Source organism: Lacerta agilis, chromosome 8 (genome assembly GCF_009819535.1).
Source record: "Lacerta agilis isolate rLacAgi1 chromosome 8, rLacAgi1.pri, whole genome shotgun sequence".
Lineage (NCBI taxonomy): Eukaryota > Metazoa > Chordata > Lepidosauria > Squamata > Lacertidae > Lacerta > Lacerta agilis.
Window position 1 is genome coordinate 63,204,906 of NC_046319.1, and position 286,853 is coordinate 63,491,758.

General features: G+C 47.0%; 6 protein-coding genes, 1 non-coding gene and 1 pseudogene across 9 annotated transcripts; 2 read left to right on the forward strand and 6 right to left on the reverse strand.

The window, feature by feature from the left end:
- Positions 1-18,479: 18,479 nt before the first annotated feature.
- Positions 18,480-23,732, forward strand: LOC117051968 (regulator of G-protein signaling 17-like). Its single transcript, XM_033158695.1, has 4 exons — positions 18,480-18,520; positions 20,411-20,503; positions 22,222-22,591; positions 23,222-23,732. Exons 1-4 carry the CDS (start codon positions 18,480-18,482, stop codon positions 23,552-23,554), a joined length of 837 nt encoding a protein of 278 aa, XP_033014586.1. The 3' UTR covers positions 23,555-23,732.
- On the forward strand, positions 22,903-23,030 carry LOC117052521 (annotated as a pseudogene).
- Positions 23,733-29,642: 5,910 nt separating the features above from the next.
- On the reverse strand, positions 29,643-49,923 carry LOC117051493 (transcription elongation factor A protein 3-like). Of its 2 annotated transcripts, none has more exons than XM_033157909.1 (13): positions 49,755-49,923; positions 43,804-43,866; positions 42,830-42,935; positions 40,880-41,012; positions 37,841-37,900; positions 37,088-37,165; positions 36,433-36,510; positions 34,512-34,672; positions 33,825-33,881; positions 32,849-33,004; positions 32,358-32,504; positions 30,495-30,565; positions 29,643-29,949 (listed from the first exon to the last, which is right to left on the reverse strand). In XM_033157909.1, coding segments are annotated over exons 1-11 (963 nt in total). In that variant the 5' UTR covers positions 49,824-49,923; the 3' UTR covers positions 29,643-29,949; positions 30,495-30,565; positions 32,358-32,502. The 2 variants fall into 2 exon arrangements, with proteins under 2 accessions (XP_033013800.1, XP_033013802.1); XM_033157911.1 differs by lacking the exon at positions 49,755-49,923 and adding an exon at positions 49,196-49,230.
- Positions 49,924-55,068: 5,145 nt separating this feature from the next.
- On the reverse strand, positions 55,069-118,261 carry ASAP3 (ArfGAP with SH3 domain, ankyrin repeat and PH domain 3). Its single transcript, XM_033157912.1, has 27 exons — positions 117,611-118,261; positions 102,309-102,381; positions 99,025-99,170; positions 91,344-91,418; positions 87,588-87,637; positions 86,069-86,195; positions 81,558-81,643; positions 81,280-81,355; positions 80,405-80,491; positions 78,864-78,973; positions 77,367-77,436; positions 75,686-75,773; positions 73,551-73,599; positions 72,398-72,585; positions 70,177-70,310; positions 68,648-68,742; positions 68,291-68,471; positions 66,626-66,711; positions 65,025-65,140; positions 64,217-64,284; positions 63,042-63,149; positions 61,570-61,813; positions 60,267-60,540; positions 59,432-59,603; positions 58,170-58,292; positions 56,459-57,467; positions 55,069-56,306 (listed from the first exon to the last, which is right to left on the reverse strand). The coding sequence occupies exons 1-26, from the start codon at positions 117,734-117,736 to the stop codon at positions 57,393-57,395; spliced, it is 3,027 nt and encodes a 1,008-aa protein (XP_033013803.1). The 5' UTR covers positions 117,737-118,261; the 3' UTR covers positions 55,069-56,306; positions 56,459-57,392.
- A 16,395-nt stretch (positions 118,262-134,656) lies between these two features.
- E2F2 (E2F transcription factor 2) lies at positions 134,657-169,168 on the reverse strand. The gene is made up of 7 exons (XM_033157913.1): positions 167,843-169,168; positions 141,556-141,661; positions 139,980-140,199; positions 138,329-138,487; positions 137,418-137,532; positions 136,204-136,351; positions 134,657-135,109 (listed from the first exon to the last, which is right to left on the reverse strand). The coding sequence occupies exons 1-7, from the start codon at positions 168,125-168,127 to the stop codon at positions 134,862-134,864; spliced, it is 1,281 nt and encodes a 426-aa protein (XP_033013804.1). The 5' UTR covers positions 168,128-169,168; the 3' UTR covers positions 134,657-134,861.
- On the reverse strand, positions 168,960-209,493 carry CATSPER4 (cation channel sperm associated 4). The gene is made up of 13 exons (XM_033158696.1): positions 209,320-209,493; positions 208,187-208,267; positions 204,173-204,316; positions 200,239-200,340; positions 198,921-199,018; positions 197,239-197,359; positions 196,677-196,810; positions 190,522-190,714; positions 189,210-189,424; positions 188,480-188,642; positions 186,709-186,786; positions 179,486-179,563; positions 168,960-169,055 (listed from the first exon to the last, which is right to left on the reverse strand). Exons 1-13 carry the CDS (start codon positions 209,491-209,493, stop codon positions 168,960-168,962), a joined length of 1,677 nt encoding a protein of 558 aa, XP_033014587.1.
- Positions 209,494-232,117: 22,624 nt separating this feature from the next.
- Positions 232,118-232,224, reverse strand: LOC117052528. Its single transcript, XR_004427268.1, has one exon. It is a non-coding gene; the product is annotated as a U6 spliceosomal RNA (small nuclear RNA).
- A 17,914-nt stretch (positions 232,225-250,138) lies between these two features.
- ID3 (inhibitor of DNA binding 3, HLH protein) lies at positions 250,139-253,257 on the reverse strand. 2 transcript variants are annotated; one of them, XM_033157915.1, is made up of 3 exons: positions 252,857-253,257; positions 251,731-251,800; positions 250,139-250,949 (listed from the first exon to the last, which is right to left on the reverse strand). In XM_033157915.1, exons 1-2 carry the CDS (start codon positions 253,181-253,183, stop codon positions 251,744-251,746), a joined length of 384 nt encoding a protein of 127 aa, XP_033013806.1. In that variant the 5' UTR covers positions 253,184-253,257; the 3' UTR covers positions 250,139-250,949; positions 251,731-251,743. The 2 variants fall into 2 exon arrangements, with proteins under 2 accessions (XP_033013806.1, XP_033013805.1); XM_033157914.1 differs by having other exon boundaries at positions 250,139-250,956; positions 252,857-253,255.
- Between the last annotated feature and the right edge of the window lie 33,596 nt (positions 253,258-286,853).

Genomic DNA, 286,853 nt, shown 5'->3' on the forward strand with positions numbered 1-286,853 from the left:
GTCTTTTTAGAGGCCAAGCCTGAGGCAGGAACTGTCTTAGAACTGATCTTTGTCAGCTGCTCTGAAAGCCTTTCTTGACAAAAGGTCTGGGGATCAATGCTGTGAAATCATTTATTTATTTTTAACTCTCTGAGAAGTCTGAAGCTTTTCTTTTTGGAATCCAGATTCAGTCTGGTGGCGTATAATTTATTTGTTCTTTATCATTTGCTCTTTGTCAAGTTCAAAGAGACCAGGGACTGGGCTGTTATAGGACCCCCAAGCAGCAAAGGCTGATGCATCCATTTTTAATACCACTCTCTTCCAAAGGATTTGAATCTGCAGGCAGGCGGTCCCTAAATTATTTCTGAGCCCTTTTGATGAAGAGAATTGTCACACTGAGATGATGCTGTACTTTCTCTCTCTCTCTCTCTCTCTCTCTCTCTCTCTCTCTCTCTCTCTCTCTCTCTCTCTCTCATGTGACAGTGAGCAGAAGAGAAAGGGAGAGAGAGGAGCAGGCATCTCTCCATAGAAACCAGGAGTGGCGAGATTCCCACCCATCCCTTTTATTCTATGACATCTTTTGACAAATCTATTTTTTTTGTTTTTGTTTTTAATGCTGTTTGTTTCCAGGTCCCTTATTCAGAACTTCGATTCCTGCAAAGGGCAGTGGGCTGCTTGTTTTCTATCTGGGCTCACATAATGTTCTCCTAGTCGAACTGGTTGAGCAAGGACATTCGCTGCAAAGATTGGCCACCGCCAACTGATTTATGGCATTCATTTTGTGGAACATGTGGGACACACTCACTTGCCAAGGCACCCCGGGAAGAATCAAATACCAAAGCAAACAATCCGCTCAAATAATAATTGAAACCAGATTCCAGAAACAACGGGCTCTTGTAGACACAGCAATTTGTGGTGTGCTCACTGCTGATTGTAGAAGGTTTCGTTTAGGTGTTGTTGTTTTTTGCAATGTTCACATGATGCTATTCTTACAGAAATGCCTTTTCATATCCAAATGGTTTAACTAGAAACAGGCTTGCAGTGGAAATTGTAAGTAAAGTTCTTGATTCCTTCTGTAAAGTGATTTTGACTGAAATGAAATATTGTGCCTTTTCAAAGTAACCATTAAGCTTCAACCCTCCTTGAGTGTGTGTACAAATAAAATTCCAATTTGGGTTTCACAATGCCACGTCCTTAACTTTCTGGTTGCGGGATGAATGGTCACAGGTTTTCCTTTCACATAATTAAAAGTTATTGCTGTGGGGTATTGGTAAATGCTACCACATGCAGAGAATCACATACCTCTCGAGTGTTGCTGACAGTCTAAGTTTTAAAGCACCCCAAACCTGGTCTTGTTATGTCCCTCTCATCATTATGGAGGGAGTTTGCCACAGGCTTCACATGTTCAAGCAAGCCAGAGCTAGCCCATGGCTTTGCATTATGTGCAAACCACCAGCCCAAAGTGCAATGTGTCCCAAAAATGGCCCAGTTCAAAGCAGAACGAAGCAGAGTCAGCTGCTTTAGCTCCTATCACTATTTCTAAGGCAAAAACAGCAATTCGGGACAATCATATCACTCAAGTGCTCATTCACTCAAAGTTCAAGAGATCACTCTGATTAGCCAGAATAAAGGCAAGAGCTGAGCGCACTCCTCCTGACGCATATTCCACAATTTTCACTTTGGATTCTGAAGTGCCTCTGAAGCTTTCAGAGAGTAGCCAGAGATGGTTCATATGCAAATGCTGAATGAGTCAAGCAGCACTTCTCCAAATGAGAGTTTCCCCCATGCTTATGTTGCGATCAGAGGTAAACAAAGGGAGGAAAGCCTCGTCCCTTATAAATGACAAGGCTTTGTTGCCTGGTTAAAGATGGGCTGACATCCTCAGCCACCAGACAATATGGACATTTGGCCCAGTAATGGGGCATTGTAGGGAGAAGGGCTTTACAGAAAACTAGTGATCAGTTTTCCAAGTAGTAATGTATGGAAGTGAGAGCTGGACCATAAAGAAGGCTGATCGCCGAAGAATTGGTGCTTTTGAATTATGGTGCTGGAGGAGACTCTTGAGAGTCCCATGGACTGCAAAAAGATCAAACTTATCCATCCTTAAAGAAATCAGCCCTGAGTGCTCACTGGAACAGCAGATCCTGAAGTTGAGGCTCCAGTACTTTGGCCACCTCATGAGAAGAGAAGACTCCCTGGAAAAGACCCTGATGTTGGGAAAGATGGAGGGCACAAGGAGAAGGGGACGACAGAGGATGAGATGGTTGGACAGTGTTCTCGAAGCGACTAGCCTGAGTTTGGCCAAACTGCAGGAGGCAGTGGAGGATAGGGGTGCCTGGCATGCTCTGGTCCATGGGGTCACGAAGAGTCGGACACGACTGAACAACTGAACAACAACAACAGTGATCAGTTGCACTATTCCCATCTTTTTCATACAATCCCATGGAGCCCCACAGCTTGTGTGTTGCTGGTTCTAAAAATGGAAGCATCATTATTTAGGTTAGGGATGGGGACTCTGTGGCTCTTCAGCTGTCACACCATCGCTGGCCATGGTCCATCCTGGATGGGGTTGACAGGAGTTGGAATCCAACAGCATCAGGTCAGCCACAGGTTGCCCAACCCTGGTTTAGGGTGACTGCACCCTCCTCTGTGGGTTTTGGACTGTATTGATCAGAAACAGTTATATTTCTCTTCAACTCAGCAGGAGGAGTTTTTTAGGAGGAAGCCATGGTTTGTTGTTGGCTTGCAAATATCAGTTTGCTGTAACTATGGCTCAGCTATCCCACTTCAGACACCCGCCAAGGGACAAAGGAGAGCTGAAAAAACAAAGCAACCTTTGGAGAAACAGGCTATGGTTTGTTTTGCTTCTCTGTGGGACAAACCATAGCTCACTGCTTTGTGCCCAGGGTAATCTTGTAGTGACTCGCTTTTGTAAATAAAGGGACCTCAAAACAATAGAAGCTGGGAGGGAGGAGAAGGAACAGAAAGAGGGGGAACTAAACTTCCCCCATAATCAACTCATGATCTTCTTCACCCATGTCAACTCATAAATTGAATTGAATTCAATTACATTTGCTTTCCAGGTAAAGTGTGTATATGTTTGCAACTGCAGCATGTTGCTGGATTATAAATGCAATGGATTGAATTGAGCTCTTTGTTTCCTGAATCTCAATAACACTCTTCAAGGTCCTACTAGTTTCGTCTGTAAGATCAACATAATTTCCTACATTGTTTCATTTGTTCCCTCGAGCCATTCCAATTAGAACCCCACCAAATTGTTCCAGAGTTTACAGCAGATTTGTATGTACAACATCTCTCTGTTCAGCAGTTGATTTAAAACAAAAGCCATGGCAAATCCATCCCCTTTGGTAGCAGGCCTACCCCAGTGATTGATCACCTCTTTCTCCGAAAAGAAAGAAAGAAAAAATCTCATTCTTAGTCCACTTTTAACTTCTGTTGGTTTGCACTAAACCTTTCTTCCACCAGATGAATTTCTCTTTAATTTTATTGCAAGTCAAAGCAAGGGCTTTTTGGCACATAGTGAATGTGTTCCTTCTTACCCAGAGAAGAAACTGGAGCAGGGCATAGCAAAACCTTAAGTGTGCATTTCAAAGGAGAGCTGTGTCCCAGTTTGTTTAACCGCTGTGGTAGGGAACGTCAGGCCGGGGGGCCACAAATGTCCCTCTTGGCCTCTCTCTCTAGCTCTGGCCCTCACTGACTCTGCTCTGGGTCCTCCTCAGACTTTTGCCTGGCTGTCCTTGATTTGCAATAGTGCCTCTTGCTTGCTTGTGCTGAGAGGCAAGTGGAAAGGCATGGGGTAAGGAAACCTCTGAGTTTGAAGTGGCTGGTATATAGCCTATTGGAGATGGGTAAGCACTTTTGTCTCTGACCCTGCCCACCATTGGCACGCAGGCCCTGAAAAGTTGCACAGCAGTCAATGTCTAGTCCCTGGTGTATTGGTTCAGGAAGTGCAAATGAATTCTTCCTGCATCTCTATTCAGAGGCACCCAGTCCTTATTCATCTGTCGTTGGCATTGTTGGGAGACAATGGAGGAGTGCGCCTTTGGGGGTGAAGTCAAACTGCTAGAGTGTTACAGCGCCTGCTGTGGCTATAGAGACTGATACGCGAGAGACATGTTTTGTTGCAGCTGGGGCAGATGAAGGCATCTAGTTGTGCTGCTGCAGATGCACCACGGCATTTATTCTCTCTGCGCTCCTCCCAGTGGTCATTTCTCCTCTGGTCACTGCTGTGGATACACAACCTGACTGTCTTGTCTCCAGGCACTGTGGTCATCTGCAAGGGATTCCCACACAGTAGGGTTGACATTGCCAGCCTTCATGTCATGTTCACAGACATCTTTGTAATGCAGAGTTGGTCTGCCATCCTGCCCCAGGAAAGCCCGAGAATTAAATCATCAGAAAAGAATCCCAATACAGTGGCAGACTACGACTACTACTACTACTACTACTACTACTAATAATAATAATAATAAAAGGTATGACTGGAAAGTTCAGTGAATGGTCAAAGAAATCAGACAGCAAGAAATATTCGAACATACATACCTTACAGGCCTTCAAAGTAGGCCCCCTCTGACACAATGCACCATTGACAACGTTCATAGAACTGTTGAAAACTTCTGGAGAAGTTCTCTTTCCATACCGCTTTCAGTTCCCTCGTCACAGCAGCTTTGGACGTGTGACATGTTGGAAAATTTGTGGCCTTTCAGTGCAGATTTCAGTTTTGGGAAAAGAAAGAAATCTGGTGGGGCGAGATCAGGAGAATATGGAGGGTGGGACAACTCAGTAACCTCAGTAACGATTTCATGTGGAATATGCAATTCTTCCGCCATCATTTGGACAGACAAACGCCAATCCCGCATCAATAGCTCACAAACTCTTGTCAACATTTGCCGCCGTTCTGCTTGTCGGTGGTCTGCCAGACTGAAGGTCATCTTCGATGGTCTGCCACCCTTCATGGAAACGCTTAAACCACTCATACACTGTCTTTTGAGGTACAGTTTCATCTCAGTACACAGTTGTGAGCATTTCTTGGGTTTCTGATGCCGATTGTATGTTCGAATATTTCTCACTGTCCGATTTCTGTGACCATTCACCGAACTTTCCAGTCACACCTTGTAATTTTATTATTTATACCCCACCCATTTGGCTGGGTTTTGTGATTGTCCTATGGCAAGAAAAAGCGACCAATACATTTAACAAATAATGATTGTAACAGCAACAACAACAGGCAGCTGGTGCAACTCCTTCAGCAGTCGTGGTCCCTTCTAACTCTGCAATCCTATGATTCCACGATTCCATGTCCTCATACTGAGCCACAAATTTAGAAATGGCTCTCAGGGTACCAGTACAAAAATATATAGTAGATCCCACAAGCCTAGAATCTCCCACCCTTCACCCTTAGGCCAGCAATCCAGAGCAGGATCCCTTCCCCTCTTCCCAGAATCTAATTATAAAGCAACAGAAAGCCTTTTGACCCAAGAAAGGGAACACTTCGTAGATCAATACATAATAATGAATACAATAATTTGTCTATTGTGTCAGCCCCCACTCATTATTCTCTAGAGTTTTGATGGGAGGAGGGGAACAGCCCACAGCCAATGATGGCTGGGAAGCCCGCCATTAGGAATGAACAATCATATTTCACACCGGCCTATTTCATCTTCCTTTAATATTTCAAAAGTCACTTTGCCTGAAACTCCATCCCTCCCTAAACCCAGCAGGGGACATTTATTTGATTTAATATTGAACTGGGGGTGAAGATCGGGGGGGGGGGGTAGACAAAAGTGGGGAAGGAGAGGGAGATTAAAGGGAGCGCATCATTTCAAATTCCGCTTCTGTATTCCCCAAAAAACACACCCAGGATTTAATATTTAAACAGCAAAGAGTGCCAAAACCAGGTGAGCTGTCCCCTCCCCACTCTGACATTTTGGAAAACAAACAATGATGGGCTTTTATATTTGTAACATGCCAGCTTCTGCTTAAGAGGATGAGAGTCAGCGTGTTTTAACATGAGTAGAATGTGTCCTTTTATTTAAAATGCATCTCATCTCTGGGTTATTTGTGGGGCCTGCCTGGTGTTTTTACATGAGCAGAATGTGTGCTTTTATTTAAAATGCATCTCTGGCTTATTTGTGGGGCATAGGAATTCGTTCATTATTTTTTTCAAAATATAGTCCAGCCCCCCCCCCCAAGGTCTGAGGGACAGTGGACTGGCCCCCTCCTGAAAAAGGTTGCTGACCCCTGGGGTAGACCTTCGGTGCCATCATTCATTTTTCCAAAGCTTTCCATCTCTGCTCTCATCACTCCAGCAGGCAATGCACGATGGGTAAATCCCACCGTAGGGAGTAGAATATCTTGCTGGGCTTCTTCCTTCTGTTTAGCATTCTGCTTGCTTTCCAGTAGCACCAGGGAAAGAGAGTTTTTGTGCTCCTTCCAAGAGTACAACGCCTTGTGATTCTCCTCTACGGTTTACAGTTTAATATATATATATATATATATATATATATATATATATATATATATATATATATATATATATTACCTGCTTCTTTGAGTCTTTGCTGCATTATATTTACAATCCGTGCTTCTGATCGATTCTTCCCAGTGTGTCCCCAGGCGCCTTATGTTTCTTGCCTTCTCCTGAACAGCTGTTCCTTCTATTACTTCTCAGCTTGCTTCAGAGATAAGCAACGTCTTCTGAGACGTGCAACTGCAGTTTATGCCGAGTCTTTTCTGATCAGCCTCCCCTCGTGCCATATAGAGTCTCTGGCTCATTTTTCTGGCCCTTTCGCCTTCTCTTGGGATGATTTCTGGGCCACACTCCTTACCCAGCCCTCCTTTGCACCCTCCGTGGCTGTTTCCTTTTGCCTAGCCAGAGTGAGTCTCGCTCCAGGAGCTACAGGGAGCCCCAGCTGGCGAAGTGTCTTGGCCTCAGCTGACAAAGCGTCAAGGCGAGTTAGGCAGACGTACAAGTTCTTGTACGGCAGCAGGGCAAGGAAGCCAGGGCTCTGGCTCTCCTTTCCTTGCCCTAAAGAAAACCGAAACTCTCAATAAAGTAACTTAAACTACAAAAACAATTATGCAGGTAGAATGCCAGTAGGGGTGCGGAGGCTTTTCGGTGTTTTTTCACTGTCTGCCACATATACAGCTAACTCCTTATTGGCAATAAGTCCTGAGCGTGTCTGAGGTGCAGTGACCTCCTGTGTCTCCAAGAAGAAACTGGTGTTGTTGTTGTTGTTAAATTTATAGCCTGCCCTTCTTCCTAAAGGAGACCAGAAAACACACAAACAATAAAACCTTTGGAAACAGTTCCACTGCAGATGCAGACTAGTAAAGATCTTTACTTAAAAGGCTTGTTGGAGTGAGGGAGGCCTGAAGGGCTCTTTTGGCTCCCAGGCTTGAGGCTCCACACACTCCTTTGTCTAAATGGCGTCAGGGCAGGTTACTTGACAGATCCCTCTGTGTATGTGTGTGTGTGTGTGTGTGTGTGTGTGTCTATCTTACACACACACTTGCCTGGTCCTTGGGATCTTCTTCAGAGGCCCTTCTCCTGGTTCCCCTACCTGACACAGAACCAGTTTGGTGCAGTGGCAGAGTGCTGGATTGGGGCCCCAAGGGACTGAGGGACTGAGCTTTAAATATCCACTAACTAAGCCCAGGGTCGGCAACCTAAGGCCCATGGGCCACAAGCAGCCCACGGGGGTCGTTTAACTGGCCCACAAGCCACCCCTGAACCAAGCTGCCCTCTCAGTGAGTCCCTGCCCGCTGTGCTAAACCAGCACAGCGCAGGGACTCGCTTCCACCGCACTGAAAATTGCGTCTGCGCAGACACAGGTGCTGGAAATCACGGGCGTGCGCAATCCGGCCCATGGAGGAATCTCCACTGGAGTGAACCAGCCCAGGTGAGGTAAACCCTGCCGACCCCTGAACTATGCCATGATGCTTACTGGGTGGCCTTAGGTCAGCTACAGTCCATCAGCTCAACCTGCCTGTACCTCACAGGGATGTTGTGGAGATAAAATGGGAAAGAGGCAAGGCACGTACGCCACCTTGAGGAAAATTAGGATACAAATGTAACAATAAATAAAGTGAAAAGTTAGGCGCCAGGTGAAGCCCATTTCGTTCACCTGGGGCCTTTTCCATTATGATAGGTATACTCCCACCACATATGAAAGTATGTGCCCGTAGAGGTGCATCCTCTCCAGCATCTTGGTGAGGTTCCTGGGCGTATTTGTGCTAATTTTCTTGGTGTTAGATACCACCTGTAGGTTAGTTTTAGGGTGAGTTCCCTTCTTAATTAACCAGCAACCTAAAACTAGCACGGGGACAAACAGAAGAAGACACCTTCACCCCCGTATGGTCCCCCTTCATCGCACACGCAGCCCAAAGAGACAATGACAAAAATCTACCGACAGCATACAAATCAATATGGCTAACCTGATCCAAAACACCCACCCACCCCACTCACACAGGAAACCAAAGACCACCACAGCCAACCACAAATGAACAATCAAACCCTACGCCAATCGTGACCTCTCACCGCCAAAGAAACACAAGCAAACAACAGAGAACCAACACAAGCGACGCTGATACCAAATCCTACATATATTAAGGAAAATAGAAACATCATCTCCCCACCCCATTATAATAGGTATACTTATCTAGTGACTTTAAATCCTTGCACTAAGTTATTCACCACCACCACTTTGCTTGGGTTTATGCTTTTTTAAAATGGGTTTTATACAGCTGTGTCTAGGCTGACTTTTAGACAGTTCCTCTGTTTTATATTGGCTATAATTTGGGTTTATTGATTAAACGTTGGGCTGTATTTTGTACTTTTAATAGGCCTGTCAACCATCCACTTGGATATGTGGGCACTGCAGTTTATAGAAGTAACAAATAAATGGAACGGTTTCAAAAAGAAAAGAAAGACATTGTTCTCAACAAAAAACTAACAAAAGATGGAAAATCTTTTCAAAATACATCTCCATGGTACTTCACACCGCATCTGTTGGGATAACTGGGTCCGATTGCCTATTGAAACCCTATTGGTATGCAGAGTGAGTTGCATTAAAGCCAGTAAATCTCGGTTAGAGAGTAGACTTTACTTGCTGTAGTTACACACAAGATAAATGCTTGTAGTTAAGAAAATAATAAAGTTGTTTCCTGTAGGAAGTACATAACCTGGATGGAATAATTGCTTGTTCTAGTCTATCTAACTAGTCTAGAGAAGAACAAGACAGCTGTGCTTGCTCCTTTGTTATCTCAGAGGACAAAGGTGACCTCTCATCTTGAGATCTGAGAGAGAAGTGGAGGGAAGAGGAGGTTGTAAATGCCATAAAAAGGTAAAGGTAAAGGACCCCTGACAGTTAAGTCCAGTCACGAACAATTCTGGGGTTGTGGCGCTCATCTCGCTTTACTGGCCGAGGGAGCTGGCGTACAGCTTCTGGGTAATGTGGCCAGCATGACTAAGCTGCTTCTGACGAAACCAGAGCAGCGCACGGAAACGCCATTTACCTTCCCACCGGAGTGGTACCTATTTATCTACTTGCACTTTTGATGTGCTTTCGAACTGCTAGGTTGGCAGGAGCTGGGACAGAGCAACAGGGAGCTCACCCCCATCGCGGGGATTCGAACTGCCGACCTTCCAATTGGCAAGCCCTAAGGCTCAGTGGTTTAGACCACAGCCAGCGCCACCCGCAGTCCCGTTTTGTAAATGTAAATGCCATGCATCTGTCTAAATACCAATGATATGGAGAAGTAAGTTGATTAAGGTCAAAGTTACAGGAACAGTCTGGGAAAGTGGATGTCCCCCACTCTGTCTGTCTTAATCCTTTGCAAACTCATCTTCTGCGAGCAGAGCTGCACCCAAACTTCCAAGATATCATAAGAACATAAGAGTCCTCATAAAGGATCTGTGCCTGGAGGAAGAACTGTGAGGAGGAAAGACTTCATCAGGCAAGGCCTTATTCCACCTGCTTTGCCCCACCCTCCAGCCTCTGCTTCTCAATTTGTATTGTATTATTTTATGCATTATGGCTTGCCGTTGTTTTATTGATTGTAGTTTAGAAATTATTTATTGTAATTGTTAAGGTGAGAAGAGAAGACTCCCTGGAAAAGACCCTGATGTTGGGAAAGATGGAGGGCACAAGGAGAAGGGGACGACAGAGGATGAGGTGGTTGGACAGTGTTCTTGAAGCGACTAGCATGAGTTTGGCCAAACTGCGGGAGGCAGTGAAGGATAGGCGTGCTGGCGTGCTCTGGTCCATGGGGTCACGAAGAGTCGGACATGACTGAACGACTGAACAACAATTGTTAAGAGTGGATTTTTGTTTAATTATTATATGCTGATATTATTATTCTATACTATCCTAATGATTGTTGAATGTTACTTTATTTGATGCAGGCTGCTTATTTTAAAGCTACCCGGGTATGTTTTATTAACCACACTTTTGTATTGCATTCGATTGTTATAAGGTGTGCATTCTTTGTTTCTTCAGCCTGTAAACCGCCCTGAATATTGTAAGATAGAAAGACTGCATACATTTTTTTAAATTTTTTTTAAATTTAGTGATGGTGGTGGACCACGCCGGCATCCTGTTCTCACAGTGGCCAACAAGATGCCTCTGTGGGAAGCCACAGTAAACAGGACCTGAGCAAGCAGCAGGGGCTCTGCCCACCTGAGATCCCAAGCAATGGGCATTCAGAGTGTGGGCAGCCTCGGACAGACAGTCTTCGGGTTAGTAACCCTTGAGAGCCTTCTCCTCCATGAACTTGTCTAATCCTCTTTGGAAGTCATCAAAGCTGGTGCCCGTTTCTGCCTCCTATGGGAGCAAATCCCACTGTGCTGTGTGAGGAAGGCTTTTATTTTGCCTGTCCTCAATCCCCCCCCCCCCCAACATTCAGCTTCCTTGAATGTCCACCAGTTCCAATGTTATGAGAGAGGGAGAAGGACTTTCTCTATCCATCTCTAGCGATCCTTTTAATTTACGACAGGGGTAGGCAACCTAAGGCCCGGGGGCCGGATGCTGCCCAATCACCTTCTCAATCCGGCACACAGACGGTCGGGGAATCAGCGTGTTTTTACATGAGTGGAATGTGTGTTTTTTATTTAAAATGCATCTCTGGGTTATTTGTGGGGCATAGGAATTCGTTCATTTCCTCCAAAAAACATAGTCTGGCCCACAACATGGTCTGAGGGTGGTAGAACCGGCCCATGGCTGAAAAAGGTTGCTTACACCTGATTTAAGACGACACCCGAGATCGCTGTGGGCACTTTATGGGGATTTCCTGACTATATTTTGGAAAGATGATGGGAACAACAACATTCTAGATGGTTGTTTTGTCACCCAAGGAGGAAATCACTGCATTGAGAATGTTTGCAAATCCCTTGGGTGTGTGATTGAACTATTTATATCAACTGGTTGAAGGCAATGACCTAGAAATGGTAATTAATCTGCTGAATGCTGTAAAGGCAGCCATTATCAGAGAGGAAATGTTGAGGATTCTTCAACAACCTGGCTTCCTACAGCTGTTCTGGGCAATGTACAAATCCTGTCAGTTTCAACCAGGCAGAGGGCCTTTTCGGTAGTGGCACCCACCCTGTGGAATGCTCTCCCATCAGATGTCAAGGAAATAAACAACTATCTGACTTTTAGAAGACATCTGAAGGCAGCCCTGTTTAGGGAAGTTTTTAATGTTTGATGTTTATTGTGCTTTTAATTCTGTTGGGAGCTAGTAGGGAGCCGCCCTGAGTGACTGGGTGGGGTATAAATAAATTATCATCACCATCATCATTATCATCGTGGGCTGATGGGAGTTGTAGTCCCAAACAACTGAAGGGCACCAGGTTGATGATGTCTGAATTTGCTTACTGCATTAAATCTGTCTCAAATCTCACCTCTGCCATGAAAGGCTTCCCTTGGAGGTGTAGAGCAGGCGAAGGCAAACTCGGCCCTCCAGATGTTTTGGGACTACAACTCCATCATCCCTGACCACTGGTCCTGTTAGCTAGGGATGGTGGGAGTTGTAGTCCCAAAACATCTGGAGGGCCGAGTTTGCCTATGCCTGGTGTAGAGGGTCTCAGGTTCAATCTCTGTCTTATCCAAGTACAGCTTGCAGAGCTCCCTGTTTGAAACCCTGGAAAGCAGCTGTGTGACAAGTGAAGACTATACTGAGCTAGTAGAGGAATATTCCTATGTTCCTGTGAACTTATTAGGTAGCAACAGCTACTCTCTTTCAGCCTCAGCTCTGTCCACACACACCACCCCCAATCTGCAATATGAGAGATATTTTATTATTCATTCAATTTTATTTCTATCTCGTCTTCCTCCCAGTACAGTGGCTTATAGCATCCATTAAATAGATGCAACTAGAAACATGCAAGAAATATAAATCTTATAAAGCAATTAAACAAGTAGCCCTATTAAAACAGCGCTGGGAAAAATAATAAACCCATTTAAAAGCACAAAGGAGAAAGAAAGAAAGAAAGAAAAGAAAGAAAGAAGAAAGAAAGAAAGAAAGGCAACACCCACCCTCAGAAGATCCTGCTGCTACAACCAGTTAGTGGCCAAAGGACTGTTGGTAGAAAAACAATTGCCTGCTGGCCATAGGACAGCAGAAGTGGGCAGCCCATAATCGGGGAGAACCCAACCAGAGTCCATCTGCATCAAAAGCATGAACTCTTACCATTAAGTGGGCAGAGGAGGCAAAACTGGCCTGCATGTTCCCCTTTTCACCCTTATCACATGAGGGGACATGAAATCCAAAGAGGACTAGTTCCTTTCTGACCATATTACATGGCAATATTGAACGGGCTGTTTAACTTGTTCTTGTGGGAGCGTTTATATAGATTAGCAGAGTTTAAACGATCCCCTGTTGAGTATACGCAGCGACAAGCGGATTGCTAACTCATTTCTGAGTACTATTGATAATTATACTGTCCTGGTTGATAATCCCTTTCTGTCCCTCTTAAAGAAAACACACATGAACCTGAATCATATTAACATAAACTACATTACTTTCAGATTCAATCAGGTTTACAGGGTTGTTCCTGAAGGCAGGCTTAGGTTACATAACAGATAAACTATATACTAGATAGTAGTGAGTCATGAGAAGACTGCATCCGAGTTAAGACTCCTAAGCAGCAACAACAGCCCAACCGACAAAGTGGCAAAACTGCCTGCCACATAGAGGCAATTAGTCCTCAAGGAATGTTGGACTTGACTGACAGCTTTATATCCCACAGTTTCTTTATATATATTTAAGGTATCCAACTCCTAGATGATGGGGGGAGGATGGAGGCAGGGAAGAGAAAAAGAAGAAAAACTCACACACAATGTTTTTCTCCACCTCCCCTAGAAATCAGATGTGTTGCAGATTTCCCACTTGCAGTCTTAAACTGCACTTCCCTGAATGAATGGATATTTCATTTCTCCTCAACTTTGCATTTTCTGAATGGTTAAATATTTATTGTATTATGCAAGGCTCTTTTTTTCTAAGGCTTTGATTTATTTTTAGCGGGCTGCATTAATGTCACAGCATTCCAGTGGCCTCTTCATCATGCAGAGCTTCTTTCAGAATGTACTAGGAACCTAAGGAGTTGCCTTATTGGTAAGCTCAGTACTGTTCACACTGATGGGCAGCAGCTCTCCGCGGTTGTTTTTTTTTTTTTACCAGCCCTAACTGAAGGTGCTGGGGGTTGAACCTGCAACCTTCTGCGTGCAAGGCAGATGCTCTACCACCAAGCTGTGGCCCCTTCCCCATTCCAGCAGCAACACTGCCCCCCCCTCCTTCCAAATGAACCAGTTTTGTCCTGGCTGTGATTGACACATTCCAATGCATCTCTAGAATGAAAGCATCTAAGTAGCTCATTAAACCAGACATGTACTGTCAGGGACAGGCAGCCTTAAACTAAGTGTCCTCCTCCATTTGTTCAATTTCTGCATATCTTATTTTTACATTTTTGTACAGTATTTGTCACAAATGAGAGCAAAGGGCCATGACTCAGTGAGAAAGCATCTGTTTTGCACTCAGAAGTTCCAGGTTCAGTCCCCAGCATCTCCAGGCAGTGTTGGGAGAGCAGCTGCCAGTCAGTGTAGAAAAAACTGAGCTAGATGGCCAATGCTCATTCATTCATTTGATTTGTATGCCACACACACACACACACACACACACACACACACACACACACCATCCTCAAAGTGGCTGACAACAAAGAAACAATGCATTTCAAACCAACATTACAAAACAGTTTTATAGCAAAACAATAGCATAGTAACACTTTCTTAATAACACAGCAAAACGAAAAGATAACAACATACAAAATGAACACATTTTGATACAGGAGAGGGACTGTGACAGAAGTTGAAATTCAACCACATTTGGAAGGCATAAGATTCTCTGCCCTGCTGTAAGGTAAGTTGAAGTATTATTCCCCATATTGCAGGTGGAAGGACTGAGGCTGAGGGAGAGAAAGAAAGGTGTGGCCAATGCCGCCTAGTGAGTTCATGGCAGAGATGAGATTCGAACGAGAGACTTCATGATTCATAGCTACTCTGCTACACCAGCTCACACAATCTGATCGGATCACAATCACTCACATGTCCCCTGCTCGTGATCCCCACAAATACTCATAAGGAATAAACGTGTATTTATTTGTTTCATAAAATTTACACGCCGCTTGCTTGTAAAACAAACAAACCCTCAAAGCGGTTATCTGAATGTCAATGCAACGCCAGCTGCACAGATAAGTGTTTCTAGGTTAACTTCACATGAGAAGTCATACACTATTTGTTTCAGCTGTTGAAGGGGCAGTTGAATAGATGGCTTGTGGAATAGTTGAATAGATGGGTGTTCCTGAAGCCCCAAACTTGAATGTATGGGATGCCTGTCCTTAAAATCACACTTGCCTGTGTTGTTGTTGTGTTTTAAAAAATAATTGCTTATCGGCATGTAGCTCAGTGGCAGAGCATCTGCTTTGCATTCTGGATATGCTGGTTCAATCCAAAGAAAGCATCTCCACATAGGCCTGAGAACACCCTGCATCTGAAACCCTGGACACCCTGTTCCGGTCCATGTAGACAACACTGAACTCAAATGGACCAATGGTCTGAAACAGCACAAGGCAGTCTCCTAGGTACACGGCATCTACAGAGATCAGTCATTTTCAGTTTACCAAACAGAACACCGGCGGCTGTAAGGACGCATTACATTATAGTTGGGATAACTTGCTAACAATAAGGCTGTAAAGAATGACAGAAGCAGACAGGGAAGGGAAGACACTTCCCACCAAAACACTTTATTAGGGCCATAAACAACTCAGCTTCATTTTTTTGTACAAGCAAGAAGGAAACGAGCCAACACGTGCTAATACCCCCATTGCTTGCAAAATTCAGAAAACCACCCCAGATGGCTGTAAATTCAGACAGGAAGGATTACCCAGATGGCTGTAAATTCAGACAGGAAGGATTAGTGTGCTGTGCTGTGTCAGGGGTGGCTTCTGTGTGACTTGGGTTCAAGTCCTACCCCTTAACCATCCTTCATTCATGGTCACACCATTGCTTAGGGGGTCCAAATAAGGCCAAGCCTCTCTACTAGGATGATTGCTAGCAGTCGCCATATAGCAATCAAGAGGACTGCCTTCTAGGAATTAAGACTAGGCTGCAGGCTAAGAACTGTGTCAAGGGGATGGGGACATTTGGAGAGGCACACTGGTTTCCCAGTGCACAGTATCTCATGTAAATGCTTAACCTGTTAAAGCAATTGCAAATTACCACATTTTATGATGTTAAAGACCAATCTCAGAGCTGGGTGGGGGGCTGCTACCCCCTGATTTTGAACACCAGGAGACAGCAACCATCCAGACTCCTGGATAGTCATCGTGTGTTTTGGCTGGAGCATAAGGATCATAGGGAGCTGCCTGTATTGCATTGGAGTGTCAGTCCATCTAGCTTAGTACTGTCTACACCAACTGGCAGCAGCTCTCCAGGATTAGAGACAGCATCCATTGCCCATCCTACATGGAGATGCTGGAGGAGACTCTCGAGAGTCCCATGGACTGCAAGAATACCAAACCTATCCATTCTGAAGGAAATCAGGCCTGAGTGCTCACTGGAAGGACAGATCCTGAAGGGGAGGCTCCAATACTTTGGCCACCTCATGAGAAGAGAAGACTTCCTGGAAAAGACCCTGGTGTTGGGAAAGATGGAGGACACAAGGAGAAGGGGATGACAGAGGACGAGATGGTTGGACAGTGTTCTTGAAGCTACCAACATGAGTCTGACCAAACTGTGGGAGGCAGTGGAATACAGGAGTGCCTGGTGCTGCTTGGTCCATGGGGTCACCCAAAGAGTCGGACATGACTAAAAGACTAAACAACAACAACATGGAGATGGTGGGGATTGAACATGCACCTTCTGCACGCAAAGCAGATGCTTTACCATTTAGCTGCAGCCCTGCCATTTGCCGCTGTGATGCAACCACAAGGACAGGGAACCCTCCAGGCACTTTTGGACTCCAACTTTCATTAGCCCCAGCCAGCAGGATCAAATGGTCAGGGATGCTGGGAGTCTGAGTCCAACAATATCTGAAGGAGCACAGGCTACCCATCCCTACTCTGCCAGGAATGGCTAATTTGTGGCTCTCCACATGGTGGAATACAACTCCCATCATCCATCATCCATGCTGGTGGAGGCAGGTGGGAGCTGGAGTCCAGTAACATCTGATCTCTGAGCAGGGTTTCCCAAACTTGGGTCTCCGGCTGTTTTGGACTACAAGTCCCATCATCCCTAGCTAGCAGGACCAGTGGTCAGGGATGATGGGAGTTGCAGTCCAAAAACAGCTGGAGACCCAAGTTTGGGAAACTTTGCTGTAAACTTGTCTTGGGTAGTTCTGTTTGACCACAAACAGGCATCTTAAAACTTAATACATCTACTATGCAGTGCCCCTTTGTAGGCTAGAACTTACTTCCAGTTCCATCAGATGATATCCTCCTCCTCCTGCACATGTAACACATTCACCTGGGAGAAAGCTCCGTTGAACTTAGTTGAGCTTACTTCCGAGTAGCTGCAACAGCTGACTAACAGCCCGGCAAAACACAGCTATAAAAGGTCCAGGTCAAATGGCACCACGTGAAGCCGCCTGGAAAAGAGGAGATCGTGGAGGTCCAGCACCAATTTCCTAGGACTAGCTTATGGGAGGGAGGGAGGCTCGGATCGCTGATGGTTTTGGGCGGCGGGGTGGACCGCCGAGCTTTACCTGTGGGGCAATCCGGCCCGCCTTGCATTGCACGGAGCAACAGCTCGGGTCCGCGGCGGCCGTCTGCTTCCCCCTGGTGGCCGGAGAGAGCAAAGCGCCTGAGCCGCGCAGGAAGCGCTGCGCTCTCCGAGTGGGGACGACAAGCGAAGCTTCGGGCGAGGTGGCCGACAGGCTGCGGCGCCACCGGGGTGGGACCAGGTAGGTGCGGATGGCGGGGCGCGGTGGGTGGGTGCTCCCCCAGCATCTTGGCTTTGCAGGACTAGGGCAAGGCTGAGCTCCCGCCCGGGGTCCTTGATCGAGAAAGACCTGGGGGCAGAGAGGCGCCCATAGCCCTCGGAGGGGGGCAAGGAAGGTGTCCCCTCTGTACCAGACAGCCGGCTGGAGGCAGCTGGCTCGCATCGTACCGCTTCGTGAGCAGCAATTCGGCGCCCGCTGTGTGGACAGGGCAGGATGCCCCCTAGCGACCCTTCGGAGCACTGCAGAGCTTCCGCCCCGCCCCAGGGCTGCTGCTGGCTTTCTCTAGCGAGGAAGAAAGGCACTCTGCACATGCTCGGTTCAAAAAGCTTGGCGGGGTTGTGGGAGACGACTGTGGAAAGCTTCCAGGTTGAAAGGAAATCCTCGGTCTCTCAGCTCTGTAACTTGCGATTGTAATCAAGTGCCTCTGATTATAGTTGGCAGAGTTGGAGACTCTTAATCTCAGGGTCGTGGGTTCGAGCCCCATGTTGGGCAAAATATTCATGCATTGCAGGGGACCTCGTGGTCCCTTCTAACTCAGAGCATCTCTCACTTTCCTGAGTGAGAATAGCCAAGGCTGAAAGGCATTGATGGATGGGAGCTGTGAGCCCTTGAATTAAAAATTGTAGCCAAAATGGCATTTGGGAATTGGGAAAGGATCGGAGCAAAGTGTTACCCACCTTAAGCCTCAAAGGTAGGGCAGGGCATTGGCTCTCTTAATGTAGTCTAAATATTCCTTAAAACCATCTGGCCGCTACACAGCATACAAAAAGTCCCAGATGCAATCCCTGCCATCTCCAGGTAGGTCTGGGGGGAAACCCCTCTCTGAAATCCTGGAGAGCTGCTGCCAGTCACTATAAGCCAGCCTCCCCCATCCTGATGAGTTGCTTGGGACTCCAACTCCCACGAGCCCCAGCGAACCTTGATTGGAGCTGATGGGTTGCAGACAAAAACATCTGGAGGGCACCAGGCTGAGGGAGGTGGCCAACATGCATCCCTCAAAGCAGCGCTGGCTCACCTATGAGGCAAGGTGAGGCAACCACCTCAGGTGGCAGGATCCACAGGGGCAGCAGATCTGGTCTCCAAGGAATGCATTCCCCGCTGCCGCCACCATTGCAGCTGTGGTGCACTCCTTGGAGGCCAAATTGGCCACCTCCCTGGTACTCCTGATGAAGATATTCTCTCACCCTGTTCCCTGGCTGGAAGAGCATCATTTTGTGGTTCTTCTCAGGGCCAGCCTTGCCTCGATAAGTTGTCAGGTGGGCAATTCTCATTTTCCCTGACCCAATGGCCAGGCTGGCTGGGGCTGATGGGAGTTGGGAGTCCAACAACATCTGGATTGCCACATCTGGATTGGGCAACACCTGGTACAGACAATACTGAACTAGATAGACCAACTGGTTTGGTTCTCCGTGTCTTTCCTTTGGAATCAGTTCAGAATTCTTCTCTTAAAGCCCTCTTTTTCTACCATCAAGTCAACTCGCTTTTAAAGTCCGTGAATTTGCTCCCTGTTCCACAGCCAAAGCTGAGTGTATTCTGTGCTTTACAAAATAAAAATCTGCAGCAAGACAAGCATAATTCTGCAAACAGTATTCAAGCGCAGATTTATAAAATATGCATCCAGTTGTCTGCTTTGTATTTTGCCTGATCCTGTACATGTTTATTGAGATGTAAAGCCCTACTGTCATCCATGGGACTTCTTCTCAGGTGAGCAGGTATTCGACAGCAGCCCTGATGCATTCTGTTTTCTGAATGTACCGGTAGCTTAGCTTTTGCAGTCTTGAAGGACAGAAACTTATTTTCTGAGGAAACACTGGGTGTATTTACTCAGGGTGATGAACTGGTAACTGCATGCAGTGAAACTGCAGAATTACAGGGTACACGCAGATCTGTACACATGCAAAAATCTGTCTGAAGCTTTTGAGGATGTGAAAATCCACTGATGTAGTGGTTAGAGTTTTGGACTCGGAGCTGAGAAACCAGATCCCCACTTGGCCATGAAATTCACTGGGTAACATGGGCCAATCACTGCCAATCAGCCTAACCTACCTCTCTCGGGGTTGCTGTGGGGATTAAATATGAACCATGCACACCACCTTAAGTTCCTTGGAGGCAAATGCAGTAAATAAAAAAATACATCTGGTCTCTTCTCTCCATTCCCTCCCAAGGTAATGGAATCCAGCTCCCCGGCGAAAGGCCGTCAGCTTTCAGAGACTACGAGGAGAGGCCTGTGTCGCTGCTGCCGGCGGAGACATTGCTGCTTCTGCTGGTGCTGCTGCAGCTGCTGCACATGGTAAGTGCCTCAGCAGGGCTTTGAGTGGGAGCCCACCTTATCTGCGTGTTGTTATTCCAGGCAGAACCTGAATCCTGCTCAGTCCATCCTCACCCCAGTGCTATGCAGCCTCTCTCCACCCTTTTCAATAGCCCTTTCTCAAAACCTACCTTTGACCACCGGAGGCTGGTGCATTAGGGCAAATGAGGCTCTGCCCCACCAACCTCAGTCTGCCTTCAGCCAGCCCCACCTGCCTGTCTTCTTATTCACAACCAGCCCAGGGGGTGCCGCCGCCTGCCACCTTCCTCTTGCTTAGTCTCAGTGTTGTCCCTGTAGAGCTCAGCAGGAAGGAAGAGGGGGCAAAAGTAGAGTTGGTTTGTGCCCTGTCATTAACTCTGGCGCCACCTACTGTTGGGTTCCCTGCCTTCTGTCCTATCAGATCCAATGCGCACCAGCAACCATGCCTTGATGCACAGCTGCTTAGTCCCAATTACACGCCAAGTCTGCCAAGTCCCATTTCTTATAAAGTCCAAATACCTCCCACTAACCAGTCCTGAGTAGAGATGATATTTACCAGCGGGGATCTTTGCCTTGCCTTGTTCCCCATTGGCTAAGAGAAAAATGCTCTCCTTGCGTTGTCTGTTGCAGGAACCGATTGGCAAGGAAGAGATGGCGAGACGGTGTGGGATGTAAAGTGTCCAGCATCTCCAACCTGGAAAGCCCTTTAAACCTGGAGGAGAGGTGGGCCAAAGTAACTGAACTTACTATTGCCAATTCCTGATCCAAGAAGGCGGCTATGATACCTTTTGAGAATCGTGCACCTCCCTGCATGTGTTGTTCAGTGGCTTTAAAAGGATCCAGACACATTTGTGGAGGATAAGGTTATTACAGGGACTGGGGACTGGATCCAGTAGAGGACTGGATCCAGTGACAAGCTGGATCCTTACTCCCATGCCTTTGAGATCCACCTTTGACAGCCATGCTGAATGACTGATTCCTTGCAAGTGCCAAACAGTCATGATGGCTGTGTCCACTCTGTACATTTAAAGCACATTCCTGTTGGATGTAATCTATTAGTACAGTCAAATGCAACATTCCTTATTTTCCTAGACTGGGCACAAGCAGGGGGACATCCAGTCGTGTGACTTCCTGTTCCTGGTCTGGAGCTTCCTCCCCCTGGATGTGACCTGGGAGATGGGCGTGGCTCCGGCTGACTCCATAAAGGTGCCAAGTCTTGCACTCGTTTCCTCAGTTGTCTTTTGTTCTCTCTCTTGTCTTGCCTAATCTTTTACTGTCATGCTGCTCTCCTGCAGCCATTTTGTTATCTCAATGTTTTTCCATGTATAAACTAGGTTTTTCCCTTTAAAATAATGTCAAAATTAGGGGGGGGGGGGCGTCTTATACACGGATATATCTCCCCCCCCCCTTTTTCTTAAATCTGAGTCCCCCAAAATAGGAAGTGTCTTACACATGGGGGCGTCTTATAGATGGAAAAATACGGTAATTTTGCACATGAATTCAGTCTCCATATGAAATGAACTCACAGTTTGTTTGTGTAATTACCAAGTAGAGCCTGCTTTTCAGGGATCATATCGTGAACTGAAATGTGAGTAAACCTTTTGTTACTTTCTCAGAAAGACTTCTGTGTCTTTACTCTTTTAAGAGGAACAAAAGGGGACACCGGGAATAATCTTAATTAAGAGATTCAAACGAACTGCAAACTAGCTTACAGCTATATTGAGGAGAATCTGCTCTGCTACATCACTTACTAGTGTGAGTGAAGGAAAGATAATACTTATTCAATATATCCTTTCCTACTATCCTTAAGGTAAAGGTAAAGGGACCCCTGACCATCAGGTCCAGTCGTGTCCGACTCTGGGGTTGCGGCACTCATCTCGCTCTATAGGCCGAGGGAGCCAGCGTTTGTCCGCAGACAGCTTCTGGGTCATGTGGCCAGCATGACAAAGCCACTTCTGGCGAACCAGAGCAGCGCACGGAAACGCCGTTTACCTTCCCACTGGAGCGGTCCCTATTTATCTACTTGCACTATGACGTGCTTTCGAACTGCTAGGTGGGCAGGAGCTGGGACCGAGCAACGGGAGCTCACCCCGTGGCAGGGATTCGAACTGCCGACCTTCTGATCAGCAAGCCCTAGGCTCTGTGGTTTAACCCACAGCGCCACCTGGGTCCCCACTATCCTTAACGTTCCCACAATTCCCTCCCCCTAAGAAACCTGGGAACTTGTAGTTTACCCCTAACAGTGCTACAGTTCCCAGCACTCTTAACAAACTACAGTTCCCATAATTCTTTGCGGGGTAAAATGTGCATTAAATTTATGGCATGTATGCAGCAGCTGTGTCCTGAACAGTATACGGAGTTGTACCTTCTCCCCCAAGAGTAGGAGGAAGAAAGAGCATCTTCTATAGCAGACCCTCCCATTCCCATCTCTTGCTTTTCAGGCTCACAGCGGAAGAAGCTGCCTCTTGGCAATGGTCCTTCGACTCCATATTGACCAGTCCAGCCGGCCGGCGCATCTTCATGGAGTTCCTGCAGACTGAGCACAGCGAAGAGAACATGTCCTTCTGGCTCGCCTGCGAGGACCTCAAATTGGAACAGTGCCCAGAGCAGATCTCGGAGAAAGCAAAGAAGATCTACCTCGATTACATCTCCATCCTCTCTCCAAAAGAGGTAGGCTGGGCACAGCATTGGGGTGTGGGGGCAGAGCTATGGAAAGGGACGCAGTGGACCAAGAAGCAGCTGTCCAAAGCTGAGCATTGCTTTGCAGCAGCCACTCTCCTTCCTTTTTTAAATTTGCTGGATTCATGGCATTTCTAGGGGAATGAACAGATCACTGCTATTCCCAACAGTTATTCAGGCAGTCTGTGGTTGGCTGAAAAGGAACCCACAAATTAAAATAAATAAATGCAAACTGCAGGTGATGAGGACCTAAGACTGGCACGAGTAGCAAGCGTCCCTTCTGATGTTGTTGGACTACAAATCCCATCAGCCCTAGCTGTGAACTTATGCAACTTACATAATTAATTGCATAAACCCTGTTGCCATTACATGATTCCATTCCGTTCCTTTCAGTGCAAAGGAAACACATTGCAAATGTCAGGTGGGTGTGACATAATCTATTTGTACCATTTGCCTAAGACACCTTGATCATGACGGAGGTTTTCCCAGGGTGAGGCCCATCCATTGCACTGCAGGTGTGTGGACCTGTGCAATTTCCACAAATGCAGGAAACTTGGTTGCATAATTTGACAACACAGGTGAGTGCTGATTTCCATGCCAGACATGAGTCAAATAAGTGAGCATCAGTAATTTCCACTTCTTTCCATTTCTGTTGGAATCGTCCGACATCCTTACTCCAGGATACTCCAGGAAATGCAGAGAGGAGTTGCCTGCACACCACCTCTTTTCCAGAGCTGATTCTGCCAAAATGAGTTGAGACAGCACCGTGTGTGTGTTTGCTTCTTCCTGCAGGTCAGCATTGATGCTGCAGTGCGTGAGACCATCAACAACTCCCTGCCGTCACCCGGCGCTCACATGTTTGATGAGGCACAAGCGCAAGTTTATGCTCTCATGCACCGGGATTCCTACCCCAGGTTTCTGAAGTCCCCTCTCTACAAATCGCTGGAGCAGAGACTATGCCAGTTGCTGATACCTAACCCAAACACAGGGACCCCGGGTTCAGTTCTCAAGATGCCAAGTCTTCAGACTGCCTACTGCTTGGTGACAAGAGGTCTTTGGAGGGTTGAGGTGTACAGAACAATCTGTGCGATATGAGCCTCCTCCGCCATCTGCTGAGTTGTCCCGTACAGTTGTGTACCATTCCATCACTGGCATTTACGTACAGCAAATTCAAGGACATATTCTAGATGAAGGGATGAGATCACTGCTTTTCAAGGTGTGGAGCCCAACCAGGATGTTCTAGAGCGCAGGTTTACTAGGAGCTGTTTGGTTCTACAGAGCTTTGTGGGATCTAGACAACACCACCTCTTCGTGCTGGAGGATTGATAGGAATTGTCTCCTACGGGTATGCAGGATTCAAGAATGTAGAACCAGCCTCTGATGGAGGAGGGATTTGTGGAATTGGGCTTTCTAGCATTCCCATCATGTGGTGGTTTTGAGAGGGAAGAGGTCTGAGCTCTAGGACGATGCCAAATGAAAACGAAAACCTTCTTCACAGACATTTCTGAGCCAAAGTGGCCCTGTTCTCTCCTTACCACTAGACGTTCTCATTGGTCAACACTTTGGCTAGCAGAAATGGCATTGCCATTCTCAGTCGCAACTGCATGTCGGAACTAGACAAGTTAAAGATAAGCATAGAGGCCCTAATAAGAGTTACAGTACATGCAAAAGGCTACTGGGGGTGGGGGGGGCAGGAGACGCCTTTCCCTGCTTCAAATAACCTACCCAGCCCCCAATTACAGTCCCCCCTTTTTGGAAAGTCCAAATGTTTTGAATGATAAAAGTAGGCCATATTATACCAAAAAAAAAAAACCACTCTTGCATTTTCCACATTGTGATAAACATTATAACTTATTTTCAGTTCTGTGATCAGAAAACAGCATGATTGCACAAGGGCCAGAGCCCTGCAGGGGGACACCACAGCTGCCACTGGAGGGCCAAAGGTTTTTTTTTCGGAAGACCAAAATGCTAATTGAATCACCCCTATCTTCCCGAGACTCTCAAAGACGCCCAAGAGGTGATGGGACAGCACTTTTCTCTGCAGAAGCCATGCTGACTCTTCAGCTGCCAGGCTTGTTCTTCTATAATGCTTAGTAATTCTAGCTTGAATCGTTCTCTTCACCAAGTTATGCGAGATGGAAGGTAGGTTTATAGGTTGGTAATTTCACGACTCACCTGTAAACTGGTGTTACACAGACTGCTTTTCAATATTCTGTAAATAGGCCATTTTTAGTAAAAAGGTTTTATTTTTCTTTAAAAATCCAAAAGTTATACTTGAGGTTTTTTAACTCTTGGGACTATGCCATCCTAGCACAATGACTTGACCATAGGATGGTAAAGTTGGAAAGGATCCTGAGGATCATTTATTCCAATGCAGGAATATGCAGCTGTCCCATACGGGAATCAAACCTGCAACCTTGGCATTATCAGCACCACGCTCCAACCAACTGAGCTATCCGTAGCAATTAGTTAGAGAGCTTTGGGCTATCTTAATGTCCTTAGCCATTTTTATTGACATAATTCTTTTGTAACTGGATGGTTACCCTCAAAACCACAGCTTTGCAACCTCCTGGAAGGAAAAAAGTAACTTGCAGAGGCCATGTGGGTCATAGCAGCAGTAGGTTAAGGACAGACCCCCACACCTCCAAAATGCCCTATCCCAAAGCAACTTTTTGGGGGGGTCTAGTTTATGTTGCACACCATTATTAGCCAAGTCTGGGTTCCAGCTGCTTACTCTCCTTTTCCATCCCACTCCACCTGTATTTTGTCTACCTTCACTTTCTCCTAATTTTAAACGAAGTCCTTAGCTGTGACGATATAACGCACCAGTTAGGGGTGGAGGTAGAGGCTCTTGCCACTGCCTGCAGATGGTGCTGCTGGTGCAGCTGCTTAGAATCTTTTGTGGGTAGACTGCCCCCAGACATGGGCTTCACTTTAAGCGATCGAAAAGGGAAAGCTACGAAGGATTGGCATCACTGCTCTGTACGAAAGCACAGATGCGCAACGAAGCTGTCAATTATCTACCTCAGCACGGCAAAATAAGGCCTAGCATTCAGGGCCTACAGGTTGTATGTCGGACCCAAGCTGTAATCTTGATCGCTTTGTAAGGATAAATGAAGAGAGCTATGTGCGCCTCTGAATGCAAGTGGCGGTGTCCCTCCAGATTTGTTTTTGGTGTAGTTTCTCATTTCAGCTGCAGACTTTTAGGCAGATGGGCTTTTCCTGTGCAATGGAGCTTTCTTTTCTTTTCCTGCCTTTCATCCCCAGATCTCGGGACAGTTCACAATATAAATCCATCCACCCAACAGAGGATCAGAAAAGTTTGGATTTTTATTTACTGTTTCTCAAGGGTACAATATTTGCTTTAAAGTTGTGGTTGTGTATGTGGCCTGAGAGACCCAAAACTGACAGATCCTTCCATCCCTGGGAATTAACTGGATAGACCCAATATTACATGGACACAGGCCACAAAAGAAGTCACGCACACGTAAAAACATGCACATCTGCTATGGGTTTATGTGGCAAAAACATACAGCTTGTGGAGCGGAAGAGTCAGAGAGAAGGCATCCATTTGCCCCCAAGCCTCTGCCACCTACCACCACAGTTGGCTTACTCGGTAGTCTCAGAGCTGAGTGGAGAAAACAGTTTTTGCCACAAGAGATGGAATGTGTCAATGTGGGTCCATCTGTCACTGAGAAATGCCTATGTGTACCTGAGAGAGGCTGTGTACACACCACCCATTTAATGCACATTTAAAGCATTTTGACTTCCCCCAAAGAACCCGGAAAATGTAGTTAGCTATGGGTGCTGGAAATTGTAGCGCCTGGGGATGATGACAAACTAGAGTTCCCAGGATGCCCTGAGGGACATAATGTGCTTTAAATGGATGCACCCATGTCATCAGAAGGTTCCTGAGAGATCTAGGGTGGGGGGGGGGGAGGCAAAGAAGAATCATAAAGGGGGCAGAGATATGAATTGAGGATTGCAAGAACAACCATAGCTCAGTGACAGAGCATCTGCTTTGCTTGCAGAAGGTCCCAGGCTTTACACCCCCGACATCTCTAGGCAGGGCTGGGGACCCAAGTCAGTGTAACCAATACTCAGCTAGATGGACCATGGTCTGACTTGAAAATAAGGTGGCTTGTGGTTTATGATCCTCACATAGTCTTAAGACACCTGGGCCGCAACCTTGCTGAAGGCTAAGCAGTCTAGAGCTGGTTGTGCCTGGAGGGATGCAGCATGACAGCCCCACATACACTGCCTTTGTGCTGCATCATGGGAGGAAAGTGGGCTGCAAATGAAAATCGTATAATAACCATCATATCATGATTACTATTATTATAAGCACACCTGCTCTACAAGAAGGTGGGAGATGGAAAACATAGCATGGGACAAACCTCTTAGAATATTCTCCGTCAGAATAAAAATTGCAGCCAATGGACCTGGACTGCCTCCTTGTGGCTCAGGCACAACATATCACCCAGTTCAGGCATGAGAGAAAGATCAGAAGAGCCCCATATAGCCCCTATAGAAGACTTGAGACTCTAGCAAACACCAGTTTGGCATCAACCTGTGACATTTAAGTTGAGGGCTAGTTTACACACCACACACACAACACACACACCTCCCTCCAAGACAAGCAAGAGACATTGTCGGAGTTCAAGGAGACATCCCAGCAGACAAAAGGCATTCTGGGTATGAGCAAAGACAGGGAAAGGTGTGGTCCTGTGGAGAGGCCCAAGGGGCCCGAATGAGGGATCTAGAGGGCCGCATTCAGGCCTCAGATTCCCTGCCCCTGCTGTAAACCCAACAATTTTGGTATGACTCTGCTAGAGAAACACCATATTCTGTTTCTATCCCAGAATGGACACACAGGCAAATGGGGAGCTTCAAGAGTTTACTAATGTACAAGGGGTCATCAACGATCATTACACATTTGGTTTGTATAAGCTCAGTACCTGCTCCCACTCCAAAAGCATTAAGGACACATCAAACGTTCTTAAAAAGAGGAAATAGAGTTACCCTGAATTCCCCTCCCATGTTTGTTGCAGTTTTCATTTTCTCTGGCATCAAAACCAGAAGCACTCCAAGTGCAGTCCACTCACCTGTCCTAGGCTTATCTGGTGGGATTGACTGTGGTGCCACTTGCCATTTTGAGTTCCCCTCAGTGCCCCAGGGCACGTGTTACAAGCTTGTCTGGGACATTTGGGAAATCAGATGGGCTGCTCCCAGTTGCTGCTCCCAGATAAGCTCAGGACTAGGGATGCAAGAAGGCAGTGTTTCCGTTCCAACCCACCTTTGTCGCAAACACTGCTGTTTCCTTTCTGCTGCAGTTCATTTTCTGCCCAATTCTATGTTATTTGTCTTGCTGTCTGCTAGTTAATGTAATTTACACAATCTTTACATCATGAATTTAATATAATTAACTATGTAATTACTTTCCACATGATTTCAATGTACAGGAAATGTCAAAACAAAATATTTTTTAAAAAGTGATTAATTACTTGTCACTTGTGGGCTTTAAAAACAAACAAACCCACAACTGAATGAAAACCACCTGTAGTCACTGGATTTATTTCTGCTCTAAACATGCCAAGAAAAATGTGAATAGTGGAAATTCCCACATCCGTTTCCAACTGAATTCTCCAGCATCCCTTCTCCTGACTGGGTGAGTGAATGAGTGGGCCCCTGACACAGGGCGCTTTGCTGAAAGATATTTCTAAATTTTAGAGCCAATGCCATCGGGTGTGTGGTAATGACTGACCCCATCCACAAGGCTACCTCTCCTAGAGCACACGTCACCAACCTTTTGGGGCCAGTATATTACAAATCTTGAGACAGTGTCATGGCTGCCATGGGGGCCCGTCGCGTCACAAAATGGCTGCCACCACGGTATGGCAAAATGGCCTCAACGTCTAAAAGAGCTTCCACCACCCCATTCAGAACAGATAGGAAATCAGGAGTTCAATGGCATGTGAGCATATTTAATGCAGTGAGTTAGTAGAAGAGAGGCCGAGCCTGTACAAACAGGAAGGGAGCAGGAAGAGGAAACAATCACTAGTGTATTGTGGGGATTATTATTTTTGCAGGATATGTACAAAGACCTTTTGTGGGCACTATAGGAGGCAATGGCTGGCACATCAGCACCCTTGGGTGCCACACTTTGGAACCTCTGCCCTAGAGCTAGAGCCTGGAGCCTGGAACCCTTCTGAAAAAGCATTATGTGTCCACCTTCCTGCTTCCATAGTGACCAGACGCAAGGGGAGACCGCCACTCAGCAGCAGAGCAAACCTTTGCATGCAGAGTCCCGCCATCACCATTAAAGGGACCCAGGAAAGCAGCCCTGGGCAGATGGGCCAATGGTCTGGCTCAGCTTGAGGCAGCTTCATAGGAGAGGGAATGAGGGGATGTTGGCAGATGACAGCTTGTCATATAGGGGAGGGAGAAACTACGTCTGCTGAAATTCCCTCTTCTGCTAGGAGGAGTAAAGAAGGCTCATATTCCTGGGCATGCTGGTCACTTTTTTCTCTTTTAAAGAAAATCCCTAAGCAAAAGGGGGCAGGACTGGAGCATGCACTTTAGGCGATGCACTTTAGGTTATGATGGGACCCCCGTTCCCAACCTACAAGTTGTAGACGGATATCCTAAAAGCAAAGGGAGAGGAAGGCTGCATGCAAAAGTGTACAGAGCAGCATAGGGGACTCTTGCTTTGTACAGGAAGCCACCCAAAGGCCAGAGGTCCCCCAGCCCTCTATCTTGTTAAACAAGAGGGCATTAACAGTCCAGACACACTCCAGTTAGGGCAAAAGCGTTCAAGGAGGCACAATGAGGGGGAGTCCTAAGGGCCACATGGAGAGGCCCAGAGGGCCACATCTGGCATTTGATCCTCTGAAAGAGGTCATCCCCCAACAGCACACGATAAGCTAATGGGCTGCAGTCAGAACGGCATCCTACACTGATAAAAAATGATCTAAATTCTGTATCGTGAAAAGCTAGGTTCTGAGATCTGAAGGAAGTGTTGCGAGTTGGGGCAGAGGAAGGAAGACCTTTTGCAGGCTACTGATGTGGCCCATATCTTGAAGACAAAGAAGCTTCATCCACTCCAGGGCTTCAGAGATTTTCATTATATATTGCCCACGCATGCAATTTCAAAGCTTATTGGGTATAAACTTTAAAAAAAACAAAAAACGAAAATGTGGAGTCTCAGAGGTGGAATTCCACACTCAAGCAAAATTCTGCACTGGCCCAGTATGTTTCGCAGAACACAGCCTTCCTAATAGTGGCATCATTCCATCACTTGAATTAACAACAGACCATCACCATTCCTTTTAAGTATTTCATCCCTAGGATCCAGCATTCCACCTTTGAGGGGCACCCCTCCACTTTCCTGCTGTTATTTCTTCAATGGACAGTTTCTGAAGTTTCTCCTGAACGACTGCGACAGGACATAATCTTCCCATCACTGGCTGGCTCAAGGAACATCAGCAGAACTGCAAGGGAAAGGGACACTCTCTGAACATTGCTGGATCTTCTGGGACACTGCATGCAGGAAAGCCCCACTTGGCCTCACCTTCAACAGCCCAGGTGTCCACAGAAAGACAATTCACCACACACCAACATGGTCATTCCCCAGATTTGGTTGAGGAATTGGCCACAAGATTTTGACCTCCAAACACTGGGATTTAACTTGTGGGACCTGGGTCATATCTAAATGGGATGTCCTCGCAATGGAGGGACAACAGAGGTAAAGCTGGTATGCTAGGAAGGAAAGAGAAGGCACACACATCCCTTCCCTTTGTGGCATGGTAGGGATGCTCAGGATTTTTGTTCTGCCTGCATTTTAAGTAAACTTCATTCAAACTTCCCAAACCGATACATGATCACAATTGAAAGTTTCCTTCCATTTTAGCCTTTCTCTAGATTTTGAGAGAATTCCAAAATGTAAAATGAATGCATATTTAAGGTATGATGTGTACACACAAAAATGTGCAAAGATAAAAACTTATTTTTTGCGGTGGGGGGGTGGGAATACTACCTTCCAGCGGTTCCCGCACTCGTTACCAGCACAAAGGTCGTCATTGGCTCTGCAGCACTCCGTGTTTGCACCTGGAAGGAGAAAGCCAGCTGTGAGCAGGGTGTTTGCCTTTCTGAGCAAACGGAGCACACAATTCCAGTAGCAAAGGGTCCCGCAGGATCCTGCCCAGCTTCCAAAATTTATCCTCACACTAAATTCCAGCATTTTCATTGCCACTATCAATTTGGGCACATCAAGCTTTAAGCCACAATCTTGCGCTAAGGAGCGGGATTCTGCAACTTGCATAAATTACATAAATTAAGCACAGTTGCTTGCTTTGCGTTTTGCCCCTTCTGCTAGTCCAAAGACAGAGCAAAGAGCCTGGCAGGGCACACACACACACACACACACACACACACAACACACAATGCCTATAGCTATATATCAATCTATATTATATTGCATCCGTTTACACAGACATTCCCTTGATCTCTCAACCCAAAGCTCATGTTCTAATTGCTAAGTGGCTTTAAAAGGAATGATGGATTTTTATATGTTTGTGTAACTGGTCTTTATAATCTGCAAGCAACTTGCAAGCCCGTTTTTTTGCATTAAATGGTATATAAAGACTATATACTCAAGAGAGAGCACCACCTGCACACGTACAATATAATCCGAGTGCAAAAAAGGGGGGGGTCATATCCAGTACATGGGTAAAACTACACCCATCTACACACGTTTTAGAAACCACAAATTTGCAATCTTGACCTAAACAGGGGAGCAATAATTTCAGTTCTGAGAACCGCAGCCTATCAGTCTTATCAGTAATAGCTGCAGAGATGCCGACAAATCCAACCATGTTAGCAAGAGGGAGACCTTCTGGTGTACACACCGGGCACCTTATCACCGCGGGGCCTCAGCCTGGAGGACAGTACCAGCACTGCTTGGCTCTGATGAATGACGGCATACAGAGTGTGACATCCCCGAGCTCTATAACTGCCACGTTGGATACAGCATCAATATCATTGCTATCAGAGCAGCAGATGAAGGCACTAGCCGAAATGTTTCACACGTAATTAAAAAGCACTGTGTTTTATTAAACATAATACAGTGCTTCCCCCCGCCCCCACACACCAAAAATGTTTAGGGGTACTCTCATTTTGACACAAGGGAAAAAAATCACCATTTTATAGTTCAAATCAGGAAAAATAAATACAATAAATGCCCAAAAGTACAAAGATTCACAAAAAGAGCGTACCCCCAGGAAAAAGCACACTGAACATATATATTGATGTATTGGGTAGAGATCTTGCTCAGATTCTTCTGTGGTTCCTGAATTGACTATATCTACAGCACAATGAGGGACCCAGGATGGCGCTGTGGGTTAAACACCACAGAGTCTAGGCTTTGCTGATCAGAAGGTCAGCGGTTCGAATCCCTGCCATGGGGTGAGCTCCCGTTGCTCGGTCCCAGCTCCTGCCCACCTAGCAGTTCGAAAGCACATCAAAGTGCAAGTAGATAAATAGGGACCGCATCCAGCCGGAAGGTAAACGGCGTTTCCGTGCGCTGCTCTGGTTCGCCAGAATCGGCTTTGTCATGCTGGCCACATGACCCGGAGCTGTCTGCGGACAAACGCCGGCTCCCTTGGCCTATAGAGCGAGATGAGCACTTGCAACCCCAGAGGTCGGACACGACTTGACCTGATGGTCAGGGGTCCCTTTACCTTACAGCACAATGTGTAAATTAACATCGTTTGCATTCTTTTTCTCGCTCACTGCAAGATCTCTTGTGAAGCACAGAGAGATTTGTTGTTGTTATTTTTACCATGTGAACCTGCCCGTGCTTGATAGGTCTTGCCCAACAGCCCAGCCCACCTCGCCTCACCTGGTTATAGGTGCAGTTCTTCTTTTTGCATTTGCCGCACTGGAAGAGGTCAGTTGTGGTGCCTCCGTCCTTCGCCATCTGATGCTCTCGGATGGCTTCTTGGGTCATGGCGTTCCTTAGCTCCTTCAGTTCATCGCTGGCCATTTCCTGCAATTAATTACTTAGTTAGAGCAGACTTTCTGTCCTACCAGTCCTAAACTGGCCACAGCACTTTGCAAAGCCCAAACTGTCAGCTGGTTGTTAGGGCCAGCAAAGACCAACGCACAGGAGGCTGCAGAGGCCGTCAGATCAATTCACATCCCTGCAAACCCCCTTTTCTGCCCAGTCGCATCTTTTACCTGCTCACAACCTGACATCCCATACATGCCAGGTGTGCAGAAGGAAGGTGAGGCTTGGCCAAAATGGCCTCATTGCCTCTATTGAGGACAGAGATTCCCCGCCACGGATGTAAAAAGTATAGGTCCAGCCTGTTCCTTCTCCTCCCTACTTACATCTTGCCGTCATCCTGGCAATGAGGCTGGGCGGAATGGCTCCGGACAACACGTTTCGGCGCAAGCCAGGATTCTTGGGGTCCTTCAGGTTGCTAATGCGACTCCTCACACGGTTGCGATACTTCATATCGGTGCCCTTCAGCTCCTGGTAGATATGTGGAGGCGTCAAGGAAGAAAAGGCAAAAAGGATAATACACAGAATGAAATGGGTCACACAGCTCAGTTGGCAGGGCGCATACTCTGTGTGGGAAGACCCCGGGTTCAATCCCCAACATCGCTAGCGAAAAGGATTTCAGGTAGGAGGCAAAGCAACAGATCTCTGCCCCAAACCCCGATTGCCATGCATCATAGACAGCGGGCCAGACTCATGGTTTTAACCTTTAAAGCCCTATACGGCCTAGGACCCACGTGCCTACGGGACCACCTCTCCTGGTGGTCTTCAAAGAAAAACATCTTGGAGATCCCGGCCACAGGGAGGTTAGGCTGGCCTCGACCAGAGCCAGGGCTTTTTTCGGCCGTGGCCCCGATCTGGTGGAATACTCTGTCACAAGAGACTAGGGCCCTGCAGGACTTGACGTCTTTCCACAGGGCCTGCAAGATGGAGCTGTTCCGCCAGGTCTTTGGTCAAGGCACCGTCTAACCTCTCTCCTTCTGTAATCCTTATAGAACTCTAACCCATGGTTGCCATTATTTGATTCTGAATCAATTTTAGAATGTATTTTAATTAATTGTGTGATTTTATTTACACTGTCCTATTTTTACTTGTTGTTAGCGGCTCTGAGCCCAGCTTTGGCTGGGGAGGGCGGGATACAAATAATAATAATAATAATAATAATAATGTCTCATCTGTTTGGAGCCTAGAAGTAATACTGTTATGCATAGAGCCCGTTACAAAGGTAAGACTAAAAGACAGCCTGGAGTGAGTGATAGCAAAACACTGTTCTGGCCCACAGTACCCATCCTATCCAAAGGATATGATCTTCAATTTCAGCTGCCATCTTGTCGCAATTGACTCCAAACTCCTTGTAATCATCTGAGGAGAAAGGAAGCGCAACAGAAGAGATCATTCTGTGTGCAACTTAGGAGTTAATTCTTGTTAGCATTAAAGCCAACAGGTCGAGAGGGGGAAAGGGTGAGGTGGTTGCTTAGCAACCAGCCCGAGTGGCAGGACTTTGGCTGAGGCAGCTCATGCCCTGGTAGTTCTGAAGGAGTTTCTCCTCTGTGTATGTGTTAATGTCTCCTTCCTCTGTACAAGGTCTGTACTAAGAAAGACAAAACCTCTCTTGAGGCTTTGTTTTTCTACTTGAATTACACACTATTTTTTGTTCAGTTTGTTCAATGAAGCGTTATCCATATTTTCCTCTCTGGATTCCATCTGCATTTCCCCATTGCTTCCCTAACCTAGGGTTGCCATATTTTAAAAAGTGAAAACCAGGACACCAAAAGCCATTGAGCATTTTTTTTTGGCCGCATTGTAACACTGGAGTGAGAGCAGCCACCACCGAGAGCTGCCTCAGCTACCTCTCCTCACACTACTTTTCTTTTCTTTTTTCTCCCCCCCCCCAAACGCCGCCCCCAGCCTACACACCATCTGAAGGCCCTCTGCTTCCCCATCCCAGCTGGAAAGCTTCTTGAGCCACACAGGCATATTTTGGCCTCTCACCATCCATTTTCAGAGCTGCGGAGACCATCTCAATGCATTTGTCCCGGACGGAGTCTCCTGTCAGGTAGCACGATGCCAAGAAGCAGGTAGAAGATGAAAATGTCGGAGTGATGGGGCTGGTTGGGGTCTTGGGCACATCTGGCCTAGCTTTGCTATGGGATCTGAAGAGAGCAGAAAACAACAGGACTTTGCAAAAGCAGAAGATGGCAAATATTACCATGAAGAACGTCCCCCCTACCTAAGGTAGGCTCTCCTTTTAAGCCTAATTCTTACTGAGGTATTCTGTGGTCTAGGCCTGGACCGCTCCAGACCAGAGGTAGGGGGCTTACATAACATTCATTTCATTGGTTAAATTTCTATACTGCTCTTCATCCAAGGATCACAGGGAGGATTACAATATAAAAACACAAAAATGAATAACTAAATGCTCCTCTCTATATTATTATTATTATTATTATTATTTTAAAAAATCTCCTTCTGGTTCTAGCCTATTCTCTCCGAAATTCAGCTTGCAAGGCAATTGCACACTAGCAATAACGGAGTCCCCCCACCAATGCTAGAACAGGGGAGCCACCCAGTGAAACTAACTGGGAGATTCAGAAAGGACAAGAAGCACTTCTTTTTAAAAAGTACATCGTTAACTTATGGAACTCGTTGCCACAAGGTATGTCAACAGATGGACACTAACTTGAGTGGTTTAAAAGGGGAGTGGACGAATTCATGGAGGACGAAGCTACCAACGCCTATTAGTCCTGATGGATATAGGCATCCTTCAGGTTTATTTATTTTACTTATTTATACAAATATCATATTTATATATATATATATATATATATATATATATATATATATATATATATAACCTATAATAAGTGTCTCTGCGTCCAGTCCCTGTGTCCGTGGGATTGCGCTACTGCGCATGCGCCCCACGGACAGCCGTTGGGACTTGGAGCGCAGCCGTTGGGACTTGGAGCGATGTTGCTAGGGCAACAGGGACGCTATGCGCAGAGCTGGCTACGTCATGCGGCTCTCGCGTTGTTAGGGGGGGGAAATGAGATAAGCGAGAGCCGCTCAGTCAGCTCTGCGCATGTCCCCGACGTTGCTAGGGCAACAGTTTGACCACATATGTTCTAGCGCCCATTAATTTAACGGGGTTAATGTACTAGTATACACACACACACACACCACTATATTGTAAAAAATATCAAAGCAGTATACAATAATATCTATATATAATAAAAACACATTAAAATACAGTGATACCTCTGGTTACGAACTTAAATTTGTTCCGGAGGTCTGTTCTTAACCTGAAACCGTTCTTAACCTGAAGTACCACATTAGCTAATGGGGCCTCCCACTGTCGCCGTGCCGCCAGCGTGCAATTTCTGTTCTCGCCCTGATGTAAAGTTCTTAACCCAAGGTACTACTTCTGCGTTAGCGGCATCTGTAACCCGAAGAGTTTGTAACCCAAGGTACCACTGTACTTTAAAATCAGAGACCATCAAGTAAATACTATGGAGAGAGATATTCTTCATTGCCGATGTAAGCCTGGCAGAATAGAAACATTTACAACAGCTGTTTAAAGGTGGAAACAGAAGATCTCTATGGGCAGAATATTCCACAAAAATGCCATTTGCGGAGAAGCAATAACTTGCATCCTAGGGGCATCTGATTAACAGCTGTTGGGAAAATGATAATGGACCAGATGGACCATTGGTGTGATCCAGCCAGCCTCTCCTTAATGTTTTTTTGTGACTCAAATTCATGGCAGTGTGGTGTTGTGGTTAGAACGTGGGACTAGAATCTGGGAGGCCAGGGTTGAAATCCCTACTCAGCCATGAAGCTCACTGGGGGATCTTTATATCCAGTTTCATCTTCCCCCTCCCCACTTGGGGGAAGACACACAAATACCCAGCCATACCTCTCCTCTTTGCTATCGGTAGAATTTTTCCGAGACCCGGGAGGAGATGCAGCTGGGTTGGAGCCAGTGGAGGCCCTCCTGTAAGGAAGACAAAGAGGTGCAACAAATAAGATGCCCAAACACACTCACTGCAACGGGAGTGGGGAGCGGGGGTTCCCCACGTATAGTTAAATTTTATTAACATTAACCCCAGGCCGCTATCCTCAGTATATAATGTGTAGTTCTTTTAATGGCCCCATCTGCACTAAGCAGCACCGCGCCACATTAAACTTCCGCCAAGGAATTCTGGGACCTGCAGTTTGCTAAAGGTGCTTGTAACTGAGGTTCTGTGAGGTATGAACTACAGCTCCCAGGATGCTTTGAGGAAGCCGTGACTGTTAAAGCGGTATACACGTGCTTCTTCAAATGTATGCTGTGGATGTGACCCTGTTCATTAGAGCAGCTTTTGGCTCAGCGTTTCAAGGAAGATGAAGGGTAACCTATGAAATAAAGAACCAGGAAGGACTAGACTAGGAAACCGCCCATCCTCTCAAGGGACCAGTCAAACAATTTCTCTGAGCACTATGGACTAGAACAGGGATAAAAGCCCTCCTGGTCTTGCGAAGCTAGCAATGGCATATTATGCAGCATCAGCAAGGCAGACAATGTAGCTTACCTGTCCGTTGACAGCCTCTTGGGAGAAGAGGAGGAAGCAGCAGTGGAGGTAGAAGATCTCGAGTCTTCGGAGTCTCTTCTTTTTCGGGGGAGAAAGGGCACAAAGTGCAAAAAAAGAGCTATGAATTACCAGACTGTTAGCTTGGAACACATAGCCTCAGACCAGATTGGACTATGTTGTCCATCTAGCCTGGTGTTGTCCACTCTGACCGGCAGGGTCTCAGGCGGATTATTCCCCATCATCTCCTACCCGATTGTTAAACTGGAGGTGCATTACTAGGGATTGAACCTGGGCCTTCCTGCAGGTAAAGCACGTGTCCTATCACCGAGCTATGCAATCTCCACCCCCTAACATTAACCTGGGAAATGGATGCCTGGACTTCGTGGCCAAGGGTCTTCCATGGCGGGAGCCCATTGGAACTGGTGGGGTGGGATGTAGGGAGTCCAGAAGGCAGGTGGAGCCAGAGCCTAGGATAGGCAGAGCCAACCAAGTCTAGTTTTGTCCCCATCCTCCTCCCTGCCGAGTACTGCAAGGGTAACAATGGGACCAAGGAGGAGGAGGAGGAAGCCAATAGGCAGTGCTACCTCCTGGACTGGTCACAGGTAAGAATGCAGGCAGGTGGGGCTGCCTGATGGCAGACTGGAGGTGGGGCAGTGAGCCCCTTGCCCTAAAGGATCAGTCTCCACTGCCAAGATTGTTTCCCAGGAAATTGAAATATTATGAGATCCACTGATGAAAGATAAGGACACGTACCTCTCTTTTTTAGGTTCCAAGTGGGATTTTTTCGATGTAGCTGAAGCACTTCTTGGATCTCTGCGTATAGAGAGACATAGCATGATGTTAGATTGCCTGAATTTGGCATTCTTCAGTTTGCCATCTCCAGCATCATGCTTCTCAATGTCTGTGCTGGCAGTAGATGTGGCTTCTCCGGTTGGCAGAATTTACCTCCTGAACTTATCATAGAATATAAGGGGAGCTAACTCTGAGCCCTGCCAAAGGCTTTCTTAGTCCAGCAGGCAACATAAGGTGGTGTTAAGGTTTATGTTCAGCTTCATGAGGAATTTTAATTGCTTTATTCTTTGTATGATTATCTTCTGCTTACAGTGTGTTCAGTACATAAATGCCTTTTAAAAAAAGAGAAATAATTGAAAGAGAATTGAACTGATATTAACTGGGGCTAAATGAACAGAAGAGGAACAGATTTGGTGTGATCCAGAATGGGGTGCAAAATATTTAAAGTATTTATCTGGGTTGATTTGGATGGGGAAATTAGCTGGCTTGCTTCCCGCAACATATAAATTCTAAATTTGCACCTACTTTATATCAGTAATGTGCATTAAATGTACATTGGCACAGTAGTTTTCAACTGGTGCATACCCCAGACCCACCTCTGACTCCCAAGCTGTGGCATGGGGCACACATGCGTATTTTCCCCTTTGATTTATATTTAATAATGCTAATGATGCACATTATTCCGTCCTAACATGGAAATCCCCAGAGCAATATAATGTTGCCTTGGCATTACCAATAAATGAAAACCAGTCTTGCAATGTGGCAGGAGGAAGGCACAAGCATGTGGCTAGCCAGAAATCTTCATTTTATTTTTTAAAAAGGAGGGGCTTGTGCCTTTCTCCTGTCACATTGCAGCACCTGTGGAAATTGATAAAATGAGCATCTCATAAGAAGACTGCACCCTAGTCTTCATGTGTGTCTGGTCAGCCAAAGCTGGAATCCCAACATGGCAGCAACAGCCCTGCAAATAAAGCTCTATGGCAGGGGTCCCCAAACTAAGGCCCGGGGGCCGGGTGCAGCCCAGTCACCTTCTAAATGCGGCCCACGGACGGTCCGAGAATCAGCGTGTTTTTACATGAGTAGAATGTGACCTTTTATTTAAAATGCATCTCATCTATGCGTTATTTGTGGGGCCTGCCTGGTGTTTTTACACAAGTAGAATGTGTGCTTTTATTTAAAATGCATCTCTTTATTATTTGTGGGGCATAGGAATTCGTTCATATATTTTTTTCCAAAATATAGTCCGGCCCCCCACAAGGTCTGAGGGACAGTGGACCGGCCCCCTGCTGAAAAAGTTCGCTGACCCCTGCTCTATGGATCCATGCCCTGAATCTTTTCTATGCCACCTGGTTGCCAGCCATAAGACAATTGTAAAACGAAGCTTTACCTTTCTGATGCTCAGCACCTGCAGCAAACTGGGTAGCAGCAAGAACACTGGAAGCTCTCTCTGTTTAACGGAGCTCAGAGCATTCCCCAAAGCTATCAGCGCAGAGCAGCTCTGCCATCTGTCAAACAGTGGTTAACAAGGTCCAGGGACAATCCTAGCTCACTCCACCATTTTGCAAATGACACAGAACAAGCGATATAGTTGCTGTTACAAGCGCTGAAGTGGAAAGTGAAACTAAACAGGGCCTGGCAACCAAGATGGGCATTTTTCCAAGCACAAGCAGAGAACACCATGGCGAAGTGAGTGCCTGCTTAACAAGATGCCGTCTCTTAGGTTAAAACAAGAAACACCCTAGAAATTGGGCAGGAGCTTTTTTGCATATGCCTAGGCCCAGTTAAATGCCCCTACGGTTGCCCTTCAAGGAAATCCCGTTTAAAAATAGTTAGGGGTGACATCTAAGTGAGTTCATTCTGGTTAAGCCTCTCACTCTGGAGACTCATCTAAAACTTAAATTTCTTGTTCTTGGTATGAGCTTTCGTGTGCATGCACACTTCTCTCATACCAAGAACAAACTTAGTTGGTCTCCAAGGTGCTACTATTTTTTATTTTGTTTTGAATATGGCAGACCAACACGACTACCTGCCTGTAACTTAAATTTCTTGAGTAGGGATGGGGGAAACCTCTCCATTTCCGTTTCTCATTTTCCAATCTTAATCTCAGTTCTCCACATTTCCACACCAGCCTATGGCATCCCGAAATTTCATCAACAGATTCATCCAAATACAGTTGTACCTTGGAAGTCGAACAGAATCCATTCCGGAAGTCCGTTAGACTTCCAAAACGTTCAGAAACCAAAGCGAGCCTTCCGATTGGCTGCAGGAAGCTCCTGCAGCCAATTGGAAGCCGCGGAAGCCCCGTTAGACGTTCGGCTTCCAAAAATAGTTCGCACACCGGAACAGTCACTTTGCAGCGTTCAGGAGCCAAAATGTTCAAGGACTAAGCTGTTTGAAAACCAAGGTGCGACTGTATACACATTTTTGCAGAGCAATTTTCCCTAATACAAACCAGCTACAGATGCAAAAAGTCACTTAGGCATAATAATATTGTGCTATTGCTGCTGCTGCTGCTGCTCATCATCAACATATATGGTTCTAGACTGCCCTCCATCTCAAAGGAATCTAAGGGTAGCGTACAGCAAATTATATCATCATATATATGTTAACATTTGGCTAAATTCTAGTAGCAAAGGAGAAGGCTACAGAGGTATATCTTTGCAGGTAAGTTAGAAATGGTGGTAAGAAGTGTTGCTCCTGGTGAAAACATTTCTTAATTCTGTAACGCATTGCGAATTATGTAACATTTCTGGTACTTTGAGAACTTGTTCTTTCTGTTGCTTTTCCTGCATCCATTGCTTTCATCTCCCTTTCCTTTGGTTTACTGCTAACCGGGGGGTGGGGGGATAGCAATTTTACCACTAACAATATTTGTCGACTCAGAAAATGTGATATCTGCAACAGAATCGCTTTTTCGAGGGAAGACAACAGGACCTGATTCAAATCAACAATTGCACCTCCTTGCACTAGAAGCTGTGAATGACCCTAACATGTGAATACCGGTCTTTTTGCTTTCCACCAGAACTTTTGCAGAGATTCACAGGGTGGGAAATGGTGTCTTCGGTTTTCCAGCCAGGGCTATCAATCCCTTTGTCTCTCTCTTTCTCCTTTTTACTCTTCTCCGTCCCCGACTCTAAAAGAGAGAAAATGGGACATCCAGGTACAATCAAATATTGTAAAGTCTTATATATTTGCTAGTTTCATTACTAATTTCATATGCCCTGCGATATTTTGCTAGCACCCTCACACTTCTGCTTGCTTTGTGAGCATCTCGTTTTAATTTTTAAAAAGTTTCTTTTTTAATTTTTATGATTTTCAGTAATATACATTTCAATAGTTTTACAATCATTCTAACATTTCAAAACTCGACTTCCTTCCTCCTCTTTCTGTGGTTCCTTAAATTTATTTCTTACATTTCCTGCATATTCCAAATTAACTTAACTTATTCTTTTATTCATCTACTTTAAATATATACTCTCATGAAACTTCAGGTTATTACAATAATCCTGCCAATGTTCTTATGTGTTTACAGTTTGTTTGTAAATATTCAATAAACCATTTTCAATCTTTTATATAAAGTTTGTTATCTTGGTTTGTTTATTTTTCTGGTAAGTTTCGCCATTTCTGCATATTCCATAAGTTTTTGTATCCATTCTTCTTTTGTTGGGACTACTAATTCTTTCCATTTTTGGGCAAATAACATTCTTGCCGCTGTAGTTGCATACATGAATAAATTTCTATACTGTTTAGGTAGTTTGACCCCTATAGTTAAAGCTATGGTTTTCCCAGTCGTAATGTATGGAAGTGAGAGCTGGACCATAAAGAAGGCTGATCGCTGAAGAATTGATGCTTTTGAATTATGGTGCTGGAGGAGACTCTTGAGAGTCCCATGGACTGCAAGAAGATCAAACCTATCCATTCTCAAAGAAATCAGCCCTGAGTGCTCACTAGAAGGACAGATCCTGAAGCTGAGGCTCCAGTACTTTGGCCACCTCATGAGAAGAGAAGACTCCCTGGAAAAGACCCTGATGTTGGGAAAGATGGAGGGCACAAGGAGAAGGGGACGACAGAGGATGAGATGGTTGGACAGTGTCTTCGAAGCGACTGGCATGAGTTTGGCCAAACTGCGGAAGGCAGTGGAGGATAGGGGTGCCTGGCATGCTCTGGTCCATGGGGTCACAAAGAGTCGGACACGACTGAACGACTGAACAACAACAACAACAACAACATGATAGGGAACAACACCCCTATAATTCCCAAAAGGAAAGCTTCTGGGTGTTGTTTTTTTACAAATGTTATTTTAAACATCTTTTTCAATTTGTTACATATCATTTCCCAGTTAGCTTTAACCTTACTACAAGACCACAAAAAAACCTTACTGGTTATGAGAGAAGCTCTTAGTTCCAATTTTGCTTCCCGGGAAGAAACATACATGGTAAACCACAGCCCCACTAGTGCTGTTCGGTTGTCTATTTGAGGGCGGCTGCATATGCACAGACGGCGTTGGAGAGTGGCAACAGGCACACTTACTTGCCTGGGCCTCACTCTCACACCATCATCTGTATGGTGTGCAACACCCACACGGTATCAACTGATATTCACCCCCAGCTACATAGGCTCTGCATCCTACTAGTCCCCAGTGTCTCAATATGGAAACGCTGGGGCTCTCATTTTCTATTCTCTTACCCAAAATCATCCCATTATCCAAAGCTAGCATGGCCAAGAGTCAAGGGTGATGGGAGTTGTAGTTCAGCTACATCTGGAAGGCCACACATCCCCTGTCATTGCTCTACAGGTCCCTCTCCCTTGGGGCACTAGGCCTCACAAATCTCAACACCCTCAGCTAATGCTGTTTTCTTGAAGTCTAAGCAGCTTTCTAATGGTGATACTCAAGAGAACCTGCTGGCATTTTTTTTGCCACCCACAACAAAGCCCTTGCCCCTCTCTTACCCAACAACCTCTTCCAGTTCTTGATGAGGATTTTCGCCAGAGTGACCACCTCCTCGTCAGCGCAGTGCTTGCGGATTGTGTTGACAGCCACGCCGATTCTTGTAGTCTGAGAGGCAGAGAGAAGAGGGATCACCAGACATTTTATGCAAGAGCTCTCAGCGACAGAGCAAACACTTTGCATGCAGAAGGTCCCTGGTTTAATCCTTCACATCCCCGACTTAAAAGGGACCAGGGAACAGCTGGAGGACTCAGGGGCCCATGTCAGGCAGAGTTGACCTTGCAAAGCCAAAGCGGTGACCTCCAGATGTTGTTGGACTACAATTCCCATCAGCAGCAGCCAGCGTGACAGGGATGATGGGAGTTGTGCTCCAGCAAACATAAGGAAAGCCTGTTGGGTCAGGCCAATGATCCATCTAGTCCAGTATCCTGTTCTCACAGCAGCCAACCCACTCTCTCCCACTGTGGTTTCCAACAGCTGGTATTCAGAAGCATTACTGCCTCTGACCATGGAGACAGAGCGTAAGGCATCATGGCTAGTCGCCTCATCCTCCATGAACTTGTCCAATCCTCTTTCAAAGCCATCCAATTTTGTGGCCTCTTCTGGGCGTGATACCCACAGCTTAACTATGCACCGCATGAAGAAATACTTTCTTGTATCTGTCCCAAATCCTCTAACATTCAACTTCATTGGATGTCAATGCAAGTTATGAGAGGAGGAAAAAACATTCCCCTATCCACTTTCTCGAGGCCATGAATTATGTTAGAAACATCTATCATGCCGCCTTTCCCCTCACCTTTTCTCTAAACTAGAGAGTTCCAAATGCTGGACCCTTTCCCTGTAGCGGGCTGCTCCACCCCCCTGATCATCTTGGTTGTCCTTTTCTGAACTTCTCCCAACACCCTTTTTAGGATGAGGCAAATGTCTAGAGAGCACCTCGATGGCTCAGAGTATTTATGCCCCAGAATTCAAATACCTGCAGCAGCTGGATGGTCATTGTGCAACTGTTCAGTTTCTTCAGTAGGTCGAGAGCTCCTTCCTAAGAAGCGGAGAAACAAACAATACTGGCGTGCCTTAAAATAGGTTCTCCTTGTCTCCTGCAATATGCCTAATGTAGGAATTGTCAGTGGCAATCTCTGAGGCATGGGTGGGGAACCTCAGACCCAGGGGCCAGATGCAGCCCTCCAAGACCATTGTATCTGGCCCTTGGGAGTTTCCTGGCTAGGGCACATCCTTGAACTCCGATCGTGCTTTTGGCTTGCCTGGATGGAGGACAGAGAAGTATCTGAAGAAGTGTGCATGCACACGAAAGCTCATACCAAGAACAAACTTAGTTGGTCTCTAAGGTGCTACTGGAAGGAATTTTTTATTTTTTATTTTTTATTTTTTGACTATGGCAGACCAACACGGCTACCTACCTGTAAAGAGAAGGGCATGTCAGCCAACGAGCGTTTGTTTCATTCCATCCACTTTTACCCCTGCTCACTGGTGATTGCTGGTGTCAGAAAGGCGGCCCAGAAAGGGAGGCGGTGCTCTAGAATTGAAAAGGGCCCCCCCATACCTGCTTCAAGGGATAACCTTCAGGCAGGATGCCCTCAGTGGTCACTAAGGGTGGAGCCAGGAGTCAGCAGGCACACTCTAAGGTTCACGGCTCAAGCAGGAGGCCCACAATGAACCACCAGAGCCTCTTGCTGTTCTTGCCACTGGGAGAAAATGAATGTTTTTGCCTAAAGAGACAGTATGTAACGAAGGCGAACCGGGTGAACTTCCCTGGGGAGAGCATTCTTCAATTGGGGAGCCACCACAGAAAAGGCCCGTTCTCATGCTGTCACATTCCAGACATGAAGATGGGCCTCAGATATTGCTGGCTCACTCCTGACACTGCTTGAGACCATACTAATTCAGTGTCCAACTGCGGTTGTAAAAAGGGAGCCGCAGACCGGCAACCAGCCAGTGCTTGCGATGGAGCCAGACTGCAATGACTCCCGGCATGCATCACGACAGTCCTGCCCACCTTTCAACTTATGCATATTTTGGCATGCCACTACAAATCAGCTCTAGGTGGCAGGTTTCCAGTGGCACAGCCCAGGCTTGAATTTGGCACATTGCAATGAATGAACCCCAGCCAGATGGACGGGGTAGAAATAATAAATTATTATTATTATTATTATTATTAGGAAAACAACATGGACTGGAGGTTTCTGTGGCCAACACGTACCATTCGCAAGAACATGGGACAACATGTCCCGTCCTGTCCTCCTCACCAGCAGGCAGACCCTTATCTAGAAATTTGTTTCAGGGGGAAAGTGTTGACACCACTATGGATCTTTGCGGAAACCTGACATTGCAAAAGTCAGATGTTATTTCCTTGTCAACGGAACGTCTGTCTGCGTCGCAAATAACTTCTGCAATTTGCCACAGCAGCCCAAGCAGGCAGCACATATGACTTCCAGTGGGCTCTCTCGCCTTTGGGAGAACAAAAACTCTCTCACAAGGTGATGGGTGGGTGAGGGAATCACCAATTCATTTCCACTGCTCTCCAAGATGATGTCACAAACATGCACATTGCAAACATTTTACACCGCAGAGCTTCTGATTTCCGCATCCGTCTATTAGGCAAGTTTTTAATGTTTGATGTTTTATTGTATTTTTGATATTCTGTTGGGATCCGCCCAGAGTGGCTGGGGAAACCCAACCAGATGGGCGGGGTAAATAATAAATGTTGTTGTTGTTGTTGTTGTTGTTGACAAAGAGGAGCCTCACTCTTCTGTTAATACTTCTATACAGGGAGGGGAAGACATAAACTCCTCGATCCCTGCATAGTTAGAATAGGGTGAGTGCACCCTTAATACTTTGGGGGGGGGTTGAGCTTTCTTTCATATTTCCCATTGTGTGCTCAGGTTTCTAGTCCCTAAGGCAAGGGTAGGGAATCTCAGGCCCGAGGGCCAAATGTGGCCCACCTAGCTTCTCAAACTGGCCCTCGGGTCTCTCCCTAAGCCACAAACCCCTCTCTCCAGATGTCAAGGCTCCAGATGGAGAGCTGCTGCCAGTCAGTGTAGACAACACTGAGCTAGATGGACCAATGGGTCTGACACAGTATAGGGCAGATTCCTGTGTTTCTTCATGCTTCCTTCCCAGGTCAGAGTCTCCCTAAAGCAGGAAAGCCTCTCCCCCCCCCCCATGCCAGCATTATCTGCAAAATTACAGTGGTTGCAGCAGAACCTTCAAATACTGGCCTTAAGTCTGTGGAGGGGTGGGTGTTGAAGGAGGTCTGGTAGAGGAGGGTAGGGAGGAGTTATTTACAGTCATCGCATACTAGAGCAAAGTTTGCAAGGGAAGTCAAACATTAACTTCAACTCAAGGTGCAAATCTTGCTCCATGTTTCACCTTCGGGGAGCCGAAGGACAAAATCCTCAGACCGCTCAAGTGAAATAAGAATGGCAAAACATTCACTGACCTACACCAACTCTATTGTGGTGTAGTGGTTTGAGTGCCGGACTAGGACCTGGGAGACCAGGGTTCAAATCCCCACTCAGTCATAAAGCTCACTGGGCGGGTGGCCTGGAACCTCAGCCTAACCTACCTCACAGGGCTCTTGTGGAGAATAATGGAAGGAGGGGAGAATAACTTATGTCACCTTGAGCTCCTTGGGGGGGGGGGGAAGGTGGGATATAAATACATTTAAAAAAAAAGAATGTGTCCATACTCGAGTAAATGCAACAGAACCCGTCCACAGGTAGATAATGCAAGGGCAGCTGTGCACTTAGAGAATTTTGCACTGTGTGGACTTGTGTCCTCTCCACTCTGGGCATATATGGTGTTATAGGGGTGAGCCCAAGGGCTGCATTGCCTCATGGGCAACCTTCCAAAGGGACATGCCAAGGGTGGGCGGGGCCAGTGGCAAAAGTGGGTGGAGTAACAAATGCAAATTTTGCCTTTATACAAGGGGGCTAGCTTCCTTTGAACACACACTCTTCTCTGTCCTCCGTGCAGACAAGCAAGAGGCTTGATCGGAGTTCAACGACACATCTCACAGGGCAAACACATTCTGCTGTGCAGAAGAACGGGCAAGGGGGGTGGGCCTGGGGTCCAAATTCCAAGGGCCGGGCCGAGAGGCCATTTTATCCTCCATCCAGGCAAGGAGTAGGCATTATCAGCATCCCAGCCAGCCAAAAATGCTCAAGGAGAGTGTGAAAGCAAGGCTGATGAGGGGTGAGGTCTGGGGAGAGAGGACATGACCCCTGCGGAGAGCCAGCCAAGGGCCAGGCAGAGAGGGACACGTCTGGCCCCCAGCTCTGAGGCTCCCCACCCACAGTGGTAAGCCAGCCCTGCCACTTTCAGGGACCCTCCTGCTCATTTTGCTGGGAGGGGTCCTAAAGTCCTCAGCAAGAACATGTCCTCTAGTTGTCCCTAACCCACCAAGCACATTCCCCGTTTTCTAGCCTCTCTCCCCCCCATTTAGATCCCTATTTTACCCATTAGGGGTGCTTTTTAAAACAAAGTTAGCACTCAGTTCGATTCCCTTCTCACATGTGAGTGACCTAATCATTAAAAAGGAAAATGTTACAATCAGGTTTACTAACACACCCAGCTCCAGAAGCCAATGTGCGATTGCCACACATGGCAGAGTAAACAAGCACTGACGACGAGGTTGTCTAGCTTTTGTTGTCAGACACTTTTCAACTCCACAGCTGTGCCTTGAAGAGCCAGGTGAAATGGGAAAGTTCGCATCTCCCACCAATCAGAACAAGTCCTTCCTTGGAGGTTTTTAAGCAGAGGTTGGATGGCCATCTGTCATGGATGCTTTAGCTGAGATTCCTGCATTGCAGGGGGTTGGACTAGATGACTCTCGGGGTCCCTTCCAACTCTTAAGATTCTAGGTTTCTTAGTACATAGCATTCACATTAGCAGTTTCTCTCCCCACCCAGGTGTGTGTGTGTGTCTTCACCCAATGCACAAGACCTCCTTGCTTTCCCCACCCCTGAAACATGGAACTTCTATTCATGATGCTATCATATGCGCATGCGTACTCATTTTTGTATGTGCTTTCATCTGCGCATGGGCAACAGAGCCATCTTAACTGTACACGCCATTCTTAAGAATAAAGGGAATTCAACATAGGTTTTCTAGTCGCACTGAAGCTGATTTGGGCAAGGGGTGTGTGTTTACAAATCAAGCAACGTTTGTCAAGAAGCAACAGGGTCAATATGGATTGTAGCTATGAATGCGGCTTCAGAAACTAGCAGCGAGACAGCAGCCGGGTTATGTGAACGGATCCAGAATGTCTCAAAATGACTTACAAAACACAGATAACCTAATCAAATATTACTATTAAAGACATAACCCTATGCCCATCACAGGTGAAGCATCTGCCCGATGCAGTACAACATAGCACATAACCCCCCCCCCCAATTGCTTTTGCAATTGTACTAATAAATTGTTATGAGTTTGATGATGCCCGGAATCCCTTCCAATCCTTGGGATTCTGTGTCTGTGTGATGTCCAAGAGCAAGCTTGCCAAAGCAGCCCCTTCGGCTTGGCAATGGCTTTGGCTGACGAGTTAAGCACCACAATTAGCATAAGCAAAGAAGTTGCTCTGTGCCATAGAACAAACCATTGGGCCTTCCCCCACCACCCCCACCGCAACCCCCAGTGTAGTTTGAGTGAGCTGGAAGCAAGCTGGAGACACAGAAAGATGTTTAGGCTGTCCTGGATTCAAAGCTGTGACTAATGGAGAAGCAAAATCTGTCGGGGTGCTAATGCTGTGAGCCCCTCTATGTTATGCTCAGGTTGCATATATAATAAAACCGTATGTCCCAAAGGCACCACTATCTCTACTGACCTTCGTTCCAAGGATAGCTTAGCTGGTTAGTGTGGGGGGCTGATAACACCAAGGTCACAGGTTTGATATCCACCCCATAAAAAACAGCTGTATATTTATCCACCCCATAAAAAACATTGTATTATTATTATTATTATTATTATTATTATTAGAATTTATATACCGCCATATATCCGGAGGTCTCAGAGCAGTTCACATAAAAAGATCACAGTATATAAAATAAAAGTTGGTTCCTTCCAACTCTATGATTCTAAGGAAACCAAACCCTGCAACTCCTGGAGTCTCTCACTGCTTGCAGATTGGAGTGGCATGTAACTTTTATTTCACACACACACATATTCCCATGTAGCTGGATGGAGGAAGGCAACGCTGAGGGGCGGGGGGGGGGGCGGTCCTCTTTTCTCTCCCCTGTCCCCGCACAGCATACATTATTTTTACTTCTCTGCTGCCATCCCTGCAGCAAGACACCAGGCAAAGATTAGATTTACATTGCCAGACTCCTGCCAAACACCTGTTGTCTACATACCTTCTCTCCAAATCCTCTTAGGGACTGGCCACTTGGAGATCTGCAGAAGCAAGTTGGGGGGGGGGGGGGAAGACACTGTCCCTGAAAGAAAACTGAAGCTCTCACAAATATGATTGAGGTGGGGGTGGGGAAGAGAGAGAGAACAAAACTACTTCCCAGATTTTTGGGGGTGTGGGGTGGGAACCTGGCTTTTAAGCAAAGCCGACACATGAAATAATATATTTTTGCTTGTCTCAGGTCACCTAAAGAGCACAACGATTCTCAGCTATAACGCAAACCCTGCAAAAGGTTTTTTTTTGTTTTTTGTTTTTTAAAAAAACCTGATTCCCCGCCCCGCAACTGTTGAGAGCTGCAGCTGCACCTCCTTCGATTCTGAAGGTTTTGCAAGAAGTTTGCTGATCAGTGAGAAAACCACAGGAAACCACATTAAAAACAACTGTTTCTTGAAACCCGAAAGGGACCTTTCCAGTGCCAGCGACAGGCTCCTGCGAATTCAAGCAGTTAAAACACAAAAGCACACAAGCAAAGCGAAAACACACGCGCGCACCGTTTCTCTTACCATGTTCTTCCTGGACACCATCTTATCCAGCTTTTTGCCTATTCGGATCAGCTCCTCCGCTTGCCCCATGGCTTCTCCTCTCCAAAAAAAACAAACACAAACAAACCTATGCCACGCTTCACTAAGGCGAGCTTCTGAAAATATTTAACGGGGAGTCGCGGGGTGGGGGTGGGGTTGGGGGCAAGAAATGGACCCAGCTGGATCCGGATCTGGTTTTATGTCAGTTGTAGTTGTTGGTTTTTGGTGATTTTTGGTGGTGGTGTTTTTTAAGAGGCGGGAACGTACTTGCGGAATAAAGGGAAAGTTTTCGCACTCACTGGAGAAGTTTGACGCGGAAGGAAGGAGGGCGAAATAACGCAGGCGTGCTGGGGAGGGGAGGGGCCACTCGGTCACTTATAAAGGACTGCCATGGAGTCAAAATAGCACTAGGGGGATGGGCTAAATATAGGAGCCGAGGATTAAGGGGTGGAAAGATTTCAGGCGGGTGGGTGCGGGGTGGGCTGGATCCGGAGGCCATCTGCAGGTGGCTGGAAGGGCCCGGGGAGCGAGAGGCTTTCTCGGGTCCCTTGCAGGGCAGCGCCCTTTCCCTCGGGCGTCCCCGGAGATGGGCGCCGCTTTCCGTCTCCTCTGCACCTGCAAAAGTTTGTTGGCGGAGGTACTGACTTCGCCCGCAAAGAGGTGCGTAAAACTGGCCGCCGAAACGCCTGTCTCTTTTTTTCCCCAAGGCGCAAAGGTTCCAGGGTGCTGCAGAAGGAAATAGGAAGGCGCCCCCCCCCATGCAGCATTGTCGCATTTTTTTTTCTTTAATCATCGAAGTTATTGCAATCTTTTTTCTTTTTTTATAACAATTTGATTTTCAAAAATAGCAAAAAATAAAAAAACAAAACAAAACAAATTGGGAGTCTAGTCCCTTCCTCCGATCCATTATTTTTCAATATACTACAAGTCCATTGTTCAAAGTTATTGCAATCTAAAAGAGGGATTGGGCACACACACACACACGCGACCATTAAGTCCAAGGCTGTCTTCGGGAAAAGTAGGGCAAGCTGCCCCCCCCGCGCCCCCCCCAAAAAAGCCTTCTTCCCCACAGAACCTTTTGGGTGTTCATATCAGCAGAGGGAGCTCTCTTGGTCGTTTCATTGCCCCCAGAAGTTGGTGCGTGAAAGACAGCCTGGGAGAGGGTCTTCTCTGTGGCAGCCCCTAAATTGTGCACCTCCTCCTCTGCATCTGGGACCTTCATTGCGTTCTTCCTACTGAGTTCTGAAGAAGTTTTCATCAGAGGCTTTGACACCTAAGATATTGGCCCGGAGTCAACTAAACACTTGCACTAGCAGAAGCCAGTGCAATGAGACTTTTACCCCCAGTGCTGGATTATGTATAAGCTAAACAAGCTATAGTTTAGGGCCTCACTCTCTTGGGCCCCCCAAAAAAATGTAAAGGGAAAAACAACTGGATGTACATTTCCAAAATATAAGACAAAAAAACAAAGTAAAAACTACATACAGCAACAATGTTTTGTGTTGTGTAGGCTCCTATGATGTAAATAATGGGCTCCGTCTGCTAGCCTTTTGTTATGTGCAAATGGCTTTAAATACCTATTAGGTCCATAAATTACCATATAGCATATATTCAACACAAAAAACCAGCAACAATTTGTTGTTGACAAAGGACAGCTGGACATATAAAGGGCCCCATTACCTTCAGTAGCTTAGGGCCTCATCAAACCTAAATCTGACCCTGCTTTATTAAAAAATGCATACAATATTAATTGCACTCATCCATAACAATTTCAGTTATGTATAAGGGTTCTTGCACTCATCCATAACAATTTCAGTATTTGTATAAGGGTTCTTCCAAGTGGGGCAGATTGTTCCATCTGGCAAGCTAAGATACTTTGTGCTGAGGGAGCAATCAGTGTGAAACTGAATTCCTCCCATTTGTCTGTGTCTTCCCTATTCCTGTGACTGTCATTTGTTTTAAACCATCTTTAATGCTATATTTTTGAATTACTAGGAGCTGCTTTGGGACCTTATGGTGACGAGAGTAGTAAATCAAATGAACCCCAACCCCATCTGGGGAAACATGCACTGCCAAGAAAAACTTTCTACATTGTCCTTTTGACACCAGGTGAATATCTTTTTTATTGTCCTACATCAGATGTGGGATATGTTGCTGCACTGCAATTCCCATCAGCTCCAGCAAGCATGCCCAATGAATGGCCAGGGATGATGGGAGTTGTAGTACAGCAACATCTGGAGGGCCAAAAGTTCTCCACTTTCCAGGAACTTTTAACCTTAAGCAGCTTGGAGGCTTACTGCCAGGTACTCATCCAACCCACTCCCTCTCCCCCTCTCTTACCTACTGTTTCTTTGCTCCTGCCCATGAGGACTAGGAGGATGGCTGTGGTTTGTTTGTATTTCACTCTAGATTTCTGCATAGCTGGGCTGCTAAAGATCCTTGAGTAATGAGTTGATATGCAAATATTTGAAATAAATAAAGCTATGGTGGGGGGGGGGGGAAGCCAACTAGGGCATGAATCACACCAAAGTACTACTAGTAAAAATATATATACATCATCAATCAGAACTTTTATTAGAAACAAAACAAAAAAAGATAGGGACAAAAAACCAGTACATTTTCAGATGGCATATTCAACTTATCTCCCAACAACTTTTTGTCTTTTTTACATATATAAAAATGCAGTATTTCAGAGAGCAGCAGACTTGTGGTATCAGCCCCATACAAGACGAGGGTTACGTTGGTCCAAGAAAACAATCACAGATCCAAATACCTGTGTGGTACTTTTAAACTCAGTGCAAACAAATTTTGGAAGGGGTAACCGGGCTGAAAATTTCTGCAACAAAACCAAGATAGGTGCCTGGGAAGACACTCTGAGGGAAGCAATCTAGTTTAGAGGTATATGACAGGCCTGTGGCACACACTCGGGAGGAATGGCTGGAGAGGGCTGCCTCCAGTGTCTGTTGCCAGAAGCCATCACCCCACTCTGCCCAACGATGGGACTGGCCCTGCTTTCATTAGCTGGGGAAATTGGGGGGAAATGAAGCACAGTCCTCCCCCCCCCCGCTGAACTCAATTTGAGATAGCTTCAAAGTATTAGCTAACATGTAAACTTCTACACCAGGAGCCTCTAACATGACACCTATAGGTGTCAGTGTACCCAGTACCTTCCATGGCACCCACAAAAGGGTGCCACATTGCCTCAAAAAATCAACAATGTGAGAGATACTGTTTGCTCTTCCCGTTTCCACTGGCTCAGCCTCTCCCTAGTACAGCAAAGTTATTAGGCCATGCCCCAACACAGCAGCCATTTTGTGACCCAAGGCACTTCTTTAAAAAGTTCTAAATGTGGCCTACTGACCCAAAAAGGTTGGCAACCTCTGTACTACACAATAATTACATATTTACAGAGTGATCTTAAAGGGCTGCTGGGCAGCAAGGAATGACTTGGGACAGAGTACAAGGATTGCTATGCCAGTGGCTGGAATCATGAACAAGCACTTTGTACTGCAACATTTTGTTGTAGCCCCTCTTAATATCACCCTCTCTTTTTTGTCTTTGAGACAATTAGAATCCTATATTTTAAAGAAGTAGAGGAAGATCTGAGATAATTAGGTAGGCATACTTTGTGCCAGAAGCCAGATTCTGTGCACAGAATACACACATAAATCCAGGTTTGAGCATGAAAATGGGAGTTTCCTGTTTGTCCCATCCAATCACCTCAATGGTTATTCCATTCAGTGTGGTGTAGTGGTTAAGAGTGGTAGACTCGTAATCTGGTGAACCGGGTTCGCATCTTCACTCCTCCACATGCAGCTGCTGGGTGACCTTGGGCTAGTCACACTTCTCTGAAGTCTATCAGCCCCACTCACCTCACAGAGTGTTTGTTGTGGGGGGGAAAGGGAAAGGAGATTGTTAGCTGCTTTGAGACTCTTTTGGGTAGTGATAAAGCGGGATATCAAATCCAAACTCCTCTTCCTCCTCCTCTTCTTCTTCTTCATGTATTTGGTCAGGAACTCCACAAACTGAAACAGGCCTTAATTGACCAATTAGTCCTTACCATATTCTGTGTCAGTGAGTTCCACAGGACTGTCGGGCACAAGACAACGAAGCAGAAAGGCATGAACACAGCAAACTGCATAATGCCCTTTGTCCCCACATCCCTTCTTCCTGGAGAATGTATGCTGGGGTTGGCTGAGAGAACAATACTTACTACACTAGTAGACTTTCTGCCCAATGTACTAGGCTTTACTTAAAAGGAACAAAAAAGCCTGCCTTACACTGGGCCAGATAAAAACCAAGCTAGATGGATCGTTTATTCTCTGGTAGCAGCTCTCCAGGGTTTAAGGTAGGGAATCTTTCCTATCTGTACCTGGAGATGCCAGGGAGTGAGACCACCTTCTGCATGCAAAGCTGATGCTCTCCCCACTAAGCTACTCATCTACAGCTGGTAGCTGAGCAAAAATAATAAATTTTAGCTCTGGTTGTTCTTGGTGCTGAAAAAGCAGCTTAAAACAGCTTTGCCTGTTTAAGTCGTCTTACATCTGGGACCTTGTTTGATTCCGTTTTGGAACCTTTGCTGGCTGATGCATCCAATTCATTCATCCTTTGCAAAGAAATCTGCAGGGTGCTCACTGTGGAAAAGAACCAACTGTTTAAAGATTGCCCTGAACTTTTCACACCCTGGGGAAAGGGACAGAGCATGTATGGTGATATTGCTTCTCTTTAAAACTGGTCAAACCAGACTGGAGCATTTGAAGGCAAGGACAGCCGTGGTATTTAAAAGGGCAGTCACAGTGAGTTCTTCACCCATGACAGCCAGATTGGATTTGCTACTTCCACAGCAGATATACCTACCAGCAAGAAAACCCCATGGGTTCAGACATCTACTCATCTTTCTGATGGGCTAAAACGTAAAGGTAAAGGTACCCCTGACCATTAAGTCCGGTCATAGACGACTCTGGGGTTGCGACGCTCATCTCGCTTTACTGGCCGAGGGAGCCGGCATTTGTCTGCAGACAGCTTCCGGGTCATGTGGCCAGCATGACTAAGTCGTTTCTGGCGAACCAGAGCAGCGCATGGAAACGCCGTTTACCTTCCCACCGAAGCGGTACCTATTTATCTACCTGCACTTTGATGTGCTTTCGAAATGCTAGGTTGGCAGGAGCAGGGACCAAACAATGGGAGCTCACCCTGTCACGGGGATTCGAACTGCCGACCTTCTGATCGGCAAGCCCTAGGCTATCCACCTATTAAAACGTTTGAAGTGGTGCATTCACATTTATTCATTTTTTTAAAGTAACATTTTAAAAACAGTTGCAAACCTAATTGTGGGATTTGGGGAGGGATTTCATTGTCGGGGAGAATTGCCAATTTGGCAACTCCCACAGCTGCTTTCCTTTTTGTTCAAAATTTAACCAGGCTGGAGACTTGCAGACTTGATTTTCTCACAGCTTGGCAGGAGAGGATAAAAAAGGGGACAGGGGCACTTTCTAAACTGGCTGAGCTGCTCTAAAAATATTGGGCTGGATCTTATGACGCACTGCCCTACCAACCTCAATCTGCTCTCAGCCAGCCCACACTGGCCTGTCTACTTAATGACAACCAGTCCTGGCTCCCAGCCTCCTCCATAGCCCCTGTACAACTCAGCAGGGAACAGGACAGGGAGAAAACTAGAATTACTTATCTGCATCTGTCCTTGGCTCTGGGTCTGCCCACTGTTGGCCTCCCTGCCTTCCCAGTGGTGGCTGGTGCCCAAATCCAAACAACAACAAGTTTGGATTCAGCCTGAAAAGCTTCCGAAGTACGAGTAGCAGTGGTTTCAAAACATTACTCTACAGAACTCACAGATTCCACAGGAAGTTATCAGGAGCTCCATAATGTAGAAAATCAATTTGTTCTCTGTTACTCCAAGAGTAGAGCCAAAGAGTGGAAGTCACAAGGAAACAGATTTTGGCTAATAGGAGGCATGTTCTAATTGCTAGAACTGTTCGACAGAGGCACAAATGGCCTCATGAGGTGGTGGTCTTTCCTTTGCTGAAGGTATTTAAGCAGAGGTGCAACCAGCTTTTGCCAGGGATGCTGCAGTTGCAAGATTCCTGCAGTGTGCAGGAGGTTGGACTTCTAAGGTACCTTCTGACTTAAAACATTCTATGATTCTGTAATTCTGTGAGTGATAATGGCAGATAGGCTGGTCAATAGAGGCCCCAAGACATTTTGCAGCCTGAAGAAGAGCTACAAATGGCCTCACTTCCCACTAGCGCCCAACGCTTTGAAAAGCTTTGCTTTATCAGACATGAGTTCTGCCCTTCATCAATCTTCTTCATTTGGAAGGCAGTGACTTCCATGGGACATGGAAAAGCTGTGGCTGTCCTGGCAGAATGCAGCCCCTGAAAGGTGCCCAAATTCTGTCGCCCAAAGCATCTTTGCTCAACTTTGCTGAACAGCGGAGGCAAGCCCTGGAGTTTGCACACCATTATCCAACTTCTCCAGCAGTGCACACCTGGTGCCTAACAGATATGGCCACATAGGAACCTGCTTTATGCAAAGTCGTGGGGAAGGGTGACGTGAATCCTCATGGGGCTGGGGCGGGGTGTGCAGCAGCTTTGCCCTGTATGAAGCCCTGCCCAAGGCATGGCTTGGTTTTTCCAAGTCTCCAGCATATATGCATTTGGCCACATAGGAACCTGCTTTATGCAAAGTCAGACCATTGGCCCATCTTGCTCAGCACTGTTGACACTGATTGGCAGCAGCGCTCCAGGGCTTTGGGCAGGGGCTGCCTTCATCCCCTCCTGGAGATGCCGTCGGGAATTGAACCTGGGACTTTACGCATGAAAAGCAGATGCTCTACCACTGAGCTGCAGCCCTTCCCCTAAAGGGCACTCTCAACTGACTAGGCCAGTTGGGACCAACCAAGGCTCCCAGAACCCTCTGCACACAGCAGATGTGAAGATACTCTGCACTGGATGAAGAGATGCAGAAATGGATCCATGAGGGTAGGGTATTTGACCTCCACTGGGGGAAGGGTGACGTGAATCCTCATGGGGCTGGGGCGGGGTGTGCAGCAGCTTTGCCCTGTATGAAGCCCTGCCCAAGGCATGGCTTGGTTTTTCCAAGTCTCCAGCATATATGCATTTGCTGCATGTTTTCAGATTTCTCTTGGAAGCAGGGCTCATCCCTCGTGACTGTCGTAACAGAAGCCGAGATTGCTACAAAACCAAACACTGCACTAGGAGTCTGAATCCCACTCAAGTGTACATTTGGTCTCGAGCGAGAAAATCAAACGGAGGCAGAGATGACTTGGAGATGGAGCCTCCACAGCCAACGAGAAGATACATCAGTTGCATGAGGCCGCAAAAAGAAGCCAGAAAAAGTCAACCAAGCAACATCGGCAGAGCTCCCGTCCTTTCTTCTGGTCCTGCTTAACAACAGCAATGAAAACAGTAGCCGAGCCGAAGCTAGTGGCTTCTTCCCAAGGATATGATCAAGGAAGTGATTACGCAGATGACATCCTATGGAGAAGAGCAGGCTCAAAGGAGATGGGGCGAGTCCGCCTTAGGTCTGCAAAGCAGCTCAAGGCAGACTCATCTCTGCAGCTCGAGCGTGAACAAAATGGTCCCATCAGTCTTGCAATGGGTGGACAAAGCTGGAGGGGAAAACTCCTGTTCTTGTGCCATCGCCTTCAATGAAACCGATCTGTGGGGGAAAAGAAACAAGGAGACAAGATCAAAAGGGGTGGGGGAAGGCAGGCGAAAGAGAGGCTCTTGCAAATGTACCTTTCATAGCACCTGCTTATTATTTCCCCCCCCCCCCCCCGAACCTTCCGCATGACCGCAATCATTTCATTGTTTTCAAAAGTGTGACTGTGGTCTTTTCCTTCTTTATAATTGATGGGATATGCCTGCAACAAGGCTCGCTCTTTCGATTGGCAGAAATCACAGTGGTGACCACGACAGCCTCCTAATCTCTGCTTAACCAACATGTCTGTAGCAACTACCAGTACTTCCCAGACAAAATCTGAGTGGAGCGACCAGAGTATCCACCGCTGCGTATGATGAGCACAAGAAGTTTCTGGTGTCTGCTGTGGGAAAATGTCAGGAACAGCATTTCTGGAATACCGGGTACACTTATAAAGATGGATTTCACTAGTGGGAGGGGAAAGGGAAGGGGAGAGGTATGACGTAAGGAGCCTCAATACATCACTCGTAAAGAAGGGAAAGAGCGCAATTGTACAAGGAAATGATTATAGTGATGCAGAAGGTACATTGCAAATACACACCCGTGTTGGAAAAAACATGCCTTTGATAGCACCTTCCTCCTGCCTTCCTTCCTTCCCTCCCAAGCTAGAAGGAAAAGTGTTCCCCCGCTTTGTCCCATGGAGGAAGCAGCAACACTCACCCAACTTTGATCATCCTCTTCCCGCGTCACCACAATCACTTCACCCTTGGAGAAAGTCAGCTCCCGAGCCTTGTCCCCCTTGCAGTCAACCAAGGCCATGACTCTCTTCGGCCGTCCCTTAGCCTGCAAAAGTGAAAAACGGCAGTTGTCAGTTCTATAAAACCCTCTTTCCCTTCTATCACTGAGCCACAGCCCTTCTGTGGTTCTGTGAAGCCTAAACAGAATTGCAAACAGGCACCTCTTTGATGAAAGGGTGCAGAGTCACCCACCCCTAGCCACAGGTTACCCAACCCTGCCCAAAGCCTTGTCCCCCATTCTGCAAGCCAGCAGTGGAGAACCTGTGACACCCCACCCCCCTGATGTTGCAAGACTACATCCCTGGTATGCATATTTATTGTGGGGGTTTTTTGCCGGGGGGGGGGGGGCTGGTTAAGCTGTTTGAATCTTCATACTTGGCCTTAGGATTCTTAGCAATCTCTGCTGGCCACCCTTCTACCGTATTTACTCGAATCTAATGCTCACCTTTTTTGGCCAAATTAAACTGCAAAAATCAAGGTGCGCATTAGATTCAATGGTACATTTACATTCACCAGGAAATACTTTTATTGGTATCAAGGTTCTGAAAATTAAGGTGCGCATTAGATTCAATAGCGCATTAGACTTGAGTAAATACGGTATTTAGGAAAGGAAAGCCTCCTGGAGAGGTTTTCAATATCTGTAATATCAGAGTTCTTGTCCTAAAGGCTTGCAATTAAGACACAACTCAAAAGGAAAAAGGGTTGGGAGGGAAGAGGGGGAAAGCAAACTCAGGTCTTAGTCCTTAGTTACAGATTTCTTCTAAGAAGCAGCTGGAATGGAAACAGCTCAAGGAGGAAGAGAAGCCAAAAGTTTCTGGGCTCTCAGCTGATGCAGTCCTGCCTCTCCCCATGCTACAGCCTGTACATATCACCATAGGAAAGTTCTACACCTCATCCTGCCTTTGAAGCTCACAAGAGGTCCATCATTCTTTCCTACCAGCCATATATGTTCTTCTCCTGAAGCCTCCAGGGGCAACCACAACCTCTTTCCACAACAGCCTTTATCATCTGAACTTACTTCTCAATGACTCGATTACTGAAATGGATGCACACTGACTATTGGCCCGAGATACCGAATGCTGACAAAGGGTACCATCGTGCTCACCGATGTTGTGTTCAAGAGGAAATCCCAAACCACGTGGAAAACTTGTTTGAAACACAGCATCACCATCTCACAGAACTCACCGGAGCAAACCTTCTTGGCATCGGCACGGGGGGAGGCGTCTGAGCCAGCATCGGAGACTTGCAGGAAGGCAGTTCTTCTGGGCAACCAGAGCTCTGAGGGGAAAGTGGGGTGCCAGGCAACTTGCCCACCGAGCCACTACTGATCCGCCGATAGGATCGGGTGCTCTCAGAGCTGTAGAGGGAAGAGAAAGCGCATGTAAACGAAGGGTAGCCAAGGAACCTGCCAGGGGGTGCATGCCAGGAAAGGTCAGCGCCACAGGCAAAAGTGGGTGGAGCCACAGATGTGACTCTAACCCTTGTACACTCCAGCCAGAAACGCATCTCCCCACCAGGCAAGCAAGAGGCTTCAAGGGCACATTCCAGCCAGGCAAAAACACTCGAGGGAGGTGCAGATTAAGGCTGGTAAGGGCTGTGGCCCAGTGCGAGTCCTGAACCCCAGGCCCGAGGTTTTCCAGCCTAGTTGTAGATCAAGGCTAGCAATAAATGCATCATCATACCACTTTGAACAGAATGCTGGGAAGCCAGAGTGCTTTAACAATTGATCCCTCTCCCTGCAGAACTCTGGGAAATGCAGCTCTGGGAGGGGAACAGGGGGTCTCCTAACAACTCTCAGCAACCTTAACAAACTACATTTCCCAGGATTCTTTGGGGGGAAGCCATGACTGCTTAAAATGCTATGATCCCGTTTTAAAAGTATAGCGCAGATGGTGCCAAAATCAGTTTCCCCCAGGCCATTTACGGTAACCATACCTTAGACTAGGCCCTTGAAGTCGCTGCTAACCTACAAGGTGCTTGGCTTTCAGGCCTTTTCACAACTGACACCTCCTGGTCTCACCTGAACTTGACTGGGTTGGCCTGTCCTTGTTCTGGAGAGGTCCCAGGAGAAGGCTGTAGCACTGTCGCCTGACTGGGGTCCGATCTTCTGCGCAGGGGTCCACTTTCCATTTCGGAGCAGGTTTCCCAGTAGGCTGTGCCTTTGACTTCCGCAGAATTGCGGAAGCTCGACGGCTGCCGGGAAGTGCCACCATCTGGCACTCCAGGAACGCTGGAAGTGGACAAGTGTCTCCCCTCAGGGACATCTGGCGACTGAGGCAAGGACTCTGAGGTGTCTAGAAAGAAATGGGAAACGGATCACTTACTGAAGGAGAAACCGAGATCTCAGAATTACACTGGCTAAGTAAACAGAACGATGGAGGCTTGTAGTCAATGTTAGCCATACTCAGAGTCATCTATATCCACAGAACTGTAATACCTAGCACCCGTAACTGCAGTTCTCAAGATCCTTCGGGGAAAGCCATGTGTTTTAAATGTATAGTATGGATGTAGCTAATGTTAATGGACATGACTAACTTAGGCCCTTTAGTTTTAATAGGTCTATTTGGAGTAAAACCTAGTTGGGTATATCCTGGACACTTTTTTCATACCTGGAAGGAGTGAGCAGTAAATCAGGCAATGATTTTAGTGCTTAATGGAGATATTGGATACAAGCTCCCAATGGATGCTAAGATAAGGTTATCAGATTTTTTTTCAATGAATCTGAGGACACTTTTCAACTTCAATGGATTTTGTATGGGGACTGATTTGTAAATCCAGAGACTGTCCCCAGGAAACGGAGACATCTGGGTACCTTATGCTAAGATCTTTCTACTTGGTGCACATAGGCAGCTGCTTAGGAGTTTGGCGATTACAGGGAGGACTTTACTGACTGCAAAACTGAAGGCAAGAACATCTGCTGGATATGCAAATATCAAAATGTAAGAATCTGAAAGTATGTCTGTACACATAAACTTAACATAATAAATATTTTTGTGAGGGGAAATGATTTAATCACAAGATGGGTTCCATTTTATTCAACATTCAAACTCTCTAGCCAGTGTGCCCCAAGAAAATGTCCACGTAGAAGTCTTGGCTATAATCTAAGATATAATGCATAGACACACTCAGACATGTATAATATAAATATAATACATGGGTTTTACCCACATTGTGAATTTAGATATTGTATAATATGTGTCTCTCTGTGTGTATACACACTTCATTTTCCAACTGCAACAGACCTCTTCTTTTCTACTGGGGCTCTGGTGCACACATTTGTGCAAAGCATGTGGTCAGCCTTGTCATTGCTTGGCTCTACTTACCCAAAACACTCTGCCCTGGTTTTGTCTTGGAACTCCCTCTGGTGGGATTTTTGACTGGCAGTGGTGGAGGGGTCTCCTCGCTCTTTGAGCTTCGCAGGCCAGGCCGTGAGGGGACCAGGATGGTCTCGTAGGTCTTGTTGCTGATGTCTATACCTGTGCAACTCCACCTGTTTGGAGGGAAGAGGGCAGGCTGGCCTGTGGTCGGAGACGATGAAGACCCAAAAGACCGCTGCAGTGGGCTCACCTATCGGAGAAAGCAGCAAAGCTCTGTTTCAACATCCCTATACCTCTTAGCTCACTGTTCCCCAGCCTAGTGCCTCCCAGACTTCGTTGGATTACAACTTCCTTCATCTCTCACCACTAAGCCATGCTAGTTGTTGTCTCAAAATATCTGGAGCACATGACATCAGAAGAAGACTGTACTAGATGCTCATTACCTTCTTTCACTGCACTTAGGACCAGTTCCTGAAACTAACCCTTACTCTGAGTCTTAAGGACTCTCCATGGGTCAAGCACATTCCAATTTGAGACAGCAAATGGTGTCGAAATTGGTGCACATCTGAAGAGATTTGTGAGACACAAGCAAGAGCGAAGACCATAGGAGTGAACCAGAAGAGCCCTGGCTAAAGACCCATCTACTTCCAACACTCCACTTTTCACCGTGGCCAACATGATGCCTCTTGAAAACCTACAAGGAGGATACGAAGGCAACAGAGCTCTCCCATTGATGCTTCCCAGCTGGTACTCAGAGACAGACTACCTCAAACCTCGAGGTTGCATGGCTGGAGGGAAAACAATGGGGCGAGAGAAATGGGCAAGTCTAGACAGGTGGAGGACCTTGCAATAAAGTTACATTCAAGCTGTGACTGTGGGTGCAATGTTTATGAACCTGTTGAAGGCTTCTGCAAGCTCCTTCTTTGTATAACCCCAGGCTGGCCATGTAGGTCCAGCCCTAAGAACTCAAGAACAGTCCTCCTGGATCAGACCAGAGGTCCATCAGGTCCAGCATCCTGTTCTCACAGTGGACAACCAGATGTCTATGGGAAGCCCAAAAGTAGGACATGAGTGCAACAGCGACACTCCACACTTGTGATTCCCAACAACTGGTATTCAGAAACATTCCATCTCAGACAATGGAGGTAGAACATAGCCTGCCCACCATGAATGCCTGACCATCTTTTAAAGCCCTCACTGCATCTTGTGGGAACAAATTCCATAACCATGTGCCCTCTGCTTTCCCAACCACAGGACATCATTTACCAGGGCAACCAGAGGGCAAGACATCCTTACAGCAGCTTCAATTCTTTGGTCTGCAGAGAAATACCTTCCGAGGATTTACACTGCATAGGACAGACTACAAGTTCCATGATCCCTAACCACTGGCCATGTTGATTGGGGCTGATGGGAGCTGGGCACAGGTTCCCCACTTCTGAATTAGGACAAACACACTCAGAGTCCCTAACACACAGCACCTTCTCATCCAGCTCATCTTCACTGTCGTAAGAAAACTCCTGAGGGGTTTCCCAGTCGTAGTCCAAGTGTATCTGGGGAGCCAATTTCCCCGCCTGCGCTTGCTCAAGCTGTGAACAAAGAGCACACAGAGACTCTGTCATCAGTTTACCAATGAGAAAGACCCTTCTGGTTCCTGCAAGTGCTGCAAAACCTAACACATTTGGGGACACAATGGGGCTTACCCCCCAAGGAATCATGCACTGGATTGTACGATAGCAACCCTTCCAAATGCTACAGGAGGCAACGATGGGTCTGCTACTAACAGTGCAAACCATATCTACTCAGAAGTAAGCCCCACAAAGCTCAATGAATTCAACAACCAAGGAAATGTGGAGGCCAGAAAACATCTTGGCTGTGAGTCTCAGAAGACATGCTCCCTGCAGACCTTTTCCATCTGGCCTGGGAAGATGGAACCTTGACTGACTCCAGCTACAAAAGCTGAGGTTGCTGAATGGACTCTTGGGCAGGGGTATTATTGGGGGTGGGGGGCGTTGTTGCTGTTACTGATATTTTTTATATCTTAATTTTATATCTTATGATATACGTGGAAATTGCTCAATTTGGTTGCATATTTTTTGATGTTTTATTTATTATGACCATTCTTGTTACATTGTGATTATGTATCCCGCCCCCCCATGTTGCACGCCAACTTGAGCATCGTTTGAACTAGGGAAAGGTGGCATACAGATTAAATTAAGTATGCATGCATGTAAATGTTCTTAGGACTGTAGCCATAGCCAGTCAATTCCAGCTCACTAACAAGCACTGTTTATAGGGCCCTCTCTGCCTGGACCTCAAGGACCCTCCACAAGCCACACCCCTCACCAGTCCCGAGCCACACCCTCCTCAAATGCCATTGCCTGTCTGGAATGTGGCCGTGAACAGTGATAACGCCCACCTTCCCTTCAAGGAGCTCAAGATGACATACCAGATTCTCTCCTTCCTATTTAACCCCCACAGCAACCCCACGGGGTAGGTTAGGGCAGCAAATAGTGCCTGCTGCAAAAACCACCTAGCTAGTTTCATGGCTGAACGAGAATTTGAGCTCTGGTGTCTCAGGTCCATCACTCTAACCATCACACCATGTTGGCCCTCAATGCTTCACAGGTGACCCCTAGCTTCACCCCCAACCTACCAAGTCTTCACACTCGGCATGCTTGTACCTCCTCGCCACATCCAGAGGTGTTTCGCCAGCTGCATTTACTGAACACAGAGAGAAAAACAAAGCAAGGCTGTAGGAGGTGTAGAGAGGGGGGGAAGGGGCATTTCAATATATTACCCCCACTTGAAACAGGGCATAGAGCTGTTGATGTATGTGGGTTTCCCTTGCACTTGAGTCAGAAGCTGCAGTTAGTGCAGAATGCTTCAGCATATAACACCTTACTCACAGATCTGCACCGGCTGCCAATCTGCTACGGGGCCAAGCTCAAGGTGTTGCTGCTATCAGTATATAAAGCCCGTAGTAACTTTGCCTCCGAGATCTCCTTACCCCATATATATCCACTTCAATCTGCAGAACTGCTCCTGTTAAACGTGCCACGTAATAACTTTCAGTGTGGCGGCACCTAAACTTTGGAACTCCCTGCCTATTGACATCAGCCAGGCACCTTCACTTATCAAGTACTCTTTTCGGCGCCTGCTAAAAACATTTTTGTTTAGGCGAGCTTACCCAGAATGTGTTTTAACCTGCTTTTTGTTTATCGTCAATTTAATTTTTCTCCTGAACACTTTAAATTGTTGTTTTTAACTGCTTTTATGGTATGGTCTAATTCTTTTTTTTTTTCAAACTGCTTTGAGGTTTTTTTTTTTTTTTAAATCAAGCGGTGTATAAGTTTTATGAAATAACCAAGCCAATGCTCATTTTGTGCCTGCCTGAAGAGAAGCATGCTTAATCTTATGTATTCGCATATCTCAGAGAAAGTCACCTGGGGGCCATATCCTACCTGCGTTTGTAGATGCTTTCCCCTTCAGCAGGAGCTTGATGCAGTTGGGCTGATTATACTGGGCCCCATAATGCAGGGCTGTGCTCCCATCTGGAGTGGGCCGGTCCAGATTTCCCCTAAACACAGACAAGACAACGAAGGGCAAAAACCAGCTTTTTTTAAAAAAAGAAACTAAAAACACAAAGCCTAGTTTGTCAGTTCTCATGGCTGCAGGGGAGATCTCCTAAATATTCCTCATGCCCAATAGGCTTTTCAGTCGCCCCCCCCCCCTGTCCTTACTTTAGAAAAAAGTCTGAATTGGCCAGAAATTCAGAACCTTGGTATTGGGGTTGTGTGCGACGCAGCACTAAGCAGATAATTCCGTCAGCACCAGGCATTCTCCTTGTGTAACAGAACAGCCTCTCCCTAAATCTGTTCTAGGGGTTCCCTCAACCATCCAGAGCAGATTTTGGGGTGGCATAGTGCGTGCACGGGATGGGGGGGTGGGGAGGAGAGGAGGGAAAATCCCCTTGCACTAACGCAAAATTTTAGTTGAATTCCACCTTTGCGTTTTGCAGATGGGACCTGCATCAACAATAATACACTAAACTTAATGAGAGTAGAGCAACCATAGCTCAGAGGCTGCATGCAGAAGGACAGGGGTTTAGTCTGCCTCATCTCCATGTAAAACTGGGAAAGACCTTAGCCTTAAACACTGAAGAACCACTGCCAGTCAGTGTGGACAATACTGAGCTAGAAGAACTAATGATTTGACTCGGGTAAGGCCGCTTTCTATGTTCCTCTGATTTCAGGGTTCTTGCCAGCTATTCCTCCCAAACAGGACAATCCATTTCTCTATCCCCACACCTCTAAATTTTTTATTTCTTTCTAACAATCCTCACATTCTGTGCCTACTGAGCATGCTCAGTTCTTATCAGGCTATTTGGGAGGGCGGGGCTCTCCTTACGTTTTTGTGTCTAAAGATTTCTTTTTGTACCTTTGCAAAACTCAAGATTCCCTTAAGCAAGCTTGATAACTCCTCCTTGGTCACGTCTGCACCATACACTAAATCAGGGGTCAGCAACCTTTTTCAGCCATGGGCCAGTCCACTGTCCCTCAGACCATGTGGTGGGCTGGACTATATTTTTTTTTGGGGGGGGGGAATGAATGAATTCCTATGCCTCACAAATAACCCAGAGATGCATTTTAAATAAAAGGACACATTCTACTCATGTAAAAACACGCTGATTCCAGGACCAAGCGGGCTGGATTTAGAAGGCGATTGGGCCGGATCCAGCCCCTGGGCCTTAGGTTGCCTACCCCTGCATTAAATGCACATGGCTCCTGGGAACTGCAGTTCCTTAGCACAATGGTACAATTCCAGGCAGCCTTTATGAACTACACTTCCCAGGATTCTTTGGGGGAAGCCATGTGCTTTAAAAGTGACCCTGATTTCTCAGTGGCCCCATTTCTATCAGCACCCACCAGCTGTGCCCACTATTAGGCAGAGTGATATCACATCCAACTGAACCTGATTGCACAACTCTATATGTGCAGAATTCTGCCTTCCTGCAAACTTCCTTGTCTATAGGTAGCGGAGAATTCTCCACGCTGAGCCTTACCCGTTCTGAATAATGAAGTCAACCAGCGGGAGCGAGGTCTTGTTGGCATAGCGCACAGCCAGATGCAAAGCCCGCTCACCTGGTTCCTATGAGAAGGGTAAAGAGGCAATACTTTGCAAACCTTTCTGTGCTAGAGCTCTGCTCTGATAGATCAAGTCAGATGGGGTGGAAGGGAGGACAAAAACAAACTAGCCACAAGTCAAAGGAAATCCTGTGTAAGCTGCCTGGGTGTGATTTTGAAAAGGGACTTACTATTACTTGCTTGGAAAGTTAGTTTACAACTCATATTACAATATGGCAATTCCCAAGATGATGAGAGGAACAACGCAAAAGCACAATCCAAAATACCCATAAAACCGTCAAGAGGGAAAGACTAAAGAGGATTCCTGAAAAGAGGACTGAGCTTCTAAATCTGATGCACATCTCTTGAAAATGATTCCATTGTGCGCATGCAGCACACTGCCACCAACTTCATGATGTCCCACAATCTGAAAGAACATGATCGGGGAACCCTTCTCAGCCTGAGGGCCACATTCTCTTATATGGCTATGCTTCTGGGGGCCACATTCCAACCCACACAAAGAGTGGGTGGGGCTGGCCCTCCACCCGTGCAGCAATTATGCTTTGAAAAAACATTGCAGTCAATGAACTACATTTTTCTAATGTGTCCCCGCCCCCTTTTCTGGTCTTATACAAATTGGTTTTAACTGTTGTGCTTACATTGGTTTTAGATTCATATGTTTTTTTGTTGTTGCGATCTTTATCTAGCTGGTGTTTAGAGTGCTTGGTATAGATTGGTATCTATATATTTTAATCTCTCTGCGAACCGGCCAGAGAACTTGGCACTTTAAACCAGAAAGTGGGAGAAAGGATGCAACCTGGGAGGGGACATCTGCCTGGGAGTGGCAGGGGGGGCTGCAGAGTGGTGAGAGCTGTGGGCAAGAGTCTCTCGCCGCCCATCCAGAAGCAGAGTGAGCTTAACCACTGCAAAATGAATTCTTCATTATAACAATAAACAGGGCAGGATTATTATTATATTTTGCATCCCACTGCTACAGCAGCTACCCTGAAGAAAGACAGGCCCAACAAAAGCGGTTCCATTGGGGGCAAATGGGGCACTGCCCCACCAACTTCAGTCTTCCCTCAACTACAGCATATTCCAGCCAGGATCCCTGCAAGACATACCAGAGTATGTGTGCCTATAGTGATGGGGTTGCAAGACAGGAGGAGGCTGCTCCGCTGGGGCAAATGGGGCACTGCCTCCCAACCTCAGTCTGCCCTCACCTGCCTGCCTCTTGACTTGCAACCATTATACAGGGTGGCACCCCTCTTAGTCTCCATGCTGCCCTTGAAGAACTCAGCCGGGAAGAGGATGGGGAGAAAACCAAAATGAGTTGGCTCTGGATCGACACCTACTGTTTGGGCTCCCTGCTTCTACCAACCACTCCTATATCGGGAAGTTTTTAATGTTTGATGTTTCACTATGTTTTATATATGCTGTAAGCCGGCCAGAGTGGCTGGGGAAACCAGCCACCACAATGTGGCAGGCCATTATTTATGGGGTCTCGTGATGCCGAACTGCTTCCAGCTAGCTAAGCGATGGCTCACACCTCGTTCCAGTGTTTCCCCCGCGCACACACACACACCCAGTTTTATTCTGCTCACCTGGCCTTCGGGGCTGGCTAGAGGTTTGGACAGGTCGTGGCCCTCTGCAAAGGCCTGAAGCAGAGCCAGGAGATCCCTGCTCCGGATTGCTTCCCAGAGGCGGCAAGGCTCATCCCTGGCCGCTTTGTGAACGTACTTGCGCTCCATGTACTTGGCCATGATGAATTCCTTCCGGGCATTCCTGTGTGGAGGGAAGACGGAGACGTCTCAAACACGGAACCTGTCGCCCAACCCACTGCAATACAGGAAGCCCTGCCCACAGTTGTCCCAGGGTGGGCTTGAAGCGCCAACCTTCTGGTTAACAACCAATGCGCTCCTCCCCCCACCCCACCCCCGGCTGTTTCAGTTTCTACTCACATATCGCTGCTTGAGGAGGGTTTCGGGCTAACGGGGACTGGCAAAGTGGCCTCCATGACTTCATTAAACTTGGCATTGCCAATGCTGACTGCTAGCTTTAAGAACAAGGAAAGGAACCGGTGTTACTGGAGGGGAGACGTATTTCCATGAAGCATAGAGGACACCCAGGCTTTGGGTGGGTGGGTGGAGGTCCTGGGCAAAATCTCTCCCTGCCGGGCCCCCTCTTCTGTTTTAAGAGGCCTTCCCAGGCTTGCCTGGCAATGGTTTGGGAGGATCAGTGGTGCTCTGAGCAGCGATGCGAGCCCACCATTAAAAACACTCCCCACATTGCCCTGTTTCTCCCCACAATGCCCCAGGGAAACAGGGCATTGTGGGAAATGGCAACCTAGGCTAGACCCAAATGCCTTGCCAGGGGGGTAGAAAATGAAAAGGAGGCCCAGGGCAGGCAACAGCAGTGGGTGTTTCCTAAGGGTGCCATGTTACAATAACAATACTGTAAGTAGAAGAGCTTCCCATAGGTGTCCATTTGACTAGCTGGCAAGGCAATCCAAGGCAAAAGGCCTCCCCTCCGGCTTCTCCACTCTGGACAGCAAGTGAAATCAATTTTGTTTAGGGAGCCATTAGAGGAGGACAGGGATAAGAGGATTTAGGAAACTCTTTGCTGCTTAACTTTCTGTATTTGTTGCCTCAGACATTTGGGCAGCACCAGTGATGAGATTATTTGCTCTGGCTACATTTCTATAATATGTTGGTGCATTTTGATTACTTTCTCTTATCCTTGAAAATCTAAACTACGCTAAAAGAGAATGACGGCATTTTAACCCAATTTATATTTAAAGTCCCCACAACCACCCTGAAGGTATGAAAAGGCATAGAGTACAAAAAGGAAAAGCGGTCCCTGATTAATTCTCCACAAGGAACATTTCCTTCTTTATTTTAGGGCCAGGGTGGGGAACGTACGTTGGACTACAATTTCCATCACCCCTGAGTATTGACTATTCTGGCTGGGGCTGATGGGAGCTGGAGTCCAGCAGCTTTAGGAGGGCCACAGGTTGCCTATTCCTATTTTGGGCTATCAAGCTTCTGCCTTTCCCGGCGGCGTCACTTTACAATGTGTCGCTCTTAAGGACACAGCAGCTACTGTCGTGCAAGAAGAGATCTAAAGCAGCAGGACTGGGGAAACTATGGCCCTCCAGATGTTGACCACTGGGCCATGCTGGCTGGGGATGATGGGATTTGGGAGTCCAGCAACACCTGGAGGGCCAGAGATCCCCCACCCCTCGTCTAAACCAACCCCAAGGACACTTAGCCGGCTCCTGCTAGATTTAAAATCTGTTTGTAGACACAGAAATACCTGGTTTTACACCAGATTTAGCTTCCCACTGCTGAGTTCAGGATGCCAAAGAACGTGATGCCACCATGGAGAAAGCAACTTTGGCAGTGTCGCTATAAAAGAGAGGAGTAAGGAGGGCAAAACTGAAGTGGGGAAAGGCCCACTCTTGTTTCCAACGCACAGCCTTTGTGCTTACCAGCAGTTCAGAAGTGCTGAGCACATCCAGGGTCAAAGACTGGATTCGGGAGTAGTGCACCCCCAACTCACGGTGGATCCCTGAACACTCGATGCATGTCAGAATGCCAAGGTTAGTGGAGAGCCACGTGGGATCTGAGAGAGAAGCCAAGTACAGAGATGCTACATGAAAAAGGCATTTTTCTACCCGCCAAGACTCATTCCTTTCCCATCTTGACATGTAAGCAGGTTACAAAAGGACAGTGGGTACAAGCTGTTGGAAGCCCCATGGAAGTGAAGGCAATGGCTAAGAGACTCCCTGGCATAGCCCTCATCCATTTCAATTGGGCTGACATGGAAATATTCCCATTGGATCAAAAGGCTTATTGAGACTTGTGCCTTGGATTTCATAAGGTAAAGGGACCCCTGACGGTTAGGTCCAGTCGCGAACGACTCTGGGGTTGTGGCGCTCATCTCTCTTTATTGGCCGAGGGAGCCAGTGTACAGCTTCCGGGTCATGTGGCCAGCATGACTAAGCCGCTTCTGGTGAACCGGAGCAGCGCACGGAAACACCGTTTACCTTCCTGCCAGAGCAGTACCTATTTATCTACTTGCACTTGACATGCTTTCAAACTGCTAGGTGGCATCAAATCAAATCCTTTATTAAGGCAACCAAATACAGTTGTAGCCAAACAACTTAAGAATTGAACTTCTTAACAAAAATAAAAGCTTGACCCACACAGTAAATAAAAACAATACAAGTGGCAACCATTTTGTATAGGGGGTCCATTCCTGGCCCCTGCGTGTGTTGGTGGAACGCCTATTAGCCCACTACCACCCTCTTCTGGGTCCAGAAGGACCCACATGTCAATTGGACATGCGCAAAATAGTCAACCCCTGTACATAAAAAACAAAATCTTAGGTTCGAGCAAGGCAGCATGTCCTTGTCTAAAGCTAAGGAGCCTTCACTGCAAATTTAGTGGCATTAAACATTACAGATCTGTCCGTACCAGACACCAGATATGTAATATCCTGCTAAAGATTTCTCTAAATATTTTTGCCTAGGTATTTCACGGTTTACAGTATACCATGTAGCGTGCATGACATCCTCTAGCCAGGGGCTACCACATACACAAAAGCAGCGATCTCTGGAGATTTTCTAAAATCTTCCTTCCAGAAAATTATGACTTTATGGTCTGAAAATGCAGGGCTGCTGAGTGCTTTGCAGAGCAAAGGTGGATTTTGCTCAGATAAGCATTCCTCTTCTCCCTGCTGCTATTTTAAAGCAGGGAAAGTACTGGAAAAATCTGGACAAGGCAATGGCATCCACATCCTGTCATCATCATAATCATCATCATGATTTATTATTTATACCCCACCCATGTGGCTGGGTCTCCCCAGCCACTCTGGGCAGCTTCCAACAGAATGTTAAAATACAATAATCTATTAAACATTAAAAGCTTCCCTAAACAGGGCTGCTTTCAGATGTCTTCTAAAAGTCTGGTAGTTGTTTTTCTCTTTGACATCTGGTGGGAGGGTGTTCCACAGGGTGGGTGCCACTACTGAGAAGGCCCTCTGCCTGGTTCCCTGTAACTTGACTTCTCACAGCGAGGGAACCGCCAGAAGGCCCTTGGCACTGGACCTCAGTGTCTGGGTAGAACGATGGGGGTGGAGACGCTCCTTCAGGTATACTGGACTGAGGCCATTTAGGGCTTTAAAGGTCAGCACAAACACTTTGAATTGTGCTCGGAAACGTACTGGGAGCCAATGTAGGTCTTTCAAGACCAGTGTTATGTGGTCTCGGCGGCTGCTCCCAGTCACCAGTCTAGCTGCCGCATTCTGGATTAACTGTAGTTTCCGGGTCACCTTCAAAGGTAGCCCCACATAGAGTGCATTGCAGTAATCCAAGCGAGAGATAACTAGAGCATGCACCACTCTGGTGAGACAGTCTGCGGGCAGGTAGGGTCTCAGATGGAGCTAGTAGACAGCTGCCCTGGACACAGAATTAACCTGCGCCTCCATGGACAGCTGTGAGTCCAAAATGACTCCCAGGCTGCGCACCTGGTCCTCCAGGGGCACAGTTACCCCATTCAGGACCAGGGAGTCCTCTACACCTGCCTGCCTCCTGTCCCCCAAGAACAGTACTTCTGTCTTGTCAGGATTCAATCTCAATCTGTTAGCTGCCAGCCATCCTCCAACCCATCCTCATGTTGTGTTGCAGCACCCACCCCTCCTGAACCTACCTGGGGCTCCACAGTCACAGCATTGCTTGTTGCCTGGCATGTTCTTCACCTCGCCAATGATGAGTTTGGTGAGCTCCTGCAGCCCCCCATCTGCCATGCTGCCAGCCGAAGACACGCACCCCCCTGGGTCCCCCTTGAAAGCGTTGCTGAGTGCTTCGTCCTTGCTGTTCTGGAGCACCGACACCCACCTGGTTCATGGGAAAGAACACCCACCAGGAACCCATTTAATTTGCAGGCCAGGACAAATGCCTTTCGTGACTGCAGTCACTAAGGAAAGGCTTTTTTACATTTAAAGAAATATTTCAATTTCATTCAAGAATTTAAAAAACCAATACAGGTGAATACGAATTTAACACAGACACACAAAACATAACATTTAGGTTGTTTCATTCATGGAAAAAATAATTGTCGGTGTTGGGAGGTGGTAACGTTTTAAAACAGATTTGCTTTATTTATAAATATCAGGATATTGCACTCCAGATCTTATGATACTATTACCTAAAGATGAAAAGTTACTAGGCATTCGAAACAGCAGACCACTGGGGTCACCTAGCTCAATATTGTCCGCACTGACATCCCACCCACACTATACATTTAAAGCAGTGATCCTGCCACTTTCACAGCCTTCCCAAAATGATTCCCAAGAACTGTAGCATGTTAAGGGTGCTGAGAGCTGTTAGGAGACCACTGTTCCCATCAGAGAGCTACAATTCCCAGTGTTTCTTGGATAGAGGGACAGACTGTTAAACCACTCTGGAAACTGTAGCTCCGTGCGGGGAACAGGGGTCTCCTAACAGCTCCCAGCACCTTCAACGAACTATCATTCCCAGGATACTTTGGGGGAAACTGGCAGGCAGTGGCTCTCCAGGGTTTCAGACCAGGATCTGGAAATGCCAGGGGTTGAACCTGGTATCGTTTTGCATGCAAGGCAGATTCTCTACCACTGAGCAATGGGCCCTTTGGGAGAAAAAAGCAAAACAAAACAAACCAGGGATGTAACAGCAGGAACAGAAGTAAGAACATATTTCTTTACCCCTTAAGCAAATGCATAACACAGCAGCTGCTTGTTCCCCTCGCTAATGCTACAAGCAGTTTTCCCCAATCAGAGGGGCAGGAGGCCTAAGGCAGAGAGAACAAGCAGCAAGGGACTTACACAATACATTCATGCTCATCCTCTGCTTGGAAGTGGTAAGTCCTGTTATCTGTAAGGAGAGGAAACGTGGGTGGGTGAAAGAGTAAAGAAGCATGAAACTTCTCTCAACTTGTAGCATAACAACAACAACAACTAGCATTCACAGTATTTTAAAATGGGAAGGGAGCTCAGTGGCCATCCAGCTGCTCAGTCCAGGAACCTTGCAATCTCAGCTGCAAAGAACTGTCCCCCCAATGCATGTTCCCAAATGGTAGGTAGCGTTAGACCCTTTGGCAGCTGCCTGAATATCAGGGCCAGTTCATACTGCGGCTTAATGCAGACTGCAAACCCTCCTCCAACTACTGCAGCCCCTAATTTCGCCTCCCTAAATATGGAGATTCCCTACACTTTGACAATCCAAATAGGAGATCTACATCAATTGCATAAGGAATCTCTGGATCTATGGAGGAGAAGTTGTGGGACAATAGTAGCTGGAGGACAATGCCACTTGGACCAGGGGGAATTAAAGGGGTTTGTCATCTGCATTAAGCCAAATCCTGGACAGTCCCTCAATCTAGGGCTGGGACAACCCCTGCCCCAGCCTCTAAGCATAAAGAGCAAAGAGCAGAAATATTAAGCATATATACCGGTATACAAAAAAAGAAAAAGACTTATAAAGAATAGGGCACCTGTGAGTGCTGTCTCAGCCCAGGAATTTGTATTAGGTAGCAGAATTGTGCTCACAGTCCTTTCACACAAAAATACAGTCCTGGTTTCTTCCACCCAAGTTTTGTTCATTTCAAAATTACATTTTTCGTTTTCTTTTTGTTTATGGGTATGAAGTTGTTGCTGTTGTTAGACAATTGGAAGTGACGTGTCCTTGGTGATCTACTGCAAATCACCCAAAGACCAACCAATAGTTAAGAACAAACCCTTAACATGTGACTAATACATACCAAGTCAGGCATATATATTTGTAGCTTTCACATCAGTTCACAGTTCACAGTGACAGGTTAAAAAGATATTACAACAATTCCAGGAAGGCAAATTCTGAAGGATTCGTGAAGAAATGATATTGTTTGTGATGTTTTGAAACAACAGATTTCCAAGATACAGTTCAAGTGTTTGCATTTTCTTATTTATTATGCATCGTTGTATATTGTGGAGTGGGAAATGATATTTATATGAATTATAAGAACGGAAAATGTTTGTGGGTTTAGTATAAACTGTATATATATATTTTAAAAATTACAACCCCCAAAGTCACTGTTTAGAAAATGAAGAAATTTAAATGTTCTTTTTTCAGAGATTCAGATGAAACTGATTTGCAGCTGACCTCTGGTCTCAACCTGCAGATCAGCAAGTGTTTTGCTTCAGAAAAACTGCTTGATGTTATCAATACGCTTGATAACGTTTAGGAAAATATTGGGTTTTTTTATTAAAAAAAACAACAACCCATAGGTAAATGAGTTGTAAGAGTTAGGTAAATGCCAATAAACTGATGTTAACCATGCTACCACGCCCTCTTTCCATGCATGCAACAACATAGTTGAATCCCACCTGTTGCTGTTGGTTTGGGGCATCCGTCCGCCTCGAGAGACAATGGAGTGCGCCTCCATGGGTGAATTCAAACCACTGTGTTAGCAGCACCAGTGACCTCCCTAGGGCACAAACCTGGGCAGTGTGTATGGAGTTCCTGGGCTGCCCAGATGACAAGACCCCCCTCTCAGCCTCGCTCATATGGCCCAAAGGAAAGTAGAGCAATAAGTTTGGTACCAGCTTGGCTGCAGGAGCTGCTGGAAGGAGGCATACAAGGTGCCATCCAACCGTCCTAGGGACTCCACTCCAGATTTGTGTAGCATTTACTCCTTAGCCTTTTGCAAGTTGGTCTGTGACCATAAAAATAAATTCATTCATTCATTCCTTAGTCTGTTCTTCTCCCAAAGATATCCTGCAAGCCAGTGGAGGTTTAGGATCAGAGCTTCCCTTCCCTTAGGTGAGCTATCTTCCAATGTTGACAACCCCCCCTTTGCCCCTCGCTTTCCTCTACAGCATTGTGCAGAAACTGCCTCCTTGACCGTCGGATCCGCCACTGGTCTCGCCCGCTCAATCCCGCCTGCAGGGTGCATGAAGTACGACGGTTTAAATTCACTTACGTGTCACAAGGTCAAAGGACTTTTTATCCTCTGGATGAGGCCTCACTTGGCAAGTCAACAGATTTAACTTGACGGGAGGCCGATTTATCTGCAAAAAAAAAGCAAGAGGAAATGGTAGCGGGGTAGCGAGCGGACTCTTCCCTATGGCCTCTATTCACCCCGAGCTCCCTGAGCTTCAGACTGGAAAACTATGGAAGTGGAATGGGCAAGATTCCTCCATGCCTACAATGTACCACGTAGGAGTAGAATGGAGGCTATAGGACGGGGTAGGCAACCTAAGTCCCGGGGGCCAGATGCGGCCCAATCGCCTTCTCAATCCGGAATGAGCGTGTTTTTAAATGAGTAGAATGTGGCCTTTTATTTAAAATGCATCTCTGGGTTATTTGTGGGGCATAGGAATTCGTTCCAAAATATAGTCTGGCCCACCACATGGTCTGAGGGACGGTGGACCGGCCCACGGCTAAAAAAAAAGGTTGCTGACCCCTGCAATAGGATTTTCTCTGGCACAGGAAATACCAGCTCTATCCACAAGAGGGCACATTCAAACCACATATTAGACACATATGAAACCTGGTCAAATCACCTTGTGGGTTTAGGGTTTTCTGTTTTTATTTTACCACATCAAAGTGCAATTTACAAAACCAGACCTGACACAAGCAGCAATCCATAACCACTAGGGGGGAAAGTGGTTATGACCACCACAGGAAGGTCTGAGGACCACACAGGCAACAAAAAGAAAACAGTACGAGTTAGGATGCGGAAAGGAAAGAAACACGTTGCTGTTGGCTTCCCATCTGTCTTGAGAGACAATGGAGTGCACCTGTGGGGGTGAAGTCAAGCTGCTGGATTAGCAGCACCGAAGTGATGTCCCTGAGGAACAAGCCTAGGCCGTGTATATGGATATCCTGGGCTGCCCAGACAGCAAGAACCCCCTCTCGGCCTTGCTGATGTGGTCCAAAGGAAAGGAAGGAAAGCAGTGTGTTTGGAAACAAATACTACAAGACAACTGGATGAAAGAGAATGGAGAAAGGGGAGCTGGCCAAGGAACACGGAAAATGAATTCTGAGAGGTGAAGCAAAGACAGGAAAGGGACGTGGGGCCCCAGACTCCCTGCTAACCACAGGCCCCATCAGAAACCACATTCCACAGAGTGGCAAGCTATTAGCAGGGCAAGCCGAGAGAGGCAAAATGATTTTATTTCATTTTTTTATTATTACACTTACTTCCCTCCATTTCTCCAAAGAGCTAGAGGCGGCGTAGACACTTTCCCGCCCTCTCCCTTTCAGCCTTCTGAGGGAGGAGAGACTGAGAGATAGGGGCGGACCCAAAGACATCCAGTGGGTTTCATATGACTGAGTGGATTTGAACCCAGGCTCTCCAGGATTCTAGGGTTACCACTCTGACCACCCAGTGGCTCTTGTGTGGGGATAGCTATTAGAAGAGAGTTAGGGAACCTCCAGCCACAGGTCAAGTCTATCCTGCAAGCCTCCACATTTGGGCCGCTCGGTGGTTTTCCCCAACCACGCACACCTGCCCCACACTGGACATCGCACATTCGCTAAAGCCTCAAAGAAATTCCTTTTAAAAAAACCTTAATGCACATCAGTATGGACACACCTGTAGCTTGCAGGCAGCTCTTTGGGCAAGAAATTCCACACCCACTCCCATAAGCCCTACGTACCGTGCTGTGCGAAATAGTGAGGCATCCGTACTTCACGCCACACTTCCTCTTCTGCCACACTTTCCGAATCCTGGGACACCAATAAAGAAAAGCAGTGCAAACGCAGTTTTATATCCCAGATTATCTCCCCTGGAAGTCACAAATGGCAAAAGGCTGGACTTCCTGTCTTTAGAGGCTTGGCATGCATTTTCTTTGGGCAAAGGATCCCACCAAGTTAACGGTTGTGTGGGGGGAAGCACTTTTGCACCCTAAACGCCAAATAATTTTATTGCAGTGGGATCATTGCAGGCGAACGCTTTTAAAAGCCAATCTTCAACAGGTCAGCTGGATGAAACACGCGTGTGTGCCTATCCATGCACATGCAGACACAGAGAGTGATTTACTTCCATTTATTCATTCACTTTACATATTTCTAGACTATTTTTTCGGGGAAAGCCCTTGCCAGAGAGCCTATTATAGAAAAATAAACAGAAGCACAAGACAGCAAAAACTCCATTCAAATAAACATACAGTTACTTAAAATAATCCATAGGCTAGTAGCATGCTCATATAAAATAAATTTAATGATTAAACCAGGGTACTTAAACGCAGCAACACTGTAAGTCGTTCAGCTCAGCATGTCAGCTAAAAGCTATGAAAAGAAATGGTATTTTAAATGCTCATTTACAAGCCTGTACTGATGGAGCCAGATGCGTCTCCCACAGGAGGGAGCCCCTAAAAATATGGGGCCATCACTGAAAAGATCCCATCTGCTATGCCCTCCAATGATGGAGTCAAGAGCAGAGGCTCTGAAGCCAGTCTCAAGGTCTTGGCTTATTTATATGTATGCAGGTGATCCTTCAAATACAATTAGGGCTTGAGAGGTCATTTAACAGCACTCTATCTGCAACAGGCATATAACGGACAGACATGATCAACCATGCTTAGCAGGGGAAATTGAATGCTTGAGCTCATTAAAACACTTGTCCATAACTTGATCTAAGGTGGGTTGCAACAAAACTAACCACCATGCAAATATACAGAATGGATCCCCAAATGCACATTTGGGTTAAAAGGAGGACCTGCAGATCTGAGTGTCACCAGTGCCACTTAGAAAGGGAGAAGCAAGAAGCCAGCATGGCATTGTGGTTAGAGTGTTAGAACTAGGACTGACAATATCAGGGATCAGATCCCCACTCAGCCAGGAAGCTTCCTGGCTTCGCACCAGCTCAATCCTGACCCTAATATGGTTCAGACAAACCATCCCATACAGCAGGTGGTGTTGACCTTTTGTGGTCCATGGCTCCCATGGGCTAACTGGAGAAACTGTTGTGGTCACCAAACACACAGCCTAATTCCAAGGGGTGGTGGGGAGAGACCACTCCAAGTGCATGCAGTACCTGCAGGAGCCATGCTGGAGCTAAAGTTAGATGCAAGAACCCTCCCAAGGAGCCATTTGTATCACTTTTGGCCGCCACCTTCTGGAGATCCAGTACAAAGACAATTGCGCATTCTCACCCATCACTTTTCTTGTGCAGAAAGCCCGATTTCTCGGTCCCATATTGCTTGTTCCCTTGGTGCTGGTGGATGCTGTAGCCACTGCCGGAGTTCTTCCTGCTGAGGTTTTCCTGAGAGTTGCAAGGACGTGTGAAACATATATAGCGATTCTACACATGGGATGCGCCATTGTTAACCCCCTCCTTCCACACAGATACACAGCCGCTGTTCAAAATCCCTTTGGGAGGCAATCTATTCTCACAAGCAAGGCTAGCTCAAGGACCTGGGTGGAGGGGGGGGGCAGTATAGACACTGCCAATTCTACTAAAGGTGAAAGGTATGTATAAGCAAGATCAGCAGCATGACCAAAGCGTGATGCAAAAAGCCCGTTTCAATACAAAACATCTAGCCAGATATAAATGAATCAAAACATAAATAATCAACTATGATTTCATGAATCAAGTGATATAAGAGCGTAAGCAGAGTGCTTGCTGGATCAGACCTGTGGCCCATCTAGTCCAGCATCCTGTTCTCACAGCAGCCTGTAAGAAGCAGCTCCTGAAAGCGGGATTCGAGTGCAATGGCACCCTTCCCATTGTGGATTCCAGGCAACTGGTATCCAGAGGCAAGCAGCCTCCAATGGTGGAGGTGGAATATACCATATTTTTCGCTCCATAAGACACACTTTTTTCCTCCTAAAAAGTAAGGGGAAATATATGTGTGTCTTATGGAGCGAATGGTGGTCCCTGGAGCTGAATTTCCCAGGGGCCAAAAGAGGATCATGCTTTTTTTCTTACAAAGAGAAAAGGGGGTGTTGAAAGGACCCCGCTCAGCAACTGATCAGCAGGAGATCGGGAAAGAGATAAGAGTCCCCGGCTCCCTTTCAGCCCCGCCCCCTTGCCCAGGCCTCCATTGTTGAATATGCTGCAGAAGGAGGTTGTTTGTTTCCCCAGCAACATGTGATTGGCTGATTAGATTATCTGTCTGGAAACTGTAGAAAAGGCTCCCTTTCCTTTAGAAGCTGCAGAAATGTGAGTTGAACCTCATAAAATGGGGCTTTTCCTCCTTTGCAAAAGGAGCTTTGCTTTTCCCCCTTTGCAAAAAAAGCTGCAAAAGTTTTAGCTGATCCTCAAAAAAACAGGGCTTTTAGAGGAGGAAAACCAGAAAAAAAATTTTTGTCTTGTTTCCTCCTCTAAAAACGAGGTGCACCCTATGGTCCGGTGCACCCTATGGATCGAAAAATACGGACTAGGACACAGGAAACCAGGGTTCAAATCCCCACTTTGCGAGGTGACCTCAGGACAGCCACAACTTCTCAGCTAGATCTTGATAAAATTGGTGGAGGAGGAGAATTATGTTTGCCACCCTTGAGGTCTTTTTTGGAGGAAAGGTGGGAAATAAATGTAATGATCAACAATAGTAACTACTGATAGCCTTAACCTCCACGAATGTCTCATCTTCTTTTAAAGCCATCCAACCTCAAATTAAAATAGAATGGGATCCCGAAGGTCTGCCCAGCCTCTTTCACATACACACACAAAAAGTGCTCACAGGAAACTCACCCCTTTGTTCTCTAGCTGCAGGATGCCTCGGAGGGAGTCACGGATGCGAGTGAGCTGCTTGACCTCTTCTTCCTTCACCTGATGAAGCTAGAAAGGGAGGAAGATGCTGAGAGGCAGGTCAGATGCAGGCTGCACAAACCCGGTCCAGCCCACCACTAACACTGCAGCAGCCACGACATTCTTAGGCATTGTTTTGTTGTTGTTCTGCTGTTGAGACTTGTTCTATTAATCCCAGGGAGTTAAGGGGAAATCAAGAGGGAAGTCTCCCACAGAACAAACCTATCTCACTGTAGGGTTCTACAAACTTTGAGGGGTTAGTGCAAAACATTTCTATTTGACAGAACATTCTCCAAAAAGGAGGACAGGCAGTTTTACCCCTTCTATCACAATGGACTCCCTCAAAACCACATGCTACAAATCTGGGTTTCATTTTTTAAAGAATTCAGCTCAACCCTAACTATTTGTGGAGCTTCACAGGCGAAAAACCAGACGGATCTCTTCACAATGGGAAGAACAACAGAAGAGAGGAGGAATATGGGTCAGTACAGTTACACATACTTAAATTTTTCCTTATACACACACTCACACAAGCCCCTCTTTAATCTCCACCCAGGCCAACAAGAGGCGTTGTCAGAGTTCAAGGACACTTTCCAGTCAGGCAAAACACCCAAGGAGGGTGCAAACTAGGGCCAGTGAGGGGTGTGTCCTGGGTAGAGTCTTGGGGGGCCAGATAGAGCGGCTTGGGGGGCCAAATTTGGTCCCTGGGCCTGAGATTCTCCAGCCTGCAGTAAGCCAATGGTTTAGTCCAGGGCTGCAGGTGCAATTAAGAGTCCCTTGCAAATGCTTTAGATGAGAAAGATCCCTTAATGACTTACTGCATGTAAAGACGTTGCTAGCTTCTCAATGAATGGGTACAGGTTCTGAGATGCCTTCCAGCCATCTTGGAAGAAACTGGAAATGTTTCGGTGTTGTTGTTTTTAATCAGCAAAAGAAATGTTTCAAAAAGGGAGGGCGAGAGAGAACATTGTGAAGTTAAGTTTGCATTGTCAGAGAGCCACAACAAAACATGAGTCATCAGCTGTCACTTAAGAAACCACTTCACAGGAAGTGATGCGGGCAACTGGCCAGAAGCTGGACTTCCTGGGGCGCTTACTTGTGCTGTGCATGATAGAACTTGATAAGGCTCTGCAGAAAATCTGGTCCTTGCTTCATTTGGCTTTCATTGGCTTTCAGAAGATACTAGGATGACAGGGGAAGAAAAAAGGGAAATGCCCGGTCAGGATCTAATGATAACAGATTTTTCAAAATGGTGGTGTTGGTAAAGTTGTCACTGCGTGAATACTTTGCTCTCTCCCTTTAGTTGCGATTCCTGCATCGCAGAGGGTTGGACTAGATGACCCTCAAGGTCCCTTCCAACGCTACAGTTCTGTAATTCAATATTAATTGATGCACCTTAATACTTTATGTTAGAATTTAAAATTTCATAAAACTTACAGTACATTATTAAAATGAATCTATTTGGACTGGCATACTGTGTTTTGAAACGATCTAGTGTCTGAATGCTCAGTTGCCGGTTTGCATTCTTGTTGTGTCATCAGCCACTTTGGGGGAAAGCAGCATACAAGTTGCATAAGTAAAAAAAGTAAAACAGGCGCCTGCTTCTCTAGATATACTAGACACGCCTCGTATCTTTCCCCTCCTGCTATTGCTCCTCTGGCACAGAGCTGCAAGCGAAGAAGGAGTGCTTCCATGTGCTGTTATTTATTTAACAGTGAAGCTATTCAAAGGGATGACTCACTCGCTGGCAGAGCCCCAACGCTTCCACCCAAATCAAGGAAGAAATAAAGGGAAAAAACCACACAAAGGAAGAGGGAAGCTGCCACCCGCCCAACACTGGGGAGCTCTTTTAACCCTTCTGGAAAACCCAACCCTTTGCAGCTCACAAGGAGCCATCATTCAGCCTCCTCTTCCGATTTCTTGCACAGCTGAAAATCACACATATCAAGATGGCTGAATGCCCCTCGGGAACCAAAACTCACATGAACCTGTTTCACCGACCTGCCAAGACTGTTGCCTTAAGCAGCTGGGGGTGAGGAGGGTATTTCTTTCCCCCAATAGCTTTACATAACATTACACCAAGGGGCCCCATAGACAGAGTGGCTGGAAACTACTGCAAGAACGTAAGAACCCTGCAGCCCCATCCTGGTTCTTAGGACAGCCAACCAGATGTCATTAAAGGAAGCCACCAAGCAGGACCTGAGCGCAACAGGAAGGCAAGTCTTGCACTCACAAGCAGGAGTCCACAATTCTGCGGCGCTCGGCATCCTCACCATGGCAAGTGTCTATTGCTCTCTGGCGAGAGTAACAAGAGGAACCTGGTGTGAGGAAGGGGCAGCGGTCATCCATCGCCACAGTTGCACTGAGCTTTGGAAAACTAAGAGGGCAGGAGTGGAACCTTTTTCAGATGGATGGCTACATGTTTCCATGGGCAACCTCACATGCCAGTGATCGGCAGGTCCAGAAGCAACCGGCGCTAGCCAGAGACTGTTAGAGGCTGGTTCACCAGGGCGATTGGGGCACTGCTCCACCAACCTCAGTCTGCTCTCAATCAGCCACCACCTGCCTATTTTCTTAGATCACACCCACATCATGTGTTTAAAGTATATGGCTTCCCCCAAAGAATCCTGGGAACTATAGTTTTCCTACCGCAGAGCTACAATTTCCAGCACCCTTAAACTACAGTTCCTCTGATTTGGGGGGGGGGAGAGAGACTATGTTCTTTAAATGGATGGTGTGGTTGTGAGCCTACAGTCCAGAGGGTTGCATTAGCTGTCAGCTTCCCATGGTGCTGCCCTTGTAGAATTCAGCAGGCAGGATGGGAACGTCACTAGAATTAGTTGGCCCGGCTCGTCATTGGCTCCGTTTCCACTTCCTGTTGGCCGCCCTACCACCTGCCCCACGAAACTCAGTGGCCACTTGCCACCATGGACCAGAAGGGAACAGTGGGCAAAGCAACAGATCGGACTCTCACCTTTGTACAGTAGGCCGTGCAAATGCCAGGGCTTTACACTCACAAACACAAACACACACACACTTAACTCAGCCTCCGTCTAAGCAAGGAAGCAAGCAAGAGGCCTCACCAAGGATACATATTCAGCAAAAGCACTCAGTGAGAGTACAAAGCGCAGCTGGGGGAGTCCCAGCCACATGTGGGCCCAGAGCCAGGGGTGCCACATCATGGCTTAGAACAAGTGACAGGGAATTATCCCCAATTCCAAGCAGAAAGTTGGGGGTGGGTTGGCAGTCGGAGCCCTTGATTTCTCCTCCAGCTCTGAAAAGCTGGAGAGGGCTGTTTCAGCAGTAAGGGAAATTGTCCCTTGCAATTTGGCTACCCAGCAGAGCAAATGTGTTCTTATCTCCTGCTGCAGTAGAGAGGAGGGGGTTGTGCCTGGTCTCTCATGGTGTCAGGGACTAAGGCTGCAGCGCATAGTTATGGAACTTGCTCCTGCAGGATTCAATGGAACAAGCCATCAACCAAGATGGCTTTAAAAGAGGGTTACACAAATGCATGGAGGAGAGCGCTGCTGATGGCTACTAGTCACAAAGGCTATGGTCTGCCTCCACATCTACCTGGTTGTATCCATTCTCCCCCACTGATTTCAGTGGGTCTGCTAGAAGCACAACTAAGTCCGGATCCCCCTATGAACGCACCTTTTCACGATATCCGCACATATTACTCTGACAAATGCAAGTCACACACGACAGCTGTTGGTAACAGACACAAACAAGTCTTGACGCATCCACAGCTGCAGGCCTTGCAAACAACCAGGAAATGTACAGAACTAACCAGCACCGTATTGCTAGGCAAGGCTCCCTTGCGCATTGCAACATGCAAGAAAGACAAGCTCCTTTTGCCAAGTCAAAGTCATTCTTTGGCAGGTCCAGGGCTCAGGTGGCCGGCTTCAAGCATATGCAACAAGTTCCACAGAGCCAGAGAGAATCTCTCAGAATGCAATGGAAAAAATGTTCTCCGGAGACAGCCGAGCAATGCTGCGGAGAGGCTGCCAGAGGTATGTGGTTTCCATAAATTTGTGGATTCCACCGTCCAATCACAAAGTGTTTAATACACCTTTGGGACAATCCAGTGCTGTATGACTGGTTGGGAGAACAGCAGGGCTGAAACAGGCAGGGGGGTGGGGAGGGGAGATGTGTAGCAATTAGAAAACATTTCCAGCTGCTTGGATTCCTTCCTACATGGCAGGGGTTGTTATCATTAGCTTTATTGTGTCTCCCCCAGTCCTACGCTGGCCTTTGGTAGAAGTCAGGCCTCTTCCAGGCATCCTTTCCAAAAAAATGCAACAGGGAAAGGTTTGGGCCTCCAGCCAAGGAGACATTCTAAGCCCTGATGCCTCCTGAAGTTGCCCCATTTTTCTATCCCAGGGGTAGCCAATGTGGCTCTCTCCAAATGTTGTTGGACTCCAACTCCCAACATCCTCAGCCAACAGGGATGGGGGAATATGCTCTTCAACAACATCTGGAGGGCATCACGTTGAGTATTCCTGTTCTATCCTATCAGAGTTCCTTCCATCCTGTTAATTTCCTCCTTATTTGTCCTGCCTTTTCAAAGCAGGGGCAGAGAGTGTCCTGCCTGTGGACCAATCCTGGCCCACCAGGGCACCCATCTTGGCCCATGAGGCCATTTTCTCCAAACCACAGCTTGCATCACTGGGTCACGTCAGCTGAAGGGAAGGGGCACTGGTTTCAATTGTGCTTGGTGCTAGTATGCCAGCATGTCCCCCACCCTCCAGGGAATGTGCTGGCAAAGCAGACCATGCCCCCCCCGCCCACTCTGTGTGTCAATTTTGAGAAGTGGGAGGGACCACCCACCTATCACTCACCTGACACCATCATGATGTCTGAGATGGCCATGCCCACCTCTCAGAGTTGGCCCTGTAGAAGGGGATGGGAGATAAGGATGTGTCCCACCAGGCCAAAAGGATTCCCCACCAGTTTTAACATCTCTCTCTCTCCCCCCACCCCAATTTAATAACTTTCTTTCCTTTTTCCTGGTTGCATGATTTGAGGGAAAATAAGGTATTTCCTCAGGCTCCCAGGAACAAACTTGTAGGCATGTGTACGCGTGTGTTTAGGAGGCACACAAAAGTCAGAAAGGAGTTGCTCTCATTTGCTTTTCCAAAACAGTAGCTATATTGGTCTCTCTGCACATTCTGTATACTCAAGGACTACCTCTCCCCATTTGAACCAACACAAGAACAGGCCTTCTCAGTGGTGGCTCCCTGCTTATGGAACACTCTCCCCCTGGAAGGCATACCTGGTGCCATCACTATCTATTTTTAGGATATAAATATAATAATAACAATACACCAATAGCATCTAGCCCCCAACAGATTACCTCCGAGAGAAGGTGTCCGGGGGGGGGGGGAGTTTTCTACTCCTGGATCAAATGAACAGCCCAGAAAGTATCAAATAAGTCTCCCAGAGTTTTTAGGTTTGAGCCAAAGGGCCTAAGTAGCTGCTGAGGACCAGTTAACTCCAAGCACCTGTGCAGCTATGCCCACACAGGGCCCAGCCAAGGCTTTGCTGTCAGGGTCAAGCATCCAGTCCTAGGAGGAACAAACAGCATCATTTTCAGGGAGCTCCTACCTCACACATCTGAAGCTGGAAAGTGCGGCGCTCCTTCTGCAGGTCCTCGGCGATTTCTGCAGCCGATGGTTCGGTCTGAATGACTCCAGATATCTTGGCTCGCTCCTTCTCCTTTTCCATCTTTGCTCTAGGGGAAGGCGGAATGCCAAAGATAATGCAACAGCTACAACTCCCATCAGCCTTGATCACTGGCTGTGCTGACTGGGGTGCTGATGGGAGCTGGAGTCCAACAACATCTGGAGGGACACAGGTTCCCCATCCCCAACCACACCCATGGTTTAGAGATGATGGCGACTGCCTAGATGCATTTAAAAGGGTTTCAGACAAATTCATGGAAGATAAGGCTCCTAGGCTCCATGGCTATGTTCCACCTGTACTATGAGCCAGTATGCCTCCGAATGTTGGATGCTGGGGAGAATACAACTGGGGAGAGCACTGTTGCACCCAATGCCCTGCTTGTGGGTTTCCCATTGGCACATCCAGTTTGGCCACTGTGAGAGCAAGATGCTGAACTAGATGGGTCTTTGGCCTGATCCAGCAGGCCTCTTCTTATGTTCTTACACAACTCACAGCCTTTCCTGTTATGGCAAGCTGCACTATATATTATATGTCTAATTACATAATAGTAATTATTTCTAAATTGGCACCCATGCATATAAATTAAGAGCATGCAATTCTATGCAGGCATGTGTCTTCTTCCATCTTGTTTACCTTGGTGGTGCATAAGTGGTGATCCTACCGCAGTTGTACTCATACAGGCTGCAAGCAAGCAGCCACATGGCAGAAAAAATTGTCACGTGTTAAGTAGGGGTGTTTTTTAAAAAAATTCGCCCATGGTATGCAACTGCTGTGGCCCATTTCGTTACCTCTGGGACCACTGCAACAACTAAACACTTTTCTGTTTATTTTATGGGGGGGGGGGGAGATCCCGCAGAAATATAATGGAGATCAGAGCTAGGAAACATAACAGTCAGACTACCGGTCTATTTAGCTCAGTATTACCTATTCAAAGATGGAGAAACCGGCTTTCCAGATGTTGCTAGACTACAACTCCCATCAGCCCCTTGCAGATCTCCTCCTCCTCTCTAAGTCGGATCTTCAGAAGACCTAGAACTGTCTTGCCCAACCTGGTGTCCCCAAACTGTCCCACCAGCCCTAGCCAGTAAGGACAATGGTCAATGGGGACGGGTGTTATGGTTCAATAGCATGTGAAGGGTCCACTGGTCCACCTCTGATCTATACTGACAAATAGCAGCTATTCAATGTATCAGAAAAGAGCATTTTCCAGCCCCTCCTGGAGAACACCACAAATTGAACCTGGGGACCTTCTGCTGGCAAGCTACAGGTTCTAGCACAGCCACCAGAATGATACTGGACAGCACAGCAGCACAAATTAATAAATAGCCGTCTCATTGGCTGACGCCAGCTCCGCCACCTCCCATGCCGCTGAACCCACAACAAAACACCTTTGTTTGAGAGGAGATGGGGAAACGAGCCAGAGGCAGCAGGGGTTACTTACACTTTGGTCTCATAATCCTTCCAGGCCTTTTCAATCTGCTTCTTGGAATCCTGCCAAGCAAGAGAGGGGCAGAGTTAGCAGGGGAGTCCCCACGGCGGAGTGGGGGGGGGGAGAGAGAGATGGGACGAGGGGGCAGCCACCCCCTACCGAGCGAACAAAACCTTTCCTCCTGCCAATGCCAGGAAAGCAGAACATATTGATTACAGCAAGGAGAAGTTGTTAGCTGTTAAACCGTCTCAACAGAAGCATTCCCCAGGCCAGAGGCTGAAAAATCCGAGTCTTTGCTTCTCTGCACTTCAATTGATTTCTGGACCGTAGGGCCATTTGGCCATGGGACAGAAAGGGCATCTGTTCAGCAGGCCCGGAGCCAGAATTCTGCTATGGGGAGTGGATGTGGGGAGAGTGCTAAGGGATTCTTGGAAGAGCCTAGTAAAACAAAAGTCTGGGTTTGTTTATTTTTTTTAATGCCCCAAGCGCCTAAGCATCATTCCCTAACACCAGTGCCTTTTGCATTCATTGGTCAGAACCAAGCTGGTTTCATACTTGGCAACTGTGCAGAAAACAGCCTGGGTGTTTGTGTGCAAGTTTGAGGCTGGACCATTAGGGCAAGTGGAGAACCGCCCACCACCCTCAGTCAGCACCCCACTTCCTGCTTTCTTACTCACAACCAATCCAGAGGGTCGCTCCAGTTCCCAGAGTTCCCTGAGAAGAGGGATTGGTTGTTAAACCACTCTGGGAATTGCAACCCTATAAGGAGGAAAGGGGTTTTCCCTAACAACTCCCGGCACCCTTGAGAAACTACAGCTCCCAGAATTCTTTGGGGGCAAGCCATGACTGTTTATAAAGTGGTATCAAAGAGCTTCAAGCGTACGGTGTGAAAGAGGTCTAGGTGTGTGGAGCAGCTAGCCTACCTCAATAGGGAAGGACAAGAGGGGAAAGCTCAAAGGCTCCCTGTGCAGGAGAAGGGAAAAGGCAGGAGTCAAGGAGATTTACGGTGTATCTGCAGTTGCAGCCTCTGGCTTGCTATTTCGACAAACACCCCACGCCTTCAGGGTTGCACCACAGACCAGGACCTGATGACATCACTCTGCTCTGAGCCCAGGTGTCAAAGGAAAAGGCTGCTGAACTGGATCCCAGGGTGTGATGCGAAGGGAAAAGGAGCTCAAGGTGGCATACATGGTTCTTCCCCTCGTATAATCTTCATAGCAACCCTACAAGGTAGGTTAGACTTAGAGGCAGTGACTGGCTACCCAGTGAGCTTTATGGCTGAGTGGAGATTTGCACCCAGCTCTTTCATGTCAGATTCTAACACACCACCACAATGGTACAGATTTGGGGCATTGGGTAGGGAGAGGAAAGGAAAACTAGATTCTGATGGGAGGAGCTTCCCCTTGCATGCATGAGTAAATTGTATTTCAGAGGGGGGCAGGATCTCACACCTGACATGCACAGAGCATCACTACCATCCTATGAGCTGCATTGGTAGGCAGACTCACAGAAGTGCCACTATGCTACAAGCATTAGTGCCACAGCAACCAAGTGCGCTGAGCTGTTAAGAGGGAGGGATTGTAAAAACCAAATGCACCATTTCTCCCCCAATAAAAAATGTGGCACAGTCTACTACACAGAAATGTGTAGCAGAAAGCTGACTTTCCAGTCTTGCCAGTTTCCCCTGGACCAGGTATCTGGGGAGAATACACCAGGAAACAAGGCTTAGTTAGCTGCTTTGAGACTCCTTTGGGTAGTGATAAAGCAGCATATCAAATCCAAACTCTTCTTCTTCTTCTCATGAGAAGAGAAGACTCCCTGGAAAAGACCCTGATGTTGGGAAAGATTGAGGGCACAAGGGGAAGGGGACGACAGAGGAGGAGATGGTTGGACAGTGTTCTCGAAGCGACTGGCATGAGTTTGGCCAAACTGCGGGAGGCAGTGAAAGATAGGGGTGCCTGGTGTGCTGTGGTCCATGGGGTCACGAAGAGTCGGATACAACTAAATGACTAAACAACTAAATAACAAGGCAGTTTCCTGTGTTCCATGGCCCAAGCCACAGAGAACCATGGTTCTATGACCTAGGCAAGGGTGCCTTGCAAGGGTGCAATCAGCAAACTGCTAAAATGAGCTTTCATCAAAAGAAAACCAAAAGCAGCAAGTTTCTAGTGCTTATGGGTCTATGCCCAAAGGCTGGTAAAATCCCAGAATGGGGTTGAGGAAAGGAAGAGAGGGAGACTGAGCCACCCCTCCTCTGCCTGCCTGCTCACTTCCTTGCAATTACTGATGTCCACATTTTTTGAGTGGGTGCTGTGGGTATCACTGAGACATTTCACCACCCGTCCCTACCGAGAGACAGAAAGCGAGAAAGTGACACTTTCTTGACACTGATCCAGATTACAAAATATTGTGTTAATATCGTGAGAAATATATTGTATAAGTTTGGGGCAATGTAAATGGAATTTAAATATGAATCCAGGAAGATTAAAAAAGGGGGGGGGAGATTTAAAAAAATGAATTCAGGAGATCTAGGCTCTCCACAGCTACTGTGGACACTGGCAGCTGGCTCCTCTCCACGGTAACGCAGAAGCAAGTCCCGTCCAGCTCAGTTGGCGAATGTTCCCAATAAAATATGCATACGTGTGCGATTCCACTGTACCCTAATGATATACTATTATGAGGTTTAGCTGAATATGCTAAATTTATTACCACTCTTTCGTTACATCATAGAAACATTTTCTGATACAGTCTTCTCCTAAAAATAAAAATTAAAAAGCAGCATGGCTTGGGTTTTCTGCATAACATAATTTCTACTTGCTAGCAGGGGTGGGCTAAGTTGTCGGATTCAAGGTAGGGCTACTGCAATGCACCCTACGTTGGGCTTCCCTTGTACTTGGTCCAGAAACTGCAGCTAGTGCAAAATGCTACAGCATGATTGCTGGCACAAGTGAGAGTCAGCATATAGCACGCCTGTGCTCAAAAATCTGCACTGGCTGCCAATTTGCGACTGGGCTGAGTTCAAGGTGCTACTGTTGGTATAAAGCACTTAACGGCTTGGGACCAGATTACTTGAGATATCGCCTTACCCCATACGTGCTTGACTCAATTCCTCCAGTTTGCACTTCTTGCAATCTTGCACTTCTGCAAGTGCCATGCCATGTTCATTCTGTGTTTGAAAGGAGCCGTTCCTTTAGCGTGGCAACAATCTATACTTTGGAACTCCCCGCCTGCTAATATTGGGCAAGCACAATCACTGTACAGTTTTAGACACCTGCTGAAAACTTTGGTTACATCTGTTCTTAAATTTGTTTTAGATGTTTGTGGTTTCTTGGTTTTAGATCTTTTTAAACAGTTTTTAAAATGTTCTAAATAAGTCTATTTCATTTTTGTATTTTTTCTTTTTTAATCACAGAAGTGTTAGCCACCCTAGGATCTTTTGTAAATAAGAGAGGGGTATAAATGCAATATAATAAATCAGTAAATTGCCTCCCAGTTTGTTTAATTACACAGGCACTACATCAAAGGTCTGTTTTGAGCATTTCCTTTTTCTTAAGAATGCAAGGAAAGTCCACATTTAAACTGCACACATTTTGCAGTTGATTTTTAATTTTAGATTTCCATTCTTCAGTGCATTTGTCAAGACACTGGCACAACAGAACAAGCGATGTGTTTGGGACATGGGCCCCAGGTACCTCTATTTGGACACATCTTCCCCAACTAGACCCTTGAACACACACCATGCATACACGCTTTTTAAAAGACACCTACCAGCCGGCTATCTTTAAGCTGCCCTTTCAGCAAGCTGTCCAGAGGGAAGGAGACGATATTGTTCAGATTCTGCACCTGGAAGAGCCACAAATAAAAACATATGCAGCCATTAGTGTTCAGCTAGGCAGGCCTTTTTGCCCAGGTTGGCATTCATTTGCGGTGCATTTTTATTTCAGCTTCTAACACAGACGTAGGAACCAAATCTCGGTCAAAAGCTGAAGCAAAAGTTTAATGAAGCTCGTGCTGTTATTTTTAAATACACACCACACACACACATGGTCTATTTTTGCTATATATGGGTTTTTAGATCAGTTTTGGTAAGAATACCCCCCAGCTTCCCCCAAGGAATTCCGAGAACTGTATTCGGAAGAAAAACCCAGACTCCTGTGTTGGATTATTAAGCTGCGCTCAGTGAATGAACATTCCCAGTTTAAGTTCATGAAGTCCTTCATGTCTTAAAAGGAATGGGGGAGGGGTGGGTGGGTGTCATGCTGTATAGCCCCGTCTCTGCACACTGGCCTCACCCACCCACAGCTGGCAGTCATGCGCAGGGGCCCTGTGCACTTCAAGGTGCATGTGTGTCAAATGGCTCCATGCCACTCTCTTCATGTGCAGAAGTTCTACAAGCGTACATCAGTATGTGCAGGAGGCCCCTTCATGCCAACACCAAACATTGCTGGGAGAGCTAAACAGCTCCCCCCCCCACCCCGATACAGTCTCTCAATGAATGCCCTATATGCAGAGCTACACACATGCAGGCATATCATCTGATGTGGAACGTATGCGCCCTTTATTGATTTGTTACACTTATATACCACCTTGAGGAGCTCAAGGTGGTGTACATAACTCTTCTCCCCACAACAACCCTGTGAGGGAGGTTAGGCTGAGGGATAGTGACCGGCCCAAGGTCACCCAGAGAGCCTCATGGCTGAGCGGGGATTCAAACCCTGGCCCCCCAGGTCCTAGTCCAACACTGTAACTGGTATGCCACACTGGCTCTGAAGTTCCAACTGGCGTACAGCAGGGCTGGAGAACCTGCAGCCCTCCAGGTGTCATTGGGACTCCAGTCCCCATCAGCCCAATGGCAAAGCATCATGGGAGTCCAACAATATCCAGATGGCCACAGCTCCCCATCTCTGTCCAACATGCAAATCTAGGCATCCCTTTTAGCCCTCACAGCTAGCAGGAGTTGGGACCTGTAGGACACAGTGACATCAGAGAAGATGCAGTGTCCCACTATTCTCTCCAAAGCATGCAGCAAATGTGCTGGGGGTGGGAACATTTTACAGCCTGTGGGTCACATGACCTTCTGGGCAGTCTTCCCAGAGGCCACATGATAGTGGTGGCCAGGGCCAGAAACAAAAGCAGGCAGAGCAACAAATCTAAAAAAATTACTTTTGTACACTAGGCTAGTTCCTTCACACTGTTGCACACCTCTCTGTCCTCCATCCAGGCAAGCAAAAAAGGCCAGATTTGGGGTGGCATGCAGAAATGGAAACAGTGGCAAAGGGGCGACGGGGGGAGAGAGACTGGAGATGCTAAACCTCCTGCATTTGTCTCATGGCAAGAGAAGCCTCTTCCTGTGCAGGAGACTCCAGGGCAGCCTCAGATGGCTGCAAGGCACAAAAATGTCTGGTCTGCCCACAAGCCACATCTACCGTACTCCTCCACTGCCACAAAACCCACAGGCAAGTCAGCCCTTTCTCCCTGCCATGCAAAAGCCACAACCCACAGCTGGAAAGCGGAAGGGGTCAGGTGAGAGAATCACATGGCCAAAACCGTAACATGACCAGAGGCATAAGAAACAAGCCTGGTTCAGTTGGTGACCTGACAGCCTACAGGACTACCTCCCAGGCATCCAAGAAGTCAGTCTGTGAGTATTTAGAAAAGGATGCTATGATTACTAAGACCCAGCATGGGTTTCTCAAAAATAAGTCATGCCAGAGCAATCTGATTTCCTTTCTTTGATGGAAGTATAAACTTAGTGGATTAGGAAAATGCTGTGGACATAATGTATCTTGATTTCAGTAAGGCTTTTGACAAAGCCCCCCATGATATTCTTGCAAGGAAGCTGGTAAAATGTGGGTTGAACGACGTAACTGTTAGGTGGATTTGTAGCCAGTTGACTGACTGAACCCAAAGAGTACTTATTAATGGTTCCTCCTCATCCTGGAAAAATGTGACAAGTGGGGTGCCGCAGGGTTCTGTCCGGGACCTGCTGTCGTTCAACGTCTTTATGAAGGATGAAGGAACTGAGGGGATGCTCATCAAATTTGCAGATGACACCAAACTGGGGAGGGTAGCTAATGCCGCGGCAGACAGAATTCAAAATTACCTTAACAGATTGGAGAACTGGGCGCAAGCTAACAAAATGAATTTCAATAGGGACAGACGTAAGGTTCTGCACTTAGGCTGGAAGAACCAGATGCACAAATATAGGATGGGGGACACCTGGCTTACTAGCAGTACATGTGAAAAGGATCTAGGGGTCTTGGTTAATATGAGTCAAAAGTGTGATGCAGCAGCAGCAGCAGCAAAAAAAAAAAAAAAAAGCTAATGCTATTCTAGGCTGCATCAACAGAAGTATAGTGTCCAGATCAAGGGAAGTAATAGTACCATTCTATTCTGCCCTAATCAGACCAAATTTGGAATACAGTGGTACCTCTGGTTGCACACGGGATCCGTTCTGGAGCTGCAGTCGGATCCCAAGGAATTAGCAACTGGAGGTGCCTGTTCTGTGCATGCGCACGGCCCAGTAGAGTGCTTCTGCGCATGCGCACGCGGTGAAACCAGAAAAAATACTTCCGGGTTTGCCACATGTGTAACCCGAAGGATATGCAAACAGAGGTGTGTGTATCCAGAGGTACCACTGTACTATGTCCAATTCTGGGCACCACAATTTAAGCAGAATATTGATAAGCTGGAATGTGTGCAGAGGTGGTTAACCAAGATGATCAAGGGTCTGGAAACTAAGCCTTATGAGGAGCGCATGAAGGAGCTGGGTATGTTTTGCCCCTGGAAAAGAGGAGACTGAGAGGAGATATGATAGCCATCTTCAGATATCTTAAGGGCTGTCACATGGAGGAGGGAGCATGCTTGTTTTCACTTGCTCTGGAGAATAGGACTTGAACCAATGGCTTCAAGTTGCAAGAAAGGCGATTCCGACTAAATATTCGGAAAACATTTCTGACAGTAAGAGCTGTTCAGCAGTGGAACAGACTCCCATGAGAGGTGGTGGACTCTCCTTCCTTGGAGGTTTTTCAGCAGAGGTTGGATGGCCATCTGTCATGGATGCTTTAGCTGAGGTTCCTGCATTGCAGGGAGTTGGAATAGATGACCCTTGGGGTCCCTTTCCAACTCTAAGTTTCTATGATTCTAAGTCTCGGACCAACCTCTCTTGGGAGGGAAAAGGGGGAGAGAAGAAAATAAAGAAAACCCACCCTGAGAGTTTTATGTGGCTGTGCTGAAGAACCTAAACAAAGTCAGTGCCACCCACTGACATGCTGACTCAGAATAAGCAAAATGGAACCACAGCTGTAGATTGTGATCAAGTACAGATGTGCTACAGGCACAGCTGAAGAAACCACAGCGCAGCTCTGAAGAACATAGGAATCCGCCTTATACTGCATGCAAATACAGATGCTACGGCCCTTCCTGGGCCATCGGGTGCTCAGCTTGTTTCAGTGAACCTTGCAGAACAGTATTCCTGGTGAGGCATCCTCCTCCACTGCACCCAAGGGTGGGCAGCTAGGTTAGGGAGTGCAGGGCAGGCTCTGTAACCTCCAGGACCTTGCTGCCACTCCCTGACAACCAGCATTTCTGGCTGCCTCAATTCTGCCTCATGGTAGGACCAGTCCTGTTCACAGAACTTTACAGAAGGCAACAGCCACTCCTGTGACATCACCGTTTTGCATCAGCATGCTGGGTCTGCCTGAGGCAGGAGTAGTCATAGGATGGACACTTATGCAACAACAAAATTTGAGTATGAATATGGATGAGAAGTTGCCTTATACCTCAACAGCCTATTGGGTCCTTCTATCAGTGTTTCTCAAACTTGGGTCCCAGCTGTTGTTGGGCTACAACTCCCATCTTCCCTGACCACTGTTCCTGCTATCTAGGGATGATGGCAGTTGTAATAATAATAATAATAATAATAATATTTATTATTTGTACCCCGCCCATCTGGCTGGATTTCCCCAGCCACTCTGGGCGGCTTCCAACAGAAACCAAATACAACAATATCAAACATTAAAAACTTCCCTAAAAAGGGCTGCCTTCAGGTTTTTTCTGAATGTCAGGTAGTTGTTTATTTCCCTGACCTGTGATGGGAGGGCGTTCCACAGGGCGGGCGCCACTACCGAGAAGGCCCTCTGCCTGGTTCCCTGTAGTTTTGCTTCTCGCAGTGAGGGAACAGACAGAAGGCCCTCGGCGCTGGATCTCAGTGTCCGGGCTGAATGATGGGGGTGGAGACGCTCCTTCAGGTATGTAGTCCAACAACAGTTGGGGACCCAAGTTTGAGAAACACTGTCTCAATACAAAGCCTACAGTGGATGGTAGCACCTCTTCATGGTTTCAGACAGGGGACATTCCTAGTCCTACCACCACGGTCACAGGCAGAAACGCTTCTGAATACCACTGCAGGAAACTGCAAGAGTGGAGAGGTTCTGTTGCACTCAGGTCCTGCTTGCGTTTTTCCTATAGATATCTGGTTGGCCATGGTGATAACAGGACACCAGACCAGATGTCCTGAGCTGGAGAGGCCAGGGATTGAACCTGGGACATTCTGCATGTAAAAGAGATGCTCTGTCATTGAGCTACAGGCCTAGGTGTGCCAATTTAGAAATAACTACTATAATCTAAATAGAAATACAGTCCATCACACCATAGCAGGGAAGACTTTGAGCATATGACCCGTATGCTGTCCAGCACAGCAGCTCAAGTCTGCTGTCCAGGATCTAACTGCAGAAGGGTGACTTCAGGGCCCCTCCTGCTCTCCTTTTCTTAGAGCTCTTGATATTCAAACCAAGATGTCAGGGACTGGCTGGACACTGAGGAGTGCTGGCTGGCTATTGAGGAGTGGGCATTGGGAGAAGCGGAGGTTGGAAGAAGGGAACTGGGGGAAGCTGTAACAGCTGGGAGACAAGAGTCAGAAGTGCAGGATTGGAGAATGAAGAACAAGAGCAGGAGGAGGAAGAGATCAGGGCTTCCACACCTCCTCCTCCTCCTGACCCCACCTCTCCTGCTCCACTGTTTCCCAGGACCAGAAGACAAAAACAGGAGGAGCAAAAGGTCACATGCAAGTGGAGTGTTCACCTGCTTGCATGCAGCTTGGGTGGGGGAGATACATAAGCCGAGGTCAGTGGGTGGGCCTCTCTGTTGCGGCAACTGCATCATCAGGTGCACACCTAGGGGTAGCTGAGAGGCGTAGGATTGATGGACGTGCCTTTTCCTAACTTGTAAGTGTCCTTTTGACAATGAAGAGTTAATTCTTGACATTCCATGCCTGTCAGCACTGTGACACAAGCTTGGGAATGGAAAGTTCTTCAAACCTACAGGGCTGTCCTCTCTAAAGCAGGACACAGGTTCACCCCTAGGTAGACAACATGGTGCCCTTTAAGCATTGCTGGAGTCTCATCAACTCTGGCCAGCATAGTGAAAAACAACAACACATCCTAAGAGCCTGCTGGATCAAGCCACTTGCTCTCAAAGCGGTCAACCAGATTGCCTATGGGAAGGCTGCAAGCAGGACTTGAGCACCACAGCGCTCTCCCCCTCCTGCGGTTTCCAGCAACTGGCATTCAGAAGCATTCACAGCCATCAGGGTTAGTAGCTGGAAGGTCAGGGAGCTGATTTCCAGCAACATCTGGAGGGCATCATATTAGCTACCCCAGTCTAAAGTGGCACATACCCAAGCACTGTTTTCATGTGCTCTTCCGCTAGGGCCATATCAAACAGGGTTCCCCCCCCCTTTCTTTCCTTCTACATTTTTCCTTCCAAATCTTTATTTTTTCTTTCTTTCCTTCCACTTTTGCAAGAGGGTTGTAATATGAGACACGGGGCTTCTGTTTAAACCAAACATACCCAGCCAGAGCCTGCTCTAGCACACAGAACCCACTGCACGGTTCCTTCAGTTCCCAGCCATAAACAACATAGCCGCTGTCCAGAGGTTTCCGATTTATGTTAAAAGGGGAAGCTGAGGGAGGGGCCAGGAAAAGACCACCATTAGTGGTAACAAGCAGCAAAATCACACAGATGCAGCCCATGTTCCATCTCGCTCTGCCCAACCAGTACAAATGCAAACACTAATGGTCCTTTTTAGGGACAGGTGAGAAAAGAGTTTAGTTTGCATCCGAAGGCAAACCTTTAGAACAATTTGCATACCGAAACACAGCCACCCTCCAAAGGTCGTACTACTTAGAGTATCACCAACCCGGTGATATGTACAAAAACGCATATACTAGGGTAAGCACACATATAAATGCCTACGTTAGTGAAAATAATGGAATAAAATGCTTTCCTTAGGGGAAATAGCTGTGCAAAACTGTGTATGTTGGGCAAAACTGCATATAAAAATGTGTATTTTGTACCATGAATTCTAAGGTGCTGATGAATATTCATGAGGACACACACACATATGCATATATATGCAAATTGATGTGGAAATGGAGAACTGAACTGAAGATTGTAAAAATAAACAACTGAAACAGAAATTGACAGATTCACCTACTCCTAGTTCTTTCAAGAGTTCCCACCATATTCATAAAAATCTTTCCCTCAAACAGACCACCTTGTAGCAGCAGCCCGCTTTGTGATAATGAGCCCCAGCATCAACAGAGGACTCATAGCTAGAAACACAGCAGTAAGGAAAACATGCCTTATGGAAATGCAGTGGTTGAAATATGGGAACCTATTGCCCCAAACAAGACCGGCACATTCACAATTGCATCGCCTTCCAGAGAGGGAGTTATCTCTGTTGCTTCGGCTGAAACAGATTTCCTTAAAGTCTTGAAGAACGTAATTGCATTAATTACGGCGTAAGCTGAAGACTCCCTAGAAAAGACCCTGATGTCGGGAAAGATGGAGAGCACAAGGAGAAGGGGACGACAGAGGATGAGATGGTTGGACAGTGTTCTCGAAGCGACTAGCATGGGTTTGGCCAAACTGCGGTGAAAGACAGGAGTGCCTGGCGTGCTCTGGTCCATGGGGTCACGAAGAGTCAGACACGACTGAACGACTGAACAACAGCAGGCCTGAATCCACCTCATCAGATGCGCATGAAAAAGAGGACTGTGAGCCTCCAACACTGATGTCAGAATAATAAAGATCTTTTTAAAGGGGCTGCATAAAAGGCTCTAGCCACATCCACACTGTACATTTAAAGCAGTGTGGTACCACTTTAAAAAGTCATGGTTTCCTCCCACCATGGTGCTTTAAATGTATGCTGCAAATGTGGCCCTAGTGAGCAACCGTAACCACTGGACTGGGGCTTATGGGAGTTGTAGAGGTTGAGGAAGGTTGGCATATTCATTTCTTTTAAAGAAGCGGGTCCCATATTAAAAGTGCCAAGTCTGGTTGAATATCCCCTCCCTCTAAATAGGTGGTGTACACATTTGAATTGAAAAGAAGAGTGCAGTGGAGATCTTTGACGGAAAAGAAAAGCAGACCTAATGCCGCCCCTTACCAGGTTTTTGAAAAGTGCTGTCACTTCCCTGGTGAAGACAGCCAGATTCAAGAATCCCGTAGAAAGCTCATGATTGTTCTGTGAAAGGTGGTTGTTGCCAAAGTTCTCCAGAGTTTCGCTGTACTGCTCCTCGTTCTCCACATGCGCTACGGAAGAAGACACAAAAATCAGGAGAAAGGAAGGTTTCTGCCGGATTCAGATACCCACAGAAGTCAGGGAAGAAGCAAAGCAGTGTGTGGGATTTGAACATGAAGATAGCCCTGCAGGATCAGATAAGAGCTTTATACTGAACCACATTCACAGCGCTATGATACCACTTTAAGCAGTCGTGGCTTCTGCTGTTGTTTGTTAAGGGCACTGAGAGCTGCCATCACAGAGCTACTAGCCCCGGAGTAGTTTAACCATCAATCTCTTTTGCTAGGCAACTCTGGGAAATGTAATTCAGTTAGGAAAGTAAGTCTCAGTGCCCTTAAACAAACCACAGTTCCCAGAATTCACTGGGGGGGAGGAAGCAACGACTATTTAAAGTGCTGCCAGTGTGTTTTAAATGTATGAATTTGTCCTAGCTCATCGTCTTGTTTCTCACCGTGGCAAGGCAGACACCTCTGGGAAGCCAACAAGCAGGGCATGAGGGCAAGAGAGCTCATGTTTCCCAACAACGAATAGTTGGAGGCACGCTGCCTCTGATCCTGGAAGTAATATGTCTCCATCATGACCAGCACCCATTAATAGCCCAGCAGGAACACCAACTGTCAGGCATTATGTAGGCATGTGCTGAATTGTGCAAAGCAATCTGTGGCAGTGGCGCTGGGTGTGCACCAGCAGCTGTGAGGAGAGGGCTTGAGCCTCTTCCACTGCATCTCCAGCAACATCCGACACCCCCCACTGCAGATTTTTATTCACTTACTTCCTTTCATTGCATTTACACCACCCCTTTCCTCGAAGCAGCTCAAGGTGGCATACTCCTCCCCATTTTACCTTCACAACAAATCAGGATGAGAGACTGTGGTCCGTGAGCTCCTGGGTCCTAGAATATTAGCAGCAAGAGAAACCTAAATTGCCTCCAACACCATCCTTTAGGCCTCTTGAATGAACCTGAGCTGCATGTGTGGCATATATAGGGATTGGGGGCTACCTTTGAAGGTGACTCAGAAACTACAACTAATCCAGAATGCGGCAGCTAGACTGATGACTGGGAGTGGCCGCCTGGACCATATAACACTGGTCTTGAAAGACCTACATTGGCTCCCAGTACATTTCCAAGCACAATTCAAAGTGTTGGTACTGATCTTGAAAGCCCTAAATAGCTTCGGGCCAGTATTCCTGAAGGAGCTTCTCCACCCACATCCTTCTGCCTGGACACTGAGGTCCAGCGCTGAGGGTCTTCTGGCGGTTCCCTCACTGCAAGAAGTGAAGCTACAGGTAACCAGGCCTTCTCAGTAGTAACGCCCGCCTTGTGGAATGCCTTCCCATCAGATGTCAAGGAAATAAACAACTATCGGACATTTTGAAGAAGAAGAAGAAGAAGAAGAAGAAGAGGAGGAGGAGGAGGAGGAGGAGGAGGAGTTTGGATTTGATATCCCACTTTATCACTACCCGAAGGAGTCTCAAAGCGGCTAACATTCTCCTTTCCCTTCCTCCCCCACAACAAACACTCTGTGAGGTGAGTGGGGCTGATAGACTTCAGAGAAGTGTGACTAGCCCAAGGTCACCCAGCAGCTACATGTGGAAGAGCGGAGACACAAACCCGGTTCCCCAGATTACGAGTCTACCACTCTTAACCACTACACCACACTGGCTCTCTAGAAGACATCTGAAGGCAGCCTTGTACATGGAGGTTTTAATGTTTGAGGTTTTGGTGTGTTTTAAACATTTTGTTGGGAGCCTCTCAGAGTGGCCGGGGCAACCCAGTCAGATGGGCAGCATATAAATAAAAAAAATCATCACAGGCTAGGGGCACCCTTTACCAACCTGCTGCCCTCCAGATGTTGCTGAACAACAACTCCCATCAGCCTCAGCCAGTTTGGAGAGGATGGGAGTTGTAGTCTAGCAACATCTGGAGAGAAGCAGGTTCCAAATCCTTCACTTGTGCTGTTCTAGGGCAAGAATGCTCAGTGCAGATTTTGTTATGCCTTTGCTTCAAAGAGATCCTAATCCAGAAGACTTGTGTTGCAATTTATGTATTTTGAAAGTGGATTGCACAAGGCTGACATCAGCTAAACCTTGCACAAAGGCAAATTGCGCTCCTGCTGCCAGTGCAACCCCATAAAATCTCCAAATATGTTTAGCCGCGAAGGAGGCTGTCACAGAATGTTTACAAACAGCACAGCTTCTGTGGGGAAAGCAAAAGGTCAGTCTGGTGGTGGGGCAGCTGGGAGAGGGCAAATCTGGATCCCAATTCATATATCCCACCAAAGAGAGTCATCTTGTAGGGTCGCCAGACTTTGCGGGTAATGGACTGTGAACTAGACCAGGGTGAGATGCTAAGAAAGAGGTTAAAGGGGGTTTCTCCAAAATCCAGGAGAAGAGAAGGGCTGCAACAACTTGGTTGTTGTGGTTGTTCAGTCGTTCAGTCGTATCCGACTCTTCGTGACCCCATGGACCAGAGCACGCCAGGCACCCCTATCCTCCACGCAACAACTTGGTGGCAGAGCTTAGATCAGAAAACCAAGAAGCTGGAGAAGCAGGGTCTGGGAAATAGTCCAACATTAAAACTCTGTAGAAAGCCACTGTCTATTAGCATGAACAATACCAAGCTAGATGGACCAATGGTCTAACTGTGTAAGCAGCTTCCCAAGTTCCCCGATTGACAGCAGGGATCATTCGTTTAGTAGCCTAAGGGTTCATTCTAATGACAGTTAAGACAGCCAATCAAGAGGGGGTTGGTAGTGGAAGTGTTTGCCTAGCACCCAACCAGAATGGCATGATCCTTGCGCTCTGATTGGCTGTGGGAGTTCTGAGGGAGCCTTTCCTCAGTATGCTCTGCTGAGTATCTTTCTGCTTTGAAGGAGGCCTGTTCTAAAAGACAAAAAGCAACAACCCTAATTATTTCTCCTCAAGTTATGCACAAGTTATGCACTGCTTTTGTTCAGTTTGCCCAATAAAGTTCATTTTCTTTCTTGACTCTGTGTTATTCAAATAACACTGCTAACACTGTACGGGGGGGGGGGGTCAGACTGCACTTTGCACACACCTGGCAGCACCTACCCGTTCCCCCCAAGGTGTCCCCCCACTCTTCCCCACCCCTTGGCAGCCACACCAGCACGCAGAGAGCATTAACTTACTGAGCCCAGAAACATGAATAGCTTTCACATATTTCCTGATCCGCTGGAGAATGGCTTGGTCTCCATCCAGGCTCTGCGAGGCAAAAAAGAGAGAGAAAAAGACACAGGTTTGTTAGAGTTGCTGGGCAGTGCCAAGCTGGGAGGCGGGAAGAGGGAATTGCCAGGCCACACAAAGTCTCTTTGAAGCTCCGGCCTGTGGCAGATGTGCAAGGCAGCTGCCAGGCTACCCAAATCTGGAGTGGAGAGATCCCAAGCATGGGGAGGGGGTGGGGGTGGGCTGTGCAGAGATTGAGAGTGAAAAAGAGAAAATGCATTGACTGAACAGCGCAGAAAAGGAGGTGCGGCTTCCAGCCAGTTCCACCCTGGCTGCAACAAGGGCAGAGAACACGTTTTGCATGCAGAAGATCATAGGCGCTACTAGTTTGAAAGGATCAAAGGTATCAAATGATGGGGAGGACCTCAGCACAAGACATCCAGGCAGCCCCTGGCGCAACCTGAAACCTGCTTAAGCACCTAGCAGGGCCTCATTTGAATGTCTGCTGCCTTCTCTTGCATTCTGTCTTGAGACTGGAATGTGGCCTGTCAAGGAGCTCAGCTCAACGGTAGAGCAACTGTTTTGCTTGCAAAAGGCCCCAGGTTCAGTCCCCGGCATCTCCAGGTAGGGTCTGAAACTCTAGAGAGACACTGCCAGCCATTATAGAGAGAACCAGTCAGTGTCTACACTGCAGACAAGCTAGATGGGCCAATGGTCTGGCTTGGTATACAGGAGCTTCTGATGTGTCTGTGGGACGGGTTATTGATGGCTAGGAGAGGACATACTAAATACAATTTATCTCTCCAGTCTCCTACACGTGTGAGTTAGGCAGAGTATTAAAACCCCATCCTTGGCAACGAAAATTGAAGCTTTGGAACGAGGTTGCGAAGCCTTTCCTTTTTTGAGCAATTTCACCCAATGAAGGTTAAGCTGGCTTCCTCATGGTTTCCCTCTTAATGAAAGAACCAGGCAACAACCCATTAAGTATAGCACCCACTTATTTAACAGTCTGGCACTGGATCACAGCAAAGGCAGCAGCAAAACTATGCAAGCAAGGGTGCCAACTTGAACAAAACTTGGGGGGAGGGGCAGGAAAGCACCATCCTGCGTAACTGATCACAAGATGTGGCACACACTCACCATTTGAAGGGCAATGCCCATCAAGTTTGGAGAGACCCAGCCCCCTCAAATATTTTGTTGGGGGTGTGAAGGGATCTCAGCCCCTAGGAGTTGGCTCTGATGTATGCAAGTCAAAATACTACTATGTTTCAAAAGGCATAGCCCATTACAAAAATGGAGCCTGCGCTCAGGGAGAGCGCAGACAGACATCCGTTTGAATCCAAGACATGGTGAGGAAGGGTGGTGCCCATCACTGCTTCCCCTCCCATGAGAGCAAGTTCCATCGTTTAACTACAGTATGCACTATGTGAAGAAGTGCCTTCTTTCATCTGCCCCGAATCTTCCAGCATTCAGCTTCATTGCATGTTCCCAGGGTCTCTAGAGGGAGAACAACTTTTCTCTCCACTTTCTCTAATTTTAGAAACTTCCATCATGTCACCTCTTGCTCACTTTTTCTCTCAGCTAAAAAGTTCAAAGCCCTGCACTCCACCCCCTTGGTCATATTAGCTGCCCTATCAGAATATCTACAATACAGTATCCTTTTTGCCTAGCAGGAGGCAGGAGAATCATAGCGCTCTCTGGAATTCACAGGCATGCTGCCTGTCTCTAATCCTGGCTGCCAGCAAGTAGCCATCAAGACTAGGAACCTTTAACAGCAGGAAGGGATTTCCTTTCTGGAGGCCAAATGCTCCCCCTTCAGTCATTTGTCCATGGTTAAAGTATCCCTGAAGGTGCCTCTCCATCCAGGGGTATAATTTCAGTTATCAGGGAGTGAGGGGGAGAAATGGTTCGCAGTTAAGTTTAAAAGGCCTGTTTGAGGAGATATTCAAGACTTAAATTGCAACACCAGAGAAACTACAGTGGGATTTAAGAGCATCCATTCCAGTGACATTTTATACTGCCCAATAAAATGATAGCCAAGGTCATCCAAAGAAGGTCAGTCAATTGTATTTTTTAAAAGAAAGCAAAGCGTTTTGTTCTTGTGTCGTGCATGCTATTGCTTCCTGGTGCATAAGTATTTCACTGTTTAGAAACCAACCGTCAGTGGTGTAATTCAGATGTCACAATCTTACCTGGTTTGGAGAAAATGGGAAACTGTGGTTAACTGAAGACTGCTTAGACTTTCAGTGCAAATTGGTGGACAGGGATTAACGTTAAGACTAACAGTTTTATTACTTGCTTTAGGAGAGAGAGTTTGGTGGTTACTATTTCTGTCAGTGCTAATTGCCAGATTTTCATGGCAAATTGAATTTATTTCTCCCGCATCCCAAGTTGCAGGGGTCTTTGTTTACCTGCTCATCTAAGAGAGCAGCACTGCCACAAACCATCAAACAGGTTGCAGAGAAGGATGGAGCAGCAAAGAGTTAACCTTAAGCTTGGCCGAGGTTCAGTCATGATAACAGTGCTGGAAAAATACTTGGAGGGTGTAATCATCTGGATGGGGAGAAAGCAATTGTTTAGGGTCAAGCAAGGGATAACATTTGTTAAAATGGGATGAAGTCAGAGGAAAACCGTGGAGGGGAAGGGAGCGTGGCTGGGGGAAAGGGGTCTTCTTAAGGGAAGGAACATCATCAGCAACCCTCAGCATGCATGGAAGGCACCCGTAGCTCTTTCTTTACAACCTGATGTTAACAGCTGGGATAGCTCAGTCAGCAGAGCTCTTAATGTCAGGGTGGTTTCCTTTTACCCAGTCAGTACCTACTGATATCTATTTCTGTTTTTATGGATCTTTTCGTTGATTCTATCTTTAGATGTTGTACTCCACCTTGCTATGTTTTTTTTGTGAAAGTGTGGGTTATACCTTTGCAAATAAAACAAATTTGAACCTGCAACCATCAGAGATGCTTGGATTTGCCCCCCGAGTCAGCCTCTGATTGCTCCCTGAAAACAGCATGAACCTCACAGTCAGGAATCCACCTAGGCAAGGAAGCAGGGCTCCACCAGCATCCACAGTGTCCTTGGCAGGCCTGAGCCTGTCTCAGGAGCTGCAGAAGGGACAAACACCTACTTTGTTCCTGGAAGACCAGACGCAGGTGAGAGGCAGACTGCTTGTTGCTAATTATACTCAGTAGCATGAGATTCTCAATTGCAGCAAACAGATTTGTTTTTCGTAAAGCTAAGAATGAGGCCACACCCTTGCATTTTGTTGCCATCTCAGAAGAAACATCCCCTTCCTTCACTTTCCTACTTTCAGAGATCTGGAAGTTCTTGTAAGCATTCTAGCATTGTTCAGATGAAACATTTGTAAACATGCCTATTCTCAAGCCAAGACCTATGCCCCTCTCCTCCAGTCAACAACGGAAGCTCACCTGTCTGCTGTACAGTGTACAGGTAACTTGCAACTTGTGCATATTCACATTTACAAACTCAGATATATAAGCTAGGCGCCATATGGCTCCTTAAACCAGTCCCCAAAATGGAAGGCCTAGTTGTTATTGTTGGGCCCGACAGCTTGAAAGTCATATTTTTCAATACGACTTCTTGGTTCCTGAAATTCATTCTGATTGTGCAGATAAAATATAACAGATAGAATTCTGCAGGTTGTGTTGCTAGTGTGTGAAAACGGTCAAGATCCAGTGATCCCCAGGCATGCACCTCCAACTGGTGGAGATGTCAGGTGCCATCCTGGTGCCCAGGCATCTTCAGGTGCAAAATGTGCCTGGCTGCTGCCAAGTTTTGAGCACTGTCTGGGACATAACCCAAGCATAAGTTGAGAGTCGCCTGTATTCCATTCTCTTGTTCTACAGCAGGAGTTGCAATGTGGTGCTCTCCATATTTTGTTGGACAACCCCCATCAGCCACAGCCAGCATGTCCAATGGTCAGGGGATGATGGGAGCTGCAGTCTAACAACATCTAGAGTACTGCTGCTCTCTAGCAACTTCTCCTGTACCTTTGTTTTTTAAGGCAAGGAAGTTAGATTAGAGTGTGGGGAAACCTTCTGCGGATCCCCAGCTATTGTTGGACTGCAAATACCTAGCTAGCAGGACCAATGGTCAGGAGTAATGAGAGTTGTAGTCCAACAACAGCTAGGGACCCAGGTTTGAGAAACAGTGCAGTAGACCATGGGTAGGCAAACTAAGACCCGGGGGCCAGATCCGGCCCAATCACCTTCTAAATCCGGCCCACAGACGGTCCGGGAATCAGCGTGTTTTTACATGAGTAGAATGTAAAATACAGTCCAGCCCCCCACAAGGTCTGAGGGACAGTGGACTAGCCCCCTGCTGAAAAAGTTTGCTGACCCCTGCACTAGACTATAATTCCCATTACTGTTGGTTATTTGGCATATAGGCTGGGACTGAGGGGAGTCCAACAACATCCGGAGGGTCCTAGATTCCCCACCTATGGGTTGACTAAGTGCTAGGAAGACATCACCGTTCCACAACTCACTGTTGACAATCCAACCGCAGCTCAGTAACCAAGCATCTGCTTTGCAGATGGTCTCAGGTTCAATCCTCAGCATCTCCAAGATGGACTAGGAATGTCCCCCTCTGAAGCCGTGGAGGATCGCCATCCATCAGTGTTGACAGTACTGAACTAGATGTGCCAGGGGTCTGACTCCATCCAATGTAACTTACCTATGTCCTTAGGTCTATCAACAGTTCAAAAAGAGACTTCCTGGTGTGCAAAATAGCATCTTCCACATGTTACATGTTCCACAATCGCCCAAAGACACTGCTTTTTATTTTACTTTCTAAGATCCCCAAGCTCATGCCAGCAGAAGCCAAGTCAGGCAGCTGTGCATGCCCCACTGGACTTATGCAGCTGCAGTCCAAAATCTCTCAGAGATATACACCCCTCCTTGAGGATAATCAGCTCAGCCACAGATGCAGAGATGCAAGGGAAAAATGTTTCCAGAATGAGAGAGAGGAGACAGCTCTGCACCTGTAGCTGGTGGTGACCTCACACAGCCTCCATCTGTGACTGCATTAGACCCCATCACTGACCCCACGGAGCCTCTCTGTGCAATTGTCTAATTTACACTCTGCATTCTAGAATCAGCCTTGAATTCCTTCCAAATGTGCCCGGCTAGCCAGATAGAATCTTTTGCTGGCTGTCAGAAAGAGAGTGCCTCTTTGGAAATCTCCCTTTCTTTTGCACGCTGGTTGTTAAGTAAGATCAATGAGAGCCATTCTCCACTTTGCAGAGCTGCTCAATGAAGTGGGAACTGGTTGGTACGGCAATAAAACACAGCCAACTGTTAAGGAAGCCCAGCCTGAAAAGGGCAGCGATGAAATCTAAGATTAGGAGCAGCAGAGTATAAAAAAGATATTCAGAGTCAGGGGTGCCAAGAAGATTTTCTGAGGCCACTATCTGTGGACTCAGGCCTCTGCCCTACCTGCAAAAGAGGGCATGCATTTGCATAAATAGTGCATGTACTTTGCATCATGCAAATTTGCATATTCCCTGCAGGTGGGGTGGAAGGCTCAGAATTAAATAAGGGGTCACATGTCAAGTACTAAGATGCTTGGCAGGCAGAGTGTCAACAGGCAAGGTTTTCCCCGCAATTTTATTTCCATACCAGAAAAGGCTTAATCAGTTGGATTTCTGCCCAATTCAAGGCACAAGAGCCCCACTTTTCCTAATTGCTGACCTTAAACTGTGAAAATAACTCTAGTTTCATGAGTCGTAAAGTGTTGATGCTGGGTAGCCAACATGGTCGCTCATGGCTATCCTGGCTACAGCTAATGAGAATTGTAGTCAAATCCTGCTGGAGGGCACTACGTCGGCTACCCCTGCTGTAGATCTTTCATCATTTCCTCTTAAGCTGGCAATACTGTACTACATTCAGTGAAAGACCAGGCACAGTTATTTCAGATGGCAGGTAGGGGGTCAAAAGATTTTCAGATTTACAATGACTAAGGTTCAGATCCCTATGCTTGGACTGATTCCAGATTAAAAGTGAGCAGTGTATTCTAAGGACTGCGGCCATTAGTTATCCATCAAAACAAGTACAGCAATGTTATCAGCAGGTAAGAACAGTCACCCACCTCTCTCTCAATAACAAGGATTTCAATCCTTTGCATAAAATATACACATTTAAAAGTTCATACTAGCAGGAACAACCCACCCTGAAGTGGGTGGGAAAGGAATTAATCACCCCCTCCCCAGTTACTGCTGCAATCTACTTAACAGCCTAAAACTATCTTTCACTCCCTACCTTTGCTTTAGGATGGGCTCACTACTGCCCAGGATAGTTACAGTAAAATCCTGTAAAAAAAATTCTCAATTATTTTCATAGACTGGAGGCCAAGGTTGACACACACACACACACACACACACACACACACGTTTGTTTGTTTTTGCAAGCGTTTTGAAGAATTTTGTCACAAGGCTCAATTAGCTCTCCACTTCAGTGTCTGAAATTTGCCCAGACATGCCTGTACAGTGTCCCTCCTCCACTTTGCCTCTTCCTCCATGATGACTTTTTCTCTCTCCTGAAAACAACATTTCAATCCAGCCTATGCAGACCCAGACTGGGGTGGATGGAGGTGAAGGGGGGGGGGGTTCTGGCCTTGGCCCAGGAAGGAAACCAACTTTTGAAATTCATTCTTGTAGCATGTGGCAATATCAACTAGCTTATTTTTCCTTTGTCTTTTTTTTTAACTGTTAGCCAATACTGAGGAAATGTCACTCCAAGGCAATTTCTCTAGAAGTAGAACACCCAAAATGTTGTTGGACTACAATACCCATAGTCCTCAACCATTGGCCTTGCTGTCTGGGGCTGATGGGAGTTGTAGTCCAACAACATCTGAAGGACACCATGTTGGCAACTGCTCTGAGGTATGCTGTTTTATCCTTTGTTCAGTGAAGGTTTCCCTTGTTTTACTCATAAGAGGAGCCCTCCCAGATCAGAGGTCAAAGACCATCTAGCACAGCATCCTGTTCTCGCAGTGACCAACCAGATGCCCATGAGAACCCCGCAAGCAGAATCTGAGCACCACAGCAACTCCAGCCAGCTACTGGTATTCAGAGGCATGCTGCCTCCAACAGGGAAGGGAGAGCATAGCCATCCTGGCTGGTAGCTCCTGATATTCTTCCCCTCCATTAAAGCCATCCAAGTTGGTGGCCCCGACTACCTCTTGATGCCATATCGTCCCTTGTTCTTTGAAATCTGCATCAGTACATATGGAAACATTTGGGGGGGGTGTTCCAATAGCAGTAACATGAACTGAAAGACACCCTGAGCAAGTGCATATATAGGGAATGCTACAGGGAATCTGGAGAACAGAGGCCACAGCCCTTTTTTGAGATCCACTGTAACAAGAGTAGTGCCGGGTCACGTGAGGTTTGTTTCTTGCACATTTCAGTTTGTAAAGGTTGCTGCGGCAAGTATTGCATATTCCCAAAGGAGAACAACCCCTTAGGAAGTGGGGAGCTGAACCAGAGAGTGGGAGAGAGAAACCATCTTGTCAGAGCCCTGGCCATCAGCTCGAAATTGCATCAGACCCTCAACCTTTGCTGTGCTCCCTGGTTTGCCATTCTGACAGAATTGCCAACTTCCCCTCCTGCCTCTGGTGTTCTGAAATGTTGCCTAAGCATCTTTAGAATGAGCTTGATGCGGATTCTGTTCTTTTAAACACCTACAAGTCCAGTTTTGAACCAGGGTTGTTTTCGCTGCTGCATTTCTTTTGTTATACGGCAATTATAAATGCTTGGTTGTTTTTATTATTATTCGCTCCAGCTTGATTCTACTGTTGTAATTTGATGAGAACCTAGGCTGAAAGGCAGCCTGGTGTCTATTTGGGGGTGGGGGTGGGATGAGCAGGGCAGATATAATTTACTATAAATAAGAATCATAAGACAAGCATCATAGTAGGCTGGGACGAAGAGAGAAACTCTGATCAGGTGCATTTGCAGTTCTTCTCTTTGACTGGCTTGCTGCAGCCCATGAGCTCAACCTTCACTGAATTCAGTCCCAGCATCCCCAACCACTTCACTCACTTCCGGTGCAGGGTGGGGAACCTTTTTAGACCAACGGGCCAGATCCCCATCCCTGTGGGCCAACTCTGACAAGTGAGTGTCGTTATGACTTCAGATGATTGAAATATATTTTCATACCTCTGCAAACCTTGCATAATGATATATCCTCTCTTGTTCCTCAGTGTCCCAAATGTGGCTACAATCCAATTGGCACTCAGTGCCTGAGTTTGCTATACCGAGGAAATGACGTCTCCCAAACACACGCATGTAGGCCAATGGCACTTTGCTCAACTACAGGAAATAACTGCAAGCTGTGGCTTCTGGGATTCTTGTCTAACCGGTTAAAATGGAGATTTAGAGCAATCTATAGGTCATGTATAGCTCTGGACATAACTATGCAGAAGCAGAGCTCATTTGCTTAATAAGGGGCACATGCACACAAACCAACCACAAGCCAAAAGAGCCAAGAAAGCAGTGATATAAAAGCAAGCACAATTCAGTATATACGGTGCTTTCAGGGGCAAAACAATTCCCCCAAGTCAAATGGATTTTCCCAGATGGGGTGCCAAGGTAGCATCACTAGGCTCCCAGCAAATCTAAACTTAAAAAGTACAGCACTGTACAACAAATGGAAGGTGGAGTTCTTTTGTTTCCAGCCTCTGACCTGGAAACTATATGAGGTCATGAGGCCAAGACAGAATTCCAAGCATGATCTAGAAGTAGGTCAGCATGAGCTCATGGGAAGAGTGGATCTGGAAGAAGAGCAAAGCTTTGACTGGGGATGAAATCGCAGGATGGCTGTGACTTCTTAACCTGTTTCTTGCTCTGTACAAATGACGAAGACCCAGCTTACTCTAGAGTGGACTGTTGTGAAGTGTGGAGAAAGTGAAAAAGGTTTCTCTCTCCCCACCCCCCATAATACTAGAACTAGGAGCCATCCTATGAAGCTGAATGTTGGAAAATTCAGGACAGAAAAGAAAGCTTTTTCTTTCTTTTTTTTGCATAATTAATCTACGGTACTCACTCCCACAGGAGGCAGCAAAAGCCACTAACTTGGATGGCTTTAAATGAGGATTAGGCAAATTCTCGGAGAATGAAGCTATCAATGGCTACCAGCCCCAGTGGCTAGGACCTTATGTCCACCGTTGGAGGCAGTATGCCTCTGAATGATGGTTGCTGGGAAACCCAACCAGGAAGTTTGCTGTTGTGTCCAGGTCTTCCTTGGAGGCTTCCCATAGGCATCTAGTTGACCACAGTTAGAACAGGATGCTGGACCAGATGAGGCTGATCCAGCAGGGCTTTTCTTCAGCTCTCATGAGGTCAGGCAGTTTAATTACAAAGCATTTCTGGTGAACCACAGGTGCAATGCAATAGCCTCTCCAAATGTGTGCCAACACCATACCGAAGAGAAGCACTGTACTCTAATAGTGTTAGAACCGCCTTGGGGAGGCTGCCACCACAATGTGCATCTTGCAGAGTTCTTGGGGCCCACAACGTGTCTGTTGGGCAATTAAGCTCCTCATCTTCCGCAATTTGCCTATTCAGGAACATCCTATTGCTTCATTTCCTGAATAGTGCCAGATCACAGTAGCAAGCTGCTGTTGTTGTTGTTGTTGTTGTTGTTGTTGTTGTTGTTGTTTTAAAGGCAACGGCCCACTCGAAGAAAAAGGCTGCAACAAAATATCAAGGGCTCTATATTACGGATGGCCATTTGGACATGGCTTCTATTTTTGCAGACGATGCTAATGTTGGAAGGAGTTCAACTGATACTTCAGCTGCATTAGCAAAAGCGTCACAGGAACGAACAGCAATACAACAAACAGCAGCCTCTTGCCATTCTGCACAAGTGACGTGACAGACAGCAGTGTAACATAGCAAGTTTCCATCTATTTGACAGAAAAGGTTGTGCCCAGTGGCATCCTAGTCACAAGGCGGCAGACAGGGGAGGGGTGGGTTCAAATCCCCACCCAGCCACTATGAAGTTGACCAGGCTCAATTGGTTAGAGCATGGTGCTAATAATGCCAAGGTTGCAGGTTCAATCACCGTATGGGACAGCTGCATATTCCTGCATTGCAGGGGGTTAGACCAGATGACCTTCAGAATTGTAGAATTGGAAGAAACACTATGATTCTATGACCTTGAATAATCACCCTCCTACCTCACGGGCACAGCCTAACTTGGAAGGTTCCTGCAAGGATAAAATGAGGAAGAGGATCGGCCCCATGTGTTATTCGGAATACCTCAACAGGCAAAATAAAAATGTAACAAAGAGAGAAGCACTTCTAAAGTTTCACATCCAGATTTTTCTGAACCTCACCGAGTTCAGGCCACAAATGTATTTGAAGGGTTTATTGATCACGTTGGTCTGCCCCACAAAGCCCCTTCTCTTTGAAACAAGTATAAAAGTAAAGATAAAGGACCCCTGACAGTTAAGTCCAGTCGCAAACGACTCTGGGGTTGCGGCACTCATCTCGCTTTATTGGCTGAGGGAGCCGGCGTTTGTCCGCAGACAGTTTTTCCGGGTCATGTGGCCAGCATGCCTAAGCCGCTTATGGTGCAATGGAAGACCATAAGCGGAAGACCAGAGCAGCACATGGAAACACCGTTTACCTTCCCACCGGAGTGGTACCTATTTAACTACTTGTTCATTTTGAAGAATGCTTCGAGAGCCTTATAGGCGCATACACACACACACACACACACACACTTAAAGGTTTGTGGACCTTTCTTCCATTCATACAATAAATAAAAAAGCCACATATCTAAATGAGTCTGACAGTTATTGGAGTGTGAAAACATACACATAAGCCAGGACAACATGCAGATGCCCTTTGACCACCAGCTGTGTAGCTTGGCATTTGGTAAGAGGCAACAAAGAAGCAGATCACGGGTGAGGTGTAGGGATCCAATGTGCATGAATCAGATATGCCAGGTAGCAAATGATCCTCAAAGGCACACAACCCAACAGCTTGATGATGATGATTTTGCATTGCTAACATTGTTTATATTACTAATATCCTTTATATTCTGCTTCCCAGCGACCCCAAAAATTAGCCCATGAAGCTATTTCCAATCATAAAGCAACAACTATTTCAAACTGGAGTAGGATCCAAGATCCATTTCAAGCAAACTCCTTGAACATAAGAAGAGCCTGTTGGATCAGGCTATTGACCCATCTAGTCCAGCATCCTGTTCTCAAAGTGGCCAAGCAGGTGTCTGTGCAAAGAGCCTGCAGGCAAGACCCAAACACAAGACCCCTGCAGTGGTTTGCAGCAACTGGAATTCAGAAGCATTACTGCCTCTGACTTAGCAACAAGACAGGATCTACATTTATAAAATTATATACAGGGTGGGTAATGTGAGACCTTCCCTAGATGTGGCTGGACTACAGCTCCCATCACTGACCATTGCCAATGCTGGCTGGGGCTGATGAGAGTTGGAGTTCAACAACATCTGGAAGACCACGGCTTCCCAACCCCCAAATTTAGATGATTCCTGAGAACTGCCCCTATGGTTAGGGGTGGAGAGTCATCACATACAGCTTGACTCCATCTCCGGGGGACACTCAGGGTGAACAAGCAGTTTTGAAATTAAGAACATAGCCAAAGAGACCAAGAAAGTCTAAGCAATTTTTTTTTTTTTTGGACCAAAGTGTATGCATGCAAGCTTTCCCATTTCCCAGAACTCATCAGATACTTTTTGTGGTGCTGCACTAGAGAAGGCACTGTATAGCACAGCAGCATAATGGAAGAGGCTTTTGGAACAGAAGAGGTCTCCAGCCCTAGGTCAGCACTGCAATGTCTCCATTATGTAGGGTTCTCAGAGCTGCCTCAGGGATTGTAAAGAATTCAGAAAGTGAGCAGGTATCTGTAATGTCAGAATGAGGAATTGCAATGGAATTCTCATTACCCAAGACTGCAATTCTCAGGGTTTGGAAATCAAAGCACTTTTACAAGACAAATAAACAAATCTGCCTTTTAATCCAGAGTGCATTACTCAGTGTGGAAGGCAGCAATTTTGACAAAAAGATACTTCTCATTATCATCCAAGATTACACTCCTTATGGTTTTTGGGAAGGGGTGTGGGGACAGAAATCAAAGCATTCTTTAACAAGCGAGATTAAGAAATATCATTTTTAATAAAGAGTGCATTACACAGTGTGGAAGGCATCAATTCTGGCTGAAGGATGTTTCACTTCCAACATTGTAAGAAAAGCATCGTTTGTGGAAACGGCCTCTAACCATGTTCTTTAGAAAGACTTCTCTCTGTGTGTGTGTGTGTTTAAAAAAAAAAAAAAGACTAAAGCATACAGTACTGGGTTGTATCCAGATAAGTCAAATTCAGAGGAACTTTCATCTCTGCAAACAACCTAGAATAAGCATGGATCAGAGGAACTTTTTACTGGCATGTGTCAAACACTCAAGAGTTTGAGGGCTGCAGAAATAACCTTAGGCTACCATCAGAAAAAGACAGGAGTGCCTGGCGTGCTCTGGTCCATGGGGTCATGAAGAGTCGGACACGATTAAATGACTAAACAACAACAACCATCAGAAATCCACTTCTCTCACACTGATAACAGGGCATTTCTATAGCTATCAGACAATAGCCACAATGGCTATGTTTGACCACCATCAAAGATGGTATGCCTCTGGATACCATTTGCTGGAAAATCTAGGGCAGGCATGTCCAACAGGTAGATCGTGATCTACTGGTAGATCACTAGACATCTGTGGTAGATCACTGGTAGATCACTGGCTCCCCCCCCAAAGAAACTCAGCAACTTTGGCTCCCCTAAAAAGAAGCTCTACATCTTTGCCCTGAAGCCCCCAAAACAGGGATTTCCTTCCTAAACAGAGCTCAACTTTGACCCAAACCCCCCAAAACATGGATGGCTTTCCTTCCAAAAAAAAGCTCAACAACCTTGACCTGAACCCCCCAAAAGGGGGTAGATCACCGTCAGCGTTTAACTCTGTGAGTAGATCGCAGTCTCTTGGAAGTTGGCCACCCCTGATCTAGGGCATGGGTAGGCAAACTAAGGCCCAGGGGCTGGATCCGGCCTATTCACCTTCTAAATCTAGCCCGCGGACGGTTTGGGAATCAGCGTGTTTTTACATGTTATTTAAAATGCATCTCTGGGTTATTTGTGGGGCATAGGAATTCGTTCATTTCCCCCCCCTTCAAAATACAGTCCAGCCCCCCACATGGTGTGAGGGACAGTGGACCCACCCCCTGCTGAAAAAGTTTGCTGACCCCTAATCTAGGGAGTCTGGTTGGCCATTGTGAGGATGCTGAACTAGATGTTTCACCAGCCTGATCCAGCAGCCAGGCTCCTCTTGCGCTCCTATGTTTTAGCTAGACTTGTGCTTGACAGCCCTTCCAACGGAGGGTGCCTCCAAACAAAAAACTGTCTTCTATAAAACAGGATACATAGTTGCCTTCATGATAAGCCTTCAGAAAATGGTACTCCCCATTCCCAGGAATTCTCTCCTGGTTCATAATATTTAAACAGGTGAAGTAACCATTCCAAATGCATGCATCTTAGCATCCTGGTAAAGAGTCACTTGGAAATCTCACAGTCCCCCTCCCAGAACAAACACACAGAGAGACATCTGGATGGAGAACAACTAGGATATCATGTGAAATGCAGATGGAGTATTGATCCAAGTGGAGAAGAGGCTCAACAAGCAAAAGTTTGTTTAGTGGGGTCACAGCAAACAAGAAAAAGTACACGGCTAAGTAGCCTGAGCACCTACAAAGCAGGTTGGCTTGGGAAGAGTGGCCTCCTGAATGCTGACCATGCATTCACAGAATCTTGTCCTACATTCTGAACAGAAGAAGAACTTGCATGGCTGGGAGTGATAATTACAAGGAGGACAAATATAGATTCTGAATCTGTCAAGTACAAAGTAAGGCAAGTGGGCCTGATTTAGACAAAGCCCAATCAAAGCCAAACCTACTTGTGAAGATCTCAGCTTGGGCCAAATCAAGACAGCCTTGGCCAGACTGAATCATCCAGAGTGAACTGGGACTGTCAGGGGGCAGGGCATGAGGTGAGAAGGCTGAAAAGGTGTCTGCTTCCCTGAGTGCTCTCCACAGGGATTCAGAATTTAATCCTCCTCCACTCACCAGCTTGGTGAGTGGCAGATTCAATCCTGCAGGCTGCAGGGTGCTCTTCTGCAAGTGCTTTAAAAAGGGACCACAAGGCTCATCTAGCCCAACCCCCTGCAATGCAGGAATCTTTTGCCCAACATGGAGCTCAAACCTTGAGATTAAGAGTCTCATGCTCTATCAACAGGAAAGGCGCTTGCGAAGAAGCAGCCTGCAGGGTTGACCTCCTGTTCCTGGACGGAGGGGTTTGGCACAACATCTGCTCCTGCACCAGTCCTAAATATATGCTTATTTGGGGTTTTTAAAACACCTAATGGAACGTTAGCCTTGCACCCACATTTATTTGGGGCTGTATTTGGGCTGCATCAGGTGTCCCTCGGGTTGGCGCAGATCAGGGGCAATCTTGGCTCTACAGATGTTCCCTGTGCCACACTTGGTGAGCGTCTGCCTCAGAACTCAAGAACTTTCAGGCAGAAAATTTACGGTACTATCGATTTCAGGACTGGCACCCTACCATAAGACAAAGGAGGGTGGTGGTTGCCTCAGATGACAGTTGCTGAGGGGCAGGCAGCAGCAGTCCCCATGGCCACCCCCCTTTCTCTTGGAGGACAGAGCTGAGCAGACCTTGGAGCCACTTAGCTCCATGTGGTCTACAATGCCAGCCAGGTAGCAGCACTCTGACCAAGAGCATTTCTGATCCGACCTGGAGCCTGATGGACCCTGGGACCCTCTGCGCACAAAGACTGAAGCTCCGACGTCGAGTTTGGGCCCTTCCCCAACTGAAGGAAGCCGTAAACTTTAGAGAAAGTGCTGAGAGCTAGGAACGCGGAACTAAACCTGCTGCTGCCTTCTGCATCATCACCTGCAAACAAGCCCCACTGAGCACTAGGGCGGCTTGCTTCTTAGTAATATACGTTAAAGCTCAGGTGCGCGCAGCGTCCAGGAGACAACTGCGCCCACTTTTACGCGCAAGGCTCGACTTTTTTTTTTTTTTTTAGATGGCGGGGTGTAGGGAAACCATCTCGGTTCTCCAGCCTTTTCCCTCAACGAAAGAGCCTTTCCTCGTCCTCTCCCCCCCCACCCCATATAAGCCCCACTTCCTCCGCCGCCCTTCTCACCTCTTCCAGCGCCACCACGGCCCCCCGGCACTTCTGCAATTTGGAGGCGAAGCTCGAAGCCGCCGGCGAGCTGAGATCCTCCGAAGTCACAGCCACGAACTCGGAGACGCTGATCTGCTCCGGCATGTTGCTGCGAGAGGCGTTACCTTGGAGATCGGGGCGCAGTTGCAGCCGGGGAGAAGAAGGGAGGGAGATGGGGTTGTGTGGGGGAGAAAGTCATCCAAAAGTAAGGAAGAGGCGGCGAGGGAAAGGGAGCATTCGAAGGAAGGAGGAAGAAGTAGTTAAGAGTGACAGGAGAGCGAAGCAAAACCGCGGAGAAGTGGAGAGAAAAGAGGGAAGGGCAGAAGCGTGGCCAAATCCGTCTTTTCCAGCCCTTTCTGGCCAATTTCGTATCACATCCCCGAGGTTTGGCTTCTCTCTCTAGTGCGTAAATGACGAGCGGCGCCTCTTCTCCGACCTCTTGTAAGTTTCTTTTCCTCCCTCGGTGCCTGGCTGGTTGGAACAGAGGCTTTCATGGCAGTCACGTGGGGATATTGTTACGCCGCCGCTGCCTGCGAGCCTGCAAGCGCGGATTTTTGGCCCGGAGCCTGTTAAAGACAAAGTGCACCCAGTAGCCCTTGTTTCCTTTCTCCCCAAGCCGCGGAGATCCTCCTCTCTGGAAAAACGAGTAGCCTATCAACGCAGAGCTAAGGCGGTGCGCCTGATCCAGCACGTGTTTTACGCGCACGTAAGTCCCCTTCGAGTTTAATGGGGCTTACTCCTGAGTCAGTTTGCAAAGGCGCAGCAGTTGCAGCCCTAGCGATCAGGGGCAGGGCTTTACTCTCCAAGACAGCTCAGGGCTGGAGCGGTTTTGCTGTTGTTTTGGTGGTTTTCCAGTTTTGTTTTGTTTTTTAATTGCCGGTTTTACATAGGCCTATGCTCTCAGAGCTGCTCAGCGTTTCAAAGAGCCAGAAGGAACGTGTTGAAGATTTGCCGCGCGATTCTGCTCAGGAGAAGGCGCCCCATTTTATGCACAGTTTACCCCTCGCAGAGTTCCAATTCCCCCCAACCCTTAACAAACTACAGTGACCGGAATTCTTTGAAGGCACGGGATGTGCTTTGAATGTGCTTTAAAAGGGATAGTGCACACACAGGTATGTAAAGCCAGGGCTCCCGCACAGAATATTTACAGCTTTTGAAATCTGGATGCCCTGCTGCTCATTTAAGAACTTCAAAGGGCAGGATAAACACACTTACTTAAGAGGTGTGGCTTATTCCAGCACTGCAAAGCTCTTGTCTTCTCTTAAACTTTCACCTGTAGTTATCTCACTACCCGTTGCTGAATTATCTAGGCCAGACTTTGGCAACCTGGTGCCCTCCAGCTGCTTTGGACTACAACTCCCATCAGCCTCAGCCAGCATGTGCTGATGGGAGTTGTAGTCCAAAGCAGTTGGAGGGCACCAATTTGGCAAGTGCTGCTTTAGGCAGTGTCTGTACTCCACACACCTGTCGTCTTCTTCACAAACAATGTAAAAGAGAAATATTAATATCGCCTCCCAATTTCCTTCCAGCCTGCTGATACCACCAAATGCTGTGTGAATCAGTTTGCTATGTATATAATGTACAAAATATATATACCGGTAGGTGCAGGCCATAGCAACCCTGTACATGCTTAACTGGGAAGAAGCTCAACTGAGTGCGGGCACATTTGTATTGGAGAAAACATACATAGTTGTCAACCTTCATGGATAAATGTACCTGTAGGTTAAGAGCCTGAACAAACATGAGAGTAAAGCCCTCCCCTCTCAGTTCAAAGGGACCCTGTTTCAGGACAGTGAACATAGCATTGCAGCCTCCATTACCACAGTAGCAAATACAAAAGAACAAGTTGAAACAAAATAAAAAATTATTTCCAGTAGCACCTTAGAGACCAACTGAGTTTGTTCTTGGTATGAGCTTTCTTGTGCATGCACACTTCTTCAGATACACTGAAACAGAAGCTCATACCAAGAACAAACTCAGTTGGTCTCTAAGGTGCTACTGGAAATAATTTTTTATTTTGTTTCAACTATGGCAGACCAACACAGCTACCCACCTGTAAAAAGAACAAGTCCATTAATTCTGTTATTATTTTTACTAATTAATTAATTAATTAAGTGCCCACACTAATGTCCTAGAGCAGGTTACAGCAGCTAAAACACTATGCTGAAAACAGTTGAAAACAACTTACAATCATGGGTGGGTCCTAAAGAATATACATCTCAAGTGCTGGAAGAGCCTTTGCCCAAAGCTGTATAATGAAGTTCCCTAACACACCTCAGTGGGGAGGGAGTTCCACAACTCTGAGGCTGCCACTGAGAAGGCCCTCTCCCAGGCCAACACTACTACCACAAGCTTCTGAGAGTGGTAGAACAAACAATAGGTCCTCCTCTGCCAATCTTAACTCCTGAGAGGGTCTGTAGAGAAGGAGGCAATCTTTCAGGTGTTGGGAGCCTGAGAAGTTTGTGGCTTTCAACTAATGTGAGCTCCTTGACTTGAGCCCAGAAACAGACTGGAACTCGTGCAGTCCATTTAGAACACTGCCTTTCAGTGTCAAAAACATTCCCAGGTCAGCTTACAGCTGCCACCATTTGCACACTGGCTGTCCTGGAATCTTTTAGTGAAGGATAATTCAGAAATGTTGTTGTTTAGTTGTTTAGTCGTGTGCAACTCTTCGTGACCCCATGGATTCAGAAGTACCTCAGATAAATGAAAACCTATAGCAAAACAGTAACAATACAAACTGCAGCAATTAAAAACAATGCCATCACATATTTGTAGCCCAGAATCCCTCAGCTTGGTGCCTTCCAGATGTTTTGAACTACAACTCCCATCAGCCCCAGTTATCATGGCCAATGCTCAGGGATGATGGGACCTGTAGTCTAGCAAATCTCCCATCCTATGCTCCAGACAATAAAGTTCCAGGGCACTTACTTTTGAGTAAACATGCATAAGAGGATTTAGATGTATAACAGGATTCTTTCTACCAGGTGCAGATACTCTGAGGACAACACTGTAGTGAAGTTGATTTGGTGCCCCCACCCCACCCCACATATTGCATCCGTAGACTCGGTATCAGCCAGCCTCTGCTTCTGGCTACGTCTAAAAGGACCACAGGATGCCAACTAGGAACATGATGCTGCCAGGCTTGTACCAGTGCCAGTGCTGATGGCATGCCACTCACAGTCGATTCCTGCAAGCCTCCAGATTATCTGGGACTGTTTTGTCTCCTTGAACCAAAGGGAGTGTAATCACTCTGTACAGGACATTGTTTCCTGTGGGCAAAACAAGCCTGGGCGTGGTCTCTCAGTCATTAACCTGGCTTTGTTGTCCTCCCTCCTTTAAAGGGCTCTTCTAAAGTGGAAAAGGCAGTTTGGCCTCTTTAGCCATTGCAAATTGTGTGAGAGAGCAAAAGGTCAGGAGGCTGCGACCAGGATCTCTTTCTCCCCTGTTCCTTTCTCATACTAACCCAGGAGGGCCTTCTCTCCCCACATTTGCCTCTTGCACCCAAGAGCTTTCTCTACAAGGGCGAATCCCCAGACATGCCCTGGGTTTTTGTTTTGTTTTTGCCAAAAGTACTATGTGGATGACAGAGTGCCTTCTCAAGGTCTCCCTGCCCAGCCAATCAATAAGACAGGATGACTCTGGCATGGACCCAAATAAATGACTCTCAAGGAGAGACAGAAATATAGCACCGTAAGTCTGCCAGTGATTCACTGCCGCTGCTCTTTATGCCTCTGACAACTGGGTAAGAGGCAGAAGTTCACCAGGGAAAACTCTCCCAACCATGGCATCTTCCACCAGGAAAATCTCCAGCTGTTCAGTTTCTGCCTGTTATGCAGCTGTTAATAGACTGAGATATTACCAGAAAATGAGGTGTTACTATTGATATATAAAGCCCTCAACAGCTTGAGGCTGATTTACTTGAAGAAACATGTTGCCCCATTCATATTTGCCCACTCTACAATCTATCTCTCTCTCTCTCTCTCTCTCTCTCTCACACACACACACACACACACACACACGGGGGGGGGGATGATGGAAGTACAGCAGCAGAGGTCATTCAGCATGCAACTTAAGGGTTAATCATGTTAGCGTTAAAGTCAACTAGGAAGAGGGGAGCAGGTTAGGTTTGCTTAGCAACCAGGTAGAGTGGCACGATCTTCACTTAGATGACATGTGTTATGATTGGCTGCAGTTCTGAGGGAACTTTTTTCTGTATGTTTGGTTGTGTGTCACCCTGCTATGTTCAAGGCCTGAACTAAGAAAGACAAAACCTCTCTATTTATTTCTTCTCAAGTTATACATTGCTTTTGTTCTGTTTGCTTAGTAAAGTGTTTTAAAGACTTTTCTCACTGGGCTTGTGTCTGTGTGATTTTGCTAATGGGGTGCAACAGAAAAAGAGTTTTAGTCTGTTCCTCATCATTTTAGTTATTTATTTCTTCCTTTGTATGCCACATGCTTGGACTGACAACGTTCCTCACAGTGGGTAATAACATTTCCTCAGAAGCCGTTCCCCTTGGATTACTTCCAAATGAGTCTTGCTTTGGAATGTGGCCTTATATATTATTCCAGAAGGATTAAGGGCACGCGCTTAACAATCCTATTGGATTCAATCAGCTTTAAGAGGGCTGAACAATCCAATATAGGAATGTTGAAGGCTGCCTTATACCAGGTCAAACTAATTATCCATCTCTCTAACCTGGTACTTGCCAGCCTTACTGCAATGGCACTTTCAGCCTTGTCCAATCTGCTGCCCTCCAGATGTTTGGGGTCAAAACTCCCATCTTTAGCTGAGCTGCTGGGAGTTGTAGTCCAAAACATCTGGCTCCTGCTCTTTTCTGTGTTCCTCCTGCTCATTCTGCTGAGTGGAGCCCTCAACCTCTGCTCCAGAGTCCTATCCTGTTGCCACCACTATGCAAGTGAGCCTATCATGCAGATTTTAAAGATTAAACATAACATAACATGAGCAAGGATGGCTGGGCTTTTCTCCTGCAGCAGCTCCAAGGAGTTCTGGGCTCACTGCCACTGCCAGAGTGGCTTTCACTATCGTATGAGGTTCAGGCCAGGAAGGGAAGGTGATCCCACTGTATGTGAGCTGAGATCCCTGTGCCTAGATCACCTCTCCCCCCTCCCCTCTCCCACAGGCCTTTCGGGGAAATGATTGCAGGATGGAGAGTTGTGCAACAATGCAGGAGTATGACGCTCCACAGTAACTGAGGGAAGATAGACTTTGTGGAAGCACAAATGCAGAGTGGAGCCTACATTCCTCTCTCTGTGTGTTTCTGCATGGGCCTCACTTCCAGCTCCCAGAAATGCTTTGCAGGCTGAAGCCAGCATGGGAAGGAGGAAATGTTAATGTTTATACAGAAGGATTAATAGCCATGACTTGTGGTTTCTGTTTTGAAAGATAACTTTCTATCTCTCTCCTCTTACGTTCCCTCTTAAACCGAGATTTCCTGCCAACTTTCCTATCACTCTTTCCCCCTGTTCTTTCTTGTGCTCTCCTGGTTTTGCAATGTGTGACGCCACGCTGTTACAACAGTATCAGGAAGCCAAGGCTGGATGAGGTGGCTAAGCTTGAACAGGTGAAACAGCAACTTATGGCTTTTCTTTTTAACCCTACGTCCCTACCCCTCACTTTTCCTTTATCCTCAAGTTTTAGACTGTAGGCTCCTCAGGGCAGGGACCTTGTTCCTCTATACCCTACATTCAGGCGTACTTGGGGAACTTCCTGATAGTCACTGTTTTCGGGTGGGATTCAATCACATCCTGGCAAATCTAGGCTGCACAATTAAAGCTGAGTTGGGAGCTCTCACTGAACAATCCCGCTTCCCCAGAAGACTGGACATTTTGCGACAAGGAAAGCACGAGAAAAATGCAATGGAAAGCATGAAATAAAGCAACGTCATCTAACATCCTTCCCATCAACAAATCAGGGTGAATGCTTGTTAAATAGCAAAGGTCATCTGATCTCTCTGCAAACAAATCAGACTGAATGCTCATTGAACAGGTCATGTGGAAGAAACCTTTTGAGGACAGTTGATGAGGGTGCATTTAAGTATACTTAGAGGTCAGTTGACAAGGTGGCATTCAAGCACCACAGGGGTAGGTTGATGAGGTGGCAACCCTAGCTGTCGGGGCTCATTCCATCACTGTGATGCCCTGGCTTAGGTAGCTGGATTGTGTATACAGCACTGTCCCATTTTATGGTCAGTTTGCTAAAATTATGCAAAGGAGGCCGGTGGATCCTAACATTTGCTTTTGCATCCATCTGAGGATCACCAGGGCATGGTTGAGAGGAGAGGTCTAGACTTGAAGGAGATGTTAGGATTTTCCATAGCTCAACAATTGGGGGCATTATGGAGGAAAGAGGCAATTTTCTACTCAGTGCAGTTGCTCCCAGATGCTGGGAATGCTGCTTGCAAGTTCCTCCCCTTGGTTAATGCTGCTGCTTTCCAGCAAAAGTCCTTGGTCTAAAAACCCTCCGCTGCTAATTTATTACAGATGGAAATTCCTGTTTGGAGAGATGAGGAAGGGAAACCTGAGTTCTGGGAAGGCGACGGGGCAGCCAGTCTGGATTTACAGAAAATGCTGCACAAAACCCTGGATTCATCACATTCTTCTGGCAAGAGGGAAAAACGAGACTACCTGGGTGGGTGGATGAGGGAACCCCAACAACCTCCAAATGAAAAAAGGGAGCTGGAGAAAGAACAGAGAGACCTCCCAGCCTGCCTCTGTCATTTGCATCTCTCTGGTTAGGGAGACTTTAAACTCCTCAGCCTATTACAGGAATGGGGAATCCCAGATGTTGTTGGACTTTGACTCCCATTAGGGATGGGCGAAGCGGTCAGTTTCAAGTTCTTTCGGTTTCTCTTCAGTAATCCACATTTCCACATCAGTTTGTGATTATTGTTATTGTTTAGTCGTGTCCGACTCTTCGTGACCCCAAGGACCAGAGCACGCCAGGCACTCCTGTCTTCCACTGCCTCCCGCAGTTTGGTCAGACTCATGTTAGTCGCTTCGAGAACACTGTCCAACCATCTCATCCTCTGTCGTCCCCTTCTCCTTGTGCCCTCAATCTTGCCCAACATCAGGGTCTTTTCCAGGGAGTCTTCTCTTTTCATGAGGTGGCCAAAGTATTGGAGCCTCAGCTTCAGGATCTGTCCTTCCAGTGAGCACTCAGGGCTGATTTCCTTAAGAATGGATAGGTTTGATCGTCTTGCAGTCCATGGGACTCTCAAGAGTCTCCTCCAGCACCATAATTCAAAAGCATCAATTCTACGGCGATCAGCCTTCTTTATGGTCCAGTGATGATGATGATGATGATGATGATGATAAAATATCCTCATGAAAATCTGGTGTCATTTTAGTGCATATTCCTAATATACACATATTTGCAAGCAATACATTTTTGTATGCTGTTTTTACTAATGTATGCATTTTAATGCATACTTTACTCTTGTATATTCATATTTGTACACATTCCTTGGTTGGAGAACTACACTACAAAATTAGGAGAACTCTGAATTTCAAAGGATGGTTGTCTTTCAGGTCACTTATTATGGTGCAAATTAGGCAGCATGCAAACTGAATCAATTTTCTCCACCATCCCTGCCTCCCACAGTCCCCTACTATTGAGTATGCTGGATACAGATGATGGGAGTTGGAGTTCAACAACATCTTCTGGAGTGGTCTCCTTTTCCCACAGGAAGCAGGTATGATGCTTGGGAAGTAAATTATTTCTGCAATCGAAAGCCTTACTGTGAAAGCTGTCCAGAATAGCTGGGGCAACCCAGTCAGATGGGCAGGGTCAAATAAAATTATTATTCTTCTTAACAAAGATGTGGGGGCTATGTGCCACAAACACATAAAGACATAAGAACCTACTGGATCAGGCCAATGGCTCATCTAGTCCAATGCTATTATGGTGCTAGCACACATTTCATAGCACCTCTGGTTCACTGGTATTGCTGTATGATCAAACTATCTGACCTCAAAAGAACATAAGACAAAGCCTGCTGGCAGGCCCTCCAAGTGTCCCTATTTTCCAGGGACAGTCCCGGTTTCTGATTTGATCCTGGAATGTCCCACTTCCCCTTAGGATGTCCCTATTTTCATTGGAGAAATGTTGAGGGGTATGGAGTTATCCACACACATACCGAACCACCTGAAGGCAGCCCTGCACAGTATAGGTAAGTATGGGTTTTGTGTGTGTGTGTGTGTGTGTGTGTGTGTGTGTGTGTGTGTGTGTATGCCTCCAGAGTGGCTAGGGCAACCCAGTTAGATGGGTGGGGAACAACAACAAACAACAACAATAACAACAACAACTGCAGCAACAGCAACAATGATGATGATGATGATGATATTATGGAATAGGATGTCCCTGTTTTCGTCGGTTATGTGCAGCATCCTCACCAGATGCCAATGGAAAGCCAAAAAGCATGACCTGAGTGCAACAGCATTCTCCCCACCTGTAATTCCCAGCAACTGGCACTCAGAGGGGTGCTGCCTTTGGCAGTGCCAATGACAAAACATTTTGGCTAGCAACTATAGATAGCCTTACCGGTCATGTCTTTTAAAGGCATCCAAGCAGGTGGCCATCACTGCCTCTTGTGAACTCAAGTTCCATGTGAAGAAGTGCTTTATTTCATCTGTCCTGAATCTTCCAACATTCAGCTTCATTGGGTGGCCCTGAGTTCTAGTATTGCAAGAGTGGGAGAAAAGCCTATCACCATCTACTTTCTCCACAGCAGATTACGTGATTATGACTAAGTTTGTGGCTCTACTTAGTTCACTCTTGAATCCTTAAACTGATAGTACAGCAAGCCAGGACTGCCTGAATGCAGCACGTACACTGATGCTATCTAAGCATTGTAAACTCAAAAGTGCTAGCACGAAGTATTCCCTCAGAAGCGCTGCTGCTGAAAAATGCCATAACACTTAACAGGCATGGACCCTGCCTTATCTGTGGGGTTTCTTGGGGAATTTCCCCTGCTTATGGCACTTGGCCCAGACTCTGTAGCAAAGGGCAGCTCCTGCCCTTGAGAAAGCCTCTTAATGCAGCCGCTCAAAAGGAACTCTGCTAATATATCTTCAGGCACGATTAGAGGATTCCTAGCAAGTTGCAGATATAAATCTCTTCAAAACTGCAAGAATATAAGCATAGCAGAGTTGGAGGGAGCCCTGTAGATGAGGGATTTTCAACCTGTTTTAAGTCCAGTGGGCACATAAGGTATTTTGGAATAGTGCCAAGGGTAAAAGTCACAAAATGGCTGCTGTGGGTGTGACATAACGAAAGATGGATAAAAGAGCAGAAAAAGAGACAGGACCACAAAATCCTGCAGGTATGCCCCTCCTTTCAATCAACCGCCCACATTAATTGGGGGGGGGGGCGAGGCACGTTCATTAACTAATACCACATTCCAAGAGTGACGCTGTTTATACCTCCCAAATAAACAAACAAACAAACAAATAAATAAATAAATAAATAAATGTGGGAGGGATTAAGAGTGTGTGTGTGTGTGTGTAATGCAGGAGAGGCCAAACCACTCCAATTAGGAGCTGATAAGGAAAAGCAAGATGTCTTCCAGGTATTGTGGGTTTTTGAGAAGGTATTTACTGAGGTGTTTCATGGGCACCTTAGGAGGTACTGTTGGGCACACTGGCCCCCATGGGCACCACAGTGACCCCTGCTGATGACCATCCAGTCCAACCTTTTGTTCAATGCAAGAAACCCAAACTGAGAGCAACCCTGACGCATGGCTGTCCAGCCAATGCTTGAAGACCTACGGTGAGGGAGAGGCCACTGGCAAGTCCAGCATTCTCATCATTGCCCCACAGAAAGAGAAAGAACGACAATGAGAGAGATTAGCAGGTCTGCATTAGTGATGGGGAATCTGTGGGCCTCCAAATGATCCTGGACTACAAACTTCCATCATTCCTGACTGTTGGCCAGGTTGACGGGACTTGGGAGTCCTATATTTAGCCAACCACAGTGTCCCGTCCCCCCCGATCTACATGATAATCTATAGATGAAGCAGCGGCAGCCTGGCTAATCACTTACTGCCCAAAGGTCTCCAAGCGACTTACAGCACGTTTGAAAAACATAAACGTTAATACAATATATCATTTTTTTAAAAAATCCATACAAAACACCTACCAATAATATAGCAAGTGGCAGCAAGAAATCCCCCCACTCCAGGAATAATTTAAAAAGCAGATTCCTTGGAGTGGCTGTAAATCCAGCCATTTCTTTCCTTAAAGTACAGTATTTTCTGTTATTCCTTGTTCAGCAGACAGCCACATGGGGGCAGCCTATGTCAATACATCCCAAATACCGGTACTTCTCCAAAAAGCCTCAGTAATTTGGGGGGATTTGTTTGTCTTGTTCAGGCTTCTGTGGATTTGAAAGTGGCTTTGACTGCCAGCTTCATCTCAGGCTGCATTCAGACAGCACTTTATTCCACTTTCCTGATTTACCTGATAAATTTTCACGTTTTCTCTTGTGACATTTCACACAACGTAAAAAAGTCGCTTCTGGGAACCCAGCAGAATCCAGCATGAAAGTTCCCCACTTGTTTGTGATAATTGCTTCCGGTGGGGGAGAAAATTGTGGAACTAAATTCAGAGACGGATTCTGGCCTACAGCTCTTTTCCTGGCATTTCCATGAGTGAATTATGAGGGAACGAAAACGCACATGTGGGTGGCAACATGGTGGTGTATTGATCCAAAAGCCATAGTCCCATAATGCAGCAGGTAGTGCAGTCTAAAAGGATCGTTAATTCTTGTGTTTCTAATCAGGAAAGCTAATGGAACAATCCCTGTGTCTGAACGCACTGTCAGTGTTACCCTGTAGGAAAATCAGCAGAGGGGATGAATTGGCTGTCCCGGTCATTGCCTCCGTTTACTGTCTACTGTTTGGGTTCCCTGCCTTCTGCCCCAATGGGAACCAGCTACTACTAGTGCCAGCCAAATAGGAAGCTGGTTAAACTTTTCCTGACCAGGAGGACCTAATGGCTACTGTAGGTGGGCAGGCGCCTGGAAATGGCACTTGAAAACAGTTGGCTAACCAGGAAACAGCAGTCCTGGCGGCTTGCCGTGTGGGCAAGGGACACACACACTAAGGATTTCTGTTCTCGGCCCAGCAGCTCCTGCAAAAGCAACGAGTCAGCGCTATGGGTGGCAATCACAAAATGGCTGCCACAGGGGGCATCCCAGATCACAACATGGCTGCCTGTGGTGTGTGTATGTGGCGTAATGGTTGCCACATCTAAGAGCAGAACAAGAGGCAGGACTGCAAAATGGTGCCAGCATGCTGCCCCCCTGCCCCACCCCAAATAAATGGGGGGAGGGAAAGGCACCTACATCAATTACTGTCACATCCGTTCATGGAAAGAAGTTGTTTGCACCTATCCTCTGTTTGCAATGGGAGGGTGGTCATCCAATGTCAGTGGCCCACATCGTGTGGGCATGTTTAATGGGGTTGGTTGAGTATAAGAGGCTGAGCCACTGCAACCAGGAACTGAACAGGAGGAGCCAAGTCTTTCATGTATTGTGGATTTTTTTTAGCGTTTACAGACACCTACAGGAGTTACACAGGTGCCTGAAGGCATCCTCAAAGACCTGCATTGGCTCCTAGTACATTTCTGAGCACAATTCAAAGTGACATTTAAAGCCCTAAACGGCCTCGGCCCAGTATACCTGAAGGAGAGTCTCCACCCCCATCGTTCTGCCCAGACACTTAGGTCCAGCGCTGAGGGCCTTCTGGCGGTTCCCTCACTGCAAGAAGCAAAGCTACAGGGAACCAGGCAGAGGGCCTTCTCGGTAGTGGCGCCCGCCCTGTGGAACGCCCCCCCCCAACAGATGTCAAAGAGATAAACAACTACCTGACATTTAGAAGACATCTGAAGGCAGCCCTGTTTAGGGAAGCTTTTAATGTGTGACATTTTAATGTATTAAGAGAGCCAGTGTGGTGTAGTGGTTAAGAGCGGTAGACTCATAATCTGGGGAACCGGGTTCGTGTCTCCGCTCCTCCACATGCAGCTGCTGGGTGACCTTGGGCTAGTCACACTTCTCTGAAGTTTCTCAGCCCCACTCACCTCACAGAGTGTTTGTTGTGGGGGAGAAAGGGAAAGGAGAATGTTAGCCGCTTTGAGACTCCTTCGGGTAGTGATAAAGCGGGATATAAAATCCAAACTCCTCTTCTTTGTTGGAAGCCGCCCAGAGTGGCTGGGGAAACCCAGCCAGATGGGCGGCGTACTAATAATAATAATAATAATAATAATAATAATAATAATAATAATAATAATAATAATAATAATGATAATATGTTAGTGAATCCAGAGTTAAAAGTTTGGGACGTACTAATGTATTTCTTTATTTATTGCATTTATCTCCCACCTTTATCTCCATGGAGCTCAAGGTGGCCCACATTTTTCTCTCCCTCCTCATTTAATCTCCACAGCAACCCTGTGAGGTGGGTTAGGCTGAGAGGCTGTGACTGGCCTAAAGTCGCCCAACGAGTTTCATGGCTGAGTGGGGATTTGAACCCTGGTCTCCCAGGTCCTAGTCCGGCATGCTTAGAAATATCCACCCTCTCCCCCACAACAAAATACAAAAAAAACCAAACCAATGACCATGGAAATGGAACTCAAAATAGGTCCCTACTTGGTTCAAACATTTTATTTCCATTTCTGCTCTTTTTCACAAAACACACATCACCAAGTGCCTCAAGTTTAGAACAAAACAAAACAAAACAAAACCCTCACATACATCTCCACCCACCAGGCCAAAAGTTACAGAAAACCTAGAAGTCTTTAAATACTCAGTCCCAAACAAAAGCCACACAGCAGAACAGTGTCAAAGAGGGATTCCATTATAAATACAGTGCAATGATTATATACAACTTTTTACAATATTTAAGACAGGACCAGGGACACTGAGCCCGAATAACATTTTAAAGGCCTTGTATACAGGGGGAAGCACTGAAGAATCAAAACAGGCCTCCCTCTTCTCTGAACATATGGTGAATTAAGACTAAAGTTGAGCTGCAATTTCATTGTTGGCGGATCCTCAACCCATATTACAATCTAGAGTCAGAAACTAGTTAAAAAACCCAACAGCCTTCCCCAGCCTGGTGCACTCCAGATGTTTTGGACAACAACTGTGCTGGTAGTTCAGAACACCTGGAAGGTGCCAGGTCTACACCAAACCACGTTTCGAAACAATTGCAGACAACTGAATGCTGCAGAAATTTGGTATCCCAGAAGGGTTGATGAAGCCCCAAACTCACAACTCATTTTGCTATGTACAAAGTAAAGAACCTCATCTATGCAAATAAATCAATTAAGACAATTCAGTTCCGAAAGCTTATTTTCAAACAGGTATATAACACATAGCCCTTAAGTGTCCTTCTGTCGCAGAAAAGGAATGACTACACCCTCCCCTCCTCCCCAAATAGCACTGTGGCATTTCTTACCCAAGACTTTCATGCCCATTCCCCTCCCCCTCCCCCCAGCTTTCCAGACAAGCCTCAAAATAATCTACACCAAATTAATGAGCTACCAGAGTTTAAAGTGAGGTTGGAAACTGGCAACCCAGTGGTTGAATCCAGGATGAATTCATGCTCTGTATCCTGTTAAATTGGGAGGGTACTAAGAACTGAATGGTGTTCCACGCAACTGGTGTATTTCGTCACATGATGGTGTGATTTCAAAATGCAAAGTAAGCCCCGATTGGCTGGGCCACCTTAGGATGAAGCCCACCTTCCTTCCTTCCTTCCTTCCTTCCTTCCTTCCTTCCCTCCCTCCTTTATTTCTTTACAGTAGCTGCAGGGAACAAACAACTCACTGAAAAAGATAAATAATGTACATGAAATCTTCTCCTTAAAGCACAATTTTCACCCTTTTATGTTTCCCTAATGAATTAGGGAATGGAGCACTTTCCAGATTTTTAAATGTGCTGTATCAGGAAAAGATGTTTTGCTGCATTCACTCAACACACTTGTTGTCATGCAGGGACTGTGTCAAGCTGATCCCTGCTAGTGGAAACAGCAGATATCAGCAGCAGGCCACACAGTCCAAGGCAGCAACTAGTCAGTCTCTTTCTTGGAATCCACACCTTCACGCTATTGCTTGATTATTTAGTGCTACAACAAAATCCTAGTCCTTACTGAGGTATTGCACTTCCATCCACCTAGATTTCAACATGGCAAACTGCTGGTGGGGACTGACATGACCTAATGCTCCAACAACAAAAACAAGTCTTTGCAAGCAGAAAACTAGCATGCCAGGAGAAAAGAACATGCCCACACCTTTAACATCCCGTTTTCCACATGCAGGGACTTTTAAAATTAAACACAGGAGAGCATTACACATTATGCAAGTTCCTCCTGCAGCCTGCAGATTTGCTGCCCCAGTAAAAACTAAGCCTAATTCAGCCATGGAAGAAGTGATCATTGGGAGGGAAACCCATGGCTCAAATCCTATGATGATTTAAAGACCAGCTTAACTTATTCGTGGAATTTGGTGTCATGCACCATGAGGACAAGGAGTATGTGAGATTGAGGATCTGTTCAAATTGGGAGGCAATTTGTGCTTTGAAGATCAGGCAGGCACCAGACATGTTGACGGATGGCTGTGTACCCTCTACTCTAAGTTCTACTGCCCAGTTCTCCCTGAACAGCTCTCCAGAATGAATGGCACTCATGGTGACAGACCTCCAATCAAAGTACTACACCTGCAATCGTGGATTCAAATGAGGCTGCAAGGAGTGTTTCCAAATCTCCAAGGTCAGGCACTGTCACTTCCATAAATACCCAAGCAAAACGTTTGGTTCCAAGACTCTTGATTCATTCCACAAAGGAGTAAGTGCTGTGTGTGTGTGTGTGTGTGTGTGTGTGTGTGTGTGTTATAGACAGAGACAGAGAGAGACACAAGGAACAGTTCTGAGCAGCAGCACCTGCATAGGCAGCATGTTATTTTGTCAGGAGCATCAGAACAAATGAAACCATCGTTCCCTGAGAAAGTATGCATCCTCTATAGCAGAGATGGGGAACCTGTGGCCATTCCAGATGTTTTGGGACCACCACTCTCACCAGACTGACAGCAAGGTCAGTCATCAAGAATGATGCATCTAAACTGCACCCCAACTTTCTCTCATAGATCATCAAGAGAAGCTGGATGCTTGGGCTTGATGGTTATCATGCTGCTATTTTACACTCGCAGCTGACAATGCATGGAGCGAAGGTGGGAAAGCTCCCCACATAATGTGATGTTCAGAGAGCTTTGCTAAACATTTCTGGGGAAAATAGAAAGATGCTCTTTTCAGGGACTGGCCGTTGTCTTGTCTAGCTGGCAGGACATCAACTTTTAGAGGGCAATGAACACAGCAAGAAGAACCAGCAAGCTTTTGTGCTTGCCAGACAAATTCTATGCAACTCCAAAGCTTCCGAGGCTCCTACAGCAGTGGGTCCAGTCAAAAGAGCTTCCCCGTTTTATATTTCTTGGTCATGGGTGGGACAAGCTTAGGAAAAGGCCTTGCTCGCTCACTTACTAAGCCAAAATAAGGAACTGGACAGCCACCTTAGATATCCAAAGATAACAAGCCCCAATACAAAGAAATAAGGCTATGTCAGGCAGGAGGATTTGGCGACAATGGTGAGGTTGAAGATTAAAATCAAACTGAACCAATAAGGCAAAGTTGGAGAATCTGCATTCCTCTCCAGATGTTGGGAGTCCAACAACATCTGGAGGGCCAAAGGCACCCCAATCCCTGCTTTAAGAGTTCCAATCTTTCCAGGCGAGTTCCTCCAACACCTTAAAGAAGGTGAGCTACTACATCTGGCGATTATGAATGACGAGAGATTACATCCTCTGGTGTACCTAAACTTGGGACGGGGCTACAGTGCAGGGATGTGGAACCCTCTAGCCTTCTGGATGTTGCTGGGACTCCAACTCCCATCACCCCTCATCAATAACACTGCTGATCGGGGCTGGTGGGAGTTGGAGTCCGACAACATCTGGAGGGGTCAGAAAACTCTAGCGGGAGAAAGAATGCTTTGCCCAAGGCAGAACAGTCCAAAGCAAGGAGCAGGGTTCCGCCAACCAGAAATGGCTCCCTTTCTAAGGATGAGGCTATCCTTGGAAATGAAGAGGGCAGATCAGATCACTTTGCAGGGCTGAAGTCCAAAAAGTGCAGCTTAGCCTCTCCATACACATCTTAGCAAGGGATGTGCACGGCTTGCTTAGAACTCAGCCTGCAAAAAATAAGCCAACCTCACCTTGTTCTAGCTACCGTAGGAGACAAAGGAAACCTTCCCCTACCCTCCTGATACAGTAGAGAACCTGTGGTCCTCCCAGTGCTCAACAACAAGTCCCATCAGCCCCAACCAGCCTGGAATGATGGGAGCTGCAGTCCAACAGGTTCCCCAGCCATGCATTTCAGATTTAGAATGTCACGTGGTGCATTCGCAGGAGGAAGCGTGTGACCCTGCAGCTTCATACCAGGGCGCACTGGAAAGGAAGTTTCAAGTTTAAACGGCTTCACCAGGATGGGCTTTTAGCTCAGTCACATCTTGCCACAGGACTGATACTTGGAGAGGAATCGCAGCAGTAGCAGGAGAGTGCCCTGTGCCGAGCAGTTGTTAAAAGTATTACTTCTCCCAGCAGATTGGCCCATAATTTCAGGGTGCCAAAGCCAAGGAGAAGGGCTCACTTGCAAATCTCCTGCTGCTGGGATTGGCACAGTTGCTTTGCCAGCCATCATCACACCTGGTGCTACCAATACTACCCTAAATTGACCATTTCTGCCTCGGCGAGAAATTGGAGCAAAACAAGGACGCATCATGGGGTTAAGGTTTCAAGGGTCCCTAGAAAAGTCACAGACATGGGCTATTATAGCTGCTGGCACCATGAGTGGAGTGGAGGGATAATCATCCAGCTTGCAACCTCTGCAGAAGGAAAAAGGGTGGGAGGGGGTCCCCCCGGCAGCTGTTGGCACTTCTCATTGCATCAGGGGATGGGGGGGGGGGGAAGTGTCCCACACAATGTCCACGACGGTTTCAGAAAAGCCTGAGATGAATAAGGATCTCTTGGAGAGCTGCTTGTGGGGGTCTTGGCAGCCAGGTTCCGCTGGGCCCAAATGCAAGCAGGTGCCTCAAGGCAGAAAAGCCCCAAGGCTCTGGAGTGGAGGGAATTAGCACCATGAGAAGGGCCTGGGGATCCCGGGGGCTCAGTTCTTTAGCAGGTCGCCCAAGTCGTAGGCCTCAAATAAGTCGCTGATGCCCTCGCCCTCCTCCAGTCCCCACAGGTAGTCCTCTTGGTCGAGGGGAGGGGAGAAGGTGACAAAGGGGCCTGCGTCACCATAGGAAGCGGAAGGGAGTTGGTCCTCGGTCTGTTGCAGGAGGTGGTGGGGCAGCTCGAGGAAGCCGTCTTCCCCCTCCATCAGGCAGCTGGGCAGCTCAGTCTTCACGGACTCGACTGGGGAAAGAAAGAGAAGGGAGCAGTGGTGGCTGGTGCCCGCTGGGAGAAGCAGAAGGCAGGGAGCCCCAACAGTTTCAAGGGGTTGGAACAATGCCCCTATGAGGAAGGGTCGCAGCACTGGGGGCTTTTTTAGGCAAGCGGTGACATGAGAAAAGTTTGTACAATTGTGCATTGCATGGAGAAAATGGAGAGCGAAAAGGCTTTCTCTCTCTCTCAAGACACTTGTGGACATCCAGTGAAGGTGAAGACTCAGGACAGATAAAAGAAAGTCCTTCTTTCTGCAGCACATAAACTATGGAACTCCCTCCCACAGGAGGCAAGGATGGCCACCAACTTGGGTGCCTTTAAAAGAGGATCAGACTAACACACAGGAGGACAAGCTCATGGCTACTGACTATGATGGCTATGTTCTGTCTCCACGATCGGAGGCAGTGATTGTCATGGGCCCGTAGTCAGCCTTGCCTGCTGAACAGAAGGCAGAGTGACTCCACCAGCAGCTGATCAGCCTTCAAGGACTCAGAGAAGGCACTGATGAGAACCAGCTGGCTTCAGCCTTTTGAAGCAGAACTTCCAGCAGCAGTCAGATGCTAGAAACAATGCCTGTAGTTCCCGGCCCTACCTTGCTGCTTCCTGCTCTCCATCTGGACCCTTGGGCTCTGTGACCATCTGGATTCCCTGATCTCTAGACTGTCTGACTTTGTATGTGGATTCTGCTATCAGGCTAGAGTTCCTCGGAGACTCCTAACCCATTTGCTTGCCTTGCCTTGCCTTGTTTAGCATCACAGCAGATTCGGGAGCTGCTGTCTAAATTCCTCACAAGGCTCCGGGGTGGTGCAGGGCATTGTAGGAAATGAAAAAGGTGGCCACAAGACCCAGCTGCTGGGTACTGCTGCCGGGTTAAGCAGAAAGGGACCCAAGGAAGGATGCTTTGGCCCAGGGCGCTCTCCCCTGAGACAAGCAAACAAACCAGTTTGGGGAGCATTGCTAGAAAGGTGGGGGGTGGTCTGCAGAGACACCTTGCATAAACGAAAACACAATCCATTGATGCAAAAGTGCCAAGGCATTGGTTATCCAGACCCTCAAGATTTTACCTTTCACCGTCGGGGGGTTGCTGCTCTCCTGGGGTGCTGGAGCAGGAAAGCTGCCCTCCTTGGCTGGGCTCTCCTCCAGGATTTCCTCAGGACAGAGGTACACCTCGATGGGGCCGTTGTTGCTTTTCAGATGCAGCTGGACGTTCTCCTGGCCAGAAAAGAGGAAAGCAGTGTGAGACTAGAGACTAGACCTGTCACCTACCAAGCCAAACACAACTCACTGAGATCTGGGGCAGGGGCTAGGAAGGTAAGCTATCACCCCCCTCCCCTCCCCCAGGAGGCCACATTGCATGGGGAAGGCTTAAATACCCAGGAAGAAGCTGCTAGTCAGAGTGGACAGTATTAGGGTAGCTGGACAAATAGGCAGTTCAAGGCAGTTTCCTATGTTCTACCAGGCTACATTTTACTTAGGAAACAGGGCCCTACCAAGCTGTCAATAACATGGTAATAGGGTTCATGCCACAATGTAGGCAAGCATTATTATTCTGATATTGCATTTATGGAGGGGAGGAGAAACTGAGGCTGAAATAAAAGTAGCATGCCTATGGGTCACCTTGTAACTTCATGACAGATGTGGGATTTGAACCCAGGACTCCCCGATGCACAGAGGAGTCTCTTAGCCTCTAATGCAATGCCAGCTCTCATCTTGTGAAGCCACTCTTTGAGTTACAAGGAGATTCCAACTAAACCTCAGGAAGAACTTTCTGACAGTAAGAGCTGTTTGACAGTGGAATGGACTTCCTTGGGAGGTGGTGGACTCTTCCCTCATTGGAGGTTTCCGAGCAGAGGTTGGATGGCCACCTGTCACAAATGCTTTAGTTGAGATTCCTGCATTGCAGGGGGTTGGACTAGATGACCCACAGGGTCCCTTCCAACTCTACAATTCTAGTGTTCTAATGCTACCAAGAGGCAGGAGACAGTGGTGGCCATCAACTTGGATGGCTTGAAAATAGGGCTTAACAAATTCATAAAGGATAAGGCAATTGATGGCTACTGGCCCTGATGGCTAGCTCTGGCCCCACAGCAGAAGGCAGGATGCTTCTGAATTATCAGTTGCTGGAAACTGCTCAGGTCCTACCTGAGGGCTTTCCCATAGGCATCTGGTGGGGCCACTGAAAATAAGATGCAGGACTAGATGGGACATTGGCCTGATCCAGCAGGTTCTTCTTACATTATTTATACTCTTGCCCCTCAACCCAATCTTGCAATCTCACCTCGCAAACATCTGGCACCTCCAGCCGGGTTTCTGGTGGGGCCCTGACCACAATCACCGTCTGCTCATTGAAGTTGCTGATGGCACGGATATCCTGATACGTGACATATGCTAGCGTAGGGCAGGGCGGAAGTTAAAGAAAACACCAGGCACCTGTATCCAGAATCAGCTCAGGCAGAGGTAAGCCAACATGGTGTTCTCTAGATGCAGCATGACTCCAACTCCCATCATGCCTGGCAATGTGTCAGAGACTACTAGCAGGATGCTGATGAGTGTGCCCTGGAGGAAAGAGGGCTGGTGTCTGACTCAGGAGAGTGACACAGTGATTAGTGGGCACCTGTACCAGCCAGGAGGCAAGAATCAAGAGGCAGGGGAAACTTCAGTGCTGGAGGGTGGAACACAAGATGGGTTGGAAGACGAGGAAGAGGCAGATCAGGCAAGTGAAGGGCCGGGTGCTTCCCCACCCTCTCCTGCACCACTGTCCCCTAGAACCAGGAGGGAACTGAAAAGGGAGGAGCAGAGGATGTTGCCACACAGGCACAGTCTCTGGCTGCATGCATGCAGCCCATCGGGGGAAGATATATAAACTGGTGGAGGGGAGTGGACCCATGTTGATGCTACAGCTCTACAGAGTGAGGACCCGGGAATAACTGGATTGGGGTGCATAGGTACCCAGAGCTGTAGAAGTGACTGTAAGTATTTATCTTTGACAATAAGGGATTAACCATCTGCCATGAGTATTCCTTTGGCTGGGAAGCACCCTTAACGCCATGCTATCTGGGGCTGATGGAAGCTGGAATCCAACAATTCTGATGAGATCCACATTGAGCTACATTGTTCACTGGGGACAGAAGCCAGCTCTCCAGACTCCCACCCAACTTCTCCAGAACCTTCCGGCCCGCTAAAGGATATCTCTGATTTGTTTCTTCATCGGTCAGGTGCTTCAACTGAAGTGTGCACTCGTGGATGAGCTTGTCCAGCATCCTCTCGGTCTTGGAGAGCTCCGTCAGCTCCTGCCGCAATGCCTGCTGCTTCGTTGCCACAGAGGAGTCCTCAAAAATCCCTGTCCCCCTGGGTAGCAAATCAAAAGATACACTGAATGAGTGCAGAACTGCATTTTGCTGCTGTCAGGTCTGCGTTGGGTTGCTCACGAGTAAGCAGGCATGAGTCCGAACTGTCTTTTAACAGTTTTATTGTGCAAACTATATACAGTGCAGAGTGTTGAAAAAAATGACCATATCAGTCGCTAGCAGAATCCGGGAGTGGCCCCTTCCGGCTGGGACCCCAACATAAGAGTTTCAGTATCCGAAATCTCCGCCTCCCCTCCTTGCGTTTCACCCCTCTGCGCACTTGGGGCGACAGAAATGGCGTGTCTCCCTCCTTGCCTGCTGAGCGAGGGGGGGTGCAAGGTCTCTCCAACATCCCCAGAGCCTTTGCTCTCAAGCCCCTGAGCTGCCTGCCCCTCCCCACTAGAGACATTGCTGCTTCCTCCGCTGGAGGAGGAGGTGCTGCTGGTCAGGTGGGGCCGGGGCTCTCTGTAGCGTCTCAAGAGCCCTTCCACCACCCTGCACTGAGCTGGGGACAGTTTTCTGACAGCTGTATTCAAACAAGAACCAACTTTATCATTATTTTAATTTCTTCAACAGGATTTAATATATACCACTTAATCATCAAAAGCTCTAAGCGGTTTACATAGAATGTACGTTAGAACCAGTACAGTCGTACCTTGGTTTTTGAACAGCTTAGTTCTCGAATGTTTTGGCTCCCGAACGCCGTAAATCCAGAAGTGACTGTGCCGGTTTGCAAACTATTTATGGAAGCTGAATGTCCGACGGGGTTTCTGCAGCTTCCGATTGGCTGCAGGAGCTTTCTGCAGCCAATCAGAAGCTGCACTTTGGTTTTTGAACGTTTTGGAAGTTGAACAGATTTCCGGAACAGATTCCATTAGACTTCCAAGGTATGATTGTAATTTAAAAGAAGTTAAAACTTGGATCTTTTGCAGTTTTCACTAAAGAGACAAATGGTATGGACAGTGCCGTTGGTAGAGAAATTGACCAAGCGCATTAAAGTCCAGAATGGGACTCGGGACTTCTCTCCCTCTCTTGGGAAGTGTCCATTCTGCTTTATGCCAATGGCCTAGTTGTGTGCTCTCTTTGAACAAAACTGGACTTAGAAGGATGTTGGATAAATCTGGTCAACTGTGTAAAAAAAAAGAACACCTAAAAGTAAATTATGTCCAAACCAAGGTTTGGATTATTTGGATTATTTGGATTATTGGGTGAGACTTAGATGACTATTGAAATATGGCATCCATTGATAACTTTCTCAAATAACAACACCACCACAAACACACAAAACAATTATGGTGTAATGTATTCCCCTAATGATGTTTCTAGCCCTTTTGGGGGAGAAAGGGGAGGGTTATTATTCTTGTCCCTATTGTATCCTGCCAACCTCACTGGGCAAGGCTGCAATTCCCTTAGCTGTCGTTTTTCACCAGGGGTCCCAGGAGCTAAGGCACTGGGCAGCGTAGGTCTGCTCCCAGTTCCCCAATGCAACTTACATCCATTGAATGTTGTTTTTGGATTTCTTCCGAATGAGCTGGATCCCCTCCAGGACATTGGTGATATCGTAGATGCGCCGCTTCTGGACATCCAGCACCTCAGCGGCCCGGTTCAGGTCCAACACACCATCCTCCGACTCGCTGAGCAAGTGGATGAACTTCTTGGTTAGCAGGCCGAGCGACGTGTCGTAGCGGGTCTTCTCCCCAGGTGACTTAGGGGCTGAAAATGCAAAAGAGAAGATTTGCCATAGCCTGCACACGGGGCCCTGGTAGCTTCCCATTGAGACGTGGCGGGAGAAAATATAAACCCTTTCCTTTTAAAATGGGACATGCTCTGCTGCTGCTTCAAGTTACAATGAGCCTCTCGCTCGACCCTTCTGAGTCCTAGAAAATGCCCCAATGGGAATGATAGTTGTATGTGGAGGGGGAAAGGCAGCTGCCCCTCAGTCGCTGCCCAGTAGCCAGACTCTGCGAAAAGCAACTTCCTAAGATCTGTGATACAATAAATTAATGCAAGACTTCCCTGACTCAACACTGGCAGATGACATTTCCTACTAGCTGGCCGCAGGATTGCGGCCACCTTTTCCCTCGCTTTTGTTGGAAAGTGCCCTCTATCTAGTTGGCCAGGGAAGGAGTGGCATGCAGTGACTCCATTTCAGTGCTTGCTTTCCCCGTTGGCTTGCTCCTTTGCCATCACTGCCTCCTCTTCTTTCTGCTACGGGTGAGAAGGGAAGTGCCTTTCAACCGAGAGACACCGAGGCAGGAGCGCTGCAATTTCCCTGCCAGGTGCAAACATCACAGCAGAGGCAGGGCTAGGTGGGAAATGGTAGCTTGTAGCGAGGAGCCAAACATCTACTTGCTGCCATACACTGAAGTGACCTGCACCTGCAGGCATAAATCTGCACCTGAGTTACTACAGACCAGAGATTCTAACAGCCTAATTTAGACAAGGGGGGGGGGGGAACCAGCTTTCTGCTGTCCCTATTATTAAACACCCACAAACCACTCACCGATCCACCTGTAGGTTTCGATCTCTCTTCTTCCCCACCCTGCGGTGACATATACCGTGTTTCTCCTAAAATAAGACACCGTCTTATATATTTTTTTGCTCAAAAAAAACACAGTATGGCTTATTTTCAGGGGATGTCTTATTTTAACCGTGTCGCATCGGTACACTGCATAGCCACGCCTCCCCAGGCTGTTTTAATGGGAGGTACCACGTCACTATGGCTTATTTTCGGGGTATGGCTTATTTTTGGGGAACGGCTTATATTTCGCAAATGCATAGAAATCCTGCTATGGCTTATTTTATGGTGATGTCTTATTTTAGGAGAAACAGGGTACTAGCGTTCTTAATCTCAGGGTCCCTTCCAACTCTACAGTTCTATGATTTGCAATAGAGTACAGCCACATGCGAGTTAAAAAGGCACTTTGTACATTGAGTTACCTTTTTCTATTTCATCGGTACACTTTAGCTTCTCAGGGCTAGAAACTTGATTTTTAGATTTTAAAAAACAGCAACTAAAAATAAAAGAACGCAGCCTTTTCTCCATCCAAGACTTCTGCTTCCACTTACTTTTGGGACTGGGGATGTGCGGGAGTGTCCTTCCTTTGCCCTTTGGGGTTCGGAACTCTGGGATGCACTGCTGGCCTGTTCCTTCCAGATCCAGCTTCCTTTTGGCCTAAAAAGGAGGGAGAGAAAGATTGCCATGGTTAAGTTACCAACAGGAGCTCAAAGAACATGTAAAAGGCAAAAGGTAAAAGACCCGTGGACAGTTAAGTCCAATCAAAGCTGACTATGGGGTGCGGCACTCATCTTGCTTCAGGCCGAAGGAGCCAGCGTTTGCCACAGACAGCATTCTGGGTCATGCAGCCAGCATGACTAAGCCGCTTCTGGTCCAACAGGACACCGAGACAGAAACCAGAGCGCATGGAAATGCCGTTTACCTTCCCGCCACAGTGGAGCAACGGGAGCTCACCACCGCCGTGCGGATTTGAACCGCCGACCTTCCGATCTGCAAGCCCAAGAGGCTCAGTGACTTGGAGCACCAGCGTCCCTTGGGGTCAAAGAACAGAATAGGGCACAAGCAAACAGGTGGCCACTAACATACATAGGTGACAAAAAATCAGCTTGGCGTTGCTGAGTTAAAGAAAACCATACCATATGGGAAACCATACCATTGTCTCTATTTGGACCCAAATGAGTAGAGCTGAACTTCTTGATGATTTGAGCCTTGGGGAAGTGCACTCTCTGTAGCTCAATGGCAGAGAAACTATGAAGCCTGCAAATGGTCCCAGGTTCAATCCCTGGCATCTCCAGGTAGAGCTGGGAGTCTCCCCTGCCTGGAGAGCCACTGCCCATCAGTGTGAACTATATTGACCGAGACAATACTGGCCAAGTGGTCTGACCTGGTGTAAGGCAGATTCCTAATTTAAGAGTAGCCCATGGGAGCCTCTCTCTGGTTTTCCTCTGTTCAAGTATGATCACCTTTCAGACTGTTAGCTGCTGTGAAAATAGTTCATAGAAAAGTGGGGCAGAAATACAGTGAGATAATAGAATAATTCAACAAAAGACATCTGCATCATAAGAACATGAGCCAGGCCTGCTTGTGCAGGCCAGCTTCCTGTCCTCACAGTGGCCAACTGGATGCCAGTGGGAAATCTGCAAGCTGGGCATGAGCGGAACATCAATCTGCCCACCTGCAATTTCCAGCAATGTATGCCTCTGACTAGTGGAGGAAGACCATAGCCCTAATGGCCAGTAGCCACCAAAAGCCTTTTCCTCCATGTATTTGTCTAATATTGTCTAAAGCCATCCAAGTTGGTGGCCATCGCTGCCTCCTGTGGAAGTGAGTTCCACAGTTAACTGCACTGCAAGAAAAAGTACTTTAAAAAAAAATCTGCCCTGGCTCTTCTAACTTCCAGCCTCATTGGATGTCTACAAGTTCCAGTGAGAGAGGGCGTGGGGGGGGGGGATTCTATCCACTTTCTTTATGCCATGCATAACTGTAAACTTATATCATGGTTTAAAGCTGGAATGCAAATCCTCACATGTTTTGAAGCCGTTAACCATAGTTTCCTGGTTTGGATGCAACTCCAAACTATGGTTAAGAGCAACTGCTTGGCTCATTTCCTCGCTTGTGTAGAACAAGGCCGCTGCTTGCAGGTACATGTTGTTATGCATATTCTAGTTTATTAAGCCATGATTCATGGTTTAGAACTTTAGACCACAACAGGGTTTCCTCTGCTCATCTCAGTGCATGGATGGGCCTAGTTAATTTTGTTAATCAGGCCAAGGACAGAAAAGGGGAAGAAGAAGAAATTAACTCCTGCTGCTGTTCTCACTCAGTGTTAGATATTAGCCAGGCGCCAGGCGCTTTTTGTGACTGGCGCGTGACTATGTGGAGATTTCTGGCAGGCTTGGCAACCAGTTTGGCAACCAGTTTTAAAACCTCTGCTTTAATACCATTTCCACTGTGCGTGTTTCTCCTTCTTGCATACTGGGACAAGTGAATTATTGTAACAGCAAGCGGCTAGCAATGTACACGAGAACACAGAACTGTAGCATTGGAAGGGACCAAGAGGGTCTTGCTGTAGCAACCGTAACCTAGGTTTAAACTTTAAGGTGCCATTTAGCACCTAGCTTATATACTTGAGTTTCAACCACTGGCTCCGCTGCTTGTCGACAACCCGTTGGAAAAGTTGCCTTGAGACATTCATGCCATTATCAAAGAACACAAGTGGTTCGAGAATACAGTGTTTCTCTTAAGGAGAGATGTTTGCTACCAACCTGGCTAGCAGCCAAAGCAAAAGGAAAAGGCCTGATCTTATCAGGGCAGGCTTCAGGACTGACTGCTTGATGGATTGCTACATGTTTCTATATGAATTTCAGCCCAACTCTGCAGAGAAATATGTCTGCTGAAGCAGCAGGTTTTGAAGGGTGGGTGGAGAAGGGGAGGTCAGAGCAGCTTTGATGCAAGTTTCTGCCAGTGAACACAGGTAAAGGGTCTCCGTGATAACAAGGTGGTGGTCAAGCAGTTCAAGGCTGACAGATGACACCTATGGAAGTATGGCAAAAGACAACCAAGTCAGCCCAGCTGAAGTTGCTAGCAGCAGACCTTAAGTGCTAAAGCAGGTTGCTACTGGGTAGTAGCGAGTTTTAAGTTCAAAGAGAATACAACACACCTTGTTGAGCAAAAGGAAGGGAGACGTTTCCTTTAGTGTTCCTACAAAGAAAGAGAAGCACTAATTCCCAGCTTGCAGCAACTAGCTGATTCTACTGGTCTGAGGCAACCTAATTATTATACCAAATTGGAGAGGGACCAATTTAAATAGAAAGCAAACAGACGCCAGGCTGCTGCTATTAGTATCAGGGCGAGGGTGGGGTTTGGTTTTCCAGTGGGGGGATCCCAATGGGGGAATTGCAAAAGAAGGAGAAGGAGAAGGAGAAGGAGAAGGAGAAGGAGAAGGAGAAGGAGAAGAAGAAGAAGAAGAAGAAGAAGAAGAAGAAGAAGAAGAAGAAGAAAGAGGAGGGGAAGGGCAGAGGAGAGGAAATGCAACAAGGAAGAATGTGTGCAATGAGTACATGATACTCAGAAGGTGCAGAGAGCACACAAATATGACTTTCTGCTATTTTGGCAAAGGAGGTTACCATGGGCAGAGGGGCAGCTCCAACAGCCAACACGTCGCAAAACACACCTGGCACCAGGCTAATTTCTAACACTGGTTAAAAGACCTTTGTGACGCTAACACGGCAGGTCCAGGTCTACCAACAAAGACCATGTGAGACAGCCAGTGTGGTTGCAGTGGTTAGAGGGTCGGCCTGGGAGAACAGGGTTCAAATCCCCACTCAGCCATGAAGCTCACTGCATGAGCTTGAGCCACTCATCGCCTCTCGGCCTAATCTACCTCACAGGACTTTTGTGGGGGGTTAAAGGAGATGGGGGAGAACCATGTTTGCCACCTTGAGCTCTGTAGATATGGAGATGTAACTGAAACAAGCAAACAAAGTGTTTTGTCTGGTACCAGAGAGACACTGAATGAAGACATAGAATTTACAGCCGTTATAAAGGCAGGTTCTGAAAGCCCGCTAAGGGCTAGCCACTGAAAAGATGAGGAAAGGGTCCGCAGGCATGAGCGCCAACTTACGGGAGGACACCTGTCCTTAACCCCATTCAAAATGCAAGCAGAAGCAATAAGCAAAGACGTCCGACAGGAAAAATAAGGGCAGGCAGCAGCAGCCCAAGTCAGCAAACTCCCCTATCGCTTCCTGCCCACTTCCTGCCCAGCGGCCAGACTGCTCCCATGCTGCCTGCCCTTCTCCTCAAGTGCTTCCTCCCTGCTACTGGATCACTTGGCCCAATGGGAGCCGTGGGAGCAGAGAACAGAGCAAGCCAGTCCCCAAGGGAGGCAGATGGAGCAAAGTGGCTACTGAGCGCCTTGTTCTCTATGGCTTACAGACTCTTCTAAAGCCATTCAAAGGAGCAGCCACCCCCACATCTTTGAGCAGAGGTCGGCAAACTAAGGCCCGCGGGCCAGATACGGCCCACCAGGCTCATTAATACAGCCCGCGAACCTTGCAGACCCTGCCGCCCACTCGGTCAGTCCTCGCGCTAAACAGGCGCCAGTGTGGAGGCCTCGCCGCACTGAGACTGACTTCCGCAATGTGGCATGCCTTCTGATTGGCTGCAGGAAGCTCCTGCAGCCAATCAAAAGCTGCAGATGCCTCTGGGCAGGTGGCGACGCTGACGCGGCTTCTGATTGGCTGCAGGAAGGTGCTGCAGCCAATCAGAAGCCATGGGTGCATCTGGGCGCTGCCCCTTCCTTCCCACTGAGGCGGCCGGTGCGGAGGCTGCCTCTGCCACCCAGGCCAGTGGCATGGGCTCTGCGCCCCGCCAAGACAGAGGACGCCTATGCTGCTGAAGACGAGGCGGCGACGGCTGTGGTGTGAGTGGCATCAGCCGGGGGGGGGGGGCTTTCAGGAGTGGGGGTGCTTTCAGGAGGGGGTGGGTCCGGCCTCCCACAAGGTCTGAGGAACAGTGGACCGGCCCCCTCCTGAAAAAGTTTGCTGACCCCTGTCTTTGAGGCAGTGAGTTCTATAGTTGAACTATGCGCTGTGTGAAAAAGATACCCCCTTTTCTCTGTCCTGAATCTTCCAGTGTTCAGGTTCACTGTTGTAAACCACTGCGATATATATATATTTATGACACAGCGGTATTTAATTTTTTCATATACATGCAAATAAATTGATATAACTAACCCTGTGATACAGGTTAGGCTGAGAGATGGTGATTGATCCAAGATCACCCAGTGAATTTTGTGGCCAAGTTGAGATTTGAACCCTTGTCTCCCAGGTCAAAGCCCAATACTCTAACCACTAAACAACACCAGATTTGCTTTTCTCAATCCAGTACAACTAGTGCCAGTGGCTAAAGTTCCCTCTTCTGTAGAAGCCTTTAAAAGACACGGGAATTCTGACTTGGCTCTGCAATGTGTTCGGCTTATTGTGTGCACTGGCTCCCCAGCGTTCTTGGGACCCACGTTTGCCACTGTTTTGCCGCCCAGTTTCAGAGACAAATTAGCTATAGTGCGGCATTTGATTCCTGCCAAAGATCGGTTTCCTTTTCTTTTAAAAAAGGACCAAGACACTAGCATGGTTGTAATGAAGCATGCACACACACAAAAGTGCCCGGTGTCTACAGGTCAGGCTTGTGTGTTCTGCATGGATACATGGTGCAGCTTTCAGTTAACATTGTCTTTGATGTACACACAAAGAGGGGTAGACAAAAAGCACACAAACCTAAATCTTGTATAATTCCTCCTGCCGCCAGGATGGATATTTGGCTCTTTTCTCTTACGTTTTGAAAAGAAATCCTAATATTTAAAATAAAGCATGCCCAGAGGTTTCCGCACAAGCGGGCTTGCAGATTTGTTTATACCACTTTGGTTTGAACACAGTGAGCCGAGATGCGGATATCCTCCTCTTTTTCATTCAGCAAGTCTCTGTGGGCACCCATATGGTTAAACCCAGCTGTACGGGAAACACCTGCCAAAGCAAACAGCATCACCCCAAGCAGCAGAATCCACTGTACCACCTTCTCCTGCCTTGCCTTTAAAAAAAAAAAAAAAAAAAACAGGCTCAGCAGATCAGAGGCAAGGAGGGTTCTCTTGGGTCTCAACGCTTTCTGCTCCCTTTGCTCCCCATGCGGTACATCTGTCAGCCACAAACTTGCAGGCCACAGAGCAACAGGTGGCTTTGACAGGGCAGACAATCCAGGGAGGGGTCCAGTAGCCCGCCAAGTCAAGATGCCAACCCTCCTCCCACAGTGCAAGGCGAGACAAATGGGCTCTGTGCTTCTCTTGTTCTCTCTCACACTCAGAGAGAGATAGAAAGATGCTTTTGCAAAGTTATTCTGCTCCCCTCCCTGCCTCCTGCTACTCTGTGATAGCCAGATGAGAGAAATGTATATTATCTGCGAACAAGTGAGGCCCTGCTGCAAACGGCTGCATTTTAAAAACCAATCAGTTAATCAATAAAAGTACTGATATACCCTCCCTCTCACAAAACATCAAGGCTTCGTAAAGCAATGTAAAAAACTTTAAAAGCAAATGAAGACCATCAAAATGACCAGTTACCCAAAAACAAAATTTGACAACTGCATTGGCCGGTCAGCTTTTCTTTTTCTTTTTTAAGTCTTCAAGACACCTGAAAGTCAAAAGTGAGGATGGCTGCTTGAATCTCAGCTGCAGGAACATCAAGGGCTGCTCTAGTGGGCTCCCAGCTTCTATATCTGAGTTTCTAGCACTGTTTCCAATTCTGCAGTTTGGTGACCCCACGGCAGCCTCCTCTGGACTCTAGGATGCTCCTGCTGGTGTGATTTTTACAGAAGTTGAAAAAGAGGGAAGGTGGCGAGACTGTGGCTAAACATTACACACACCAGAAAGAACTAGCCATATGTAAGTCAGGCTGTTGTGACTTCTAAAGGGTCCCCCACACAGTCATAGGCAAAGAAATCCAAAGGAGACCACAGAACTATCACTTGTCTTCCTTAAACTATCTATGCTGGTCTTTTTTTCAGTAGGATCGGAGCCTGCTCCCCCCGTGCCAATGGGCACAAGCCACCACTTCTTAAGTAGCTAAAGAGTTAGCTGCCCAAAGGACAGATAACATAAGCCAGGGGTCAGCAAACTTTTTCAGCAGGAGGCCGGTCCACTGTCCCTCAGACCTTGTGGGGGGCCGGACTATATTTTGGAAAAAAAATAGGAACGAATTCCTATGCCCCACAAATAACCCAGAGGTGCATTTTAAATAAAAGGACACATTCTACTCATGTAAAAACACGATTATTCCCAGATCGTCCGCTGCCGGATTTAGAAGGCGATGGACCCAGATCCAGCTCCCAGGCCTTAGTTTGGGGACCCCTGACATAAGCAGAGAGAAATGATATGACCCCTTTCGGCTTCCTCTGCTCGTCTCCTTCAGAATCTGCAACAGTCAGTTACTGCTTGTTTACACATGGCAACCCTTCATGCGATGAATATAACAGGCATCTAAGATCGTAGTAAACATTGCAAAACACTCACCAGCGGACTACCAGCTGCAACGGCAGCAACGGCTCCCAGGTGAGCAGTTGAGAGGCAAAGAGCATTTGCCGTGAAGCCATTTGCCTGCTACCATAGTGCTGCCCTACATTTAATTTGCTTGGAGAGGAGCTGCATGCCACACCAGCTGTGATCAAAGTTCTGCACACCCCAGCAGTAAAACGGTAACAGTCAAGAGCAGAAGGCTCAGATGCAACAACAAGAAAGGCGGGGGGGGGGGCGCACTTTCGTTTCCTGTCGTAAGGTCATGAGAAATGGAAGAGATCATCAGCTTAGCATGGCCCTTGACCTGGCCCCAAACGCAACAACCATCAAAGGCAGATCCAGAAAGACAAAAACCCTGCAGCCGACACTGTATTGCTTGGCACTCAGAGCTACACTGGGAGACCATCATCTAGCCCTATGAAGGAATTCAAGGCCAAGCACATTATGGGGAAAGTGAGAATGTGCGAGGCAAGCTCCACCCGCTCAACAGCAAAGCATGATGGGCACACCCCTAGCCAACATGCGATCAGGATTAATCTGAAATAGTGTTTCTACTCAGAAATCGAGTTTCCAACACAGAGAATGGAACCTTGGTCAATCAGGATTCCTGTCCCCATGTTGGAAACCCTCCATTTAGCCATTCCCCCCCAATTAAGACGTCTTGAGCGATGCAACTGCCACATGATAAATGTATGATGGCATTTTCCCATAGATGGAACCAGTAGCTTAGTTGCTTAAAAAGCTGAATGCGTGGCATCCAAAACTGTGAGGTGGTGGCTGTTACTGTATGTAGTTTCAGCCATTTAGCTGAAACTCTGCATCTCTACCTGTGGTTTATTATGGATGCTGAGAGCTGTTAGGAGACCCCGACCCCTGACAGTGCTGCAATTCCCAGAATGATTCAACAGTCAATCCTTCTTCCCAGAGAACTTTGGGAATTATAGCTCTCTGAAGCAGATAGGCATCTTCTTCGACTCTCAGCACCCTTACCAAACTGCATCTCCTAGGTTTCTTTGGGGGAAGCCACAACTATTAAAATAGTATAATAGTGCTTTAAATGTCTGGTGTGGGTACAGCATACTTTTAAAGCCCTAATGCAGTGTTTCTCAAACTTGGGTCCCCAGCTTTTGCTGGACTACAACTCCCATCATCCATAGCTAGCAGGACCAGTGGTTCAGAGATGATGGGAGTTCCAGAAAATAAACACAAGAGGAAGAGAGGGTCGGGGCGATTTTTGCACACAAATTTGAAGAGAATAAGTATAAGCTAGAGCATTTTCAACTGCTGGTGGCAAGAGAAGGCTTCTGTGTGTCTTTCCTCACCGTTCCAACAAGAGCAAATGAGAGCTTGGGAAGGGGTTCTGCATTCTGCCTGGGCACTCTTTTCACCGGGCAGGTTTCTTTGGGGAAGGCATGGTTGTTGAAGCGGCACGATAGTGCTTTCAAAGAATGGTGCAGATGTGGTCCAAGTGGAGAGCTGAAAGGCCCTCATAGGAAGTCGCCTTATAAAGAGTCAGACCATTGGCGAACCTCGTTTTGTAATTCTCTATGCCGTGTGGCAGCTGCTCTCTGATGTCTCAGGTTGGGGACATTCCCAACACGACGAGGGATTGAACCTTGGACCTTCTGCATGGAAAGCAGCAGCTCCACTATTGAGCTACGGCCTGTCCCCACAACAGCCTTATGGAAAGAATGGGAGACAGGAAAATAGGGTTGCCATATTTCAAGAAGTAGGACCCCCCCAACCCCCAACAATTTCTTGGTTTACTTGCTGAAAATCCAAGACAACCCGGCTCCTTCTGGAAATCCCCCCCCCCCCGACGTATGGAAGCCCTGCAGGAAAAGTTCCCCACGTCTGCAAGGGGTGGAGGGGTCAAGACTACACAAGCCGTCCACACACCGTGTATGCAAGGCAAGAGTCACCAGCGCCCGCCTGTCCGCTCCCCTCCGCCGCCTCCGAAACAGGGAGAAGGATGCATTCACAAGTCCCCATGGAGGGGAGGAGGGCGTTTGGTGGGGAAAGGACAAAAGGAAGTAGCAGAGCAGGCCAGGGAGCAGCTGCTTTGCCTGGCCCAACCTAGCGCGATCCTGTCATTCCCCCACCACCAGCAGGATTAGCCGCACGACAGCTGGCCGCCCAAGCTGCCACGTTGATAATGGAACAGAAGAGCCCTCCTCCTTTCCCCATCTCCTCAGCTTTGACAGGCCCATAGCCAAAAGGAATTGGGGGTGTCGGGGGGGGGGGCTAGAGGGAGAGAGAGGCAGAGAAGCAAGCAGAATTGGGGGGAGAGAGAAATGCCCTGCCTCTAAGCAAAGGAAGTTGCTGGTGGGTCGGAGTGGGAAGCAAGGAGGCCTCAATGCCCTGCCCTGTTTGTACAAGGCATAGTTCTTATTAAACATTTGCATTCATTTATTGATTTATAAGTATGTAAGAAGATGAACATTCCCTTTTCAGGGACTCTTTTTTTTTTAATGAAGAGGTGGAGAACAGGATCCTGCACCCCTCCTTTTCATTCCCGGCAAATGGCATTATCAACAAACGTTTTATTTGACTACTAGGCCTCAACCTAGCCAGGCATTCCTTGGCAAATTTCCCACAATCCCTTGGGGCAAGGGACGGGAGGGATGGCAAGACGAGCGGGAGCCTCAAACAGGTGAAACGACCCTGGTCGGAAGGCAAGCATTCCCTTCATTAACAGCCAAAAACAAAGGCCAAACCCAGCCCCGAGGGGGCCTACATTTCTTTAAAAAGAGGAGAAGAGAGGATTCTGGTGGCAAAACTGTGAACAGAGCCCCACCACGCTCTAGCCTTGCCCAGGCAGATATGTCATGCCCTGAACTCAACCCCCCCTCCTTTCCCCAAAACATGCACACACCCTCTTCTAGGGCGTGGGAACCCTTCTTCTACATTATCACAGAATACCACAGCGTTTATGGTACACACCCACTCTCTCCTTCTCTCTCTTTCATGCACAGACAGAACAGGATTTCCACCATGAAAAAAACAAGAACAGCACCTCCCAAGGCAATCCAGCCCTCTACAGAAATCTTTATACCCTCTCTGAAAACTATGCATGGGGCCCATTCACACATTGCAGCAGCGGTGATTAACCTGTGGAACCTCCAGATGTTGAACTACAACTCCAGGTATTCCTGGCCATTGGCAATGCTGGCCGGCCTGATGGGCGCTGCACCGAATAACTCAGCAGGGAGGAGGATTTGCAGCAGGAGACGGGGCTAGAATAGGCTCCATCTATTGCTCATCTGCCTGCCTTCCACCCTAGCAGTCCCAATGGGCCCCAGCTACTACTTGCCCTACACAACTTGGGCACCAGTGTGTCAAAAGGAACTGCTTTTAATTACCATATTAAAAGTTCCACAGGGCGGGCGCCACTACCGAGAAGGCCCTCTGCCTGGTTCCCTGTAGCTTTGCTTCTCGCAGTGAGGGAACCGCCAGAAGGGCGCCACTACCGAGAAGGCCCTCTGCCTGGTTCCCTGTAGCTTTGCTTCTCGCAGTGAGGGAACCGCCAGAAGGCCCTCGGCGCTTCGTTGTATACCACCCTTGTGTTCTGCAAGGGCAGTATATAAATGCTTATAAAAATTAATAAAGTAAATAAACTTCGTTCAAACCAACATTGGCTCTACCAAGGTTGTTGGACTCCAACTCCCATCAAACCCAATAGTCAGGGAATTGGGATTTGTAAACCTACTGTATCTGAAGGGCCACAGGTTCTCCATCGCTGGTTTAAAACTATGTCAAGTTCAAAAAAGAAGCAGGAAGGATCAAACTATGGCTTACAATTCTAGCTTGCTCACTAACCATAAATTAAACTAGCCAGTTCCCAGAGTTTGGATGCAGTTGGGAACTATGGGTAGTTTAGAAGTGGAAATAGATGCTGCCAATCTCCTGCTTGTGGACATGGTAGAGAGGACTTTGCCCAAGTCCATAGTTTAGTGTTTCCTTTGAACAGGCCCTTTGATTTCTACAAGAGAGTAAGGCTAGGATGTAACTCCATCCCTCTGAAGTGGGGCTTAAAACTACTTACGGTACATTTGATCGCAACTTACCCTAAATGAGCAGTCTGCTTCACAGTTATAAATATTTGTAATTTGCACATTGCACAGGCATAGTCATATTCCTTCTGCCCCTCTTTTCCAACTATTCTTTCTAGGGCTGACACCTAATTAAAGAGATCTCGCAGCACAATCCCAACTTCAAGTTATACAGGCTAGATAAAAAAAGAGAGGATTGCTCCTAAATCCCTCATGACAGCAGCATAACTTTATGCCAATGTGAAGTTCTATGGTACCCTGGCTAAGTTGTCAGAAAGGGCAGCTTAGCACAGATCCAATCCTCCACTGGCTAAAATCCTGCCTCCACCACCAGCATAACATTAAAACAGCAAAAGAGCTGTTGCAGCCACTGACTCAATGGGGAGACCAAGATGGCTGCTTCCCACTCAGCCACAACTGAGCACAGGATGCCAACTAACTTTGCAGCCAATTAAAACATACCAACAATGGGAGTCACAACACTCTGATAGGATACATAGCAGAAGCCAGTTATCACTCTGGCCCCCATGTCAAGTAAGTTTCACGTGTGCAAGGAGGAACTTTGGTAATGGGAAAGCATTTGGTGCAGATAGGGAATACAAGCAGCTTGGCCCGAGAAAGAAACTCAAACAAAGAAACAAAGAAACATAGGAAGAGCATATTGCACTAATAACCAGCTTTTCCATCTCAGGACTCCACTCAAATGCCCAGCAAATGAGGGTGTGCCCACATATTACATAGTGCACTTGGACTTTCTAAAAGTTTTTGAGAAGGCATCTCCACAAAAACTAAGAGGAGAGGTCCTCTTAGAAACCAATCTAGAGGGTAAGAATTAATGGGCAGTTCTCCAAATGGAAGGATGTAAAAAGCGGAGTCCCCTAAGGATCAGTATTGGGATCTAAGCTATTTAACATGTTCATAAATAATCTTAAATTAGGGCGGCCAGTGAGGTAGCCAAGATTGCTAATGATGCTAAATTGTTCAGGATCATTAACACAAAAAGCCATGGCAAAAAGTTCCAAAAGGAACCTCTCCAAAATGAATGAACGAGTCGTAAAATGGCAAATGCAATTCATTGTAAGAAAGTGTAAAGTAACCCATGCCAGGGCAAGAAAAGACCCTCAGCTTCACATACAAGTCCACAGAGTCTGAAAGCACAGTAACTGACCAGGAATAAAACCTTGGGGTCATAGTGCATAGCTTGTTTAAGACGTCAATCCACTGTGCAGCAGATGTGAAAAAGGCAAATCCCATGCTAGGGATCAGCAAGAAGGGAATTGGAGATAAAACTGCAGACAGCATAATGCCATTATACAAATCTATGGTGCAACCACATCTGGAAAGCAGCTCTGGTCGCCTCACCTCAAAAAAGATATTGTCAAGTTGGAAAATGTTCAGAAAAGAGAAACCCAATGATCAAGGGGATGGAGCAAATATTGGAAGATTCGGGAGAGATAAAAGTACTTCAGTGCTTAATTAAAAGTACACAGCAATTCATTAAACCAGGGGTCGGCAAACTTACCCGGCCTGGGGCCGGTTCCTCCAGCGCCGATCGCGCAATGGGCTGGAGGGTGGGGGAGCGCGCGCCCATATGCGTGCACACACGCGCTTTTTCCGGCACACTTCCGGGTCGGTGGAGCACCGGAAACAGCTTGTGCGCATGGGCGTCCTCTGACCCGGAGGTTCGCCGGAAATTACGCTTGCACATGCACACAAGCTATTTCCGGTGCTCCACCGACATGGAAGTGGGCAGCTGCGCCGCGCCACTAAGAGCGGGTGGCGGGGGTCGCTTAGGGCCGGATAATTGAGTTGCTCAGGCCGTACCCGGCCCGCGGGCCTTAGTTTGGGGACCCCTGAATTAAACTATGAAACTTGCTCCCACAAGAGGCAGTGGGAGCCACCAACCTGAATGGCTTTAAAAGAGAATTAGACATTAATGCTAAGGCAATCAGTGGCTACTAGCCATGATAGCAATGCTCTGCCTCCGCAGCTGGAGGTAGTAATGCTCCTTAATGCCAGTTGCTTGGACACCACAGAAGAGGAGAGTGCTCTTCTTGTGCTCCTTGTAGGTTTCCCACAGGCATTTGGTTGGCCACCATGAGAACACAATGCTAGACTAGATGGGCAATTGGCCTGATCCAGCAGGCTTTTCTTATGTTCTACCATACCCTCAAAATTTACGGTAATTGCTGCAGATGTCTCCTATATCCTGCACCTGTCTGCAATATTAATAACTGTGAATTAGACCTTTTGGCCAAGTGGGTAGCAGAACACACATAAAAAGTGTACATTGTGCAGAATGGAAGAATCCTTGTGACCAAGAAACAGCCAGACATTGGCGAGCTCCCATCATGCACTGGCAGGGGCATGAGGGAGCACAGTTCTCTCTAGCAGTGAAAACTTGGCATTCCACTGCAGCCATAGCTGTGACTCCGAGCCAAATGATCCTTGCAGGATCACCATCTGGCAACATGGAGCAGAACAAATAGACACTACAAACACCACGCCATAAAAATTCCCTTCATTGCTTGGGTAGCCTGGTGATCCCCCTATCCCCGCTAGTTTAACCAGATGTGTTTGACAGGTCATGGATATAGTTTATTTTTTTAAAAGAAAAACAGTAAGGCTTATAAAATGTTAGTTTACATTTTTTTAAAAACAACAACAACAACAACCCAAAATATCATCTAATTTTTTCTAAAAACTTGATTTTTTAAAAAATCCAAGGTGACAGGCTTTTTTGAGCTTCCCCCACATTTCTGCTGCCAGCAACTTCTGCAGGGTTTGAACATTCACACTATCTCTGATCTTCATTCTTCCACTGACCTAGCATAGGGTTGCCATACATCCAGAATTTCCAAGAAACCTCCAAGAGTGCCAGGATTTCAAAGGCAGAATTGACGTCCAGGGGAGGGGGGGGATTTCTTAAAGGTGGCACTTTGTCCTGGATCTTCGGCAAGTCAAGCTCGACAATTTTGGTGGTTTCCTAAATAAATAAAAAAAGCTAAACAACTTTGGGGGTGTCCTGGTTTTTACTTTTTGAAATATGGCATGCTGCTTTCTATAGAACAGCCAGCTGTAGGTGCCAGAAGAACTGGTGATGGCAGAGGGACCTTCTCTCCATTGTTGAGTTTTACTTGCAAAGACCTGGGAGTCTGTTTCTTCCCTTTACTTGGGAAAGATGCTCTGTGATGAAATTGCAGAGGAAACCCACTAGAAAACCCACAAAAGCTACATGCTGTAAACCAAGCTCAATGGCCACGTTGCCCCTGGTCTTAACAGGAACCATAAGGCAGTATCAAAACTAGCGACTGGCCACAGCGCAGACATCCTGCAAAGATGGGGAAACATGCAGCTTCGAATGTCCTTAGATGGCTTTTCCTCACACTTTATCAGACTCTCTTTTGGGAGTTGCCTGCCCAGCCCTCAGTTTCCTCTCCTGCTACAGATAGGAAAATTTGCAGAGTCACATTGGTCAGGGCCTCTCGGTGAAAGCCAGGCCCCACTATGCAGCGCACACATCGGCAACCTAAAGAAAAGGCAGGAAGTGTTTTTCACGTTCTGAAGCCCATCTGCATGGCAGCCCTCAAATCAAAGCCTGCCTGCCCCGAACAATGTGGCTTGCATTCCGATGCAGTCCATGGCCTCTTAAGTGACATAGGAAACTGCATTAAACCAGCTCAGGCCCCTAGTTCCATCTAGTTTAATAATACAGTGACTGGCAGCAGCTCCACAGGGTTTCAGGAGATCTCTTCCAACCAGTGTTAGAAACTCAGAAATATAAGCCAATTGCCAAATTAAGCCTATGGGACACGGGTGGCGCTGTGGGTTAAACCACAGAGCCTAGGGCTTGCCAATCAGAAGGTCGGCGGTTCGAATCCCTGTGACGGGGTGATCTCCCGTTGCTCTGCCCCTGCTCCTGCCAACCTAGCAGTTTGAAAGCACGTCAAAGTGCAAGTAGATAAATAGGTACCACTCCAGTGGAAAGGTAAACGGCTTTTCCGTGCGCTGCTCTGGTTCACCAGAAGCGGCTTGGTCATGCTGGCCACATGACCAGCTGTACGCCGGCTCCCTCGGCCAGTAAAGCGAGATGAGCGCCACAACCCCAGTCGTTCGTGACTGGACCTAATGGTCAGGGGTCCCTTTACCTTTACCTTAAGCTTAGGTTACAGTCGCCATAATGAAATGTCTAGGTGTCCCCCATTTTTTTGCAATGACATTTATTGTTATCATTACTCTTCATTATTGTTATCATTACTCTTCAATGAATCAGGTGATGATTCATTACATCACCTTGCCAACAAAGGTCCGTATAGTTAAAGCTATGGTTTTCCCAGTAGTAATGTACGGAAGTGAGAGCTGGACCATCAAGAAGGCTGATCGCCGAAGAATTGATGCTTTTGAATTATGGTGCTGGAGGAGACTCTTGAGAGTCCCATGGACTGCAAGAAGATCAAACCTATCCATTCTCAAGGAAATCGGCCCTGAGTGCTCACTAGAAGGACAGATCCTGAAGTTGAGGCTCCAGTACTTTGGCCACCTCATGAGAAGAGAAGACTCCCTGGAGAAGACCCTGATGTTGGGAAAGATGGAGGGCACAAGGAGAAGGGGACGACAAAGGATGAGATGGTTGGACAGTATTCTCGAAGCTACTAACATGAGTTTGGCCAAACTGCGGGAGGCAGTGAAGGATAGGCGTGCCTGGCGTGCTCTGGTCCATGGGGTCACGAAGAGTCGGACACGACTGAACGACTGAACAACAACAACAACAACAACAACAACTCTTCATTTCATTCCTATGCCACTTTATATTCTAAAGAAAAAAATCTCAAGGCGATTTACAACACATTAAAACATCCAATCAAACAATCCAGAATAAAACAAAGGAAAATATTTCAGATCCTTTGCTAAGTGACATTTTGCTTTCCCCATGTTTATTTATCTGCTTAATTTATATAGCTGCCCTACAGCAGAAGTAATCTAGGAAGCCAGTGTGGCATAGTGGTTAGAGTGTTGGAACAGAACCTGGGAGATCAGGGTTCAATTCCACACTCGGCCATGAAACTTACTGATTGATCTGGGGCTAGTCACAGTCTCTTAACCTACCTCACAAGGTCATTGTAGGGATTAACTGAGGAGGGTGAACCATGTACTCCTTGGGAGAAAAAGGTGGGATATAAATGCAATAAATAAGTTATTCTGCTTAAGAAAGCTGGAGGGGACAGCTAGATGGAGATGTCAGTCCCCAACTTGGCATCAAGAGATCTCCATGTGGTCACACTTGGACCTGTGCCAGTCACAGTGTGCTTGGCGCCTGGCTGATTTCTAACACTGCTTCCACCCCTATGTGGGAATGCCAGGATTTAATCTGGGACCTTCTGCACACAGAGCATGTGTTCTACCACTGAGCTATGGTATAGGTAAAGGTAAAGGGACCCCTGACCATTAGGTCCAGTCGCGGATGACTCTGGGGTTGCAGTGCTCATCTCACTTTACTGGCCGAGGGAGCCGGCGTACAGCTTCCAGGTCATGTGGCCAGCATGACTAAGCCGCTTCTGACAAACCAGAGCAGCGCACGGAAACGCCGTTTACCTTCCCACCGGAGCGGTACCTATTTATCTACTTGCACTTTGACGTGCTTTTGAACTGCTAGGTGGGCAGGAGCTGCGTCCGAGCAACGGGAGCTCACCCCATCGCGGGGATTCGAACCGCCAACCTTCTGCTCGGCAAGCCCTAGGCTCTGTGGTTTAACCCACAGCGCCACCCGTGTCCCTTGAGCTATGATATAGTACACCCTAAAAAGTAACAGAGCAGAGCATCACACCCAACTGCATCTGACTGCCAATCCAAATGGACCAAATATTCATTGCCAACAGCGCATGGGGAAAAGGCAACAGCCCACAAGGAGTGGAACAAGGATCAGGACATTATGTTCCAGCCTTCTACAGCAGAACTATTATACTCCTATTATACTCATTTTCAAAAGGGGAGGGGGAAATGGAACAGAGTCTCCTAGCACAGGGCATGCCTGGCTGGAACCCTGAATTGAAACAGTCTGCACTACAGGACCAGTTTTTGTAATAATACTAATAATGGGTACCAACATTTCCGGAACTGGGACGTTTAAAGGGCTCTGCACGAATTTAGGCTCCCAGTATCAATGAGTTAATGCAGACGCAGTGCATTTATACCTCTTCAGGTTATTAAATAAAACTTAGATTTTGGGAAAGAGCAGAAAGAATAAAGGCTATGATGACTGAAGTGTGTGAACACCAACTTTGCAGCTCTAGACCACCAAATATTGACTTTTGAAAGGCAGAGTTAGCATTCTGACCCTCTCTCTACGCCAAGGCTGTCGGGGATGCCAATGTTCCATGCCGTCCACTAGAGTTGTGCATAGCCCGCCCTTTCCACAGATGTGCGGAAATATGGCCCCAGGGAAGAGACTGCAGCCACCTTCAAGAAGAAGCCCATAAGGCTGAACTTGCTGTCCCCCAAACCACATCCATCCTGGCAGCAGCATTTTGTGCAATTAAAGCGAAGTGACTTGCACTTCAAATGCTGACCAAACAGTTTCCTGTAAGAACTCTTGTGTTGCTAGTCCTCTGAATCATCATATCAAAGGGCAGCCCAGAACAAAAGTGAAATGGGGGTGGGGAGGGGAGAGCCCAGGCAATAAGATTAAAGGTCTCTGCTACCTGGCTCTAACCTGTCAAGGGTCACTGAAATCATGCCTGGGTACATGCATGCAAACAGAGAGAATGAGATTAAGGCCTATGAATCATAGAGTTGAAAATGTTCTCTCCCCGCCCTCCCAACCAACCACCCCGCACAGACAATACAGGGAAATCTAGCCTAGGGCATCATTGATAGGTGGCTTATCTGCTTCAACAAAGAAAAGTCCACCAACTTCCCAAGCAGTCTGTTCCACTGTCAAAAAATTCATCCCATCAGGATGTTCTTTGCAAAGTTTAGATGAAAACTAGTTTCTTATAATTTGAGGCTGTTGGTTTAGGTCTTACCCTCTGGGGCAGGCATAGGCAAACTCGGCCCACCAGATGTTTTGGGACTACAACTCCCATAATCCCTAGCTAACAGGACCAGTGGTCAGGGATGATGGGAATTGTAGTCCCAAAAACATCTGGAGGCCCGAGTTTGCCTATGCCTGCTCCGGGGCAACAAGAGAGTGAATCTGCTCTGTGATCTATGCAACAGCCATTCAAATGTTGAGTGTGGGTGTGCCTCACTTGATTTTTTTTTAATAACTTTTTTCCAAAATTCAGCACAATCCTTGATTTGCCTAAGAAATAACCCCCCCAAAAAAATGTGTGGGCAATACCTGCTGACCCTCAGAAACTAGAGAGGTAGATTTATAAGATGTCCAGATGTTGTGAAGGAGCCACGTTCATAGAATTTCAGAGTTGGAAGGAACCACGAGGGTCATCTAGTCCAACCAGCTGCAATGCAGATTTTTTTTGTGCCCCACATGGAGCTCAAACCCACAATCGTGTATGATTAAGCACATATACCTTTAAAATGCTTGGAAGCTGCAGCTCAGTGTTCTCCCTGCCCTCCAAAGCTAAGCTCCTCAAATCTACTAGCCAGGATGCTGGTGGCAAGCATCCCTTCCACGTGTTCTCTGTGAGCTGGGAAAGGGGCTTGAGGTGGGACTAGATCTCACTTCATTTTGCACTGAAATTTTGTAAGATGTGTCTCGGAGGTAGGGCTGTCTGACTAGTAAGCAGAGCCAAAACATGCAATAATACTAATAATTTATTATTTATATGCTGGCAACCCGAGTGGGTCACCCAAGCCACTCTAGGCGGCTCCCAACAAAATATTTAAAACGCAATAAAACATAAAACATTTTTTAAAAAACTGTCAGATGTCTTCTAAAAGTCAAATAGTTATTTATTTCCTTGACATCTGATGGGAGGGTGTTCCACTGCTCCACTTACTAAGCAGGCCCTCTGAACTGGGTCTCAGTGTCCAGGCTGGAAGATGGGGGTGGAGATGCTCCTTCGGGTATACAGGGCTGAGGCCATTTAGGGCTTTACTAGGTCAGCACCAAGTCTTTGAATTGTACCTGGAAACCTATTGGGAGCTCTGCATCACAGCTATGGTTTTAAAAAGAAGAGCATGGCTTACAGTACTACACCAGGCTCTTCAACAGCCTCATGCTTGTCACTGGAAGAAAGCTGGGCCCTGCCACCACCTTTTGGGCACCTGATGTGCCGTAAGTAACCTGCATTAGGCATCTGCGTCGATTGCATCATCAAGCAATGCAGTAAAAGTTTGAGTGGGCTTTCAGTCGGAGCGAATTTCAAACTTGTGGGGAGCCGGACCCCCCTCCGAAAAGCACCCCCTCTCCCAAAAGGGCCTCCCCTCTCCGCTGACACTCACGCCGCTGCCGCGTCTTCGGCAGCGTCGGTTATCCTCTGTCTTGGCAGGGTGCAGAGCCCAGGCCACTGGCCTGGGCAGCAGAGGCAGCCTCCACGCTGCCGCTGCTTCCTCCCGCTCGCCCGCTTCCTCCCACTTGGTGGCCTCTGGGTGCCGCCCCTTCCTTCCTGCTGAGGCGGCTGAGCGGGAGGAAGCAGCGGCAGTGTGGAGGCTGCGCCAGCGTCGCCACCCACCGAGGTGTCAGCAGCTTCTAATTGGCTGCAGGATCTTCCTGCAGCCAATCAGAAGCCGCGTCGCGGAAGTCAGTCCCCACACGGCGGGACTGCCGCGCCGGTTTAGCGTGGGGACTGACCAAGAGGGTGGCAGGGTCTGCGGGCCGGATTAACAAGCCCGGCGGGCCGCATCCAGCCCGCGGACCTTAGTTTGCCGACCCCTGCACAAGCATATCTGACTAGACTGGTGCAGTGCCCCTGTTTCGTGAGCTCAGGTACGTGGGTGCAGCTTACGAAGCAGCCTTAACTGGTCTTAGCAAAAGAAATGGAGTAGCTTATTTAGAAGTTGAATCATAGCCACAGTCTGCTTGTGAAGGCCGGAAGAAAACTGGTGTGCCATAATCAACCGAGCGGCCGAGACAACATTGACCTAAATTGCAAGTTTATCCTAACCTGCACTTTAAAAATTACGCACCAGCTTACATTAGAAGAGGCTTCCCGAAACAAGTTTTTCAGATGCAACTACCAAGCATATTTACAGTGCAATCCGATACATGTCTACGTACAGACTTAATGGGGCATACGCCCAGGCTAAGACCAAGAGTTAGAAATTAACATTAGCATGATGGGGGCTGTAGTTCAGCAACATCTGGAGGGCCAGAGGTTGTCCACTAGCCACTTAGAGCAGGCATCCCCCAAACTCGGCCCTCCAGCTGTTTTGGGACTACAATTCCCATCATCCCTGACCACTGGTCCTGTTAGCTAGGGATGCTGGGAGTTGTAGTCCCAATACAGCTGGAGAGCCAAGTTGGGGGGATGCCTGACTTGGAAGGCTTGGCGGGGAGAAGGCCTTTTATCAAGTGGGCTAGTAGAAAAGGGATAGGATGATCCATTCTTCCTCACCAACCCACTACATATCTGTGCTGTGCTGGTCATGGTGATTTTTCATCTTTTACAGCAGGGGTAGGCAACCTAAGGCCAGTGGGCCGGATGCGGCCCAATTGCGTTCTAATTCCGGCCCACAGGTGGTCCAGGAATCAGCGTGTTTTTACATGAGTAGAATGTGTCCTTTTATTTAAAATGCATCTCTGGGTTATTTGTGGGGCATAGGAATTCGTTCCTTCCCCCCCCCCCAAATATAGTCTGGCCCACCACAAGGTCTGAGGGACCATGGACTGGTCCATGGCTGAAAAAGGTTGCTGACCCCTGTTCTACAGCTAACCTAGAAACCAAGGAGCCTGGCAGAGGAGGGATGGCACAATGTGTCCATTATCCACCATCCCACATTCACTCACCTACATGGAATTCCTATGGTCGCCTGTCAGTACCAGGCAAGCTGAAAAATACAAGGCTATATTGGTGCAGCAACATGCCTATGCAAGTCAGGATAGAATCATACAGGACTTAAGTTTGGAAAGATCTTGTTCCTCGAATGCAAGAGGCGCTATGAGGTCTATTTCACCAGGGCTCCTGTTCTGCGCAGATAACATGGGAGACATGGTGCCCCTGACAAGACATGCCTTCAGAAGGAGTCTGAGCAACAAAAGAGGGGAGGGGTTTAGATAGTGCCTTCCCTCTTTTGGGGGTGGGGAGGGAAAGCATCTCCGAGAGCAATGCAAGGCACAGATGCACAGCGGGAAAGAGAAAGCAGGTGATATTATTACAGCATAAGGCGGAGGCTGTTTAGAGAAACTGGCATTCGGCCCCTGTTAAGCACAAAGGTCCTAGTTGCTCAGCCAGATTAGGAATTCCAAGAACTAGAAAGTATGGAGGGGAGAGGGAGAGCTACAGACCCACAAGGGGATGTTCATCCCAAAGCCCACACCTGTCAGGAGGCGTCAAACACCCAGCAGGAGAGATAGAGAAATCTGAGATTCGATTCAGCCCTTGGGAGGACAGAGGGTTACAGCAGAAGCTGGAATGGTTCCCAGGACTTGGGGAAAGGGGGGATGATGACTCCAGGCTTCTCTGCCAATTAGGAGCATTGGTCAAAGCTTTCAGCAAGCATGCCATGGAGGCCTAGCATCCACAGTTGCAAAACAGGGGAGCAGGATTGTATTGTATTCTTGAACCCAGAAGGTCCGTCAATCTGCCACACTCTGCACTGTCTACACAACAGCCACACTCACACATTATGCTAAGATGAACCATGGTTTAGCGTGAACATGCTGGGTCCCAAAGGAGGAGATTTCACACACTTTGCTCATTCCCAGATCCTTTCATCTCAGCATGGCAACTAAACCAAGGTTTGGCTCATTGTGTCATCTGAATGGGGGATTAACCACAACCTATAGCCAAGGTTTGTTCTTGGTTACGAGTCATGGCTAAGGAGGAGGAGGAGGCTTAACCACAACTCCATGTTCAGACGACATGCCGAGCCAAACATTGGCTTAAGTGCCACATGTTGAGCTAAAGGTACTGGAGAGGAGCAAAGCACCTGTGATCTCCACTCCGCATGTTAGCAGGGTCCCGGTAAGCCATAGTTTGGCTTAGCATGATGTGCATACCCAGCCAATAACTGACAGAAGCTCTCCAAAGTTTCAGATGCGACTCATTCCCAGCCTTACTTGGACATGCCTGGAACTGAACCTGGGACCTTCTGAAGGCAAGTCATGTGCTCTACCAATGAGCTATGGCCCTCCTGTCCTCCCCATGGCACTATAGAGAAGGAGTGCAATTTGCAAATTCCCTGGAAGCAGAAATGGCCCCAAGGAGAAACATCAACATCACCTCTACCCCAGAGGCAGACAACTACCAGACAAGCCCAGTTGAGTTTTCTGGTCTTTCCAGAAACAGCAGCACAAAGGGTATCAGAGCAGGGACAAGAGCCACAGCTCTGTAGAAGGAATGAGAGAAGGCATAGCTCAGTGTTAGAGCAATGCCTTGGATGCAGAAGGCCACAGGTTCACTCCGAGGCATCTTCAGTTCTAATGAACAGGCAGCAGGTGATGGGGAAAACTTGGTTAAATCCAAGGAAGAACCCTGAGAAGTTTCTGTTGGACAATACTGATGGGTCAGCGATCTGACCTAATATGAAGCAGCTTCCTATGTTCCAGGGATAAGCATCACAGCAATGCAATGAGGAAAGCTGCTGTGCCTGACAAAATGCCCTCTTCCATGCAATGCTTGGAGGGATGGAAGCCCTTAAGGTGCCTCTGCCGTGCTGCCCACCTCGGTTGCAACTCAGCTTCCCTTTGGGCCAGAGGCTATAGCTTTGTGGTAGAACTCATGCCCTGCAGTGCACACAAAATATTTCCAGATCAGTCCTAGAGACCCCGGAGAGCCACTTCCACTCGGTGTGCATTATTGAGTAGAGGCCAGCACAGTAACACTCTCCCATTTGTGCTCCCAAGCAACAGGTGTTCAGAGGCATATGATTTATAGCATGAGAATCTTACCAGACAACCAAGTCCAACCTGGGACCAAGAGGTTCCTAGAAAGACAGGTTTTCAATAGCTGGCTGCAAGCTCACTATGGGACTGGATGATCAAGTGCCACACATGCCACTAAGGTAAATCTATTTTTGGACTTCCCATAGGGATCTGGTTGGTCACTGCAAAAGCAGGATGCTGGACTAGATGGGCCTTTGGTCTGAACCAGCAAGGTCCTTCATATATTCTCAAAACACACACAAATTATTGGTGGTGTTACAAGATAATATGCTTTAGAGCAGCAGCCTGAGACTCAGAGGGCATTGGAATGCACTCCTAAAACACACTTACTAGGGAATATGTCTCCTCGGACACAGCAGGATGTACTTCTGAGTAAACATGCGTAAAGTTGTAGATTGGCAGGTACAGAAAGGTGTGTGGAAGCGCAACCAATGGAGACGTCCAGTTCGCTTCTAGTATATGACCCAGCCAAGTACCACTAATGGTACAGGAGTAGTTTTGGTGCTCCCTTCCGCCCCCAAGTCCCTAGCAGGAAAGCAGGGGGTTATAGTTCTACCTGATAACACAGGTAATACAATTACTAACCACAGCACTGGTTAAATCAGAACGTCGAGTATTTCTACACCTTTGCCTTATCAACCATCATGTAGGGCATCACTCCACGCTATGCCCCACCCTGTGGCTCATCCATCCCACATAATGTACAGGCCCAGACAGCACTGCCATGCAGGGATTAATAACAATATTTAATCAAGGCATAAGAACTTGACATGCACCACCTGGTTGTAAATCCTTACGCAGGTGTGGGGAACCTATGGCCCTCCAGATGTTACTGAACTACAATTCCCATCATCCCCAGCAAGCATGGCCAGGGATGACGGGAGCCGTAGTTCAGCAACATCTGGAGGGGCACAGTGCCTCCACTGCTGCTTTTAAGCAAGCTGCTACTATTATCTCCCATATTCCAAATGGGAATAATACTGGCTAGAACTTGGGCTCATCCAATGAAGCTCGACGGTGGGAAGTACTTCTTTGGAGGTTATGCAATGCAATTTGCTATCACAAGAAGTGTGATGGATTCCCATTTAGAAAAGAAAGCCAGACAATTTCATGAAGGATGAGGCCATCAGTGGATACTAGTCCCAATGTTGCCTCAAGAATAGGAAGAAGGTTGCTTCTGAATACCAGTTGGAGAACAACAGTGGGACTCACGCCCTCATGCCTTGCCTGTAGGCTCCTCATAGGCATCTGGTTGGCTGCCGTGAGGAACAAGATGGCGGCCTGAATGGGCCTTTGGTTTAAGCCGGCAGAGCTAGTCTTATTTTTTCCGTTGTATGTTGTGGGAAATGGCTAGTGATGAACTGAAGGAGTTAAGGAACACCATGACCCATGAAGCCATCTCTTAGTCCAGCCTTCACCAACCTGGTGTCCTCCAGGCTTTTTCTATTGCAATTCCCACCAGTCCCACAGCCAATGGTCAGAGCTGATGGCAGTTGTAGTCCAAAACATCTGGAGGGCACCAGGCTGGCCAAAGCTGCTCTTAAGGCAGGAGTTGCCAATGCAGTGCTCGTGCGTGCAATGGCCCCCTTGAGTTTTTTCCATGGCGCCCATAAACTCTCTGAGGCCCTCCTCACCCCACTGCCCTCTCAGTCATCGGGCAGAGGCTGCTTACCTTTTTCTCTCTTGACCAGAAAGTAGAGCTGAAGGAGGAAGTTGGAAGTGCAACACTTTCCCCCCACTTCCTCTTTCAGCCATATGAGCTTCTCAAGGTTCAGATTAATTCTGCTAGACCCAACTCCCACATCCCTTGGAAAAGCAAAGACAAGGGAAACAGCCCGGCTTAAGCACCCGTGGGTCCTCAGGATCCATCTGGCAATGCTGGGTGCTGCTGCCCAGTCCTATCTTGGGACCAGAGTGCTTGATTTCAATTCACACCCACACAAAAGCAGCGCACAGCAAAAGTGCGGAAAAAAAACTTGGTCAGAGGGCACAATCCCCAGCTAACAAAAATGCACTGATTTTTTCTTAAAGAACATCCTCATCGTTCACTGCGCCAAGCGCAAGACTCCTTCACTGTTGAACATCCCCTATTTAAATGGTGACAATGGTTGTGCACTACCTCCAAAGCCAGAGGTATCACACCTCTTAATACCAGCTGCTGAGAATCAGAAGTGAAGAAAGTAGAGATGCGGCGCTCAGTTCCTGCTTGTGTGCTTCCCAAAGACACCTGGTTGATCTCTGTGAAAAGAAGATGCTGGACTAGGTGGGCCTTTGGGCTTTTCCTAATTCCTTATAACTGTTTTCCCCCTTTGGGGAGCAGCTTGGTGGAGAGCATCTGCCTTGTATGGAGAAGGTCCCACATTCAATCCCTGGCATACAGTATCTAGGTAGGGCTGGGAGATGCACCTGCCAATCGATCCTAAGCTAGATGGGACAATGGTCCAGCTTACTATGATTCCTTTGCCAGAGGAGGCATCAAACTTAGGCATGGTTCTTTGGATTCATGCACAGAATCCAAAGTTCTTTGGATTCATGCACAGAATCAGGTAAAAGCTCTGTCAAAATCAGAACTCTTCCGGAGAGTGAGTGGCAGAAGAGACAAGACATTGATCAAAGGAAAAGGGGGGAAAAGATTAAGGCTCCTGGAACTGATTCACTGAGGCCTGGCTCAACTCAGCTGAAATAGTGATGAAATGTATCAAACTGCCATGTCAATGCAGGAGAAGAATTTTGCAACAAGAAATTCTTCTCCTTAGCATCTTGTTTTTAAAGATGCTTCCCCTATCCTTTTAATGTCACAGATGGCATTTCACATGACGTAGCAGCGTTAGGATTTCTGCAATAACAAAAAGGAGAAGTGTTGTAGGGCAAAGTACAGGGAAGTTAAGAAATGGCATGAGCCACAATGTATTGAGATTCACATATCTTTGGGCATTAGCCCAAAGAACACCTCCATCTGCACGCCCCCATACAGCATAATCCCACAAAGCCCACCCAGCAATCAAGGTTTTCATAAGTTAGCTTGGCTTTGGAGCTATTGGCAGAAGTACACCTTGTTCCTTGGGTTTGCACAGCCAGATGCAACCTAGTGCCAACCGCCCGCCCCCCCAACCCTACCCATATTGTTGCATCCATATAAAGGTGCAACAGTGGTGTCAGAAGCCAATGCGCTGGCAAAGAAATGGAAAGAAAAAGTAAGAGAAAAAGGAAAGCGGTATTACCGGCAGTTTTCCAGTGGAAGCAGATCGCATGGTTTTGATTTCGGGTCCATGGGGGGTGGCATAAAGGCAGCTGCCCCTAGGCAATGGGGCAACCACAGCAGTCTGAGGGTACACCTGAGTGAAGTAGGTAGCTGGGAGAGCTCGCATCTGGGGGCTGCCGAGGTTGGAGACCACCAGTTCTGCAGAGGTGATCACAGGCATGACTTTCTTTTGCTGCTGGGGGGGCCCAAGAGCAGAGGGGGCCCGTCCAGGGGCAGGAGGCCCAACCTTCGGGATTCTCAACATGGCTGAGCCTTCTCCAAAAGGCCACAAAGGAACAAGCAGAGCTTCAAAAACAAGTGATAGTGGCAATAACTGTTCTTATTTTGAGAGATCCTGAGAGGTAGCTTGGAAAATGTACACTTAGCCATTTAAAAAACTGCCATTGGCTTGCTCCCCAGGGGTCAAGCCCCAATGCAACATTAAAAAAAAATCACAAGTTCATCCTTCAAAGAAAAAGAAACCTGGAAGAAACGGCTTGCAATATTGACTTTTGGTATTGGAGGAATGGCTCATGCAGACCCCGATTTCTCTCTTTTCATCAAAGTCTGTTTCCAGAGCCTTTCTTTGCTAGGGGAGCGAGCCATAGGGCAGCCAAGCAGCCTCCCCCCCCCCCACTTCCTCCTCCTCCAAACCGATGAATGACCCCGGCTCTCGGCTTCAAAAATAAATAAATAAATGATGCACGCTTAGCGCGGAGAATAATAATAAAAAGACACACCAACTTTCCACTAGCCCTCTTTCCAAAAACATAAAATAAAGGATTTTTGGAGAGACTTTGCAAGGTTACAGATCAGCTTTGCACATCCCCTCCCCCAGCAAAGAAAGCAGCTTTTGTGGCTGGGGGGGAAAAATCGCAGCCGGAGAATCGGGGGGAACAAAAGCTCGGGTGTTTTTTCTTTCTGCTCTTTCTTTCTTTCTGCAAAACACCACCCGGAAGATTTCTCTCCCCGGCTGCCCCCCGCTCCGGCTCCCAGTGCCTAGATCCCAGGGCGGGCGGAGGGGCTCGGCAGAAGCATCCCGGCAGGGCTCAAGCAGCCAGTCCGGGCCCTGGATCCTTTCGCGGCCCCGGCGCCTCTCATGGAGCTGCCGCCGACTTGCAATGCTGACCCCCTCGGCTCCTTGGGGCTCCCGGCTGGGCAGCTGCCAGGTTCCGGGCCGCTGCCAGGGCCGCCTGGGGCAAGGATGGATCCGGATTGGGGAAAGAGCGCACCCGATGGCTGCCCAGCCCTTTCTCTTTCCGTTCCTCCTTCTCTTGCTTTTTTTTTTTTAAGCGCCAAACTACGTGCCGCGAAATTCGGATCTCCCGCGGAAAAACCCGCGCTCCCATTGGCCCGTGCAGCGCCAGCCCGTCCCCGCCCACCGGATTTGATACATTTTGCCAGGCGAGGGGCGAGACCGGAGGTTCTGCTCTTAAAGGGGAAGCGCGTGGCGCCGGCGCTCCCCGCGAGCCTCCAGCCAGCCGCCGCCTCCGGCTCCCCCCCGCCCTTCACGGCGCGTGGGCGTGGCTATGCAAATATTGACCCTGGGATGGTCTCCCTTTGCACGCCTTGCTTGCTCTCGCTTAAAGCGGTCGGCGGAAGCTTTGGCAGTGGCGATCCCCTGGGAGGCAGGCGCATGTTACCTGTTGCGAATTTCAGGGGCAGGCCTTCCGTCTACCCGCTTCCCCCGCGAAACCGGGTGACCGGGGAAGAGAGGCGCGCTGGACCGCCTGGTGGACCCTGAACAAAGAAAGAAGAGGCCGATGGCGAGGTGGTGCACGCTCATAAACGGGCTTGGAAAGTGGGGCTATCGATGTTCCTCCCATAGCTCATCTGCTTTGCGTGCAGAAGGTGCCAGGATCAATCTCCAGCAGGGACCCCCTGTCTGAAATACCGGAGAGCTGCTGCCAGCCCGTGTATAAACTACTAAGCCAGGGCCCAGTGGTCTGTCTCATTATCAGGCAGCTGCCTATGTTGCTCCCCAATCCCACTTCTTATATGAGCCCCCTGCACCTCTTGAAGCTCATCTAGGGGCTCCATCTTCCCATTTGTCAATATGGGGAAGTGGGGTTTGACTTTGTGGTTGATCTATCTATCCTGAGACATTTACACCACAATACGTCTCATTTTGAGGAAAGTTGGGTGGGTGGGCTCCCAAAGCAGGGTGGGGAACTTGCAGCCCTCCAGATGTTGGTGGACTCCAACTCCCATCGGTGCCAGCCTGTGTGGCCATCAGTCAGGGTCCAGGGATGATGGGAGTTGGAGTCCATCAACATCTGGAGGGCCACAGGTTATCCATCTCTGCAGCTGCACTCCTGAATGCCAAGTGGTGGTGGCGGCTGGCTGATAGGAAGACCACCATAGCTGGGTGCAGAGCCCCTGATGGGCAGAGCCAACAAGGTCCAGTTTTGTCCCCATCCTCCTCCCTGCAAAGATATACCAGGACAACACTTCCATTGTCTCCAAACAACCAAACACTCTGGAGACTGAGGATGCTGACAGGCACTGCCACCCCCTGGACTGCTTGTAAGCAAGACTCAAATGGCATCACTGCCCTCTGCTGGTTGCAACAATCATGTTCCCTATTCTTTGCGCTGCTCTGAATAAGGACTTTCCACAAGGGACGCTGAGGGCCATACTAGACAGGAGGTGAATATCTCTTTTTGCATGTAATGTGCAAGGTCTTTTTTCTTTTCTTTCAAAAATGCAAATAGCAGCTGTTGGAAAGGGGAGGTGCTGAGCAATATCGGCTTCACAGCAGGCAGAGAGAGGGAACTTAATTTCCCCCCCCCACCGCTCCTCCTGCCAAAAAGCCCTCAAAGCTGCTCTTTGCACTGTGGACTTCAAAGGTGCCGTTTTCCTCTTTTCATGTCTATGCATGTCTTTAAAACTGTAGCTCTTTAATTGCCCTGCAGACCAGCAAGCAATAAATTAACCTTTGCTCTCATTCGAGTTTCTGCTTATTTTTGCTACTGTAATGTTGGCTGGCTAGTTCCTTTTACAGTAAGTAGGGGGAAAAAATGTTCTGCCATGAATGCTCAATAAATAGGTCTTCTGGAGGAGCCAGAAGGGCCGAAGTTTGGCAAACTCTGTTTTAATTAGTAGTAGTAGTACAGTGGTACCCCGCTAGACGAATGCCTCGCTAGACGAAAAACTCGCTAGACGAAAGGCATTCGCTAGCGGAAGGCTGTCTCGCAAGACGAATTTTTCAATGGGCTTGCCTCGCAAGACGAAAAAATTTCCGATTTTTTTTTTTTCTTTTTTTCGTCAAACCGCTATTCTCTCGTTGGTGCTTCGCAAGACGAAAAATTCGCTATACGACAGCACTCGCAGAACGAATTATTTTCGTCTAGCGAGGCACCACTGTAGAATAAAATCGTACAGTGGTACCCCGCTAGACGAATGCCTCGCTAGACGAAAAACTCGCTAGACGAAAGGCATTCGCTAGCGGAAGGCTGTCTCGCAAGACGAATTTTTCAATGGGCTTGCCTCGCAAGACGAAAAAATTTCCGATTTTTTTTTTTTTCCGTCAAACCGCTATTCTCTCGTTGGTGCTTCGCAAGACGAAAAATTCGCTATACGACAGCACTCGCAGAACGAATTATTTTCGTCTAGCGAGGCACCACTGTATTCGAGGTATTTGTATACCACTCTGCATAACATGTTATCCCATGATAGTTTACTGTACAATTAAAAAACTTACTATAATACCTCCATTTGAAATATACAGGCCAGGATCCAGTCACACAGGTTGGTGCATAAGCAGCAATTTTTCATAAACACAAAGGCTTTAATACACAATTCAGTATTTTATTGTTCTACTGCGACTCTGAAGCCAGCACAATTCTGAAAGTTGATTAACATAACTGCATCTATTCCCCCCCCCCATCTATTTTGTGACGTTCACAAAGTCCTTCGGGGCAAAGTTCATTTTAAAGGGCAACTGAACTAGGCGGCACCCCCAAATCCAGAGAACGCAAAGCAGCAAGTGAGCTTTCCTTATTCCTCTGCGTGTGACGCAATCCATTGGAAAAGACAGGGCTGAGAGCATAACAAACATCTTGAGGCTTTGGAAGAGAAGAGCTTGAAATCAAGGGTCTTACTGAAAAGACCCACTAGCATCTCTGTACGTAGCAGGAAATATGACCCAGAACCTGGGTAAGGAACGTGTCCTGGGTTCTTCCTGGATGGGCCAGAGCTAAGCTGTGTATGTTGTTCTTGGACTTGTCCGCAGTTCAAGCAACCCAATGCTATACCATGCTTTGGGCCGCTGCCAGGGACTTGTCCTCCAAACTGGCACTACTTGGGCATAATTCCTACTCAATGCCAACATGGAAGGCGCCGGAAATTCGAAGCAAAGTGTGAAAACGCTGAGGAACTGTGAGGGTCATATATATACAGAGAGAGGTTCCTTTGTGGCCCACATCCAAGGAATGGTGCTCTAGCAGTAGGGATATCACTGGAGGTTGGTACATATGCTGGTATCGCCTTCTCCGGGTGATGAGTGCTGAAGCTGTTCTTCCCTTTCCCTTCTGATGCTTCTTCGGATGCAGCCTCCGCTCAGAAGACTATCCTAACCGTATCCGTCCTTCTCACAAATCTGCCCCTTCCTCCACTCGACTCCTGCTTTTTGCATTCTCTGCTTGGGTGCTGTTTTCCCATGATATGCAAGTCTCTGAAGTCCTGATTGCGCATTTGTCTCTCCTCACTCTCCTGGTTTTGCAGGGGACTTCTGGTATTAAAATAAAAATGTGTGGTTAGTTTGGGAACTTTTAACAACCTGGGGTGGGTGCCCAGGCTAATAGATCTCTTTGGCTAAAAATGGATACTGTAAAGGATGCAGAAAAAGGCAACCAAAATGATCAAGAGGCTTCAGAAAGTCCCCTGATGGAAAAAAAGTAAGAAGAGCCTGCTGGATCAGGCCATTGGCCCATTTATTCCAGCGTCCTCATTTCCTAGCAGTTGCCCAGATGCCCATGGGAAACCCACAAGCAGGAGTCGAGCACAAGGCCACTATCTCCAGCAACTGGTATTCAGAAGCATAGCCAACATGGCTTGTAGCCATCGACATCCTTCATGAATTTGCCTATCCCTCTTTTGAAGCTGCCCAGGCTGGTTGCCATCATTGCCCCTTGCAGAAGCACGTTCCATAATTGAACTACGCACTGCATCAAAGTGCTGAATCTTCCTACATTCAGCCTCCCTGGATGTCAGTGAGCTCTAGTGTCATGAGAGAGGGAGAACAACTTTTCTCTATCCACTTTCTCCATGCCATGCCTAATTTTAAAAAAATTCTATCATGTCGCCTCTTTTAAGGTGCGGTGTTTTGTTGTGCTTTTGTTATATTCTGTTGGAAAGCCACGCAGAGTGGCTGGGGAAACCCAGTCAGATGTGGGTAGGGTACAAAAAGTATATTATTATTATTATTATTATTATTATTATTAGCCTTTTCTCTAAAGCAAAAAGTCTCAAACATGGCGACCTTTCTCCATAGGGGAGTTGCTCCTTGATCCTTTGAGCTTCCTTTTTCTGAAGCTTTTCCATCTCTGTAACTCTATAATATCCTTTTTGAGGTAAGCCGACCGGAACTGTACACAGTATTCCAAATATGGTTGCGCCACAGATTTGTACAACAGCATTATGATGCCAGCCGTTCTGTTCTCAGTTCCTCTGCTAAAAATCCCTAGCATAGAATTTGCCTTTTTCACAGCAGGGTTACAGATGGGGCCAGCCCGACTGTTAGGCAAAGTGACTGAGGCAACCACTACAGGATGCAGAAGCTGGGGACAGCAGCAGTAGCTGCTTCCCCAGCTATTGGAGATCAGATCTGCGAGTCATATCCAGTGAAGTTCCATACAAAATAGACCTACCTACCTGCCTGTCTGCCTATCTATCTATCTATCGAACCAAAGTTAGCTGTGTTCTTTCATGTGCTCTGTGTTAGTAGTGGCTCTACTCTGAGTAGGACTAACATTGGACACAACCCCATGTATGCTACATGCCTGGCATGCCCCACCCCAAACTATCACCTTGCCCCCAGGTGCACCAGAAAGCCTATCCTGTTGTCATTACTCCCAGCTGGGGATGGTGGAGGTGAAGAAATGAAGAAGACAAAATATGACTAAGAATAAAACTGTTGCCGTTCACCTACAGAGCTATTTCAAAGGGCAGACACCAGCATGAAGTGGAATTGCAAATACAGTTTGATTATATTCATCTGGGCATCAATATAGACCATGGTTTCCACTCCCAGTACTGTTTTTATTGTCCTACCAATGCTAGGATAGCTGTGTATCAACAGTTGATCACAGTGCTTATTTTACAGATGATTGAGCTTTCAGTTGTCGCAATCTGTACTTTCCACCTTCTACTGCCATTTGAATCCACTGTTAACCTTTTTCTTTCTCTATACCCCACCCTCCCAACATATATATATATGTGTTATGTGTTATGTGTTATGTGTGTGTGTGTGTGTGTGTGTGTGTGTGTGTGTGTGTGTGTTGCTGCCAGCAGAGAACATCTGATGAAGTGGACTTTAGTCCATGAAAGCTTATGCCTAATTCATTAATCTTTAAACAGGACTCTCTGTTTTTCTTTGTTTGTTTGTTTCATTCTTTCTTTAGCACAGCAACCCTGTGGGGAGTTGGTTTATTTATAAAATAATTTATATACTGCCAAGTAATACAGTATAACATCATGGTGTGCAGCAATATAAATAATATAAAAATAATTCTGTAAATATAAAAATATACATCTGAAATACATATGTCCATCAAGTCTTACTAGGCTTTCCCGACGCTTGCGAGTCCTCTGCCCTGACTTGATAGCCTACGGTGTGGAGAAGTAAAGAAGAAAAGGTTAAATGAAGGGGAGGGGAGGCAGAATTTGTGAAACCCTTTCTTTTTGGGAGGTGGTGTTCATGGAAATTAAAAACAAACAATAATTGATACCAATCCCATTGTTAGCATTACTGGGGATATAGGATGAGCCAAATGAACACAGTTTGGATAAAGCATTGGTTTTATATTCATTATTAACACTGTCAGGATAGTTATGGTAAGAAAACAGAAACGTTTTAAAGGGATAAATAAGGATTTGTGTAGCTTTGTCAATTCCGGTCTGTAGCTATTGCTGAAAAATCAACTGAAATTAAGGGATACTAAAAGACAAACAGCAAGAGGTTCATTTTCAATTGCACTGCAAAAAATTATAATAATACAATCTCCCCACTTTTGCAGGGGTTATGTTCTCAGGTATATGTGAAGCTGTGTATAGTCAAAACTCCACTGGGTTCAACGGCAGGTGGGATTGAAAAAACAAATTTCCTGGATGCCCATCCCTGTTCTGCCCCCCTTCCCCCCCCCCCAGGTGCACAAAGCTGAATGTGCACAAGTTAAACATATCTAAGTTGGGAATGCCTGTATATAAATGGTGTTAAGAATGTTCAAATGCCTGCTGTGAGATGCTCTACTATTTGCAATTCTCAGTAACTTTTCAGTTTTGAGTAAGAATATCGTAAGAGCTTGACAGCGGCTTCCTGATATCTATAACCAAAGCAAATCTTTATTTTCCGAAGGACACCTTACTACCCTCCAACATTATTTAGTATTATTATTATTTATTAAATTTGTATGCCACCCTTCATCCATAGATCCCAGGGCCATTCACAACACAACAATATCCAATATCAACACTTAATATCTTTCCCAGGAATAGTGAATGCAACAACCCAAACTTGTGTCTTTGTGTGTGCATGTGTTTTCATGTAATTGCATCGCTTTTCTCTTTAGCTTTATTTCAGTGAGTTGTTGAGCTATATGAATGAATGAAACCCTTTCTGTCTCTTCATGCTCAGCTGAAGCTACAGAGGCTTCTTGTGTTCTGTCAAATATATCAATTGGTATTTGTGTCCTTGTTTTATCCAGGGACATCCCCCCTCCCCCGCACAGCTCTTGTTAGATCCTAGAACCTGCCTTCCCCATAAAGTATGAGAAACAGCTTCTTCTGGTTGTAATCCTCTGCTGCAGGGACAGGAAAGTGTGGCCTTCCAGATGTTGATGGACAACAGCGCCTATCATCCTTGATCATTGGATGTTATAGCTGAGGTTGATGGGAACTGGAGTCCAAGAGCATCTGGGGGATAACAGAGGAAGGGTCGTGACTCTGCGGTAGAGCATCTGCCTTGCATGCAGAAAGTCCCGGGTTCAGTCCTCAGCATCTCGAGGTAGACTTGGGACAGTTCCCCATGTGAAACCCTGAAGAGCCACTGCCAGTCAGCGTCAGCTATAATGAGCTAGCTAGATGAACCAATGGCCTGACAGTATAAGCAGTTACCACTTCTTCCTGTTACAGGTGGGTAGCCGTGTTGGTCTGCCATAGTCAAAACAAAATCAAAAATTCTTTCCAGTAGCACCTTAGAGACCAACTGAGTTTGTTCCTGGTATGAGCTTTCGTGTGCATGCACACTTCTTCAGATACACTGAAAAAGAAGTCACCAGATCCTTAAATATAGTGAGGGAGTGGGGAGGGGTATTGCTCAGAAGGGTGGTGGGAATGGGTGATCAGCAGAAACAGTGGAAAACCTGTTGACGACTCTTAACGGCTGTAATTAGTCTTGCAGGGAAAGGCCTTTCCCTGCAAGACTAATTACAGCCGTCAACAGGTTTTCCACCCTAACCCTAACCCTAACCTGAAGAAGTGTGCATGCACACGAAAGCTCATACCAGGAACAAACTCAGTTGGTCTCTAAGGTGCTACTGGAAAGAATTTTTGATTTTGTTTTCACTTCTTCCTGTTTTCCAATGGAAAGCCACAGGTTTCCAACCCCACGGAACTCAATAGGACTGATTTCTGAGTAGATATGCCTAGGGTAGCTTTATCAGGAACCCACTGCCCTGCCTCCAGTCTACACCTCCATACTTAAGCCGGGGATGTGACCATCCAGATGCTGAACTATAACTCCCATCATGCCTCACCACTGCCCATGCTTGCTGGGGCTGATGGGAGTTGGAGTCCACAACATCTGGAGAAGCACAGGTCCCCCAGTCCTGCTTTAAGCCAGTGAATGCCTCTCCAAAAGCAAGGAGGCACCCTTTGGACTTCCCTATATGACTGGAAAAGTGTCCATGGGTCAAAGCATTTATCTCACATATTCCTGCTCCCCTCTGCTTTTAATGGGTCCTGATGTCAGGTGGATTTAGGCAGCCTTTTCTCATTCTGGCCACAAGACTAGGGATGGAACATCAGAGCTAGCCGTAGGGCTGCTTAGAAAGGTAAAGGGACCCCTGACTGTAAGGTCCAGTCGCAGATGACTCTGGGGTTGCGGCGCTCATCTCGCTTTACTGGCTGAGGGAGCCGGCGTACAGCTTCCGGGTCATGTGGCTAGCATGACTAAGCCACTTCTGGCGAACCAGAGAAACCCACGGAAACACCGTTTACCTTCCCGCCGGAGAGGTACCTATTTATCTACTTGCACTTTGACGTGCTTTCAAACTGCTAGGTTGGAAGGAGCTGGGACCGAGCAACGGGAGCTCACCCCATCGCGGGGATTCGAACCACTGACCCTCTGATCAGCAAGCCCTAGGCTCTGCGGTTTAACCCACAGCGCCACCCGCATCCTGAGTTGGGGCTTAGTTGGCTGCTTAGTTGGGGGTCTAACCACTGCTGATGCAGCATCTTATCTTGCTGTGCTGGACAGCTCCATTCCTATCTGAAACCTATTGATCACTGGACAGCTCCCTGACCTTGCCAGTTAAGTGGACAGCTTAACACTAGTCACAAACAATGTAGAATTGTAGATGTTCCTCCTCCCCACCAGCCGGACCCCAGGCCATGTGGTGGTGGGGCTTTCATTTTAAAAATTGATCTATTCTTTACATTCATTAGTCACATACTAACTTAGTCCTCTTAATCTGAGAGAGGCTGGTTCGGGCCCCTCATTGAGCAAAAGATTCCTGCATTGCAGGGGGTTGGACTAGATGACCCTCATTATCCCTTCCAACTTTAGAATTCTATGATTCTATGTCCAATTCAGTTAAAAAAATAATATAGAGCACAAAATTTAAAAAATACAGTATCGGCATGAAAAACAAACACCTACAAATGGCAACAATAAATTATAAAAACAGAATTCTGAGATGCTGCCAGTATAAAGACTAAAATTATATTTCTGGACATTTTTAACCCTTTGCATCTGCTGTGGTCCCGTTCTGGATTGGGGACGATTGGCATGGGTTGATTGATTATAATTATATTTATTTATGTATTAAATTTGTTACGTTGATATCCCACTTTTCACCCAAGGAGCTAAAGGTGGTGTCCATGGCTCTCCGAATTTTCATGTTATCCCCACAAGACCCCTGTGAGGCAGCTTAGGCTGAGATACAGCAATGGGCTGGAAGTCACCTGGTGAGCTTCATGGCTTCTCTAGATATGAAACAGAGACTGAACAGGTAAAAATGGTTGTTTCTGGTAGCTTGGACTTCATAACATTTGTATAGGAAGGCACTTTCTCATGCAGAGAGATGCTGGAATTTCACCTCTGAAAAAGCCTCATCAAGGCATATGATGTGGGCATGTCAAGTGATCTATTGTTTTTGGTCTGAAGCTATTGTCCATATAAATCTTATGCTGGCCAAACCTTTGACATTTGGAGGATAACCATGTTCTTTTTAACTATATTCCTGCTGTGTGAGGATAAACATAGCGAAAAAACAGAAAGACAGTCACGGGATATAATAAGCAAGGAAAAAAGTATAAAATACTCAGCCGTGACAATCCCTAAAACGAGGTAAAGGTGTAGTAAAGATATAACCCAAACTTAACTAAATGCAACTCCAAAAAATGGGGTGAGGGCCCCCAAACAACTAAGTGGAATTAGACAAAAATATATACAACTCAAATGAAAACCCTCATAACTAAAACCCTAACGAGATGCCGGCTTTTGTAGCTTTCTGGAGTTTCTATAATTAATTTCCCTCTGAGGAAACAGACTCTTATCCAGTGAAACGAGGAAGAGTTGTATATATTTTCGTCTAATTCCACTTAGTTGTTTAGGGGCCCTCGCCCCATTTTTTGGAGTTGCGTTTAGTTAAGTTTGGGTTATATCTTTACTACACCTTTACCTCATTTTAGGGATTGTTACGGCTGAGTATTTTATACTTTTTTCCTTGGTTGTGTGAGGATAAACAGCAAGACAGCAAAAGTGAATGTCGTGAGGTCTTGTAGTTGCTGGGAGACTTAAATTTTGAGCCTGGAAGGATAAATGCCCACCATCCATTAGGGAATGGTCTGATGACCTCACCGCTCTTGCTACATTTGAATATATTTTTGTAAACACCAATTCCACGTGGGTACCTCTCTGGACATCTGGCGGGCTTATAACAATTTTTATGTCCAATTTTAGCTGGAAGTACTGGTCGCTACTGCATTCTCAACGCGAGCTGACAGTTGGTGTTGTTGTTACACTTTTCCCTGTACTATATATTGTTTTTTAATGGTCTATCTCCTATCTTTCTCCTTTGTTAAATTTGACAACAGAGATGTGCATCCACTGTGAAAGGCTGCATAGGGGATTGCTGACAAATGTTGTTTCATCTTGCAGTGTTTGACTTAACATTCTTACCAAGCTATCCTGTGGCTTGCTGCTGCTGTCCTCAGAGCTTGGTGGCGGCTTGCGGGTGCTGTCCTCAGAGCTTGGTGGCTGGGGGACAGAGAAGCAAGGAAGAAAATGCAAAACACCAGTAAGAATGTGTACAGGCAGCAATAACTCTTTGCATCGCAGGGGGTTGGATGACCCTTGGGATCTCTTCCAACTATGGTTCTTCCTGGCTCCTATTGTGCAGCACTGAGGGTTGGGCTGGAATGGGGCTGAAGCTCCAGAGGCTCCCTGGATTCTGTTAAATACACCTGATTGCATTTGCACTCCTCTCTGCACTTTCTTACCCCCGACACCCAATAAAATCTAGTTCCTGTGGCCACCAGAGGCCATCAAAGATGCAGGGCTGTCAAAGATCAGAGGCTTCCAAATACTCTTTTCATGCAGAGACCATTCCTTGCACTACAACTCACATTGTTGCAATATTGGCAGTTCCAGACAGGGTGGTAGGTAGGGCCAGAGCCAATGACGGGCAGATCCAACTGATTGTAGTCCCTGCCCCCCCCCACCCTCCTCCATGCTGATTTCTCCAAGGGTGACACTTAGGCTGGGGAGGAAGCTAACAGGCAGTGCTGCCACCCCACCCTGGGCTGGTTGTAAATAAGAAGGCAGACAGAAGGGGGCATATTGAAGTTGGAGCACTGCTCCATTGACCCAAAGGAACCAGCCTCCATTGTGTTCCCGGAGCTAGGGGAAAAACATGTTTCGAAAGATCTCTTAAAGCAGCTGTTTCCCATCTAATACTTGTTTGATCTTACAATAGTCTAGGCAAGGCCAAGCCATGCTTGCAGGGGCTGATGGGAATTGTAGTTCAGCAACATCTGGAGGGCCAAGGTTCCCCACACTTGTCCCAGGCCAGCACCTGAACCACTATGCCATACTGATTCTTGTTGGACTTCCACTCCCATCAGCCCCTGCTGGTGTGCCCAGTGGTTAGAGGTGGTATGCAATTTGCAGTCCTGGTTGCTTCCCCATCTCTCAGTATGCCTTTGAAAAAAAAACAAGACATGGGGAGCATTGTGCCTCCATGCAAGTAAAGAACAAGCATAGCAGGGAGAGAAAGTGCAGCCAAGCTGCTCCCAATGAAGCAGTTTTCTACTCGCAGGGTGGTGTGTTTCCCCCCCCCCCCTGTTTGCTACATTGTGGGATATGTGGCTGCCCGCCTGTGTCTGAAGCGAGACAGTTCATTCTACCCCCTCATCCCAGTGCCTGTGGCATAGAACAGAATTCACGCTGACGAAGGGAGCAATCCTACACAAAAGCTGGCATAAGCCAGGCTGGCGAAGCTTAATCCGGTGTAATGTTACACCAGATCCAAACCCTGTTCCCTAAAGCCTGGCAAAGGGAAAGCTAAGCCTTTAAAATGGTGGTCTAGGCCAGGTTGCTAGATCATGTGCCTGAGCGGAACAGGCTTAGGATCCAGTCCCCTCACCTCTCTGGTCCCACCCCTGCCACACACCCCAGAATGAAAGTGGAGGGCAGCAGTCGTTGGAGGAGAATGCCACACGGCAGAGAGGGAACTAAAGGAGGTGCAAGGGGTTCACAATCCACATTAAGATGGGGGTATGGGTGGGCCCTTAGTGCAGGTGTCAGGAAGCTTTAGCTCCCTAGATGCTGCTGAACTCCAACTCCCACCAGCCCTAGCAAGCATGGACAACAGCTAGAGGTGCTGGGAGTGGTAGTTCACCAATGTCTAGAGCAGGCATAGGCAACCTTCGGCTCTCCAGATGTTTCGGACTACAATTCCCATCATCCCTGACCACTGGTCCTGTTAGCTAGGGATCATGGGAGTTGTAGGCCAAAACATCTGGAGAGCCGAAGGTTGCCTATGCCTGGTCTAGAGCGCCAAAGCTTTCCCACACCCGACATCGTGTTATCTAAATGGTGAGAATTTGAAATTCATGTGAGGGGATGCAAATGTGGCAAATAGGGGGTGCCTTTGTTTTTTGCTGAAGGCTTTTATTTATTTTACCTAGGGCAGTATACAAAATTGTGATTCCCCACCTCCCTTCCTCATCTGCAGTCTGAGGTGACAAACGACATTTCAAGCAGGACATTGCGCCCTGTGTTTAATCCACAAGGCCAAACAGTTTTAAACTCCTCTGCATCAACTCATCCGCATGCACTAAAAGGCTGTCAAGGGGGTAAATAATGAAAGTGGTATCTTCTGCAATATATGTTTCTACAGTCTTACCAAATTCATCTGAGTACTTGGAATTCTTGGTACAGATGGTCCCGGCTTTGGGGGGGGGGGGTGGAGAAAAAGAAGAAGAGAAAAATGCAAAACCTAAATAAGGAAAAGCGTGCAGGCAAAGGAAGCTCATTTTGGCTTCTCATGTGCAACAGCCGCCTTTTCAAGACATAAACACACACACACCTCTTTTTTTATTATGGCTTTAAGTTATATGCCATTTGATATAACAACACCATTAAATTGCAATAGGAAAACCACAAGCAAAACGTAAATGCACGATATAAAAATGTAGTAAAAAAAAAAGAATCCAATAAAAGGTTTTGCAAAACATTTCACGCCCTTGTCTTAGCACACCATCTCTGATATGACGGTACATGCATGGGGGATTATAATGCCCAAAGTTAGTTGTTGACATTCATATGTGACAACTGTCTGATATGACAATCCAACATGTCATGAATATCCAAAAACATGGGGACACAGGATGCTGCTGTATGCAGAATCAGACCCTCCGCATCTTGCTCAGCATTGTCTGCACAACACAATTCTGCTCTCCCCAACCTATCCGTTTATTGCTCCGTTTCCCAGTCAGTACTGGCTGGTGCCCATTGGGACTGGTAGGGCAGAAGGCGGGGAAACCAGTGGTCAGTGGAGCCAATCACAGGCAGAGCTACCCTCTGACTGGCTGTAAGTAAGAAGGCAAGCAGCTTGGTGGGGCAGTGCCCCTCTTTCCCTAATGGAGCAGCCTCCACTTTCCCCAGATCTTCATCATCTGTAAAATGGGGGAGTCACATTCGAAAGCTGAGGAAAGGCTCCTAGTCTGCACCTCTTGGGCAAGGCTTGCCCAAGATGGACTGGTGGCAGGCCAGAGGTTCTCCACCCCTAATATTGAGGGAAATCATATAGTAAGGGTGCAATCCAACACCCTCAATTCACCGCTCTGATTGAGGTGGAGGTTTCCCTTCACCCAGTCCAGAAGACCTCCACTAGCCTCCGCAGCCCCATGGACTGGTGTTGGTGTTTTCCCACCGGTGTGGAGTTCCTGGTTCCGCCTGCTGAAAGGGAGCAGAAGTGCTGGGTGGAAGTACTGCCAGGGCAAGGGGTGTGTGTGAAGTACTGCTGGGAGACTTCGCCCCATAGCTGGACACTCCAGGAATAGGGAGCGACTATCCACTGGAGCTCAAGCTGACCAAAATGTCACCACTTGATGGCGCCGAGCTCGACTTTGTCCCCTCCAGGCCCTAAGCCAAACAGCTTAATATCCCCGCTCTGCCATTCACTGGCATGCACCAAAAAGGTGTCAACTGTACATCCTCTGATACGTTTCTACAGCCTTACCAAACTCAACCGATGGACCGGTTTCACTGGAGCCTCCGACCCCTACGGTATAGTGGAGCAAAGAAGAGAAACACAAGGCATAAGGGATAATGTGCCATCAAAGAAAACTTGTGTTGGCTTTGCCACAACCACCTTTTAAAACCACCCCCAACCCCAACCCATTACAATCAAGGAGTGTGTGGAGGGGAAAGCCTGGACCACACCAGCTGGCTCCACCCCGGCACACCCCCCATCTGAAAAGTGCTGGGGGTGACCTACAAAGCCCTACATGGCTTGGGTCAAAGCTACCTGAAGGACTATATCTCCCTATAGGAGCCCACCTGGGTTTTGAGACCTTGCAGGGAGGCTTTTCTCTCAGCCCCGCCACCTTTACAGGAAAGTTTGGCAACAATGCAAGGGCCTTCTTGGTGGTGGCTCCCAGATTGTGGAGCTCCCTTCCATGGTAAGCTAGGCCTCTCTGCTTTCCTTTCACTGGAAGGTCTTTGACCACCAACTGGCTGTTGTAGCAGTGTCTTGTGCAGATGGATGGTGTTCTTAATTTTATGTTTGGAGAAGGTTTTTCTGTTTAGTTTTTAATAGGGTTACACTCTCTCTCTCTCTCTCTCTCTCTCTCTCTCTCTATATATATATATATATATATATATATATATATATATACATAATCTCATTTTTTGTATCTAGTTATCTGTTTTGATTTATGCTGTGAGCCACCTTGGATCCTGCACTAGGAGAAAGGTGGGATATTGAATGAATGAATGACTAAAAGAGGAGCATATGCATTTATAGCTGAACATGCTCCCCTTTAGACATTGTGTAGACATTTGCCCTTTGTTTATGAGGCTGGCATGAATGTCCCAATTTCCCAGTCACACATTTTCCAGACACGTAGACTGGGAACACCCTCCAAGAGGGTTATTGTACATGGGAAGTAAGAACCAAGGCCAGGGATGTGGTTGAAGGAGCTGGGGTTTTCTGTTCTATTTCATTTATCTTGACATTTGCATGCCTTGGTCTGGTTCCTGTGCTCCGAGTTCATTGGAGGGTTCATTGGAGGGTGTCTTTTAAACAGGGACTGTCTTACTCTCTTTTCCTAAGAGCATGTTGGAGTGCAAGCCCTCTTCGGTCCTCAAAGCTCCATGTAAACGTAACCTCCAAGGGGGGACTAGGTTGCAACCTCCAGCTTCTGTCACCGTTCTGATCATTCTGCACAATTTGTGAATCTTGCCAGAATCCACGGCGAAGGACGGGCAGCTGCTCTCCCATCGTGGGAGACTTGCAATGTGTGATCACTTATCATAACCATGGTGCCCCTCCAGGTGGCAATAAAGGAGTATCATCAGAAGCATTTAAGATAAAGTGGAATGATGCACCGATGATGCCATATACAGGTGAAACTCAAAAACATTAGAATATCGTGGAAAAGTCCATTTATGTAAGCAATTGTTTTCATTAGTTACTGGAGTTTAATATATGAGATAGACTCATGACATGCAAAGTGAGATATGTCACCCCAAAGTTGAAATTGTTAATTTGGGGTTCTCATCAGCTGTACGCCATAATCATCACAATTATAACAAAGAAAGGCTTGACATATCTCGCTTTGCATGTCATGTGTGCATCATATTAGTTTCACCTTTTAAGTTGAATTACTGAAAGAAATGAACCTTTCCACGATATTCTAATTTTTCGAGTTTCACCTGTAAATGCGCCGCTAATGCAGTATTATTGCAGCAAGGACATGTTGCAGAAGACACCCTCACTCCAGTCTAGAGGGGCCTTCAGCAGCTTAAAAACCCTCTTTGTCACCCATAGGAACACATGGAAAAGCTGTGTGTTGATATGAATAATGAATGTTATAGCATCCACAGTATAGGTTTATGCAGTCTTACCAAATTCAACCGTTGAGCTTCAGGCTTTGAAGGTTTTGTTGCCTGGGGGCAGGGGGGTTGGAGAAACAAGAAAAATACAAAACATGAGTAGGGAAAAGAGTGCAGTTAATGGAATATTATTTAAGCTTTATGCACCCTGACTAGCTTATTTGTAGGTGAGGGTGGGGGGAGAGTTTTAACTGGTATCTGGAGATGACCAATTAATCCCAACTTGGTTCTCTCTTCTTCCAGGGTCACTGTTTGTGCCTTGCCAGAAAAGAAGAAATGCGTTTTGAACAAGAAGATTCATCTGCATACATTTTCCATCTGCTGTGTGTACACCACTCAGTTGTAAAAAATGAACAAACAACCCAAACCCCTCAAAGTGTTTTACAAAAAACAAAACAGTAAAATCAAGAAAAAATTACAACTCTCCTTTAAAACATACCAAAGTTAAAATACTAAAGCAGATTAAAATGGCTTAAGCTTTCTAAGCATCTGGGTAGGCTTGTCAAAACAGGAATGTTGTTAGCAAGCATCAAAAAGAGCTGCACTAACTGCAGCTTCTGGATCAAGTGGAAGGGAAGCCCCACACAGAGTGCATTGCCGTAATCCAGTCTTGAAGTAACCACCGCATGAACTAGGTAGTCTTATCTTATAATGCATATCTTTAAATCTACTGATTTTATTTATATTTGGGGGGGAGGGAAAGGTCAACTTGTTCTTAACATCTGATTATAAAAGGTGAAGGAAAGGGAAAAGGAAAAGACCGCTGGATGGTTAAGTCCAGTCAAATTCAACTATGGGGTGTGGTGCTCATCTCGCTTTTCAGGCCAAGGGTCATGTGGGCAGCATGAATAAATTGCTACTGGCGCACGGAGGACCATGACAGAAGCCAGAGCGCATGGAAATGTCATTTACCTTCCCACCGCAGTGGTACCTATTTATCTACTTACACTGTTATGCTTTCAAGCTGCTAGGTTGGCAGGAACTGGGACAGAGCAACACATCTGATTATATCAGTATTTCAAAAATTAAGTGGTATATACTGTAAATAATAATGATGTATATATGTTGTGATTTTACAGTATGTAAACCACTTAGAACATAACACGAAAAGGGAAATTAAGATGAGCCTGCTGGATCAGGCCAATGGGCTATCTAACTCAAGATTCTGTCCTCACAGTGACCAACCAGAGTGGGTGGTATATCAGTAAATTGTCTGAAACTGATTTGAAGTTCAGATTGCGATGACTGTTTCAGAATGACAATATATCACCAGACAGAGCTTTAAAACAGAGCATTCATGCCCAGCCACTGCAAGAGGCAATTGCTGGGATTGCTGGGTACGCCGGGGCAGTCAGCCCAACTGGAAGATTGCTCTTCCTCCTCCCTCCACAGCCCCAGACCTTGACGTCATGTTATATTGGTATAGCACAATGGTTAGCTTGTGATATATCATGATGTTGATATATCACATCATGTAAAACCTGCAAGCAGGACCTGAGCTCAAGTGCCCTCTCCCCTGCTATGGTGTCCAGCGACTGGCATTCAGAATATTACTGGCTCTGACAGAGGAAGCAGAGTATAGCCATCAAAGTTGGTCTCCATTGATAGCCTGGAACTCTCAAATCCTCTTTTAACGCCATGTAATCTGGTGGCCGCCATGGCCTCTTGTGAGGAGGGGGTGGGGATTCCATAGCCTAACTTTGCACTGTGTGCAGAAGTTCCCCTTGGACCTGTTTCTCCTGCGGTACGTAAGAAGGACCACAAGCTGCTGATCTACCTACCAGAGTCGCAGACTGCCGCCGTACTCTCATGGCGGCTGATTTCACCCCTCCCTTTTGGAATTCCACGTCCGGGCTCATCTGGCAGAGAAAGAAGGCAACGAATGAGGGCAATCTTGAGAGAGAAGTTTGTGTGTGTGTGTGTGTGTGTGTGTGTGTGTGTGTGTGTGTGTGTTGCTTGGGCCACAGAGGTACAGAGTGGCCATGTCTAGACTGGGGACCGAGCACATGTACCTGTGTCCATTTTGATGTGTAAAAGAGATGGAGGTGTTTGGTGAGTCAGAGCAGGAGCAAATGAGAGGTGTGTGCATAGGAGCCAACTCCTGGGGGATCTTTGGCTCCCCAAAATAAAATCTAGTCCAACCCCCTGCAATGCAGGAATCTTTTTTGCCCAACGTGGGGCTCGCACCCCTGACCCTGAGATTTGGATTCTCATGCAGTTGGCTTCATACCACTTTAAACACCCATGGCTTCCCCCAATGAATCCCCACAGAATTAAAATTCCCAGGGTTCCCTGGAAAGAGGGACTAGTTGTTAAATTGCTCAGTGGACTGTAATTCCATGAGAGGAATAAGTGTCTCTGAGCAGCTTTCCGCATCTGTGATAATCTATAGCTCCCAGCATTATTTGGGGGACGCCATGGCTCTTTAAAGCAGTATGGTATTGCTCTAGATGCATAGTGCGAATGGGTTCAAAGAGTGTGGCATGTGGTTGGGCAGGCTGTCTGAAGCCCACTGGGTTTGAGGACAGGATTTCTAACGCAGGGGAGGGGGACCTTCAGCCCGTGGGCCAAATTAGGCCTGAAAGGCTGGCCAAAACAACAGGACGCCAAATTTAAACAGCCGCAAACACAAACCTTGGTGCAAAGCGACAATTGGGAATGTGTTCTAAGCCAGGGGTAGGCAACCTAAGGCCCGTGGGCCAGATGTGGCCCAATCGCCTTCTCAATCCGGCCCACGGACAGTCTGGGAATCAGTGTTTTTTTTACATGAGTAGAATGTGTCCTTTTATTTTAAATGCATCTCGGGTTATTTGTGTGGCATAGGAATTAGTTCATTTATTTATTTTTCAAAATATAGTCCGGCCCACCACAAGGTCTGAGGGACGGTGGACCAGCCCACGGCTGAAAAAGGTTGCTGACCCCTGTTCTAAGCCATGCACTCCTGATAGCTCCTTGGCAGCAGCTCTTGCCTTCCACACTGTTTCTGTTCAGAGCACATTCAAGTCCTACTGCTTTCTGATAGGCTCAAACCTACCTGTGCTGTGTGATGCCAGGAGATGGGCCTGTTGGCAGCATGGCTCACCAGACAAAAGTGTTTCCCAGCCCCTTTCCAACAGTGCAGGACATACAACCTGTTCCTTTCTGCTCCTCTAGGACTTCAGGCTTGCAAGCTCTGTTTTTTTATCAGTCTCCTGAGACCCACTGCAGAGCCCAGGGCTGGCCCAAGACATTTTGGCACCTGAGGTGAACCACAAAACGGTGTCCTCTCCCCGCCAGGGAAGAAGGGGTGAGGAACAATGGGGGGGCATGAGTATCTACACTGAGATCTGCTGCTCCTGTGGATCCTGACACCTGAGGCAGTCACCTCACCTTGCCTTATGGGTGGGCTGGCCCTGACAGGGCCTGATGGGAGTTGGAGCCCAATGACAAATGGAAGGCAGCACCTTAGCTGCCCCTGGGCGAGGAGAATGACTTGTGATAGCAGTAATGTCAATTGATGTGGAATGACCTGCTCCCTGCATTGCCTTCAAAGGTGTGAAAAAGCAACCATACCTTCTCCAGACTGAACATTGTACTGAGAACATCGCCACCCTTTGGTTGCTTGGGATCCACATTAAGCATAGTCTCCGAGATGGTAGATCCACGGATGTTTCGCAGAACAACCTCTTGCTCCTGATCTACATTGAATTTGATGGACCTCACTTCATCGACTATTCTGTGGAGATCAACCACATAAGAAAGAATGCTGGAGACTTGCTTCATCCATCGCAGAGGTGCACCTGGCACCTTCACTATAGTTTCAATTCTATGCTGAAGACTTATCTCCTTAGCTTGGCCTTTGACACCTGAGATATATGTGACTAATAGCAGCTTCCGGGGGGTGGGGAGGGGAGGCCAAGGAAGCAGTTAGGGAGGACTTTACAATCCTCCCTCCCTCTGCTGCACTCCCGGTCCAGTTTGATCCACCCACTTTAGCTGCATTAAAGAAAAAGAAAAAAGTAACAGGATCACAGATTTCCCCGGGACGGGCCATAGCTCAAGAGGAAGGGCCAATGGGGAGTCTTCCAGATGCTGCTGAACTACAACTCCAGTCATCCTGGACCACTGACCCTGCTTGCTTGGTTTGCTAGGAGTTGGGAGTCCAACAAACACCTGGAGGCCACCAGGTTGCCTTACTCTGGCTTTTTGGGATGGGGTCAAGTCAGCTCTTCCATTTAGGAAGTGACATTTGAGGTGCTTCTCAACCTTCAGGAGAACAAGCAAGAAGGGTGGCTGGACTTACTGGTCAATCTCATCCCGGATCACCCGGTACGCCTTCAGGTTCTCGTGGATTGCTTCCAGGACAACGCAGAGTTCTTCGCAGGTGGCTTCGTTCAGGTTGCCCAAGTTTCCAAGGCTAAGCAAATTCTGGTGGTGCACCATGGGTGTAGCACGCATGACCTCTCTTACATGCAGAGGTTCATGGTGACTTGGTTCAAGATCATCATCACTGCCTTCCTGCTCAAGGAGGAATATAGTTAAGTCCCTGTATTTGTTCAGTGTCATAAAATGACAGGGCCACCCCAATCCACTGAGGTTTTTCCCCTGGTGTCTCCCTGGATTGAAATAAAAAAAATTAAAACTCCATTCAACATTCCACCTTTCCTCCAAGGAGCTCAAAGTGGCATACGTGGTTCTCTGTTTCCCCATTTTTACCTTCACAACAACCCTATCAGGTAGAGTCAGACTAAGATGCATTGGATGTCCCAAGGTCACTCAGGGAGTTTCATGGCTGAGTGAGGCTGTGAACCCTGATCTCCCAGGTCCTAATCTGACACTTTAACCTCTATACCACATTTGCTGGCAGCCATGAGAATCACACACCAGAAACTTGGAACCCCGAGGAAGGAACAACCATACAGCTCAGTGGTAAAGTCTTCCATCAAAGGGTTTCCATCGAAGAATTCCACAGGACTGATTGCAAATATTTTTTAAATGGTTCAGACAATATAACTGTGTCCGTTTTATTGATGTTGAAGGGCAAACTGAATAAAGCTGAGAGTAGGGATAGGGCTGAAATTCAGTTCACGTGAAAGTTGAAACTAAGTAGTTTGCACTTTCCAAAATAATATGCAAACCAAAACATAGCCAACTCTTCAAAACTCACACTCCTCTGAATTTTGCAATGTACTTTTCTGGCCGAGTAATGTGTACAAAAATGCATCTTCGAGGGAAATGTGTACCTACAAATGCAAATATTAGTAAAAATAACATGTTTTACATTGGGGGAAGTGGCTAGGCAAAACTCTGTATATTGGGCAAAATTGCATACCAAAAAAAAGTCTATAGTAGGCAGACAAAAAAAGTCTATGTTAAACAAAATTGCATACCAAAATTTGTATATTGCAAAAAAGCAAAATGTGTATACATGCAAAAAAAAGCATACAAAAAAAATCTATATTAAACAAAATTCCATGCCAAAATGTGTATACTGTATTAGTAAAATGCTGGTGAATTTTCATGAGGCCTTTTTTCTTTTTTAGGCTCCTAAATGGAATCTTTCTGTGCCAATTTCCCACCTGGCTTCCCTCTCCAGCCCTTGAATTAATACTCACGTCCATTCCAACCTCGTTCATCGTGAGAGGGAGATGAGCTTCCGACTGCCTCTTCTCTTTGTATTCACTTACAGACCGTTCTAGGTTCGTCGTCACCACGGCCACAAGCAGATTTGCAAAGATGAAGGCCCCAAAAGTGATGAAGATGAAGAAATAGAGAGCCCCGCCTATCTCCAAGGCAAGACCTTCATCTCTGTAAAGGAAAGAAGGAATGCCATCACCAAAGCGGGTGGGTGGGAACCCGTTGCCACTACTCTGAAGATGGGGCCATGCCTCCCATATCCTTTTCTCTCTAGGCCAGGGATAGGGACCTTGCAGGCCCTCCAGATATTGTTAGACTATCATCCCATGACTACTGGCCATGCTGACTGGGGCAGATGAGATTTGGAGTCCAGTAGCATCTGGGGGGCACCAGACTCCTTATTCCTGATCTAGGGCTCTGGTGTCAGTCTGAGGGCTCATCCAGACTAATTTTCCTCTGTGATTCCTAGGCGCAGGTCTGTACTTTTCCGAACTGCGTCCAAGCGCTTCACCCACCTCCCCTACTTCCCAGTGAAGACCAGCTCTTTAACATTCTTGGCCATCCATGGGGAACCCCCAACTGCTGTTTGTTCTGATTCAGCATTAAAGATCAGTTTTTCCCTGGGGAAAGCAGTGAGGCAAAAGAAGAGAAGAGCACTTCGGCATGGACCAGGAAAGCACAAACTTGTGCCTAGAAAGCATGGGACAAAAGGTCTGTGTGGATGAGCCTGGGACCAGCCCTCTACTATTTATCAAATCAATTTTATACTGCTTTTGCCAACACTAAAAAAGGAAACTCCCTCCCCCCCAAAAATCAATTTACATAAAAGAACAAAATCAAGCCAAATGGCCATCAAGTAACAAAAGCAAAAAGTCTTAAAAACTTTAAAATCGGGGGACTTCCGGTTGAGCGCGGAGCAGCCATCAGTCGCAGGTTTTGCTCAGCTGAGCAAACCTGAGTGCGGCAGGGGCGGGGGTGTCTTCTACAGCGCAGAAGACCCCCAAGGAACCCCAAATCAAGAGTTTTGGGGGCATGGTCGTCCGGCGGGTGCCAGAAGGGTGCTCCTCCCTCCCTGGTAAGGCTCTGTTTTGAGCCCCCAAGAGCGAGGGAGTGGAGCCCCGGCACATCGGACATACCGCTTTCCCTGCCTGCGTGAAGCTGCGGTACTGAGGGGATACAGCGTTTCAATTCTTCCAAGTAAAATAAAAAATGGACAAATGGACAAATCTGAAGATAAAACTGTGAGTAATTTGACTTGATTTGGCTTCGGAGGGGATTCTAAAAATGGAAGTCAATCCCTCTCCGCTGAGATTAAGAGACAGTGCGACTTTGTATCTGAAGCTATTTTCAATGTGATTGAAACAAAGAAACTTTCTGTATGTGTGTTTTTAGTTTTAAAAGTGGATTGGATGTATTTTCCTGCTTCCTGGAGGTCCAGATGGAGCGGATATTATAAATCATATGGAAAAAAATGGCGTAATAATGCAGTAGGACCTACGCAGGAGTTTATTATACAGTGGAAAGGAGCAACCAAGCATACTAAGACTCAAATTCTAGACTTTAAGAAAGCCGACTTCAGAAAACTTAGGGAAATGCTGGGTGAAATCCCATGGACAGAAATACTAAAAGGGAAGGGAGTTCATGATGGTTGGGAGCTTGTTAAAAAGGAGATATTAAAAGCACAACTTCAGGCAATACCAGTGAGATGGAAACATGGAAGGTGCCTAAAGAAGCCAGGGTGGCTATCTAAAGAACTTTTAATTGAGTTAAGATTTAAAAGGGATATGTACAAAAAATGGAAAAAGGGGGAAACCACCAGAGAGGAATTCAAACAAATAGCCAGTACGTGTAGAGACAAAGTCAGAAAAGCTAAAGCACAGAATGAACTCAGGCTTGCTAGAGAGGTTAAAAGCAACAAAAAGGGCTTTTATGGGTACGTCTGTAGCAAAAGGAAGAACAAGGAAACAGTGGGGTCACTTAGAGGAGAAGATGGTGAAATGCGAACAGGGGACAGAGAAAGGGCAGAACTCCTCAATGCCTTCTTTGCCTCAGTCTTCTCCAAGAAAGAAAACAATGCCCGACATGAAGAATATGGAACAGATGATTCAGCAGGGGAAACACAGCCCAGAATAAGTAAGGAGGTAGTACAGGAATACTTGGTTAATTTAGATGTATTCAAGTCTCCAGGGCCAGATGAACTACATCCAAGAGTATTAAAAGAACTGGCAGAGGTGATTTCAGAACCACTGGCAGTAATCTTTGAGAATTCCTGGAGAACAGGCGAAGTGCCAGCAGACTGGAGGAGGGCAAATGTTGTCCCTATTTTCAAAAAGGGGAAAGAGAGGACCCAAACAATTACCGCCCAGTCAGCCTGACATCAATACCAGGAAAGATTCTAGAGCAGATCATTAAGCAAACGGTTTGTGAGCACCTAGAAAGGAACGCTGTGATAACTAAAAGTCAGCACGGGTTTCTGAAAAATAAGTCATGTCAGACTAACCTGATCTCATTTTTTGACAGAATTACAAGCCTGGTAGATGAAGGGAATGCTGTGGATATAGCCTATCTTGATTTCAGCAAGGCCTTTGACAAGGTGCCCCATGATATTCTTGTAAAGAAGCTGGTAAAATGTGGGCTAGACAATGCTACCATTCAGTGGATTTGTAACTGGCTGACTGACCGAACCCAAAGGGTGCTCATCAATGGCTCCTCTTCATCCTGGAGAGATGTGACTAGTGGGGTGCCACAAGGTTCTGTCTTGGGCCCAGTCTTATTCAACATCTTCATCAATGACTTGGATGATGGGCTTGAGGGCATCCTGACCAAGTTTGCAGATGACACCAAATTAGGAGGGGTGGCTAATACCCCAGAGGACAGGATCACACTTCAAAATGACCTTAACAGATTAGAGAACTGGGCCAGAGCAAACAAGATGAATTTTAACAGGGAGAAATGCAAAGTACTACACTTGGGCAAAAAAAATGAAAGGCACAAATACAGAATGGGTGACACCTGGCTTGAGAGCAGTACATGTGAAAAGGATCTAGGAATCTTGGTAGACCACAAACTTGACATGAGTCAACAGTGTGATGCAGCAGCTAAAAAAGCCAATGCAATTCTGGGCTGCATCAATAGGAGTATAGCGGCTAGATCAAGGGAGGTAATAGTACCACTATATTCTGCTCTGGTCAGACCTCACCTGGAATACTGTTTCCAGTTCTGGGCACCACAGTTCAAGAAGGATACTGACCAGCTGGAACGTGTCCAGAAGAGGGCAACGAAAATGGTCAAAGGCCTGGAAACAATGCCTTATGAGGAACGGCTTAGGGAGCTGGGTATGTTTAGCCTGGAGAAGAGAAGGTTAAGGGCTGATATGATAGCCATGTTCAAATATATAAAAGGATGTCATATAGAGGAGGGTGAAAGGTTGTTTTCTGCTGCTCCAGAGAAGCGGACACGGGGCAATGGATTCAAACTACAAGAAAGAAGATTCCACCTAAACATTAGGAAGAAATTCCTGACAGTGAGAGCTGTTCGGCAGTGGAATTTGCTACCAAGGAGTGTGGTGGAGTCTCCTTCTTTGGAGGTCTTTAAGCAGAGGCTTGACAGCCATCTGTCAGGAATGCTTTGATGGTGTTTCCTGCTTGGCAGGGGGTTGGACTGGATAGTCCTTGTGGTCTCTTCCAACTCTATGATTCTATGATTCTATGAAATAAATTGTTGTGACTAGCAAGCTGAAACTCGACCTTGAGATGACAAAGGGAAAACGGTCCTCACAGTTTGTAAAACAAGCTTTGGAACTTTTGCAGCAAGTAGCCGTGGGAATCAACAGCATTGGGCAATTGGCAGAAGGACTGAAGTCAACTTCACATAAAGAATTGGAGATTGAGACTCCAGAGGATTTTATACCAGAACAGAAGGAAAAGGAAGAGGGGAGTACTGACAATGCTGAAAAAGAGGAATTGGAACAGGACACACCAAATGGAGTTCTTATACAAGAAGATTGTGACAATGTTAAAGACTGGTTCCAGCTGCCATTAGATTGCGAAAAGACTACAGGTCTGCGACTAGATGGACAGTTACAGGACTCTGTTATTTTTGACTCATGGGGCGGGTTTTTCGAAAGGGAGGGTATAGGGTAAAATATTTGAATTTAAAATGAAATTGTATCTTATTATGGTTATGACAATTGGATATGGACACTGCGATAACGGACAATGCTTTGAAAGACAAATTCTGGGACCACAAGGGAGGGAGGAGTATGAGTAATATGGAAATTTTTGGTTAAGATAATGAGAAAATATAGAAGTATTCTGAGGCGGTGGTAGAGAAATGTTAAATAGAAAAAATGATGAGATGGATTCTAAATTAGAGTTAAAGTTAAAAAAAGCTGGAATTATGTGATAATTTGGAAATCAGTAAGGGGGGGGGAATGAGGAAGTCATTGTAAGAAGTAATGATTGGAATTTAATTAACTGGCCTAGGAAGAGGGTCAGCTCCACACTCTGATTTGGAAAATATGTGGTTAAATGTAAAATGATTTTTGCTACCTCTGTGAGAGGGGTTTTTTGTATTTGTTGCTCCCCTCGGTGGGAGAGGGCGGAGTCTGGAGTGTTTAACCATGTATTGTATTGTATTGGTTCTAATTGATTTTTTAATTGGAAAATCCTATAAATTCTTAATAAAAATAAAAAATAAAAACTTTAAAATTGAAAGAAGCAGAGTTAAGGCCTTCAGTCATCTCTTAATGAACATCAAAGTCACACAGGAGGAGAATGTTTTCACTGCCAGCCTAAATGCCATCTGGGATGCATTTAGAATGGCCTGGTGAAAAGAAGACAGGGCTCCTGTACCTTTAAATTGTTTAGAAGAGAGAATTTCAGCAGATATAGCTTGCTATTAAATGTGCAGAAGCCCTGTCCCTCTTTTGTAACAAGCCACCATCAATGGGGGTCAGGGGCACCAACTTGAATAAAATATGGGGGGAGGCAGGTAAGCTCCGCCCCACATAATTGATCACATGACACAGTGCACACACACCATTTGAACAGCAATGCTCATCAACTTGGGGGAGGGTGGTCCCCTCAAATATTTTATTGTATTATAATATATTAGAATACAATAATATATGTGAAGGGACCACTTCAAATATAATATACCTTGGATCCCGAACGCCTTGCAACTCAAACGTTTTGGCACCCGAATGCCGCAAACCCAGAAGTGAGTGTCCCGGTTTGCAAACGTTTTTTGGAACCCGAACGTCCGACGCGGCTTCCACTGCTTCCAATTGGCTGCAGGAAGCTCCTGCAGCCAATTGGAAGCCGCGCCTTGGTTGTCAAATGTTTTTGGAAGTCAAACGGACTTCCAGAACGGATTCCATTGGAGAACAAAGGTATGACTGTATTTATATATTACATAATATTATTATATAATGTATTATAATATTTTATCATAAGACCCCCCTCGGCCCCTAGGAATTGACTCCTATGATGGGGGCAAAAACCTGGCTTCTTTGGCAGAAATGTCAGAATCCATGATCACCATTATTTGCCATGTGAGGCCACTGCCCCACTCATATCTAATGATAGGGCCAGTCCTGGTTGGACTAACCTAGTCTGGGTCCCACCTGCTGGCTTCTTCTAGGATTTCTTCTGATTTTAGTGGACCATAGGGGACAGTAAACTTGAGGAAGGGCTTGGTAGAAGGGCACCTGCTTTGTACACAGAAGGCCCAGGGTTCAATACCTGACATCACCAGGTAAAGCTGTAAGTGTCCCCTGCCTGAATCCCTGAAGAGTTGCTACCAGTCAGCATAGACAGTGCTGAGCCTAACATGGCTGCAACTCAGAACATCATTTATTGGCATGATGCCCTTCCTCTCGTTTGGAATGAAGAACCAGTTGTTGGCATCTGTCTGTCTCTGGGGACAGTAGAAGTGTGCACCATCAGAAGTAGAGTCAAACTGTTGGAGATTTACAGCACCTGATGTGGCTGTAGAGACCAAAATGGGAGATGCATGTTTCACTGCAGCTGGGGCAGTTGCAGGCATCTGGTTTCACTGCTTCCTCTTGTTTGGAATGAAGAACCAGTGACCCTTGTTCATTGTGGCTGAGCATGGTGTGCAAGCTACTCACGCAAAGTCATCATATATGTTGATCCACCCATCCTGTGTTATGCAGATGAAAAGGGAGTACAAAGCAGTCCCCATATTCCCAAAATGATTTGGGACCATGCTTCCAAAGAGGGTAACGCCAAACACAGAGAAGACCTGCAAAAGGACAAAGCAATAGTGATGTAAAAATAAGGGAGGTTCCCGGGTTTTATTTGCACTAACATATGCATTTCTAGGCATACTTTACCCTAGCACTGGCGTTTTTGTACACATTCCTCTGCTGGTGAGCTGCACTGAAAAACTCAGAAAAATGCAACTTTTTTTTGCTCTTGTTTCAGTTTGCGTATTGTTTTGCAAAGTGTGAATTGGTTCGGGTCAACTTCAAAGCGAACAGAACTGGTTTTATCACCCATTCCTACATCATACATATGCCTGGATTGCCAAGATGGAAAAGAAAAGACAGCGGTGAAAGAACAGAATAAAGGAGCACTGAGTGGGTGCAGGAAGATGTAGGAGACGGAAGGGATCTCAGTTCATTCCCATGCACCGGAACCTGACTTCAGAGGAATTTGACAGCATCTCACCAGCATGATGGCAAAAAGCAGGATCATGATGTTAGCCATGTCAGGAATGGACTGCAGGATCACCTGGATCATCCGTGCCAGACCAGTCACCATGGTGCAAACATGCATCAGTCTCATGACTCTGGAAAGCAGAGGAATAATAATAATGATGTGCTTGCATTTAAAGCTCAGGGGCAGAGCATACAGATTGCATGCAGGAAAGAAGAAGAAGAAGAAGAAGAAGAAGAAGAAGAAGAAGAAGAAGGAGGAGGAGGAGGAGGAGGAGGAGGAGGAGGAGGAGGAGGAGGAGGAGGAGGAGGAGGAGGAGGAGGAGAAGAAGAAGAAGAAGAAGAAGAAGAAGAAGAAGAAGAAGAAGAAGAAGAAGAATTTAATATTTATACCCCATCCATCTAGCTGGGTTTCCTCAGCCACTCTGGGCGGCTCCCAACAGAATAGTAAAAACACAAATAAAACATCAAATATTAAAAACTTCCCTAAACAGGGCTGCCTTCAGATGTCTTATAAAAGTCAGTTAGTTGTTTATTTCCTTGACATCTGATGGGAGGGCGTTCCACAGGGCGGGCGCCACCACCAAGAAGGCCCTCTGCCTTGTTCCCTGTAACCTCACTTCTCGCAGTGAGAGAACCACCAGAAGGCCCTCGGAGCTGGATCTCAGTGTCTGGGCTGATTGATGGGGGTGGAGACACTCCTTCAGTTATACTGGGCCGAGACCGTTCAGGGCTTTAAAGGTCAGCACCAACACTTTGAATTGTGCTCGGAAACGTACATCTCACTACTCACTTGCTCAGAAGTGATGTAAGAACAGAAGCAGAGCCTGCTGGATCAGGCCAATGACCCATTGAGTCCAGCACCCCCTTCTCACTATGGGCAACCCCTAGATGAAGAGCTAAATTAAGTGTTAGGCCAAATCATCTGACCAACCTGGATCCTCTCTCTACCATGTGCAGAGTGCAGACCTCATGAGAGAGGATGAATGGAGGATGCAGCCCACATTTTCTCAGTGGCAGTGGCCCGTTTGTGGAATGTCCTCCCTGGTAAGGCGCATCCGTCTCCCTCATGATTAACATTCAGTAGAAATTGAAAAGCTCCCCTGTTCACCCAGGCACTTGACGGCTGAGCAAAAAACTATTCCCTGTAACCTTGGGAATAGGTTACCCAAGGTTGAAGAACTCTGCCCAAAATGGAAACAGGAGCAGAAATTGCTTATTCATCCCATTGTCCAGAACAGAACTCAATTTGGTGAATGCATTTCACCAAATTTTGGCATTTGCTGCCGTGGCTTTCAATCCGCAAAGCAATGCATCATGGATTACATTGCCCTCCCTGCCACTTCTGCTGCATTTACAGAAGCTCAGCACAGTGGGCAGCAAGATGCATAACGTCGTTTTTAGCGCAATATGAACTGCAGCAGAAAAGAAACAGAGCTGTATGCAATGACAACAGGGCAGAACAGAAAACGATTATTCCTTCTTACAACTCAAGCTACAAGGATGTATGATTGATTTCAAACATGTTTAGATGTTTATTTTTATTTCTAATAATATTGCTCCCCCCTTTTTTGTTGCTCTGGGCTCCTTTGGGCGGTATATCATCATCATCAACAACAACAACAACAACAACAACAACAACAACAACAACACTTCCTAAGAATTTTGGGAACAAAGACAGCCCTCCATTCTTACCTGAGCATGTGGACAATTGTTCTGTCATTCAGTGCGGTAAAGATCAGGCCAAGGAACAGAAGTAGCATAATAAAAAAATTTATGATGTTCCAGCCATCCTGAGTTAAGAAACAGGGAACAATGAATTGTCATATGGAAGATCTCAAAGGAATGTATTTATTTTAATCCCCACATTTATATCCCAGCTGTCATGGACTGGTTGGATGCAGAGGAATGGTGGAAGGAACCAGCTGGGGAACCCCTTATAGGGAAGAAGGTTCAGAGCCCAGGAAGTGGTGGCGGGACAACAATGAGTGGTCAGAAGGAGAAGAGGGAGAAGATTGGGAAGAAGAGGTGTTGGAAGCTGGAGAGGTGACAGGGCTTAGTGAGCTGGGAGAGTCTGTGACAGAGAGCAGTCAAGAAACAGAGGCAGAAGCTGAAGCAGGAGAGTAGGGTGTGGGAGGCCAAAGGCAGAGATGAGTCAGGCTGGCAAAGAGTCAGGGGTGTCTCCCTCTCCTACTAAGGCGAAAACCCCTCCCCCCATTTCTCCCAGAACCGGAAGGGTGGAGGAGAGGTTGGCTGCATGTAGCTGCTGTCTCTGATTGCTTGGGGAAAGTCTTGGCGACTGATTTTCATGGAGGAAGACCACAGGGAATGAGCTGCTCTGCTCATTAGGCCTGACACTCAATCAAATCTGTTAATAAAGAATTTACTCTATCTTTGAACTGTGTTATTACTGACCGGCACACTCCTGTGACACCAGTCTTCCTCAAAGAACCTCAGGATGATGTTGGGCATAGGGGTGGGATAATAGATCAATTTATATCAAATTGTCATTTCCCCCATCTTATGTTCAGCTCTCCACATTTCTGCATCAGTTTGTGATTATTATTTTTTAAGTCAGTGTGAAATTCACCAGCATTTTAGTGCAAATTTCTCTTAATATTATAATGCATTTAAATGCATTTTTCTCTAATATACATTATGCATTTTTCTGCACGCCTTGCCATAGTGTGGTGTAGTGGTTAGAGTGTTGGACCATTCTTTGTAGGGGAGTCCCCTTGATCATTTTGGTTGCCCTTTCCTGAAACTTTTTCCCAAACTCACAATATCCTTTTTCAGGTGAGGCAACCAGAACAGTACTCCAAACATGGTTGCACCATAGATCTGTATAATGGCATTATGGTGTCAGCCATTTTGTTTTCCTTTCCTAAGGATCCCTAGCATGGAATTTACGGTACCTTTTCCTGCAGCCACCACATCATATTTTCTCTTGAGAGCAACTAAGCACCCGCAGACAAAGCTGATCTATGCACTGGGGCAGGTGCCCTGTTCTCACCTTCCAGTACAAGGAGAAGCCATAGTACCAGTTGAGGAGTACTTCACAGACAAGGAGAGACATGACAATCATATCTATGGCTGAGAAGAACCCAAAGTATTTCTACAGTAGAGGAAGGAAAGAACAAAGTTGGCAGTCTCCCTAGATTAATAATAATAATAATAATAATAATAATAATAATAATAATAATATCATGCCCATCTGGCTCTGGGTGGCTTGCAACATATAAAACACAACAAAACATCAATCATTAAACAACAAGATATCCTATACAAGCAACAAACAAATCAATAAAAACCAACAACAACAACAGTTTACAGTTACAGTCGTACCTTGGTTTTTGAATTTAATCCGTTCCAGGAGTCCATTCGACTTCCAGAACAGTTCAAAAACCAAGGTGTGGCTTCTGATTGGCTGCAGGAGCGTCCTGCAGCCAATTGGAAGCCGCACTGGACGTTTGGCTTCCGAAAATTGTTCAAAAACTGGAACAATCACTTCCGGGTTTTGATCGTTTGGTAACCAAAACGTTTGAGTTCAAAATGGCTTCCGAAGTTCCACTGTATATCCAAACTAAAGTAACCGCCAACCCCAACTAAACATTTAACCAACACCAACCTGACAGAAATGGAACAGAGGAACCAAAATTATAACCATTTAAAACATTTTAAAACATTTTAGCCACTTGCCCCAACCCAAGGTTTGTTCCAGCAATGTCCCAGTGGCCTCCCAGTGAGTCTGGGCCCCTAGGCCAGGTGAAAATGGGCCTTGCAGCAGGGAGCAGGTCTTTCTTCCAGCATTAAGGCAACAGCAGATATGCATTTTCCATGACATGTTTCTGATTCTCATTGTGAGGTGTATGGTGCAGGACACTTTACTGTATGGTGCAGCCCTCCGAGCTTCACAGTCTGGCCCTCTGACTCAGCCCAGGCCACAACTCAGCCACAACCCCTCTCTCCAGATGACACCCCTTGTCAGCCCTCCTTCACACCCTCCTTGGGTGTTTTCTCCTGGCTGGAATGTGTCCTTGAACCCTGAGCTTTCTTGCCTGTCTAGATCAAGGGTAGGCAACCTAAGGCCCGGGGGCCGGATGCAGCCCAATCACCTTCTCAATCTGGCCCACGGACAGTCTGGGAATCAGCGTGTTTTTACATGTCCTTTTATTTAAAATGCATCTTTGGTTTATTTGTGAGGCATAGGAATTCATTCACCCCCCCCCCAAATATAGTCCGGCCCGCCACATGGTCTGAGGGACGGTGTACCGGCCCATGGCTGAAAAAGGTTGCTGACCCCTGGTCTAGATGGAGGGGGTGTGACCTTGTGTAGAAGATTTGCATTTGTTGCTCCACCTACTTTTGACTCTGGCCCCACCTACCACTGCCGTGGAAGATTGCCCAAATGGGAACATGGCCTCCAAATTGAACAGGGTTCCCCACCCATGCCCTAAAGACTCAGATACAATGTGGAAACAGAAGGTTTAGCTCAGGGGTGGTGAACTTCAGGCCTTGGACTTGTGGCCCTCCAGACCTCTCTATCAGGCCCTTGACATCTCAGTTCCCTGGGAAGAGGGTGTGACTGTTAAAGAACTCAAGGAATTGTAGCTCTGGGAAGGGAATAGGCACCTCCTGACAACTCTCAGAAGCACCCATGACAATCTACTTTTCCCAGGATGCTTTGGGGGAAGCCATACATGTTTAAAGTGCCATGAGATTGCTTTAAACATAGAGTGCCAATAGGGGGCTCTGTTAATTGCAATGGGTCTACTCTGAGGAAGACATAGTTGGCTGCAACTCATACTGAAGGGAGAGAGTTTTTATTCTCTAGTTTATAAGTTTATAAGTCTTTTTGTGAACCAAGCTTTCTTAAGCTTTCTACAGTGGTGCCCCGCTAGACAAATGCCTCGCTAGACAAAAACTCGCTAGATGAACGGCATTCGTCTAGCGGAAGCTGCCCCGCAAGACGAAAAAGTCTATGGGGCTGCTTCGCAAGACGAAAAATCTTCGTCTTTTTTTTTTTCGTTTAGCGGAGCGCGGCTGTCATTGCCGCTTCGCTAGACGAAAAAACCGCTAGACGAAAAAATTCGTAGAACAAATTATTTTCGTCTAGCGGGGCACCACTGTATATTGTGTGTGTCTCTCGGTCTCTGTAACAGCATTCCTCATTCCTTAATGAAGCGGGCAGCTAAGGGGGGGCTTCCTCCCCCTTCTCCTCCTCTTATCTATTTTCTCCTGGCACTGCATGGCAGTGGAGGATTCTTTTTGGCTAGAGCTTCCAACTTTCTCTGAACTGAAAGTCAGTTTTTTTATAGTGGCTCAGAGCTGAGCACTCAACAGTCTCTGAGCCTCTCTGAAGAGAGAGAGGGTTTTTCAACCCCTCTGGATTATTCTGAGCTGGATTTTCTGGGCTGAAAATCTTCCTTTTTTGGAAAGGAAAGCCTCCCCTGAATACAAGTAAGTTCTTTTTCTGAAAGACAGTCTTTTAACTAACATTTAGTTCTCAGTTTTCTGAGCTGAAAGTATTTCAACTGATATTCATATGGCTGGCTCTTCTGAGAGCTGTTCGGCAGTGGAATTTGCTACCAAGGAGAGACTCCTTCTTTGGAGGTCTTTAAGCAGAGGCTTGACAGCCATCTGTCAGGAATGCTTTGATGGTGTTTTCTGCTTGGCAGGAGGTTGGACTGGATGGCCCTTGTGGTCTCTTCCAACTCTATGATTCTATGATTCTATTCTATGATTTTATATTGGAAGCCTCCTGGATAGCTTGATGTAAGTTCCCCTTTTACCTTCTTCTCTAAGTCTTTTTAACTGACTTTCCTTCTCTATGTAAGTAATTGACTTTCCTTCTTAAGTCCTTTTCTCTCTAATGTTTTTTTAAGTTCTCTGTATTGATGTGTAGCATTCTGGTATTTAGATATTATTTTCTGGCCTTTATATTTTTATGTTATTGGTATAATATTTAGCTTTCTCTGTAAGCTCTTTTTGTGAAACATGTTCTGAGTGCATACCTTTGTTCGCTGGCATATCATTAATCAATGAAAAGCTGTAGGTCAGAGTGCCCCCATATCCAATGGTACAAGAATTGCTGGCAAGAGATGTGAAGGAGATTCATTGCTGGATGGTCTTGCCAATTAGAGGGAAAGGCAAAGAGGCACCAAGAGCCAACCAAAGGGCAGGCTGACCCATATCTTAAAATAAGAGTGAAAAGCTTTAACTTTCACCCAATAATGAACTCAGAACTGTCTTAGCCAGAGACAAGATGAGTCATTGATAGATGGCCTGGCTGAAGAATGACAGGCAGGCACCAGGAATGAACTCAAGGCTAAAGTGACCTTTTGCTTTGATAATAAGATTGTAAGAACAGGGATTTTCAAGGATGTTACTAATGTTGTGACGTGCACGAACTCATGAGGCTGAATTCCTGGGAAGGGGAGAGGGACTCTGAAAGAGGATAAAAGCTGTATGTATCTTTTCGCCAGTTGCATTTTCGCTGTGAGTTATCAAGCGGGTGCCTTCCTGCCATTCTAAATGACAGGAATAATAAACTCTTTCTCTATTTCATATCTTCAGTGTCGTTATTGACTCCTTCCTCCCTCACCTAACGGGTGCAACAAAGAACCCCAAGGTTAACGGAAAAGGTCTGCAAAAAGGCTACAATACAGTCCACTGGTACCCAGTCAACAAAGGAGGGTTCAGGAACCTGTGGCCCTGCAGACATTATTTGATTCCCACTCCCATCAGTCGCAACCAGCTTAGCCCATGGTGAGGGATGATGGGAGTTGTAGTCCAGCAGTATCTGGAGGGCAACAGGTTCCCTACCACTGAAATAGAGAGGAGAAGGGATAACAGAGAGGAAATAAGGCTGAGTCAACAGTGTGCTGTGCCCATTTAACACTCGGTGGTCCTTTGGCCCTGCCCTGGATCGGTGTGTCAAAACTCACCTCTTCTAACGTTGGCTCTGTTCGCACAGCAATAATGATGGCATTGAGGATGATGAAGCTGGCCAGTAGCAGCCTGAAGGCTGGGTGATGGAGGAATGTCCCCATGCATGTTTTCGAGACAAACTCTTCCACGTCCCAGTCATCCTGTTGGAGGAAAGAGCAGAATTGGGGGGGGGGTCAGTCAGGCTGGGCATAGGAACTCAAAACATAGGAACTGCACCTTCCCGTCTCTCTCTGCCTGATTCTGTCTTTCTCTGTAGCAAGGTCCCTTCTGAATTTATCACTACACTACCGATGGAGAGTCTGTAGATGGGCCTCAGATCAGAGGTGATCATGCAGGGAGACCTTCCTGCGGATACAAAGGTGGCTATTTTGGAGGCAGCGGGTGAAGCTGTGGCTATTCCTGGGATGGTGGAAACAGAAGGTCGGCGATACCACATCACAGGAGGAGGCTACAGCGGTTCCTAGGGAGGCAAGACCTTAGGAGACTCTTCAAGAGCTGATTATGACAACTGAGCTCGCACCAAGTAGAACTTCTCCCTGAAACAAGATTTGTCCTAATGGCCACATTTACAAACAAAACAAAATGGAAACCCTGGGGCTTCAGTGAATCTTGTTTAGTTACCTACATGGATCTTCTTCCCCCATGCAGCCTTTGTCGCTTGTAGCCTGAAAGCTTCCTCTGCAGAGCCAGTGTGGTGTAAAGGTTAGAGTGCTGGGCTCTGACCTGGAAGACCAGGGTTCAAATCCCTACTCTTGCCATGACGCTCACTGGGTTGACCTTCGGCCAGCCACTGCCTCTCAGCCTAACTTACTTCACAGGGTTTCTGTGAGTATAAAATGGGAAAGGAGAACCATGGATGCCACCTTGAGCTCCTTGGAGGAAAAGGAGGTTTATAAGTGTAATAAATAAAAAAACTAGAAAGGTGTTCTGCTTAGATTTTGCTCAAAAGTTGGTTTACTCAAAAGTGGTTTTTAAAGCATTTTTGAAAACAGTTTTATTTGCCTCACCTCTCAGCCCAAGGTTTGCTTGTTTTTAACTTGACGTATTGGGCCCCAACAACTTTAAATAGTTAGAAGCTGAGCAAACCTTTTTTAAAAAATAAAATAAAAGAGTGCAATGCACTTAAGAGCTGATCTCTTCTTTATTGTATTTATTTTTATTTTAGAGAGTTCCACAAATCTTATGTACATAAATGAGCATATTTCAAGCCTAATATTTCTCAGATTTGTGTTACGATAATTTACAAAGTATGACCACCAATCAACCAAGTTTGCATTACAGTGGTACCTTGGTTCTTGAACAGCTTAGTTGTTGAACAAATTGGCTCCCGAACACCGCAAACCTGGAAGTAAGTGTTCTGGTTTGTGAGTGTTTTTTGGAAGCCGAATGTCCGGCGTGGCTTCTGCTTGAGTGCAGGAAGCTCCTGCAGCCAATAGGAAGCTGCGCCTTGGTTTTCGAACGGTTTCGGGAGTCGACCGGACTCCTGGAACAGAATAAGTTCAAGAACAAAGTTACCACTGTATGGGTGGTGCCATTCCTCTGATGGACTGACTCAGTCTCTCCATTTCTGTTGATTCGAGGTTATTCAGGAGCCATTCCCATATAGATATATGAGGGCATTTCCATTTTCTCACCCCTACTACTCTGGCTTCAATAAACAAGATTTATTTATTTTTTTAAAAGATATCTGTCCTGCAGACACATTGTCCTCAATCCAATTAAATATCATCAGCGTTGGGAAAAGTCTATTATTTGCTCCTATCATCAATGTAATCTGCTGCATAATATGTCTCCCAGAATAATAGGCATGTTGACAAGAGTTTAGCTCTTAACATGGCAAGGGAAGGCAACAAAACCACCTTGGTATTAGCAAAAAAGTTAAATGATTCCAGCTGGTCTAGTAAAAAAAGAGATTTTACTGTAAAGCAAACTCAGAGATCAAACCAAGTGGTCCTTGAAAAGGTTTGTTTATATTCTTTATATTCTTTTTTTTTACACTGGAGGAAACATGCATGACTCAACCAACATTGCACTTGAAGATGATCAGGGGGCTCCTGCGCTGAGTTTCTGGTTTTACAAAGACCATTAAAATCCCACAATGGCTGTGCAATACCTCCAGTATCTGAGTCAGCATGTCTATGAATGCCTGTTGCTGGGGAACACCAGCTCATGTCCCGCTTGTAAGCTTCCCATGGACATCTGCTTGGCCCACGGCCAGCCCTGCAATGAGGCAGAGTGAGGCAACAGCCTCAGGTGGCAGATTCTGATGTCTGTGCAGTGTCCAGAGCTATAGTGCCATGTACCCCCTAGGCTAGACTGCTGCCCTCAACTGCAGTAGAAGGCATTGCCCTTCCCCACTATTGGAGTAATAGTCAGCTACCAACCCAGTTGAGGGACATGGGTGGCACTGTGGGTTAAATCACTGTGCCGCTTGGGCTTGCCAATCAAAAGGTCGGCGGTTCGAATCCCTGCAACAGGGTGAGCCCCCGTTGTTCAGTCCCAGTTCCTGCCAACCTAGCAGTTCGAAAGCACGCCAGTGCAAGTAGATAAATAGGTATCGCTCTGGCAGGAAGGTAAACAGCGTTTCCGTGCACTGCTTTGGTTTCGCCAGAAGAGGCTTAGTCATGCTGGCCACATGACCCGGAAAAATTGTCTGCGGAAGCGGACAAACGCTGGCTCCCTCGGCCTGTAAAGTGGGATGAGCGCTGCAACCCCAGAGTCGTGCACGACTGGACTTAATTGTCAGGGGTCCCTTTACCTTTTACCAACCCAGTTGGCTTCTGTCTGTGCCTTGGGGAAGGGAACCACCTTTTATTTCGCCGCAAGCAGCAAAATGTCTTGAGCCGACTCTGGCTTGGCCACTGTTAGTATTTGTACTGTATTCATTAGAAAACGTATTTTACAAAGAATAAATTGTACTGGGGGGAAAGAAAACCAATACAATGCAATGCAACAGCTGCAAAATCTTGTGACTTCAACTAAGGTCACAACTGAATCATTGCCTTGTCAGTTTGTTAACTCCCTTTAAAAATGAGCATGTGTGTGTCTTAGGTAGGCATGGGAATTGGAGGAAGGCTGGTTGTTCCCCCGTTTCACCATTGTTTTGCTGAGTGTGGAGTGGTTGTGTCTGGAGGAGTTGGTGAGGACAGATGAGCTATAATTTATAATAATAATAATAAAATCTTTATTACGGTCCAGAGACCCAACAATTCATTATAATTTATAGTTTGGACTGCTTCACAGGAGTTTAAGTATATCCGAAGGAGCGTCTCCACCCCCATCGATCTACCCGGAGACTGAGGTCCAGCGCCGAGGGCCTTCTGGCGGTTCCCTCATTACGAGAAGCCAAGCTACAGGGAACCAGACAGAGGGCCTTCTCGGTAGTAGCACCGGCCCTGTGGAATGCCCTCCCACCAGATGTCAAAGAGAACAACAACTACCAGACTTTTAGAAGACATCTTAAGGCAGCCCTGTTTAGGGAAGCTTTTAATATCTGATGAATTATTGTATTTTAATATTGTGTTGGAAGCCGCCCAGAGTGGCTGGGGAGGCCCAGCCAGATGGGTGGGGTATAAATAATAAATTATTATTATTATTAGTAGTAGTAGTAGTAGTAGCAAGAAGACACTCTCTTGGGCTCAAGAGAGCAAAAGGCATTGCATTAAACTTAGTATATATGTATGATACTGCTTGTAAATAGCCGCCAGCCTGTAAGTAAAGAGTCGTCTCCAAAGTCTTGTGTGTGGAGTCTACTACATCCCAGATGGAGCAGGGCTCTTATGAAAGTTCAGGGAGCTCTGGAATAAAGTCAAACAGCAATGTGCATGCACACGAAAGCTCATACCAAGAACAAACTTAGTTGGTCCCTAAGGTGCTACTGGAAGGATTTTTTTTATTTTTTATTTTGTTTTGACTATGGCAGACCAACACGGCTACCTACCTGTAACAGCAAGCAAAGAGATTGAGACGTGGAGAGGAGAGGCAGGGGAGGGGGGGGGGAAGGAGAATACCTGACTACGAGTGACATATCTGCAGTTGATCTCGGGGAGTTCTGTTTCAGTACTGAGTCCCCGACCGCCTAGATCAGCCACCTGGGAGACAGGAAAACACAGAGACTCTCGTGGGAAGAGGCTACACATATTGAATGTGCATACTGTAAGGGGATAACCTTTTTTCATATCAAGGGTCACATTCCTGATGGGGGGGTGCATACCAGTAGAGGGCAGGGCCAGAGGCAAAAGTGTGTGGGAGCAATAAATGCCATTTCTACCTTTGTATAGTGGCCTAGTTTTACACACACTGACACACGTCCTCCTTCCAGGCACGTGAGTGGCATGACAGCTGGGCAAAAACGTTCCAGTAGGGTCCGTGAGGGCCATGGCCTGGAGAGAAGAGGTGTGGCTGAAGAGGCTGGGGACAGTCCCCAGAGCCAGACAGAGAGGCCTGGAAGGCTGCGTTTCCTGGGGTTCCCCACCCTTGGCATACAGTATATCCCATCATCGGAGGGTGCTTTATCTACTCTGGCCACTAGGAGCGCTGCTACACTGCCTGTCGCCCCTGATGCTATACTGTACTTGCGTATTTTGGAAATGGCAAAGCTGCCACAAGACCCCAGTGATCTCTCCTCCAACAGGAAGGCAATTGACAGCATACAGTAGGGGCAGGGGCAGAGAACACTCCTTTGCACCTGAGGGCCGCGTTCCATTCTGGGTGACCTTCCAGGGGCCACATGCCAGGGGTGGGTGGGGCCTGGAGCAAAACTGGGCAGGGGAAGGAATGTGAGTTTTACACACACACACACACACACACACACACCTCTACCCTCCATCCCGGCAAGCAAGAGGCACTGCCAGAGTTCAAGGTTGCAATCCATCCAGGCGAAAACACTCAAGGAGGCTGCAAAGCAGGACCAGTGAGGTGAGTGTCTTGCAGGGAGGCAGAGAAGAGTCCCAAGGGCCAGACAGAGAGGCCCTGAGGGCCACATTCTGGGCCTGAGGGCCCCCCTCCCTACTAGGAGAATGACAACCTTCTGATCAATCTACTAAGACTTTGATTTTCTGACCTACCTCTAACGCAAAGCACAGAGGTGGTTTTTTATGTCAGTGGAGAACAGGCAAGTTTAGGGTCAATATATGCAACTTACAACAGACAGGACCTGGTTTTTTGTGATGTGTAATATGCTGGGGATTGAGGAAGTGATCCTTGGTATGACGAGAACTGGGATGTTACAAGGGTGTGCCCCTGTTTCCATCCATTGGAGGATATGCTTGAACTTCACATCCATCTCTCCAAATTGCTCCAGCTCCACAAAAACCATTTGGCTTCAGGGGGAGCATCAAAAATATGGAAGGACTGGAAGGTGAGTGAGAGACAAGGATTTCAGCTATACCAAATGTGTATCGTGCTGGGATGGGAGCCGGGAACTGGTGTCATGGAGGGGAAATGTGTTGGAACTGCAGTTCTAGGACTTGTTTTCAGAGCAAGAGTGAGGGCATCATCCACAGGATCTCCAGGCCAACCGCCTGGCCCTCCTTTATCTAGCAAATGGATAAGGTGATAATGAGGCCTTCAAGTTCTGTGATGGCTTGTGACAGATTAGCACAGAGAAAGGTCTCTTCCAGATCACCTCATTTTTAAGCATTGATCCTAATTTGTTTGCCCCAAGTTCACAGGGAGGTTATCTTATACTGGGTGTTTACTGAGCATCCTGTTCTGATGTTTTTGCAGAGAGGCTATGCTGCATCAGTGGTTTCCCTCAAACTTTCCATTGCACTTCCTTGCCACTTTCCTTACTGCAAAAAGATCTGGTTTTTATTTTATTTTTAGGGAAGTGAATTGGTTGCACAAGACCTGCAAATTCACCTTAACTGTGGAACCTGAATGTGCTGGCATGCCATTGAATCCCACCTGCAAATTTACTGCAGTCTGAAAGTACTCAAAGTCACAGAATAAGCAAGCAATCCAATGGAAGCCGGATACTGCTTTCCTTTTATTCAGGGGTAGGCAACCTAAGGCCTGTGGGTCAGATGAGGCCCATTTGCCTTCTCAATCCGGCCCACGGACGGTCCGGGAATCAGTGTGTTTTTACATGAGTAGAATATGTCCTTTTATTTAAAATGCATCTCTGGGTTATTTGTGGGGCATAGGAATTTGTTCATCCCCCCCCCCAAAAAAAAATATAGTTCAGCCCACCACATGGTCTGAGGGACAGTGGATTGGCCCATGGCTGAAAAAGGTTGCTGACCCCTGCTTTTATTTGATGGGGTTCCTGCTTCATGCTAGCAGTGTAAGTGGTGAAACCTCCTTGCAACAGGGTTTTGAGTTGTTGTTTTTTTAGCATTTCTAACAGAAAGCCTGGCCTGTTTTCTCCCTGGTAACTAAGCATAGGATTGCAGTCATGCCACAACCATTAGAAAACTTTTAATTTCAACTTTAGTCTAGCTTCGAACCCAAGGGAACACGCAAGCCTTGCAGCCATAGCAGCTTTTGAGATGAGGTCCTGCAAGTCAAAATTTGCCACTACTTCTCTGGGGAGAAGAAAGGTCAGTGGGCAGAAAGGTTTCTGCTGCTCCCCAAAGAGAAGGAGGACAAACCCCGCCGGCTTCCTGAAGTTGCAAGAAATCAACCCCCAGGATCTCACCAGAGAGCTCCTACGACGATCAACCATTGTGCTTGCAGTGTCAAGTCCACCACCTACGAAACCATTCCTCCCGCTTGCATTGTGACCTCAGCTTTCTAATATCATGAAATCCTGGCTGTAAGCATGACATCACAAAAGCATCCATTCTCTCCTGGTATGTGGAACAAACAGGAAATTATAGGGGGAGGGGGAAGGAGAGAGCGGGGGATAAGAGAGAAAATGGCAGGTGAGAGGAACATCAATACTGGCTGGTGCCCATTGATAGGACAGAAGACAGGGAGCCGAACTGTAGGGGGCGCCAGAGCCAATAGCGGGCAGAGCTAGTTCATTCCAGTTTTGTGTCTATCCCCTTTCTCCCTGCTGAGGTCCACAAGGGGCAACGCTGAGACTTAGGAGGAGGAAGATTGCAACCAGCCCCACCCCAGCCCCTTGGACTGGAGGTAAGTAGGAAGTCAGGCAGGTGGGTGCTGGCAGAAGGACAACTGAGGTTAGTGGGGTAGTGCCCCATTTACTCAAACAGAGCAGCCACCACTATGGGGCTGGTAGGACAGAAAGGGAGGAGGCCAATGACAGGCAGAGGCAACTAATTCTAGTTTTGACCCCATCCTCTTCCCCAATGACTTCCACAAAGGCAACGGCATGGTGAAGGAGGTGGACCAGCTCTGGGCCATTTGTTAAGGGTTCCCAGGAGTTGTAACTCGGTGAACGGGTAAACTTCCCTTGCCCAGAATTCTTTGAGGGAATGATGATGCTTCAGATGTGCTTTAAAATAACACGTCTGCAGCCTAACATTTCGTCATCATGCATGCCTTCTCCCTGATTTGATGGCTCTGCACTTGCACCTTTTGACCACAAAGGGGAGGCAAGAGACCAAGAAATAATATGGAAGCAGCTTTTCAAAGGCTGTCTGAGCCTTGTTAGGCAAATCGGTCTGATCGTATGAAGAGTGAATTAAATATTTCATTGACCTCGCCCTTCCCACTTTCAGAGGGCAAGGGCCTCCGCAGTGCCACAGCCTTCCCAGGGCCTCTTCCCTTGCCTGCGCGACACCCTGGGGCTGCCTGTACCACAGCCTTTTGGCAGAACTAATGCCAGCACCAACAGCCCCTTTCGTCGTGCTGAGTAAGGGTAGCCAGAAGATAGAGGAGTTTGTGGACAAGGAGGAGAGCAAGGTCTCCCTGCTCCGAGGGGGGAAAGCCAGAGGAGGGGGTTAAAGGTAATCTGAAAAAGAGACAAAGATTTGTTGCTGCTCCTGAGGATGGTGGTGGTGATGATGAGCAAGTGAAGAAGCTGTAAACAGAAAGGAAGGGGATGAGATAAAAAGAAAGTAGTGAATAGAAAAGACTAGGAAGGATGGAAGAAACAGGTAAATGGCTGGGGGAGTGCATGTACGGATATTTTTGATTTTATTATTGATTGAATTTGTATACTGCCCTTCATCTGTGGATCTCAGGGCGGTTCACAACATAAAAGTGACGAGTGCAAAACAGGGAGAAAACGTCCCTCTTCAACCAGGCCCCGGTGATTTTGTCAATGCTGCCATAGGCTAAGCTACCTTTGCCTGCAGAAACACCAAAGCAGATCCAGGGGCTGCAGTCAGGTGCCACCAGTGGAGGCAGGCCCATTTGGGCAAGCGGGGCACTGTCCCACGAAGCTCAATCTGCCCTCAGCCACGCCCCACCTGCCTCCCCAGGGAGGTACCACTGCCAATCAGCTTCCTCTTCCTTGGTCTCAGCAGGCTCCACCTATTAGCTGGCTCCGCCTATCTTTGGCCCTGGCTCCGCCTTCTGTTAGCCTCTCTATGTCCCACCCCACTAGCGCCAATGGGCACCAGCCACCACTCCTCCTCACTCACATTTCTTTAACCAGAAACAACTCGGTTGCGGAGTGCATTATATGACTGTCAGCACGCACATGACAGAATGACAGAACTGTAAAGCTGGAAGGCACCATTATCTAGCAATCATTTGCCCAATGTGGGGCTCAAACCCATGACCCTGAGATTAAGAGTCTAATAATAATAATAATAATAATAATAATAATAATAATAATAATATATTATTTGTACCCCGCCCATCTGGCTGGATTTCCCCAGCCACTCTGGGCTGCTTCCAACAAAAATCAAATACATTAAAATATCACACATTAAAAGCTTCCCTAAATAGGGCTGCCTTCAGATGTCCTCTAAATGTCTGGTAGTTGTCTATCTCTTTGACATCTGAAGGGAGGGAGTTCCACAGGGCGGGCGCCACTACTGAGAAGGCCCTTTGCCTGTAGCTTTGCTTCTTGCAGTGAGGGAACCGCCAGAAGGCCCTCGGCGCTGGATCTCAGTGTCCGGGCTGAATGATGGGGGTGGAGACGCTCCTTCAGGTATACAGGACCCACAGCCTGTGGCAGCATGGCTGGAAGGCAGCAAAGGCTCAATGAGTCAACGCAACAGATCCTAAGGAATTATGCGCTTTGCAAAATATGAATAATTCTCTTTCTTCCTTTCTTTCTTAAACGGGAGATATACATTTGTTAAATAAACAAAACAATAAACAACTGCCTCTAATTTAGTGCTGAATCTAAAGCTTTTCTGCAGAAACAGCTTTGGAGTACAATTGCTCTAATGCTGCTCAGAAAGGGGTCATAGCAGCATATTTATTTAAAGAAGGTTTGGGGACCTTCAGCCCCAGGGACCAAATTTGGCCTCCTGACCTCTCTATCTCCCTAAGCCACACCCCTCCTCAGCCGCAAACCCTCTCGCCATGCCACACTTCTAACCAGCCTCACTGACCAGCATCAAAGCAGTGGGGGGAATCACAGAATCATAAAATTGTAGAGTTGGAAGGGACCACCAGGGTCATATTTTGCCCAACGTGGGGCTCGAAACTACAACCCTGAGATTAAGAATCTCATGCTCTACTGACTGAGCTATCCCAGCTGGGAAATCAGAACTTTGTTAGACGTCCTTACACACCACTGCACACTTTTCTCCCTAATTTTCCTCTTCTCTTATCCCCACCTAAGCCAAGGGGTGTTGCACTAACTTAGGCTGAAATAATGCAAGGAAATCAGATCCTGGCTTGGATAGTGGACTCTGCCCTGACAACCACACCTAGGCACCTTGCTTGCTGTGCTATTAGACTAACAGTTGTAATTAGATTAACAAGGGGCTAGGGGGCTTCCAACAGCCCCTCTGATTTGGGGTCAGCTCTTTTCTGAAGAAATTCTCCCTTAGACCAAGATGTTCCCCCATCTGCCTGTGTGTTGATTGCTGGGTCTGCACACATCAACTTGCTGAGTGTTGACCACCACACCCGAAGAACATGTGAAAAAGCACATTATATATATATAAAAGAGAGAGTTGCACAATGCTCTCTACAGGAGACACATCATTGTCCTCTTCTGGTACATGGCAGGGGGATTTTCTGCAAGGAGTTCTGACTTTCAGTTGTTTACCAATAGCCCCCCCCCTCTCCCCCAGGGCAAAAAGAGGCGATTGGAATTCCTGATCTGTAATAGATGGAGATGATTTCATTCATGAATCACTTCCCGTGAGGCATCCCAAAGCGATTTGCAATGGCACACATAAAACAACTGCATATTGGAAAACTTTTTCTTTTTCTTTTTAAGAGAATTGTGGTTTAAAAGAACAACAGCGCATACATAAAATCTATTCAGACTAAAGGCAGATACCAACTGGGGAAAAATATTTTAGATGGTGCGATGAAGGAGGAACATTTGTCTGATAGGCAACGGGAGGGAGTTCCAAAATGTTGCTGCCATCACGCTAAAGGAAGATCTAGGGCAGGGATAATTGGATCACCCACAATGGGTACACAGCCTCAGGGCTCTCCAATGGAAGGCGAGAGGCTGGAGACACTGGATTTTGGCATCGCACAGGGCAGGCACCGCTGAAATTTGAGGCGCCAAGATCCGCCATTGTAGCACACCAAAGGCCTGGTTTCAACATTTTGCAATGGGCCTCCTGATGGTATCTGCGAAGGCCCTCTCCTGCAGAACGTAGGAATTGTCAGCGTATGCAGGGGGCGAGGCAATGCTTTAAGCATCCTGTATGTGCAAAGCATCCCAGCGCCATGGTTCGTATGGCACACTGCAGTAGAGAATTGACCCCACCCCCTGAGCCGCCAGCCTGCACATGGCTCTGCCCCAAGCCACTATTTTGCCATTGGTGGATTTCGGGGTCCCAGGAAAAAGGAACGTTGATCCCAGATGCTCGGAGCCCGTCCACACCTGCTGGTCACGATGCAGCCTCACCTGATTGCCACCTCGATTTCCCTCAAAGGGAGGCTGAGAACCCTGCCCAAGGATTCCCGTTGGTAATAAACAGCTCTTGCCAGTTCCGTCCCAGAGTCAGTCCGTCTTTTCTGTTGCTGCTTCAGATCAACCGATTTCCATCTTTACCCACCGGCTGTATATCCCTCTCGTAACCACGGTTACGTGGGCTAGGCAATTAATTGCCCCTTCAGCATGCAGCTGCGGGCATCGTTAACACAGTGGCAGCAGCAGGGGAGGAATTAGAGATAATTATAAGCCTGGGTGGTGTCCCAGCTGCAGAGAGCTGCACCACCCAAGTTTACGGTCTGACTGCATCTTCCAGCTCATGGGGCTTCAACAGTGCCTTTGAACACCATTCCCCACCCCCCAATTCCCTAAAACAGCAAAAAGCAAACCAAAGCCCTCCACCCAACAGAAGAGCCACTTCTCAGGAGTCTTCTTGATGGCGAAGTGGAATGCAAACAGTTTATTCCACATTTTGCATGCGGCAAATGCCATTGGGGCCCAGTTCTTCCCGAGGGGCATGTTAAAAGTCCATGGTATCTATTTTTATTCATTTCCTTTAAACGATTTATTAGCTGCTCACATTTAAAAAAATAGCAGAATGGTGCAAGCAAATGCCCCAAGTCAGTCTGAAGCAGATGCAGAGAATAGCACAGTTAAAAACACAGCAGGACTCACCAACAGACAAACAAGAAGGCAAGAATTAAAAATGCCAGTTTTTTTAAAAAAGAGGCACAGGTAAAAGGCAAAGTCTTAAGCATGCTGATGCAAGAGGGGATTGTTGGAGTATTCTATTGGCCCTAATGTTGGGAAAGATGGAGGGCACAAGGAGAAGGGGACGACAGAGGATGAGATGGTTGGACAGTGTTCTCAAAGCTACCAACATGAGTCTGACCAAACTGCGGGTGGTAGTGGAAGACTGGAGTGCCTGGCATGCTCTGGTTCATGGGGTCCCGAAGAGTTGGACACGACTAAACGACTAAACAACAACAACAATTGATTCCGAAAACAGACACAGCTTTTGAGTCATTGATCGTTTGAGGTAGATGTGTTACTTGCTTCAACCCAACCCGTTATAGTGGTACCTTGGGTTACAGATGCTTCAGGTTACAGATGCTTCAGGTTACAGACTCCGCTAACCCAGAAACAGTACCTAGGGTTAAGAACTTTGCTTCAGGATGAGAACAGAAATTGGGCAGTGGCAGCGCGGTGGCAGCGGGAGGCCCCATTAGTAGCTAAAGTGGTGCCTCAGGTTAAGCACAGTTTCAGGTTAAGAACGGACCTCCAGAACGAATTAAGTTCTTAACCAGAGGTACCACTGTATTGATAAACTGCAATGGAATGTTGAAACATAATTAACCTTTCAGGGACATGCCGGTGGCAAAATGGCTGCCCCAAGCCATAGTTTCTCCCAACTATGACCCAAGAATGATGTTATGTACAGAGTCCATTAGCAGAGGCATTTTGTGGGGGGTCACAGTGGTGGCTGGCCCATTACTTAATAATCCGCAGTAGATCACTATGGTCTGCAGGTGAATATCTCCTGCAAATTCCAGATAGCATTCCTCTCGACATACCACAAACTCCCACTCTTTGCACTTTCTGGAAACAATTGAAGACAGGCGTTTCCAGCTGGATAAATGGGTCTATGCCATGAGTGTCGATTTTGTACTGTTTTAGTTTTCTTTTCAAGGTATCTGTGTTTTTTGTGGTTTTAAGAGTTTTTTCTTGGTTTTATTGAACTTCGCCTTGAGACTGTTGTGTAGAAGGCAATTAGTAAACTAATAACAATAATCATAACAGGAGTGTCATAAAATCGTAGGACTGTAGAGTTGGAAGAGATCCCAAGGGCAACCTAGTCCGACCCCCTGCAATGCAGGAATCTCAGCTTAAGCATCCATGACAGATGACCATCCAACCTCTGCTTTAAAACTTCCATGAAATAAGAATATAACATCCACAACCCCCTGCGGGAATCTGCTCCACTGTCGAACAGCTCTTTCAGAAAGGTCTTCCTGATGTTTAGTCGGAATCTCCTTTGTTGTAACTTGACTACATTTGGTTTGGGTCCTACCCTCCAGAGCAGGAGAAAACAAGCTTGCTCCATCTTCCATGTGACAGCCCTTGAGATATTTGAAGATGGCTATCCTATCTCCTTTCAGTCTGCTCTTTTCCCAGGCTAAACATACCCAGCTCCTTCAACCATTCCTCCTAAGGCTTGGTTTCCAGACTCTTGATCATCTTGGTCACCCAAGTGCACACATTCCAGCAGTTCAAGATTCTTCCTAAATTGTGGTGCCTAAAATTGAACACAGTATTCCAGGTGTGGTCTGGCCAAGGCAGAATAAAGTGGTGCTATTACTTCCCTTGGTCTGGACCCTATACTCCTGTTGGTGAAGCCTAGAATAGCATTAGCATCTTTTGCTGCTGCATCACACTGTTGACTCATGTTAAGCTTGTGGTACACAGAGACCCTTGAAAAAGTATCATAGGCCGGGCCAACCCCACAGGTGGTTAGGTCACACTCATCCCGGCACACACCGTGTCCTGCTGTTGAGTATGGATTTGAACCCTGGTCTTCCAATGGGGTAACTTTTGGTCAGTCACTGCCTCTCAACTAACCTACCCAACCTACTTTGCAGGGTTGTTGTCGGGATAAAATTTGGGTGGGGAAGAACCATGCATGCCACCTTGAGCTCCTTGGAGGAAATATAATGATAAATAAATAATAAATAAAAGTGATACCCTTCGAGAGGAACTGGGTCTGTGGCAAGCTGATGTCCTGTTTGAAGATGTGCTGGGACTGCTTTCGATGCTGCCCTGGCCTGGAGACAACTGTTTGCTTCACCCACTAGATGGTGACAAAGAGTTACACTCCGGCCCACCGAAAAGCTCCAAGGGGCCCAAACTTGGTTGACTCTCCTTAAGTCCACAGCTTTGGGAAATGGGCCTCCTGTTTCCATTTTACTGCTGATTCATCAAAACAGAGAGCAGCCTAGATGAGAGGGTGGTAAGTGAACTTGTACAGAACTGGCTAGAAAGCCCTGTCAATGTGAAAGTGGTTCTGCAGGAGTTCAATGGCTTCTGGAATCAGGAAAGTGCAATAAAAAATAAAAAATAAAACAGAGCCCTTCCAAGGAATTGAAGCAAAGTTGCCTTATGCGTGGTGTATGCAATTTCTTGCTGGAGACAAGGGCATCAGAAGGAGCAACTGTGCACACTAGTTATTTAGGAAGCTGGACGTGTGACATGGGGTGAAACTATAAGATGTATATAAGGATTGTGGGCAATGTCATGTGTACTTTGTACATTGGCAGTGCGAGTGCATCAGTGATACTGGGTACAAAGCCTACATCTTCTGTCATCCCTGACTATTGGCCATGCCAGCTGGGGCTTGCAGGAGCTGGAGTCCAGCAGCTTCGGGGGCCACAGGCCCTCCCCCCCGCCATGCTACCTGATCTTTCAGAAAAACAAAACCCAAAGATGGACTTTGGATCTCGAGCATCTTGGACATTCACTCCACTGTGGAGCTATGACCCATTTTGAAATGAAATTCCTGCTTGGCTGACTGTATTAGAAAGGGAATGAGCACAGACTCCTAAAAAAAAATAACCCCTATATTCTAGTCTGACTGAACCGTTGAGAAGAAACAGGTCCTTTTTCTTCTGATGAGCATCAACGCCAAAAATGGAAAGAAAGAGAAAAGGTTTGTCTGAACAGTTTTATCGCCTTCTCCGACTCATCCCCCAAGCATTTCTCCTTGACCTGAGGAACTCTTGCTGGGACAGAGAGAGGGGTGTATGTCGGCATCAAGAAGAGAGATGTGGCTCAGGGAAAGAAGTGCTGGAATCCAGATGGGATCGAGAGGTGGGAAAATAGCCAGCAAGGGCCTGGAAATGAATGAGTCGGCAGCATGAATCATCTTTTGCCCCCAAGCAGAAAAAAGCTTGTATGCTGGGGTGTTGCTACGGGGTAGTCCAAGGGGCCCAAACCCCAACCAGGCAGTGGCGGAGTAAGGCTCCGCGGTACCCGGGGCGGCAAAGGAAACGCCCCGGGGGCGGGGCGTCGTGACATCACATTGTGACGTCATGACGCTCCGCCCCCAGGGCGTTTCCGGGGGTGCCGGCGCCGCTTCTGCAGCCCTCTTTTAAGCCGAAGAGCTCGCTTTTAAGCTCTCCGGCTCAAAAGGAGGCTGTGGAAGCGGCGATCCGATGACAGAGTGCGCCTGCGCGTGCTGGCGCACTCCGTCGTCGGGCCGTGCGCTGCCGCTCCCAGGGTGACGGAGGGAGCGGCAGCGCTTAGGAATGGTGGGAGGGGCTGCCTCTTGTCCCCCCCACGTGCCGCCGTTCGCTCCGTTGCCCCAGGAGCAGCAGCACCGCACACACCGTGCGCTGCTGCTCCCGGGGGGACGGAGCCAGCGGCAGCGCGTGGGGCTGACAAGCGCCGGCCCCTCCTGCCACTCCCCACGCTGCCGGTCACCCCGGGAGCAGCAGCGCTGCACGGACGGGGTGCTCCCTCGGCCGTGCGCTGTTGCTCCTGGGGTGACGGAGGGAGCGGCAGCGCTTGGGAATGGCGGGAGGGGCTGCCGCTTGTCACCCCCATGCGCCGCCGCTCGCTCCGGTCGCCCCGGGAGCAACAGCGCACGGCCGAGGGAGCACCCCATCCGTGCAGCGCTGCTGCTCCCGGGGTGACCGGCGTTGCCTGGGGAGTGGCGGGAGGGGCGCCGCTTGTCGCCCCCACCCGCCGCTTGGCGCCCCCACCCGCCGCTTGTGGCCCCTGTCGCCCGGGGGCGTACCGCCCCCACCGCACCCCCCTAGCGACGCCCCTGCAACCAGGTCTTTCTTGCCAGGCCCCCGGATCTCCAATCCCAAAGGTGGGGAACTTTTATCCACCACATGCCCTTCTGTTGAACCTTCTGAGAACCACATGTCAGTGCTGGGCGGGGCCAGAGACAAAAGTGGGTGGAGCAATTAATATACATGTTACCTTTGTAACATGGACAGTGGTTGGACAGTGTTCTCGAAGCGACTAGCATGAGTTTGGCCAAACTGTGGGAGGCAGTGAAAGATAGGCGTGCCTGGCGTGCTCTGGTCCATGGGGTCACGAAGAGTCGGACACGACTGAACAACTGAACAACAACAAAAACCTTTGTACAGTAGGCTAGCTTCTTCATACACTCACAAACCCTGCTGCTTATCTTCCATCCAGGCAAGCAAGACATCTTTGGGAGAAGAAAAGGCTAAGGAGGAAACCCTACACAAATCCAGAGTGTGGTCCCTAAGGTGGTTGGATGGCGCTTTGTACGGCTCTTTCTGGCAACTCCTGCAGCCAAGCTGGTGCCAAATGTATTGCTCTGCTTTCCTTTGGACCACATCAGCGAGGCTGAGAGGGGACGGGTCTTGCCATCTGGGCAAGCCCAGGACCTCCACACACACTGCCCAGGCTTGCACCCCCAGAGAAGTTACTATGCAGTTTGACTTCATCTCTGAAGGCACACTTTCTCGAGATAGATGGATGCCAGCAACAAGGCAAGCAAGAGGCATTATCAGAGTCCAAGGACACATTCCAGCCAAGCATAACACTCAGGGTGTGAGGCTGTGCCAGTTGAGGGGTGGGGTCTAGGGAGAGTTCTAAGAGTCAAATACAAAGGTCTAGAGGGCCACATTTGGCCCCCGAATGTTACACACCCCTGCTGAAACTAGCATATGCACATTTTTATGCCAATGTGTGCCACTTGATGCAAATTTGTGTCAGGGACCTGTGCCCCCAGTTTTTTTAAATAGCTGACAGCCTCCCTGCTTATAGGGCTGCTTGGAGTGGGTCAGCACATCTGAGCCCAGGTGAAAGCCAATGGATCCACATAGGAGAGGGTGGCAAGCAAGCAGCGCCACGACTCTGCCCAGCCAAAACGTGGCCATTGGCCTGAGTGAAAAACAACAACCACCTCTAATGTTCAAGTTAAGTTTGGAATATAGAGGTTTCAAATCCCAACTCAAAAGGCCACCTGCACCTGAGAAAGTCACGCTCACATATTCCTGGCTGGACATTGGCTATGTCACACCATGCACTTCTGTTTCAGTGTATCTGAAGAAGTGTGCATGCACACGAAAGCTCATACCAAGAACAAACTTAGTTGGTCTCTAAGGTGCTACTGGAAGGAATTCATTTATTTTTTATTTTGTTTTCACTATGGCAGACCAACACGGCTACCTACCTGTAACACGCATTTACAGTTCGCACTGGGTGCTGAGAATCGTAGTTCTGTGAGAATTATAGTTCCCAATGTTCTTTGTGTGGGGTGCATTAAACATGCTTTGAATGCATGGTGCATACACAACCATTTCGAGCATTTATAAGGGTGGGGGAAGCAGTTTGGTGAAAATCCAGCAGGGCAATTGTGGGAGACAAAGGGGCACAGCTAACAAAGTACTGGAGGAAACAGTGTAATTTGTTTACAAAAGGCCCTCCAGTTTTCTCTTGTGATGCCTAATGACTTTTAAGTCAAATTCAAGGAGGACAAGGCTATCAATGGCTCTTAGTCATCATCTTCGACCTATTCCATTCAGAATAAGAGGCAGCATGGGGCAGGCAAGGGCTGGCTCAGGTGCAGAGCACCTGTTTTGCATGCCAAAGAACACAGGCTCAATTCCTGCCATCTCTTGGTAGGTCTGAAAAAGACTCCTTGTCTGACACCCCAGGACAGCTGCTGGCAGCCAGTGTAGACAGCACTTAGCCAGCTGATCAATAGTTAGAGTCAGTGTTAAGACATATTTAAATTTCCTTTCTTTTTAATTTTTATTTTATAAACTTCACACTTTACATTTCAATAATACAGGTCAAATAAATCAAAAAGTGACATTTTAGAAAGAAGAGGGTTGGAGAGAGAAATATAAAGACATAATTTTACATTATTAATCTGCACACATTGTGCTAGCTGCGATTCCTGTGTTGCATGGGGTTGGACTAAATGACCCTTGGGCCCTTCCAATCTTCTGATTCTATGATTCGAAAGAGATAAATAATCTCCCACTCTACCAGTACTGGATTGCCAGTAGTACATCTGAATAGGATCTTGGAGTCTTAGTGGACCACAGGCTTAACATGAGTCAACAGTGTGATGCAGCAGCAAAAAAAGCTAATGTGGTGCTCTGCAGAGCCAGTGGTGGTGTAGTGGTTAAGAGCGGTAGACTCGTAATCTGGGGAACCGGGTTCGTGTCTGCACTCCTCCACATGCAGCTGCTGGGTGACCTTGGGCTAGTCACACTTCTCTGAAGTCTCTCAGCCCCACTCACCTCACAGAGTGTTTGTTGTGGGGGAGGAAGGGAAAGGAGAATGTTAGCCGCTTTGAGACTCCTTCGGGTAGTGAAAAGCGGGATATCAAATCCAAACTCTTCTTCTTCTTCTTCTTCTTCTTCTAATGCTATTCTAGGCTGCATCAACAGAAGTAGAGTGTCCAGATAAAGGGAAGTAATAGTCCCGCTCTAGTCTGCCTTGAGCAGACCACACCTAGAATACTGTGTCCAATTCCGGGAACCACAATTTAAGAAGGATGTTGACAAGCTGGAACGTGTGCAGAGGAGGGCAACCAAGATGATTAAGGGTCTGGAAACCAAGCCTTATGAAGAGCAATTGAGTGAGCTGGGTATGTTTAGCCTGGGAAAGAGCAGACTGTGATGAGATATGATAGCCATCTTCAAATATCTCAAGGGGTGTCACATGGAAGATGGAGCAAGCTCGTTTCCTACTGCTCTGGAGGGTTGCCTCCTTTGTCTGGAGGGCGGCAACATGAGAGCGGGCCTTTTCTGCAGTGGTTCCCTGTTTATGGAGTGCTCTCCCCAGGGAGGTTTGGCTGGCACCTTCATTATACACCTTTAGGCACCAGGCGAAAATATTCCTCTTTAACCAGGCCTTTGTCAGAATGACATCTGATGCCCTTTTAAAATGTGTTGTGGAAGTTGGGGGTTATTGGGTTGTCTTTTGTTTTTACTATGTGCTGTATTTAATATCTCAGCTTTATGTTGTGAAGTGCCCTGAGATCTATGGTTATACAAATTTAATTAACAACAACAACAACAACAACAACAACAACAACACCCAAACCAAGGTTATTCCCACCAAACACCAGGAAGAATAATCTCACAGTAAGAGAAGTTGTGGACTCTCCTTCCTTGGAGGTTTTTAAGCAGAGGTCGGGTGGCCATCTGTCATGGATGCTCTTAGTTGAGATTCCTGCATTGCAGGGGATGGGACTAGATTACCAACTCTACAATTCTATGATTCTATGTTCCTATAAATACCAGTTCCTGGTAAACACAATCAGCTGCTGCACTCATGTCCTGTTTGTGGTTGGCTGCTGTGGTCAGCAGGATGCCAGACTAAGATGGCCCTCTGGTCTGGTGCAGCAGGGCTTTTCTTGTGACCGTAACAACTCTTCTGCATCAGAGGCAGAAAGCACTTATTCCTTTTCATCTCCTGAATGAACCTCTTTGTCTCAGGCGAGAGTGAAATCCATCACCAAATCTAGGGTTAGCCACGGAATGTGGGTGCCGTCATTCAAGATGACACGGAGATACAAGTTTGACATTAAATTTGCATTTCATGGTTTGAACATCAAGTTGCAAGACACACATTTTAAAATTCCCCCACCACCCCCACTCTCCGACTGCTGAATTAGAGAGCCAGTGTGGTGTAGTGGTTAGAGTGTCAGACTAGGACCCAGCAGGCCAGGGTTCAAACCCACACTTGGCCATGAAGCTCACTGGCTGACCTTGGGCCATTCGCTGCCTCTCAGCCTAGCCTACCTCACAGGGTTGTTTGGGGGATTAAATGAGGATGGGGAGAACCACGGGCTCCACCTTGAGCTCCTTGGAGGAAAAAGTGGGACATAAATGAATTTTTTAATAAAAAAAATGTTAATGTCATATTATGGTGATGTTTCAACTGGGCAAAAGACAGATGTTGCATCCGTACGTTGCATTTCAGAGGTTGTGCTTTGCCTACGGGGTGGTGAGATTTCTCAGCCAGGAGTAGATCTTGCACAGGCAGTCATGAGCAAGCTACAAATCAGGCAACATGCCCTAGGGTTGCCATAAAAGCATCATTCCTGACACCAGGAACCTAAATTGTTGAGCTTTTGAGGGGAAACCTCCCCCAAGAATAGTGATTTTAAGATTTTGGAGCTGTTTCCACTGCTTTTTCCATTGCATTGCCCTACATCCAGATTTTCCCTGACATTTTGCCAATTCAGCAAAATTCCCCCCCCCCCCCATGCCACTTTTACACCTGAAATCCAGGACATTTTCCTGGCGTATGGCAAGCCTAACATGCCCATCATACTCCTCTGTGTGTCAATTCCAACTTTCTAGGTAAAGGACATGCCTTGTGAAGGAGCTCAAGCTTCAGCTTGCGAGACCAGCTCAAAGACCTTACACCTGGATTGCCAAAGCTGTTAAGATACCATTACACATCAATGAATTCCCCTATGCAAATCCCCAACAATTTTGCATTGGTTTTGCATGCTGCTATTTATAATGTTTTGCCTGTGTGACTTGCTTTTTTGGGGTGCTGCTCTTTTTTTGTAAAAAAAGTCCTGGAAAGCTTTGGCAAAGGCCAAGATATAAAACTTTAGAATAAATAAATAAATAACTGGGTGTTGCGTGCCCCCAAGAGGAACTGCAAGCTGCTTGTCTTTTCAGCAGGGATGGGGAACCGGCAGGGCTGAAGAAGATGCTGGACTCTAGCTCCATACCATGAACATGAATTGTGCATGTCATTATTATTTTGGCACTGTATATATTATAAACTACATACAGAGTTCCAGGTACAGGTAGGTAGCCGTGTTGGTCTGCCATAGTCAAAACAAAATTAAAAATTAAAAAAATTCCTCCCAGTAGCACCTTAGAGACCAACCGTAAGTTTGTTCTTGGTATGAGCTTTCTGAAGAAGTGTGCATGCACACGAAAGCTCCTACCAAGAACAAACTTAGTTGGTCTCTAAGGTGCTACTGGAAGGAATTTCTTAATTTTTTATTTTGTTTTGACTACATACAGAGTTGTTTAGTTTGTGGATTCTAACTCCCATCAGACCCAGCAGGCAAACCAGCAATCAGGGATGCAGAGAGATACAGTCTAGCACACTGCAAAGGCTAAAGGTTCCTGGACCCCACTTTTACAGGGCAGGTTTCCTTTAGAAGAGAGAGCACTGGAGACGTCTGGGATCTCTCACACACTATGCTGTCCTGAACCCCTGGCCTACCTGGCAGCAAGTCAGCCTGCCAAGTCAAAAGTTCAAAGTGCGAGGATCAACCCACACAAGCAAAGTCCAAAACCCAAAGTCCAAAGGTCAGGAAATGGCCAGGGTCAATCCAAGTAGCCAAGGCTGAAGTCCAGCAGTCAGGATACAGTCCAGAGTCAAACCCAAAGTACAGTTCCATGGAGGTCCAGGAGCATCCAAAACAAGGTCAATCAACACAGGCAGTTGAGCAAACACAGCACCTCACCCTTTGGTACTTTGCATGCTGATTGCAGCATTTGGGCTTGGCGAGGCAGGTGACCCTCGCCTGTTCCAAGCCTACAGCAGCTGAGGAATCACACCTCTTCCCAGAGCTAGCAAGCCCCACCTAGCCAGCTAGTGAGCTGGGTTGTGGGCCCTTGCCTGCCTCAGCCTCCTAGAGTGCCCCTTGTGTGTTCATGGAGACAGGGGCCCATCTGTTTCTGGTGATGGGTCCTAGTTCTCTGGTTCCTATGCACTGACCCCCATCCTCTTGCCGTCCTCCATTATCCTGTAAGTACTTCCTTCCCCAATGCCTGCTTTCCCAGATGTGTCCCAGTCCAAGCTACACCTCTCAGTAGGATCCTTTTCCTCTTCCCTTTCATCCTGCCAGTTCATGACATACGCTAAGTGTGGAAGACCTGGACCCCATGGGCCAAATGTGTGCCACCCCCCAAGCCTTTCTCGCTGACCCTTGAGGCTCTTCCTTAACCACACATCCTCAGGTGCTTTTTGCCTGGCTGGTATGCTCCTTTGAATTTTCATAGGTTGCATCCTCCCTGTGCATTGAAGGCACATGCCTTCCCTCAAAGAACCCGGGGAACTGCAGTTTGTCAAGGGTGCTGGGAATTGCAGCTCAATGAGAAGATAAACTAAAGTACCCAGGATTCTTAAGGAGAAGCCATAACAGTATAAGTGGTATAAATGTGGTTTAGTTGGAAGGTGTTGATGTGACCAGAATGCTTCTTAGAGAGGTGATTTTTGATGGAGAGACATTTGTGTCTACTGCGTGTGCAGCAACCTCCGGGTTTTGCATAGGCCAAATGTAAATTTCATAAATGATGATGATGATGTAGCCATCTCATCCATAGCCCCACCCACCACTGGCATGCAGACCCCAACCTTACAAATCTAATTTGTTTTAACCCAGGAGGTTCTTTGAGGTTCAGGGTTAAGCAATTCCGCAACTCCTGCTTATCTCAGCAGGCTGGGAGATTGAAGATGGTGAGATTCATCACATTTCCTAATGTAAACAAAACCCGTTTCCTAAAGCTATTCAGGCTTGCAGTTTCCGAAAACCAAAGCTATCTTTTATTTGCCAGGAAGGATTGCTGTTACTGAGCCTTAAGTATAAATCAGTATCTGAGCTGATGATTTTTCCAAAGAACAAATTCAGGTATTTTTTTTGTGAGAGTGGGTATGTGCAGGCTAGTCTAAAAATGGCACAAATAAGTGCACAGAGGAAACGCTATGTGTTCATCAGCTTTGGGCTGGAATATGCCAGCTTTGTGCAAACTATGTCAATCATATAGGCATCAAATTGCTTGGAGTCCTTGTAGTCATGGTTGCTTTTCCAGCATCAAACAAATTGCCCTTCCATGCTTTGGAAGAATCGAAGGTGGGGGGAGGGTGCCCCCCTTTTATAGAGGCCTGTCCGTTAAGGAGGAATGTGCGTGTCTGTCTGTTATAGGCCTCTACAGAGATAAGGATAGAGCTGGCTGTTTCATAGGTGTTTTTGAAATCATGTCCATTTCCTATTGACAGTGAACATCTGGTAACTTGAAGAAGAAGGGGGAAAGGCCAAGAGAGCAGCAGAAGTTATCTAAGATTCTGCAGTTCAGTGAGAATGGAGGGAATGCTGGGAGTGGAGGTAGGCAGAGTGGTGGATGAAATTGTAGCAGTGGAGAAAAGTGGTGAATGCCCTATAAAAGATCTGGGCCTCTTCTAGACATCTTTCGCTTTCAGCGCTATGTATGTATGCAGTTACAGGTAGGTAGCCGTGTTGGTCTGCCATAGTCAAAACAAAATAAAAAATAAAAAATTCCTTCCAGTAGCACCTTAGAGACCAACTAAGTTTGTTCTTGGTATGAGCTTTCGTGTGCATGCACACGAAAGCTCATACCAAGAACAAACTTATTTAGTCTCTAAGGTGTTACTGGAAGGAATTTTATTATGTAAGTATGCAGTTTTCTTAGGCTATTCAACCACCCCAACCCCCAGATCCAGCCTTAACCTGGGATGATACACCAGCCGCACCAGAAGGCTCAAGCTGTGATCCTGGAGAAGATGCTCTAAATTGGGGGGAACCAACACGGTGTTCTCCAGGGGTTCTTGGACCTCCAACTCCCATCCTCCCCTGACCATTGGCCATGCCTGATTCCAAAAGCTGACAGTGAGTGAAAGTAAAAGATGTGAATGATTTGTTTGGCAGTTGACTCTTCTGTTTTGAAGGCCTCCTTCAGGTCTGTTTTAGGTTTGGGAAATTTTACAAAGTTCTGAAGTGTGTTTATACATGTGTTTATACACACAACACACACACACACACACACACACACACACACACACACCATATCCTCTTGTTTTGTGTTGATCCTTCTGCAATGACAGAGAAGTTTGAAGTATATAGTAAGCTACAGCATGTAATGGCAGCATGCTGGTAACTGCTGCAGCTAGGGTGGGGACCCTGGTGCCATCCAGATGTGGTTGGACTGCAGCTCCCATTGGCCCCAGCCAGCGTGGTCAATAGTCATGGATGATGGGAGTTGGAGTTCAGCAACATCTGGGGAACCATAGATTCTTCACCCCGGATGCAGTAGGGACCAGCATGTTGCCATTATATACGGCAGTTCACTATGTAGACTGGGTGGTTCTCCTCCACAGCATTCTGGAGGAGGAGGAAGAGGAGAGCTTGTCTGTTGGGTTGACATCCCATGTTTTCTCTCTTTAGCAGTGCTTTCAAGGGCAGGAACCACAGCTCTGTGGCAAAGAACATGAAGGTCCCAAGTTCAATCCTTGGCATAGAAAATTAAAACAGCCAGGGAGCAGAGACTGGAGACAACCCTAGCCTGGAAATCTGCTACTGGTCAGAACAGACCAGGGGTGGGGGACCTGTGGGCCTCCAGATGTGGCTGGACTCAAACTCCCATCAAACCTTTGAGCTTTGGCCAGACTGGCTAGGGCTGATGGGAGTTGGAGTCCAACGACATCTAGAGGGCCACAGGTTCACAGGTGGTTCACAGGCAGGCCTCCTCCATGGGGAAAAGCTATAGGTCGGTGGAAGGGCCCCTGGTTCCATCCCTGGCATCTCTGGAAAGGACTGGGGGTGTCCCAGGTCTAAAAACCCTGCAAAGCCACTGCCATTCAATGCGGAAAATGCCAAGCTGGAGGGGAGCAAGGATCAGATGCCCGAGATGCAGCTTACGTTCCTCTGCACCCAAATGGCACTGCACACTCGTGTTGATGGAGGGTGGCTGGTGCCACCCCAACTCACAGCACAAGCTCAACAAGTGAACCCCTAACCTCGCTCCCTGCCCCGCACATGCAACCCTGGGGGGGAAATGCTACCTGTGAGGAGTTCAGCTTGAGCAGCTGTTAAAAGGCACAGGAGCCCTGCCAAGGGAACAACAGCAATATTATTAGCAATCCTGTTTTACATACCCCCCCCACCTTCTTGGAAATGATTTTAAATCACTTAAGGGCAGGGCTCGGCACATTTCTCTCCCCCCCCCCGCCCCCCACTACCCGGTTTCCAGGAGCGATTAAACAGATCTCAATGCACGAGGAAAACTGGAAGCATTTCTCTTCCTCTCTATAAAGGTCGGGTGGGAAGAGAAAGGAAAGGGGGGGAGGGGGGAGAGAGAGAGATGAGAGGAATGAAATTCTTTCAATTATTTCGCGGTCAAAAGCCTCCTTTGGCCCGATCGAGAGCGAGCAATAAACGGGGAAAGGGCTGAGAGCAGAGGGGTGGGGGTGGAGGACCAAAGAGAAGACTTCGGAGTATTCCCCGTACCACCACGCGCGAGGAAGGAGGGGGGGAACTTGCAGAGAAATTAAGGCAGGAATTTGAGCAGGATTTTTGGCGTTTCGAGAGCAATGGATGGTGCTTTTTCCTTTTTCTGGAATGAGGCTTTTAAGCGCGAGAGCAAGCGGCTGGGCCTTTTCTATGTGGGGCCTTGTTTGCAGACGTGTGAATGAGCGAGAGAGAGAGAGAGAGAGAGAGAGAGAGAGAGAGAGAGGCGCATTGAATGGACTTGGAAGCGGAGAGGCAGAGATCAGCCGGCAGGGAGGGGCGGGGGAAGGAGCCGAGGCTGGGAGCTCAGACAGCCTGGCGCCAGCAAACACCTGCGAGCAGCTAACAGGAACACAATGGCAAACGCAGGTGGGGGAGTGCTGTCAAGCCAGGCCTCTCCCCACTGTTAATCACGGCTGATTGCATCAGTTTCCAAAGCCTGCCAAGACCCACCAGCCAGCAGCCGGCCAGAGTTGTTCTCTGTGTCAGGATTTTTTTCCTTTTCTAATTTAAAGCAACTTTGCATTAATTCGCCCCCCCCTTTTCAGCACAAAAAGGGAGGGGGAGGGAAACAGGTGGGGGGAGGCTTCAGAGTAAGAGTCTCACTGGCTGAACGAATAAAAGCCAAGCCGGATCAGCTTGAGGGTTATCGATCTGAGTGCCCCCCCCCCGCCCGCCCGCCACTCCAACCAGTAGGTTCCTGCCCTTTCTCGTGTCCTTCCAGTGCAGTGGATCAGAGCAGGGTTAGGTTTGCTGAAGAGCAGGGCTGGGGTTGGTGCCCAGCGGCCTTGGGCAGCTGCCAGAACTGTAGCAGGGCCCACTGCTGATACCAGCCATGCCGACCCCTTTTAATTTCTCTCTCTCTCTCTCTCTCTCTCTCTCACACACACACACACACACTTCACATAGCCTTCTGAACCACACTGGTTGGCTGGGTGGAGCAGACATGTCAGAATTCCCACAGTGCTCTAGGGCAGCATTGTTCCAGGGCATTGTGGGCAATTAAAATGGCTGCCGGGCGCAGCCACCCAGTGTGGCTTGTTTGCAATGCTGTGACTGCTTCTCCTAGGTGAATCCAGATAGGCTTACAAATATTTGCTTTGCCCAGGTGCCCTTGAACCTGAAGCCATTCCTGCCTCTGAATGTGAAAGCAGAGACGGCTACTACCAATCGTTCTATAATAAAATTGGACTTTTGACTTTCTTCCTTAGATGTCGTGTGGTGGTTTCCAAGCTGTGTTTTGGGGAGGGGAGCAGGGGTCCGTTACTGAGTGTTTATTGAGCATTCTTTAGTGTTCTGAGGTTCAGACATGGGTGTGCAAACCTCCCTAAAAGTTCTTGCCTGCCAATGTTGATCTTTCCTTGGGAATCTGGAGGGGTTAAGGGAATGTTGCCCAGCATTCCTGACCTTCCTTTGTGCATCACTATAACTCTTGCCCTACAAAAGAGTTTTAGGGGAGTGTTGCCTTCTGATATAGTTCTTCTCGGAGTCTTTGGGAGTGTTCCACAGCACTCCCTGTGACTACTCTTGCCCCACAATTTAGATTTGCATGGGAATGTTGCTTGCAACTGATGGATGGTAACCAGGTGGGAGCATTGTTGTGTGGGAGCATTGGCCACCGCTCCCAATCTTCCTCTGCATTCAAAATTCAGTCAATAGAGCGCAAGACTCCTTAATCTCAGGGCTGGGGGTTCGAACCCCATGTTGGGCAAAAAAACATCCTCCATTGCAGGGGGTTGGACCCTTATGCTCCCTTTCAACTCTACAATTCTAGGATTTTAGGACGCTGTACAAAAATATCAGGCACAGTACAGAGTGCAGTCTTGGTTGACATAGGAGCCAGGGTGAGAGCAACTGGGCACAGCAGTGCCTTCCATCCAGGGTGCATTCTAGCACATGCCCCAGAATCCTTTGCAGTATGGCAACACATAAAGCTGAACTGTGCCTTTTAGCCCATTCAGTGTTGTGAGCAAAAAAAGTACATATTGAGTCTCATAGAACCAAACATAAAAGCTCACAGCCCAAAATTAAGCACAGGATGCTGACCAGGAATGCAGAGCTGACTCCTGCCATTGCTGATGTGGCAGGTCTTAGAAGGCACCCATAGGATGTGGCTGCAGGGCTTACCACATCTTCAAACCAATGTCCCTCTAGCCACTTAGCAGAATCATTCCTGAACATTAAATGTATGTTTTTTTTCTTGATTTGTTTCTCATGGTCGTATCCTGCCTTTTCCCCAAGGGAAGTTTACATGGGGATTGTGCTCACCGCAACCCTGTGTGGTAGGTTAGGCACAGAGAGAGTACTTGACCTAAGGCCACCCAGTGAGATTCAAGGTTGACCAGAAATTGGAATCCAGCCTTCCCAACCCAAATCTTACCACTGCACCACAGATTGATGCATATCCACATGTCGACTGTACGTCTTGTGATTTCAAAATGCCATGCATGGTTGACGAACCTTGGCCACCTCTGCTGTCCCTACACTTGCTTCAGCCCTTGAAATATAAGGTTATACCATGGCTAGGGATCAGCAAATCTGTCAGCTTTGGTTCACCCAGTTTCTCAATTTTCCAATCTTAATCTCAGTTTTGCACATTACTACAGATTCCGCCCCCCTTCAAAACAGCTGTCAGTATTTTAGTACAAATTTCTCCTAATGAACAGATTTTTATATGCAGTTTTGACCAATGTACTTACTTTTTGCAAGGCGATTTCCCCTCATATTATTATTTTTAAAAATATGGAACGCTTCACAAATTTGCATGTCATCCTTGCGCAGGGGCCATGCTAATCTTCTCTGTATCGTTCAAATTTTAGTATATTTGCTGCCAAAGTGAGCACTTCCCCTCATATTATGAACCTTTGCATGATATTTTCACTAACATGTGCATTTAAAACACACTTTCCCAGGTTGGAGAACTGTGTTGCCAAATTCAGAGACGTGTGAATTTGGAAGTGTTTGGCTTCACGTTCTGACTCAAGTTTCTCATGGAAAAGCAAAACAAAATTGAATTTCTGCCCATCGACTGAAATTGGTTCTCATGAAGAGGAGCCAGTGAGTGCCCTTATGGATGTCTCTCCACTGTAAAGTAGAGGACAGGGAACTACTAAAGCCTCGTGCGTCATTCCCAGGGGATCATTGTCTCCCTGCATAATGTTACGGGTTAGTGAACCATTCTTGGCTGGGGCCTGGATCCAGTTTCCCAGCTCAATAATGCAGGAAATAAGGATCTGCATTCAGAGGTTTGTTGGGTTTTTTTTTGTTTTGGGTTTTTTTGTGAGCTGGATGCCTTCAATGGATGCTGGGATACATGATAAACAGCGCTGCCATTTGGAATCCTGCCTCATTGTGCAAAGCATGTTAGAGAAGAGTCACAAGTTGTGGCATTCCATTTACTACAACTGGGGTGGGGGTGGGAAGATTATTGTGCTTGGTTTGCATGCGTCTTGTAGCCTCCCTCAGTCCAGCCTTTAGAACGCCAACAGGATATGCTGGTCACAATATGTGAGTCACCCAAAACCAAATCCTCTCTTGCCATCCTCAAGAGACAGCTTAAAAGACAGAAACCCCAAATGAAAACTAGTTCCCTGTGACTCAATATATCTTTGAAGTGGCCCCAATCCAGGGAGATAGCAACAACAATATTGACACACTGGGGATGCTTTCAACTAACTTTACGCGGAGCAGATACACTGACATTAATGATGGGCCAAAGTTAGTCATCATGGCCATTGATTTCAGTAGACCAACTCTGAGTAAAAGTTAGTTGAATACAACCCAGGAAAGATGGCAAGTAGAGTGTAGTTGAGCTTTCGGAACAATCCAGGTTGATGGGTTGTTGTTGTTTGCGGGCATCTTCTGCAACATGTCGTTGATGCAATAATAATGCTTTAGCAGGTGAAACAGTAGTGAAAGTGGGATTGTGTATAACTGCCCCAATATTGTCATGAGCACAAATCAGCATGAATGCACAAGGGTTGTTCTTGTTTGATCATGCTCATTTACAGATTTGGGAGTCCCACCGAGGGCTAAAAAGCAACATCTAAATACTCAAATGAAGCTCAGCTCAGCAGAGAGAAGGATGGGGACAACTAGAATTAGTTGCCTCTGTCTGGATCTGGCTCCACCTACTGTTGGGCTACTTCCCATACACCCCACAAGTGTCAACGAGCACCAGCCATGGCTTGCTACAGACCCTCCATGTATCCCTATTTTCCAAGGAGAGTCCCGGATTTACAAAGCCATTCCAGTTTCTGATTTGATCCCGAAATGTCCCGTTTTTCCTTAGGGTGCCCCTATTTCCATCGGAGAAATGTTGCAGGGTATGGAGTTGTATGACCCACAAGCCATGGAGATAAGTAACTATTCAGTCTTTAGAAGACACCTGAAGGCAGCCCTGTATAGGGAAGTTTTCTAAATGTTTTATTATGTTTTTATATATGCTGGAAGTTGCCCAGAGTAGCTGGGGCAACCCAGTCAAATGGGCGGGGTATTAATAACAACAACAACAACAACAACAACAATAACATCCCTATTTTCATCAGAGAAATATTGGAGGATATGTTGTTAAAGGCCCACCATTCCACCTCACACAGTAGATGTTCTGAAGAGATTGTGTGGGGGCGCATGCCTGCTCCACCCCAACCTTCCCACACAGATTAGGAAAGTCTGCGTCTTCGTTTTCCACCATGCATAAGTGACCACCCTTTTGCTAAATTCAGTTACAGTGGTACCTCTGGTTATAAACTTAATTCGTTCTGGAGGTCCGTTATTAACCTGAAACTGTTCTTAACCTGAGGTACCACTTTAGCTAATGGGGCCTCCCGCCGCCGCCGTGCCGCCTTTCTCATCCTGAGGTAAAGTTCTTAACCCGAGGTACTACTTCTGGGTTAGTGGCATCTGTAACCCGAAGTGTTTGTAACCCGAGGTGTTTGTAACCCGAGGTACCACTGTACTAGCAAGGAGCAGCGATGAGGCCCATTTTCAGGAACGTCGCCTGTTTGTCTTCACCAGGATCCTTTTATCCCTGATGGCGACTCAAGTTCAGAAAGCCCAGGGATCCAACATTCTTCCTGGGAGACCCCTGTGTCTTCTTCCTCTCCCGGAAGTCATGCCGGCGTGCATCCAACTGCCTCACAGCTTTTACCAAACATGCTTGGAAGCTGCCTGCCTCAAGCCAGGTGCTCTTGAGGGAGTGTTTCCACGCTGTTTGCCATCAATCACAAGCCTTTCGTAGCCAGTGATTATGTACACAGGAGCAGTAGCAGCTCCTGCCTGCCTGGGAGAAATCAGGGTGGGGTGGGGGGGTTCTTGCTTTCCTTGAGTTTTCCCAGCCAGTACGGCAGGCACCCCCCATCGAGCCCTCTTCCCCCCTCATCCCCACTTAATATCTCCCACATGTTATGCTGAGCCAGACTCCTCTTCCACTGGATATATAGGGGTTTAGAAAGAGACACCTGTACACATACATCACTGCCATGAACTAAGAGAAAGGTGATGATCTACGAGAATCCCCGTGGGCACTTCCTGTTGTATTTACACAGGGAGCTGCTTTGAAGCTGGATACCGTAAGTCCTGAAGGGAGAGAGGGAAAGGAGTCAGCTGGGCGGCAAATAAGTAATAAAATTATTATTCATAACACTGCTCGGGAACTCTGGCATCCTTTCCATCAAACCACCCTAACCTCCATGCAGGTTCGGCGGAAGGTGATAGCAAACCATACCTCTCTCCAAGAGCAGGGAGAACTGAGGAGGGCTGGTCCATGAGGGCAAATGGTGCCCTGCCCCACCAAGCTCAACCTGTCCTTAGTCAGCCCCTGCCTGCTTGCCTCCTCATTATGACTAGTCCAAGGGGTGCAGAGGTCGCCCACTTCCTCCTTAGTCTCGGGGTTGGCCTTGTAGAACTGAGAAGGGATGAGGATGAATCATAGAACACCTTCTGAACGTGTTTTTTTTTAATGACAATGTAGCCATGTCATCTTTAGACTCAGAAGGTGCCTACCCCAGCTGAAGTTGGTTCTCTAGGGCAAGTGAGCCACTGCCCCAAGAACCTCAGCCAGCCTTCAGCCAATCTCTCCCTCCCTCCCTCCCTCCCTTCCTTCCAATGTCCATCCAGACAAGGGGGTGGCAATGCCTGCCAGCTTCTTCCTCTCAATTCTCCCCTTGTAGCATTCAACAGAGAGGAGAATGGAGAGAAAAAAGCTAAAATTTGTTAATCAGTTAAACCAAACTGTAGTCTGTGAGCTTCACTGACGTGGTCTGCAGCAGCGGGTCTGTGGATTTGTGGTTGAAGACACAGGACATGATGTCCATCACCTTAAACAGTGGTCCCCCCCCCAAAAAAAATGTTTAGGGGTACTCTCATTTTCCTACTCATATTGAAATACTGCCCCTCAATGAGGCCAAACTTAGATTCACAAAATATTTAGCGGTATGCGTACCCCTGTGTCCCCCCCCCAAAAATGCACCTATGTTACATATCCATAACTGGTTTTCAATTGTATTTTTTGTTGCTTCTTCTATTTCTTATACTGTGTTCTGTTGTGTTGTCATTTGAATTCTATGGGGTTTAATGTCTAATACAATAGAATATAATAGATAAGAAAGAAATAATTAAAAATGCAATTAAAGATCATATGGCATTTAGCACACAGCACATTGCAATTGCTACAGCAAGCAGAAAAACCATTAAGTGGTCCACCAAGACGCTCGGCGATCTTCAAGTGGTCTGTGGTGGGGCGGAGGGAGTTTGGGAACCACGGGATTAAACTGTTGCCGCTCTAGTATAACTATAGATTCAGAAGATCTGTGATTTTAAGAACAGCAATCTGCCACATGCCAAATTGTGTGCGTGTGCATGCATGCATAATATACATACATATATAGATATGCTACTACTTCATAGGCAGAAGGAACAGCACTTTCATATATATGCTAACAAGAATTCCATTTGCTGCTGATTAGACCTGCAATCCTTTCTATGGAGAAATTGCTCTGATGTTCCTATCTCTCTCTCTCTCTTTAAAGCATTGCAAATGACTGCCCAGTCAGTCTCAAGATGCTCCAGGCTGACTTGTGACATTGATCAAGAGTTGTTTCACAACAAGAGCAAGACAGCTGTGCAGCTGGGTGCGTGTGTGCGTAGGTGGCTCATTTCCCTCCTGTTCCCTGCTCCCTTCTGGGAATAAGGCTTACATTAATTACATAGGGATCCCTTATCTTTTTCTTTCTGTCCTCTGAGGTAGGTCAAGAGTTCCATGTGAAACTAGGAGACACCCAAATACCCTGGCTGACCTGTCACCAACTACATGGCCTTTTAAACAACATGGTAGCAAAGGCGGCAGCTACCAGGCCACTGGCTAACTTTGAAAAACCCCTTCTGACAACAGAGGGATGCAGCAAAGGGATGGTATCTGCAACACACAAAAATACTGCTCCACGACACTTCAGGCCCCTTCACCACAATCAAAGACCAATGGGAATGTGACAAATAAACTCAACCCGATGGTCAGAACTTTGGCCTAAGTCATACTTTAAATATATCTCAGCCAAAAGAAGGGAACTCGCTTTGAAACTAACTTATAGGTACCTAAAATCATGAAAGCTAGTATTGATACATCCAGGAAATTCACCTAGGTGCTGGAGAGGTTGTTCCTCCATGGGCACATTCCTCCCTATGTGGTGGGAATGCCCCCAAATTCGATCCTTTAGGATATTAGTCTTACAATAAATTCACAAAATAACGAAACAGGTAATAGAAGCAATTCCAGAACTGGCCCTACTCAGTATCTTCCAAGACAATTATGTGCACTCACATGACAAAGAAGTCACAAACCACTTACTCTCAGCTGCTAGGAGTGTCATAACTAGACACTGGAGGGATCTGTTGGGAATGAACATGGACCAGCCACCCCATCCCCCTGACCCCGACCCTGAATCTTCCCAGGAGCAGGAGGACATTATAGATTTGGAACAGTGGTTTGCAGAGGGGCACAGTTCAGAAGGCAGAAGCTGGGAAATACTGGATGGGGAACAGCTAGCAGAAGAAACACTAGGAGAGAGAGAGTTAACAGATTCACAGTCTCTGGACAGCATTCACCCCCCTTCTCCAAAGACATGGAGAGCTCAGAAAGTGTTAGAACAGAAAGCGCAGAGGGAACAAGGTCAGATTACAAGACATAGGAGTGATGTAGATTAATAGGGGGGGAGTGAGCCTTAATTGGGAGCACCATCATTTCTAGGTAGACGTGTTCTTTTATCCCTCACTGTGATTATTAAAGAATCTAACTGGTAAGACGTTCCATTCGTTTGATCGTTTTATTTACTGCCCCGGGGGAGGAAGCCGATTCCCCAAAGCCTGACACAAACTGTATGGGAAATGGCTCAGTTAGAAAAGCTAACTAACAAATTGAAGTTAACATGGGGACAAACACAGGAGGACAATTTTACCCTCATGTGGCACCCCTTTATTACATATGCAAGCCAGCAAGACAATAACCAACCCCACCCCCAGAGAGCATACAAATCAATATGGTTAACTTGACCCACCCAGCAACACACACACCCTCACACACAGACAAAACATGCTGCAACCAACTCACAACCAAACATGCCCTGGGCCCTCTGGTCTCTTGCACCACCAACAAGAATAAGGTAACTGTTTATATGACACTGACACAAAAGCTTTGCTCATATACTATGTAAAAGAATGATTTTTTTTATTTTTTTTTACTGCCTTGCCCTTCCCTTCCTTCTCCCTTCCCATTTTTCCTTTCCCTCAACCCCTATAACAGTAATGTCTCACTTTGAATATGACTGATTTGTTTGAATGATTCTGTGACTTGAAAACAGAGACTCTGGATGTTCTATTGTTACCCAAGAAAACCTTTTAATAAAACTCCCCCCCCCCAAAAAAAAGAGAGTTCCGTGCGTCAGACAGGCAGGGGAGATTAAGAGGCAGCAGTTTGCACATAAGGCTACCTGGAGTGTTTGCTGTTGGACTGAAATTTGAACTCAGGCCTTCTAAAGTACAAGGGCAGATCATCACACGAGTGCTTCATTTCAAACGAGGGTGGCTGTATCTTGCAGCTCTCTGGATGTTTGTTGGACTCCAAGCCCCAACATCCCCAACCAGCATGGCCAATGGTCAGGGATGATGGGAGTTGTTGGTCAACAACAGGTTAGCAGCCCCTGATTTAAATACTCAGGATACTCGGAGGCGCTCCTGTTGTCTGATATGCAGACAAAATGGCTTTGAACCTCTCCTGGGGTAGCACAGAGGGGAGATACCTTAAAACACAGAGAGATGCATGCCATTGTCAAGGAACGTACCCATAAATGTCCTTTAGTTGGCTCCAGACTTAGCTGAACAACTTAGGTCCCACAGAAATCACCAAATCTACTTAATCACAGCTTAAGTCCCATTCATTCCAATGGGAATGCAGGACAGCTAACTTATTCAGGGACTCAGCTGATCAATGCACCAAAGGACCAAGACTAGGTAGGATGGAATGCCTTTTGGCTTGGAAATTTACCCAAGGTGGCCTCTTGGGTCCAATAGATATGCTTGGTTGTCCACTGCCCTAAGCTTCCCCACCACTGCCATAAACCTACCATTCAAACAGCCAGACACAACATTCTTCTGTCCCATCACCAGGAACATAGGAAGCTGCCATATACCAGGTCAGACCATTGGTCCATCTTGCTCAGTATCACCTATGCTGAGTGGCTCCTCAGGGTCTCAGGCAGATGTTTTTCCCAGCCGTGAATACAGTTGTTGGGGGACTGACCTGGGGACCTTCTGCAGGCCCCAACACTGAACCATGACCCAGGAAGTTGGGCTCGTCCATTGGCTGTGCAGAGAGACCTGCCTTTGCAAATAACAGACAAAAAGGAATTATAGTAGGAGAAATGGCTAGGCAAAATGTGTGCATTAGTCAAAACAGCATACAAAAATGTGTTTAATTACTTGAAATCCACACTAAAATGCTGAAGAATTTTCATGGTGGGTTTTGTTTTGTTTTGTTTTGTTTAAAGATTCCGAATTAACTGCAGAAATCTGAGTAACTGGAAACTGGAAAAAATGAGGAAATGAGAGAAATGAAACGGACAGAGTCTTCTCTCTATTATCAAATGGATTTGGAAAGTGGTGGATTCTCCTTCATTGGAGGTTTTTTTTGGCAGAGATTGGATGGCAGGAATTCTTTATCTGTACCGTTAATTCCCAGATTGTAGGGGGTTGGACTAGACGACCCTTGGAGTACCCTTCCAACGCTACAATTCTACGATCCTATGTAAGTGACCTTAGAGACAGGGTGGGATAAGGATACGCACATAAGAAATCAGAAGAATATACTTCACACAGACCCCCTTCTCACATCGCCGCATCCTGCCCAGCTTTTAGTGCAAACGGTTTACTGTTTAACTCTGGTTTCCAGGCTGCCTCAGAGCACGGAGATCAAGGGGACCCCGGTTCCTGTCTCATCCCACGACCCCCACCACAAGTGCAACGAGGGGAACGTGGATACCATTCTTGCGTCAGCGGCGCTTGTGCCTGATGCGTGTGCCATCCCACGCACCCCGTCACTTTGCTTCCTCTCTGGGCACACTTTCCCTCTGCTGTAAGAAAGAGAGAGTTGGGGGAGAAGATCCCAGTGGGGCTGAAGAGATGGCTGTGTGCACCCAGCCTCCCCTTCACTCCCCCTGCCCCGCCATGCAGAGAGAGAGGCAGGTGCTTCTCAAAGCCACAGTGGGTGGATTCAGTCGCTTGGCTCATGGCAGGTTATTATGTGGGAGGAGGGGCAGTTTCGGGACCAGCCATTCAGGTTCTTGCAGGAGACCAGCCAAGACTTCGAGGTTCTAGTCCCAGCTGGGCACCTGACTCACTTTGACTAAGTCACTTAAGCCCAGAAGCTAAAGTTACACAAAGCAAGCACTGTAGTGACGTCCTGCCTCCTGAACCACATTCTTCAGGAGGAGACAGCTTTCGAGTTACAACAGAGGTCCTTCTCACCGCTTCCCCTCTTCTGCTCACCCTCTTCTGCGAGGCCCAAACCATAAGGCTGCGAGGAAGGAGCAGGCAAAAGGAGCAGTGGGGGGGGGACACTAGTCCATTGCAGGGCACTGCCCCACAAGCCTCAAGCCTGCCACCCGCCAGCTCCTACTTGCCTCCCTTCTTACAACATAAAAGCAGAAGGAGAGCTTGCTGGATCAGGCCACTGGCCCATTTAGTCCAGCATCCTGTTCTCTCAGGGACCAACCAGGGGAATCCACAAGCAGGATTTCAGCACCAGAGCACTCTCCTCTCCCATGGCTTCAAGCAACTCGTCTTCAGAAGCATTGCTGCCTCCAACTCTGGCCAGTAGGCTATTGATACCCCTGTGCCCTCCATGAATTTGTCTAACCAACTAAATGGGTGGCCATCACTGCCTCTAGTGGAAGGGGGTTTAACAATGCACCGCAGGAAGATAATTCTTTCTTTTGTTATCTGTCCTGATTATCCTTCCAACATTCAGCTTCATTGGATGCCCATGAGTTCTAGTGTTATGAGAAAAAGAAAAGAAAACTTCTCTAGCTGCTTTCTCCATGCCATGCATATTTTTTTATAAACTCTTATATCACCTGTCCAGCGGGTGGTCCTGCCTTTTAGCTTCCTTCCCAGTTTGCCCTTGTAGAACTGAGCAAGGAGTGAAATGGGACAAACCTAGAATTAGTCAGTTTGACTTGTCATCGTCTCTGGCTCTACGTACTCTCCTCCCTGCTCCAGGGAAGAGTTATAGCATTAGCATTCCTTATAAGTTTGCAGGAAGAGTTTGACTGAGTTTGGGAAAGGTGGCAATGGTACTTAAAACACACACACACACACACCACAGTTCCTCTGTATTGCAAAGGGGGTACAGTCCAGTGGAGGTCTGCACCACATTTCCAGATGAACGTGTTAATCAGTTCTCAACTGTCAATTTTTCATGGGTGACCCTCTCCTTATTAAACTTGCAATGTCCCATCAATTAGTCAATCAAGTGGCAGGGTGGGCTCCAGCTCACAGGTTTGCAGTGAGGACAGAATGGAGAGGGGTCATTATTAATAATGTGCAAAGGTGTGGGGTTTGGGGGTGGTGGTTGTGTGTGCACAAAACACTCCAACTCTGATGGTGCAACCTGGATTTGCCAGGATGTTATTTAATCCCACTGGAAAATAACAACAGTCTGGAAATGCCCTTGTGCCATCTTCCTCTGGACACACAATCCCTGAAGCAGCAGCCACTGACAATTAAGCCACTAGACCCCGACCCTCAGGATTGTGGCAGTCCCCCCTGCTGATTTCTGAGGCGTTTGCTCTGTTCAGCTGTGTATCTCTAGACCTGGGTTTCTGGGAAATGCTGTGTACAAAGCAGAAGCAAAGTTGAGTCACGCTCCTTCCTGTAAAGTGCAACATTTGACTTGTGAATCTCACCCACAAGGGTTGTTATCTGCATCCCTCCCAATTTACCTTACTAAACAGGGAAAGCCCCTATTTTCTTCTATCTGTCCCTGATTAATCATTGTTCCTATTTTGCTTTTGGAGAATGCATTTGCTTATTATTATTATTATTATTATTATTATTATTATTATTATTATTATTTAATTTTATACAAAGTTTAAATAGAAAGTAGCAATAAAAAGGAAAGCACAGTTTTGACAAACCAGTAACAGAATGGTAAATAATGAAAACCGCTTGTCCTCCTCCCTCCCTGTCCCCTTTTCCTTTCATGTCTGTTCAGCTTTGTACACATTCCCGTTTCCTTCAGCTCCTGTGCACTCCCAACTGCTGGCATTTGCAGTCAAGTACAATCCCTGTGACGGGGTGAGCTCCCGTTGCTTGGTCCCAGCTCCTGCCCACCTAGCAGTTCGAAAGCACGTCAAAGTGCAAGTAGATAAATAGGGACCGCTCCAGCGGGAAGGTAAACGGCGTTTCCGTGCGCTGCTCTGGTTCGCCAGAAAGCGGCTTTGTCATGCTGGCCACATGACCCGGAATCTGTCTGTGGACAAACGCCGACTCCCTCGGCCTATAGAGCGAGATGAGCGCCGCAACCCCAGAGTCGGACACAACTGGACCTGATGGTCAGGGGTCCCTTTACCTTTACCTTACACATGATGCCAGCCACAATCCATAATGCACCCTGTTGTTCCCTGAGAAATACTGCTGTTTGATGCGTTTCCCATTAAACTAACTTCCATCTGATTTGAAAACGCCAGGTCCAGGTTAAGCTGAGGTGTATACAGGGCTGTTTTAAGCAAATGTGGCCCTGGGGTACAAAGATCTGTCCGGTGCCCCCCCCCCAGGTTGCCCAGTCCCAGGTGCACAGGAGGGCAGAGCCGGCTGGCCGTCTCGGCGTCTCGCTGGCTCGGTCACCCCCGAACTCGTGCCGCAGAGCTTCCCACAGCAGAAAAGCCCACCGCAGCGCTCCAACTGAGGAGCGGGCTCTTCCCCAGACTCAATTCTTGGGCCCCGGACTCTTGGCCTGGCACCCCTGAGAGCCCGGTGCCCAGGTGCCCCGCACCCCTAGCGCCTATGGGTAAGACAGTCCTGGGTGTATACAATTCAGACAGCCATTGCACATGTACAGATGAGAGTGTATGCTCAGATTTCAACTGCCTTGAATTGGAGCTCAGGACGGTTGCAGGCTTGGAGAAACAAATTGGGTAATGTGGATCGAGTGTAGACACCCCACCCACCCCCATCTCTGATGTGTGCTACAAGTGCAAATGTGACTTGAAATGCAGCAGGAGGGAACAACGTAGCCAGCCACTGCTAATGTATACATATCCTTAGATTGTAAACCTGTGAGCAGGGGCTGTTTTGTTTCAACTGATTGTATGTCAGCCACTGAAAGAGCCTTTTAAATATGAACCTCAGGGTAGAAATACTCAAAATAAACAAACATTTAACCGCTAGTGATTGAACAATTGATATCATCAGGCAATTAAACATTTAGTGAAATGGCATAATCATGACCCTGGCTTATTCTTACATGTGAATATGTGGCAATGATGTGTCTCTTTTGCTTGCTCATCTGTAACACACTGGCCTGCCCTGAAGCAAACCCCTTGTGAAATATACCTCTTAGGTCAGGGTGAGGAAGAGGCAAAACAGGCGCATTACTTCTGGTTCCCTATACTGCCCTCCTCCCCTTTTATCTGGTGACAATACAAGTAAATGCAGGACCTATGTAAGTTGCAGGAAATTCACAGGGGGAGTTACACACACACACTGCCAAGATGGAGCGGAAGAAGACGAAATCCTGGCAGTAGCAGGTCCTTCATCTGCTAGGAAGGACCCCTGTTGTGGAGAGGTCTATAGAGACAGAGGTTTTCTCCATTCACCTGCTTGAGGAGAGATTTAAGTAAGGCTAATGTTCTTTTTTCCACCCCGGCAGGCATCCAACTGATGACAGGAAGACAAGAGTTCAAAGGTACCAACATCTGCGCCCGGGAAACAGCTTTCATGCCTACGTTTGGGGGAAAGTGTGGGTGGAACAGACAGTCTCTCCGCTCCAAAGTGAGAGAGCTGCTTTAATTTGAACCACTTTTCTTTCCCTGCAGGCTCTGTTGCCAGGTGGGTCCCCTGACAGATACAAACATCAGGAGGGCTTTGCTGGCTCTGGGCAGTGGTCCATCCACTCCAACATCTTGTCTCTTACAATGGACAATCAGGTGCCTCTGGGAAGCCCACCCAGTGTGGCACAAAAGTAGCCCTCACCGCGCACTGTTGCCTTCCCTTAATATTTTGGGAGTTTATTATTTTATTGTATTTCTATCCTACCTTCCCTCTAGGGAATTGAAGGTGTCATACCAGGTTCTCCCTTCCCTCACCATGTTATCCTCACCAATGACCCTATGAGGTAGGTTAGGCTGAGAGACAGTGACTTGTCCAGGGTCACCCAGTGAGCTTCATGGTTGAATCAGGACTCAAACCTGGGTCTGAGTGACCCGGGTTCAAATCCTGACTTAACCATGAAGTTCACTGGGTGACCCTGGGCCAGTCACCGTCTGTCAGCCTAACTTACCTCCTAGGGGGACTGGCAGCAGAGTGTTCAAGTGTGACGTGCTCTTGCTCAGAGTTCCAGCCAGCCATGCCCTCCTGATACTCCATTCCACCACCCCCTTCCAGTTTTCCATTTCCCCTCCAAGACTCAGGTTATGATGTTGTTGCCACTGAGCACTCTCAGATCTTGCTGGTCCGTTGTTGGGTTTTTTTTTTTTTTTTTGTAACCCTCATTTTAAGACTTTCCCCCTAACTTCCCTGCCCGCCTCCAGTATTCTGCAAACCTCAGGGTTTCCCCAGACATGTCAAAATCTCTTCCCTCTGTGTGTGTGGTTCCATTTTGGCTCCATTGGCATTGGCACTCACACCTGAACATTGGAAGCAGCGTGAATGATAGACATCTCCTCCCCCATGAATTACGCTAATCTCTTTTCTTAAACCATTTAAGCCAGCAGGCGTCACCACTTATTGCAATAGCAAATTTCATCAGTTTGTTTGCACAAATCTATTGTTTGTCACTTGTGATTTGTATGTTGGCTACTGTTTCCTTCTGCTGGTTTTTAACAGGTTTCATTTTTATTGTAACTGTGCATGCAATATTGTCGTTAACTATCTTGGACAGCTAAGCGAGGAAAGACAGGATAATGTTTAAGGTAACAATACTTTAAAATGGATAAATACAGATGGGGAAAAATAGGTGCATTTGCTCATACTGATGTGAGCCCTGTTGTGGTTCCTCTGCTAGTTCTCCGCATGCTCTCTGTCCTGCCCATTTATAGACCACATACATACCATATCTTGAATGTCCATTTAAAGCACAAAATGGCCTCTGCCCAAGAATCCTGGGAAATGTAGTGTGTTAAGGGAGGGATAGCTCAGTCCATAGAGCATGAGACTCTTAATCTCAGGGTCGTGGGTTTGAGTCCCATGTTGGGTGAAAAATTTCTGCACTGCAGGGGGTTGGAATAGATGACCCTCATGGTCCCTTCCAGATCTACAGTTCTGTGATGGGTAAGATTACAGTTCGCTGGAAGAAGTCGATTGCTTTGAATGCCTGGTGTGAATGTGACGAAGTGGCAAGTGTCAAAGGAGAAGTTGCTGCTTGGATTTCAGTACCATTTTGTACACTTTTATTGCCTAAACTTTCTCCGTCATTATGAAGAGTTGGGAAAGGAAGCAGGCGATATTCCTATCCTGTTAGGTGCTGGATAGTCAGAACAGGAGAAGGACCCTGCACCAAATGTTTGTCACAAGCCAACATCCTGTTATCACAGTGGCCAACCCCCAGGTGCACATGGGAAGCCCAGAAGCAGAACCTCAGCACAACAGCAGCTTTCCCTGCTTGTGATTTCCAAGATAATTGTATTCAGAGGCACACTCTGACTCCATCTGTGGAGGTGGAACATTGCTGTAGCCACCTATAGACTTCTCTCCCATGAATTTGCCTAATCGGAGCCATCCAAGTTGGTGCCTGTTTCTTGTGCAGGCGAATTCCATACTATGTGCTTAACTATAGAATAAAAAGCCGGGAAGAACTTCCCCCACTTGTCATGGATTGGGAAATTATGCCAGGGGAAAAAAAAACCCAGAATCCTGAAAGCCAGGTCGAAAAGAGGTATCAGGATTATGGTTTGTCCCTCCATTGGCTGATCATCTTTTTAATAGCTCCGGGTTTGAAAAACAATGCACTCCTGAAACGCAGCGAAGGTAGTTTTCTCAAGAGGCCTTTGCCAACAAGGAGTGGAGCTTCGGGTAACTGTTCATGCAAAACGGGGTGCATAGTAGAGATGCAGCCGTATCGGTTGTGCTCATCATCTACAAAATGTTGAAGAAAAGCAGCCTGGGGAGGAGGTTTGCAGTAGAGAAGCAACAGCAAGAAGGAGCTTAACTGCTTCTCCACTCACAACTTCTCCCTTCAAAATTACCCACTTGTGGGTTACTTTTCTTCCCAGAGGCTCAAAATGCAGGTGTATTCTGTAAGGCAGGCATGTCCAAAGGCAGTTTACTTCCTGGGGTAAAATCCTAAAAAAAAACCTTCAACAAAAGGTCAACAACATTGGTTGGCCCCTTGGCCAGCCCTTTCAGCCCTTCACTTCACCAAATCTGGCCCTCTTTGAAAAAAGTTTGGACACCACTGCCATAAGGGAAAAGCAGCTAGTGGGAGGATTTGGAGTGGAGGGTAAAGGATTAAGCAACTAGTCTCCATGTTGTATTTCTATTCCAAATTTTTCCCCTCCCAACATTGCTGTCTAATCCCCCTCCCAAAAAAATAAAAGAAGCAGTGAGGTTTCAGAAAAAAGCAGTTTTACCATTGTCTGAAGTTTATTGTATATTTTATTATGATTTTTTTAAAAAAATAATAATAATTTTTACTACCCCAGGATAAGATTTTATGAAGGATGGCAGACAAATAGCTTACACAAAATAAATCAACACTTTGGGTCAGGGGTGGGGCAACTGGAGACCTTGAGCTAATTTTATGTGGGATGGGGAAGCCCAGAAGGAGAGGAGAAAGGGAGAGGAGAAATAAGGTGAAATGGATAAAGCAATGGAAAGAGGGAGGGGGGACCTTCTGCATGTGTTCAGGGGTGTACCCCTGCCATGAATGATCTCTCCCTCCCCCAGGGGGGGGAAAGAGAAAGAAGGCACAAGAGAGAAAGAGAGACAGGGGGTGTATCAGAAAGAGAGAGATCAGGTGTCAGAGAGAAATAAGGGGTGCCAGAAGAGATGAGGGCACATCAGAAAGAGAGAGAAGACAGCAATCCTGTTTTATCTGGGATCTTATCTGGGATTAATTATCCAAGAATGCAGTGTGACTTATTTCCAATTATGGGCATGTGTAGAATTGAACTGCAAACCTTATACCAAAAGATAGAAGGAACCAGCCAAAATCTCCCATCAACCCTCACTGAACACGTAAGATAAAGGGGGACGAGCTATGTCTGTTTCTACCCATTGCTCTTGCCCCCAGCTGAGTGGCATGAGGGCTGTTGCAGAATTATCATGAATGCCATCTAAATCCAATTGCATCGGAGTATAAATAACATAGCAGGCATGTCGCTGGCTTCAGACTAAGACTATCCATGACTACTAATGCTGATGGCTCTGTTCTTCCTCTACTGTTGGAAGGCAGTCTGCCGAGGAATACCAGTTGTTGGCAACCCCATGTGCGGAGAGAGCTGTTGCGCTTGGGTTCCGCTTATGGGCTTCCCATAGGGATCCAGATGATCACTGTGAGAACAGGATGCAGAACTAGATGGGACACTGGCCTGATTCAGCAGACTCTTCTTATGTGCTTCAGTTGGTAAAGAATAGAAGCGGGTGGGAGAGGCTCTAAACTATGAACAGGGTCCTATTTATTATCACTATTCACTCTCTGAAGTCCTGCAGAATAAGCAAGCAAGCCTTTTATGCCGTAGAGAAACAGCATTCCAACACATCATTAACCATGTATCCCTCTCTATTGAAAAGGCCACCTGGGCAGTCTGCTTTAAACCTAGGGACCATATCCTCAACTCTTAAAACTGTGCAAGGACTAACTGAAAGGCCACTGGTTAAGGCTGCAACACTTACCTGGGAGTAAATTCAATGGGAGTTCTGAGTAATCCTAATGTGCTGCAATATCCCCCATTTTACAGGTGAGCAATGCCAAGGTTAAGTGATTAGCATAATGTCAGCCATCCCAGAGATTTAATAATAATAAAACAAGCCCCTATTGTTCAACCTGCCAAGAGTCATAAATTTAAGCAGATTCCATGTAAATCAGAGAAGTCTACCAGTAGATCCCAGTCTACCCACTTGATATATACCAGGCATGTCCAGCTCCCAAGAGACTGCGATGTACTTTCATTATTTTAAAAAATTGGCAGCGATCTACCCATTGGATTGACCAAAGTTGTTGAGCTTTTTCGGGGGGGGGGGGAATCATGATCAATCAGGATCATGTGATTGAACAGGATTGCCCAGAGATCAAACGGTAGATCACGATCAACAGGTTGGACATCCCTGATATATACAGTCCCTACTGAAACTGGAGTGACCTGCTCAGCACTAATCCCTGAATGTTAGCTAAGCAGAGGTTGGAACAAAGATCTATTTGCACAACTGACCATCGTAGCTTCATAATATACTGTGATTCCAGAGAATCACAAGCATATCAAGTACATGTACTGGTTGGATGATGCTGTATTTTTTTAATTAAAAAAACAACCCAACCCACCTTAAGCAATCACGTGCACCACAGAGAACAGTGAAAAAGCTTTGACTTCCAATGACTTAAAAGTGTTGCAAATGCAGAGAGGTATGCTTTGCATTGGCCTGTGCCAGCAAGACAATCAGGCGAAGACTGGCAGATGCTCAGCTGAAGAATTGCAATAGATCAGTAACTGCCGGCCGCTTTGCCAAACAACTTTCAACTAGGCGTAAATTCCCAGCCTGCAACTGGCAGCTTCCTTGGGATTTTGCTCAGCTTTGCCATTTGAGCATGGGAGAATGATTTACTAGTTCAAACTAGGATTTTTTTGTTGGGGGGGCACAGTGGAATTCACCCTACACCCCCCCAAGAGAAACTGCTTTCCTTTACAGAGGCTGTATTATCAAGTTTTACCCATGCATAGGTAGAGGACAGAAGCAAAGAAATACAATGTTGACGTCTGGAGTGCATGTGTAAGTGGTCAAATGCAACCACCTAGTATGTCCATGCTGCAGATGCAACGACTGAGTCAGAGACCCAACTGTTGTCTTAAGGCTACCTGAGTGAGTTCAGAGATTCAAACCAGGGGACTTCATGATAGCTAGCTTCTTTTTTCGTCACCCAAAACCAGCTCAAGGGTGCCTTCTTTTATGCTTGCTTGTCAACACTTCTCACTGTTTTAGCTCCATCAAGAGTTCTGGATTATATATGAATTAACTGTAGTTATTTGTATGTTGCTCCCACAAGCCATGACTCTATAATACCCCTCCCAGGATCCCTTGAAGAGCTGTGTTAATTGTGCTTCCCAACTGCACCCCAAAAATATTGGTGCCGTAAGCAACTATGTGGGTGGTTCGTGCAGCTGGTACAGCCCTGAGTTTGTCCCATTTCCACACAACTCCATTAGAATGGCATCTCTGTTGAACGCCAGCTGCCTCAGCAGCTCCCTAAACAGTTTCAGTGTTGAACATGCAGATCACCTTCGGTTGCTGGCCTACAGTACACACAAGTTCTTTTAACACCACCAATAACATTTGCAATATTGTTTACAGCTGGTGCAGCCAATTCCACCTAGCAGATAACTGGATGTTTGCCTCCAAGACTTCAACACTCATCAACATTTGCCTTGCTTCTTTTTTTGTTGGTGGTGGTGGTGGTGGTGGTTATAAAGGCTACTGGAGTTGTCAAAACGGGGCAGCAGCCATTGCGCCTATTTTAGGAAAGTGCAGTTGCTGCAAGACAAAAGCTTCCATCTTTTAAGGGGATTATAATCTGTAGGATCTTCAGATCAGCCATCACCAACCTGGTGGGAGTCCCATTTTGGGGACTACAAATCCCATCAGCCCCAGCCAACACAAGCATACTGGCCAGAGCTGATGGGAGTTGTAGTCCAAAAAATCTGGAGGCCACCAAGTTGGGCCAGAATACCTCAAGTGTTTATAAAGAGATGTGAAAGGTGGTGGTGGTGGTGGTTTAAGAAGTTCCCCCCCTCCCAAAAAGAGTTTTCAGATTTATTTATTTTAACAAAAACCAGCTTAAAATTTATTATGTAAGAAACTTTTATAAAAAGTTTTTTTTTACCAAAGGAAGTACAATTCATGGATGCAGAAATTAACCTTCCTGCCAAAAAAGGTACATGTGTTCTCTCTATTATAGAGTTCAACAATAAAAATCATGAGGCGAAACAGCCCCAAGACACCTCAGTTTTCATGTTCTTGAAAGTCCCCTTCCACCCCCCAAAAAAATGATGTTAAAAAACTATAATCCAAAATATACATACAAGCTGCATATCTGCAAAGTTTTTTTTTTGTTGCCCTTTTTTCTGAGCAAACGACAGATCAGTCCACATTTGTCACAAGCTGTTGCAATGTTGGAAGTTTGCGATTTCACTAAGAAATCTCCCGACCAGGATCAACGCGAAGAATCTGATGGCTCAGAGCTTTTTTAAAAATAAAGAAAATCCGTCGCGACACACATACACACAAACCCCACAAAGTTTCTTCTTGTGCAATACAGCAATCCGATAGTTAAATCTGAGAGTGGATTAAAAGGTGGGCTTGCTTTCAACCCGCCCGCCCCCCCCTCCTCTGGCTTGCAAATTTTGTTTTCAGGCAGTTGGAAGAGAACAACAGGTTGAGGGCAGAAAGTTGTTTCTGGAAGACCAGTCAAGGCATCTGAAACTGCCTGGCAAGACCCATGTTCCACAGTTTATCTGGAAGATAAATGATGGGAGGTCTCTCCATTACTGGATGCACGGGGTTAAAACATCTGATCCTTTCCCCAGTCAAGGTCTTTTCTCTCTTCTTCTATCTTCTGTCTCACTGGAGAGAACCAAGTGTCAGGATCCCACACCTGCAGTCTGAAAAAAGGGGGAGGGAGGGAGGGGGAGGAGGCGGGAGAGAAAGACATGTCAGTTTCAGCAACAGATCAGAGGCAGGTCTGCAGACATCCTGGCGCCAGAGAGGAAGCTTCTATTTACCTCCAGCTGATAAGGAATCAGGAGCCAACACTCAAGCTGGAGGTTTGCTAATTGGCACCAAAAATCTAAAGCAGGCGGGGCAGAGGGTGGAGGGGAGAAAGAATGAGGACCCTTCTGTTTCCTAACTTTCTGCAGATGTATCTAAAATTACAGATTCTGAGGGAGGGGGGACAAACTCTTTAGTGGTGTCTTCCGACTTTAAAAAAAGAAAGAAGATGGGGGAGAAGAGAAGAGAGGGAGAGAGAAAGAAAGAAAGAAAGAAAGAAGAGTGCCTCTTGATTCACTGATTTCAACAGGGCTGTTTAAGCAGCTGCAGAGACTTAAAGCTATAAAAAGAATGACATTGTAAAAATAATGACTCCATTTACAGGCAAAAGCATGGAGACATCTGAGGCTGCTGCCTTATGCCAAGCAGTGACAAGGGGCTCTAAAGATCACAATCTGTTCCAGGGAGGACAGTCAAGTAGGACTACTCTGGAGTAAACATTGGGGTACAAATCTAGATTTCTAGACTGACTTGTAGGGTTGTTGTTTTTTTAAACAAATATTTTGTGTGTTCTGTTTTTTTAAAAAACTGCTTGATGACCAGGGAGGTGTCTTGCTGGTTGAGATCGGGGGTTGGGGGGGAGAATTTGGGTATTTCTTGGCTGTTACCTGTTTTAAGAGGTTAGTGGCAGAGATTCCTCTCCTCTTTTGAGCAAAGTTCTGATGCCAGCTCTGCAGCCTATAGGAGAAGGGGAGAGAAGCGTTAAGGAGATACTGAGTTCACAGTTTAATATACGCCACATGATACAAAAAAATGAAGATTGGGAACACTGAGTAGTCTTTGAGAATGGGTTTGCTGCACACAGGACCATGATCCTATTGACTTTTCAGTGGGATTTCTGCTGAGCAACACCTATTGACTGACAATGCAATGCTAGCCTAGTCAGAAGTCCCACTACGTTCAACAGGGTTTACTACCAGGAAAATGCCTCGGATTGCAGTCTCAATGGACAGTAATGCCAATTCAATTTTCATCAAATGTGTTTAGCATGGGGTTCGGATCAGAACCAAAGATCATCTTGGATCCTGCTCAAGTAGTCCCACCGAAACTGGCAAGTTTACTCCACACCTGGAATGGGGTTGTGAATGGCTGCATTTTTCTGACCAGGAAAAGAAAAGGCTTTTCACAAGTTCACAGCTCAATCCCCTACACACCTACTCGGAAGTAAGTCTCATTGGGTTTAATAGTGCTTGCTCCCAGGTAAGAGTATACAGGCTTACAGCCTTAAACCCAATTTATGATCCCAAGCACTTTATTACGATTAAAATACACACACACACCCTAACAAATAAGTACAGCGGATCTTCTTTTGGAGGTAAAACGTTTAGGATCGCAGTTTAGACCCAGTTGAAGGCGCAGCTGTCAGCGGAATCTAAAGCGTCCATAAATCCCTCCTTCCCAACGCATATGGCAGAGCAGAGCGCAATCTGCGCGCCTACTCCCGCAGCCGTTCGCAAAAGGACTCCACAGCGCGCAGTTTGCTCAAGGCTGGATAGCGCAAAGGACGGATTATCTCGCGACCCACTGCAATTTGCCTTACAAGCGCTCTGCGGACCGCAGGCACGGACGCGGCTCCCGCTGGCGCCCGTTAGATCATTACTTTAACCCATAACCCAAATTAGCCTAGATGGCGCGTCCATAGTAACAGCATTTTCCCTGGCTCCCCCGCCCCTCAACCTTGTCTGCGCGCACGGAGGTTCCTAGGTTATCGCTTCTAAGGGGGAATCTCCTTACTTTTAAAGAGAGTAGGGAAGTCTCGGCTGCGGATGGATCTTGCCCCTTCTTCGCCTGCTCCTCCAGCACGATCTGCAGGTCAAAGATGTAGTCGATGACGTGCTGCAAGATTTCCACTTGGCTGACTTTGGTGCCTTGCGGGATCCCCGGCACCAGCTCCCGCAGCTTGGAATAGCAGTCGTTCATGTCGTAAAGGATGTTCATGGGCTCCTCCAGAGCCGGGCTCTTGTTGTTCGTTCCCCGGGTGATGGCGAGGCTCTGATCGGAGAGGCAGCACACGGCTTCGTAGCAGCTCCTGACTGATCTGACGGGGCTGATTGCTTTCATGGCCGCGAAGGAGGAGAGACCAGCAGGGATTTGCAGAAGGGCAAGGTTTCCTTCCTTTAAAGCGGACAAGAAAGCGAGAGATCAATACTGCCGCTTGCTCGGCGGCCTGGTTAATTCTCTGTTGTGCGCACACACAAGATGCTTCTCTTTGCAAAAAAGCGAGGGCTGTCACCCCGCTCAGGTTTTATAGCCGAGCGTGAGCGCTCAGGCCCGCCCCCTTATGCAAATGAGCCGCCGCGTTTTCCCCTCCCACTCCCCCTTGCTCTGATGACAGCGAAAATGTTGGAATGGAACGTTTACAAGATGGTTAAACTGCAAAACAGGTTTCTATTGGCTTCGGCTGACACCGAATAGCAGAGGACATCAAAGGAATGAGGAAGCTCTGATTACAAAGAGGGAGGGGCCAGCTATCAAAAGCGCTTCCTTCCTTCCCTCCCCCTTTCGCGCTCTCTATTCCATTCAATTAAGCAGAGTTAAATTCGAAATGTGTGCAATTCGCCTTGTCCGATTTAATTCTTATATTTGGGTATGATTATTAGTCTTATAAAGGGGGAGGGAGGGAGAGCTATTGTGCCGAGAAGAAAAGGGCACATTTTTCTATTACTGCTTTTCTGCCTTCGCCCAGCCCTTAAAACGTTCAAGAGCCATAAATCCCATCACGGCAGAGAAATTTCCCAAGGTTTTAGATTTTTTCCCCCTCCTCCTCTTCAGGGTTTGGGGGAGGGAATCTTGTAAGGACTTAGTGCCGCCTTGTTCCTCAATTTGCTACTCATATGACCTCCAGACTTTCTGGCGTCAGGAATTATCTTGTGACCAAGTTTAAAAAAAAAAAAAATTTAATTGCGGGAAAGCTGAGGCTACGATGGAGAAAGCAGATTTGGGCCAGCAATAATGGTAGTGAAACGTGTGTGAGAGGGAAGGGGGTGGCGGCGGAGGAGATTATGGGGAAATTACTTACAAGTCATAATTTACTTGATAAATAAATAAACAGGCGCACAAAAATCCAGGCAAGGCATTGCTAAGATATTTTAGGACAACAGGATTATTTTTCGTACTGAAAAGAAAAAGCGGGCAGGAGAGAGGAACTTTGGCCCAACTGAATTCCCTGTCCTACATACCTGAACAATAAATGTGTTTGGGAACCCATTAAATAGGCTGTAGACCTGTGCACATTTGCATGGATGTAAATCTCCTGGGGGCTTATTTCCGAATAGAGAGGGGGGGGTGCTTTTAAATCTGCTTTTCACTTTAACTGCTGATTTTAATCATATTTTTAAATACATGTTTTAAACTTTTTCTTTATTGACTATTTTAACTCTTGTTGACCACGTAGAGCTATTTACAATCAAGTGGTATATAAAATAAATAAAAGTATGATGCTTTGTGAATACAGTATATTGGGTTGTATCCAGTCAGTGGGACTTGGGTCACAATGAATTTGAGACTCACAGAATCATAGAATTGTACAGTTGGAAGGGGACCCCAAGGGTCATCTAGTCCAACCCCCCTGCAATGCAGGAATCTCTGCTAAAGCATCCATGACAGATGGCCATCATGAGTTTTCAACAGAACAAGCAGGTCCAACGGGCCATTATGTGGGAATCTGCAGCATTAGCTGTTCCACCTTGCACAAGCTCATGCAAGTATTTTCACCAGGCACCCAAGTGAGTCAAATTAAGATGTACACACCATACATTTAAAGCTCCCCCCCCCATTTTTTTTACTGGGAATTGTAGTTATAGAGCTACAACTCCCAGCACCCTATTCCCTTCACAGACCTACAATTCCCTGAGAAGAGGGGTTCATTGTTAAACTGCACTCAGGGAACTGTGGCTCTGGGAGGAGAATAAGGGTCTCCTGACAACATTTGGTGCCCTTAACAAAGTACAGCTCCCAAAATTCTTGGGACTGTTTAACGTGCTTTAGATGCTTTTGCTGAGATTCCCGCATTGCAGGGGGTTAGACTAGAAGATCCTTGGGGGCCCCATCCAGCTTTATAATTCTATGATTCTAAGTGGTTTCACACTGCTTTAAATGTATGGGGTCAATGCGGCCTCCCTTGAAAGCCCACTAGTGCAAGGAATTAAGGATGGGGAACCTTTATCGACTCTCAGGCCATTGTCCCTGACCATTGGCCATGGCGACTGGGTCTGATGAGAGTTGGAGTCCAACAACATCTGGTGGGCCACAAGTGCCCCCCCAACTCTCTTGAAGATCTTGCTTTAGGATGTTGATACAAACGTATTTCCCTTTGTTCAGAAGACAGACAGTGCGGACCATGTAGGGCAGATCAGCAAATTATGCTCCCCACCCCCCACCCCGAAGCTGAGATACACAGCACCTAGGGCGGGCCAGGCACCTTCTAACATTTACTTGCAAAGGGGAATTTTAGTAGGTGTTGTTCATTTACAAGCGTGACCTGCTGAAATAGCAATGGTTAAAAGATGCAAGATCCCTGTCCCATTTGGGTACAAGCCTAGCCAGGTTGAGTTAGAAAAACATAAAGCTGAAAATTGGGAGGATCCAGCAGAGACAAGAGAAAAGCAATTATTCTCACAGCATATTGCTAAACCATGGAACTCACTTCCACAGCAAGCAGTGATGGCCACCAACTTGGATAGACATCAAAGAGAATCAGGAACATTTTTACAGCCTGAGGGGCACATCCACTTTTGGGAAGGCCACGTGGCAAAGGTGAGGGGAGCCACGATAGTAAATTTTAACTTTTTACAGTAGGCTACTTTCCACAAATGTTTTATCCAGGCAAGAAACAGTCATCATTTGAGTTCAAGGACACATTCCAGCCAGGCAAAAACACTCCAGGGGGATGTGAAGCAAGGCTGGTGATGGGGGTTGGTCTGGGGGAAGTGGATGTGGCAGAGGAGAGGGGCGGCCTGGAGTCCTAACTGAACAGAGCATCAGCATCTTTGGTACTGAAGTATAAGTGTTAAGTACTGGGAAGCTGAGCAGCAGAGCCAGGCTAGGCTCCATCAGGCCTCCTCTCCCCTCAACTGTCACCTGGGGGCAGCCATTTTCACCAGGCTGCCTCAGTGTGAGAGATAGGAAGCAGGGTTAATTGCATCCGCTTTGCTGCAGTCCATCAGGAACCTCCTGCTTCTGAACTATGCCAGCTGGTTTATATGGAACAACTATATAGAAATCAGTGCCTGTGTTTTGAGTTTTATTTTTCCTCTTCCCTCCTTGTCCCTTTTCCCTTGCTTGCTTGCTAGTTAGTTAGTTGGTTAGTTAGAATGTAAACTTGTGGGTAGGGAGTGTGTTGTTTTGATTTCATGTAAGGCACTCTGGAAACCTTTACTGTACAGTGGTACCTCGGTTTTTGAACGCCTCCATTGACGAACATTTCGGTTTTCGAACACTGTAAACCTGGAAGTAAATGCTTCGGTTTTCAAATGCCCCCCAGAAGTCGAACTGGAAACATGGCTTCTGTATTGAGTTTTCCTTCCGTTTTGAGGCTTCTGTACTGAGTTTTCGGTTTTCGAACATTTCAGAACTTGAACGGTCTTCCGGAATGGATTGCATTTGAAAACCGAGGTACCACTGTCTTGGTCAAAGAGCTCTAAATAAATAAATAAATAAAATAAGGACCAGGCAGAGAGGCCCAAGGGTCGCATTTGACCCCCAGATCTCAGGTTCCCTACCTCTGTCGTCTCCCACAAACTATAAGTCCCAGGGTTCCTTAGTTCCTGCTGGTTCTTCCTGTAAATTGGCAGGAGAATCCTGCAGGTTCTGGGCATCCAAACGACAGCTGGAGGAGGTGGGTAGATATTATAATAAGCTGGGGGGGGGGAGGAGGCGTTGATGTCTCAAGGGCAGTGACTGCCAATGCTGCTGGTAGGTAGAGACTCCCAGAACATGTGGATGTAATTAAGAGAGGCCTCTGGTCTCCAGAGTGCATATAGGAACCGATCCTAGATCGCAGACCAAGGGACAGTGTCCAAAGGCCATTTGCCTCTTGGGTATAATTAATATGCATCTGTGCCGTACCACCATGACTGGCTATAAATACAAATGAGGCATCTGGAAATTTAAGAAGCTTAAACCAGAGACAGGGAACCCAACCCTCCAGATGTTGCACTAGAGTTCCCCTCATTCCTGACCGCTGGTCATGCTGGCTGGGGGCTGATGGGAGTTGTAGTCCAGGATTAGAGACACAGGGTAAGTCACCTCTGGCTGAAGACAACTTTTGAAAATGTTGTTATAGAGCAGGGGTCAGCAACCTTTTTTTCAACTGTGGGCCGGTCCACCGTGCCTCAGACCATGTGGTGGGCCAGACTATATTTTTTTTGGAGGGGAGGATGAATGAATGAATGAATTCCTATGCCCCACAAATAACTCACGAGATGCATTTTAAATAACACCAGGCAGGCCCCACAAATAACCCAGAGTTGCATTTTAAATAAAAGGACACATTCTACTCATGTTAAAACATGCTGATTCCCCGGACCATCTGCGGGCCGGATTTAGAAGGTGATTGGGCCACATCCAGCCCCCGGGCCTTAGGTTGCCTACTCCTGTTTTAGAGTCAAGAAGGAAAAGGCACCTGGAATAAATTACGCCTGCCCACTAGTAGAGCATTCATCAGAATACCTAAACTCAAATTTAATTTTCCAACTCCTCTCCTATCCCATCCTACAGCTGGCTTTTTTTTAAAAAAAAGAAACGAACCAAAGTTTCCCCCTTTCTTTCTTTTTTGGATTCAATTCCTCTTTTACCAGGCTTGCATTCACTCCCTCTCCCCCCCCCCCTCTCTCTCTCTCTCTCTCACACACACACACACAGAGAGAGAGAGAGAGAGAGAGAGAGAGAGAGAGAGAGACCACATTATGTATACAATTAATTGTGGTCAATTTCTTTATTTTTTACCCTGTTTACATTTTGCAATTTAAAAAATCATGTTTTGCTTGGTGGGTGCTTTGGTGCAGTTGGAGGGGGGGGGGTAGAGAGAAACTCTTCCTCCTAAAATGACTGAGTCTTGTGTTACTGAAAAACTTTTAAAAGAATGCTTAGCATGCAAACTTGCTGTCCAAAGCAATGAATGGGTTTGGGGTAACCCAACAGATCCCCCTTTCTTCCATTCTTTTCCTTAGACCCTGCCAGTTTTTGTTTAACTCCTAACCAAAGAGGCAATTAATTTTATTTTAGTTTGATTTCTTGAGGTCCTTCATTCTCTCCAAGTGGAAATCGCAACTTCCAGTTCTGTATGCTCTTGCATTGCTTGTTACCTTTCAAAACTACAATCTATCGCTTTCTTCCGCTTGTGAGGACAAGGATTTTATTACAACCCTGTTCATGATTACTTGGAAGTCTTGTTGATTTCAGTGGAAGTCGCTCCTCAGACATAGGATTACAGCCCTGGAGCTTTTCGATTCAAGTCAGTTCCTAAACCCATGCATACAGTACTTGCTACATATTTACATATTTTTATATGTGGGTTTATCCCACCCACATTATTGTCCATTGTTCCCTGATGCCCTTAAGATGTTTAATACACTGCCCACCCCCCATTCCACACAGCCACTTTGGTGCACTGGTTAATAGTGTCGGACTTGGACCTTGACGGTTCGAATCTCCGCTTGGCCATGAAGCTCACAGGGTAACCTCGGGCCTGTCAACTCAACTGCTCTCACTTAGCCTAACCTACTTTACAGGACTGTCATGTGGATTAAATGAGAAGGCAAACCATGTGCTCCCACCTTTAGCTCCTTGGTTGAAAAAGGTGGCATACAAATGCAATTGATCCATAAGCCTTGAACAGCCATACAAATGCAGCTTAACAGGAATCCAAGGCGGTTTCACACAATGCTCCCCCCCTTTTTTTAGCACAGCCCACCCCTGTGCATGTTTACTGAGAGGCAAGATTCCACTATGTGCAAGGGGGCTTGCACTGTGTGCATAGGATCGAGGCCCTAAATCTTTTATAAAACTCGTTTCTGAATTTGTGGTTGATCAGATTGAAATGTCTCCCCAGGGCTGATGGCACCAAACCCAAGTTTCCTCTCCTCTTCGCTCCGAAGTGTGTACGCGCGCGCGTTTGTGTGAGCGCGCTTGTTTAGCAAGGCTGCTTCTCAGTGCATCTGAACTCCCTGTTCCCACTGCCAGCTCCCTTTTCCCCCAGTCCTGCAAGCGTTTCCCTCTTCCCTCCCTCCCTCCCTCCCTCTCTTTCTTTCTCTTTTTTTATGAAAGGATGTCATTAAGGCTTTTGTTTGAACTGTTTTTGTTTAAGTACTTTTCTCACAATCCTATTTTTTGTTGAGGAATCCGCTCCCTTTGCCCAGCTGTGTCCCTGTCCCTCCAGCTGTGTTGATCTAACTCGCAGCTCCAGACAGCCTGGCGCCAGCCTTGCGAACGTCATGCGTTCACACAGGGATGCGTGGCCAAGGCAACCTCGCCGCCGCCATAGGCACCGAACTGGAACCTCGCCGCGCGGGCCAATGAGGAGAGGCCGGGGCGGGACCTCGGGGCTCGAGGGGGCGGGGCTTCCCGGGGCGGGGGGAGGAAATCGGAGCAGCAGAACGGGAGAGGCGTGGCCGGGAATAAGTCGAGGGAGGTTTTCTCGCAGATGGCTTGCGCCTTTCTTCTTAAAAGCTTTGAATTCTTTTCTTTTTTAAAAAGGAAAAAAGCTAGACAGTCTGTTGGGGCCATAAAAACCATTTTTTTAAAAGGCTTTATTTTCCCTTTTCCTTGAGAGCATCTCTTCCACCCGGCAGATAGCGTAGGCATCTGTTTCTATATACTGTATTCCAGAATTAGGAGTTTTATCATTTACCACACGCAAATTTAGGTCAGTTTGGCAAACCGTGAACTTCGCTTTCTTGGCTTTCGGAGTGATGCTCATAGCCCCGCTGTTGCCTCCAAGGCTCCAGGGTGCAATGACTGAACAGCGAGGCTGGCTCGCAAGGAGAGGAGTCTTTATTGCTTGCAGAACTGCGATTTGTCCTGAAAGCAATTTTGAACAAGACCCTCCACCCGTGCTAGCTAAAATACATACATGCTTAAGTGCAGCCTTCTTTAGCACAATCTGCATCTACTCCTTACCCAGCTCCCTTCTCTGAAGAGCTTTCTAGCCTGCAGCTGACTGTCCTGTTGTCCAGCCATTTCTCCACCCTATATATATATTTTAACGCTGACCCCATCCCAATTCCAAACCTTAAAACTGTCTGTCCTCGTCCATTTGCCGCCCTCTTCTTTACCCTCACCGAGTCAACTATGTCTCTGAAATAGTATGTTCTGTAAATTGCCTCTCAATAGGAATCCTCCCCCCCCCCTTTTTCAAATGTTACTAGAAAGTGACCAGCTGGGCCTTGTATTACAAGCGGACTTTTAAGAGCCTCCTAAAATGTTTAAAAGCAAAAAGTATGGAGGGGGCAGGATATGAACACATTCGAGACAGTTGGATTCCAAATGCAATAATAGATTTTCACCCCCTTCCAACAATCCCCCCCCCACTCTTTCAGAAGGCTTTGACTGGCAGGTTTGGAGTGGAAAGCAGAAGACAATAAGAGAGGGCAGCAAAGTGGGAGTACATATCTTCAGCAGATGCTGATCATACCAGTCTAACCTCAACTTCTTGGAAAGGGATGCCTGCTCTGGCGGTTGCGGAGGGGGGGGGGGAGTTCTTGTTCGCAATGCTCCAAAAAACTGAAGATTCCTGGCAGTTTTGCAACCAAGGAAATGATGCTAAATACAAGTGAGAAATGGTTCCAGCCCTGGCAAACTCTAAATAGGGAACTTCTTCCTCCATAGTCATCTGGATTAACTTTCTCTCTCTTGAAAAAAAAAAAAAAGAGTGCCTGGCTTTCAGAGGATCTGTCGACTTCTGGCAGGCCAAATTTTACTTATTTTTCCAAACCGAGAGGGAAAGAATTGGGGACACACACACACACACACACACACACACAAAACCTTTTGGCCAATTTATCTCATGTCATTTTCTTTTCAGAGAATTCTCATGCAACGCTGGGCTGCACCTAAGCCACGTTCGTCTGTAACCATCACAGTTAAAAAGGAACACTACAAACCGCACACGATGGTGTTTTCCCATCAAGTCCCTTATTATATTTATTGTTGTTGACAGTGCTGCATTGAAAAATTGCCCAAAGCACGGATTCCCTTGATTTGCATAAGTTAAATAGAGTTGATGTTTGGTTGTCTGAGCTTAGGGATGAACATTTTAGCAATATCAGAAGAATTTGGCTATTTTTAATACATCCTAAAAGGCACCACAGGACTTTGCAGCAATCCTAGCATAAAATATACCCCAATAGTACTTTTCTTTGTGTGGTCCTTCCACAAATCCGTTATCATGGGCTATCCAATCCCCATGTAATTAATGGGTATGGTGCAAACAGCTTTCCTTCAAATCAGTGCTTTTTTTCCTTTAAGAAATGTTTAGGGGTACTCTCATTTTCCTACTCATATTGAAAGACTGCCCCTCAAGGAGGCCAAACTTAGATTCACAAAATGTTTAGGGGTATGCGTCCCCACCCCAGAAAAAAAGCACTGCATAGAAACACAAAACTGTAGAGTTCTGTGGAAGGGATCCCCCCCCCACAATGCAGAGATTCAGGGGTGGGTGTGTTCCAAAGGACAGGTGCCACAGCGCTAAAGGCCCAATTCCTATATGGTGCTGAATGGACCTCCTGATCTGAGGGCCCCCTCCTGCCGGGCCCAGTGACTGATGAGGTAGGCAAGTGGTCAGACGATCCTTTACGTACCTTGGTCTCAAGCTGTATAGGGCTTCATACACCAGAACCAGAACCTTGAACTGAACCTGCTAGCTAATTAGCAGCCAATATTTTATTTATTTATGAAAATATTTATATACTGCTGTACCATAAAATATATATCACAGTGGTTTACAGCAATATAAAACAAAACAGTAAAAGTCGTAACAAGTTAAAAGCAAGTTTAAAAAAACCAAAATAATTAAAAACAAACTGGACCACTGTGGTCTAATAGTATTGATAAACTAAATATGACAGTACGGTAGCTTTTATTTTTGTAACACTGTGTGGAGAGGAAAGAATAGATAATTTCCCCAGAACAAGATATTACCTTATCCCACTTTTCTGGGCAGTGAGAAATTCTTGTCCAGGTTTGATTTCCTTCGGAAGGAGGTTGCTAGAGGCTAAGACAGGCTTCCTCAACCTCGGCCCTCCAGATGTTTTTGGCCTACCACTCCCATGATCCCTAGCTAGCAGGACCAGTGGTCAGGGATGATGGGAATTGTAGTCTCAAAACATCTGGAGGGCCGACGTTGAGGAGGAAGACTGGGCTAAGACTGCAATCTTGACTCCACTTACTGGGGACTAAATCCTCTGAGTAGACATGGCTGGGACTGCAGCCTTATTGGCATGCATTGGTGTTATTCTATTTTAAGTTTCTGTGCTGGTTCTGGGATTTCAGTGTCAAATATGTTTTTTTGTTACCTATGTTATGTTTTCATTTTGTTTTAGGTTTAATTATGGTTCACTACCTGGCCGACTTCTGTTGGGAGGTAGCAAATGCAAAGAGTAACTCAATAAATAAATTCTTTGCAAAATTTATAAATATGCAGGCTGTGTACAGGTGGAGTTTAAACCAACACATAGCCAAGACCCATTGATCCTATGTCTGAGCTCTGCAGGCAGTTTCCTAATATGCTCTTAAAGTTCCAGTGTCTAACTGCAGTTTTGCTTCACACACAGATACCTAGATCAGTTGGGGTGGCAGGAAGTGTCTATCCCACTCCCTGTTCCATGAGGTGCTGGGTACCAATTAAGGCCTATGCAATTGGTTAAAATCTCACTTGAGTAGCCAGTGATTATCATGATTGCTTGGTACAGCATTGCTTTAATTGTATTTCTGTTGCTGGTACATCACCCTGATGTTTGGCAGGAGGGTGGTTTACAAATACTTCTGCAAATAAATGACTAAGCTTTCTCCTGCCCCCAAACTTAATTTTTTTTACAACAATATCACCGCTTTGTGTTTTAAGAAACTGTTCCCCACAACAAGTGTGCTGGGAGAAGAGCGCTGCCTGGATGCCCTGTGCATTATTTGCTCCAAATTTCATCCATCCCAACCTCTCTCAGGTGAAAATAGAGACCTTCTTGTGCAAACCTTGGCTGGCCTTTGACTTTGCTGCTGTCTGCGCCCATGGTAGTCTTAGTTATCTGGAGTGTTCCTGTCCCCTGCTATCAAGGACCCAGCTAGCACAGGACAGTGATGCTGTCCCATGAGAGCAGTTCAAGAGGTTTGGGATCCAGTGGATCCTGGGCTTGCTCAGGCTCTTTTCCCGTCTTCTCCTCTTGAATGCCTGATTTTGGGGCTTTTTACTGGTCAGTGGCCATAGGAATCCCACCAGCAGCATTTCCACATGCCCAGTGGAGGCTGGTCTGCTAGGGTGAACAGTGCATTGCCCCATCAATCTCAATCTGCCCTCAACCAACCCCTGCATGCCTGCCTTCTTACTTAACAATGGTGGCTTAACAACAGTTCAGTGAGTGGCTCGGGCTGTCAGCTTCCCCCTCAGCTTTGCCCTGGCAGAATTCAGCAGGGAGGGGGATGGGCTCTGCCTGTCATTGACTCCTGTCTGGCTCCCTGCTTTCTGCTTTACTTGCTCCAGTGGGCACCAGTACCACTGCCCATGCCTGCATGTTTGGTGGGCAGTCATTTGTGTGGCTCTGGGCCTGTCCATATCTCAGCTTAATGCAGATTGTTAAGCCCCTCGTCCATGAAGGCTTCTCCTCCTCGAACTACTGCTGTCCTACCCTTTCTCTTCCCCAAATTCAGAGATTTCCTGGGCTTTGAAAATTCACATTGTAGAGCTACATTCAGTAGTCTGAGGAGCTGAGGTATGGATGGCCTGTTAAAAGGCAGCCGGCAGGAAGGAAACCTCTGCACAAACCACACACATACCCCAGGGTGGTTTGGATTGCTCTCCTAGGCATATTTTTGGGGGGTAGTAAGTAGCTAATAAGTCAAACAAACAAACATGTTGGAAGGCACTCAGAGTGGCTGGGGCAACCTAGTCAGATGGGCGGGGTACAAATAACATTATTATTATTATTATTATTATTATTATTATTATTATTATTATTATTAATGTTCTGAGAAAGCCCCGTGAATCTGCTTGCAGTTTTTGCATTGCCTAGTTTATTTTCGGAGTAGTCAGATCACGAGTGACCTCCCTGCAAGCAACAACACAGTGCACTCGCTTGCCTGCGCTTCATGACTCTCAAACTTTGATTCTCCAAATGAGGAACAAAAGCTGTCAAAAGGGTCTAGGATCAGAGAAGACGAACCTTGAATCAAGGGACACAATGGTGTAGTATTAGGGAAGGAGATGGTTGGTTGCTTCACACTAAATAAAATGATGGCTGAGTGATACAGAGTCTTGCACTGTCCGGACCAGGCTAATGCAACCATTGTGCTTTTTGACAAGTCATGCTATTTCTCCCAGTCCTGCTCCTCGGCTTGCATCTGAACAGGCAATGCAGCTGAGTGAAGAAGACCCTCTTCACTGTGACTTCCATGGTCATTACAATGGTCTCTATCTAGACACAGCTGTGAGCAAATTCCAAAGAATTCAATCCGATTTGATGAGCAGCTGCCGAGCCATGGATTTAGGAAGGAGAATAAGGGACAGAGGGAGAAGTTAAAAAAAAGAAGAAAAAGAAATAAAAAGGCGCAAATCAGGGACATCCCTGGAAAATGCAGGGACGCCTTTATATTATTTTATACATTATTTGAATTATGGTGCTGGATGAGACTCTTAAGAGTCCCATGGACTGCAAAAAAGATCAAACATATCCATCCTTATAGAAATCAGCCCTGAGTGCTCACTGGAAGGACAAATCCTGAAGCTGAGGCTCCAGTACTTTGGCCACCTCATGAGAAGAGAAGACTCCCTGGAAAAGACCCTGATGTTGGGAAAGATGGAGGGCACAAGGAGAAGGGGACGACAGAGGATGAGATGGTTGGACAGTGTTCTCGAAGCAACTAGTATGAGTTTGGCCAAACTGCGGGAGGCAGTGGCGGATAGGCGTGCCTGGCGTGCTCTGGTCCATGGGGTCACAAAAAGTCAGACACGACTGAACGACTGAACAACAACAATACATTATTTAGGGCACTGATCTCCTCACCCCCCCCAAGAAAATGGGGAGATAAGAATGGTGTTCTACTTCCTCTCCCATAATTTCAAGGAGAATGGCAGTTCCCATAATCTAGTTCAGGGTCTCTAGCTATTGTTGGACTACAAATCCCATCATCCCTAACTAGCAAGACCAGTGGCCAGGGATGATGGGAACTGTAGTCCAGAAACATTTGGAGATCCAAGTTTGGGAAACACTGATCTAGAGTGGGGGAGGGGTGTCATGTCCAGGGGGTCATATGTGGCTCTTCAGGCCCCCCTATATAGCCCTCAGAACTCTCCCCTGGTCACAGCACCCCTCCCCGGCCCTGTTTTGCACCCCCAATTTTTTTGCCTGGCCATAATGTCTCATTGAACTTTGATAATGTGGCATTGTTAACATAGCATCGCTCTGGGGCACCATGGGAAACAAAATGATCACAGAATCATAGAGTTGGAAGGACCACTAGGATCATCTAGTCTAACCTTCTGGAATCTTTTCCCCAACGTGGGGCTTGAAGAACCCACAACAACTCTGAGATTAAAAGTCTCATGCTCTACCATCTGAGCTGCCCCTGAGCTAGTGGCTGCTACTAGAGTTTTTTTGGGGGGGGAATCTTAATTTTATTGTACTGTGTCGTTGTATTTTTCACTTTTTTATTCTGTGAGCTGCCCAGAGAGCAACTTTGTTATATGATGATGAATAGATAATGAAAATAATAAGGAAGTGTGTGTGTGTGTGTGTGTGAGAGAGAGAGAGAGAGATACAGCATTCCACCATGGGAGCTCCCACCTACAATTTTACATAGCACAGACCAAGGTTTGGCAACTTGTTGAGGATTGGGCCATTGCCTTAAGACCAGAAGAACACTGCTGAACCAGGCCCATGGCCCATCAAATTCCGCATCCTGTTCTCACAGGGGCCAACCAGATGCCCATGGGAAGCCCAGAAGCAGGACCTGAGCACAAGAACACTCTCCCCACCCTGTGGTTTCCAGAAACTGGTATTCAGAAGCATACTGCCTCTGACAATGTAGGTAGAACATAGTCATCATGGCTAGTAGGACAACCTACCCACTCTAAAAAATGGACTTTTTGCAGCCTGGAAAGGGACCAGGGAATGCATTGAAAAGTGAACAAGGAACAAATGATTCACGGGATGACATATAAACACTCTGCAAGGAAATCACGGCGAACGCTCGCTGTCGTATAACCTCCTCACAAACAAGTCAGAACAAATGCTTGGGAAAGACTATTCATAATGGAACGTCAGTGTGAGCACTGTGCAAGGAAATGGGGTTGAATGCTAAATAAGCAGGTCATCCAGAGGATTTCAAGTGTGCCTTTCTTCTCTAAGAATTGTAGAGCAGTGATTCCCAAACTTATTTGGACCACTGCTGCCTTGGTTCCAAAGAACCAAGAACAAACTTAGTTGGTCTCTAAGGTGCTACTGGAAGGAATTTTTTTATTTTATTTTGTTTTGACTATGGCAGACCAACACGGCTACCCACCTGTAATTGGTTCCATAAACTCATTCCTAGTGCCCTCTACTCTACCCTATTAAAAAAAGCAAAACACCATTATTCAGAATAATGGTTTGCATGATCCACTAAGGGAGAGAATAACACAACAGTATTCAAAACAGTAGCAATTTATTCAAAATCCAATTCAAGCTATTTCGTTTAATTCAACAAAGCTGATGAACTTGTTCCAGTGATACCAGCTTTTCAAAGCCTGATGGTCATTTACACCTCCAGCGCTCCCCCCCCCGCACTGCCACCCCCTTACCTCTTAGCACCCCTTTAGGTAATCCTGATGCCTCTCAGGGTGCAGTACCACCCTAACAACAGTCTCCTTTGGTGACCAACAAAGGGAGGCTAAGCCAAGTGCAAACTAGCTCAAAAGCTGTTCGACTTCAGGCTCATCCTGTTACCAGTCACTTAGACAGGCAAACATTCCTGGTGCCAGGGAGTGTTTGCATTACAGCAGGTAGAGGCTCAGGGAAACAGTTTGCCACCAGGTTTTATCAAGCTTTTCTCTTATTATTATCCCAGTCCCATTGTCTCAGGTATCTGTCATGTTTGCTAATGGGCTTCCTCCTGAAGTCAAGGCACTGAGGACAAGGAAGCTGAGATAGGCAGGTGGTTCAGTCATCAAGAGTGGTGACAGAGGAGAAGACGGGAAGGGCTTAGTGAAGGATCATAAATCTCGAGGAGGAACAAAAGGGCCCCAGCCCCCTTTCTGGTCAGGCTGGTACAAAGCAGGAAAGGCTAGGCAAACATGGGTGGATATCTGCCAGCAGAGGCCCGAGAAGAAGCAGACCTAAAGAGTCCCGATGATTTCAAAGACAGAAAATAATGGGCGTGCTGGTAGGATAATATTTGACAGCTTCATTCAAACAGAACCAGGAAACAAGAGTCACATTATTGACTTCTGTTGTGTCGTTCCATGGACCCGGGTACCACCGTCAACAGCGTAAGGCCTAGCCTTCAGTCATTTCTTGCAGGTTCCTCCGTTAGACTCTATTTTATTTATAAAAATAGTTGTATGCCGCTGTGCCATAAAAAAATATATCAAAGCACTTTACAGCAATAAAACCATAAAACCATTCAATAAAGCCATAAAAAGTTAAAACAGACATCACTTAACCTCATTGACACATGCCTCAAGTTGCATCCAGTTTGGATTACTGTAACGCTTTCCACGTGGGGCTGCCTTTGAAAGGGGCTCAGGAACTTCAAGTGGCTCAAAGGGCTGCAGCCAGATTGTTGACCAAGGCTGGTTATAGGACTCTTTGGTTATAACAGCTCCACTGGCTTCTAGTCTGTTTCTGGGCTGGCTATGACCTACAAAGCCCTACACTGCTTAGGTCCAGGCTATCTGAAAGGCTGTATTCCCTCTGCCCATGCTATGAGATCTTCAAGGGAGGCCCTTCTCTTGGTCCCACCGCCTTCATAGGCACACAGGAGAGGGCCTTCTCAGTGGCTGCTCCCAGACTTTGGAACTCCTTAGAGATACAAGACTGGTCTTTGCTTTTCTTTTGTATCATAGAATCATAGAGTTGGAAGGGACCACGAGGGTCATCAAGTCCAACCCCCTGCAATGCAGGAATCTTTTGCCCAACGTGGGACTTGAACCCATGACCCTGAGATTAAGAGTCTCATGCGCTACACATGTGGTTCTGTGCTTGTTGTCCTTCGAGAATCAGGTGAAGACTTTCTTCTCAGGCTTCAACAGACTTTGAGGAACTGACTGCTTTTAATGAAAAGGCTGGTGCTATGCTCTTCTATTGTAATTATTTGTATGTTTTTAATAGATTTAATACAAACACACACACACACACACACACACACACACACACACACCCAGAGAGAGTTTTTAGTTTATCAATGCTTAATTGCTTTTTGATAATGTTTTTTCCTTATGTTTTTAGCAGTTCTTTCTCATCTGTAAGCTGCCTTGAGTCCAAACAGACCACTGGGGAAGGATCAAACTCTGGTCCATGGGCTTCAGTGAGGTACTCCATTGTATGACTGGAATGTGGTTGAAGATGGGAGTCCATTGCATTCAATATTCACGTTGATTTTGAACTGTGTGTTTTAAAGCTTCTTTTGTTTTTCAGATTGTTCTATAGAATTCAGACCATAATTCAACAAAATACAATGTATAAGGATGAAAAGAAACAATAAAAATGCAATTAAAAATCATTACAGCATCTAGCACAGCAGATCTAATCATTTTACAAGACTCTGTGATCTTCAAGCTGCCTATGGGAAATTGGGGGGGGGGAGGGATGTCGCAGTTGTGCAAACACACCAAAAGAAAGAAAAAAGAGAGAATTTTCAAAAGAAAGAATTTTATATTTCAGAAAAAACAGTCAAGTCAGAACTTTGTTTGATTTCCTTGCACTCCACATTCCACCCTCATTTTCTCTGTTCTCTTCTTATTACTTATCCAACTGAAACCAGAGGAAGTGCTACTAACATTGAAATAATGTGAGGAAATCAGACCCTGTCGTGTATGGCAATAAATTCATGTTTTATTATTGATACAGTGGTTCCTTAGTTCTTGAACATCTCCATTGACGAACGTTTCAGATCCCTGACGCCAAAAACCTGGAAGTAAATCCTTCCATTTTTGAATGCGCCTTGGAAGTCAAACAGCTTTTGCTGCATGTTTTTCAATTTTTTCAATTGAATTTGCAGACAGCCCTTTGCGCCTCGGTTTTCAAACGTTTCGGAACTTGAACGGTCTTCCAGAAGAGATTACGTTCGAGAACCGAGGTACAACTGTATGTTGAATATAGATATTAAGAAAGAAAGAAAGAAAGAAAGAAAGAAAGAAAGAAAGAAAGAAAAAACACCTCTGTGGGGACAGATTCTGTTCACTTTCCCTACCGTGTATGGCAGCTGACAAGCTTCGTTGAGTCAGCTCAAACTTACCCAGAATTTTGCAATCCGAAAACCTGCAAAGAAGCTATTTTGATTCCACCATACATGTCTGCTTTGTGTCATTTCGAAAGATAATTTTTGCATTTTACGGTTTAGTATTGTGTTTTTCTGGGGTTGTTTTTTTTTTAATTACACATTGGGGGGCGGGGCACCATAACCTTTGCAGTGCCGAGGGCCTCGAAAGATCTCTACCTGGCCCTGAGCCAGAGCCGCTTCTTCTCACCCCCACTGTGTTTGGCTCCTCCATCCCCTCTGGGCCAGAAGGAGAGGCAAGTGACCACAGAGGCTGCAGTGGTGGAGAGGAGCAGCCGATTCAGGGGGCCTTTCTCCAAGGGGCCCCATCTGGGAGGTGGACCCTTGGCAGGTGCCCAGCCATTCCTACCGTCGACGCCAGCCCTGGCTGCAGCTCTTATCTTCCGCTGGCCTGCTTTGGTCGTTTTGAGCAACTTCCCCCCTTCTCTTCCTGTAAATGATGAGAAGGGAGATCTGGGAGTCGGATTCCCATCAAGAGCTGCTCCTAGCTGGCAAATGTTGCTGAATCCAAAGACTGCCCCGGCAGTGATCCAGAGCCGTGACACTTTCTCTCTCTCTCTCTCTCATTAGGGGTGGTCCAGCACTCTTTGTGACGGGCTCCACCGATTCCCATCCATGTCACACAGCTGCATCCACTCTTGTTATTATCTCCCCTGGGCCCAGAAGATGGCCAAGGCTGCCCGTCTCTGGGAAACCCGGAGCCAGCCTTGGGGAATGTCAAATCTTTTCCCAGGGAGAGTTTTGAGGCAGCTTGTTTGAAGAGGGGATTAACCCTTCACAAAACACTTGTGGAAATGCCGGGGCAGCGTGAGGGCGGGCGGGGAGGCACAAATGCGGCAGCACTCTGGCTCTCCTTGCTTTTCCCCACCACCACTGCCAACGCCCCCCCCCACCAGTGGGTCGCTTTGATTGAAGCAGAGTCGAGGGCAGTTCCTTTGGCCAGTGTGATCTGCACAAGAAAGGCAGTGCCGGCCTCGGATCTGGGGAGACATGTTCTGAAGGCCACCTCCTCTCGGAGTCTGTACGCTCCTTTAAATGCAAGGCTCATGTGTGCCCAGTCTGTTCTCATGCTCCATGCTGCACCCAGCCAGTTCTTTGGTCTGTGGTTTAGGCTTATAGAAATATAAGTGGAAGGGACCACGAGGATCATCTATGCCAACCCCCTGTAATGCAGGAAACTTTCCCCCAATGTGGGGCTCAAATCCATGACCCTGAGTCTCATGTTCTACTGAGTGAGCTATTATTCTCCTCTTCTCTCTCTCCCATCCATCCTGTCATACTGAGAAGTGGTAGAAGCTGTGGAACCGGGAAGAGCTATAGCCCAGTACTGGAGCATTTTGCTTTGCATGAAAAATGTTTCCAGGAATTTAGGCATGCAGGTAAAAAGGTAAAAGGTAAAGGACCCCTGGAAAGTAAAGTCCAGTCAAAGGCGACTATGGGGTTGCTGCACTCATCTTGTTTTCAGGCCAAGGGAGCCAGCATTTGTCCACAGACAGCTTTCCGGGTCATGTGGCCAGCATGACTAAACCGCTTCTGGCACAGCGGAACACCATGACACAAGCCAGAAAACACGGAAACGTCGTTTACTTTCCCGCCACAGTAGTACCTATTTATCTACTTGCACTGGTATGCACTGGAGAGCCAGTGTGGTGTAGTGGTTAAGAGCGGTAGACTCATTATCTGGTGAACCGGGTTCGTGTCTCCACTCCTCCACATGCAGCTGCTGGGTGACCTTGGGCTAGTCACACTTCTCTGAAGTCTCTCAGCCCCACTCACCTCACAGAGTGTTTGTTGTGGGGGAGGAAGGGAAAGGAGAATGTTAGCCGCTTTGAGACTCCTTCGGGTAGTGAAAAGCGGGATATCAAATCCAAACTCTTCTTCTTCTTCTTCTTTCTAGCTGCTAGGTTGGCAGGAGCTGGGACAGAGCAACGGTAACTCACCCCATCGCGGGGATTCAAACTACCACTGAGCTACTGTCCTTGACCCTAAACCCAGGAACATAGGAAGCTGCCTTACACTGAGGCAGGGCCATTAGTCCATTTAGCTCAGTGTTGTCTCTGCTGATGGGCAGTGGCTCCTCATGATTTCAGAATGTCCCAGCCCTACCTAGAGATGATTGAATGTGGGATCTTCAGCCTGGTGAATTAGGTGGAAGCAGTGAATGGGTAAGCTTTACTTATTTATTTACAAAAATATTTATAAACTGCTATGTCCTTAAAACAAACAAATAAAAAACCCCAACAGCAATAAAATATTTTTTTAAAAAAAACTGTGTTGGGCTATGACTATGGAGACCAGGGTTTGTATCCCCCACTCATCCATGAGGCTCATGGGGTGACCTTGGGCCAGTCACCATCTCTGAGCTTAGCCTACCTCACAGGGTTGTGAGGCAGAGGAGGAGCGGGACAATGTAAACAACCTTGAGATCCTTGGGAGAAAAAGGTGTTTTATAGGTGTAATGAATAAATAAACAAATTGCGGTAGGATGTGTCCTTAATTGCCTGTGTAGACCGGACGGAATAGGAAAGTTTTCAGCGGGTGTTTAAAAGTTGGCACAGAAGCCGCCTGCTGAATCTCTATTGGCAGAGTGTTCCAGAGGACTTGGCCAAGGACACTCAAGTCTCGGTTTCTTGTTGTTGTCGAAGGAAGCTCGCCAACTTGGGGATGGCCGACGATGCTCCTGCAGATGATCTCAGAGATCGAGCTGCGGTATAAGAGTTAAGGTGATCCCCGAGGAACCCTGTACCAAAGTTGTTCAGGGCCTCCAATTAATACAAGGACCTGGAACCTAGCAGATGGGCAGCTAGTGCAGCTGTTTTAACAATGATGTTGCATGTTCTTGACCACCAGAAGCTTCCATCAGCAGTCTGGCTGCTGCTGCATTCTGCACCAGCTGGAGCTTCCAAGGGCAGCCCCCCACAGAGTGCAATACAGTAGCACAGCCTCATTATAACGTTGTCTTACACTAGGTCAGAATATTAGTTAATATGATCTAACACTCTCTGGCCTGATGGACAATAGCCCTCCAAACCAATGTCAGATGTGGGGGAAGGCAGGGCTGGCTGGGAGAGGGGAAAACAGCTTTGCCCCATGGGCTGGAGATTCCCCAGTTAGAAATAAGATGTCAATGTTATTGACTGGCTGTATGTATCACAAGTTTCTGGTCCAAACCACTTTAGAGGTTCAAGGCTTTGGCGCAACCTGAGAGGCTGTCCTCCTTCACCCTGCCAGCAGAGCTGGGCGGATAAAGGGCAGGAATTGAACCTTCAGCATTTGATGTCCTCAGCTGGGTTGCATGACTCAGAAGTGCTACAGACCTTGGGGGAGAAAACCCACGAAAAGCTTATCTAATACATTGTGTGATGATACATATCAGCAACTTAGACAACAGCTCAAAAATGCGGGTCAAAGGAGACACTGGGGGCGTACGTGCTATGCCTTTAAAGCACATTTTGCCCTTTGAAGAATTCTGGGTTTGCCCCTCCCAGAGTTACAATTCCCAGTAACCCTTAACAAACTACAGTTCCCAGAATTCTTTGGGTGTGTGTACCTGGAATGTGTTTTAAAGGTATAGTGCATACGCAGCCTGAGTAAAGAAATACCTAAATGGAATTTTCAAGTGCTTGATGCATTTCTCATAGACCTTGTGTCCCTCCAACAGCTTTGGTCGGCATGGGCAATGTTCAGGGTTGATAGGAGTTGTCATCTACCAACATCTGGCAGGCCAGATGTTCCCCAGCCCAGATGCAGAGTAGCATTTGCCATTCTTACAAGAACCCTGCAAGGTTGGTCAATATATTGCAGGTTGGGGTGGGGGCGCTAAAGCTTGGCGAGATCGGCCCCTATAGTGATCTTTCAGCTGTGACAACATTGGAAGCAGTCTCTCAGTCACTAAGCTAGATGGTAAGACCAGTCAAGTAGGCCCTGCATGGAAGGCTGGTGTTAATAGGACTGCATGCCTCACTTATTCCATGTTACCGGGATCCAATGAAGACTCCTCACACACAAATCCCAGAATGGGTCCTACTCTTAAAGCAAGTCTGGGGGAGTGGATCCAGTCAGTGGGCCAGGTTCTTTCATCACCTCACTGTGAGCCAACCCTGGCAGATGAGTGGGCCACCCATTTGTCAATCACCTGACATCATCATGACATCAGGAACAACTTCAAAGGAGCCTCGTTGAGTCCACAGCGATCTTCTTGAAGTCTGTTTGCAGGCACCATTGGGAGCCAAACTGCTTCTACAAGTTCCCTCTGCCTTGTGGGCCAAAACTGGGTCCCGTGCTGAGTCTAATTTGGCTCGTGAGCCAGAAGTTCCCAACCCCTGTCTCAAAATATTGGAGCATTCTTTGGGAGCAGGATGGATGAGAAGGAGTATACAATTGGGAGCCACCGCAGTATGAAGCCTTTGGATTGGCTAGACCTAGAGCCTAGTGGCCAATTACTGCTTCCAGCAATGCAGTGCCGTCTGTGCTTCAGATTCTACATTACAGTACTTGGAGCTTTGAACTTCTTTAGCCTCCAGCTTCTCCATATCCCCTAGACTTAGAGGGGGGCACAGCTGCCCACACCCTCAGCTTCTTCCTGACACCCAGTTCATGCCAGACAAAGGTACACTTCTTACTAGTGACCCGAAGCTGAGGTGGGTGGAGAGGGGAAAAGTAGTTGGGGTTGCCTGGCCTTGACCTTGTTTCTCCCTGCGTACAATGAAGGATCACTGTTTACGTTTGCATCATTTCTATCTCTATCTCCCTCTTTCCCCAACATTCAAGTATTTTGGCGTTAAAACGCTTTGGTGAATTCGATTGTCCCGTATCTTCTCAAAGATACCGCCTGCCCTATCTCCTTGCGCTGGTCAGGAATCCGTCAGGCTGCAGAGCGGAGCTGGAACTGAACAATTTAAAACAATCACACTGTCTTCTGCTACTGATAATGTTCTCGTGACCTTGTTTCTGGTGGGCGATGTGTCACTCTCTGTATCAGAGAACCTGGTTTGTGTTGGAGACTGCCTCTTGTACAGCACATCGCAGTTGTCTAATCTCAAGGTCACCAAGGCAGAGATGACAGTAGTCAGGCCTGGCAAAGACCAAATATGAACACAGAAAGCTGTGTAGACCCGGTTAGAGCATTAGTCCATCTAGTCTAGGGTTGCCAGACCTGCTTGCAAACTGCATGCACAGTCTCTATTATTATTATTATTATTATTATCATTATTATTATTATTAGCATTCTTCCCACTTGCCCCCAACCTGCGACCTGGAGGGGGCTAGGCAAACCTGGAGACTTCAGGTCAGACTTGGAGGTCTGGTAACCCAATGGACCAGTGCTCTAACCAGGAATGAGAGCAGCTTTCTGGGTTCATTTTTGGTCTTTGCCAAGCCTGACTATCGTCATCTCAGCTCCTGACCTAGAAGCCCAAATATATTCCAGTATTTGTGGTCATGTGCCTTACTTTACAGAGGACTGTCATCTCTTGGAAGGGTTGCCCTCTGTTTATTTTATTATTATTTTTTGCTTTCAGATTTGTAACCAGTTTTATTACACAAAATTTAAAATTTAAAGGACCTCCAGGTAGGGACACCTCTGCACTCGTGATTTATACTTGACTGTCGACACATCATTGCCCTATAAAGTGGTACCTTGGTTCTCAAACTTAATCCCTTCCAGAAGTCCGTTCCAAAACCAAAGCGTTCCAAAACCAAGGCACACTTTCCCATAGAAAGTAATTAAAAATAGATTAATCCGTTCCAGACTTTAAAAAACAAACAAAAACAAAACCCTAAAACAGCCATTTAACATGAATTTTACTATCTAATGAGACCATTGATCCATAAAATGAAAGCAATAAACAATGTACTGCAGTCGCACAATCAATCAATCAATCAATCAGTAGCTGAACTGGGTTCCACACAGTCACAAAAAGAGCCACAAAAACAAAAACGCAAAATAAATAGCAGAAACAGACAGACCTCAATATAATAGCGTGTCACTCAAATCGGAAGTGTAACACTCAAAACGGAGCACGTTCAGCTTCCGAAAAATGTTCGCAAACCGGAACACTTACTTCTGGGTTTGTGGTGTTTGGGTTCCAAGTTGTTTGACTAACAAGGTGTTTGAGAACCAAGGTACCACTGTATTACTTGTCCTGCAATGCTGCCCCAAACCTTACTGCGTGGTTGCTGTCTGGAGGGATACCCTTGCACTATTGCGGAACAAAAAAAATCCCCACCAAATCCTAGAACATTTGTGGTACGGAAAGTTGCAGAATTTAGCAAGAGCTCACGGTGGCTTCTGTGGTTCTCCTCCTCCTCATTTAACCCCCACAACAACCCCATGTGGTTGGGCCCAAAGTCACCCAGTGAGCATCATGGCTGAGTGGGGATCATGAACCCTGGTCTCCCAAGTCCTAGTCCAACACTCCAACCACTAGGCCACAATGGCTCATCAATAGCCCTCTCCTCCAGGAATTTGTCTAATCCTCTTTGAAAGCCTATCTAGGTTTGTCCCCATCACTGCTTCTTGTGTGAGCGAGTCCCATAGCTTAATCATGGATTGTGTGTGAATAAGTTTCTTTCATCTGCCCAGAATCTTCCAGCTTCCTTGGATGTCCAGGAGTTCCTAGTATTATGCTGGGGGGAAACTTTGCAGAATACACCTCCAAGGGGAGCCCTCCAGCCCAGAGGGTCCCTAAGTGAAATGATGTGGCTGGCTATTTAAAGCGGCAGGGGCATTGAGACCATTAGGTACAACATCTTTAAACAGCGACCTAGGTGCTTAAGCCGTTTGTGGATCTCGGACCCAACTGCTTGGTTTGCTTCTTTCTTGGCACAGTCGCAGCTATTGTCCATTGTCCAAACGCCTCTCAAGGTATGCCGGGCCCAGGGTGCAGAGGCGGCAGCAGCAGCAGCAGCAGCCTCTGTTGCCCAGAGGAGCCCCTGCCCCTCTCCCCGGCTCTTTCCAAAGCAAAAGGTTAACAGCTTTAATCCAGAGAGGTTTGCTTCTCTCTCCACGCCCCCCCCCGCCCTGCACAGAAATTCTGTTTGTTCCCTCCCCCCCCCCAACTTAGATTCCAGCACCGTCCCTGCTGGGCTTGCAAGCTGAACCCAGGTGCTGGGGCAAGGCCATTGAAAACAATACCAGAAGCTCTGGCGAATGGGTGGGAGAGTTTTAAGGCTGGCGTCAGCTAGTCTGCCTCCCTCCCTCCCCGCCCTTTCGCCGTCTATGCAGCTGCAGGACACACAATCAAGCTATCAACATTCACCATGCATAATTAGCAATCAGGACCCCTCGGCTGCTTTCACAGAAGCTTTTTGCTCTCCCCATCCTTCCCCTCCAACCCTCTCTCTCTTTCTCTCTCTCTCTCCCCCCCCCAAACAAAAGAAGCATTATTTGGTAACAACAGATTAAAGAGGAGAGTGAAAAATAGCATCTCTTTTCAGGCATTAAGGAGGGGCTGGCGATTTTGGGGAGGGGGAGGCACTCTGGCCAAGAGGAGAAGGAGCGGGGTTCAGAGGCAGCGTCACGGGTGTCTGGGGAGCCTTTGAGACTGCCCTGGGTATTTGGGGTGGGGGGCGGAATAGAAGGAATGTCGTTTTAATAGCCATATTGCCAGAGATGCTTAGGAAGTGTGTGTGCATGTGTGTGCTAAGGGTAGGGGGTGTGTGTGTAAAACTGCTCCATTGATGCTTTGGGGCTTAGCCAACCTCACATGAACAGATGTGTGCTGTGTGTGTTTGTCCTACCTTGGTGTGCTTGGGGAGGGGGCCTAGCCCCACCACCCCCGCCTCCCCAAATCCCATTCCAGGAATGCATCAGTGTCTGACGGAGGCCGCCCAGAGCCCAGGCATGCCGGAGGGAAATCCGTTAGCCGTGGAACTCTGAAAATAGAATGTCGATGGAAGGGGGCCAGCCCTTCCTCAGGCATGGCGGTCCAGCCCAGGAGCCCCTGGCTCCTTCCAGGGACAGGACATGGCCCTTCCTCCCAGCCCAGTTTGTGACCATGTCAGAGGGAGTGGTTGGGGCAAACTTTTCAGAGGATTTATCCCCTCTAGGGGTGCTTCTGGGCCATCGCTGTTGTCGTGCGATTCCATCACATGCCGGCAAGTTCAGGTCGCACAATAGAAGTTGGTTTTGTGCTGTTGCGCAGCAAACCGGTTCGCTACCCTAAACTTTTTGCAGTAAGGAAAGCGATGGGGAAATGTGCTGGGTAGTGTGGGACAAGGTTTGCTTTGACTTAAGGCTGCCTAACCTCCCGGCAGGCAAAGCCAACGTCTAACTTCCCTGCAAAACTGTTGTCAAACTACACCGGTTTGGAGCAAATCGGACAACGTTGGGTTTGGGGGTGATGGCTATGACCCCCAGTCCGAGTACGAATTACTCAGGGAGAATTGATGGTGCTTAAGTGTTTAATGAGGATCCGTTCTGATTTGGGTGCAGAGAGGTCAGATGCTGCTACATCAATGCCACACTTTCCAGTGCATTTCCCCACAACCTGCAAAAAGTTTGATTTTGAGGGGGAAGCCAGCTTGTTGTGTACTTTTAAAGCACTGCGATACCATTTTAAACAGTCATGGCTTCCTCCGAAGAATTCTGAGAGCAGTAGTTTTGTTAAGGGTGGTGGGAGTTCTTAGAAGACCCCTGTGCCCATCCCAGAACTACAGTTTCCAAAGTTCCTTTGGAGGAGAGATTGATTGTTAAGCCATGTTGAGAATTGTAGCCCACAATCCCCACGTCTTTACCGATACTCAGAAGAATGTGCTGGTCTCTTACAACTCTGCTCCGAAACTTTTAGTAGCATGAACTTCAAGCGTCTAGACACGTGGGGATTCTGGAGTCCTGAGATTGGCACACGCTCAGCAGTCAAATTAAGAAACTTTATTAGGAATAAAAGGTAGAGGGGGAAGCAGGCAGAAGGTCAAAACAGAATACAAAATGAACCAGAGCACTGTGGCTCAAAAACCTGGGGATCCTAGTCTATTCACTACAATATGCTTGTTCTGGTCCACTGCCTTGTCCTTTGGTTCTGACTTACTCTTTAAGAACATGGGGCTTGTCCACACTTTCACTTGTCCCATTGTCTGCAAAGCCTGGGTCTGAGCAGTTCCCCCCTCACCCATCTCCTTTCCCAGGGAAAACCCACTCTTTGGTGCTAAGTTGGAGCAAACAACTATCCAGAGAAAGCCCAAATGGCTGTTTGCTCCAACTGAGTGTTAAAGAGTGGTTTTCCCTGGGAGAAAGCCATGGGAAAAGAGGAAGTTTGAATGAGCTCATAGTGTCTTATAGCGTTGGTCCACCTAGTTCAGTATTGCCTGCACTGACTGGCAGCAGCTCTCCACGGTTTGCAGACAAGGGACGTCTCCCGGACCTTTGCACAGGAGATATGCTTGGCAGGGGGTTGGACTGCATGGCCCTTGTGGTCTCTTCCAACTCTATGGTTCTATGATTCTATATCTGCTGTTTAGCTACAGCCCTTCCCCAGAGGACACTTGGGTTCTGACTTCTGACTTTACTTGCTCCTTGTTCATCTCTGCTGCCTTTGCCCCTTGCTCTTTGCTGACAGTTTCTTATTTATACATATATGCAGTTGTTCTTACTTTGCAGGCTTTGTGGAGGTCGACAGTGGTTTATCTATTTATTATTTCCATTCCTGCCCTGCCCTTGGTCAATTCATACTCCCAGGGTTGGTTACAATGCAAAAACAAAAAACCATGGGTAGCATTCAATCAAAGGTGGAGGCAAAGGTGTTCCTCTGTAGTTGCCAAACTACAACTTCCATGGGCCCCAGTAAGAATGGCCAATGGGTAGGGATGATGGGAGTTGTTGTTCAGCAACATCTAGAGCAGGGTTTTCCAAACACGGGTCTCCAGGTGCTTTTGGACTGCAATTCCCATCATCCCTGACCACTCTTCCTGCTAGCTCAGGATGATGGGAGTTGTAGTCCAACAACAGCTGGAGACCCAAGTTTGGGAAAACCTGATCTAGAGGAACAAAGGTTCCCCACACTTGATCTAGGGTCGCATCAGCACGTGAAGAAACCACTCCCAAAGAAACCAGCTCTGGACCCTTTGGACTGGAACAATTATCGACCAGTTGCCAATTCCCCCTTTTGGGGGAAGGTGGTGGAGAGGACTCCATGGTGGTGCAGCTGCAAGCATTTTCGGAGGACACAAATTATCTAGATTCTAGACCCCTTCCAATCTAGGTTCAGGCCTGGCCACAGAACTGAGTTGGCCTTGGCCACCCTGATGGATGACCTCTGCAGACAGTAGGAGACACAGAGAGTGCGACCTTTCTCCTGCTTCTTGATCTCTCGTCGGCTTTTGATAGCATTGACCATGGTAACTTCCTGGACCGGCTCCAAGGAATGGGAATTGGGGGCAGTGTATTACAGTGGTTCCAATCCTACCTTCAGGAACAAGTCCAGAGCGTAGCATGGGGAGTGTGCTTTTTGGTGCTGCAGGGGCCTGTCTTATCTCTAGTGCTATTTAATATCACCATGAAGCCATTGGAAGCAGTCATGAGGGGCTTCAGGGCAAGGTGCCATTGGTATGTTGATGATGCTCAGCTGTGTTTCTCCATACCATCTGAATCAGGAGGGGCCATGCTGCCCTTGGGTCATTGCCTGGACACAGTGGTGAAATGGATGAGGATTCAAGCTGAGCTGAGTTTGAATTCTGGCAAGACGGGCACTGTGGGTGAGTAGCTCCCATGTCTGAGAAATTGGCCAGTTGCCTACTCTGGATGGAGTTGCGCTCACCCTGAAGGAGCAGGTTTGCAGTTTGGGGAGTGCTTCTGCATCCAGCTCTGTCCCTGGAGGTCGAGGCAGCTTCAGTGGCTACACGTGCTTTTTACCAGTTGTGGTTGGTTCGACAGCTACAACCATTCCTGGACCAGAAAGTTATTGTCACAATAGTTCATGCATTGGGTACTACAGTATGTGGGGCTTCCCTTATGCTTGATCTGGAAGTTGCAATTAGTGCAGAATGCTGCAGCACAATTGCTGACAGGAGCAAGGCATTGTCACCATATAACACCCATGCTCAGAGATCTGCACTGGTTGATGATCTGCTGCCAGGCTAGGTTCAAGGAGTTGCTATTAGTATACAAAGCACTTAATAACTTGTGACCAGCTTACCTATGAGATTGCCTTACACCCCAGGTGCCCACAGAACTCGATTGTTTACCTAAACTTTGGAACTCCCTGCCTATTGAGATCAAGCAGGCGCCTTTGCTGTATTCTTCCTGGCCTCTGCTAAAAACATTCTTGTTTAGACAAGCCTACCCAGAAGCTTAGGGACGCAGGTGGCGCTGTGGTCTAAATCACAGAGCCTAGGGCTTGTCGATCAGAAGGTCAGTGGTTCGAATCCCTGCGACAGGGTGAGCTCCCGTTGCTCTGTCTCAGCTCCTGCCAACCTAGCAGTTCGATAGCACGTCAAAGTGCAAGTAGATAAATAGGTACCGCTCTGGCGGGAAGGTAAACGGCGTTTCCATGCGCTGCTCTGGTTTGCCAGAAGCGGCTTAGTCATGTTGGCCACATGACCTGGAAGCTGTATGCCAGCTCCCTTGGCCAGTAAAGCAAAATGAACGCCGCAACCCCAGAGTTGTTCGCGACTGAACCTAATGGTCAGGGGTCCCTTTACTTACAATACCTTTACCTTACCCAGAAGCTTAAAAACCTGAAGTAATTTAATCTGTTTTAGTATTTTAACTTCTTGCATGTTTTAATGTAATGTAGATTTTGCCTGGTTTTATCCTTTTATAAAGGAGAGTTTTTCTTAAACAAGCGATTTATAAATTTTATGAAACAAATATATATGTTTGAAACATTCTTATGCCACACTCACGGTTCCCCCCTCCCACAAAAACCCTCCTAGGTGCTGTTCAAGGTGCTGACTTCACAGACCTGCAATTCCAAGAACCCTTAGCAAACTGCAGTTCCCAGGTTTCGCCTTTCCACTTAAAAAGTTAGGTGTAAGAAAGCGTTGGCCCTCATGCCATTGGCCATGTTCACTGGGACTGGTGAGGGTTGTAGTTTGGCAACATCTGGAGGGCCACAGGTTCCCCCACACCTGGTCAAAGTGGTATTAGAGTGCTTTAAAGGTATGGCATGCATGTGACCTAGGAATACTTACCATGTAGCATAGAGACATCTCAATGTAAAGTGCTCCACCCACACCAGCAAATAACACTGCATGGGGTGGATGGGGAAACTCACAGTTTGATAACACTGAGTCATATGATAAATATGCCCAGGAGAGGGAGGACTCGCCATAGGGTGCTCCCCCCCCCTTTTCATTATTTGCAGTCACCTGCGGCTTGCATGGCATGATGCAGCTCTGAGGCTGGAGCCACTCTTGCAGCAGAATAAGATGGGGAGAAGTGGTAGAGTCCTAAGCAGCTGGAAAGGACTGCTCCACTACAGACTGCAGGTAGGGAGAAATCAGTTTTTTTTTTGTTTTCCCCATTCAGAGGTGCCTGCATGTAGCAAACATATCATATCAGTTACAGGTAGGTAGCCGTGTTGGTCTGCCATAGTCAAAACAAAATAAAATAAAAAATTCCTTCCAGTAGCACCTTAGAGACCAACTAAGTTTGTTCTTGGTATGAGCTTTCGTGTGCATGCACAATTCTTCAGATACTGCAGATACTGAAGGTATCTGAAGGTATCTGAAGAAGTGTGCATGCACATGAAAGCTCATACCAAGAACAAACTTAGTTGGTCTCTAAGGTGCTACTGGAAGGAATTTTTTTATTTTATATCATATCAGGTAAAGGTAAAGGTAAAAGTACCCCTGACCGTTAGGTCCAGTCATGGACGACTCGGGGGTCGCGCACTCATCTCGCTCTATAGGCTGAGGGAGCCGACGTTTGTCCACAGAGAGCTTCCAGCTATGCACAGACAGCTTCCAGGTCATGTGGCCAGCATGACTAAGTCGCTTCTGGCAAACCAGAGCAGCGCACAGAAATGCCGTTTACCTTCCCGCTGGAGCGGTACCTATTTCCCTACTTGCACTTTGACGTGCTTTTGAACTGCTAGGTGGGCAGGAACTGGGACCAAACAACGGGGAGCTCACCCCATCATGGGGATTTGAACCACTGACCTTCTGATCGGCAAGCCCTAGGCTCTGTGGTTTAGACCACAGCGCCACATCAGGTAGAAAGGTTTAATGCTAGCAGATAGCTTGATGAAGACATTGTCCAAGAGTGCAGCAGCAGGAAAAGAGCTGAAAATAAAACTGCCAGTATCTTAATGCCTTTATACAAATCCATGCTGCAACTGTGTTTGGAGCACTGTGTGCAGTGCCTCCCCTCAAAAAGGACATTGTAGAGTTGGAAAAAGTTCAGAAAAGGGCCATCGAAATGATGAAGGGGGTGAAGTGTCAACAAAGAAAGGTTGCAGCTTCTTTCGTTTAGAGAAAAGGTGAGCAAGAGGCAGCAACATATAAAACTATGCATGATGGGCAGATGAACATTTTTCTCCCTCGAACACTTGAACTCCTGGGCACCCAATGAAGCTGAACGTGGGAAGATTCAGGACAGATAAAAGGAAGCAGTTCTTCACTCCGTGCAGTTAAACTATAAAAATTCACTCCCACTAGAAGAAGGGATGGCCACCAACTTGGATGACTTCAAAAGAGGACTGGACAAACCGCCTAATCCCAGTATACCTGAAGGAACGTCTCCAACCCCATTGTTCTGCCTGGACATGGAGGTCCAGCTCCGAGGGCCTTCTGGCGGTTCCCTCACTGCGAGAAGTGAAGTTACAGGGAACCAGGCAGAGGGCCTTCTCAGCAGCGGCGCCCGCCCTGTGGAACGCCCTCCCATCAGATGTCAAGGAAATAAACAACTATCTGACTTTTAGAAGACATCTGAAGGCAGCCGTGTTTAGGGAAGTTTTTAATGTTTGATGTTTTATTGTTTTATTATTATTAATAATAATATTCTGTTGGGAGCTGCCCAGAGTGGCTAGGGAAACCCAGCCAGATGGACAGGGTATAAATAAATAAATTATTATTATTATTAATTAACCCATGGAGGAGCCATGATGGCTCTGCTCTGCCTCCACAATTGGAGGCAGCAATGCTTCTGAATACCAGTTGCTGGAAACCACAGCAGGGGAAGCTGCTCTGGTGCCTGGGTTCTGCTTGTGGATTTCCAACTGGCATCTGGCTGGCCTCTGTGAAAACAAGATGCTGGACTCAACGGGCCAGTGGCCTGATCCAGCAGGCTCTTTATATGGCCATCTCCTTGAAGTGCTAGTTTTCTACATGCATGGCAAATTCTTACAAGGTGGGGAGAGGGGGGGAATATTCAGAGGAATACGACAACCCAGCTCCCCACCACCAGCGGTCTGAAGTGGAATAGAAACCTCGATCTGCGCCATGTGTAGAACGGCTTTCAGTGTGAAGAAGCAGCCACCTCCTTGGAGGAAGGCCCACTCAAGACATTATTCCGGGAGGCTCGCCCAATGGAAGGTCTCCTGGAGTTAGACAACCAGAAGAAGAAGAGAAGAAGAGTTTGGATTTGATATCCCGCTTTTCACTACCCGAAGGAGTCTCAAAGCGGCTAACATTCTCCTTTCCCTTCCTCCCCCACAACAAACACTCTGTGAGGTAAGTGGGGCTGAGAGACTTCAGAGAAGTGTGACTAGCCCAAGGTCACCCAGCAGCTGCATGTGGAGGAGTGGAGACACGAACCCGGTTCCCCAGATTACGAGTCTACCGCTCTTAACCACTACACCAAGAGAGCTGAGCACCCCAACTGGCTTTTCTAGGCACCTCTTTTCTATGCCTGATAATGGATAAAGGATGGGAAGAAAAAGGCCTGAAGGACTGATAATCTTCATAACCAAACTCTGGACTGGCCCGAGACAGAGTGTTACCATTTTTAAATCCGGGAAGGCCGGCAAGGTGTCAGAACGGGCAGGATGTGAACCGCTCAGCCCTGCAGATCGCTGGCGCCAGGGAGGTGATTCACAGCATCTTAACGCGCAGGCCTGCATCTCAAGGCCGAGATCTGTTGGCCTAGGACTCAAAAGAGGCGTGATATATATATATATATATATATATATATATATATATATATATATATATATATATATATATATTCTGACATGCAACTAATAAACAGATGGGCCCATCAGGGAATGCAGAAGCAGATAAAAATGTTATTTATTTATTTTCTGCGTGCACACACATTTTTCCCCCCTTCCCGGTTAAAAAGGAATAGGAGGGAGAGGTTGGGGGAGTGGGTGGGGAGGAGGAGAGAGTGCTAAGCAAATGTTAGCAGCTGGTGGCCAATTTTCCCAGCGTCCGTTGTTGGGACACCCTAACAGCTGCTTCCTGCAGCCCTGCTATCTCATGTGCTCATCTTGAAGGATGTGGTACCATTGCACCGCCCCCCTGCTCCACAGCCCCTCTGCCTCCTGAGCAGTCTGTTTCCTGCACCGGGACTCTGGCCTGCGCCTTCTTTCTCACGACCCGCCGGAGGGACAGCTGGACTCCTCAAAACCAACTGCATTTGGAGCAGCCCAGAAAACCGCAAAGCAAAACAGCCCTCTTTTTTTCCCATGACTCTTTGCTCTCTCTCCCCGTCTCTGCCATCTTCCTGACCCGCCGTCCCAACGCAGCATGGGCACATATATTTATATCCCCCTGAACGGGCGATGCCGTTTAGCGCATGACGGAATGTCGCCGCTGTAAATCTTGGCTATGTTCACATGTGAACATCTCAGGGGATCTCATGCAGTTTGTTAAGGTGCCTTAGCATGGCAGGCAAGGGGGAATCTCTTGTCAGGCCAAGGGATGCAGTCCCTCATGGGAAATCTTCTGGGGGCCGCATGCCAGTGGTGGGCAGGGCCAGAGTGATAAGCAGGCAGAGCGACAGATGTGACTCATCCCTCTGAAAGCAGGCGACTTTCCAGCCATGCAGAAGTCAGATGTTTCTTTCTGCGCTTATGACCACACACCTCTCTCTCTCTCTCTCTCTCTCTCTCCCCCTGCTCCATCCAGTCAAGAGATGTTGCCACAGTTCAAGGGCACATTCCAGCCAGGCAAAAGCACTCAAGGAGGGTGTGAAGCAGTGCTTAACATGAGAAGTGTGATGCAGCAGCAAAAAAGCTAACACTATTCTAGGCTGCATCAACAGAAGTATAGTGTCCAGATCAAGGGAAGTAATAGTACCATTCTATTCTGCCTTACTCAGACCACACTTGGAATGTTGCTTAGTCGTGTCCAACTCTTCGTGACCCCATGGACCAGAGCACACCAGGCACTCCTGTCTTCCACTGCCTCCCACAGTTTGGTCCAACTCATGTTGGTTGCTTCGAGAACACTGTCCAACCATCTCGTCCTCTGTTGTCCCCTTCTCCTTGTGCCCTCAGTCTTTCCCCACACCAGGGTCTTTTCCAGGGAGTCTTCTCTTCTCATGAGATGGCCAAAGTATTGGAGTCACATTTGGAATACTATGTCCAATTCTGGGCACCACAATTAAAGAAGGATGTTGACAAGCTGGAACGTGTGCAGAGGAGGGCAACCAAGATGATTAAGGGTCTGGAGACCAAGCCTTATGAAGAACAGTTGAGGGACTTGGGTATGTTCATCCTGGAGAAGAGAAGACTGGGAGGTGAAACGATAGTCACCTTCAAATATCTGAAGGGCTGTCCCATGGAAGATGGAGCAAGCTTGGTTTCTGCTTCTGCAGAGGGTAGGACCTGAACCAATTGATTCCCATGATAAGAAAGAAGATTCGGACTAAACATTAGGAAGACGTTTGTGACAGTAAGAGCTGTTAACACAGTGGTACCTTGGGTTAAGAACTTAATTCGTTCTGGAGGTCCATTCTTAAACTGAAACTGTTCTTAACCTGAAGCACCACTTTAGCTAATGGGACCTCCTGCTGCCGCTGCGCCGCCAGAGCACAATTTCTGTTCTTATCCTGAAGCAAAGTTCTTAACCTGAAGCATTATTTCTGGGTTAGCGGAGTATGTAACCTGAAGCGTATGTAACCTGAAGCGTATGTAACCTGAGGTACCACTGTAGTGGAATGGACTACCTC

Excerpts from the sequence above, each read along its gene's own strand:
- E2F2 (XM_033157913.1), bottom strand. The coding sequence starts at position 168,127 with ATGTTGAGAATCCCGAAGGTTGGGCCTCCTGCCCCTGGACGGGCCCCC. Across the intron at positions 138,488-139,979 it reads AAAAACAACATTCAATGGAT|GGGGACAGGGATTTTTGAGG; the intron begins GTAAGTTGCATT and ends TTTGCTACCCAG. Across the intron at positions 137,533-138,328 it reads GATGAAGAAACAAATCAGAG|GCTAGCATATGTCACGTATC; the intron begins ATATCCTTTAGC and ends GCCCTGCCCTAC.
- LOC117051493 (XM_033157909.1), bottom strand. The coding sequence starts at position 49,823 with ATGGGGCAAGCGGAGGAGCTGATCCGAATAGGCAAAAAGCTGGATAAG. Across the intron at positions 33,882-34,511 it reads CGCAGCTCTGAAAATGGATG|ATGATTACAAGGAGTTTGGA; the intron begins GTGAGAGGCCAA and ends CTTTCTCCTCAG. Across the intron at positions 33,005-33,824 it reads GGCAGCTGAAATTGAAGATC|ATATCTACCAGGAGCTGAAG; the intron begins ATATCCTTTGGA and ends TGACGCCTCCAC.
- LOC117051968 (XM_033158695.1), top strand. The coding sequence starts at position 18,480 with ATGCATCCCTCAAAGCAGCGCTGGCTCACCTATGAGGCAAG. Across the intron at positions 18,521-20,410 it reads TGGCTCACCTATGAGGCAAG|GAACCGATTGGCAAGGAAGA; the intron begins GTGAGGCAACCA and ends TGTCTGTTGCAG. Across the intron at positions 20,504-22,221 it reads CCTTTAAACCTGGAGGAGAG|GCTCACAGCGGAAGAAGCTG; the intron begins GTGGGCCAAAGT and ends CTTGCTTTTCAG.
- ID3 (XM_033157915.1), bottom strand. The coding sequence starts at position 253,183 with ATGAAAGCAATCAGCCCCGTCAGATCAGTCAGGAGCTGCTACGAAGCC. Across the intron at positions 251,801-252,856 it reads CTTCCCTACTCTCTTTAAAA|GCTGCAGAGCTGGCATCAGA; the intron begins GTAAGGAGATTC and ends CTTCTCCTATAG.
- ASAP3 (XM_033157912.1), bottom strand. The coding sequence starts at position 117,736 with ATGCCGGAGCAGATCAGCGTCTCCGAGTTCGTGGCTGTGACTTCGGAG. Across the intron at positions 99,171-102,308 it reads TATTCATGTTTCTGGGCTCA|CGCATGTGGAGAACGAGGAG; the intron begins GTAAGTTAATGC and ends CTTCTTCCGTAG. Across the intron at positions 65,141-66,625 it reads GACTTCATTATTCAGAACGG|GGGAAATCTGGACCGGCCCA; the intron begins GTAAGGCTCAGC and ends GTCTGTGTTTAG.
- CATSPER4 (XM_033158696.1), bottom strand. The coding sequence starts at position 209,493 with ATGGTTTTTGTGGAGCTGGAGCAATTTGGAGAGATGGATGTGAAGTTC. Across the intron at positions 208,268-209,319 it reads AAAACCAGGTCCTGTCTGTT|GTGGCTGATCTAGGCGGTCG; the intron begins GTAAGTTGCATA and ends CCTGTCTCCCAG. Across the intron at positions 200,341-204,172 it reads CAGAGCCAACGTTAGAAGAG|AAATACTTTGGGTTCTTCTC; the intron begins GTGAGTTTTGAC and ends CCTCTACTGTAG.